We start from the raw sequence: 288,358 nt of genomic DNA on the forward strand, positions 1-288,358 counted from the left end.
CATGACACACATTATATGGATTAAAAGTTGGCTAACTGATAAATCTTAAAATGTAATTGCAAATGGGGAATCATCATTGAATGGTTGTTTCTAGTGGGATTCTGCAGAGATCATTTCTTGGCCCTGTGCTAGTTAACATTTTAACAATGATCTGGAAGAAAACATAAAATTATCAATGGTAAAGTTTGCAGATGACATAAAAATTGGGGAGTGGGTAAATAATGAGGAGGACAGGTCATTGATTCAGAGTGATCTGGATTGCTTGGTAAACTAGGTTCAAGTGAACAATATGCATTTTAATACAGTTAAATGTACCTATTTAGGAACAGAGAATGTAGGCAATACTTATAGAATGGGGGACTCTATCCTGGAAGGCAGTGACTCTGAAAAAGATTTGAGGGTCCTGGTGGATAATAAGATGAACATGAGCTCCTAGTTCAACATCATGGCCAAAAGGGTTGAATACATATGCAGGGGAATCTTGAGTAAGAGCAGAGAGGTTATTTTACCTATGTGTTGGCACTGGTGTGACCACTGCTGAAATGTTGTGTCGAATTTTGGTATCCACAATTCAAGATGGATGTTGATAAATTTGACAGGTTCAGAGAAGCACCAGGAGAATGATTAAAGGATTATAAAACATGCTTTGTAGTTATAGACCCAAGGAGCTCAATCTATTCAACTTAACAAAGAGAAGGTTATAGAGTGATTTGATCAGTCTACAAGTACCTACATGGGGAAAAAATGATTGATAATGGACTCTTCAATCTAACTGACAAAGATATATACGATCCAATGGCTAGAAGTTGAAGCAAAACAAATTCAGACTGGAAATGCGTACATTTTTGACAGTGAGGAATAATTTACCAAGGGTTATGGTCAATTCTCCATCGCTTTTATGATGTGGTCAATTCTCCAATTTTAAAACCAAGACTGGGTGGTTTTCTAGAAGCTATGCTCTTGGAATTGTTTTGGGGAAGTCCCATCGCCCGTGTTATCCAGGTCAGACTAGATGATCACAATGGTCCCTTCTGGCCTTGGAATCTATGACTAAACCTGAGGCACTGTTAAGTGCCTTGGCCAGACTCCATGAGCTGCTCTGTAAAGGAGCTTAGGCATACGTGGCATGACCTTCAAAAGGTATATATAAAGAGAACCCTTTCCTCCAGCAAAAGGTACCTCGATTGCAGAGCTGCAGGCCTACGCTCCTATGGAATGTGGCCTCTGATATCCCAGAGGTAATCATGACCTTTCTTAATACATCTGCTAGCCCTAAAGATGAGGAAGAAGACATTAAGGTAAACTCAAACCTTTGAGGTGAAGAGAATTGTGAGATAATTCATTAGGGAGGCCAGAATTTTAAGGTATTTAGACTACTAAACACCTCTTGGGATTTTCAAACGTGCTTACGTGCCTAATTCTCATTTGGGTCTGCATCTTTAAGTGCATAAATACCTTTTAAAATCTGACCCTAAGTCTTTAAATCCTTCTCAAGATACAACTTAGTTATAGGGTTAACTAACTTACACTCTGTCTTTCAGAGAACTGTCACTGCAGATCCTGACTCTAGGAGTCTATGCCTTTGCACCTCGAGTATCCGAGCCATCTTAAATGTCAGTACACCTGGGGTGAATGCACACTGACCCACAGATCCAAACCTCCCAGTGGTAGTTGTAAAAGGCCTTACCATTGATTCCCACTGTTCCCATTTTTTTGCCTGCACTGCAGGTCACAGAACAGTCATTACAATCCAACTCAGATGCCTTTTTAAGGTAATTTTTTTCATGTTTTCTTTCCAAAAAGACTTTTGCACAGGCTTGTGTGTACCATTGAGGATGATTCCTCATCATGGACTGACCAAGACTGATATGTGCAACAACTTTGCCATTAACACTCTTGGGGGCAGATTCTGAAACCCTTAATTCCAATGAAGAGCAATTTACACCATGAGTTGCTGCCACTGAAATGAGTCTGAGTAAGGATCTCTCAGTCTGGCCCTTGGTGATTACCTACCAAGCTATTCATGAAGAGGAAGTTTCATTAGACAATTAACTTATATATATTCACAACCAGGTTGGTTTTCTTGGAGAAGGAAATTATAGTTATGGATTTTTGTAGGAGAAATGAGTAGAAAAAGGATTCCAGGGACAGTTATGATTGGGGAGGAATCTTGGATGGATAATTTCATATTGAAAAGTGGGGAAGAGGAAGAAAGGAGGGCAGGTGGTTATTTTTAATTTTTTAAATAAGCTTTGGAATGATTTGAAAATAAAAGTTGGCAGGTTGGGTTTGAGATGTATTTTACCTGATTCAGTCAACTGTAGAAAATAATACCCTCCACTCGTCTTTCGCCTGGCAATTTATATCTCAAAGGTTATAACTGTATTAATTAAAATATGTTCTACCTGTTTTATTTTTTAGGTTAATGAGGGGTGGTAGTTATATAACCCAACATGGCGTTCCAGTCTCATGTCATGCATGTTTTTCTTAAATCAATATTAATGTCCACGTCTGTAGCATTCTATGGTTTCGGTTTCACAAAAAATATGAAACCCAACATTGGAAAAAGTCTTTCTTGAGCTACATTTCCCCTCCATCTGCTGGAGCTAGATCTGTCACAAGATGCTAACGCTTGTACACACAACACTCGCCCTTGTCTTTTCGTTCTGCTAATTTAGGTCTGTCACATGGCTGCATGAAATTCAGTAAACCAGAAGGCTAAAAAGCAGATCAGCTGAGGTGGGTATGAAGTGTAGACTTCTGAAAACATAACCACGTCACTTACCTATATGATCTAGAAGATGTATGAATTTTGCAAAGAGATTTAAGATTTTAATTTAGCTGTGCAACAGAAATAGAACAAGCCGATTCTTTGTGTCTGGCAACATTACACTTGTGATGCTCAGTAATGGAAAAAAGGATGGCAAACCCTGGATGGTGTTGCGTTAGAACATCTTGGAGCTTTTCAGACAAGGGTCTACAGCTTTCAAATTGGAAGAAGAAAAGAAAGAATAAGGAATTGTTTATTTTAACTTTCACTTTGGCTCCTGGCAGTGGAGCAGACACCTCAGAGGCCAGCATTGTCACATCTTGTCACCATTATCCCATGCCTACTCCTATATGTATGTACAAGGAAAATGTGTTTGATTCACCTCTGTCAGTTCCAGAATTATGAAGCATGAAGAGGGTCAAAATGCTGATATGTTAATGTAGGTTGTACAGTTAGGTACCTAAAATACCAAAGAGCAGCCTACAACTGCTGTAAGTCTGTCTGATAAGCGGTAAATGTCTAATATTTAGATACACCAGCTAACAATTGTGCTTAGCAGCAGCTTTGTATGAATTCTCTTGCCCGTTTGTTACATAGGTGTTATAAAGCTTGTATCTCCCAGGAAACACATTTCACCTCACAAATAGAGGAGATAATACCTATTAAGATGGATCCTGGCATAGGGGGCTTATGAGGCTGAGCGGAGGCTTTTGATGAGAAACTGCCTTAGACAAGGATTGTAGCCTCTTAAGTTTTAGTCACTAGGATATGTGTTGTACTTTTATTTTATTTCTGTTTCTATTATCCTTGCTTTGTATCACTTGAATCTCTGTTCTTTATTAATAAGCTCATTCTTGGGTTTACTATGAATTCCTCGCAGTGCAATATATTAAAGCATGCATCCTCAGCTGAGCTAACAGGCTGGCGTGAGCACTGTCTCTCTGACACATCGTTTAGCAGCAGCAAACCTCTCTCTCCCTGAGGCCAAGGGGTTAACAAGGTGACTTACAGTTCCCGATGCCCTGAGAAAGCACCACAAGGCGGATACATTTTCTTCCATTTCTCACCTGAAATGTGTCTTTATACTAGGGACATGTTCCGATACTAAGGGTTTTCTGAGCCCATTGTATTCATTCATTTATTTTTCAGGGCTTGATCTGGCTATATACAGAGGCCCAGATCCTCACAAATATTTAGGTATGTAACTCGCAGTAATGTCAACAGGAGTTAGGTTGCATAAACACTTATGAGCATCTGGGACTGGGTACCTCTGGGAGATGCTATGTGGGAGTTTAAGATTCCAAGTTACTCACCAAGTACCTTGCAGAACTGGGCCCAAAGTTACTTGGTTCACCTGCATATGATCCTCATGCACAGGCACCAAATTTTGCACTGCTCCATGTGTGACATGAGCGTAAATATCAGCTTATGGTCAATACAAGCAGTGGTAGACATAGGCATGAAACTGTATGAAACTTGGCAGCTATGGAGCCTGGATGCATGCTGGAGGGTGTCAGGGTAGATGAGTGAGTGCTTGGTAGTATGTCTGGGACCACAGGCACCAGCTTTCTGATTTCCCCGGGGGTGCTGGACCCCCGCTTCACCCCAGGCCCGGCCCCCACCCCACCCCTTCCCCCAAGACCCACTGCTGCCCCACCTCTACCCATCCCCGCTCTGCCCTCACCCTCCTCTTCCTGCTCCCACTCTGCCCCTGCCCCGCCTCTTCCCATCCCATTCTGCCCCCTCCCCCGAGTGCGCACCGCCCTCCTCTGCCTCTTCCTGCCCCCGCTCTTCCCCTCCCCCAGCGCTTCCTGCCTGCTGCTGAACAGTTGATCAGTGGCAGGCAGGAGGTGCTGGGGGGGAGGGTAGGAGCGGATTGGTGGGGCCCACTGGTGAGTGCTGAGCATCCACTATTCTTTTTCTGTGGGTGTTCCAGCCCCAGAGCACCCACGGAGTCAGTGCCTATGGCTGGGATCAAGAGGTGCTAGAGGGTGCGGGTACTGGGTGTCTGGAGGGAAGCAGGGTGGGGGACTTCTGGGGGAGACAAAAGCTAGTACTTGGCTCCTAACCGACTGTCACTATCACCACTGCTGCCTCCTCTTCTGCTTGCCTTTATGGCTGCTGTCTGATTGCTCCTTCCCTGTGCAGATCCAGCAGTCCCCAAAGTAGTTCCAGGTGGCCAGCAGTTTCAAGTCATTCCTGCAGCCCCACTGAATGCTTGACCTACCCCAGCTGGGCTACATGATGACATGACAGAGCTATTACATGCATGTGTGTCATATGAACTGTGTGATACTTGGCAACCCTTATATGCAGTGTAGTGGTCAAAAATAAAGAAACAAACAAACGTATTGCTGCAGGGTGGAATGACTGAAATATCAACCGCTGTTTGGGCAAATAACCTTAATCGGTGCTAATATCATGTTGGAAAAGTGCAGCTGCAACGCAGCAGCTGGAAACCCTCATGGCCTCAGTGGTAGGCTTCCAATACATTTATCAATCTACTGTATTATCCTCGGTTTCCTTCTGGTGCAAGGATGCTGATCCTGGAAGTGTGCCCATCCACTGGTACCCAAGGTCTCCAACATCACCCCCAGTTCTATTGAAAAGAAAAGGTTGGTTAGTGGGTCAGCCTTTCCCTCTGAGGTAACCTTCCACAAGGCAAAACTGGGACCTGTTACCGAATTTACATAGTGTCACATTCTCCCCTGTACAGAGGGGCAGCACAAAGTCTATGCACCTCTTAAGTCTGTGAGAATCGTAGCTCAGACCTATGTGCGCAGTGACACACTGGAACATGGTGTAACCGTTGTACCTGAAGAGAAGCTCAGTGAACACAGCATTGCTTAAAATCATCATGTACGTGACAAGCATGAGCCAGATGGATCATATGTGATCTGGTTGGTACAGTCACATAACTCTTAGTGGGAAGGGGAGTCAAACATATATATCGAGGGAAGGCAACACTCCATATATGAAAAGTGTGGTAAGGTTTATAAAAAAGAAAATAACTCCCGAGTGTCTGAGTTTTTGCATTAGTTATTGGGTTTCAGTCTGAACGTGAGATATACACCACTGAACAATATCAGGAAGGAGATTAGTTCATGATGTCAAGTGACAAGAATTATTTTTGGCAGGCTTTTATGCATCTGTTTATGTTATATGGAAGCATCTTTCAGTGAGCTGGGAATAAACTGCAACACTTAAATAATGTAAAGGATCTGGATTAGACAAAAACCAGAACATTAAGAATTTGGCTCAAAACTCTAACCATCTCCACATCCTATTATATTAAATTATTGCAGGGGACTTTCCATGGCATATTATTATTTATTTTAGTGGCATTGAAAAGTGTGCTTGGTGTCTCCTAGTACAGATGAAAGGTAAGATCTCTGCCTACAAGTAATGTTCCAGTCCAGCAAAGCACTTAAGTACATGCATAACTTTAAACACGAACAGGAGCAGTGCCATTGATTTCAAGGGCTTAAAGTCATACATACATGTAAGTGCTTTTCTGGACTATGGCCTAATATCAGACATGACACAATAAAGGTTGTAAAAGACAGTGGGTAGTGGAGAGGTAGGGAAGATGGGGCAACATGACTAAGAGGATATTGCTACTAAGCCACCATACAGCATGATGGAGCTAAAAAATTATATCAATAGATAGAATGGAGGAAGTGAGTCTCCAGGAGGGATTTAAGAGAGGGGAATATAGAAGCTTTGAAAATCAGCTCCTGAAGGGCGTTCCAGGGGAAAGGAACAGCATCACAGGCAGTTGTGGGAGAAACAGACAAACCAGGGTAGTGTCACTTTTGGAGCTGAGTGGGTGAGAAACAAAAGTAGTAAGAGAGAAAGCCAGCAGGATACACGATGATATTGGTATTATTCTAAAATATCTAGACATCATTCATGGATCAGCAGGTTTCTGAAAACAAAATCATTGTAGTCGTGTGTGTAGCACTGTGCACTGTCTTGATAGGAGTCACGTTAGCCCTTCCAGTAGCGTGCCATCTATGTAAGTAACACTGACTTCATTGGGAGGAGGCTGAGCCTCAATGTCTAATTGGATGTCTAATTGGATTTTAGTAGGAAACAGGAAAAAGTTAGAGATGAGCCAGATCTGAAGTCCTGATTACTAGTTTCAACTTTGGAGACTTGGATAAAATTGGATCCAGATCCAAATCAGAGCAAAATCAAAAACACCAGGCTTTTGCCAAGCTCTTAAGTAAATACATTCTCAGCTGGCGTAAGTCGGAGTAGCCTAAAAGATCTGGGTTGAAGTCTTTCGTATTTGTTTTTTGTAGAAAGGGGAGAATGGTACCACAGAAGTGGCTGTCCTCCCTACCAGCCTGGGAGTGGGTAGACCTAGGGACACCATCTGGCACAAATTTAAGACATTTCTCCAATGCTGTAGACACCCTGGGCTCGTAGACACCACCAATGCACCCAGAGGGTGTTTCCTCCTATTTTTATATAACATACAGGTCAGGATATGTTATATAAATGTTGACATTAAAATAAATGAAAAATGGAGGTGACTAAACAGGGGCATGTGGAGAATCTATTTTGCATTTTGGTTTCAGGAAGCCATTTTCTCTCCCCATTGATATATTCACAGAGGGCTAAATCCTGTATTTTGTCCACAAAATTATCTGTTGTGTCATGTAATCTCAAACATCATCTTTCATAGACTGCATCACCCACCTGTGCTAGAAGCTATGTAAATGTATTAGGCCCTTTGTTAATTCCCTCATCACCCCAACTTACCTTCTCTTTGACTAGGTCACTTTCAGATAAATGGAAGATCACTTACATGTCTTTCAGAAGAAGTTTTGCAAGTATTTGTGTACTGAATATCTAATCTAAAGTTTTAAGGGAAGTTCGCAGGACAGGTTGCCTGTATAAAATTTTATTTTTTACACTTCAGGGTAATATGGTTGGGGAAATTTGAGGATCCATAATAGTGTATTTGTATGAATACTGGAGGATCCTTACAGCTCCTCTAAGAGCAAATCTACACTACAAATTAAGTCAGCCTAAATTATGTCAACGTACAGTCACCACAGTAATGAAATCGCTTTTGCAAGTCCACGCTATGCTCCTTGTGTTGACGGTGTGCATCCCCACTAGGAGCACTGTCAGTGTGGGGCATTGTGGGACAGCTTCTGAAAGGTAGCAACACTCAACGTAAGGGTATGTCTACTCTACAAAATTAGGTCGAATTTATAGAAGTCGTTTTTTTAGAAATCATTTTTATATATTCGAGTGTGTGTGTCCCCACAGAAAATGCCCTAAGTGCATTAACTCGGCGGAGTGCTTCCACAGTTCCGAGGCAAGCGTCGACTTCCGGAGTGGTGCACTGTGGGTAGCTATCCCACAGTTCCCGCAGTCTCCGGAAATGAGATTCAAAAGTTCGCAGTTCTTTTCTTGTCTACCTGGCCAGTGCATCTGAGTTGAGAGTACTGTCCAGAGTGGTCACAATGGAGCACTCTGGGATAGCTCCTGGAGGCCAATACCATCGAATTGTGTCCACAGTACCCCAAATTCGACCCGGCAAGGCCGATTTAAGCGCTAATCCACTTGTCAGTGGTGGAGTAAGGAAATCGATTTTAAGAGCCCTTTAAGTCGAAAAAAAGGGCTTCATCGTGTGGACGGGTGCAGGTTTACATCGATTTAATGCTGCTAAATTCGACCTAAAGTCCTAGTGTAGACCAGGGCTTAGCAACACAATCTACCATCACACTGTGCTGAGCTAACTAACTACATCGACCTAAGCACTACTCCTCTCACAGAGGTGGAGTTAAGCCGGTGTAGTGGGCAAGTCACATCGGTGGGAGCTGCCTAGATGCTGCGTTAGTGTAGATGCTAACAGTTAGGTTGACTGAAGCTGTCTTTTGGATGAATGCAGCTGGAAGCACAACTTGGCCATGAAGGAAGGTCCCTCAACACTTCCAGGATCAGCATCCTGGCACCAGGAGGAAACTGAGGATAATACAGTCGTTTGATAAATGCATGGGAACCCTACCACTGGACCACGAGGGTGTCCAGCTGCTGCTGAGAAGCCACTGCATTGCAGCTGCACGTTGCCAGCCTGATCTTATGCTCAGCCCCCATTAAGGTTACATACCGAAAGAGCGGTTGACGCTTGAATCACTCCACTCTGCAGCAACAGGTTCCTTTGTTTTCTGACCACTAATGAGAACAAATAGGTGCAGGGCGGGGGTCACTTGTAACCATTAGATTTTAAGTGCAGATTAGCCACAATGCCGGGGTTATAGGCCACTGAAGATGAATGAGCCATGATTTAGCGGGAGGGGACACTGGAAATGTAAGCAAACGCCTAATCGCTCCCTAGGAAAGCAGACCTGTCCAGCCGGGCAGCCGAACAAAGGCGCATCAAGAAGATAAATAGGCCGAAGCAGAGGGCTGCAGCCGGGGCCCCGAGCGCCGCTCTTTGTGTGTGCACGGGGCGTGTAGGTGGGCTCACACAAAGGACTCCCCAGCCCCTTTTGAATCCAAACCTCTGACCCTCCCGCGAACGGGGCGATCATGCCGGCTGGTGGCCGTGCAGCCATTTGCACGGCGCGCCCCGCACCCCGGCGCTCCCGCCCCGCACACACACACACACACTCCCGCACTCGGGCAGAGCCGCGCGCGCAGGCAGCCCCAGCCGGGCGGAGACGTGCAGACCCGCGGTGTGTGCACACGGGGCCGGAGCGCCAGCGGCACCTCAGCCACCGATCCGCTCCCGGCCCTGCCGGCGGCTAGCTCCAGAGCGCGGGGAGCGCAGCGGAGAGCCGGCTGCCGTGTCTATTCCCCGGGCGCCCGCAAATTCGACCCCCGCCGCCGCCGCCCCCCAGCCGCGGCCGGAGCAGGACACCGCAGGGAGGGCGCAGCGATGCCTCCTGCCACGGCCTGGCACTCGGCCGGCCCGCGCCGTTGTCTGGCTCACTAGAAGCGAGGAGAGGTGGAGGTGCGGTTGGGACTGACTGGCGCAGGGCCTCAGGAAGCGCCTTGTCCCGCCGCTGAAACTGACCAGATCCGCTGCTGCAGCTGGGACCGGGTCGAGGCAGGCGCCCCTCGCCCGTTCCCCGCCCCAGCCAAGGCACTGGACACGCGGAACCAACCTTCCCGGAGAGCGGAGGCGCTAACGTGACACTCTCCCCGCTGCCCAGAGGTAAGCGCTTGGCTAGCCCTGTGTTGCACAGCCCCGCCACGCAAAGGCGTCCCATCCCCAGGCCATGGCAGCTGCCCCCTTCAGGTGTAGAGCCCAAGCGGCCCTTGCTGGCGAGGCAAACCTACTGGTTGTCCTAAGGAATGGAAATGCAGTCCCCTGGGGCTGGGTTTGGCAGCTTCTCGGCCCTGGTTCTCTGTCCCCCCCCGTCCAGCGGATTTCTTGAGGCTGGATGGAGAACTTAAGTCCCCGCGAAGTGTTAATGGTGCACTTGCTCTAAGGATCTCAGGTAGGAGCAAACTGTTCACGGAGTGTGAATTAAAGGCATGTCCTCTATGTCTGCTGTGCAGGATCCTCTGAGACTTTTTATTTAAAAAAAATCCATCACAACGCAACAGTTAATTGAGAGACAACCTTGTGACTTTGTTCCTAAATTTGTTTTTTTTTTTAAAAGCACCCGACAACAAGCTAAGCGTGTTTATTAATGGAGATTTGGAACTCTGTCCGTTTTAATCATGCTTTTCTCTTCTGTCAATCCTGATTAATCCAGTTCACTGCCTACCCTGTATAGCACGGCCGCAGCAGCACTGAGCATGCTCCCATATGGAGAGGCATATTTTCTTGTCTCTTCTCCGGCTCTCCCGTAGTAAGCCACATTAAGATCCGGCTCCCCCTCCCCCCCCCCCGCCCCCTTTTCCTTTTTGCCTTTACTCCTGCTGACCTATTAGAAATCTGAATGACTCAGCACCTTTACGGTCATGTTTAAGCCTGTTTAACAGCAGCATAATAGTAGATTCCCTCATTCATTTTTACTGAACACTTGCCCAACCTACTAAAAATCACATGAATGGTACAAGCCTTCGGTATGCGTACACACGTTACTTAACATCATGGCAGGTAACGCCTCAGGAAGAATTCTACAGAATTTAATAGAGTTGAAACCAATTGGGTTTTCTAATTTTTACTCTTAAAAACATATAGAACAGAACAAAAAGCAATACACTTTATTAAATTATAAATTAAACTAATATTAGGAGTCTTTAAAACTACAGAAAGGTTATGATTGTAACTTAATTCAGTAGGGCTTTTCCACAGTGGCATGCAAAGGCAGTAATATAGATCAATGTATATATTCTTTTCTCTGTCTCATTTGTCTACAAAGCTAAAGGACTCTTGCTATTTCACAAATTGATAATGTCCCAAAAGAAATAAATGAAATATTTACTGTAACAAAATCTTCATTGGCATTTATTAAGACATATTTATTCCATGGTTTAGGTGGCCAGTATATCCCTCTTCCTGCCAGTAAAATTCTTGCAATTCTTCCCTTGCCTTCTCAGATAGCATTTATTCACTCTTTAATGAGGAAATCCTAATGCATGTCAATGGGGCCCTCCAGCTGTCCAATACTAATGGTGTCCTATGATAGGAAGCCCTCATAAGACAAAAGGTATTGGAACCCCATCTTGCCAGCCCTCTCTGATGTAAATAAATGTTCCTACTGTGAATAGTGCTACTGAAGGCAATGGTTACACTCGTGAGTTAATGGGTACGGGTGGTGGAACTGGGTCTTGGCATTGTGAAAAGATGGGTTCCTTTAACAAACCCTTTTCTTCTGCAAGTTTATTATTCACATGACTTTCCCATATAAAAACAACAACAAAAACCAAATAAAAATAGGTTTCAGAGCAGCAGCCGTGTTAGTCTGTCTCAGCAAAAAGAACAGGAGTCCTTGTGGCACCTTAGAAACTAACGAAAGCTTATGCTCAAATAAATTTGTTAGTCTCTAAGATGCCACAAGGACTCCTGTTCTTCAAATAAAAATAGCCATTTTTTCTACAACCCAAAACCTTTTAAGCTTTTAATGTAGATAGATTTAAAACGTGCATAAACATTAGGTCCCAAGTATTTGGCAGGCGTATTTGATGAAAGCCTTTAACAATCCCTATAATAAGGTAAGATTATAGTGTTTAGAACTGTCCTCAGTTTACAGAGAGAGGGATCCAGTTAAAGTAGAGAGCCCAAATCCATGAAAGCTGCTGAGCATGCTCAGTAGAGTATCTAACATTCTAAATGGTCCTGTTGCATTCAGAAACAAGGTGGGTGAGGTAATCTTTTGTTGGGCCAACTTCTGTTGGTGAGAGAGACAAGATTTCGGACTTACACAGAGCTCTACTTCAGGTCTGGGAAAGGTACTGAGAGCATCACAGCTAAATCCAAGGGGGAACAGATTGTTTAGCATAAGGAGTTAACATGTAAGAGACCATTCAAGGTGAAGTGGGCAGATAACACCTCTGCAGTCAGAGGACAGAAGAGGGTTAGTGGGTTATAGATCATTGTAATGAGCCTTAAGTCCAGTGTCTTTATTGAGTCCATGATTTTTAGTGTCTAACAAAAGTTATGAATTTAAGCTCCCAGGCTTGTCTTTTGCAATAGGGCATTTCATTAGTGGTGGCTGGCTCCTAAGAATTGGGGTAAGAGGCCAAGACTGGGGCCAGTCCTACTCTCATAGAAGTCAGTAGCTTTTTTTTTTTTCATGTAGGGCACCATCAAGCAAATTTTTTTCTTATGATATTGAATCAGAAACTGATGCCATTTATGCCTATGGAGATTCTGCAGCAGTGCAGTCAAGGAAGCTATTTCTTTTCAATGAACAGAAATTTATATACCTAGATCCATGGGAATTTTCATTTAAAAATATCAGCTAATTTTTCATTTTATTTAGTCTGATTAGCCATATTGGAACATCACAGTTTCTATGTCTTTTTTTTTTAAATAATACCATCAACACCCATGTTTAGGGTTCGCTGCATCAATTTTTCTCACAATTTGTTCTTGTCAGAGAACAAACATCCCTAGTTCTCTTTTTTGAAAAATAATTATTTTCACAGTCCATGGTGCATTTTTTCCTGGGATCTGATAATTAGAAACAGAAAATCAAAATCCCAGTTCAAAAATGACTTACAAATGGTGTAATGACAAGACCAGCATTTAGCTTTGGCACAAGAGGCCAACATTAGAAATGTAAATCCTGCTTTCTGTCACTTTAAGGTGCATGAAAGAGATGTGAAAATGTTTTTAATAACTTAAATTGAAGAAAATCTGCTACATATAAGGCAACTTCTGCCCTTGCACAACTCCCATTGACAGATGCATATCTGAGAGCAGAATTTGGTTCTAGTGCTTAACTTAAAGAGACAATAGCAAGAGGCAAAGTTTCACCGTTGGCCTAATTGTGTCACATGTACATAAAGCTCTCTTTCCCATAAATGGGACTACAATTAAGCATTTTCGTATGTACCAGATGTCTCATTGTGAATGACCAATTCAAAATGGACTTTTTATGCCCCAATCCTGCAAAGGCATAAGCAAATGTGTAACTTTACATATGTGAGTAGTTCAGTTCTATTGAAATTAATAGGACTATGCATGTGTGCAAAGTTATACATGTGTTTATCTTTGCAGGATTGGATCCTTAGTAATTTTTTTGTAGACATAATGGATGATCCTGCAGTCCTTTCTCAGGAATGGTCCTTGGATATTATGGGTAATTTTGCCTTTGTAAGGACTACAGGATGGGGCCAGTATAATATGGTAATAACCAAACAATTATTGTCGAAAAGTGTTGTCCAAATATCTTATGCAACATACACATAATGTTATACATTATATATTCTAAATTATCAGACCCTAATGATCACAATTAAGTTTATAACATATATCTACTGTCCATCAGTACACAGCACATAATCAATACTGCACAAACAGCAAAAAACTGCTGTAGAGTTACAAATTTTGCCTCTGCGAGAAACAAAAGGACAGTCCTGTGTTAGTTTTTGCGGTGTGACATTCCACAAGCTAGTAGTTTTAGGCAAAGGGACAGCACCTGTCAAGCCTTTCACAAAGAAACATGCCACATACAGCAACTTCCCCTCATATATACACACATACTTTATACAAGCAATTTCTATTCTGTTATGTTGACTCACACGTGGTAATTAGCCACAAAGGACATGATCAATATTATTTTACAAATACAAAGCTACGTATTTTCAGATTAGTTTAATCTGTTTATTGGTTTCTGGTCACCAAATCCTCCAGGGAGTGTCTCAAATCCACATCATGTAGCTGACTGCTGGACTTTGCATTTGTATCCATGAAATAGGTAAAACTTCTGGAACGTGATGGGCTCTTGAACCATTCAGGATATCAGCCTCCTCAGACAAGCAATTCTAGCGAAGGTCTGAAATGAAGTTGCTCAATAAATTACCTTGAGAGTTGTCTTCCTCCCATTGTGCCCGCCCCCCCCCCTCCCCCCCCCCCCACACACAATGGAACAACAAGGATTAACCATTGGAGCTAAACTATTCCTCTTTTTGTGATCTGTATTATTAATATGGAGGATACTAAAAACTGAGGACCAACTCTTTGGCATTAAGAGAGCATGAAGCAGTATAACTATTTTCAACAATAGCTCTCAATCACTCAAAGTCACAATTTGTTTCAAACATACCAGAATGTTCACACTTTGATCTAGTGGCTCTCAACCTTTACAGACTACTGTACCCCTTTTAGGAGTCTGATGTGTCTTGCGTACCCCCAAGTTTCACCTCACTTAAAAACAACTTGCTTACAAAATCAGATACAAAAGTGTCCCAGCACAGTATTACTGAAAAATGGCTGACTTTCTCATTTTTACCATATAGTTGTAAAATAAATCAATTGGAATATAAATATTCTACTTAATTTCAGCATATAGTAAATAGAACAATATAAAACAAGTCATTGTCTGTATGAAATTTTAGTTTGTGCCAACTTCGCCAGTGCTTTTTATGTAGCCTGTTGTAAAACTAGGCAAATATCTAGATGAGTTGATGTGCCCCCTGGAAGACTTCTGTGTACCCCCAGGGGTATGTGTCTCCCTGGCTAAGAACCACTACTTTAATTCCACGGTGAATTCTCCACTAGGGTGTTATGGAAACTCACTAGATACACAAGTCATTTGGGATATTCTACCAAAGTCAGACTACCTCTCAGAGGGGACTGTCTGAAAGCCATAACTTCCACTGCTTTAAGGAAGTGATAGAGTGGGAAAGGGGAGTGACTGCTATGTACCCACAGTCTATGTATAAGTTTGATGTGTGTTTGGGTCCAAACCAGGGACAATTCCAGGGTAGCTCTGATTGACATTCGATCCCTTGAAAATATATTGAATACAAGATCGCCATAATGATGAATCTTAACAGCAGTTAGCTCTTACATGGCACTTCATCAGTAGATGTCAAAGTGCTTTACAATGGAGGTCAGTGTCATTATCTCCATTTTTACAGCTGGGGAAACTGAGGCAGAAAGAGGGGAAGCCCAAGGTCACCAGGCAAGCCAGAGCCAGGAATAGAACCCATGTTTCCTGAGTCACTGTCTAGTACTTTAGCCACTAGACAATGCTGCCTCTTGATAACCCCTGGACTAGACTTGACAGAAAGTTCATTAGTTCAGCTAGGAATCAAGAGAGATGGCCTGTACACCACTAGATAAAGAGAGAACTTTTTCGGTTAGTTCATCCAGGAGTGACTGGCTTGATATAGGAAGCACGGAGTGAAATTCTATGGCCTGTGTCATGCAGGGATCAGATTAGATGATCACAGTGGTCTCTTCTGACCTTTAAATCTATATATTCATGGGTCTTTGGTGCTGTCAATCTGGCCCCTTGCATGAAAATTGAGTGTATTTTTTTAATCAGGCCAGCAGTTAAATAAGTAGTAGTAAATCATAATCTAAACAGGGATTAAAATCATTTTTAAAGAAAAATAAAGGTAATATAGACAAAATACCCTTTTCTTGACCATTTATATCCAGCATATGGAATTCCCATTAAAGTCAGTGGGAATGATCCTCATCAAGGCCCAGCTCCTCAAAGGTGTTTTGTATCTGACTCTAGGTGCTTAAATACCTTTGAGGATCTGGGCCCAAGTACTCACAGGATCAGACCCTGTAAATATTAGCATTTTCATGGAAGACTCGATTTTCCACCTCAGCCCAGCCTACGACTGTCTTCTTAGTATGTGGTAAACTTTCACTGTAATGTAAACAACATCGATTTCAATACAAGGTTTATGATGTTTTTTCCTCACTTCTGCAGTTGTGTTGCCCAGATGGACTAGGCTCATATTTTGTTAAATCTCACTTATATAGTTGCTGTTGAATACAGTCCCATCTCCTGTTGAGAACAGAGCTGACAGCCTGCAGGTTTCTCAGACACCCTTGAATTTGGCCACCAGTCTGCCTCTGACTTCACCATGTGTTGCTGTTCTGAGGTCAACAAATGTGATTTTTTTTCCCATCCTTGCGCAAGATGTCATGGGCCAGACCCGTAGCTGGTGTAAATCAGCATAACTCCCCTGAAGTCAATGGAGTGATGCCAATTTACTGCAGCTTTGGATCTGGCCCAGTGTCTTCAGAAGACACTCCCAGCAGCTGGGGAGTGCAGTGGGCAAGAACAATAAACTGTTAAGCTGCTCTGGCACTAATTTTTCTTAAAAGTTGCATACACATTAGGCACGTTGTTGTTTTTACCACCTGTGGGTTCAGCCAAAGGAAAGTGAAGAGCATTTTGGAAAAGCGCAATGCTGCAAAGTCAGCAGAAAGAAAAATCCAAACAAAGCAAATGACCCAACAGAGTCTCGAACATTAAAGAATTACAAAAATAACAGACCTCCCCAATCCCTTGATCAGTAAGACACTTATGGCTGTTGGGAATGTAATTGAAGTGCTATGTCAGAAGCAAATTATTAGTTTAATTTAGGTTTGTACATTAAGGAATTATATATATAGTATTTCCCATTTATGTCTTTTTAAAAAAAGTTGACTTTTCCTGTATATTTTTTGTTTGTTTAATATAGTGTTACTCAGACCTCAGTGGTTCGAGAGCCAAATTAGTGATCAACATTACCCAAAAGAGTGACAGTAGTATGAATTCATATATTTATTATTTTATCAACTACAATTGGTTAATAACATAGTAAAAGCATCCTGAAGGGTTAATAACTTAGACTGATCAATAATTAAATCACACAGTGTTTTAATATCGTGTGCTGCAAAGAGCCACTGGCAGCTCGTGAGCCGCAGTCTGAGTATTACTGGTTTAGTACATTTATAACAAAATGACATGATGCCCTATGTTCATAAGGCAAGAAAAAATGGACACGCTGTAGCATTTCATACTGGTAAATTTCCTTATTTTTATTGTTCATTATGTATTGTTACTTATGGTTTGTATTGCAGTGGGACCTATAGGACCCAACTGGGATCAGAACACTATTGTACTAGACACTGAGCAAACACATAAGAAGTCATGATCCCTGGCCTAGATATGAGGCTTAGAGTGGTACAAAATGTACTACATGCTGGAAGACTATGCATATTCCCATGCGTAGAATACCTTCCGATAGTGAGATATTAAACACAGATCTAGAATTTCTAAAGCTCAGGATGACGAGTAAACTCTGGGGTTCTGTTAGTCATAAGATTTTTTAACACATGGTAAGAAGACCCTTTAATTTTCCAAGTGTGGGATTGGTCCCTTAGGACCAGATTCACCTCTGAACTAGAACTAAGGCTAACACAGGTATTGAGAGCAGTTGATTTGGGGGACTAGTTAGGCACTCAGTGCAATTAGGCCAGTTTAATTTGCACCCCTGTTGCAATAGCCCTTATAAATGCCCTAACCACTCCCCTGTTTACCTATGACCCACCTCAGAATTTGTCCTGTACTAATGCCTCCTGTGGAGGTGAGTTGAGGCCACACATTGAAACAATTGAAGACAGTTGGCAGTTTTTAAAGAGACCTTGTTAAGGGCACAAGACCAACCTATCCCACTGTGCAGGAAAGATAGAATCATAGAATATCAGGGTTGGAAGGGACCTCAGGAGGTCATCTAGTCCAACCCCCTGCTCAAAGCAGGACCAATCCCCAACTAAATCATCCCAGCCAGGGCTTTGTCAAGCCTGACCTTAAAAACTTCTAAGGAAGGAGATTCCACCACCTCCCTAGGTAACGCATTCCAGTGTTTCACCACCCTTGTAGTGAAAAAGTTTTTCCTAATATCCAACCTAAATCTCCCCCACTGCAACTTGAGACCATTACTCCTCGTTCTGTCATCTGCTACCATTGAGAACAGTCTAGAGCCATCCTCTTTGGAACCCCCTTTCAGGTAGTTGAAAGCAGCTATCAAATCCCCCCTCATTCTTCTCTTCCGCAGACTAAACATCCCTAGTTCCCTCAGCCTCTCCTCATAAGTCATGTGTTCCAGTCCCCTAATCATTTTTGTTGCCCTCCGCTGCACGTTTTCCAATTTTTCCACATTCTTCTTGTAGTGTGGGGCCCCAAACTGGACACAGTACTCCAGATGAGGCCTCACCAATGTCGAAATAGAGGGGAATGATCACGTCCCTCGATCTGCTGGCAGTGCCCCTACTTATACAGCCCAAAATGCCATTGGCCTTCTTGGCAACAAGGGCACACTGTTGACTCATATCCAGCTTCTCGTCCACTGTAACCCCTAGGTCCTTTTATGCAGAACTGCTGCCGAGCCATTCGGTCCCTAGTCTGTAGCGGTGCATGGGATTCTTCCGTCCTAAGTGCAGGACTCTGCACTTGTCCTTGTTGAATCTCATCAGATTTCTTTTGGCCCAATCCTCTAATTTGTCTAGGGCCCTCTGTATCCTATCCCTACCCTCCAGCGTATCTACCTCTCCTCCCAATTTAGTGTCATCTGCAAACTTGCTGAGGGTGCAGTTCATGCCATCCTCCAGATCATTAATGAAGATATTGAACAAAACCGGCCTGAGGACCGACCCTAGGGGCACTCCACTTGATACCGGCTGCCAACTAGACATGAAGCCATTGATCACTACCCGTTGATCCCGACAATCTAGCCAGCTTTCTATCCACCTTATAGGAAGTGTGGCAAGAGACCACCCTGGCTTAACCAGGAGATCTTCAATGATCTGAAATTCAAAAAAGAGTCCTACAAAAAGTGGAAACTAGGTCAAACTACAAAGAATGAATATAAACAAATGACACAAGTATGTAGGGACAAAATTAGAAAGGCCAAGGCACAAAACAAGATGAAACTAGCTAGATACATAAAGGGTAACAAGAAAACATTCTACAAATACATTAGAAGCAAGAGGAAGGCCAAGGATAGGGTAGGTCCGTTACTCAATAAGGGGAGAAAACAACAACAGAAAATGTGGAAATGGCAGAGGTGCTTAATGACTTCTTTGTTTCGGTTTTCACCAAGAATGTTGGTGGTGATTGGACGTCTAACATAGTGAATGCCAGTGAAAATGAGTTAGGATCAGCTGACTGAGGAGATTTCCGAGCTGTTAGTGATTATCTGTGAAAAGTCATGGAAGACAGGAGAGATTCCAGAAGATAGAAAAGGGCAAATATAGTGCCAATCTATAAAAAAGGAAATAAGGGCAATCCTGGAAATTACAGGCCAGTCAGCTTAACTTCTGTACCCGAAAAGATAATGGAGCAAGTAATAAAGCAATCAATTTGCAAACATCTAGAAGATAATAAGGTGATAAGTAACAGTCAGCATGGATTTGTCAAGAACAAATTGTGTCAAACCAACCTGATAGCTTTCTTTGACAGGGTAACAAGCCTTGTGGATGCGGGGGGCGGGAAGTGGTAGACGTGGTATATCTTGACTTTAATATAAAGCTTTTGATACTGTCTCGCATGACCTTCTCATAAACAAACTAGGGAAATGCAACCTAGATGGAGCTATTATAAGGTGGGGTGCAAAACTGGTTGGAAAATCGTTCCCCGAGAGTAGTTATCAGTGGTTCACAATCATGCTGGAAGGCTATAACGAGTGGGGTCCCACAGGGATCAGTTCTGGATCTGGTTCTGTTCAATATCTTCATAAATGATTTAGATAATGGCTTAGAGAGAACACTTATAAAGTTTACGAACGATAATAAACTGTGGGGGGTTACAAGTGCTTTTGAGGATAGGATTATAATTCAAAATGATCCGGAGAAATGGTCTGAAGTAAATAGGATGAAATTCATTAAGGACAAATGCAAAGTACTCCACTTCGCATTTGGAAGGAACAATCAGTTGCACCCGTACAAAATGGGAAATGACTGCCTAGAAAGGAGTACTGCGGAAAGGGATCTGAGGGTCATAGTGGACCACAAGCTAAGTATGAGTCAACAGTGTAACATTGTTGCAAAAACCCGAACATCATTCTGGGATGTGTTAGCAGGAGTGTTGTAAGCAAGACACAAGAAGTAATTCTTCTGCTCTACTCCGCCACGATTAGGCCTCAACTGGAGTATCCAGTTCTGGACGCCACATTTCAGGAAAAATGTGGACAAATTGGAGAAAGTCCAGAGAAGAGCAACAAAAATGATTAAAGGTCTAGAAAACATGACCTATGAGGGCAGATTGAAAAAATTGGGTTTGTTTAGACTGGAAATGAGAAGACTGAGAGGGGACGTGATAACGGTTTTCAAGTACATAAACGGTTGTTACAAGGAGGAGGGAGAAAAATTGTTCTTCTTAACTGCTGAGGATAGGACAAGAAGCAACGGGCTTAAATTGCAGCAAGGGAGGTTTAGATTGGACATTAGGAAAAACTTCCTAACTGTCAGTGCTGGAATAAATTACCTAGGGAGGTTGTGGAATCTCCATCATTGGTAATTTTTAAGAGAAGGTTAGATAAACACCTGTCAGGAATTGTCTAGATCAGTGCCACTGGGAACTGCGGGCGGCCATGCCTGCGGATGGTCAATGTAAACGAAGTATCTCGCGGCCCGCCAGCGGATTACCCTGATGGGCCGCAGGTTGCCTACCACTGGTCTAGATAATACTTAGTCCTGCCATGACTGCAGGGGACTGGACTAGATGACCTCTCGAGGTCCCTTCCAGTCCTATGAGTCTATGATTGGTGGTATAGCTGCTCTGGGATACCTGTAGTGAGCCCCCTCGAGAGGCTCATGTCCTCTTTGTGGCTCCCTTACCACCACAAAGGGGCCACAGCCCAACTAATTCTCCCCTCTCTGTGCAGCGTTAATGCTGAGCTCTTATTTATTTTTATTTATTCATTTATTTAAACAACAATACAAAAAACAAATGGAAGATCTAGGTACCCTAAGAGTTAGACTTATACCACTTAAAAAAAACCCCACCCATCAGGGGAAAAAAAATCTTATACAGGTAACAAGTTAGCTCAGCCATTAAATCAAAGAATAAAAAAACACTTTCACCCGCCACTCCCAAAGCCTACCGTTCAGCCTTCCCCAAAACTTTATTTACTGAATGCCTTTGTTTTTCCGTTTTCCATCTAAATCAGTACAGCTTTCTTCAGAGCTAAAATTCTTGGAGGGGAAAAATCTGGAATTATTATGTAAAGTTAATTAGAACCCACAGATTATTTTAACTGCAGCGAAAAAAGCTTGGAAACCTTGTGTTTGAAAAATATTTCTGTAAAAATAGCACAGAATGAACCCATGATCTCAGAGAAGGGGACAGAAGATACAAGACTATAGGTCTCTGTGATTTCTGTCCTGGTTTGGCATCCCTCATTTTGTTTTCACAGAAATCACTGAGCCAATCAGTATCTGATTAAAAAAACAAGTTCCTTTTCTGAGTCCCAGAGTTTGGCTGGGAAGATTATTGCTGCTTCACTGTCCCCTTCTTCAAAAGCTTTTGTATTAGGAACAACATCTTTCCTTTTAGCCTATGTTCCTGCTCTTAAGGCTGGGAAGCACCAAATTTTGTAGGTTTTCTTGAGGAATATCTTTCATTTTCTTAGCACCTGCCCAGATTGTCTTTTTGTTATGCATTTCTGTGACAGTAAATATCATAGTTCTTCCTGTGCTTTGTCAGAGTTCTCAGATTCTGCTCACCTTTTTAATCTGTACTCTTTCTATAGGTATGTCAAGGGGAAAATCTTGCCTTAACAGTAACTATGGAGCACAGTTCTCTAGATCACTGGCTTATCTGCTATATGAGGGCGTAGGGGTCTACTTTTTCAGAATGCAATAAGTTTGGTTGCTCCTTCAGTCCTAGGAAGCACAACCAATCGCCCGGTTCTTACTTGAGTTTCCAGAATCTCTATGAATTTTTTTTTTTTGAAGGCTGCAAGAAATCTGCTGATTTGCTGGATTTCTCTTTCACACATTTTAGTGAAAAATTCTGCTCCTGCTGTATTGTGGTCCTAACTTTATCAAAATGGCTCTCTTAGACCTTGTCTATACTGTGAAATTTTACCCTGTCTGAACTAGGATTACCATATGTCCAAATTTTCCCGGCTGTATCCGACTTTTTGGTTCTTAAATCGCTGTCCGAGAGGAATTTTTAAATATCTAAAAACGTCTAGGATTTTGCCATTATTATTTTTCCCCAAAGAAGAGTTGATCATTCAAGAAGGAAGGTGAATGTGGATCACTCGAGAGAGTGCCTGCTTTTTCCCCCTAGCTCCCAGCGCTTGTGCTGCGAAATAGCTGTTTCGCGTGGCTGGGAGGGAGGGGGAAGGAGGGGGAACGCGGCACGCTCAGGGGAGGAGGCGGGGCTGGGGGGGATTTGGGGAAGGGGTCCAATGGGGCAGGGAGGGGGCGGGGTTGGGGCAGGGACATTGGGGAAGGGGTGGTTGGAATGGGGGCGGGGAAGGGGTGGAGTTGGGGCGGGGGCGGCACGAGCAAATTCCCTCCCCCCATGGAGTGTCGTCTTTTTTGAATGTTCAAATATGGTAACCCTAGTTTGAATCCTAGTTCAAATATGGTAACACCTAGTTAGGTGTTAACACTGTTTAATGGACAGTGTTGACCAGAACTTTATGTACTCAGTTTCATGTCAGCTGTGATTTAAACTCCAAAGTTGAATGTTCCATCACAGTTAGCTGATACTTACACCAAACATAGACTATTCTGATCTACACAGATTTATAGAGTTTAAATCGCTAGCTCATCTAGTCTGATAGCACAGGCCATTAAATTTTACCTTTTCCCCTGGATTGAGCCTAATAGCTTGTGTCTGCCTAAATCATGCATTCCAAAAAAGGACCTGTTTTGATTTGAAGACATCAAGAGATGGAGAAGTCACCACTTCCTTGGTAATTTGTTCCCTCACTGTTAGAACGTTGTGCCTAGTTTCTCATTTGAATTTGTTTTGGCTTCAGCTTCCAGCTGAACAATGGGTTCTTGTTAGGCCCAGATTATAAAAAACCCCCTAATGCCCAATATTTTATACCCATTAAAGTAGTTGTACAAGGTAATCAAGTCACCTCTCAGTCTTCTTTCTGATAAACTAAACAGATGGATCACTAAGTCTATCACTGTAAAGCATTTTCTCCAGCACCTTGAATCATTTTTGTGGCTCTTTTCTGAACCCTCTTCAATTTTTCAACTCCTTTTTTTTTTTTAAATACAGGCACCAGAACTGGATGCAGTAGCCCATTATCAGTCTCACCAATGCTGGATTTTACCTCTGAACAGAGGTAAAATCACCTCCATACTCCTACTCATTATATCCTGTTTATACATCCATAGCTCACATTAGCCCTTTTTGCCACAGCATTGCACTGGGTGCTCATGTTGAGTTGCTTATCCACTATGGCCCTATAATGTCACTATAGTGCATCCAGCTTTGTGTCATCTAACATGATTTTTGGTAACCATGTGCGGACATGGTTAAAAAGTAATAATGACCAGACTTAAATTTATCTATGTGTAACCATATTGTACATGTAGAACTGCAAGGCAGTCACTCCTGGAGCCTGCAATGATTTCAGATAAGAGGCTCTTTAACAGATTCAGTGTCCTATTGTTCTGCCTTCGTATTCTGCTCTTTATTACTTTTGTGACACAAATGGCAGCTCTAGGGTTTTCCCATCACATGCTGTAGTCTTTTAAAAAAAATCTTGTTTCTGCATATGCTCTTTGTGTTAGACATTTTTTCTTTTAAATTATATTAAGACAGTATTTGCATTTAAAATTGTTAGCTTTTCAGTTCCGTAGGTGTATTATTTCCTGTATGGTGTGAGAGCTCTTAAGAGATGTTTTTCCTTCCTACGCACTTTTTGAAGAGTGTATATGAAAAGGAACTCAATAAAATATCTTCCTTGTAAGAATTTTTATCCCTATTAACATGGTATTTAGGAAAGCCTGTATTTTTTGTGGCCGCTATGAATGGTCAATATTTTTTTTCTTTCATAGTGCAGCCATATTAGTGATTCCATAGTTACATTTTTGACAATATTACTATTATAAGACCAGTTTTTGCCATAACCCCTACCCTTTCCTCTTGAATTTCTGAGGAAGCACTCCTAGCTATATGAAATTGATCATGTGTTGTCTTCTAGTCAGAGGAGAATTTTTTATGAAAGTTTATTTTCTTTATTAAGGTTGTATGGAAAAAATGAGTTGTTAGATGAAAGAATGCATTTCTATTAAGAGCTCTGAAAATATAAAACTGGGAGAGGTCATGAAGAAGCTTTATAAGCAACTTGAGAGAGGATACGATGCTGTGAACTCTATGAAACACATCCTGTAGTAAGGGCAAATTAGTAAATTTCCATTATAAGCCCAATTTTGAGCACCCCCAATTTTCAAAAAAAAAAAGCTCCTTTCGTCCTGAAATTTCTCATGGGTCTGTCACTAGAGGACAAATTGTTTTTTTTCCCCAAAAGTTTGAGGTTAATCAAATAAACAATTTTTTAGGATATAAACTTAAAAACAATAGTTGTTTTTCTTTTTCTGTTTGTTTCTTTGAAGTGGTTTGCGTGGACAACATCAAGTTTGTTTTATACAATAGCCCTCAATAAGCACTAATGCATAGGACTACTTTTAATAAGTCTGAATGGAAAATTCAGGAGTTATAAGTTAGAGGCTAGAGTTGAACTTCACACAGAGGTTTGCAAATATTATAATTTCTCTGAGAGGACTCATACAAGTTAGGAATAACATGGAGCATATCTGCAGAGCTTGTTGGTTCCATGAGAAGCAGATCATAGAACTTACAAGACCGACTACTGTAGTTAGCGTACAATGGCCTAGCACCCTTTAGCTCTCCCTGTGGCCACACTAGCTTTCATTAGCTTTCTTGCAAAACAGCTTGGGGAAGGAGATCTGTAAAGCTCTTTGCCCTACATCAGCCTTTCAAGCAGTCACTTTTCTCCTGACTCACCCTTCGCTTAGATTAGAGTCAGGTTCCTTCACTCCAAAGAGTCCATATACCGGCTATTCTCAATTTAATGGTCTCCTTAAGTCTAGTTTTTTTAAATAAATACGAGAGACAGATTCTCTCCTCTAGTTCAGGACACTTTGGGTTGTTTAGGTGGCCAGAATCTGGCCCAAACTATCTAACTGAGAATTCCCCCAGCCTAGAACAGCATTCAGCTGGTGTAAAGCTGGCATAGCAAGATGCTATGCCAATCACTCACTGTTCCCCATCCTGGCATTAAAGATATATTGGGGCGGGGTAGACAGCATGTACACTCTTCCAATTCTCTGTATGGTCCATTGTGGACCACAGCCAGCCAATGTAAAATAGAGCAGCTTAAGAAGCGCAAATGCTGCTCTAATTTATTCTGGGGATGGGCTGAAGCTGATTCGGGTTGTGAATCAGAAAACTGTAACCAGCTCCTTGGCATAGAGGGGATCTCGATGTAAGAGGTAATCTGAATCAAAGTTCATTGGCACAGCTCAAAAAGTAGAGAAAAGAAAAGGTAATTGGAAACATTCATCTAGTTGGATGTTATGAAAGAACAGCTATGTGGGTTCAGTATAAAGAAATATTACCCATAATATGTTCTTATAGCATCTCTCTCTTAGAACAAGGCCTCTCCCTCTGTCAAAAAACTGCCTCTTGCAGTCTAAGTGTCTTTAATCAAGCTATCTTATCTCTGTTTGCTAGACTGATGGGTACACATCCAGGAAGTCGCAAGTGTATCACTGCCAAGCATGTGGATTCAGTTCATGGTTGTTGGCAGTTCCAGTGTCCATTAACATGCTGTCATTACATCACCCTAGGCCAAACCCAACCTAATAAATACTGGTTTGAGTCCATTTAATATAATTCCTATATTAGAGGCCCCAGCCTACTACTGAGATAGGCCTACTACTCCTGTATCAGCCCATAGATACCAAAATACTTCTAAACAACTTTCTTTCTTTTCCAGCACCTATCCCATTTGAAAGCTTTGACCAAACTAATCCAAAAGTGCTAAAAACACATTTGATTGAAGCCAAGGTGATCTTTTAAAAGTTGACAAAATTATGAACTCAGCTATCTTCTATTATTTCCATAATTCTTGGTGATTTTGTTGAAATGAAAAACCCTCCTTCATCACTTATGATGTGACATAAAAAGTTGGATTTCAAAACTATATGCTGGAAGACAAGGATAGAATACAGTTTTACATTCCATCAGCTTTTCAGCTTCCTTTTGTTCTATGCTCGACCTATGATTTTGGGATCCCTCATGCTGGCTAAGGGAAAAGTTCTATAGCTTCTCTGAATTGTTTTCCAATTTTATCTTTGTGTGATTCCAAGTTTGTTTTTAATTAGACCAGATTTCCACTGCAACAGCTGTCATCAGCCTAATCTGTCAAGTCCATCCAAAATCTCTTACTTAAGTTTTTAGTTTAGTGTGTCCTTTGTTATGTAAAATGTATGCTATGATTGATTAAATCCTCCTCATGCTCAGTACAAATTTCAATATACTGATAGTCATTCAATTAAAATAAATCTAGAGACAATTTTTCTGAAAGTTTCACCGAGTGTCATTGGGAAGCTGGGGCATCAATCCTTTCAGTTTGGTGACTGAAGATTTTAGTTTTTTTAAACTCTCACAATGTTTGCTAGGACTGTGTTAGGTTCTACCTGTTGCTTAACAAGGTTTCAATGGTAAGCTGAACATCCCAGCTAAACGTGTGTGAATATGTGAAAGGTTTAGGGCTCAGCAAGCGACATTAGACTTCTGTCATAATTTTCTCTGAATGGCATCTTCTACAACTTGGACACAATATTTGGTTGTTTTCTTTTTGGATGTTGTATCAAGCAGGAACACATTTTTCCATATGTAGATGCTTGTAACCATTATCTAGTCACTTCTCAAACTCAACCCATAATCATGCATCAAAGTCAATATTAATTATTTTAGTTCTTCCTTTAACTTCCCCTCTCTTTATTTACTTGCAACTAGTAGTAGACTTGTGACTGTAAAGCTTTTTTGAAGGAGTCTGTTGTGATGAATCTACTAAGCAGTAATAGTGTGAGGAATCTGCTAAGGGTCAATCTTTGACTGCTTTTTCCATCCTGCTGAGGGCAGATGTAGGTCAAGAGGTGGGAAGTTAGGAGGAGTGGATCACAAAGGCAGGGAGCCTGATATCAGATTGTGATATTGAAGGCAATTAGTAGTGTGTGTACTGGGACCCAGCAAGGTGTTAAGGCCATTGCATCCTTAGCAACTCAGGAACCTACAATGCATGCCTAAGCCAAGGTGCCCAAGGGCTGATGTCCCAGAGGTCTGCAGGGACCTATAAAGGGGCAGTATTGACAATGCATATCCAAGGCAAAATGCTCCACTCATTTATTTAGATTGTTCATTGTACTCCATTGACAGTTACGTTGTTAGCTTAAAAAAATCTGAAAACCTTCTACATTCAAGACTATGCTTTTCAGAGTTTTTTAACAGCATAATTGCTGTATGATCTTTGCCATATTTAGGGTGTAACTTGATTTAGCATCATGGCTATGTTGGGATGGGTTAGAAAGCAAAACAACTACCTAGTGAATTTAATATTGTGAAGACTGAAGAGTATAGAGAAGCATGTTATCAAATGCCCTGTTCACAATGAATTACGAATGTGTCAACGTATCTTATATTTATTCACCAATGTCACTTCTCCAGTGTGGGGAAAACCTGAGGAGAAACAGCAGAAGCCCAGGTCCACTGGGGTCTGTTGCTGTTCCCCAGATTTCTCAATGGATGAAGAGGATCAGAGCAAATCTTCATTTGCACTCCAGGTTACAAAGATGTGTAATGGATCAGCTGCTGCTTAGGGTAGTGAAGGGGAGCATCTAGTGTGTTGTTGAGCAGAGAGGGAAGAAGAAAAAATCTGCTTCTCTCCAGTGCCCAGGGATTTGGGGATCAGCAGAAGCTCCTCTTCTTTAATTAAAACTACAGAGAAGATGAGTTGCTTAGCTAAACTTCAGAAGGCAATAAAGTCCAGTCTAACTGGTTCAACTCTGGATTTAAGGAATCTGCAAACTATGTTAATAAAGTCCATGAGCCTGGCCAATTCAGCTCTAGACTTCAAAATATCCATACTAGAAATGCAGAGATTCTGAAATCTGTAAATTCTATCAAAATGTACAAGTTACATTAAAACCTTGTGGAGTTCTCACAGGTTCAAATATTCATAGCAAATAATTCCAATATTAATCTCCCATCTTTCTAAGAAGCCTTCAAAGGCAACACAAATCCTTGGTGAGGACAGAATAAAATGAAAGCCCAGTCCTTCAAGCCCTTATAAACATGATAGTCTTTATTAACACACATCTTGTTAAAATAAATGAGGCTAGTCATGTAAACAAGGATTATCCATGCCAGCCTGTGTTTGCCAGCTGCAGCCTCACATTTGGAGTTTCCAGGCAAAGTGGTGTTTGAGTTATATTTTCAAGAAAGAAAGTCAAAGTAAGTTAGGCTTGTCTAACATTAAAATAGTTTTCAAACTCATGTTTCCAAAATGCCTTGTTTGAGTTACCTCAAATTTTACTAAATCCATAAATAAATAATCCCTACTGGCAAGAAACCATATGGAACATTTTGGGCAGAAATTAGTGTGTATGATTGAGGAAGTAGAAAGTGGTCAAGTTAAAATTATAATAAATAGTTAGTTACAAACTGTGGAGTCAGTACTGCAGCTCCATATAATATGAAATTAAATACAGACAATTTATTGACAATATGATCATTATCAGTGATTGGAACTTAAACAAAACCTAGGAAAATCCTTTTTTAAAAAAGTCTCGGTTAAGCTGTTACTAAAATTCTACATTTATGTAACAAAGATTTTAAAAAAACTCCTTGGTTGTGGTACTGTTGTTCGGAAATCTAATCTAACTTTCAACCATGGCCCACAGACCTCCAGTTTCCCAGTGAAAACTTCATGTACTGACCTATATACTGTGAATCTACCCACTTCTTATTCTTATGAGCAAGAGGCCTAAACCCTCCAAGAATGAGCTGGAGACTATAACACTTCATGTATCCATATATGGGACTACACAGCAACCCAGATCAGTCAGTGACACATTTGTCAGTTTACTTTTTTTTGTTTGTTTTCATAACTGTATCAAGCAATTCTCTAGTATGTATTTTGTAACAACTGTGGTTTGCATTAACCTCATTTTAGTCAATTTCATAATCAAATTTCAGGATGCAATATCCACCATTAAAAAACATTCAGTTATACTAGTACAAAACTCCTCTGGAATAAACTCTAATAACAACCACAAACTGAAGATTATTTTGTTTTAAACTGATCAACTTTTTTACATTTTCTTTTAAACAGGAACGAGAAATGCATAGAATCCTGTAAGAAACAGTGAACTGAAGAAACCACCTTGAATCTCAAGGAGCCTATAATTCCAAGGAAATCTTGACTGGTTTAAAAACTGTTCATAACTGCAGTTAGTTTCTCCTATTAAAATAGTTGCTTAAAGTAAATAAATTATGGACATAACTATATTTAAGACTCTAATCTTAAAGGATCAAATTTCCTCAGCACAGTCAATTGAAAAAACAACACAAAAGGATGCCATTGAGCACGACAGCTTCCGAGGGTGGGGCAATAATCGCAGAATACAATCACACATCCGTGTATTTAGTTGACTCTGTTGCTGCAAATATCAGAGCTGAAAGTCGGAGGAAAATCTTTAGCTCCTCTTTGAGCTGAAATAAAACAGTGCAATCAGTCAAACTGATCTTGGGAGATGCATGTAGGCTGAGATGAACATCTAGGTAAATCAAAACTGTTAAAACTGAATGATCTTTGACTTGTTAAAGAACATATACCCCTTACTCTGAAGAAGAAGAAAAAATAAGAAAAAAGCTCATAGAAAGCTAAATTGCGCGAGGAAAAAAAAATCAAAATCCTCCAAGGTACAGGCAGTGAGATACTTTATTACTTTTCATTGATCTGTCAATGCCACTCACGGAAAGTCTGAGCAATCAAGCTGTAGCAAACACATTATGGTTACAGATATCTATACAATGTTGAAATTAGTCAAGTTCAAAAGTTCAGCAGCGAGTGGCTGCAGGGACGGCTGCCGCCACACCCCTTTCTGCTGTCAGCATGTGAGAGGAGTCCAGGCTTGGAAACAAGGCTGAAATTGACCATGTGCCAAGAAGGAGAGTTGAGCAAGAAAAACCCACAGTAACATTCAACCTTAAACCACAAAGGGAAAAAAAGTAAAAAGGGAGAGGGGAGAAGCGGAAGGCGAAGGGGTGGCTGACTGTGCGGCTGGGAGTGTGTGTGGGGGGGGGGACATTAGCCGGGCCCAGCCTCTGCTAGAGCCATGGAGAGCCCAGTCCTATCCTGTGTCCTTTATCCAGGTGATGGGAATATCAGTGAGGCAAAGACCTGTCCAAAGAGGCTCTGCGGAGAAGCGGAGCAGCAGCTAGGGCCACCGGGAAAAGCGCTGGGGGAAGCGGAGAGCAGCAACGGCGGCCAGCCGCAGCCCGGCTCCATGGAAGGCAGCGCGGCAGCGGGGGAAGAGGAGCGCGGGGGTGGGGAAAGCGGCGCGCTCCCTTTGCAAGCCCCCTGCGGTTTCAGCTCCTCCTTGTGCTTCAGCTCGCCCGGGGCGGGGGACAAAGCCCCGCAGCAGGATCCCGGAGCAGCCGCCTCCTGCAGCCGGGTGGTGAAGAGCCAGTGGGAGATTAACAACGCGGCGTCCGAGTCCGAGGAGGAGGGGGAAGCGGGAGGAGGCGACATCGCCCGGCCGCCGCCTGGCACTTACTGTCCCCAGGCTGGAGCGCAGCCCAGGAGCCCGCAGCAGCCGGTCTCGGAGGAGCCGGACCTGGTGATCGAGGTGTCCGGCCGGCGGATCCGAGCCCACAAGTCGGTGCTGGCGGCCAAGAGCGACTATTTCCGCGCGCGCTCGTCCCGGGACATCCTGCGGGTGAAGGGGGTGAGCTACGGGGCGCTGCGCCTGCTCATCGACTACGTCTACACGGCCCGCATGGGCGAGGTGCGCCACGACAACCTGGCCGAGGTGGTGAGCGGCGCCCGCGTGCTGCAGATGCCCTGCGCCCTGCACTGCGCGGCCGAGGCCATGCGGGCCCAGCTGCGCCTCGACAACTGCTACCAGCTGCTGTGCCTGGCCAAGAAGCAGCGGCTGGCGGAGCTGCGGGAGGCCGCCTACCGCTTCATGAGCGACCACTACCTGCAGGTGCTGCGGGAGCCCGCCGTCTACGGGCGCCTGAGCGGCGCCGAGCGGGACCTCATCCTGCAGCGCCGCCTGGAGGCCGGCAAGCGGAGCCTGCTGGTGGCCGAGGTCAGCGACGCCTTCGAGAGGCTGAGCGCGGGCAGCAGGCCGCAGAGCCGGGAGAGCAGCCGGCCGCAGAGCCCCTCCTCCGTGGTTTCGCTGGAGGAGAGCAGCTACCTGATCTACTGCTACCAGGAGGCGGCCAAGGAGTGGAGGGTGCTGACCCGCCTGCCCGAGGAGGCCAACGCCAAGGGCTGCGCCATGTGCGTCCTCTACAACTACCTCTTCCTGGCTGGGGGCATCGCGACGGCCCCGGGCGAGCAGCGCGCCCGCCTCTCCGACAAGGTCTTCTGCTACAACCCGCTCACCGACACGTGGAGCCAGGTGCGGCCGCTGGGCCAGCCCCGCTCGCAGCTCAAGCTGCTGGCCTTGGACGGCTACCTCTACGCCGTGGGGGGCGAGTGCCTCTTCACGGTGGAAAGGTACGACCCGCGGGCCGACCGCTGGAGCCCGGTGGCCCCGCTGCCCAAGGGCGCCTTCGCCGTGGCGCACGAAGCCACCACCTGCAACGGGGAGATCTACGTGTCCGGCGGCTCCCTCTTCTACCGCCTGCTCAAGTACGACCCCCGGCGGGACGAGTGGCAGGAGTGCCCCTACAACAGCAGCCGCCGCCGCTCCGCCGACATGGTGGCCTTCAAGAGCTTCATCTACCGCTTTGACCTGAGCGGCAGCCGCGGCGAGCAGGGGCAGGCCGGCGGGGTCGAGGTCTTCCGCTACAACACCGTGGCCAAGCGCTGGAGCCAGTGCGCCTCCCTGAGGCCCAGCAGCGGCCCCCTGCAGCCCTTCCGCTGCGCCGCCCTGGGCAGCACCATCTACTGTGTCAACCGGGCCGGCACCCTACGTTTCAACCTGGCCCAGGACGGCGAGGTGGAGGCCGACGGGGGGCTGCCGGGCAGCTTCGACGCAGAGCTGCTGAAGGCCCCCTTCGAGGCCAAAGGTGTCCTCCTGCCCTTCGTGCTCACCCTGCCAGAGAAGCCAGACAAAGCTGGGGAGCCGGAGAGCCCCCTGGTGTTCTGAGTGGGCCTGGCGTGAGGGCAGCCAGATCAACTGCGGGAAGGGGCTGTGCTTGGTTTCCGTGTGGTGCCCTGATCAGCTGGTCTGGGGCCTCTCCACTACTGCACAGCAAACATCCAGCCAGGGGCCCGCACCAGCTGGCAGGATTAGAGGGAGCTGGGCTTGCCCCTAGCTCAGCAGCCTGCCCGACAGCCACAGCCCCTGACTTGGGGCACCTTCAGAAGGTATGCATGCATTAGAGGGCTGGGGTGCCCCTCTTGAAACGTTGATCTAGGGCCGGTGCTGGTTATAACCACTCTAATCTTTACTTTGCTTCATGCGGGAAGAATTCACTCCTTGGCGCTGGTGAGCAGCCAAGCAAATTAAAGAAAAGCTGCTAAAATAGGATAATCTTTGGGATAATGTGGGCCAGTTCCCAATCTGGAGAAGACCTTTCCTCCTGGAGTTATATAAATCCCTGAAAACAGAAGCTTATAATGGAATATTTAATAATAGTGTTGCTCTTGTATATATACACAAGAGGGGCTGCTTCTTCTGCCTTTCGTTTTCTTCTCTCCTTTGGATATCAGTTGTGAATACTGCTGGCTACATAAAGGAATCCAATTTACTCAACAGCTCATATGTTAGAAAAGTGTAAGGAGATCATCTGAATTGCATTCTTTCATTTTTGGTTTAATAGATTCTTTAAGGAAGACATGGCACTGTAGCCCCAAGAATCTGCAACCACAACGAATGATTTAACAGAGACCAGATTTAAAGTTTTTAAGCAACACAAATGCCTGCCACATGTTCAGATTTGGAATACAGAGGAAAAGTCAGTTTACCATAGCACAGCAGAATTGTGGCTGAAAGAAATGATAATTTCTGTAAAAGACAATGCTTTACTTTTTTATCAGAAGTGTTAAATCATAGTAAACAGGAAGCAAAGCTGTTCAGTTCATGGCAGATTGAAATGACTGTGGATGCCACTGAGTGTTGGGGGAAACATTTTGTATTTCACTGCTCTTTAATTACCTGCAAATCAATGAAAATGAACCTAAACCAAATGTGAATTCGTTGAAACTGATTGCATTCAGTTTACATATTACACTTTATGTCCAGTAGCCTGTGGTAAGAGACTATTCCAGCATAGAACAAGGCTATCATGGGAGAACAAGAAAAACAAGAGTTTGCTAGACAAGCTGATTATACTTACGTACTAGCATAATGTTAAGATTTCCCTATCTTTTAATTGAGAGGCTGATTTATTTATTTGAGGTAAATGAGTGTTGTAATTAATAATTCACTTGTCAATTATAGTTCTTACTGATGCCATATACTTTCATTTGGATTCTGAATCTTTTGAGAATAATTGTTTAGGAAGCAGCATATAGAGAGAAGAAAAATGATATAATGGGAAGTTGAAGCATACTTTTTATCATGTTATTCAGAAAAAAAGTGTAGACCTTCTGGACAGGCATGCTGTATTAAAAAGCGCACTTGCATTTATTTTATACATTTTATATGTAGACATCCAATAGAAGGATACAGCAAATCTGTTTAGCTTTACAGTAATTAATGAGAAACCATTTTCTTAAAATAGACCCAGTGTTTTTGCTGTGGTTAATTCAGCCTGGAATTGTCACTTGATAATGGAAAAAAATTGTTTATGAGTATTCATCATTCTAGAAAGACATAGCAACTTCACATCAAAGAACTGCAGTAGAAGAATCTTTGTTTTATTAAAATATCTTATTTTTAGCAGAGTGCTAACAGTAAAGTTCTTATATCTCATTGCTAGTTCTAAAGAAAGGCAGCAGATTCTACCATGAGACATCATTTTGACAGACAGAAGCCACAGAGTTTATCTTTATGATTTATTGATGTTTTATATAGTTGATCTGATTAGAATACTATTTAGAAACCAGTGGTGCAATCATGAAGCCTTTAGTCAAATAATCTCCCCCAATGAATTCACTATAAGTGTTGTCTGAACAAGGACTTTATGACTGGGCTATATACATTTTAGCCTAGTCAGCATGCTAGTTGGTTAAATAGGATTTAACACTGCAGTTAGAATTTATGTTGTGCATACATGCAAAAGTTAGATATTGATCTTTTACTTCCTGATACACGTAACAGATTAGTTAATTCCTCAGCTGGACAAATACAATTTTGCATTTTGCTCCTAATTATATTATTGCCTTCTAAGTATCAGAAGAGCTGTGAGGCTAACGAAAAAATGATTTGTGTGCATTAGAATTATTTTTCATATCATTGTAGCACAGGTAATGCTTACGGTTCTGTAAGTGCAAACCCTTAAAGCTAAGCAGCGTGCAAGTATTGCTGAAACAGAGCCTGAACCAGTATAAGGACCAAATGCACATATTGAAATGTCAGTTTTATCTCATAGTACAATTATACAATTGTTTATGTATTTGAATACCTTATCTAGTACAGTATTTATACTACATTTCTAGTGAGGAAGCTAATCAGGTTTGTAATTTTTTTCCCCTTTGCATTTTAATTTGGTGGTATTTCATGAAAATGCTGCTTGATTAGTTTTGGGAAACCACTGTGACCGTAAATGTATAAAGATATTCCACAAACATCCAGCAAAGGTTTGAAATTTACCTTTATCATAATTAAGATATTTGTTGCTGTCTATAACTAGAAAACATGTTTGCAAATACACTTTACAACAAAACCAACCAAAAATAAACAAACAAGATTAAATCAAAAGTGCTACAGACACCATGAAGACATTTTCGCTATTTCATTCAGATTAAGAATGATAGTATTGGGCCAAAATGTTCTCTCACTATTTACCCTGTGAAAGTGAGAGCACAATCTGGTTTTAATTAGTAGTAGTCAGTCAAATAGAATTTCCTTTATACCCTAGTTGCATAATCGCAGCCAGATGACTGATTTTTCTGGTAACATAAAGACATTTCTAGCTGGTTTCCTATTCTCTGCTCCATGTTTCCTAAGCAGATCTGTGATTTTTCCCCCCATTATATATTCAGTACTAAATTCAGTTATGAATGTACCAAGTGAAATGAAATGCGAGCCTTACTAGCAAAGTTAGCAACAGACGGAGAGCTACTAAGCAATGACATGAGAAAGAACCTTAATTCCTGCAACACAGTTTATAAAACTCCTGTTTATACCTTGAAACCAGTTAAAAGGAATAATTGTCAAAAGAATATGCCTATTTGCTCAACACAAGAATTGCTAAACCATATGGGAATGATGCTAATCATAGCTGTTTAATCAATAAATCTGTTGTGCAGTAGCTAATGTGAATTCCATGCACAATGAAATCCCTTGTAAATAAACAGCTGGTAGAATTTCAACTGCAAAAAGAATAAATTATTCACATGAAAGCTGTACTTCTCCTGTGCTGTTTGGTTAGGTATCAAAGTGGTTGCTCTCAGTACCTTTGGTTATTTATTGTTCATGAGTAGCTTATTGCTTTTCATGCTTTAACAGCATTGATTCCAGTGACTGCTCCACAGATTCTTTCCATTTTACAAGCACAGAGCTTAAACTGTGTTGATTTGCTTTGTGTCTCTGTAGTGACACCTAGCATTTGTTACTTGAACAAACACCAGAAGTTCTATAGTGAGTTCTTTCTTTCTAAGTTTCAGTTTTTCTCAATGACATTGATTTTGGTACAGTTATTAAAGCATAAGAAAAGAGGAGAAACTCTTACTTAATATCATATCCAAAAATATACCATTAAAGTAACTGTAGTGTGTCATTTAATGAATCTGTCTGTAAGGGATAATATCCTGCCTTTGTTCTGTGCACTGAACTCACAGTGGATTGAAAGGCCTTTTATGTGTGGTGTGATAGCAGAATGTAGATCTAAGTAATTTCTAAGAAAAGTACCTTTTAATCTAAGGCTGGGCAGATCCTGTTGCATAATACCCAAAGGTAGGAGGCTAGGGTCGTATGTACACTTAGAGGGCCAAATTCTGCTCTCAGTTAAATCAGTGTAAATATAGAATAATTCCACTAATTTACACCAGTACGACTGAGAACAGAATTTGGCCCACAAACTGTTTGAGTCACATTCTGCACTCAGAAATGTCCAATCCCACTGATGTCACACCATTCATTTTGGCCCAAGAAAAGTATTGTCGTAGGAGCCGCTACAGTAAATTTACCAGAATTAGGAATCAGTATTCTATTTTGTATTTTAGAGGCACTCCCAGTTTCACTAGTTACCAGCATTTATCCAGCGGATAGGAGAAAATGTGAATTTGTCTTCTGTTCTGTTTATTTATTTTGAATTACCATATATTTAGCCAAAGCAAACAAAATAATGGTTGGGGGAGAGCAATGGGGGAGCCAAAAGTAGTATTTTAGCCAGTGTAGAATACATGGCCAGTCGTCTTAAAATAGTTTAGTAAACACATTTTCCTATTTATATTTTTTCCATAACTGGAGCACATTTCAAACAAATACAGTATTTTTCAGTGAGCTAGTTTATTTGCTCATGCTTTGCTCTTAAGCATTAATGTTAGTAATGAATAAACCCTAGACAAATTTGTGAAACTATAAAATGACCACGTTGATACAGTCATTTATCACAGACTAACGAATGCAAATGCTTCAGACACTGTGTACAATTCAGGTGAATTATATTTGTAACTGATGTATTTATTAACCTTTCAGTTTTAAATATCTAGGCAAAAATCACTGTAAAGCTTTTTATGTAGTCTAATTTATGCTGTAATGGAATAAATACATGCAAACGCAAAAGCTCCCCTTAGGGCTTTGCAGGTAGTCAGTGTCCTTTCTTTATGAAATTTCTTTATTTTATATACAGTAATCTATATCGTTTACAATACGTAAACAGTGTTGTGTACATTCTTAACATACAGCAGGGGATTGAAGTTCTAAGTACAGTGTAATTGGCACATACATTTTAATGGTATTCATGATTATGCTACAAAAGTTTGAAAAAAATGCACCGTGCTTTGAAAACAGTTGCTACTCCAGCTGAAAGACCACATTTTCTTTTTGTAATTTGTTTGTACTACAAGGTTGAAATACACTTTGCTATTAAAAAGCCCAATTAATTGACTGCTATGTAAGTGCAATGGTGGTACTAGGTTGGGGAAGTGATATCACTCCCAAACCTGGAGACAAGTTTTGGGGGCTACAGCACAGTTAATTTCCACTTCCTGTTGCTTCCATAAAGAAGCTAAAATACATTAATTAACTGTATCTAAAGTTACAGTTAAGTTTGCCTGAGTGTATTCTGATATTTAATATGTCAGATTCCTGATAGTTGGCAAATCTAAGGGAGGCATAGGGCCTGATTCTCCACTTACACCAGTTTATTGCCACTCCTTTGACTTCTGTGGAGTTACTGCAGATTGGCACAAGTGTGAGCACAATCAAGCCCATAGTTCAAATTTACTACTTTGTCTCCAGCTGCTGTTTTTCTTGTGAATAAGTTGGAGTCCAGTTCTTTTGAAGTTAAAACACAGCCAGACTGAAAGAGATCTAGGGGGCCAAACTCATAGGCAAGATGTGATGGATTCAAAGATGGTGTAAATTAAACTCTTCCCAAGCTACCCTAATGGGCAGACTATACCAGTTTAGACTCCCTTATGTTTACCTAATTAGGGCCAAATTCTGCTGTCAGTTGCACCAGTGTAAATATGGAATAACTCAACTGTCCTCACACACACCTTGCCACTGTGCAGTTTGCCCTTTCCCTTACTCTTACACCTCATCACTGAATTTGGCCCACGGTTTGCAAGTGTGGTTCATCTGCTGTAACTTACTGAGAAGCCAGAAGAGAAGAATGCAGCAAGAAAAGCACTTAACTGAATAGGGTAAGAATATATAAGTTCAGTGGACACTTTCCCTTCCTCCCCCCAGTTTAAATGTACACACTTTCCAGTTTCCACTCTCACATCCGGTGTGGGTTTAAGTAAGTCTGTTGGAGCCTAATTAAGTATCAGGGAATATAGTGCTGACATCAAGCCTTATCCTAGGAGATGTATGCATGCAAATTACATTGAGTTTAGTGGAAATTGTGTTCACCCATCTCCCTGTATGATTAGGCCCATAGGGTCAAATTTCAGCTGTGTTTACAGTCAATTAATGATGACTGGCTCCAAACGTAGTTTGTATCCACAGACAATATGCTTAATTCTCATATGAGAAAAGTAAAAGCACTGACGCTACCCGTTATAGCACATAGGCCATATAGCTTAGGGTTTCAAAGTCATCCTGATTTGGGGGTATGTTCTCTGTGGTATCAAGCACAGTACACTTTTTCAGTCCCCCTCAAATGTTTGCTCTCTGTGCTTTCACAGCTTGATGTGACCTTGAGTATCTCAAAGGTTTCCTTGTAAACATATATAGGTGCCTATGTAATACCGACAGACCCCGGTCATTGATGAGCGGGATCAAACCTGGGACCTCTGAAGCTTAATACATGATCCTCTACTGGATGAGCTAAAAGCCATATGGCCCTTAGTGAAGACTGTAGAGCAGACTCATTAATCTCTAAAGTGGTCTCAGTGCCACTGATGGGACAGAACACCACACGCAGGAGGTGTGTGGGTTACACCTATAGTGTGTGCTTTGTAGTCACTTCAAGAGAGAGAAACTTTGCTGAGAACCCAAATAAGAGGAATGTCAATCAGTTTCTTGGCTACAAGTGAAGTAAATTATTACTTATTTCTGACAGCTCCAATGCTCCTCTGGGCACATAGCAAGCATATAAGAAGGCACAATCTTTTCCCCAAGGAGTTTATAATCTAAGGGTATGTCTATGCTGTGAAGTTGTCGACAAAACTTTTGTCTTTCACAGGTACTTTAAAAAGCCCCCCGTGGCAGTGTGAACGTGGCTTTGTCGGCAGGAGCGCTCTCCAGCCGACAAAGCTAATGCTACTCGTGGGGCTAGAAGTATTTTGTCAGCAAAAGTGACAACAAAGTACCGACAAAGAGTGTTTACACACGCTGACTTTTAGTGACAAGGCTGTGTTGACACAGCTTTGTCGCTAAAAGCTGCATAGTGTAGACAGGCCCTAAGGAGAGACAAACAAAAAGCCCAGTGGATGGGGAGAAAGGGAACAACACATTATTATTCTCGATTATTTATTTTGTAGTGTGGTAAGGTCTACAAGGATCCCATTGTGCTAGGTGCTCTATAAGCACAGAAGTAAAAGGTGGTCCCTACCCCCAACCAGTTTACAGCTGAGTTAAACTGTTGTGTTTACAAATGCATATTATAAATAGAACATGACAATTATATCCATATTAGTCAGTAAGCGTGACACTGTCAGTTTGCAGGTTTTTTTATTGGAATCATAGAACTGGAAGGGACCTCGAGAAGTCATTTAATCCAGTCCCCAGCGCCCGTGGCAGGACTAATTATCTAGACCATTCCTGACAGGTATTTGTCTAACCTGCTCTTAAAAGTCTCCAATAATGGAGATTCCACAACCTCTCTAGGCAATTTATTCCAGTGCTTAACCACCCTGACAGGAACTTTTTCTAATGTCTAATCATGATAGAATAAAAGGTTTGTACAGTCTAGCACATTGTGGATAGCCACCAGAAACAGTTATTAATATTCTTAGCTTTTCAGGGGAGGGTGAAGTAGGTGTGGCTCATCAGTGACACCTGCTTGTCAATTTGGAGTGGGATTACAATTTATGGAAGATGCTGAGTTTTAAATTCATCAAGGTGGTTGTGGTGACAAAAAGGCCATGGAAAGGAGGAGGAAAATATATACGTATACTGGTCTTACATCCACCTTCTCCCCACGCAAAACTTTGCCCTTTGAGTGTGCTAACAGTTTACAATTCTGAATGTAGTCCCCCAATCGTCTGGCATACCCAGAGGTATTTTTAAAATGATGTTTGTCTTTTCCTTTGCAGGTTAGATTGTATTTCTGTTTCTGCACAATTCTTCCAGTAGGTCACTAGGAAGGTGAAGGGACTCTGCTGACTCAGTAACATCCTTCAATTACCATGAGAATCCAGTAACTTTCCTTTTCTGCCAGGGACTTCTTCTTCCCCTCGCCTGTTTTTTTGTTCTACAGAAAAGAAAGAAAAGGAATACATGCTAACCTACAAACAACAACAACAAAACTTACTTTCTAGGTGAGATGAAGAAGAGTATTGGTTTATCTTTTCCTCCAGCATAAGGGTATGCTAAATAAAAATAGGGGCTGTTTAGTGTGCTTGCTTGAAAAAAGCATGAAAGGAAATCAAATTGATCGTAGTGCAGACTCAGGGTGGTATCAACTAATGTCTTTTTTGATGATGCCATTTAGTGAACCTATGCTTTTATTCATTAAAAAATGTGGTCACCGAGGGCTTTGCAGGGAGGGGCAAGATAACTACAGGATGCTGCAGAGATTATGCAGGAAGCTACTGAGCAGGGAAGGAAGGAAGAACACATGCTCTCATAGTGTTAGATTCTTTCCCACACACTTTAGAAAGCATTATCTCACTGTTCAAGCGCTTAGTCAGTAGCAGCAGATTATCTGTCTGCTCCGGATTTGATTCCCTTTAGCTTTGCAGCCATTTGCACATGTGAAAAGTAAGTGCAAAATGAGCAAGTGGAAAATTCTGTTCTGGTAGCGTTTTACACCCAGTCCGTACAGGTCACAGGTCAATGACTATTCCAGGTACAGAGGTGGATCAGATATCCCACCCAACCCTGATAGAGGAAGAAGGGGAAGTGTTTGCTTAGAATTAGAGACACCTCCTGAACTTCAGGAGGGTTGTCTCAGATATGACATTGAATTTCACAGCTGCCTCCTATCTTTGTCATGGACCACACCAAGACTCTAGGTCCAAACAAATCCAAACATTGTTTATGGGAGGTAGTGAAGGAATGGAGAAGGGTGACAGAGAGAGATCCACATTTTTCAGCTTGAGGACATCTACAATTACAATGCATGTTTTATCATACAGGTCCATTGAAGTCAGTGGAGCTATGCCAATTTATACCAGCTGAGGGTCAGGAGGTTTTGTTTTGTGTTTATTGTATAAATCATGGTGGCAATTATGCTAGGTCAATAGATAGTACATGAAATACACATTGTAGGTGAGACCCCTATAAAATATCATTTAAAATCCTAAAATTCTGAGAACCCTGCAGAGTCATTTCACCATGGAAGTGGAGTGGTGCTTTATACAAATCCAGACAATCTAATTCAAAACAAAAATTTCACATCTTCCTGTGAATTGGTCATGCAGTTCTCAGATGCTCTTGTCTATTTTTTAACTAAATGGTGAGGTCTGAGTCAGCATTTAACTTCAATATCTGTTGCTCAGCTTAATAATCCATTCCAGACGTGCTGTACTTGAATTCCTGCCTCACCTCCATGTCTCCTTCCAAAGCAGTTAAAGTTGTTAGGGTTGTCCTGACTCTCCATGCCAAGGTGCCACTGGGAAAAGACCTTCTCAATTTAAGTACCCCCTACCTGAGGAGATTTGCTTGAGTTCATCTGTTGCTGCCTTCACAGCTCTTTCTATACAGCTCAGTACATCTTTGACTAGTTATGCCCACTCTTTGTTGTTTTTCTTTGAAAACTTGCCCCAGCCTCTCAGGCCTTAGTGCTAGTTTACCTTGCATAGAGAGATATACAGAGATCCAGACACACACAGAGCACTTATTTCACACATCTTGGCTGACACCAATGGAGGAGAAAGAGTAATAGGGATAAAAAGGGGAAGGGAAGAATTGAGAAGAAGGAATATGGAAAGTGAGCATCACTGAAGGGAAATCTTTGCAAACTGTTTTCCTTGTATGCTGCAGCTATTTCAATTTTTGTTGCTCCCACACATACATATACAAGATCTAAAATCTGAAGGTAAATAATGGAAATTATTGAGCAAATGAAGCACAGATAGTTTTCAATATTTTCCTATATGAAATATTTTAAAAGGGAAAGGTTGGTCTTGTGGCTAAAGCAATGTGGGTTCTATTCCTGGTTCTACGACAGACTTCCTGTGTGATCAGGGACAGGTCATTTAACTTCTCTGCGCCTCAATTCCTCTGCAGAATTAGGATGATAATACTTCTCTGTTTCACAGAGGTGTTATTCATGAATTTGTCCTCTGATTGGTAAAATACTTTGGGCTCTTTGGATGGAAAATACCATATAAAAGTAATGTACTCAATATCTCACACAAAATGGTACTCAAATAGCAATTTACATTGGGATAGACAGTCATGAGCAATTTCAATTTGTAAAAAACAACTCTCCCGCCTCCCCAGAAAAAAAGCACTCCACTGTTACATTGGTAAGAATCTATACCATGTCAACAGCAGCTTTCCTTATCACAGATCTGAAAGAAGGCCATATTATTTGCTTTATTGGCATTACCCATGTTGGAGGCTGGCAAATCTGGGGGTTCTCCTGTCATCATTTGCCCCTCAGACCTGAGATCTGAAGAGGCAGAGGGTTCTCTGTGCCTCCATACTGACTCCCAGCTTCCACTAGTCCCCTCCAGCTTCTTGACAATGCAATTTCTGTGGAGAGGGAACCAGGTAATGCTAACACACACATAAAACCTGGAAATAACCCAGGGGTTTCTGGGTGCATAGTGCATGTCCATGGCTTTTGTCTCCTCTAGCCATTCAGCTTGTACTCACCGAGGGGCTTAGAAGGGTTTGGGGGAAAAGCCGAAGAATGAAGCTCAGTTGGTACTCTCTCTCTCTTTTTCCTTGGGCTGGGTTATACTGGATACTTTTGGAGAAGAAGAGATGGCATATAATTTTTAGTGTGAATCTTAATTTTCTGTTAAATACCTACCTTTAACAGTCCTTTTGCAACACCTAGTTTGCAACACAGCTGTAGAGGTACCTATACTTCCATACAACTCACACAGCCAAATGTATTAAACAAACTATATGCCTACGAAGGGTTCTTTAAAGACCACAAATAGTCAGGACCTCAGTTGTATCCCTTCTAAAAAATTCTGATAGCCTTATAACTTTGATATGTGTTATTTTACCATCCTATGGAATTTACTAGAGTTAAAAGCCTGATATATAACTCTACAGGATGGTTTAACAAACAAGCCAGCCAGCCAACCCTCTAGTCTTTCCTACGTTCTATGGGGCAGATTGTCAGCTGGTTAATCAGAGTAGCTCCACTGAAGTCAGTGGATTCAGCCCTCTAAATTGTTTAGCATGTTTCCCATACAAAGCTGTTGAAAAAGCACAGAACCATATTCTGTAGGACTTCTCATAAAGATAATCTGAACACTGTTGTCTCTAGCAGCCCCTCTCACCATGCTGAACCCAGAAGAAAGGCGGTCATCTCATGAATCCCCACCATTGCTGTCTCATTGAAAGACTGACCCAGCTAAGCTTTTGATACCTGATGCAATCTTAGCACAAAGTGGAGTGGGGGCTTGACTCAAAGTTGCTATAAATTCATGAGATTACAACTTTTAAAGGATGGGTTTCCTTCTCCTAAATTTAAATCTTATTTCTTAAGGTGTCACTAATATAATAATGTTACTTCTTGCAATTAGCTTTTATTTAAGTCCATTAAAGGCAGTTTTGATGCCAAGGTCCAGATTCTCAGCTGGCGTAAATTGAAAATTTATACCAGCTGAAGATCTGCCACCCTCCACCCCCCAAACTTTAAATGTTCACTATCAACAGTTGCTTCCATGTGGAACAGGAGTTGACATTGTAAAGAAAGCCAAAATTTACGACTTAATTTTCTACCAACCCTTCTTTCTGTGTAATTCACAACCACAAGTTGTCTGAAAAAAATATAGTATAAAGTGGGGGAGGAGGGCAGAAAAAAATCACATTGATTTCGTTTATTATGCCCCATTTTCCAGTTATTTCTCCTGAATCAGATGGATTATGCAAAAACTGGAGCAACACATATCCATGCTAAGGCATATTCTTTCAGAAGTTATGCAGCAAACAAGTGATTTTTCTGCTGGGATAGACTATAAGAGATACAGAAAAGAACTTATTGATCCAGGGATGTGATTGTAAACAGTATTTACCATAGACTCATTAAGCTTTCCACTGACCTAATTCTATTCTCATTTATACATATGTAACTATACAAAATCAGGTAACTGAGGACAGCACTTAATGCAGCATCTTCAGTTTTGCATCTGTAAATAGAAAAGTCTTCTGGTCCTGATTGTGGTTTTCCTAGTGTATTTTATTGAGGAAACAAAGACCATATTATTTCTCTCTCACACCCTGTCTGCTATGTATTTGTCTTCCTTGCTGGCTCCTTTTTGATCTAGGAAAATTGAAGGAGTTCTCCTTATCAGGTTCAAAGTACAAAGGTTGGTCTACAGAGCAGTGATTTATGTCGACATTGACACATATCAAACAGAAATAAGGGGTCCCTGCTCCTCTGGGTTTCTTTCTGCCATTTGAAAAGGACACTATGTAGTTTTAAATAAAATAATATATTCCCTGCTTTACATGGATGATAGTTGTGAGGCAAACCTGTAGCCAGACCAGGGCTGGTCAAACAGGTGCCATAACTCCCAACCTCCAACAGAGCCTGCAGTGACTCAGCCCTCAGGCATGCTGCGGCAGCCTATTCCTGAGCGGGGCCCCGGTCAGATGACCTCCAGATACAGGCAAGTTAGTCTGTGTAACAGCACTACCTGGCCAGGACCCTCCTGCTGCCTTTCAAGGTAACAGACTCCCTAGGCCAGTGGTTTTCAACCAGGGTCACATCAACTCATCTAGATATTTGTCTAGTTTTACAACAGGCTACATAAAAAGCACTAGCGAAGTCAATACAACCTAAAATGTCATACAGACAATGACTTGTTTATATTGCTCTATATACTACACACTGAAATGTAAGTACAATATTTATATCCCCATTGATTTATTTTATAATTATATGGGAAAAATGGGAAAGTAAGCAATTTTTCAGTAAGTGTGTGCTGTGACACTTTTGTATTTTTTTGTCTGTTTTGTAATCAAGTAGTTTTTAAGTGAGGTTTAACGTGGGGTACGCAAGACAAATCAGACTCCTGAAAGGGCTACAGTAGTCTGGAAAGGTTGAGAGCCACTGTCCTAGGCTTCCAACCTGCCTTTGATCTGGTTCCCATTCTTGCTCCAGCCTTGTTCCAGCCCACTTCAGCCTTGTCCATCCCCTACTCTGAGCTTGCTCCAACCCTACATCTGCTCCTACCCTCAGACTGACTTCAACCTGGCTTTGACCTATGACCTGCAGCTGGACTTTGACTATGATACTAATTTGACTTGCCTACAGACTCTGACCTCAGTTCTGACTCACAGCTGTCCCTGGACTCCGGTTTCAGCATTGCTGTTGGCCCGGTCCTGATTCTATGTCCAGCTTCGACCACTGCTTCAACCACCAGGCCTGACAGCCTGACCCAGAGCCTGACAATCGTACTCAATTATTCAAGAGCTATCTTCTCTATTGCCTATATAGATTTGGGATAACTAATCTTTCTCTTCCTTTATCCTATTCAGTATCATTTTCATGGGCGTAGCACCAGTGACTATGGTACTCATGAATGTTATGCTTCCAAAAGTCCTGAGATTTTTGGAGACATTCTCAAGATCTTGAGAAATCACACACAAGCTTGATTCTCCAGCCCCAAATCTGAGGTTAGGCAGGTGTGATACCCAGTCATTTTCTATAGACCCTTTGAATTTCCCCTCACTTTCAAATTGTTCACATCAACTCTTATTATTTATAAAGCACACGCTTAATAAAGATGAGTGTCACCTAAACCAGCATTTTTTCAAGAAGAAATCTATTACCAATGTTCAATATTGCAAAAAGCACACTAACAAGGAAGCTCCTCTCACTCTTCAGTGGATTCATGCTGCAAAATATGATGTGCCAAATTCTACTGGTCCACCCACATACACTCCCAATCTCCCAGGAAACAAAACCTGCATCTATGCTCGGATTTTTGTTGCTAAAATGTCTCTGTATTACTGCCAGTGGTTCACCGACACCAGTTGTGGCAACACTGGCTAGATAGGGCTGCAGACCACTGCTGGCATTTTAAGCAGTGTGTTCTCTAACAAGGCTCAGAAAAGGTCCACAAGGCAACTGCAAAATGTAGGTTGCTGCCGGTCCCTTCTCTACACTAGCCCTGATGGAGCAGGAGGGACAGTAGCAAAAATTTCCCGATACACAGAAACCCATCTGGGTCTGGGCAGATGGTCCCATCACTGCTAAGAGAACTAGAACTCCTGTCCTGTCTTTTTTTTTTTTCAAAATGCAAATGAATTATGAAAGCAAACAACATGGGTATTGCCATACTGATACCCTGTGGGCTGTAAAACTCAATCAACCAAGCAAGCAAGAACAAAGCATTTTTTATGAAAAGGCAGCAGAGATGTGCATAAACCTATCAGCCTATAAATGAGACAACCAAAAAAATTAAGTGATGCTGCCAGTGCAGAAGTGGATTTGAGCACTACGAGGGGATAACCAGATCTCCTGTTGCATTAATAGAACCTAACATCCAAGGGCCGGCAACTCTGTTTAGAGGGGACTGTTCCCATTCACAATGTTAAGTTTCCTTCTTCAGTACTGCTATCTGCTACATCGACGGGCTAATTCTTACAAAGTAAATAAAGCAGAGAAATGAAATGACTTGGCAGACTAGATAAACGCCTTAGGGTCATTGTGTGTTGTATTTCAAAGCTGCATTCAGAAGTCATGTCTGAAAACTGAAACAGCTTGGAGGTCATGTGTTGGTTAGCTATCCCTGGCACTGTTCCCTTAAAATGTTTTGTTACATCAAAACAAGGCAAAACATTTTTCTTCTGTGGTTTCAGATCCAGAAACAACAATAACTGAAATGCATTATGTACAAATCCTTCGGAAATGTTTTTTCTAAAGTTTTGGAGGATTTTTTTGTAACATTTTCTTTTATCATTGATGTTTGGCTGAAGCGGATTCAAATAGTTCTAGGCAGAGCTGGAAAGTCTTAGGCCCTATCTACATTTAACAAGTTCTGCCAGCATAGCTATGTCAGTTAGGAGTGTGAAAAGACTCACTCCCTTAACCAACAGAGCTATGCCCATGAAAGCCCTGGCGTGGATGCAATTATTCTGGCCAAAGAGTCCTTTTGCCAATAGAGCTTATTTTGTTCAGGGAACCCCATGGGATTCTGGTAAAAGAACTCGTTGGTGTAAGCTGAATCTCTACAAGAACGGTTTGCTGGTATAGTTATACCAGTATAGCTATGCTGGCAAACCATTTCCAACATAGACAAGGCCTTAGTCTCTTTTCCAAAGCCACTAAAGTCAACAGAAAGACTCCCACTAACTGCAACAGGCAGGCCTTGGATCAGGACCTTAGAGAGTCACTTGATGGGGAATCACAAAGGTCCTGATCCTGCATTCCTTATGTACCAAACATCCCTTGAAGAGAACAGGAGTTTGGAGTGTTTATGGATTGTAAGCTTGGCCCCAGGGTGTTGAGTTAAGATAAGCTCCTACAGGACCAGTTAAGATGGGCCATTGGAGCTAGCTCCCAGTCATACCTGCCCAGTACCTCAGTGTGAACAGCCCAACATTCAGACTAGGTGCTGAAGCTTAATTTAGTGCTAGCAAAAAGTATCTGAGTGACAGCCCTGAAGGGTGCTGTCTTTTAGTTGTCCCTAAAATAACACAAGCAGCACCAATATGGGCTGCACCTCACTATGCCACCAAGCTGCTTTATCCTTGATCTTCTAGATGGCCCTCCTCAAGGAGTGAGAGGGTAGTTCATTTGCCAGGTCCATTCAGCCCATGGCCACTCCAAGAATGGTGCTAACGGGTTGAGATTGTGGAGGTGGCTGGTTGTGTCCATCAAAACTTTTGAGCTACATTTGTTTGGCCTTTCTCTAACTGAATATGTAGAGCCTGAGTCTCTCTCTGGGTATGTCTTCACTGCACAGTTAACCCAGGCTCCTACCTAGGTTTTAGCCCAACCTCTCTCCCCCACCATCCACACAGAAAAAGCTCTGAGACAGGTTTGGAGTTACTTTAAGCCTAGGCTATCTTACCTGGCTGTGGATATAGATTCCAGTTTAACTCAGACTGGAACCTACCCACTTTGCACTGAGGATGCAGACAAAATCACTTGAGTGTTGACAGTCCGCCAGTGCCTTTCCCACAATCCCCGCAAAGGACAGCCACATTCTCCCACAACTGACGCAACTAACTGGGAAAGAAATCTAGAACAACTCAGCACAGACCACCATGGGCTATGCCCCCAGACACACACGGGCAAGTGCAGAAACAGTGAGGGCACAGTAACGGGTAGGGCTTTGCTGTGGGGATGCTCAGATCCAAGTGCCAATCATCTGGGTTAAATGTGTAGTGAAGACACACCCTCACTTAACAAGTGTAAACCCAGAGTAACTCCAGTGAAGTCTGGGGTCAAATTGGAGTAAAAGTAGAGGAAGTGAAAGAAGGCTCAGGCCCATACGTAACTTTGTTACACCAAATTAGTACTGTTGTTTCCCCATAGACTGCAGAGGAGTTACACAGGTTTTAGGCTGGATTAACAGGGTGGGGAATCAGGCCCCTAGGTGGTTACTTAATAAATACATAAATTCGCTCCCTTCGCTACTGTACTGTTTGCTTGTTTTATTCTCATGCCCCCTCTTCCACTGTGTCTTTCTCAGAGGCATTTCTCTTGCTATGGTAGTGTTGCGGTAAATGATAACACTAATCTCTCAGCAGAGATTCTGTACACCAAATGCTTTCTCCTGGCTGACAACTTGCTTGTGAGAGATTTTGCGCTGCAGACCTTGAAAAAAGAGGAAAACAGAAGCGATAAGTGCTCCTTTTCCTCCTTTGTGTGTGTGAAAATGTGTGTGGAATTCCATCTATTCAGCTTGACAAAAGGCTCTTTCTCTTTGGTAGTCCTTGAAGCTGAATTTCCTCACTGTGCCCAATGTTTTTCTCTCTGGATGCCATTCAAGGAACAAATTGGGATAACCAAGTGTCCTCTGCTGTGACCTCAAAGAAGTCATTGCAGCTTACATAAAGTACATTAACTCTTTAAACCCATGTTTGATTCATCAGGTGATAATGATTCCTTTTACCACATTTAGGCTCCCTCTGCCCAGGTCGAATAGATCTAACCATTGGGAACATCCTTACAGTTATTGTTTGTACAGCGCCATACATGTGCATTATCTTTTTTACAAATAGATAAAAATATCCTTTGACTGATATAGGCTCTGATCCTGTAAACACACCTGCTTAACTTTATGTGCATAAACAGTCCCATTGGGTGAAATCTTGGCCTAAGGGAAGTCAATAGCAAAACTCTCTGTACTCCAGTGGGGCCAGGATTTCACCAGATGAGTTCAGTGGGATTACTTTCATGTGTAAAGCTAAGTATGGTATAAGTATTTGCAGGCTTGGCACCATATTGGCTAACCGTTATTACCTTAGGCTCAGACAGAAAGAAATATCACAGGGAGACTAGCTAGTTCAAATGACTGGTAATATTTTAAAGACTCTTCTCTTCTGGAGTACTCATTTGGTTCATTAACAGATTAGGTGTGAGTGAATCAGTTTTGTGTCTTTTGCTTGTTTCCTTAGCCCACATCCAATCCCCTATTACCTGCACATACTAACAGACTGTGACTCTACAGAAACAAGGTGGAGATAATGTTTTGTAGGCTGGATGGAAAAAGTGGAAGAACTAGGGGATGCCCTGAATAAGTGAATATGACCAACCTTTGTGACACAGATTTCCAACATAGGGGTCTTGTTACATTCAAGCCTACTATTGGATTTGCAGGTAGTTGCAGCTGTAGCTCATTTTTACCATCTGTGCCTAATGAGACAGGTGTGACCATTTTTGTAGATACACAGATCATGCTTTTTCCACATCAAGATCAAACTACTGTATTCGTTTTTCACAAGGCTTCATCTTGAGACCACCTGGGAGCTGAAGCTGATGCAGAATGCAGCTGCCTGCTTGTTCAGTGGAGTTTCACCCTGAGAGCATGTAGCACTAGTGCTCTGTGATCTGCATGGGCTGCCTCTGGGCGTCCCAGTGGAGTTCCAGGTATCTGCTGTTGATGTTACAGCAATTGTGATCAGCAGTCACACTGAGGATGCCCCCTCCCCGGTTTAAATAGGAGGGAGCTGCCAGTAGAGCATTTCCATGAAGATTCCTCAGGTTTGGCGTTTTCTTTCCCTGCTGGAGAAGAAGGTGGTGGTGGTGGTGGTGCCTTCCTTCTTATACATTTGAGCTCAGTAACTAGGGCACTCAGCTGGGATGTAAGAGACCTGGGTGCATGTCCCTGCCCCAGTGACTAATTATTGATACACAGTGGAACAGCTTCAACAGGTGAGATTGAGAAAACATCACCTCAGAATATCCTGTTGCCTCTTGGCTAGGGCTGTCTCCAGCAATGAGGGAGGCCCAAATTCAAATCCTTTCTCCACATCAGGCGGAACTGAACCCAGACTCCCACATCCCAAGTGAGTGCCCTAATGACTAAGATAACCTTAAAAGTGATGTGGCAGCTCTTCCTTCTCTCTGAATGGTGCCTCAGTTGCCCCCCTCCCCTCCCAAATGGTTTTGGCTGAAACCATTCAGTGACTGTGTCAAATGAATAGTAAATTTGCTGAAAAAATTATTTTTTGGTGAAGTGAAACTATTAGCCAAAATATGTGCTCAGCTCTACTCCTGAGTGTTTGTGAGCGGGGGGAAAAGAACTGCCTGTAAAGAATCTTTATTTCCCAGAGCCACAAATAAGTGTATACCTCTGGGTGAGAGCTGAAGCCACTGTCTTTATTTTTAGAAAAGTAGCCTTTGACACATTGATCTCAGCCCTTGTTGTTACTATTGACACCTGGCAGAAGGGTTGCAGATTCACAGATCAACTTGTGCTCCCCCTTATGCAAAATTGTTCCTGGGTTGTTTCAGACAGGAATTCTGATCTTTCCAATACACTGGCGATAGGTAGAGGATGCACAGGAGTTAGTGTTCTGAACACCATTAAATACAGAACCACCTGAAAATAATTGTCCTTTCAGTCCCTGATGACCAAATACAAGTGCAGCTGTAATAATGCAAAAGGAGAAGCTGGCCATTGACCCTGACGTTTTCAGTTTTGCTGAGGTGGTCAGTAACAGGAGTTTAATTTTCAGCCATAGGCATAATGGCTAGCCTGTGATATATGCACATCTGTTGTCCTCTCCAAACTCTTACATTTCTGCATGCAAACAGGCACCTGTATTTTCAAACTCAGTAGCAGGATGCATGAATAAACAGTTAGCTGCTCAGTTCATTTATGGCTAGGGGTACCTAGAGGCTGCTTTGAGAGTGCCAGTGTGAGAGCTTGACATCACACTCATTCGGGCCTAGAAGCTATGCTGCTTTGGATTCTTAGAGGATTAAATTGGATTAAATTCCCACATACTGCTTTGGATGCTTAGGGGTACTGTCGATTAATCAACTAAAAATATCTTTCCTTGAAGAATCACAAGCCCTTAAAGAAAACAATAACCAAAAGGCCATTGTGTGGGGAAAATAATTGGTCAAGTCATTGAGGTAAGTTGTTGAGGAGGCCTGACAAGAGAAGTTATATGAAGTACGCTGTGGGCGGGGATAAAAAGGAACAGTTCTATGCCAGGTGTGAGAAAGTGATCTGAGGAAAGCCAAGCAGTCAGGTGACGACGGAAAAATCTGCTGGAAAGCCTTCCAGAGGTAAAGGAAATCAGCTGAAAAGGAACTGAATTGAAAATGGAAGAGTGGGTAGATGAAAACGCTGGCAGATGAAGTGTAGGAGGCAGTGAAGAAAAGCTACGCAAATACAGGAAGATGGTGTAATGGGTCTCTCTCTGCCCACAGTTGCTGGATTGCAGAGTGGATCTTGCTTGAAAGAACAGGATATAAAAAAGAACATATCTGAGGGGGCGGGGGAGGCTGCCTGGTGACAGCTCTGGAGAGACAAGTCTTGGCTATGTGAGGGCTCTGTCTGCAATAAAGAACTACTGGATTTTAAGCCAATGTAGTCTCTCCTCATTCATTCACATACACCAATAGCGAATCCCTAAGAAGCCAAATGAAGAAAAAAACAGTTTTCTGTGAAACATGCCATCTAAATAGTGGAAGAATAGAAAAGAAAAAGAGGTGATAACATAAAAATAATATTCAGCCCATTTATAGTGCTTTTCATCCATAGATCTCCAAGCACTTTGCAAAGGAGGGTTATCCCTGTTCTACATATAGGGAGATAAATGACTTAAATAAGATCACATAGCAAATGTGGCTGCAAGACAACCAAGGTTTCCTAACTCCCAGTTTGATGTCCTAGCCCTGAGTTCACGCTATGCTTCTGTGGTCAAACATACTCTGTCTATTGTGCAGAATAGATTATAAAATTAATTTAATTAATATAGGTAAAAAATATGAACCTGATCCTCTCATTTATGGCCCATTCCTGCTGCTATTGGAGTCAATAGAAAAATTCCCATTGACTTCGGTGGGGCAAGATCAGGTGCATACATTGATGTAAATCAGGAGTAATTCCACTCAAATAAATGTATTTATTTGTATTGTTAATTCCAAGTGTTCAAAATATATGTGTAAGGCCCTCAGAATCATGAGCCTTTAGTGTTCCCATTTTCAGGCTGCTCTTTGCAATGACCAGGTCTAGAAACTCTTTTTTTTTTAAATGAAAACTGAGATTTTCATATAATCCCATGACTCCAGCACCTGGGGTTTTCAGTAAAGCACCAAACTGTGAAAGACTTATGATAAAATCGTGAGATTGGCAACACTGATTTACACTGGGGTAAAACTGCTGTGAGAGGAGAATCAGGGCCATGTGAGTGCTGAAGAAAGTCTATTTCAATAACAGTTAAATGTGAGGCTGGCTATGCTTCTATTTTTAGCACACTAGTGCACTCAGAACTAGAGTGGATATGTCTACCTGATCTGGAAATTATACCTCCATCTCCAGAGTGGACATACCCTCAGAGAGAAGATGTCCAATCTAAGCTAGAAGGCAGGTATTTGTGTTTTCTCTTATCGTACCTTGACTAGGAGAAGGTTGAGGTTAGATCATGTGCTAGCTAAACCTGTCCTGAAGTGGGCTGCTTTGCTTAGTTAAGACAAGGCCCTAGACCTTAGGGAACGATTAACAAAGGAAAACAATGAAAGAGGCAATCAGGCAGAAAAAATCAAAAAGCTGACTAGATAACGAACATCTACACAATTAATAAGGAAAACCAGTAGATTAACTACTTCAGGCTGCCTTAATTGTCTTCCAAGCCTAGGTTTGGCTGGGGTTCCTCTTGCAGCAAGCTTCAGCCACAGGCTGTGAGGGGAAAGGAGATAGGCATGTATTGTAGAAGGCTTCTGGCCATTCTTCCTGACCTGCAATCTAGATTCCACGTAGACAAAACAAATAGAGGTACTTGTAGTGCCATGACCCACAGGCTTCAAACCCAGGTATATAGGAGCAGCCATGCTCCAACCCTCCACTTGGCAGCCTCCTGTTTACTGCTTACCTAGTACTGATGAAGTCCAGCATAGGTTGAGGATCCACCCCTAGGGTCCTATTGGCTGAGTTCCAGAGCAGCTGATTGGCCCACTCGCCCTGATGAAACAAGCAGCAAAATCAGGAAGCTGTGTGAACAACTGGGGTCCACCGTGCTTTGACTGGGTGCTTCCTGGTCCCCCTTGACTTCCTGGCATCCCAACCTGGCTTGGCTCCTGGTGTCTGACTTGTGGTTCTGATCTCCAGTTAGTCTCCTGCTTCTGACCCCCTGGTATCCTGACCCATCTGACTCTTGATTCCTGTCTCATGACTATGGACTCTGGCAGTGGCTCTGACCACTAGGTATTGCTGCCCATGACCTGGCCATGATATATAGTCTGCCTTAGCATACCAAGGTCCTGATGCCCTGGATGTAAAAACCAGGATGCAAATAATTCCCACTGACTTCCTTGGCAATTATTGTATCCTGTGGGGATAGACTAGGGCAGCAGATGCCTATGGGCAATACCTAGTGGGGAAGGAGTTTCCCAGTATCATTTCAATGGCAAGTAGATTCAGAGTGTTTAAGGCCTTAATCTTCTTTTTGATAAATTACACAGATTGTGCTCTTTATGTCTCTCACTGTAAGGCATTTTCTCCAGCTCTTGAATAATTTTTGTGACTCTTTTCTGTTCCCTCTCCAATTTTTCAACATCTTTTTGGAAGCGTGGACACCAGAATCGTGTGTGGTATTCCAGTATCAATCTCACCAATGCCACATTCATAAAAATCGTGTCCTTACTCCTACTCGCTATTCCCCTGATTATTCATCCAAGGATCACACTAGCCCTTTTTGCCATAGCATTGTGCTTGGAGCTCATGTTGAGCTGCTTGTCCACTATGTATGTGTAAATCTAGATGGCAGCTGGGAGTGTGCCTCCTAGCCCAGGTAGACAAACACATGCTAGCTCTGATAGGAGTGAGTACACTGCGGCATGAGTGGTGGCTCAGGCTAGCTTCCTGAGCTCAAACCCAGGTGGTTGGGTGGCTTGTACTTTGGCTGCTAGCCTGCGCTGGCACCTGTGCAGCAACATCTATATTGCTTTGTTTAGCTGGATCAGAGCTAGCACATATTGGTCTACCCAAGGCATGATCCCAGCTTCAGTGTAGACCTACTCTATAACTCCTAACTCCTTTCCAGAGCCGCTGCTTTCCAGGATACAGTCCCCCACTCTGGAGGGATGGCATGCGTTCCTTGTTTCTAGATGTATAACTCTGTGTTTGGCTGTATGAAAATGCATTTGGTTTGAATGGGCCCAGCTTACTAAGAGATCCAGGTCCAAATGCCCTGCCCTTATAGTTATTTACCATTCTGCCAATCTTTGTCATCTGCAAAATTTGATCAGCAGTGATTTTAAATTTATTTTGAGATCATTGATGAAAATATTGAGTTGCATCAGGCTTAGTATCAACCTTGTGGAATGCTTTGAGATCTGTCAGTTAGCCTGTTCTTAATCCATTTAATGTGTGCTTTGTTGATATTATATAGTGTGAATATTTTAATCAGAATGTTCCGTGGTACTAAGTCAAATGCCTTACAAAAGTCTATTACATCTACAGTTACTTTTATCAACCAAACTTGGAATCGCATCAAATTAATTCAATCCAATATTTGCTTTTTCTTGATTTTGCCCAGCACGGACAGCTAGCTAGTCTGTCTGTAGGTACCTGGGTCAGCCTGCTTGTCCTTTTTGAATATTGACACATGACACTTTCAATCTTCTGGAATTTCCCTGATATTCTAAGATTTATTAAAACTTATATCAGCGGGCCAGAGATGTCCTCTCCTAACTGTCAGGACTCATGAGTTCAAATGATCTAGGCCTGCTGATTCCTAGTAGATTAAATTTAAATTGTAAATTAAAAATCTGCCTCTCTGAATTGCAGGGTGTGTGTATGAAAAGCATTCAAGATGGAGGATCTTACAGAGTGAGGGGCATACTCATCATGGGGAATTGGCCTTTCTTTGTTTCTGCCCCCCAGTGAAATGTTTGCTCTTTGTGGGAAATCTAACAATTTCTACTCTCCTCTGCTCATTAGACAGCTAGTACGGAGAGAATTAAAACTTTTTTCACTGCATCAAGTATTAAGAAGGGACAGAATCGAACTCTCCAGCTACTCTCAGTTCCTCCCTTCCTCCAGCTCAAAGGAAATGTATTTTTTTTCTACCAAGTATATAAGGGAACAAAGCACCAGAGACGTTCTTACTTTTTGTTTTGTACTTTAAGTTTTTAAAACTCTACTTAGAACATCAGTTCTTATAGCTTTTTTCTTGTCCTGATACTTTGTTTCACTCCTAGAAATGCAATTTCTTCTTGTGGATCTGACACCAGCATCAAATTCTTGCTTTTCAGCACTCTCTGAAATTTTTGATGGTTTGTGGCTCCATCCAGTGGACATGGTGGTTTACTGAAAATAACAAAAATGAAAACCAAAGCATTATTTCATTTATATTTGCTGAGGACTGAGAAATAGAGGGGATGTGCAGGAGCTGAAATGACAACTTCTGCTTAGAATGGCTGACCTGATAACTGAAAATGGGACAGCAATTGCTTTATCCCAGCTATGCACAGGTGTATCTCCGTTGTTACTCCTGGTTCACATTGGTGAAATTGAAAGCAGGAGGAGGCCTGCAGCATTTTGGAAAAAAAAAAAACAAGTCTCCAAACATACCATAAGCCTGTGCATGTTACATTGTTCCTTGTGAATGGATGCATTATTTGGAAATCTGAAATCTACCCACAATGGTAGGTAAATGGTTAATAGATGTACCATCCATAGAAAAGGTACCTGCAAAACAGGAGACTCATGGGGAGACTTTGAATTTAGCCAGATTCCATTTATCAAACTTATTAATGCTGTACTTAGCACCTCCTGGGCCAGATTCAGACTTGGTATAAGCAGGTAGAACTTCAAGAGAACTGGTGGAATTGTAGCTCCTTCTGAACCAAATATTCACAGTCCTGACTTATATGTTGAACAGAATTAGTTATAACCTCTGAATTCTGTTTCCTGAGATTGTAACCATGTTCAGTAAAGGCTTATGGTCTGCTGTACTGCATTTTTTTTTAAATAGAAAAATAAACTTTGATTTAATTGCTAGACACATCACCTTTCAAGTCACATTTCCAGATCTTCTGTTTGACGACTGATCTCTCACACTGGAGCAATTTCAGAGTAACTCCAGGAGAGATGGTGTGGAGGAAGGAAAAGGACAATATGAGCCAATGCTCTAATGGTTCAAAACAGAAATCTTTGGACAGTATAGCTAAACATTTGTAAAAGTAAAGTTGCTCTCAGAAATGCCTTACTAAACTAGTATTTTTCAAGTCAGTACTTCTAATATTATACTAGAGAGATGTAAACTATATAAATATAAGCCATGTGTTAAGCATTTTCTGACATGTATTTATATCCCCATGGCCTAAGATAGAATCACAGAGGGGAAGTAGACTTGTATAAACTTAAAGTATATGTAAATATCTATACTCAACAGGACAAGAAGTTGTTTCACAGTGTGGGCTGTTTTCTTTTAACAGCATACAATATGTATCTAGCAAACGCTACATGAAATTCACAAAGGAAAAGATATTGGAAAACTTGAAGAAAAGGGGTAGAATTTTTTTTAACTTTTTGACTGTTGTGCCATGTCTAGGTGCGTGATCTCTCTTCACTCTCCCTTCCTCCTAGCTTCACTGTGTGTTTCCTTTTCTATTTATAATTTAATTTTGTGCCAAAAATTTGGTAAACTCTTTATAAACAGGTATCAGGAGAAGCTCCCCACCCTGAAGAGCTTACAATATAAACAGAAGGTTTATTGCCTGGATAGAGGGGGAAAGGGAGCAATCGAAAAGCAAGTGATTGTGCAGTGATGTGTATTCTGCCTCTTGTGAATTCTATATAACCACATTAGAGGGGGTGCTCCTCAAATATCACAGTGAGCCTCTAGGACAGGGGATTTACTCCTGGATTACACCAGCAATGGCTACAGAGGCTGAGGACTCTGCTTCCCAGATTGCCTAGGGTCCAGAATGGAGATAGAACCAGCTAGCAACACTCCCAGAACCAACCATAAGCCAGAACTCAGAGGCAAAGGGTTTGGTTTTACTCTTGGTTTTGGCTGTGTTTGGAGCAGAGCAGAGCAAGAAACATCACAACCAGGGAAGACCCTTCTACCCTCCACATTCTTACCCAAAGGAGACTGAGTCATTTTGACAGGTTTCAGAGTAGCAGCCGTGTTAGTCTGTATCCGCAAAAAAGAAAAGGAGTACTTGTGGCACCATAGAGACTAACAAATTTATCTGAGCATAAGCTTTCGTGAGTTACAGCTCACTTCATCAGATGCATGCCATGGAAAATCTCCCCACTGTATTTCCCACAAGTACTCCTTTTCTTTTTGAGTCATTTTGGGATTTCTGGGACATTGGACAGTGTCATCTCAGCAGAGACCAGAAACCCAGGAGGCTGAGGAGAGAGTCACAGTTAGGGTACCAAGAACCAGTCTAACTGCACATTTGAATCCAGACCAGAGGGCAAGAAGGACAATTTTACCATCCACCCATCTTTAGCACTGCACCACCTGTCAAAGACTGAGCCTAAATTTGTTAGTTGCCTTGAAGGTGCTGAGAGGGAGCACAGCATGGTTTGTATTGGCTGTAAATGTTGGCAAGACAGAGTTTATGTATTAGTGTTTTTTTTTTATTTTCCTGATCCCCTTTTCCACTGTTCGCTATCCTGAGTTTGCCATACCTATTAAAGGCCCAGGTACTGTTTTATTACTCTGGCAATTGTGGTAGCTATTTCGTTTTGGTGTGTTCTGACTGACACTCCTCTGTATAAGATTGGTGTTGAACATTTTCCCAAGGGGCAGGCCCTCTATGTTCTCTGCAATAGGAAGGGTTTCCTTGAGTGGAGGGACCAGGCACCTTTAGAGGTGAAGCCAGGACCCAAACCCCGAGGAGAAAAGGGAGAAGGCTGCAGCCATGCCTGAGGGCTGAGTTATACATTCATTTATATTTTTGTTTTCTATTTTAACATTTTCTAATTCCCGGGTTCTTTAGCGGCTACTGTTCTCACTTCTATATTGTGGTGTGTGGCATCTATAGTAGATGTCCCTGTCGATCTTATCAGCTGCAGCACGCTAACAACTCGATCTCCTGTTTTGGTTTTTTCTTGTGTGTCTTGAGAGGCATGGTGGTTGGAAATCCTGGGCCAGATCCTTAGCTGTGATGAGCTTATGCTCATCTGGGTGGATGGAGCTCTAAGCCACCTTTCTGTGCTCCACTGATCCTGGTGTCCAAAATTGCCTCCAGCATAATTTGTTGCAGTCGAGGGCTGCACTTACAGCAGCTGGAGTGGTTCCACAGGGCCTGCTTTGCTGGCCATGGACTGGTGAGCGCTCTGGTTCTGCTTTCCCCTCCCTCTGAAATACCCCCTATGCTAAGGAAGTGAGTGGGTGGAATAAAGCCAGGCCCTCTGTCTTCCAGCTTAGGTGTCTCCCTTCCTAGTGTACTGACTCATGCGAATTCCATTCCAAGGCACCCATCTCTCCCCGCTCATTGTATATGGAGCCAAGGCACCTAACTCAGGCTTTGTGAGTCACAGTGATTTTCTAGGTACCTAGCTGGATTTATGATGTAATTGTCATCCCCCATAAGTACTCAGACATCAAGAGGGCCTCTCTAGGCTCAACACTTTCCCTCTCTACTCCTAGAGTATTTGCATCACTTGGGGAACACTGCCAGTGCATAAGATCAGGTACAAGTGTAACCAGACAGGCCACTCGAAGGGGGTGAGGGGAGAGGAACAGCTGTTCTAAGCATTCAGAGTGTTACAGTCTACATAGCTGTGATGTGATCAAGGCCTCGAGACATTTATTATGTTGGAAGGAAGCCTTTTTTGGTTTTGAAGCTTGCTTACTCTGCCTGTCTTATTATTTAACAGGTACTCTGCTGTAATATCCTGAAGCGTGGTACCTAATTGATACTGCTGTGTTAAGACAATAGAAATACAACATATGAGAATCATACTACCCCTGTTTTTTGGCACAAAAGTACTTTTAATAGTTACACTCTAGTACAATAACATCAAGCTGTCTGTGTGCATTCTGCAGTTTAGAATTAAGATAGCTGAGGGGCATTGCTCAAGTCATGTTTGCCTGTAGATTGTCCTGTCATTGATAAAGTTTTGTTTAAAATGTTGCATTTTTAATTTGAGAAAGGATTTAAGTCAGCATCTAGAACACCACCTTCAATTCTGGTCGAAGTGTCAGGAAAATACAGACAGATTTGGATGAATATTCGAACGGGCACTACATAAATGATTAAGAAGCTGGAGAGGTGACTTATGAGGAAAGATTAAAACAATGAAATATGGATAACATGGCTAAGCCACAGATGGGGGGCAAAATTCTACAGTCCATATTTGGGTAAAACTCCCACTGAAATCATTGCTTCTTTTCTTGAAAGGAGACTAAAGACCACAGAGTGGTTGATGGTGGCTGAACATAACCATTTGGGATAGACCCAGAGAGGGAGAATAATTAACAGTTAAATAGCAAGGAAAGAAGAATTAGCAAAAGCTTTCTGACATGGACAGCTATAGTAGAACATTGTGGAATAATTGCAAAATGGTAGCTCATTACCTGGGAGCTAGAAAACTAGCCAATTTTTGCCCTGATTTACACCCCATGCCACTTCAAGGAGTTGATTGAGGTGTGAATTCATGGCAGAATTTGCCTCTATGATTCAAATTTATTTGTGGTAGTGTAACCGTGTTGGTCCCTCGATATTAGAGATGCTTTTGAATCATAGAGAGACAAGATAAGTAAGGTACATTAGAAACTCAATTACAAACACCAGAGTTACAATCTGACCGGTCAACCACGTACCGCATTTGGACCCAGAAGTATACATTGTGGCAGCAGAAACAAAAAGAGCAAATACTGTGCAGTGCAGAGTTGTGTTAAACATAACTACTTCTTTTTAAAAAAAGGAAAATTTTAAAAAAGATTTGACGAGGGAAGGAAACTGTTTCTGTGCTTGTTTCATTTAAATTAAGATGGTTAAAAGCAGCATTTTTCTTCTGCATAAAGTTTGAAAGCTGTATTAAGTCAACGTTCAATTGTGAACTTTTGAAAGATCGACCACAATGTTTTGTTCAGAGTTACAAATACTTAAGAGTTACAAACAACCTCCATTCCTGAGGTGTTTGTAACTCTGAGGTTCGACTGTAATATCTTTTACTGGAGACAAGCTGGTCCAATAAAATATATTATTTCATCCACCTTGTGTCTGTGACTGAAAAGCATTTTAACTAATGGCCTGAAACCAGTTGTATAGTTGTTACCTGTGAAGTCATGTGGGGATCCATGCAGATGGACATGCATGTGATGATATGGACAGAGATTTCAATTTCTGCATGAAGTGGCTGCATGTGAATTGGAAGAGGACCTGGCCTATGAAGGGAGGTCAGTGAAAAGAAGCTGCAGGATGGAAGAGAAGAATCAGAAGTTTGACTCAAAGCCAAAGGCACTGTGTGGGCCAGGTCAGTGTGAGACTACTCTACCTCCTTGATATGGTAGCATGGAAGTAGAAATGTTATCCAGTTAAAATGGAGTAGCTTGTGTGCCAGGGACCTGAGCCCACTTCCTGTCTCATTCTTGGTCTGAACTCAGCTGGCCAGTGGCAATAAGCTATTCTAAAGAATTGCAGCAGTAGCGAAGAGTAGGAATTAAGGGTTCCAGCTGTTGTGATTCCTAAACTGGTCTAAGGAGTCTGTTCTGGGCTGAAGATCTTGTCCAGATATTAAGAAATCCTGATGAGTTAAACTTTTGCTTCCACCTTATTCCTTCAGACATTTATGGATAGAAATCATTTAGTCCCTGAACCAAAGGTGACTCTGCAGAATTGCATCATACCCCATACTAACAGTTCATTATTCTAGAGCACATTTGTGTATGTCTGTAAGCTCATCCAGTGCTGAATCATAGACTTTAAAGTCAGAAGGGACCTTATGATCATCTAGTCTGACCTCCTGCACAACGCAGGCCCCAGAATCTCACCCACCCACTCCTGTAACAAACCCCTAACCTATGTCTGAGCTATTAAAATCCTCAAATCATGGTTTAAAGACTTCAAGGTGCAGAGAATCCTCCAGCAAGTGACCCGTGCCCCACGCTGCAGAGGAAGGGGAAAACCCCCCAGGGCCTCTGACAATCTGCCCTGGAAGAAAATTCCTTCCTGAGCCCAAATATGGCGAAAGTGTGTGAGGTAATTTATTGGACTATCCACATGCTGTAAATGACATGCACTGATGTACATGCTAAACGAAACCTGAATGTAGAGCCCTGCATGGAACTATTTTTTTAATTTTGCTCCCATCCTGCCCTGCAATACCTACTCTGACGCCCATCCACTCCTGCATTGTTTGTTGCATTTTTATTTTCCTCCCACCTGCAAAAACCTTAGATCTCGCAAATCCTATAAGAGAGAGAGATTCCCCCATTCTAATAAAAAAAAAAAACCCCAACCCAAAACAAAATCAAAAAACAAAAAAACCACAATTTTTTCAGACACAATTTTTACCACTAAAAGAATAAAACAAATCTTGCTTAAACCATGTAAAAATACTTTAACTCCTGTTATAATAGACATCAAATCTCTTTCTATCCCTCATTTAAATTTAAGATCTAAAACCTTTATTTAAAAAAAAAAAAGATTTAGTGTTTTTCCACAAATTACTGCGGTCTGTCTTTTTTGCCCACCCTGCCTAAAACAAAGTACATTTTACCCTCGCCTGCTATTATGGAAGTGTGTCTTGTGGGACCTGTGGGCTCCAACTCCCGCTGCAGGGCTCCACCTGAATGGACCTGAATAATGGGAATACGATTAAACCTGCATAATGTCCTACAGTATCTAGTCAAAATTCTGACCTTTTTTGTCAGACACTTCAGGTTGTGAAGTTTTTTGAGTCAAACTACATCTTATTTGAGTCCAGCTTTTCAACTTCCTCCTCACCCCTCTTCAAAACTTATGTCGCTCAGGGGTGTGAATATTTCATCCCCCGAGCGACCTAAATTACGCTGGCATAAGCGCTAGTGTGCACAGCTTCTCCTGCTGACATAGCTACAGCTGCTCATTTGGGGTGGATTAATTATGCTGACGGGAGAGCTCTCTCCTATTGGCATAGAGTGGCTACACAAGAGATCTTACAGCGGCGCAGCTGCATCAGTACAGCTGTGCCGCTGGAAGCTCCCTAGTGTAGACATAGCCTAATAAGTGGTCTGTGTAGAACCTGCTTGTGTGCACTAAAGGTTGCCTACTGTGCTTTAACATAGTGCTGTTTGAAACTGTACTATGTTGAAGTGCACTAGGAAACATTCCAAGCCGATCATGCATTACAGTGTATACTACCGTAATAAGTAAGGTATATACATTACTCATTATAATATATACAAAGAGAAAACACCAATCCCACTCTCTGCTTTCAATTTTTGGATATCTATCTAAAACTCAATTGATAAAAATATACCCAGACAAATGAAATTAATCAACCCCCGAAAACAGAAGCCCTAGGTATGTCAGTGGTAGTTTTCCCACTAATTTCAGTGGGTTTTGGATTGGGTCCTTAGATAGCAGAATGGTAATTGAGAGTTTAACATATATTTATCTAAAAATAATTGGCCTATGCTTGTGTAAACTGGTTAGTGAGTATTACAGGTTCTCCTCTGTGCCCAATCCACAGAGAATATGGGCATCGGACATAAGGGATACAGTAGTTATCATATTTTGCATTTAATTGGTGGTCTGGAGGCACTTTACGCACACATGAATGAGTTCGGTAAGTATCAGATCTGGGAAAACGTATTTGTGAACATTCACTGTGTTCTAAATTGAAATTGACCTTGATAAAATTCACTAGCCCCTTCATTCGTCATGAACATTTGTATGAGCGTGATCCAATTCACAGAAAGAAAAAGCGTTTTGTATATTCAGTACACTTTTGTATTTGCAGTGGTAGTGTCCGCGTCGCCATCCTGAAACCCTCTTGCAGAGTGAGGAGGTGAAGAGGAAAGAGGCTAGTTTTAGATGAGGAGGAGAATGGCTGTAAACAAAATACAAATGAGCAGCAGTGGCAGCAAGGAGGTGGTGGAGTGTGTGTGAGAACTTCCAAAGAGATGGGTGGCGTGAGTGAAAGGTCCACTCTCTAAACTCCCTGTTCATTTTTTCCTTTTTCCTTATGTGGTGATGAGGAGTGTTTCCCCACCAGGATTCCTACCCAGTGCTAATCTGCTAAGGTATTTGCTGTGCACTGCTGTCACCTAAGTCACATGGGGGTGGTTGCTGCTTGCTGCCTAGATAACCTTTATAAACAGGAACAGTGCCTAAGGAAACTGCAGGGAACTGAATGTCTCGTAGAGGGAGGGTGACAGACACAGCAGGAGGTAATCAGGCCTAGGAAACTTAACCTTTCCCTCTCCTCTTTCAAATAAGATAGAACATTCTCTCTGGCTCTCCACCTGGACCCCAGATTTAATAATAATACTGAGTTGCAGATTGAGGGAGAGGAGAAGAGAAGAGCCTGATTTATTGACTATGTAATGAACTTTGCAGTCACTTTTCCCTGTCACATTCACACCAAGGGAATTACTACAAGCTAAGCAGCTGTGAAGGAAATCCAAGTGGATTTTCCATGATTTTTCAGTGCACAACACCCACTATCATAAAATGGACCCCAAAAACCTTATCCAATGACCACATGAATAATTAGTATTACTGCACAGTTTGAAATGTATTTTCAAATACTTCATCCCCCAAATCATAGAAAACTGTCAATATGCTAGGAACATTTGAAGAAATCAAGAGTTAAAAGATAGAATTTTAAAATCCATTTATAATCTGGGAGGATGCGTCGCTTCCTTAGGAACAGGAGAGACGTAAACCAAGGGATATATATAAAGACCTGAAAAACCAGCTGAAGGTGCACCTAGCAGCATTCAGATGCCCAATGATCACCTTGGGATAATTGGTGCAAACACTGTGGGGTGACAGGGACACTTTCCCCTTTCTTGCCAAATTTTTATTATCCCGTTGATGTCCCCTACTAAGCCCCTGCAGGGCTAATATGTTCTCTCTCCTGGTTTCTTCCCTGTCCTCACCATCCAGATTTTCATGTGTGGTTTCACCATTGGTTAAGGTTACCACTGCTTAACCATCCCAGAACTAAAAATCTTTCTACCCGGTACAGCTTGGAAGGTCTTCATAGAGATCAGTGGTGCAAAGGTAATTACAAAGGCCCAGGTTTTGCAAGGTACTTAAGCACATGCTCAACTTCAAGCACCGGAATAATTCTATTGTTACCTTGTTGAATGCAGGCCAAAGAAAGTGCATCCTGGGGAAGAAGATGAATTTCTACATTTCTGAGGGCCAGGGATCTGGGCGGAAGAAACCTTGAGTTTTCAGAGGAAGCCTGGTATATTTGAGACAGTAATCTCCTTTTGGTATCACATTTGATGATACCAGTCTGGATTCTTTCTGGATAGCAGGCACTTCCCGTGCTTAAAGTTTATCACCACCTGTCATAAAAATAAAGGGAAGGGTAACCACTTTTCTGTATACAGTGCTATAAAATCCCTCTTGGCCAGAGGCAAAACCCTTTCACCTGTAAAGGGTTAAGAAGCTAAAATAAAAGCACTGGCACCTGACCCAAAATGACCAATGAGGGGACAAGATACTTTCAAGTCTGGAGGGCGGGGGAACAAAGGGTTTGTCTGTCTGTGTGATGCTTTTGCCGGGAACAGATCAGGAATGCAGCCTTACAACTCCTGTTAAATTAGTAAGTAATCTAGCTAGAAATGCGTTAGATTTCCTTTTGTTTAATGGCTGGTAAAATAAGCTGTGCTGGATGGAATGTATATTCCTGTTTTTGTGTCTTTTTGTGACTTAAGCTTTTGCCTAGAGGGATTCTCTATGTTTTGAATCTGATTACCATGTAAGGTATTTACCATCCTGATTTTACAGAGGTGATTCTTTTACCTTTTCTTTAATTAAAATTCTTCTTTTAATAACCTGATTGATTTTTCATTGTTCTTAAGATCCAAGGGTTTGGGTCTGTGTTCACCTGTACAAATCGGTGAGGATTCTTATCAAGCCTTCCCCAGGAAAGGGGGTGTAGGGCTTGGGGGGATATTTTGGGGGAAGATGTCTCCAAGTGGTCTCTTCCCCTGTTCTTTGATAAAAAGGCTTGGTGGTGGCAGCATAAGGTTCAAGGACAAGGCAAAGTTTGTACCTTTGGGAAGTTTTTAACCTAAGCTGGTAAGAATAAGCTTAGAGGGTCTTTCATGCAGGTCCCCACATCTGAATCATGAGTTCAGAGTGGGGAGGAACCTTGACACCACCATTATTACAAATGCTGTTTCCTTGCCATCCCCTTCTGTAGCTGCCAATATCCTTGTTATGCCACATGCCGCATCCCTCCCCATGAGCTTCCCATATTGTTTTTCTGCCCCACACCCTGTTCCTAGTGTCATGTTGATGTACAGCCAGGAACACAGAAAATAAGTGAGGTCACAACAGTGGATAGTACTTTTGTAGTGATAACCAGGAGGTGACAGCCAGCCATATTCTTAAGGCACCTAAGGCTAACATTTAGGCACCACTGATATTCATGAAACCACCATTCAGCTGCCACCTAACCCTGTAGGTGCAAAAGTTTCTGCCGGTAGGCATGTGCAAAACTGCTTGGTGCCTAAGCTCATGCCTAAACCCCAGTGGGATTCTCAAACCATGTGTTCCCCAGTTTATCTTGCCTGCAGGGCTCAATCTAGTAGGCATGCTCACAGCACACCTAATCTTCACAGAAGACAGCTGGGAACAAGCAGGTCAGGAATTTTCCCCAGGATACCCAAAAGCATGTTCCCCAGGATTCCCAAAAGCCTCACAGATAGGACACTCCCCTGAGATGTGGAAGATCCAGATTTGAATTATCTCCTTTGGAGCCGGGACTTGAAGTCATGGTTCCCACATTCCCAGTGAGCGCCCTAACCCCACCAAGCTAGTGGGTGTTATGGGGTAGAGCTCCCTCAATCTCTCCTGTTGAACCTGCTCCACTTTGTAAAATTAGCTATTCATTGGGGCAGGGACTTGTGCCATGTCCACTAGACTACAGAGTCTCTTTGCTTTTTCACTGGACAGGACAGGGCTGACATGACCTAGGTTCCTACTTCCAGGAGATGTTCTCAGCTAAGAATCCCCAGCAGAGAAGGTGCTTCCCTCCAGCCCATCAGTCAGGTGCCTCAAGCCCTTTGTGGATGTGGGCCTTAAGTCCCACCCCTTTCCTCTGCATTTTACCCCTGGCTACTTTAGGTGAGTTCCTTCTCAGCTCGCTGATTTTTGTGAATCCCTTTCTCAGATGCTTAACTCTACCCACACAAGACATGGGGAGCCTACGCACTGAACTTGGGACTGTGAATTCCACTGGGCAGCAGGGTGCCTCGCATTTAGGCATTGGACCTCTGGGCATTGGATGCCTGTGTCAGCTGTGTGAATCTAGCCCTCACTCTTTCAATGCCTTCTAGCTTATGTTCTTTGCTTGTCTGCCGCTTCACATTGGACCTGATTGAATACCCACTCAGGACAAGGGGACTCTTTCCTCTGCCTTCAACAGGAGTTGGATCAGGCCTGCCTACTGCATGTTGTGTCCTTTGGACTCTGGTCCTTTGTTGCAGCCCAGAAGCCACAGCTCTGTGGGCATGTTTCCACACAACTGACATCTCCTACTATACCCTGAATAAAGGGCCTGCAGTTGAAGAGATCCTGAGTGTAATCCAAGACAGGGCAGGCTGTACATTCCTATGGTCAGATTTTTAAAGACAGTAAATATACAACAAGGCACTAAAAGGCAGAGGGTGTAATCAGAACTTAACAGTACCCCTGAAAACCAACACCCCCACCCAAAAATACAACAGGAGACAAGAGGGAGCCACGAGTGAGCTCTTGCTCTTATATATTACATGTTAATTACTCTAACAGCTGTCTCTGTGGCAACAACCTACATTCATTGCATATGCACTCATACCACCTCATCTGCCTATAGAGATGTAACAGATTTCGTTGAGCTCCCTCTGCTGGACAGTTGCCAAACTGCTGAAAGAGTTTCCCAATGCTGAATCCCACATATCTGCTGGTGCTGGGCAGGGTATAGACACTGTCCCTGGCTTTGGGCCTCTAAGCATACACTCCAGGTCTGACACCCCTCTCGGCAGTGGGCACAATATAGTCCAATTGCCAAGGCCATGAAACTATTGCCATCTTCCCAACCCTCTCCAGCACCTCTTGCATGTTTCCCAGAATCCCAACAAAGGTGGGAGCGTTCTGGGTTACAGTTTGCCTCTTCAGGGGGACGCAGAAGTGAGAACAAACAGATAAACTTTGTAAAACATCATTACTGTTTACTTAGGTAGCACGAGAAATACACAGACCTACATAAAACAATAAACACACCTATAGGCATTTCCCTGCCTCAGGTTCCTCCCCACTCCAGACAGTTCTTGAGTTTAGGACAGGATCCTTTTCTTGAAGTTGGTGGTTTCTCTTCAGAATCACAGTACCTCTCTAGGTCAGCTACTTTCTCTGCCCTTGGTCAGTCCCACAGTCAAACCAAACCCTCCTGCTACAAAATTCCTCCCCAAAGCGTCCTGTCTCAGTGAATCTCTTGAGTTTATGTCTCACCAACAATACCTGGTTCCTTATTCTGCTGCTGGGAATTTTTCTCACTCTATTTCTCTAGTCCCCTGCAGAGAAACTTGGCTGAACTGGTTTCTCTAGCCTTCAAGGTTTCTCTAGCCTTTCCACCTAAAAAATGACCATTTAAAGGTCTAATGACCCACCACTGTATCTGGTCTGGGAGAAATAAGCTACAGCCCTGTCAGCAAATGGTGGATTCCACATCCACATCAAAGCATTCCATGATACAGCAATTTCATACTAACAACTTGATAATATCAAATAGAATTCATAAATTGTACATAGACAAATTCCCCAGATTGTCACAATTGCTCTAACTCTATCTAATTTACTTTGTAATTCATGGCCAGCTACTGTAAAATAATTCTAATCTATAGTTTACACCTGTCATTCATGGTTGTGATATCAGAGTAGGGAATTGTGATCTCATTATTTTTAAAATACCAAATAATACAAACTATCAACTTTAAAATTCAAGGTGCTGGTCAGCTATTAGTTTCTATAATGCTCTTTTATACCTATCCCAGCATTTCAGTTTTTATTTTTTGTTCTTTGGGCTGAATCATAGAAAGAAAGGGAAGAGGAAAATTGCTTCAAATTTAGCTTAAAAAAAGATGTAATTTTAACGGTGCTTTTGTTTGGGAGAGAAAACATGGAAACTAGTGGTGAAATTGCCTGCCATCCATTCTCATGCTGGAGAAGACTATCCCAGCAAAATGAAACTGCTGCCTTGTAAGGGTTTAATTAGCATTTATCCATAGCCATTATGGATGTCTGGAATCTTCTGACAAAATATTTTTCATTGGAAAGTGTCAATTAATTGAAAATGGAACTTCTTGTGGGAAAGAGTAGGTTTTGCCAAACTGCTTTTTTAAAAAAACTTTTGAAAAGCTTTGACATTTTCAAAACGAAAAAAAAATCAATTTTTCTGGTCAAAAAGATTTTGTTTTGAAGTATAAGCTAATTATAATTAAAAAAGGTCAAAACTGAAACCAAATGTTTCAAAATTATTGAAATAAAGCATTTAGATTGACCCAAACTACGGGTTTTTTTCTGGTTGTCGAGTCTTGAAAAGTTTCAAGATTTCTTCTTATCCCAATTTGGGATGGGAAATATTTCAAAATCTTGAAAATTTTCCAGGATTAGAAAACCATTTTCTGCCCATCCTTAATAGCCACACAAACACTGATTGCTAAGAAAGCTAAATTAGGAAGAACAAAAGCCCCTACAAGCCCTGCCCATCTAGTACTCCCATGCAAGTGCCAGGCAAACTAACAGTGCTTGCTATTGGTGGAGTACAGAGATTGCTCAGTCATAGTTAAGGTTAAGATTCTGTCAAGGATATTTTTAGTAAAAGTCAGGAATAAGTCGCAAGCAATGACAGGTCATGGGCAATAAACAAAAATTCACGGACGCCTACAACCTCTCTCTGACTTTTACTAAAAATACCCTGGGGATCGGGACTGATAGTCAGAGCACTGCTGGGGGCTGACCTCTGGCAGTTGTTCCAGTTCTGCTGCTGCTCCTGCAGTAGGGGCTAACCCAACCCTGGCTGCTGCTCCAGCCTTGGGGGTCGCTGCTCCGGCAGCCCAGGGCTGACAGTTGCTCCAGCTCTGCCCCAGAAGAAGTCCCGGAAAGTCCAAGAATCCGTGACCTCTGTGAAAGAATCCTACCCTTATTCATAGGCCCTGTGTGGATGCATATCACCATAAAGATGACAGGGAAATGCGGGGAGGTGGAGTTATAAACCAGCACCCCTACCATACTGACCCAGGGAGCTGGCTGGCAACACAGGGAAAAAGTTGCACCATCCTTGGGGAAGGATTAGGCTCATGATGTGCATTTAGTGTCAGGGCTTCCTTTGGGACAGCACATGTTTGGACCAACCCTACACAGGTAAGTACTTAAAGGTACAATCTAGCACATCCTTATTTCTCTGATCAGTAATTAAAAGATGAAATAGCTGCATATAGCCCTATCCATACTAAAAAAAAGGAACTTAGCATTAAAACAGTTGGAAAAGCAGGGTACCAAATTGTGCTTAAGCCTGGTGCACACGGCAAACATTATCTGGACTACCACAAGTCACTGCCCTTCCAGGCAATGGGTCAGAAGCTCTAATCCAAAGTGCAAGTATGGGTGTGCTCATCCAGTTTTGCCAACATGGCTCAGAACCAGTAAAGTGGTCCAGTGACATGGGCAGGGCTTTCAAGTGTTTATGAAACCTGTCATAACAGGAGAAGTAGTGGGCTGGCAAGATGCAGAGAAGAAGGGAGAATGCTATGAGGGAAGAGGCCTACAGCAAGAGGGTGGCAGCACTCAAAGTGGGGCAGAGTGGCTAGAAGCGTGGGATAGATCCTTTGCCAGAACTCTATAGGAAATTTCTGGGAGTATTGTGAACTTAAGGGAATGTTGTGCATTTAATTATATTCATTTAATAAAAGGACTTAATAGGCCTTTTACACACACACACACACACACACACACACACACACACACACACAATTTGATTTACAAGAAACATCATTCATGTAGTTTGTTATGCCAGGCACCAGAAACTCTTGATGCATTTATATTGTCATTCACCCAGTTGTGTCTTGAGTCCACTCCTTAACATGTGAATGGGGGTGCTATCTTGTTGTCTTCATATAAATCTGGTAACAATTAATCCTTCACTTAATAAATGTCTGGTCCCAATCCTGTGAGGTACAGAGGGCACCCAACTTCCATTGTAATCAGTAGGAAATAGGGGCACTCATGACCTCCCAAGATAATGCCCTTTGTGTGTGTATTTTTTCTGCCTCTATATACACCCACATATCATATACATGCACATTCCTTATAAGTTACATACTGTGCATACAGTAGGCAGAAACACCTCTCTTTTTAACCAGGAAGCTAACTGATTGATGATTAAGATTTTGGAGGTAAGTGAGTAGGAGCTGGGCTCTTTCTTTCTTCCCATGTTAACAAGGCTTTTTTAATATAGTTGACATGGCTTAACATATGGCGACAATGTTTTTTATAATCCAAGCAGCCCTTAAGGAGGCATTGGGGAGGCTCAATTTACAGCTCAAGGCACCAGGAGGATCTTATGTCTCCACTAATAAGACTTTAAAGTATATGGCTCCTCACTGGCCTTTGAAGTCATTCTTGTTCTTTAAGTTTCACCTACACACAAAAAATGAGATTTTTAAATTGTTTTCTTATCCTTGACTTGGATCACTTTCACACAGAACATGACTCTGTGGGGAAATCCTTATCTTTAGGTCAACATTTGCTCTTTTTAGGAGAGAGATCTGTTCCCAGCTCAAAAAATAATATTAAAAAAAAATAACACGGCAGATTTTTTCCGTTTAAATTACACTTTCACGCCTATTAGACTGACCTCACTCTTGGGAGAACCAATCAGTTGATTCTATATATAGCAACACATCTGCCCATAAATGGGCGGGAACGGGTAGTAGCCTCTCTTTAGAGAGAGAAATTATTTTTGTTTTCCTCAGCCAGAGCCTGCTAAGCTGAGTGAGGCTGTTCGTCCTCTCAGCTGTGCAATTTTTATTTCTCCCTAGGTAAGTATGTTTCCATTTTTTAAAAAAATTCAGAATCAACAGGAATGATGATAGAAAAATGTTATATACTTTTCTGTACAAAATATATGACCCGTATTGGGGAAAAAAATAAAAAGGCATAATATACATTTACAAATAAAAGAAAAATGACAAAAGGAGGGGAAAATATTGCATGGCGTTATTCTGTTCATTAATTTTACTTTAATGGATATTATTGTATTTTCATCATTATCTTTCTACATAAATACAAACTCAAGGCAGGTGGGTACATATGCTTTCCTTATTACAAATACAGAGTTCCTCTTTCTTCTGTATTTTCTTAAAAAAAGAAGAAAAAAATAATTTAATCTTGAATATAAACTTAATATATATATATATCTTCTTACTATATGTTCCATTCTATGCATCTGATAAAGTGGGTTGTAGCCCACAAAAGCTTATGCTCTAATAAATGTGTTAGTCTCTAAGGTGCCACAAGTACTCCTATTCTTTTTGCGGATACAGACTAACACGGCTGCTACTCTAAAACTAGTCTATTTTTGTCAGTTATATTTTCAAGTACCTTTCTTAAAAAAATAGATTTCTGATTGTTATTGCTTTGTGTTCCTTGACGTGTTTTGATCCTCCAGAAAATTCCAGCTAAATACCTCTGATAGAGCTTTTGGAATTGCACTCATGCTATTGAAATTATGCCTGCTAGAAAGAGATAGTGGAATTGGATGATTACACATAAGAGCCAATGAAAGTGTTGTAATGAAGGATAATGGATGTTGGAATGCTCGGCAGCGACTCACTTTCACTATCTCACTGTTTCACATTCTTTGTCCTCCAGTTAAAAGGACAGGGTGCATTTACAATGTGACTGGGAATCTCCATACTTTACAGAGAGTCTGTTACAAACTACTTTTGTATGTGGAAAGTTAGGATGATTACATTTCGTGCCATGTGGATTATATTTATTGGGCCAAATGCAGCTCTTGTGTAAGCAGTTTTAGTGACTTTGGACTCGTTCTAAAAGTCAGAACAAAATGTTTATAAAATCATTTGTTTTTGCTCTGAACATTTAAAATCTTCTGGAGAAAAGTTAATCAGTGTATGTACCCAGTCTGGGCCAGTTTCTGCCTGGACCTTACATATGGGCATTGTGGAAAGAGTTAAAAAAGGAGCCTTCACCCCTATATAGCCCACATAAGGACCAGGCAGAATTACAGTTCTTACAGTCATGGACATACAATAATGGTTCCCTCCCTACTCCCCTGAAGGTTCATGGTGCCCTTCAGGAGGGTGCCCTAAGAGGGTGAGGAGGGGTGTCCAGGAGGCAGGGCCATGGCTCCGCCTCCTACCTCTGTGCTGGCAAGCACAGCTGGATGGCTGCACAGGGGAGCATATGCACCAATGAAGGGGTGAAGCAGTGTGCAAAGCCTCCCTGGACACTAGGAAGGTCCAGGAGGATCTTGCCTGTTTGAGCCAAACTGCCTCCATATTTCTCCTTATTGGGGACTATGTGCAACTTGCATAATCTAGTCCTAAACATTTTTTTAGTTTGAGAACTCTAATTGTGTTTGGCTCTTGAATACACTAGTATTTACACAGAAACATCAGCATTTAAGTAGTTTCACAAATAAAAAAGGGAAAGTAACATCAGATCCCATAAATTCAATTCCATCCTGATTAATTATCTCCTGACTGATATCTGAGAGCAACAGATGACCCTTGATCTTTACACAAGACTTCCATAGGCATCCATGTGAGTCCTACATATTAAACTGTGAGAGAATGTGTCTTTGTATAGGAATTTCTAAGAGACCAATGTAGCCATCTGAAAATTACTTGATGTGTTCTGTCTGAGGTCTTAGGGTACTTCTGGAATATGGGCATTTGAATTAAGTGGCAGCTGGGAGTTTCTTTTCTTCCATCTTTTACAATATAGTACAGGCAACTGGGAATTAAAGATATTCTAGTGCTCTAACAGTTACACATAATGGGCTGTAAAGGGGAAAAATAGAGGACCCAAAACGGAGCATATTACTCTTCATTAAGTGATAAAATAAAATAGTGTAATCATTAGTGTAATCACAGCAGGCATTGGACAGCAGCTAGTGTATGGAAAAATATGAGTAGAGGCATATGCTGCAAAATATGTGGAAGCCATGAGATTCCTACAGAAAAGTAAGAATAAGGATATGTGCAGAAGCAAAGGAGCAGGCTATACTGATCTTTCAGCTAGCATACCCAGGTAGGGTTCAGTCAGAGCAGGCAAGAGCTTGTCAATCACTCTTTGCACTTTTGCAGCCAGACAAGGGCAGAGACGAGCAGAGAAAGTACATACTGTGTGGTGCAGACTTGGCAATGGGGAAAAGATGCAAATCTGCAAGCAGCAAGGCAGTTAAGATAGATGAAATGTACGGTAGAGATGGTGGAACGCAAGTTGTCATGGGAACACAAGTTGTCTATGGGGAGCACAATCATATTCTCCATCTCACAGCAGTCGATAATCCTGCTGACCAGTTTATTGCGGGAGGGCCAGTGCCCAGGGGCTGTGTTTATGAGCTTATTAGAGTTATTACTGGTACTTTAAATCTTAAATGAAATCATTCATCTGACTAGCTAGCTTTACATCTAACCCCACCTCCTTTGCCACAAATGCACCTACTTTTTGAAGGTACTGTCCCGCAGTTCTTGATAAGCTGCTTTTGTACTCCAAATGTTATTATTGTGTTATGAGTCTGTGCATAGCCTGACCCCTGAACTCTGCCTTCGCTCTACTTGTGACTGACTACCGTATATTGCATAGATAACACAAGTAAATATTCACATGTGACCCTCTCTAACTGACTTGAATAATCTAATTACTCTGCTAAATAGAAGTATGAATTAAACTGTTTTATATTTTATTTAGAGTCTCTAATCTTCTGGGCAGGGACCATGTCCTTGTGTTTGTACAGTGCCTAGTGCAATGGAGTCCTGATCTTGATTGGGGTCCATGGGAGCTGCAGTGACAGAAATATATATATAATATATATTTAAAATTAACAATAACCAATTGACCAGTTATACCAATGGGAGTTCCATATGAAGAAAGAGGGCAGAATGGGGCCCAGATACTACCCTAGAACGCTAGCTCTTCATGTAGAATTCTTTGTGAAGTTAATGGGAGCTGTGTAGCCGAGATTCAAGGGCAGTGTTTGACCATTAGGTCATATTGTATGTTGGCTCCATGGGAGGAACTCTTCTTAACATATGCGGGAGTCAAATATCACAAGTAGGATATGGCCTTGGATGCCAAATTCTGAAATTTTGACTCTTCAATACTCCCTGACTGCCATGACTTTAAGGGGAGTTTCTCCTGACTAGACCAAGGACTAAGCAAAGAAACTGTAGGTTTTGCTATCTGTAACTGTTTAATTGAATTGACAGTCTTTAATTTGATGATAACTTTTGGGGTGGCTACACTAGGGTTTTGTGTAAACAATTCCCTCTGCTACTCACACTGGTTCAGCTGCACGGATGGGAGAGCTAGTGGAGCCAGGTCTCCAGTCTGCGACTAGTATATTAAGCCCCATGGGTGACATCCTGGATTACTGAAATCAATGGCAATACTCCTATTGACTTCAGTGAGGCCAGATTCTTACCCACGTATCGTGTTATCTAGCTCTGTCCCAGGCAACCTGGCAAAATCCATCCATCTCAGAAAAATAAAATGTCATAAATACAATGTATCACAATAGATAAACAGGAGCAGACCCGACAAAAGACTTCTCACAGAGAACACAGCATCTCCCATCTCATATCCACCCCATAATACCTGGGGTTAATCCTAACCCTATTGAAGGCAATGGGAGTTTTGCTCTTGACTTTAATGGGGCTAGGATTTCACCCTCCCCCTACCCCAGATATCCATCTAAAAGGACTGACTTTGCAGCACTTCTGAGTATTAAGCATATACTTCACAAGCATTGTACCTAATGATATTACATTTTGAACTGGTGCCAGGCAACAGCTTCCCTCTCTGTTAACAGAAGGCTAAATAAATCTGGCTGCTCACATGTCCTCTTAATTACTTCTAGTGAGGATCTCCATTCGAGCTGGTTGGCCATTTGTGTTTATATTCTATATAAAGTTTGGACAAACACTTTAGAATGTCTGAACCCTAATTATGAGGAAGTCTAGGAATTGAGTCATTTGGAATAAAGGGAAAGAGACACACTTCTCTGAAAAGTTAATTTTATTTTTAGAAGAGAATTATGAACTTCAAAGTAGCAAAACCTGATCCACCAGCCACATGCATCTGATTCTGCTGACGTACATTTGGTCTCAGTAGGAGTTATATGCATAGAAAGTATAAGAACCTGGGACCATGTGGGTTCTGGGCCACCAATGCTTCTGCATCACCATTGGAAGCTTAGGCTACGTTCTGCTGGAGGATCCTGTGAAACTAGACCCTCCAGGAAGTACTGCCCAGCAGGGTGTAAGTGGCAGCCCTCTGCAGACCACTGGTTGGCTCATGTTGGTATATAAACCAGGAAGCCATCATGGGCAGCTGTCTGAGGAATGATACAGACTAGCTGCTTGCTTCTGCTCCAAACCTTGCCTTGCTGTGACTTAGACTGTGCTTAGACTGTGGCTTCTGACCCTGATTTGTCCCTGATTCTGCGACTTTTCTGCTGTCTGTAATCTTGTGCCTGGCCCTGACTCCCTGGTATCCTGACCTAGCTCAACCCCAACTCTGCCACTTGCCTCCCACCTGCAACTTGGTGCCTGGTATCCTGACCAGGTTTCACCCTGACCCTGCTACTTGTCTCCTGACCACATCTTGATAACTGACTGGTGCACACAGGCTGCCCACTGCCTGACCCTGACCGAAAGGATGCAGGATTGGGTGCATGACAAAGAGCATGTGGGGATATTCACAAAATAGCTTAATTGGACAAATCTAGCCTGAAAGCAAACACAGGTTGATCCTAACACAGCTGTGTCAATAGTGGAAGTGAGGGGATCCAGGAGCTTGTTTGTTTGCACCTACATGTCTCTGTAGAAACTAATTGTAAAAAGAGCTAGAGACATCAATCAGAGACTTACTAGAGTAAGAACTGCAGGACGGACTCCTTTTATCCTTTGCTTCCGGAAAAGCTCATATGCTACCTGAGAATTCTAATTCTATTTTTCCAAGACTTTGTTGCTGCAATTAAACAGTTATAATGCTTTCTTCAACAAATGAATGAATGAGTAAAATAAAAATAAAAATACTTAAACAAGGTATTATTAGGGCTGCTTGAAAATTTTCATGTGTCAATTTTTTATAAAAATGTTATCAAATTTTTGTTTACCATTTATTTTCCATTTTCAAACTAAGACATTTTTGCACATGAATTTTTACAAATTTGAAATAATTAAAAACAATCTTACCATGTATTTAAACTGGCAAAATCAAAATCATTTTGTTTAAAATGGAAAAAGAGAAACAAATGTTTTCAATAAACATTTATATTAATGCATTTTGTGTGAAAAAATAAAAAAAATGAAACTAACATTAGTTTTTGTTTTTAAGTGTGATTTTCATTTTATTTTTGGCTTGCTCTAAGTTACAAGACTCCTGTATTTTTCTTGAAATATAATATCCAGTTAAGTTGAATAGATGTATTATTCATGTCAGTTCTAAAATATAGCTTTGCTCGCTAGTTGATACATTTCCTGATCTACAATGTGAAACAGAACATGGATTAAAATATGTCCCTATCACTGCCTTTGATTTAAATAAGAAGTTATTTTGATGTGAGTATCTGAAGAAGTTTACAAGATGCATCTATTTCTATTTGACCTCCTTTGAGTTTTGTACTCTATATATGCAGTAATAATGGCTACTTGTTAGATCTTCTTGAAGTTGGGGAAAATAATTGATTATGATGGGTGGAAACCTGAGGACCATACCTGGGGACAGAATTTGCTGGTCCTGGTGTGGGCACAGTGAAGATGAGGAAGGTGCAAGGAGTCTTCTTCCCCACCTCATGTGGCCCACAAAAGACCCAGTCCCTCTGTACGCCTTCGGGGCAGGAAGGAGGTGGACCAGCATGCTGTGGAGGAGCAGGCTGGACCCCACAAAGGGATGTAATGGCTGGCACATTCCCCCTGTACTCCAGGGATCTAGTCCTCACTAAGGCAAATACTCACTGACCTCACTGGGAATTTGCCTGACTAAGGACCTCAGGATTTGGCCCAAAGTGCTTTGCAAACTTTATATATAGGAATTGCTCCACTCACCACTGAAATGCAACCACCTCTACTGTGGAATGTGGCAGCTGTTCAGCTGCTTGCAGCAATCCTGTATGACCATTTAGGGCAGAAGAACAGGAAGTGAAGAATCCCTGTCCAACTGAAACTGCAAGAGGAATTTAGGCAGGCAGATTATAATTATGCTATCTGTAATTTATCCAGGACACTGGTGGTAGCATCCCTACTTTTTCAAAAAGGTGTCATTGGATTTTTAGTGAACACAAATGGATAATACCTCTGGGAGCACAATAGCTTTTCCTGACTCCATGCATGGGAATTACTTTAGTTTTGAGTCAGTGGGAAGTATGTCATATGAGGTCTCCCATCCAAGTACTGATCATATCCAGCCAGATTTAGGTCTGGTCTACAGTACGGGGGGATTGATCTAAGTTATGCAACTTCAGCTATATGAATAACGTAGCTGAAGTCGACATATTTAAATCTACTTATTGCAGTGTCTTCACTGCGGTGTGTCGATGGGAGAGCGTGTCCCATCAGTTTCCCTTGGCTTCTCACTGAGATGGAGTACCAGAGTCGATGCTAGAGTGACCAGCGGTCAATTTATCGCATCTATACTAGACACTATAAATTGACCCCCGCTGGATGGATCGCTGCCCATAGATCTGGCTGGTAGCGTAGACATGCCTTTATTTAGTGAGCTCACAGCCTGAGGTGGCTATATTAATCAGATATGACTTTGTCATTCATAAAATGGAATTGCTCAGGCCATAGTAAAATCACAAATACTTCAGCAAATAACAGTATTGTAAGGTTCTCAGGAAAGCATCATAATGGGTTGAAAGCCTTGGCTAAATATGACTGCCACTACTTATTTTGTAGGAGTTGGGGCCTGGAGGAAATTGCAGCATGTCATCGAAGAGAGCTCCATTTTACCAGAGAAGGCATAAACACTTTGATCAGTCCTACCGCAACATTCAGACAAGATACTTGCTCCAAGAATATGCAGCAAGAAAGTAAGTATCACACATTTCCCATCAGTGTAGAGGAGCTTTTGGTGCAGAGGAATCCATTTCAAAATGTAGAATTTTGTAAAAGAAAAAAAAGTGACTTTGTTCTGAATTTCAGACATATGGAGAGCAATGGTTCTCAACCTTTTTCATACTGTGAATCCTCTGTCCCATGATCTCCCTGCTATCTAGCTGGGACCCCCTTTATTTAGCAATATGGAACGGTCATGGCTCCCTGATAGCTGTTCATTACTGCCAGGTTGGAAACTCCGTCCGGAAAGCAAAGCAATGACTCATAAAAACTCTCTTTGATTTTAGGGATGACCATTGCTATAGCATATATCTAAGCACGGGTGCCGTGTTTTTTTTTTTTTTTTTTTTAATTCTTCCTGCCAAATCTGTTCCTTGAAGATGTTCACTGCCTTGAAGGGGGCCTCATGCATTTTGGGCTATTCCAGGTTGTGGTCCTTGGGATTCTTATTTCCCCTTTTACACCAAGTTACAATTTCTCTCATGTTCAAAATGCCTTTTCTTACCCATGGGTTCAAGGAACCATATGTCTCAAGTTCTGTTGCTAGGGCTACCTGAGATCACCTTTCTCCCAGGGTGTTACTGCAGCACTTCAGATCATCTGAGATGCTTGAGTTGATTGGCCCCACCTGCTATAAATGGAAGGGGGGCTACTGGAAGAGTGTTCACTGTGAGGGGTACATGCTCCTGGAATACATTTCATTCCCTGGTTAATCAGGCCATTTGGTGGCCTTCAGAACATGCCACAAGACTAGCATGCAGGGTTAGAAAAGTGGGGTTGGGAGTTGTTGTTTAGAGGTGGGAAGATACTGTAGGAGGCCTGTGCTCTCTGTTGGATGTTTCATAGGAGGGCTTATTGGCCCTGATATTTTACTGAAATTGTTTTTATAAAATTGTGCAATATGGTCAGAGTTTGGGATGGGCACAGTGAATAAAGACACTGTATTAAATTACATAAAAGGGCTGACAGCCTCCACTGAGATGATAACACTACTGGGCATTAGATACTAAGGATGCATGGGAGTGAATGTAACCCAACTTCAGTGTGTGAGACCCCATGTGTAGCTTAAAGTGTAAGTTTCTCACACAACACGGCACAGTTCCATTCAGCTGCTTGAATATAATGTCTTTGAACTTTGTCATTCCATGCTTTATCCGTATAGCCATTTTACAGTAATTTCTTTTTGTTTGGAAGGGTCGCTTCTAGACAGGCAGCTTCTTTTAAGTCCTCTGCCAGTACAGAAAGAACTACATGTAGGCTCTGTGCCAGGAGGATGCACACTTCAGCCGAAGAAGAGTCACAAGAATACAGGAAAAGGTAAACTTGCATTGGCGCCTTTAAATCACTTTGTTGGGTCAAATGCCATGGAACAGACACTTTTTTTTGTCAGTAGACTCTAAGGGAAAATTCCTGGCATTGTTGAAGTCAAGGTCAAAATTTCCACTGTCCTCAGTGGAACCAGGAATTCACCGTGAAAGTTTATTGTAAGACACAGCACTAAATTTGCAGTTCAGTAACAAGGCAGTCACACGTTTTCATGGCTGTTGACAAAAAGCTACCCAGGAACCTCTAAAAGGTAGCAAGTTGGCAAAGTAGGTTCACTGACAGAGCTGTCAACAAGGTGGGAGCCTTCTATGACACTATGTTCTTCATTAATGTCTCATGGCTAGAATACCAAAGGGCTGTGTGTCTCTTTCATTTTATATTTCTTAGACCTTCAGTCCAGGGTTTTACTCCAAGTTGGCTGTGAAAACAGACTTAAAAAAAGAAGAAATTGAAATCTACACTGAATCTGGCACTTTAAAAATAAGAGAAAATATACTGTTCCCTTACTGAATACTAAGATTATGTGTTGAGGGCAGCTTAATTGTATTAGAGTCATCTCCCTAACATCCTATTTATCAAGAGGATAACTTGCCTCAGTTACAGCATTGATATAAAGTCCTATAATAAATGTGCTGACAACTATATTCCATTTCATCAATTTGAGTGGCTGTATATGCCCTGACGTACTCCACAGTAAATACACCAAAGACTCAGCCAATGTATGTTATGAAGGCTATAGATAGTGGAATGCATTCTTCTTTTTCCTTTGAAGATAATGTGAAGGATTACAAGCTATCCCTTTGATGCCAGTTTTGCCATCATCAAGAGAGATGTGCCCTGGAAGCAGGGTGCAGTTTAGAAAAAAATCTTAATCTGTTTTGAATTTTTAACCTATTTCATTATTTAAAGAGATACAGCATATGCTGAACAGTACAAGGCAGAATAATCCTGGAGCTCACATTATGAAGAAATTATACAAAGAAATAGCTTAAACAACCACACAAATAAGGGCTGGATTCAATATTCATTGAAGTAAATGGGAGTCATAGAGCTGAAGGTCAGAAGGGACCACTGGATCATCTCGTATGACCTTCTTTATATCACAGACCACAAACACCACCCAGCACCCACATGCTAAGAACAACTGAAATGAGACCAAAGTATTACAACCCACAGGAGATTAGACTTTTATGTGCCACAGGCAGAGAATAGGAGGGACAGAGGTACACCAGTGCTCAAGGTCCTTGCATTGGCAGGGAAATGACTAAGTGAGATATACTCAGATAATCCCAGGAAGTGACACACTCCCCAAACTACAGAGGAAGGTAAAAAACTTCCAAGTTCACTGCCAGTCTGACCTCACATACGGTGATGAGCATGTGAGCTAGAACCAGCCAGCCAAGCACCTGAGAGAGAGATTGCTTGAGGCTGCCTCAGATCTCTGGCTCTCCCCCAACAATGTTCCATCTCCTGCCATGGCCATTCCCGATGGTTCAAGGGAAGGAGATGTGTGTGTGTGTGTGTGTGTGTGTGTGTGTGTGTGTGTGTGTGTGTGTGAAACACTCCTAGAATACATTGGATCCCTGCTGGTGGCTGGCTGAAACCCTGAAGCATGAGCTTTAGGAACATAAGACATAAACCAGAAGTGAGCCCTAGGGCTGTTGAGGAGTTTTTTCATGGGTGGTGGATTGGATCCTAAGTTCTTATTTTCTGTCGTGAAAGTCATGGAAGGGGCACATTATGTCATACACTTTGTGAAGTTCACCTTGTTGGAATTTCCCTTGAATCAGCCCATTGGCAAGGCAAGCAGGTGTGGATTGCTTCCTGGACCATAACCATCAACAAAGAGGAAGGGGCTCCTCCTCCTAAACATGTTGATGATCTAAGATAATGAGGAGTCTTGGGAAACCTACTGAGAACCAGTGCCTCCACATTGCTCACCACCACTCCCCATTATTCTCCATGGAGGCCTGGCTGCTTCAGGAGCCTTACTCTCTACTGGTGGTTTCTCCCAACACCCTTTTCTGAGATCAGCATTATCAAGGGGGAGTGGGGGGGAAGGAGAAGAGAGGGGTGCAGAATGACAAGTCTTCTCCTGACCTGGGGTGCCAACACCCCGGTTCCACAGTAGGGACATTCTTACAGCTATTCCTGACAGGTTATGCTAGGTTTGCCCCTCCTGCTCACACTCCTTCAGAGGAGAATATGGTTCAGAACACTTATACCTTAGGCGTGAAGTGGGAGTGTGAACATGGCCCTCCTCCCTGTGTCTGAAGGACTGCCGGGCGGGGGGTAGTTCATGCTACACCTTTTTACAAAGGTGCATAAGGGCCACTGTTGAGCACATTACTCCTCATGACCTGGCGGCATTATGCTCACTCTTGGTTTATACGGGCAAAATGCCTCCAGCCACTGGTGTACCTCCCTAATTCACTAATCCAGCCTGAGCTATTATGGTTTTAAAGGGTCTCTTGGCCTAGATGCTGGTACACATTCCCTGCATGGTGTGTGGTCTCATTCTGCATGAGCTCCTTACACAGCAGCAGAGGATAGGCAGAGGATCTGTGCAGGGAGCCTGCAGAAACCGCTTCCGCCACGGGGGTGAGGCAGCCTCTACTGTGTGCTTCACTGCCTGAAGGGAGGATACTGCTGCTTTTTCCCCCCTTGGTATTTGAACAGGGTAGTGGCCCAGGATTTGATCTCCAGTTCTTAGAGTTACATGTTGGTGGTTTTTGTCTTCTACAAAATATGGGGTATAGATAATGATACAAATAAGAACAAACAGAAACTGAGAGAGGGGAAACCAATAATACACAAACCACAAAAGGGTAGAGAAAGGAAGGAAAGAGCCTGGATAGTCTTAGGAAATTTGGTATTTGATTTCTGTAGATTTTGTTCTTATAACTTAACTCTATTTGCAGAATCCCTGGGCCACCTCTTCAGCTCGGGTAAATCGGCAGAGTTCCCCTGACTTCAGTTAATTCCCACTGAAGATCTGGCCTCATATGCTCACAGGGAAGAGGAAGCAAACAGAAGGCTCATTCATTTGCAGTTTTTAAGATGTTTGTTTTGAGATCAGGAAATGGTTCACATGATCGAATCTGCATCTGTGTAATGCTGCTCATAGGACTTCCAAGCCCTCATCTGCCTGCTCTGTATCAGTGACAATAGTAAAGCCTTGATGCTGGGCTAATCCTAAATAGTTTTCTCTTACCATACAGGACTCATGAGCAAAAGTCTGATGTAAGTGAAGAGAAGAGGATCCGGTTTGCTGCCAATTTGGCTGATGTGGAAGAAGAGCTTCGTTCAGCCAGGCTCCTTGCAAGAGAACAGCTGGATAGAGTTACCATACAAAGGATGGTACTGTACCAGAACAATTTAATTTCCCTTCCAAGCAGAACTGTAAACTCAACTGCAGTTTAGAACTGTGCTTCACAGAGCCCAACAGCGGGTTGCATCTGCTAATATTTGAATATAGCTTTCAGACTAAATCTCTGACTCTTGGTGCTAGATGATGCCCCTTCTGTCTGCTTTTTATTTCTATCCTGTGTAATAGGTAGAAGAACAAATGGCCTTGGAAAGACACACCATTGAAGAAAGTATAAGTCGAGCTCCTGAAATTTTGGTACGACTGAGGTCTCATACTGTTTGGGAAAAAATGTCTGTGAGGCTTTACTTCACTGCACAAGGATTTCCTACCCCTGTTGTACAATGGTAAGAGTTTGGCCTTTCCAGTCCTCTAAACCTGGTGTTAAGCTTGTTTTCCGTTTGGTAGCTCTGACAGAACTATTCAGTGTCATGTACATAAGGGTCATATTAAAAACCCTTCATAATTCTCATAGATATGTGGATAGTAGTTGTGGATACTGCAGTTAAAGGACAAACTTTTTGTAGTGTATCAAGTAAATATATATTTCAGAATGCTAACTGCAAAAAATGGTCATTAATTTAATTGATAATAACCTAGCAAGTGGTAAAATACACTGAGTTTTGCTAAATGTTTTATAACAAGACAATAATATCTAGTATCAGGGAGTAGCTGTGTTAGTCTGTATCCACAAAAGCAACAAGGAGTCCGGTGCACCTTAAAGACTAACAGATTTATTTGAGCGTAAGCTTTCGTGGGTAAAAACCATACTTCTTCAGATGCATGGAGTGAAAATTACAGATGCAGACATAAATATACTGACACATGAAGAGAAGGGAGTTACCTCACAAGTGGAGAACCAGTGCTGACAGGGCCAATTCGATCAGAGTGGATGTAGTCCACTCCCAATAACAGATGAGGAGGTGTCAATTCCAGGAGAGGCAAAACTGCTTTTGTAATGAGCCAGCCACTTCCAGTCCCTATTCAAGCCCAAATTAATGGTGTTAAATTTGCAAATGAATATATGAAAATATCTAGTCGTTAAACATTGGACATTGAGAGAGAATGCCTATGCTTGATGAGATGGGAGTGCATTCTTCTGTCAGTTACATGGTGCAGCCTCACTAATGGGATTAAAATGATACAACTGGCAGGAGAATTTGGCCTTTGAAATTTATCATCAAAAGTGTTCTAGCTGGGGTAAGTTATCAGGGGTCTTGTCAAGAATCAGAAACCACAATAAGAGGCAAATTTCCACAAAAATCTGAGAATCGTGTTATTCTTAGGCTACAATTCAAAACAGATTTTTAGACCTTTTTGTCAAGAGAAGGAAGTTGGGATCTCTTTGTCTCTAGAAATCCTTATTGAAATGAAGAGTCAGGTTAACTGGTGGATTTAAAATGATAAAGACGATATCCTGGATGACATAGCCATTTTCAGCACTTGAAAGAAATTCAGGCACATATTTTAAAAATTGGAAATGTAGCTGATAAAATATTTATTCCCCTATGTCTAACATCCCCCACTACTGACTGAGCTAGAAATATGGAGTCTGCTTCTCAGCTCCCCTTAAGTTTCTTTTGCACCACTCCAACAGTGCAAAGGGTACTCAAAGTAATTTCAGTCAGCAGCTGAGGATTCCCCTAGAATAGATGAATCATGAGCAGGTCTAGGCTTGGAATAGCCAGACATATGTCAACCCCTCCTGGCACTCCTTCACCAGCATGGTGTGTGTGTGTGTGCCATGGTGGGCTGAAGGCATACCAGAGTGGGAAGGGCAAAATTAGAGCATCATGCTCTCAGGTGATCCTGGCCAGTACAGCAGCCCTTAGGGGACCATTATCTAGCAGTGCAAGTTGTTCTAACTCATGCAAGGGATCAGTTTGGCTGCGCGGACTGAGGAGGGGCACATAAGTGGCATGAAGCCACCTCTGTCCTCTTTGCTAGGTACCCAAAATTGCTACTCTGTGGATCTGAGAGCAGAGTGTACTAATTGGGCCCGATTCTGACCTCATTCACAGTAGTGTAAATCAGAAGTCACTCTGATGAAGATATCAGACTGTTGTGAGAACAAAATTAGGACCATAGTTTCTCTGCACTCAGCCCACCCTGTAACCCTCGCCCGCCCCATCACCTCCCTTCCATACTGTGCAAGGCATTTTTTTTTATTTGCATGTGGCAGTAATGACCACGCACACCCTGTCTAGGGCTTTCACTACTTCTGAGTTATGTGGCCAACCTTCGCTCACGTGAATAAAAAATAACATTATGGTACCTAACCTCATATATTATCTATGTGTACAACATACACAGAGAGATAGCTGTAAGATTTCTAGACTGGGCTAGACTGAACTGTAAGGTTCAGGCCTGAGAAAGGGGTGGCAAATTCTGTCCTAGGGGAAGCCCGGGGGAGAATTGTCTCAGTCACAATTCTGTCCCTGCTGCTCACCCTTTTTACGTGAAGTGACTTGTAGAGCTAATGAGGATGCAGCTTACTTCTGTTTATGCCAGTTAGCTCTGACGGCTAGTGGGCTGGGGAGTTCAACACACTCCCTCTCATCTCTATCCCCTCCCCACTCACCTGCTCAGTGTGGGTGTGTAGCTTCACATGCACACCCCTGCCCAAACGATAACTACTTCCTTTCATTCCATTGCATGACCATGTATGGGCAGGTCATGGTCAGGCTCTCTGTATCTGTTCATGTATACAGAGAGAGCTCAGTTATTAATACATGACATCCTGATGGAATAATCTCTAACTTTTACTGTGGTTTATTTATTTTTTTCTTGATTGTTAGGTATAAAAATGAGGAATTGATTTCGCCTGCAAGTGAACCGGGAAAGTACAGCATTGAAAGCAAATATGGAGTGCATATGCTGGAGATACACAGGTATATTATTCTGATGAATAACAGAATGTTATTTAGATTATGACTTTTAACTGAAATAATTTCCTGCAAATACATCTGAAAATTTCTATAATGTATTACAAAAGAGTCACAAAATACAGCACACTTAACTTCTGCTTAGCTGTTACTTTGGTTTAGGTGGCAAGATACTTCCGAAGTAGTCTGGATATGGGGTCAGTGTAATGAAAAGCTAGGGATTTCTATCATAGCACCCAAACTGTCAGCAAGAAAAAAACAAATCTAGAGGTAAGTGAACAGAAAAAAAAAGGATCAATTTAAAAAAACCCGTCATTATAATATTTTAATCTCATCATTCTGGCAGCTAGAGTGGCACAGTTTGTTCTTCTTTAATAGTCTATTCCATCATGGCAGCAACTCTTTGTTCAGAGCTTGAAGCTTAGAAAAGTTTAGCTAGTCGTGGCTAGAAAATTCAACGGATGGTATTTGGCTCTGTTAGCAGGTTGTCATGTTTTGCTTACCTTAGCTCTTCATTGTATTTGTTTTCCTGTGGTTGGGAATGGGAGAGTCCAATGGTTTCTTTAAAAGGTTTTAAGTTCTGAAAATCTATATTTATCTATTTTAAACCATTATGTCTTGAAGACAATTTAAAAGTCATGGCATGAAAGAAAAACAAATGTCGTAACAGGTGTCAGCACTCGCAACCAACCCTCACTAAACCTCAGCTAGGACACAGAGTTGCAATACTGTATTTCACATATAATATATGACTTGGTACAAGTTTAAAAAAAACCAAAAGCAACAACAGTGTGGATGGAACAATGGTGTCAAGACAGAAAAATAAGGGTCTAAATATTTTCATCTGTCCTTACTAATTTACCAGAAATCTGACCGCAGGCTACATTCAAACAGTTCAAATATTTGTGTGTGATATTTGGCTGGCCAAATATTCACTCACCCATCCTGTCTCCAGCTGTCAGCCATAGCCCTGAGCTAGGCCAGCCAGAAGTAGAGGAACAGTAGTGCACCATTCCTTCTGCTTGAAGCAGGAAGCCCTGTCCCCAAATCTTTGGCTTCTGTGGAAAGGGATAGCTAATCCCTAACCTCCCTCCTTTGGCTCCAGTGGATAGTGGAGAAATTTATTCCTGTCTAGGAGACTTCCACAATAGCCACTGGGCTCTGCCCCACTTATCTTTATTCTTTACTCCCCTTCCTGGATGAGGGAGGAAACTATTAGCCTCCTCCCACATCTTCAGAATTCAGTTTGCTGGCCACTTCCCGCACCCTTTAAGGGCTCAGATCATGGCTGACCCATACCATCTGTCCTGGCCCTTTGGGTGTCAGGAAAGGCTGGTGAGAGACACAGGCAGCCTGTCCAGAAGTGAGAATGGAAAAAACTCTTCCATTGCTATTTGGGAGAGTGAGAGTGGTTGCTAGTGGGTGATGTTTGGGTGACTGAGTCCCAGTGGGTGGCACTTCGGGTGAGTGTGATGGTACCTGGGTGCCTTTGTTGGTGCCAGCAGGTGGCTGTGTGCATGAATGTGGGTATGGTTGCCTGTGAGTAGCATGGGGGTGAGTGGAGTAGTTTTGTGAGTGTCTTTTATTGTGCCGGTGGATGGATGTCCAGGGGAATATGGGTGGATGTGTTGATGTCTGGCTGGGAGGGTGCTTGTTGCTGATCCCCTCCCCAAATATTTCCCCCCTTTCCTCCCTACCAGGCACCCACACTCGCCTAGAGAGCGACCCACTCCCCCATAGGCATCCATACCTACTCACACTCACCCAGACACACCAACAGAGTCATTGACTGGCACCCACAAAGGCTCCCACACCCTCTGGCATTCCCCCTTGCCTAGCCACCACCCACTGGAACCTATGCCCATCCATACTCACCCTGACACACCCACACTTATCCAAACAGCTAACCCCTGGCACCCATACACTCACTTCATCTTTCCTATTCTCTGCCAATACATTCTTTTCCAAGTGAAGCTTCCCAACTTCTCCCTGAATTATTCATCTTTTCCTTGTTTAACAGTTGTTTGCCAAAACGATCCTGTCTAATTGGGGCAGCTTCATGACTGATTCTAACTCCGAGGCATACATTGTCTTGAACTAATATTTCTAAACTCCACTAAGCCACTTTATTACCGCTTTCTTTCATGTGAAACTGGTTTGTGAACTGTATGAAAATGATAGAAATATGACATGCACAAGGCCCTTCTTGAATTGTGAGATGATTGTCATAAAATTGCGGCTGAGGTACGGACAAGCCATGGAAAATTGTGGAAAAGTAATAATGGACCTTGTTATATGTGGTAATAAAAGTCCATTATTACTTTTCTGCTATTTTCTGCTGTTGGCCACCCGAGGCTGAGAGTGGGGGCTCCCGCTGTGGGCTGCCCAGGGCTCCCGCTGTCAAAATTCAGTGGAAGTCTAATATTGCAGAATACGCAGTTTCTGCAATATCACAAGTTAAGTAGGGCCTTAGACATGCAAGAAATAAAAGCCCACTTTGATATTACTAGCTATACCTTTTTAATACAAAAAAAATCCTGCCTATTTCTTGTATTTGGAAGGAGAAAAAAAGATGTGGTGTAGTCCTTAAAATGGATGATCCAACTATCTGAAATGTGCATATATTTTTTTTTGGATATAGAACAGCTAAGATCATTTACCTAGCCACTTCTGTACTCTTCTCAGCTGTCCATACCAAAGTGCTGAGCTACATGTCATCTGAGCTGTGGTCACTTTTAAAATGGCTTTGGAATTTCTTGGCTGTCTTCTTAGCACTTCTCCGAGGCTTATGTAGTGAACTTTTACTTATGATGCAAGTGTGACATTTATTCCTATGAATATACTGGGTGTTTCTTGTCCCCAAATAGAAAAATTCTTGAGATGCCAAAAACAGAGCATCACCTCATTTTAAAATTGTAACTGGAAACTTTCATCTGCCCATTTATCTCAGAGGACTCACAACCTGTACAGTAACCCAGATCACCTTCATAGCTCCGTCTCAGATTTTTAAGACATCCTTTGGCCAATTTACCATATCTTCTGGATTCACATGACACAACCCTTTTCATATACTGTTGATTTCTGGCTGCTTGGAGGGGTCTTATGCTAGCCTTTCACCACTGGGGACCTGAGTTCAAGTTCTGTCTTGAGTAGTAAAGACAAATGGTGTTGATGGTTGCATTGTAATTCTGACTTGTGCACTTCCCCAAATCCCATTTCACAATTCTCAGAAACATAGGAATTGCCATACTGCATCAGGCCACTGGTCCCTCTAGTCCAGTATCCTGTCTCTGACAGCGGGCAATAGCAGATGTTTCAGAAGAAGGTGCAATAAACTGGGAGGAGAGGTAGATACGCTGGAGAGTAGGGATAGGATACAGAGGGACCTAGACAAATTAGAGGATTGGGCCAAAAGAAATCTGATGAGGTTCAACAAGGAAAAGTGCAGAGTCCTGCACTTAGGACGGAAGAACCCCACGCTACAGACTAGGGACCGAATGGTTCGGCAGCAGTTCTGCAGAAAAGGACCTAGGGGTTACAGTGGACGAGAAGCTGGATATGAGTCAACAGTGTGCCCTTGTTGCCAAGAAGGCCAATGGCATTCTGGGATGTATACGTAGGGGCATTGCTAGCAGATCGAGGGATGTGATTGTTCCCCTCTATTCGACATTGGTGAGGCCTCATCTGGAGTACTGTGTCCAGTTTTGGGCCTCACACTACAAGAAGGATGTGGAAAATTGGAAAACGTCCAGCGGAGAGCAACAAAACTGATTAGCGGACTGGAACACATGACTTATGAGGAAAGGCTGAGGGAACTGGGATTGTTTAGTCTGCGGAAGAGAAGAATGAGGGGGGATTTGATAGCTGCTTTCAATTACCTGAAGGGGGGTTCCAAAGAGGATGGATCTAGACTGTTCTCAGTGGGAGCTGATGACAGAACAAGGAGTAAAGGTCTCAAGTTGCAGTGGGAGAGGTTTAGGTTGGATATTAGGAAAAACTTTTTCACTACAAGGGTGGTGAAACACTGGAATGCGTTACCTAGGGAGGTGGTGGAATCTCCTTCCTTAGATATTTTTAAGGTCAGGCTTGACAAAGCCCTGGCTGGGATGATTTAGTTGGGGATTGGTCCTGCTTTGAGTAGGAGGTTGGACTAAATGACCTCCTGAGGTCCCTTCCAACCCTGATATTCTATGATTCTATGAAACGGTTTAGGGGACAGCTATGGAATAGCTTACCTATAGGGGAAATTTCTTCTTTACCCAAACCAATTAGCAACTGCAATATGCCTTGGAGCATACAGGTTTATATCCCTTCTATTTCTGTAACCTATCTAATGTAAGTGTGGATGTTCTCAATTATCAGTATAAATGTCCTATTCTTGTGTTCATCTGATTAAGCTTCAGTGATATCACATAGCAGTGTGTTCCCATGGTCATTATAAAGTATTTTCTTTTCACTCTTTAAAACTTCTGCTTTTTTCTTTCATTGAATGTCCCCTTGTTCTTGCAATAGGAGAAATAGGATCATTTCCCTATACTAGTCACTAATTTTATGTCTTTATTCCCCCCTAGATGGGCCTCCTTAGTTAAGACAGAAGGCCAATCTTTTCAATATTTCTTCATATGGAAGCCTTTCCTGGCCTCTGATGATTCTTTTCTCCTGGCTCTAAACAGGCTCTCTTTCTGTTCTATTCGTTTGAGCTAGGATGAACATAGTATTCCAGATGCAGGTGTACCACTGATTTATATAATGGCAGACTATATTTTCTGTATTATTTCTATCCCATTCCTTATACATTCTTTTTTACTGCTGTTGCACCTTTACTTCTACTGATCAGTGGTTTTTGTTATTGTCCACAGTGACATTTAGTCTCTCCTCTAACTGTTTACAGTTAATTTAGACACCGCAATGTTTGTGATTAGGTCAAAAGATTTCTTCCAGCATGGATGCTTTTGTCAAGGCTACAAAAAGAAAAGGAATACTAGTGGCACCTTAGAGACTAACCAATTTATTTGAGCATAAGCTTTCGTGAGGTACAGCTCACTTCATCGGATGCATTCAGTGGAAAATACAGTGAGGAGATTTATATACACACAGAACATGAAAAAATGGGTGTTATCATACACACTGTAAGGAGAGCGATCACTTAAGATGAGCTATTACCACCGGGGGGGGGGGGGGGAACCTTTGTAGTGATAATCAAGGTGGGCCATTTCCAGCAGTTAACAGGAACGTCCAAGGAGCAGTGGGGGGTGGGGGAAATAAACATGGGGAAATAGTTTTACTTTGTGTAATGACACATCCACTCCCAGGCTCTATTCAAGCCTAAGTTAATTGTATCCAGTTTGCAAATTAATTCCAATTCAGCAGTCTCTCGTTGGAGTCTGTTTTTGAAGTCTTTTTGTTCTAATATTGCAACCTGTAGGTCTGAAATCAAGTGACCAGAGAGATTGAAGTGTTCTCTGACTGGTTTATGAATGTTATAATTCTTGACATCTGATTGGTGTCCATTTATTTTTTTACGTAGAGACTGTCCAGTTTGACCAATGTACATGGCAGAGGGGCATTGCTTGCACATGATGGCATATATCACATTGGTAGATGTGCAGGTGAACAAGCCTCTGATAGTGTGGCTGATGTGATTAGGCCCTATGATGGTGTCCCCTGAATAGATATGTGGACACAGTTGGCAACGGGCTTTGTTGAAAGGATAGGTTCCTGGGTTAGTGGTTCTGTTGTGTGGTGTGTGGTTGCTGGTGAGTATTTGCTTCAGGTTGGGGGGCTGTCTGTAGGCAACGACTGGCCTGTCTCCCAAGATTTGTGAGAGTGATGGGTCGTCCTTCAGGATAGGCTGTAGATCCTTGATGATGCCTTGGAGAGGGTTTAGTTGGGGGCTGAAGGTGATGGCTAGTGGCGTTCTGTTATTATATTTGTTGGGCCTGTCCTGTAGTAGGTGACTTCTGGGTACTCTTCTGGCTCTGTCAATTTGTTTCTTCACTTCAGCAGGTGGGTATTGTAGTTGTAAGAATGCTTGATAGAGATCTTGTAGGTGTTTGTCTCTGTCTGAGGGGTTGGAGCAAATGCGGTTGTATTGTAGAGCTTGACTGTAGACGATGGATCATGTGGTGTGGTCTGGGTGAAAGCTGGAGGCATGTAGGTAGGAATAGCGGTCAGTAGGTTTCCGGTATAGGGTGATGTTTATGTGACCATCGCTTATTAGCACCATAGTGTCCAGGAAGTGGATCTCTTGTGTGGACTGGTCCAGGCTGAGGTTGATGTGGGGATGGAAATTGTTGAAATCATGGTGGAATTCCTCAAGGGCTTCTTTTCCATGGGTCCAGATGATGAAGATGTCATCAATGTAACGCAAGTAGAGTAGGGGCATTAGGGGACGAGAGCTGAGGAAGCGTTGTTCTAAGTCCGCCATAAAAATGTTGGCATACTGTGGGGCCATGTGGGTACCCATAGCAGTGCCGCTGATTTGAAGGTATACATTGTCCCCAAATGTGAAATAGTTATGGGTGAGGATAAAGTCACAAAGTTCAGCCACCAGGTTTGCCGTGACATTATCGGGGATACTGTTCCTGACGGCTTGTAGTCCATCTTTGTGTGGAATGTTGGTGTAGAGGGCTTCTACATCCATAGTGGCTTCCATTGGTCAAACTGGACAGTCTCTACGTAAAAGAATAAATGGACACAAATCAGATGTCAAGAATTATAACTTTCATAAACCAGTCGGAGAACACTTCAATCTCTCTGGTCACTTGATTTCAGACCTACAGGTCGCAATATTAGAACAAAAAGACTTCAAAAACAGACTCCAACGAGAGACTGCTGAATTGGAATGGAATTAATTTGCAAACTGGATACAATTAACTTAGGCTTGAATAGAGCCTGGGAGTGGATGTGTCATTACACAAAGTAAAACTATTTCCCCATGTTTATTTCCCCCACCCCTCACTGCTCCTCGGACGTTCCTGTTAACTGCTGGAAATGGCCCATTCTAGGAGTTCCCATCCTAGCACATACAAGCTTATTTTTTGTTTAATAAGCCCTGTTCAATTTTTCAGGCATAATGAAAAAGTTGAAAATTTTTGTTTTGGGGTCAAGCAAAACATTTTCTTTGACCCTAAATGTTTATTTCCCAAGGTTGTTTACCCTTATAAAGTGTATTTTAAAATAAAATGGAGTGAAATTCCAAAATAAATCATCTTTACAAACAAGAAGTTGAAATGACTTGTGTCAGAAATGCTAAATGAACCAGTTTGACATTTCTTAATTTTTTTGTGTTTGACTGACACAGTTTGCCAAAATTGACTTGAATTTGCGAGTTGTTTGGTGGAACCAATGGAAAAAATGATTTTTACAATTTTTTTTGCCCAGCTCTAATTATTAGTAGTAAAAATACTTCACCCACCCAAATTCCCTACCAATACTACTGATTTTAAATCACATTATGTTATTTTTATAAATGTTTTTTCTGTCCTTTTGTTGTGTGAAAGACTTTCACAAACAGGAGAAACTACTATGGGCCAAATTCTTATCACTTATAACAGAATAAGCCGATCAACTGGGGGTTGCACATGTGTAACTGAGAGCAGAATTTGAGACAGTACGTTTATATATTTGTTTGAAAAATTAATCAAACATCTCACTGTGCTATCTTATTTCATGGAAACAATCCTGCATTTCTTGCATTCTGATTTGAGTCAAACAAAGGTTTGAGTGGCAAAGGAAGACAGGATGGGGCCCTACATCACTTTAAAAAAGACATGTCTACAGTTTCCTGATTACTTGCATGCCATATGGTGGTAACTAAATAAATCATGGTTCTGAATACTGTGTAATTTTGATAACTAGCAAAGTTTATTAACTGGTTACCGATAATCAAATACATCCCACTAATACAGCAGTTCTCAAACTGTGGGTTGGGACCCCAAAGTGGGTTGGGACCCCATTTTCATGGCATTGCCAGGGCTGGTTTAGACTTGCTGGGACCCGGGGTCAAAGCCCAAGCCCCACTGCCTAGGGCCGAAGCTCGAGCCCGGGTGGTGGGGCTCAGGTTACAGGCTTCAGCTTTGCCCCCACGTCTGCTTGGTGCAGCAGGACTCGGGCTTTGTCCCCCCTCCCCCCGACCCAGTACAACGGGGCTCGGTGAGCTCAGGCTTCAGTCCCCCCTTCTGGGGTTGTGTAGTAATTTTTGTTGTCAGAAGGGGGTCTCCGTGCAGTGAAATTTGAGAACCTCTGCACTAATAGGTACGAAAGCAAATGCTGAGTAAAGATGACAAATCCACTATTTTTAAAGTGGTATTTGGTTAAAAGTTATCCTTTTGATATATTATCATTTGATCCTCCAGTTATCAGTACTAAGTCAAGTAAAAATGTTTAAATAATAATGAAAGCAAAGAAATCTAAGATTAAAGCTCTCAGTTCATTCTTTGCTTGTTTCATTATACCAAGGCATTGTGGCGGTGGGTTGTGAAAAGAGTGTGAATCCTATATCCCATGTATGTTTCAATGCTTAGGCATTATTGGGTGGGTTAAGAAGAGAGTGGAAAACTTACTGCAGATTTTCCTTGCTTTTGACATTTTGCATCACACTGTTAATGTTATTTTATACTGATAATTTTATATTATATTTTTTTCCTGTGTTTCTTATAAAGTCTAAGTACAGAAATATCATATTAACAAGCTAAGAATTAATGTCCAAAGTTTCGTGAGACCAGATACCATAGCAAAGGATCAGTTAAACTTTAGATATATTTGTGAACAATTATTGGTTTATATTTTGAGCGTGTATTAAAAAAGCATCTATTGTGAGTTAAAATTTGCTTAATTTGTTTTCCCAGCATACAATATTTCACCATAACCCTACAGCGCTGTCATGTTTTTAGGGCACTATCCTGGGCTTTTGTGGTAACACAAGCCAGTCTCGGGGTTGTTGTTGTGTCTTTGATAATTAATTGTAAAATATACTCTGTATTTTTCCACTTTGTTTTGTAAAATGCATGGCTGAAGATCTGCCTTTAGGGGGTGCTGTGAGCCCTGTACATTTATAGTGATGTAATTCCATTGCTCGACCCATCATCTGGTCATGTTTACTCTCACGAAAAGGCAAATTTTCTGAAAATAAGCGGGATGGGTTGTTCCACTTTGTGGCATGTCACAGTCCAGAGTATATGACAAGGCTCAAAAGCAAGCGTGTGACATGCCTGCTATGTGAGCAACACCCATGCTGTATGCCACAAAATCTGCAATCCTTCTGGGTACTTTGCATCAAACTTTTTTCAGTTTGTTCTGTTCTTTCACACTTGGTGTCCATCATCTTGTAGCCATATTTTTATCCATTTCATCTGAGAGTTTCCAGGATGATGCCAAATTATTCTTCTGAGACGACAGTGAATGCAGGCATGTGCAGTGTTGCTTCTTAAAAGTCACGGTCTCCAATAAATGGAGAGAGCTTCTCTTAAATTGCACAAAGTCCTCAGATCATGAACCTACTCACGTGTCATGTATATTTACATAAAATTTATTTGTACGCAACCAAAATACAAAGAGCTATTCTCTTTTCCCGTACCACAACTTTACATCAGTGTAACTCCAGGGGAGTTACTCCTGTTTGAACTCGGTGTAAAAAGAATCAGGCCCATTGTCCTTGGATGTGGAAGTTTGCACTGGAATCTTAACACGAACAGATATGCAAACATGTTGCCAGTTCCACATCAAAGAAGGCTCTGGAGAGTGAGTTATTCCACCATTGGACCCTCTGCTGCTGCACTAAGGATCCTTTAAAAAATAAAGTTGGTTGGTCCTTAATCAACTTCTTTTCTTAAATAAAAAAATATCAGGTCAAACCCATTTGTCTATAGCAATATTAGGCCAGATTCCCTGGACTGCTCTGTTACCTATGTGCTGCCTGAGTGGTACAAAGGGAAAAGAAACTGCTTGCAATTTCCTGCAATGTGATATATGCCATCATGTGCCAGAAATGCCCCTCTGCCATGTACATTGGTCAAACCGGACAGTCTCTATGCAAAAGAATAAATGGACACAAATCTGACATCAGGAATTATAACATTCAAAAACCAGTCGGACAACACTTCAGTCTCACTTGTCACTCAATAACAGACCTAAAAGTGGCAATTCTTCAACAGAGCTTGGAGTGGTGGTCATGGAACCCCTATCCCTAGGACAATGCATCTCATGCCTTCTGGTTGATGAGGTTTCTTTCTGATACCTTCCCTCAGCGGGCTCTTCCAAATCCTTCTCCACAGTAGTACCTGTGGAGAGAGCCTCAAAACAGTTTTGCCCCTCTATCTGCATTGGGGGTACATAGGTTCTCCTCTTTCTTCTGGAGGTTACCTGCTGCCAATACTCTTCCCCGTTCTGTACTGCACACTCTGATTCTTTGGCATGTTTTGCTTCCAGAACCAAACACTGACTTCTGTCCAGAAAATCTTCATTTTCTCTGATGTAACGCAGGGTTGATACCTGGTTCTCTAGTCCTCTAACCTTCTCTTCCAATATACAGACCAGCTTGCACTTTGTACATACGAAGTTGCTTCTGTCCTCTGGGAGAAAGACAAACATGGCACATTCTGTGCAGGTCACAACAGCTGATCGCTCACTATCCATGTCTTCCTTCTAAGAGGCTCCTCAGGTGTTGTATGTACTACTCACAGGAGCCTGAAAGGCAGAAACACTCTGCGAACTCCCCCCAGGCAAACTCCCTCTGTTTGCCTGACCTCGGTTTGCTGCTTATTCGTTCACAACTGACTGCCTTTTTGTAAGGCTGCTGGCTTGAAGCATGTGGTCTGGCTCAAAGCCTTTCCTCCAATCAAGCACGCAAGGCCCACCTGGAACAAAGCACTCCCAATTCACACTTTTCAATCAAACACCCACACGGTAAAACAGTCACACTATGAACAAACAAGCACATGATCAAACAGTCACACTATCTGAACAAACAAGCACAGGGTCAAACAAATGTTCTGCAGAAAAAAACAAGCACACAGTCAAACAGTCACACTGTTCAAACAAACAAGCACAAGGTCAAACAAATGCAGAAAAGGACCTGGGGATTACAGTGAACAAGAAGCTGGATATGAGTCACCAGTGTGCCCTTGTTGCCAAGAAGACCCATGGCATATTGGGCTGTATTAGTAGGAGCATTGCCAGCAGATCAAGGGAAGTGATTATTCCCCTCTATTCGGCACTGGTGAGGCCACACCTGGAGTATTGCGTCCAGTTTTGGTCCCTCCACTACAGAAGGGATGTGGACAAATTGGAGAGAGTCCAGCAGAGGGCAACAAAAATGATTAGGGGACTGGAACACATGACTTACGAGGAGAGGCTGAGGGAACTGGGGTTATTTAGTCTGCAGAAGAGAAGCGTGAGGGGGGATTTGATAGCAGCCTTCAATTACCTGAAGGGGGGTTCAAAAGAGGATGGAGCTCGGCCGTTCTCAGTGGTGGCAGATGACAGAACAAGAAGCAGTGGTCTCAAGTTGCAGTAGGGGAGGTGTAGGTTGGATATTAGGAAACACTATTTCACTAGGAAGGTGGTGAAGCACTGGAATGGGTTACCTAGGGAGGTGGTGGAATCTCCATCCTTAGAGGTTTTTAAGGCCCAGCTTGACAAATCCCCAGCTGAGATGATTTAGTTGGTGTTGGTCCTGCTTTGAGCAGGGGGTTGGACTAGATGATCTCCTGAGGTCTCTTCCAACCCTAGTCTTCTATGATTCTATGATCTTTACTTATGAATTTGTTTATATTAACAGTACTTTATTTTCCTCTTTTCCCCACAGAGCTAATTTTGATGATACTGCTACCTATACAGCAGTTGCAACAAATGTCCATGGGCAGGTGTCAACCAATGCTGCTGTGGTTGTGAGGAGTAAGTCCTATATAGCAATTAAACCTGGAATAAATATAATAAAAAAATCAGTCCTCATCCTCAAAGGAAACCTGCATAGCACCCTCAAAAGATAAGCCTGGGGACAAACATTCTTAACTCTGCTAGACACTAAAAACCACGGACTTAATAGAGACACTGTTTTTATGGCTTGCTACAACATTTTGTAGCACACATTACTGCCTGCCAACCCTTGATTGTCCACGTTATGCGTGAAACCCTTATGCTCATGTAAGTGGGGGAATAGTCCCGCTATTGTGGGGAACTTTCCTGGCTTCTGCACTACCCCGGTGAAGTGGGCTAGTGAAAGGATCTGAGTCCTCACTCCCACTTCCTTTACCCAGTGGCTTCCCTGCCCTTGAGGACTCCCCTTCCACTCTCCTGTCTGGCAGAGGCCTCGTAACCCCAACAAGGCTGGGCCCAGGATTCCTGGGGGGCTCAACCCCCAACCCTGCTGTGGTCACCTAGGACAGGAGCTAGGGTATCCCCACTCCGGGGTATTCTCTCTGCACTTGGCACTTCTCTGACCCACTGACCATTATATACAAGTTAAAGCAAATGCAAGTTATTTAATCAAGAATTAATTTTAAAAAGAATAAGGAAAAATGCGAAAGGTTAAAGGAAACACATCAACCCACTCTGTGGCAGGGAACATCACAAACAGTGTCTCTGGAATGTCAGGGCAGTTCACAGTCTGTTCCTTGTAAGTCCCAGGCCTTCTTCTCAGGCCCTGGCTGTGCTGCAGGGATGCTGTGGGTTGGACGCGTGCTCTGGTGGTGGCCACACGCTCTCAGGCTCTAAGTGGTAGGACCCTTCTTCCCAGTGTCGCCCCCCACCCTGTTGGGGTTACGTTACGAGCCTCTTGGCTGAGGCGTCTCCCTGTGCTGGGCCCGCTGCCCAGGGTCCCCCTCGCTCTCTCTAGCTGCTCACCACACCCAGCTCCGGACTGCTCCAGCCCCAACTGCACCACTCTGTCTCAGCACTGCTGCTGCTCTGCCTCCAGCTCCCTAGGCTGCTTCTCTGGCCCCTCTGCCTCTGGTTGCTGCAGCACTGCTCCCAGGACAGGTCTGCTCTGCAGGCTGCTTCTGTGACTCTGCTCCCAGCACTGACCTGCTTCATGGGCTGCTTTTCAGGTCCCTCTGGATCTGGCACAGCGCTGCTCCCCAGCTTAGCTTGGGCCCCTACTTTCTCCTTAGCTTGGCCCCACTCCGTCTGACCCAGGCAAATCCAGCTCACACGGAGGACGGGACCTCCCTGACCTCCTGACTCTCTGATTAGCCTGCCCACCCTGTCATTCACGCTGACCTGGAGCATTGGCCTCTCCCCATTGTTCCTGGGGACCATCCGTCTCAGGGTCCTGGTTTCCCACAGACCCTTCCCCTTTTAGTACTGGGAGCTAGCCAACCAAAACACCCCCACTGAATGTTAGTAAGGGGTCAACAGTCCCCTTACACTCAGTAATCTGTTCTACCTTGTATTGAGTTCAGACACTCTGGTTATTCTCTCCAGAACTGAAGAAAAGTGCTGTCTGAATCTCGAAAGCTTGTGCCTTCCACCAACAGAAGTTGGTCTAATAAAAGATATTACCTAACCTACCTTGTCTCTTTCATATCCTGGTACCAGCATGGCTACAATACTGCTACAAATAAGAAATTAATATCACACTCGTTTGGGTTGGATCTTAACTGTCCTTGTTTTACAGGGTTCAGAGGGGATGAAGAGCCATACCCTGCTGGGATATTACCCATCAATTGTAAGTATGTTTTCCTGTTTGTGAGAAAATGTAGGCACGTTATGCAATCTTATCATTGTCAGGAGCCCGAGGAATATTTTTTCAGCTTAAAATAATAAATATTGCCTCTGGCTTTGCTTAAGATGTCACAATGTAAGATGTCCATATGCTTTTAACTTCCCAGCTACAAGTATTGACCAGCAGTATGTATCAGCTTTGGATTCAATCTACTGCTTTTATCTGGACAATAATCCTTTAGTGCCAAGTATCATGTACTAGTGCTCAATAGTCTCCTGATTTCTCTGTGTGCAGTGCCTCTGCCATCAGAAGTTTGCTTCACCCATATTGATGTTCAGTTTTTGGAGAAGTTTGGTGTCACGTTTGGGATGGAAGGTGAAACAGTTACCCTCAAATGTGCTCTGCTGATCACTCCAGATCTGACAAGGCTTCGACCTCGCGCTGAATGGTACAGAGATGGTAAGTGGATTTGCACTGAGATAATGTACATGCCTCTATGTAACTGAGTTTTAATTGTTCAGGTGTGGATTCTCTCCCTCAAGTCTGTATGTAGGCTTAGAATTCACCTTCCTAAGAGAAAAAAGATTGATTGTAACACAGTTCCCAATATATCTCCTTTTACCTCCTGTCATTATCTCAGATGAGAGATATTTTCCTTCATAGTCCAACTCTTCTGGAGTGAGTGTTGTCCAAAATGACCATGTTTGAAGAGTAAGAAGAAGTAGGTGCCAAAATAACTAGGTAAGGGACACAGAGTGTTATGGAGAAGCTAACCGGGCAGTTTGAAGGAATCTGAACTTAGTGTCAACTGTCGAGACACAGATTCATCTCCTGAGGATTTGCATAGGTACAGTAGAACCTCAGAGTCACGAACACCTCGGGAATGGAGGTTGTTCATAACTCTGAAGAAAACATTATGGTTGTTCTTTCAAAGTTTACCACTGAACATTGACTTAATATAGCTCTCAAACTTTACTATGCAGAAGAAAAATGCTGCTTTTAACCGTCTTAATTTAAATGAAACAAGCACAGAACCAGTTTCCTTACCTTGTCAAATCTTTATTTAAACTTTCCCTTTATTTTTTTAATAGTTTACATTTAGTTCAGTAGTGTACTATACAGCGTTTGCTTTTTTCTTTTTGTCTCTGCTGCCTGATTGCGTACTTCTCGTTCCAAATGAGGTGTGTGGTTGACCAGTCAGTTCGTAACTCTGGTGTTCGTAACTCTGAGGTTCTACTGTGCCTGTAGATAGTGCCAACCACACATCATTTGACAGAGGCATCTATCATGTTAATTGTTTCAGAAGTCTGGAGATTTACAACGGCCCTAATAAGCCCTCCCTCACCCAGAATATCATTGGTCTCTTGATGGCCCCCTCCTCCTAACTCCATTCTGTTGCTTTCATCTGCATTAAAATGTGGGGATGTTGGGTGGAGGATTTATCTGCTGTCATAGTTAGTTGGACTTCTTCCTGCTAAACTCTTGACATACATGTGGACACAGAAAACAGCCTCTCATCTACCCAAACAAACGTTATAAGCAAACAAATATACCTGTAAAATAATAATTCCATTTCTCCTACAAGCTAGGAAGGAAGAGACACAGAATGATTTTATTGTTATTTCTATTTTTAAATACTTGGGAGGTGATCACATACTATAGTGATGGAGTCATGTAAGTACATAGAAGAAACCTGGTTATTGGAGAAGGACATTTGTGGAACAACAGCCCCATGTGCTCAGAGAAACATAACCACAAAGGCATTCAAATGTTTTGTATTACTGTACTGTCACTTCAGTAGCCAAGAATTCCCATTGGGCACTTCAGGCTGAAATTCTTTGGGTGGCTATGTGTTAGAAACCTACAGGAACACTCTTTAATTTATACCTATTAGTGTAATTTTAGGTATTTTTTGGGAGGGAGGAGGAAGGGGAGAATATTTATTTGTAAGTAAATCATTCATAAAACATAAAAGTAACTAATACAAATATGTTCATTGGCTGTTAGGAGGGATCACTAGAGATTTCTCTTGCCAACGTACCTAGATACCCTCAAGCAGGACTCTGAAGAGGACATCCCGGATGTAGTGAGATGTAGTGAGAATATGGATCATTTGTCACGATCACTTGGGGCAGCCTCTCTCTGAAGTGCCCACATTTTGGAGGGAGGATTCCCACACAACTGTTGCTGGAATTGTGCCCCTGCCAGTCTGATGGAAATACTCACCATCACCAAGGTGTATGTGTGAAAGTGACAAACAACAATGGGGCAAACAAGATAGATAGGAAAAATACAAGATTATTTGTTTACATAAAGCAGGAATGGATTTTGGCTGGAAATGCCACTTTTTAATTTCAGATCTATGCTACGTATATATCTATTCTTGTCTGATCCTTTGGGGCAGGGACTGCTTTTTTGTTCTGGGTTTGTCAATGCTTAGCACAAGGGGTCCTGGTCCAAGACTGGAGCTCCTAGGTGCTACCACAATACAAATAATAAACAATAACTACAGTTTTATTCACTGTGAGCCAAACCCTGAAGCCTGTATTCTGGGTGCTGAACCTGCTCCCACTGCTCGTTTCAGCCATCAGTTTTCACATTGTTGTTAGTCAGGCAAAACTCTGACTGGGCCCAATCCAGAAAGGTGCTGAAATATATAGCAGTTGCCACTGAAGCTAAACGGAATTGCAGGTATCCAACAGATGTCCAATTGTATTCAATTTTTAGTGCAATGGGAATTTTCCTTGGATTATGAAAAGTGGAAAAGGACTTCAAGATTTGGGCCTGTAGGTTTAGTCCCTAAGGACACCAACATATTCTCATTAAGATACGTGAAGATTTGTACGGTTGGTGTAACTTCCTCAAGCACTGGGATGAGAATATCCTCACTGAGGTGAAGACTGGCGGTGAAATCCTGGCCTCACTGAAGTCAATAGGTGTCTTGCCATTGACTTGAATGAGGCTAGGATTTCAGTCCAATATCCAAATGATTTAATGAAAAATAAAACAGTATTGTTCTCTTGAACACTAGCGGTAAAAACTGACCTGCGCACATGCGTATCACACTGACATCATGGGGAAGCTTATGTGGCAGAGATTTCCCCCAAGAATAGCAGGGATTAATGTGATTATTATATTATTGCAGTGAACACCTGCTATATGCTTCAAATTGTGGCAGTGACACTTTTAAGCCAGGAGACCCACTGCATAAATTTTTGGGGGCAAGAAGGTTAATAATGGAACTAACATGATGACTGTCTTTTAAAGTGCTCTAGTTTTAGAGGGACTCTGGCCTTGAACTCAAATCTTGGACTAACATTTATTATTTCAGACAATTTATATTTAATTCTGGTTTGGTACTAAAATAATTTCTATTTTTCTTAAACATTTACTGATTTTATTATGCAAATGATATACAACTAAAGACACGAGATGGCTCTCTGTGGTTTACTTATATTAATTATACGCAAGAGAATGTTGTGTTTATTCAAAATTAATAAACTTCAGAGTAGTTGTTGGTCACTAAACTCTAGGAGATATGTAAATCTATTGAATCAAATCCTCTGAAATGGTTTCAAGGTTCTGACACTATAAGCAGTACATATAAAATTCCTACCTTAATTTAAACCAGTTTAAGATGCTAAAAAAACTGAAATGAAATTATTATTGAAGATTGTACATCTAAGTCCAGTTTGGATATGATTTTGGCTGGTTGCAGATTTAAAAAAAAAAAATTCTAAAGTAATAAATGCATTATAAAGATGTAGGGTCAGATTCTTCACTCATTTGTACGGGTATCTGAAGAACTCCATGGAGGTCCAAGGAGTTACATCAGATTTATGCAAAAGTGAGTGAGTGCAGAATTTGGCTGATGTTTTAACATAACATAATATGTAATATGGGAAATTAATGTGAGGGGAAAAACCCCAAACACAGTAATTTCTATCAGTGCATATATGATTTAAACAGAAACAAGCTGCAACTTTTAGGGAACGTTTGGCCTAACTAACACATGGCAGAGCTCTGAGTTTTCAGGGTACCTTGAGTGAGTCAAGATCCCTGGCACTTCCAGACTCATTCTCTAGCAGATTCTCGAGGAATTGATAGCATGTAGTACATGGAGAAAGAGGCACATTCTAGTAGTTTGAGAACAGAACGGAGAGCCTGGAACTCAGATATTATGGTCATAGCAGACCACATAACTGCCTAGACAGACAGAACTCCTGAGTCCTATTCTAGGCTCCAAAGCTGACTCCCTTTCTGGCCTTGCTTGGGAAGTCACTGAAGCCCCTATATTTTCAAACTTGAGTGCCTAAAGAAAGGAACCCATATCCACATTCAGGCACCTAAGTAAGTGGCCTGATTTTCAGAGGAGCTGAGCACTCAGCCTTGAACTTCATTGTGATCACTTTGCTCCAAGTTTTTCATAAACTGGAAATAAATTAAAAAGAAAATGCAAAAGTTCTAGCTGCAGGGGGTTTTCAGCTTTCACCTCAGACTGTTCACAAAGCTCTGTACAATGCAGTGAGCACAAACTGTGCAAGATGCAACAGAAAGGGGAATTGTAGGTATGTCGTATAAGGAGCCCATGATTAAGAGCTGGAAAGAGGTCTCACTGCAATTACCTTGTACAAATCCTGAAAAATTCCCTTAAGAATCAGGCTTGCAGGAAATACCTGGGTAATGGTATAACTTATTGCTTCAATTTATGTAGTCAGATGGCCAGATATTCATTACCTGGTCCTTTACTGTCAGCTTTATCATTTGAAGATTTGTCACATTTTTTTCCACCCCCTGTGCTTCACCACTGTGGAGCTCTGTGTTCAATATATTTATTCATTGGCTAAAATAATTTGTCTGCAACCTTTTGAACATCTACTCCAAGTGTATTTGAGCAACAGGGCAATAATCAAGCATAGCGCTGTGGCTGAACTTTGAATGTAGTGCTGCTGCATTGATTTTAATAGCACTCAGTGGGTTAAAAATCAAAAGTTCTCCAATCAATGATTAAAAGAAACGAAGACAGAGGGACTTTCTTGGCCATCATAAAATATTCTGCTCATTCCATTGCTCCCATCTCACTAGTCAATCAGACTAATTTACATTAATCGTGGGGCGCCACCTCTGACCTGTGAGAAATTCAGATTTAATTGGATTCGCTGCTCAGCAGGCATGTCTGGCGGGTTTAAGAGTCAGTGTATCTTTACAGCAAGGCTTCAGATTAAGCCTTTAAAGTTAAAGAAAGAAATTTGACTAATCTGACATTTGACCTGAATAGGTAGAAAAGTGTATTTAAAAGCATAAACATTACACATTGCTGTCGTTACTGTGTACTTTAGATTTTCAGCATTGTTTCAAAACGGGGCTTAAAATATTTTCTTTTCAGTCTATTAAAAATGATGGTGAAGGGAAATCATTCCCTTTGCTGTAGCAGGTACAGCACAGAATAGCTAAATTGTACACTCCTCTACCCATACTCATTGGTCAAATGAGTTTTCATGGGCACAGCTTAGTTCTTGTAGATAAATATTTTCATAGCATATTAATACTACCATGTTGAGTAAAGCTGGCATAAACGGCAGTCCATGCCACTGATTAACACAGAAGTGAGCTTGGATGAAGATTGCTATTGCTAATTCAGTGACACATGCTTGATCACAATTCTCTTCCAGGTGTGCTAATAAAAGACTCCAAGTGGACGAAAATGTACTTTGGAGAAGGCCAGGCAGCACTGTCTTTCACGCACCTGAACAAGGATGATGAAGGCTTATACACCCTGCGCATAATCACAAAAGGCGGGGTGACCGAGTACAGTGCATTTATGTTTGTCAGAGGTATGCTTTTCATTCTTCGTTGGGAGAAGACTTAGCAAATGCAATTAGGAAAAGTCACTTAATTTAGCACCATAGTATAATAAAGGAAGCCTAAAAGAAGTCCAAAGCATGGCATTATATAGATGTGAAATTTATCCACTGGTCTCTGTCAGGGACAATATAGTCACACTGCACCAGGAGAAGCTCAAGGTGTGATTGTGCTCCTGAAAATATGATCCTTTCTAGAGACCCAAGGAGGCCATCCTTCATGATGGTGCAGCCTACTCCTTTCTTCACAGAGGGCCATCTTTTCTGACTGGCACTCTAGAGTGTAACAGGGTGCTGTCTGCTCCTGCCTCCTCGCACCACAGAAACTTGCTCAGACTCCATGGTTGTGTACCCACACCATGCCATTTGTTTACATTCCTTCCCCATGCTTATGGGACTTTCAGGACTCGAGAGGAGCACAGGTCTCCCTTTTATGAGATCTCTGAGACTGGCCTCAGTTAGGTCTGTTCCTCTCTCCCCCTCACTTCCTTCCTGTGCCTTTCTTATCAGTCTCCAGCTGATGGGCTAATTGGCTTTTTAGCTCATCCACCCCTCACACCTGATTAGATAATTAACTTAAATTGCACCAGTCTGCCTTCTCTGGGGGAACTAATTGGTGTAGAATGATCAGCATGTAGGCTCACTGGTTAATTCCCTACACTCTGTCACATAGAGCCTTGAACGAGCCTGCACCAAACCCCTCCTCTTTGTGCTGGCTTTTGCTACTGGGCTCACTCGGCTGGGTCAGGCCATTTACATTCTCAAGTTCAGGGACTGTTATGCCTGACCCTTGCACAGAGGGTGGTGGTGGGGGAGAAGAAAGATTCCAGTACCCTCCCTTCAGTGTATCAGAGCCAGTCACAGCCTAGCACTTTGTTTAACACTTGGGGAAGAGACGGAAAAAGTTGGCTTGCCAAAGGACTGTGTTTTTCACAAGAGACATAGATGAAAAGCAGAGGAACATATTAAAATAGAATACAGGTCAGAGTTTGCCCTCATATTTGCATTCACAACTCCCACTGAATCAGCCTGAGCTCCCACATGCATCTGTGGGCAGAGCATGGCTCTACATTTCTTTTGTTTTTAAAAATGAGTATGTTTCTGTCTGTGCGGTTCTTTAATTCTGATCCTCAGCACTTGTAAATTGGTGCAGCTCCACTGAAGTCAAGGAAGCTATGTTGATATACTCCCACTGAGGATCTGGCTTGTTCTGTTTATAAGTGTACCAGCGTGTGCATATGGTCTTCCTCACAAAGATTTCATCCAGACAGTTCCATTTGTTTGGTTGGGTAGATATGGGTGGTGGCTGGGTGTCCATCATTTCCTTTGGGGCTAGCGCACAAACTGCATTGGCTCTATGGCTACACTGCATTTAAACCCCCACACAGTGTGAGTCTCAGAGCCTGATTCTACTGACTTGGGGTCTCATTATAGCACTAAAAACTGTGTAGACATTCAGGCTCAGACTCTGAGGCCAGGGAGTAGGTGTGTTCTAGAGCCCAAGCTCCAGTCTGTGCCTGAATATTCACACAGCTATTTTTAGTGTCATAGCATGACCTACGTGAGCCTGAGTCTGTAAACCCAGTCTCTGAGACTCAGCCCCATGGGTTTTAAAATGTAGTATAGACGTACCATCTGTCCCTGGCAGCCACACTCCCTGCCCTCACGAGAGCCAGGCTACTAGGCCTTCCTTGTTCCTAGTCCACTCCCTTGGAGGGAGAATCCCACTTGAAAAGGTCATGGAAAGCATATTAGCTTTCTTGGGGAATCTCCGCTGTGCAGGTAGGTGAATAATGAGCATATCCTTTCCCCACCTACACTTTGACCCCTTCTCACTCACAGGTCCCTGGATTTGTGGAGAGCCCTCCATGAGATCCATACCAAGGGGAGACAAAGTGCTAAGGTGGTACCTGACCCCTGTTTTCATGTGGGCCGTGATCTGAAGGTAGAGGGTAACCTCTGTGTATATAATATAAGAGTTCAATCAGGCCCATAGTTCTGAAATTTCAAAGGGTGGGATCATATAGGGGCCTGGCCCTGAGCATCTACCTCTCAACACCATTGTCATTGCAATAGGATGGCAAGTTGTGGACAGAGATACAGGACTTCTCTGACTCACCCTAAACTCAGGTGCTAGAATCCTGCATAAAGATACAGCATAAAAACTTCAGCAGGTGGATGTTTCTTGAGGTGCAGTATGTCTCTGAGAATATGCAGAGTAAGCCTTAGGAACAGTCAAGACTTGGGAAGAAGCTTTGTCATAAATAGAAAGGGTAACCACCTTTCTGTATACAGTGCTATACAATCCCTCCTGGCCAGAGACAAAGTCCTTTTACCTGTTATGGGTTAAGAAGCTAAGGTAACCTCGCTGGCACCCGATCCAAAATGACCAATGGGGACAAGATACTTTCAAATCTGGAGGTGGGGGGCGGGGGGAAGGCTTTTGTCTGTCTGTGTGATACCTTTGCCAGGAACAGATCAAGGATGCAAGCCCTCCAACTCCTGTAAAGTTAGTAAGTAATCTAGCTAGAAAATGCATTAGGTTTTCTTTGTTTTGGCTTGTGAAATTCACAGTGCTGGAGGAAATGTGTATTCCTGTTTTTGTGTCTTTTTGTAACTTAAGGTTTTGCCTTGAGGGATTCTCTATGTTTTGAATCTGACTGCCTGTAAGATTATCTTCCATTCTGATGTTACAGATTTGTTCTCTTATCTTTTTTTGCTCTTCTAATAAAGTTCTGTTTTTTAAGAATCTGATTGGGTTTTTTGGGTCTTAAAAATCCAAGGCTGGTTTGTGCTCATCTTATTTATTCTCAAGCCTCCCCTGGAAAGGGGGTGTATGGGCTTGGGGGGATATTTTGGGGAAATAGGAACTCCAAGTGGTCCTTTCCTTGTTCTTTGTCTAAATCACTTGGTGGTGGCAGCATACTGTTCAAAGACAAGGCGAAATTTGTGCCTTGGGAAAGTTTTTAACCTAAGGTGGTAAAAATAAGCATTGGTGTTTTTTCATGCGGGTCCCCAAATCAGTACCCTAGAGTTCAGAGTGGGGAGGGAACCTTGACAAGTTTAGATTGAGGTTTCTGTTGGGTGGTGGTTGTTTCTGTCAACAATAGAGACAAAACCAGGAAAGAGGAAGTTTGGAATTTATCCAATAGCTGTATATGCCTTTCCTAGCAGAATGAAAACTCCACCTGTTAATAGTCTTCATTAGGAGTTGTGGGCACTCAACACTTCTTAGGATCAGGCCACATATAGGTGTCTCATCTAAGAAACATTAATTACTTATCGGTGTCTGTATCTCAAGGTTTGAATTAGGAGGTACCCTTAGAAATATAGCAAATGTTCCCACGCCAAGTAGCCTTAGGAAATGTCTTTTTCCTGACCACATGATCTTCAGTGAGTGCCTCTCTCTGACCAAGGAATGAATGAAATCCATCTTTCTGAGGGGTGAGATTTTCAGAAGCACAAAGGGAAGTTAATTGTTCAACTCCTATTGAAAGTCAGTGAGAATTTGGTGCCTATTATCCATTTCAACCCTCCAAAATTTTCAGCCAGGTTTCTAAACCTATAGATAGACCTCACTAGGCTTGCTTCACCACTGTGTTATTCCAGTGTAACCTCACGGAAATCACTGGAGTCTCACTGGGATAAAACAGGAGTAGTAGATGGATTGGGCAATCTGTGTAATTCATCTTTGTTGTGCTATACAACGGAGTCTCTCTCCAAACCTGAGAAGTATTGTAGTCAAATCTGATTTGATTTTTTTTCTGATCTAGATGCTGATGCATTAATTGCTGGGGCACCTGGGGCACCAATGGATATTAAATGCTATGATGCTAACAGAGATTATGTCATTGTAACCTGGAAACCACCAAATACAGCCAGTGAGAGTCCAGTCATAGGATATTTTGTTGACAGGTATGTGTGAATTTGTTTTTTGTGTATCAACCTGTATGTACTGAAAAAAGTCACTATTTTTATGCCCTGCACCCCAATACTGAGTCTATTTGGGGCCACTGTAGTTCCTGGAACAAGTTAGAGCAGCCTTAGGGCTGTTCTGATTTGCACCCTGTGGGAGCAGCCCTCAAGGGGTTGTTCCAGTTGCTGGGGAGCATTACGTGAAGCAGTGCTCTAACCATGCCCTCTTCTCCTTCACGTTATCTTAAACTGGTGTTTGTGTACTCCAGACAGTGATTCATCCAAACCAGGGGACTACTCAGCTGGCAGTTTAAGACAAATTATAGCCCTTTTGCTCCTGAAATCTGCTCTAAATTATGTTGGAGGTCCTGCCCAGGACAGGAAGGTCAGGATTAGGGGAATCCAGGACCACCTTTGCACTCCTCCTGACCTGCAAGGAGTGCTCCTCAGCTGTAGTCAAAGCCCAGTATCTCATCCTTAATATTTAAAATGAGCAATGTACTATACACACAAATATTACTGATATAATTTCAGTATATATAGTATTCTATATTAAAAATAACAATGTACCCACTGTTGCTACATTGTTGTATCTGATACACTGTAGTTATGTCCTATCTCCCAGACTTCTGGGAACTGTAGGTAAATGTTGATTTTAAAATGGCATTCACTAGGGTGAAATTCACCACTCTGTTGAGGGCTTTACTATGTCTATGGACTATTTAAGTTCCATTTAAACAATCAAAATAAGGCTTTACATGGTGCGTAGACCATGGGTGAATTTCACCCATTAAGTGTATAATCTAGTGTATTGTTCCTTTTGATATAACACAACAAATTTTCTCTCAGTAATAAAGTATTATGGGCCATATACCCAGCTGACATCAATCGGGGTTGCTCCATGAAAGTCAATGAAGCTACACCGATTTACATCAGCTGTGGATCTGGCTCTCTGTTAGTAGGCACGATACTAATTGCACGTGCTCATTTTGGCACCCTGATAAATGATCTCCTTTTCTTACTCCTAGATGTGAAGTGGGTACTGAAAACTGGGTCCAGTGCAATGATGCTCCGGTAAAAATCTGCAAATACCCTGTAACTGGACTGTTTGAGGGACGGTCTTACACATTCCGTGTGAGAGCAGTAAACAAGTCAGGTATTAGCAGGCCATCTAGAGTCTCTGAAGCAGTTGCAGCTCTTGATCCTGTTGACCTGGACAGATTACAAAGTACGTAATGCAACCACTAAGAAGCTGTTCCACATTTACACTGTAATTTTTGAAAGAAAGGTTTTATTTTCTGGTTCTGTTTGGTGGGTAACCAAATGGGCAGTGCCAACCTCTTCATTTTGGATCTGCTTTTCAGCTTCCATTCTTTCCCAGAGCTCATCCACTTGCTAATTATAACAAGGACACTCCCATTGTGACAGCAAGGTCCACACTAGCAACTTGCCAAGAGCCCAAGGGTGCCAATTCATTTACATATATTTGCACAATTTTTAAATGTAAAAGAAATGCTTAAAGTCATAATGGATAACATTTTCAAAGGCACATAAAGGCCAGATTTTGAAAGGTATTTAGATATTGTTCTGCTCTGTGTTGCAACACATAAGGGCCAGGCTTTGGAAGGTATTTAGGTGCCTATTCAAAATCTGGCCCTATGTCTCATTTTCAAAGGTGCTGTGATGCTGAGTGGAACAGTGCCTAAATGCCTTTAAAAATCAGGACCAAAGTCACTTTTGAAAATATTACTCTATGTCTGTGTTAGCTGAATGGAATTTGCTTGTTGTTTGTATTCACTAGCAGTAAAAACCTACAGTCTATCATCTGTTTTTTCACATGCAGTTGTTACAGGAAGAGGCCAGCCATTGGCTGCATATTGCTCATCTATCACACGCTGGGCACCCTTGATATTCTGGTCTGTAAGGAACACTGTCAGTGCTGCTCAAGGTCTAGGCCATGGTACCTGCTGGAGAGCAGTTAGATGGACATTCACTTTGACTGAAATTTAACACTATGACTATGGATTTGTGACACCCTACTTTAGCTCTGTTTTGTGCTGGCCTTCTGTCCAGGGCTGAATTTCACCCATTATGAAGACCAAAAATTCACTTGTTCCTTGTAATATGTTGTGCCTCAGTTAGCTCACTCACATACATTCATGTCCAGTCCTCAAAAGTCCAGTTGATAACACACATTGCCACTGTGCCACGGCACTGATTCCATCAATTAACAATAGGATTCTTTTTTTCAGTTAATCTTTAAATGGTCCCTTACTGTTTGTGAGTGAGTACTAGTCAGTGGGAATAAAGGTGGAAGAATCAGTGTGTAACAGTGAATGAGAATCCATATGTATAAAGCTGCAATACCGGTGTTGAGATAGCAGACACTACACAAAAGTGTTTGTCAGCACTGATAAAAGAGAGTCTTCAAAATCTGTAAATACTCTTTATTGCACAGAGAACTAACTGTAAATGAATGTTTTGGTCTACAGCTGTTCATCTGGATGGAGGCAGAGAAATTGTAATATATCAGGATGACCTTGAAGGTATGTAGCGCTACCATGATTTCATTTCATCTTTTTATATCCAAGGAATTTAAGATTATAATTAGAAACATGAGATCTTGAAAAAAAAAATCCGAGTGAGCCAACTCTTAATAAAATTAAATAAACGCAAAAGTCTGAGGGGTGGGATAGATTCATAATTTTGATTGTGCCGTTTTCATTATGCATTTCTCCTTCTTTCTTTCAATAGTCATGATCTGAGATTAAACAGATGAAACTCGTGTTTGATTATTGCTAATGTATTTCTTATCCCTGTCCTATGAGCCTAGTGTGGCTTTTTGGTCAAAGTTTTAAGCTTTGGTAAACATTGTGTTTGCCATTTTTAATAGAAGTACATTAAATCCATCTTTATTCAAAGATATACTTTTCCTGAGAAGTGCTAAGTGTTTGCCACAGCCAGTGATGCCTGGAAGAGTTAGAGATTCTAAAAGTAATTCTCAGGATGAGATCCTAGATGCCTTCTACCTTTAATTTTGTTCTGGTAGAGTATTTGTGCTGCTTACTTTGCCTAGCAAGATACAAATGTTAACTAGGATAGCTGAGTACTGTTGAAGATAAAAGGGTCTGATTAACCACTCTCACATCAGTTTTAAAGTGGTGCAACTGCACTAATAGTGTGACATAGTGGAGTTTATACCTGTAATGGAATGCAGAGGCTGGCTAAGAGATTTGCGATGCCTTTGTCTGTAGGCATTCTGAACTGCAGCATGGAAAACTTTAAGGTTCTTGATCTTGACAATGTTTTTTACTAATGAAATGACAGTGTTACTAGACCGTCAAATGGTTAAAAATAATCACAGTTAATAGCGATTTTAATTGCACTGTTAATAATAGAATAATAATTTAAATGTATTATAAATATTTTTGGATGTTTTTCTACATTTTCAAATATATTGACTTCAATTACAACACAGAATACAAAGTGTACAGTGCTCACTTTATATTATTTTTGATTGCACTGTAAAAATTATAAACAAAAGAAATAGTATTTTTCAATTCACCTCATACAAGTACGGTAGTGCAATCTCTTTATCGTGAAAGTGCAATTTACAAATGTAGAATTTTTTTGTTACAGAACTGCACTAAAAAACAAAACAATGTAAAAGTTTAGAGACTACAGTTCCACTCAGTCCTACTTCTTGTTCAGCCAACTGCTAAGGCAAACAAATTTCTTTACATTTACAGGAGATAATGCGCGCTTCTTATTGACAATGTCATCTGAAAGTGAGAACAGGTGTTCCCATGGCACTTTTGTAGCCAGCATTGCAAGGTACTTATGTGCCAGATATGCTAAACATTCGTATGCCCCTTCATGCTTCAGCCACCATTCCAGAGGACATGCTTCCATGCTGATGACGCTCATTAAAAAAATAATGACAGGTTTCAGAGTAACAGCCGTGTTAGTCTGTATTCGCAAAAAGAAAAGGAGTACTTGTGGCACCTTAGAGACTAACCAATTTATTTGAGCATGAGCTTTCGTGAGCTACAGCTCACTTCATCGGATGCATACTGTGGAAACTGCAGAAGACATTATATACACAGAGACCATGAAACAATACCTCCTCCCACCCCACTCTCCTGCTGGTAATAGCTTATTGTTTCATGGTCTCTGTGTATATAATGTCTTCTGCAGTTTCCACAGTATGCATCCGATGAAGTGAGCTGTAGCTCACGAAAGCTCATGCTCAAATAAATTGGTTAGTCTCTAAGGTGCCACAAGTACTCCTTTTCTTTTTAAAAAAATAATGTGTTAATTAAATTTGTGACTGAAATCCTTGGGGAGATTTGTATGCCTCCTGCTCTGTTTTACCTGCATTCTGCCATATATTTCATGTTGTAGCAGTCTCGGATGGTGACCCAGTGCATGTTGTTCATTTTAAGAACACTTTCACTGCAGATTTGACAAAACCAATCTGAGATTTCTAAGGATAGATACAGCACTCTACCCAAGGTTTAAGAATCTGAAGTGCCTTCCAAAATCTGAGAGGGACGAGGTGTGGAGCATGCTTTCAGATGTCTTAAAAGAGAAACATGCTGATGCAGAAACTACAGAACCTGAACCACCAAAAAAGAAAATCAACCTTCTGCTGGTGGCATCTGACTCAGATGATGAAAATGAACATGCATTGGTCCACACTGTTTTGAATCATTGGTTGAAGTATGAAGGGACTTATGAATCTTTAGCTCATGTAGCACATAAATATCTTGCAATGCCAGCTATGACAGTGCCATGCGAATGCCTGTTCTAACTTTCAGGTGGCATTGTAAACAAGAAGTGGGCAGCATTATTGCCTGCAAATGTAAACAAACTTGTTTGTCTGAGCGATTAGCTGAACAAGAAGTAGGACTGATTGGACTTGTAGGTTCTAAAGTTTTACATTTTTTAATACAGTTTTTTTTTGGTACATAATTTTACATTTGTAAGTTCAACTTTCATGATAAAGAGATTGCACTACAGTACTTGTAATGGGGGAACTGAAAAATACAATTTCTTTTGTTTTTTACAGTGCAAATATTTGTCATAAAAATAAAGGGAGCACTGTACATTTTGTATTCTGTGTTGTAATTGAAATCAGTATATTTGAAAATGTAGAAAAATCCAAATATATTTATAATAAATTTAAATTGGTATTCTATTATTGTTTAACAGTATGATTAAACTGTGATTAATTATGACTTTTTTTTAAACTAGTTAATTTGTTTTATGTTAATTGCTTGAGTTAACAGTGATTAATTTACAGCCCTAACTATTACACAAGATCACATAATCAGAGGGTTCTCCTCACTTATACTGGTTTTACATGGGTGCAATTCCAGTTACTTCAGTTTACATCCATGTGAGAAGTGAATCAGGCCCAGGGCTTTGTATTTTGAATTTTTCAGGCACCAGCAAAGGTATTTAGATTTCTAAATACCCGACTTGTGGGTACTAGCCAGGAATATATATATCTAAATGCTATTAATTAGAAACCTATTTACTTAAATTGGCAAAATTGGAGGCTAGCTTTAAAAATGTTGGCTCCTTAGATCACATAATTTATCTCCCTACCAGTGTCAGATGACCTTGCAATCTGTAAGGAGAGGTAGTTAATTGTACCAGTACAATATTACATTATATATGATGTCATCTTTGGAATTCTAAGGGGTGAATATTTACCACACGCTGTGGGGATTTAGCTATGTGAATTCTACTGATGTTCATGGGAGCCTCTTGGCTCAATCCTGATTCATTCTGCTGAAAAATAGATCTTTTAGAGCTTAAAATAATTTTATTTATGATACTTCAGCAAGTGTCTTAAACTCAACAGATCAATGTGTTTATCCAAAGAACGCACGTCCCATTTGCAGAGAATCAGACAAATAAAAATACATTATGAACGACAATAAATGATGTCAATTGTTAGATGCAAACTTCAAAGCTTCTGATTTTGATTGGGGAAAAAAGTGTCAAAAAAGATAAAATAACTTCAACTACATAGCAGGCTGGCTCACGGATCTATTGACATTGCTTAGAATCATCTAAAGATTCATTTTCATGATTAATATTGTCATCTGGAAGAGACATTTTCTCTTTCTTTTTTTAATTTCAAATTCTAAGCATTTATCTATGCACTGTGCTTGCACTTAGAAAAAGAAAATGACAAAATTACGTTAAAAACCACAAACAAAAGCCACATCACACTGTATGTTTTAAGCCAGGAGAACAGGATGTGCACAGACCTATGTTGAATTACCATTTCTGAACTTTTTGCCTGTTGACATCTTATTCAGAGCCAGACAAATATGATTGAAGGTGACGTTGCTAGGCCCTAATCCTGCTCCTCATTACACCAGCGTGTAACTCCATTGAGACAGATCCTAGCCCGTTTGTATCCCTACAGTGACAGAGTGGCCCTAAAGCTGCCCTAACTGGGCAATTTAGGATTCTCTCAGGTTGGCACACAGCTATACTGGCTCTATGCCACCATCCTTGCAGCCCTTGGTGTGGCAATGGAAAGGGGTGAGGCCAGACCACTGCTACACTCCAGTTGATCCCCAGGAGGCATAATGGCCTGTGAAAGTAGGAACAAGGTGGCTGTGCAATGCATTTGCACTCCTCTGATCCTGAGCCTGTATGGCTGCTCTAAATTATATTGGCTGGTCATGTCACCCATATTGTAGGAGATATCATGAATACTTTTTTCCTGCCCACTTTACATTCAGCTCCTTTTGTGTTTAAATGCTCCAGTCTTTTGAGTGAATCCTCCTTCTAGTTCAGTTTTCTATAGTAACTCTTGGACTCTTCAGTTTTGATCAAACATGCAGGGCCCGCTCCAGGCACCGGCAGCAAGTCGGCGGTGAGCCCTGCAGTCCCTCTCTCTTCGGCGGCAGCTCAACCAGGCTTGTTTATTTTTTTTTTCCCTTCGCTGCTTGGGGCGGCAAAAAAGCTGGAGCCGGCCCTGCAAACATGTCTTTTATATGCATATAGTGAGTAGGTTTTGCCAAGGCATTTGGCACATCAGATTAAAGTAATTCAAATGTGATCAAGGAAAAATCACGTGAGACAAATGAAAAGCTTCTATCTATGTGCTATTGAATATGTTACTTTGGTTGTGAAAATAAATACCCCGCTTGTAATTTGCATGCTTAGTGCTTCAAAATAGAAATGACGCAAACCATTAAACTGTAAAGCGGATACTTTAGCCCTTAATAGACTCGAGTTTGGAAAGATGAGCTGTAGCATAAATGCTGACCTGGGGTTAATCTCTGGTTTAACACTGACTAAGTTTATTACTCCTCCAGGCGATGTTCAGATTCCAGGACCTCCCACCAATGTACATGCTTCAGAAACCAGCAAAACATATGTTGTACTCAGCTGGGAGCCACCTGTTCCCCGTGGCAAAGAGCCATTAATGTATTTCATTGAGAAGGTACTGTACTGTATAGTTGCATTGAGCTGTAAGCCACATACAATTTAATTCAAATAATTTTTGGAGCTGCAAAATGAACAATAAGACTAGCACTCACTGAGGTCTCGCAGGACTTGACCGTGGGACTTTAGAGAAGGCATTGACAATCGAATATGTTGTTATGTGATCTAATGGGTATTTAAGTTCAAGAGCCATAAAAAATTGCCTCTGTGCTATTTTGTTACTGCTATCAAAAATGAGAACAAAACTACAATGTATTGTAACAATTTAATAGAGAGCAGCACCTTAACCTTCTCCTCCCTCAAGGCTGGATTGGTACTTTGCAATCTGCCCTTATTAAGGGGCAGCACACAGTTTCCCTTCCCCAGCAACACAGCAGAGATTGAATTGTGGCTCACAGTTTGGTCCCTGGTTCCCCTTTTCTCCATGGAGGAAATAAGCTGTGCCAGCCCCTTTCCTGGTGCAACTTACTTCCCCCTCTGCAGGGGCTGAACTATGCTAGCCTGTACATTGAAGTGGGAGAGGAGCCAAAGCTCCACCCACTCCCCATTCCTGCATGTTCACTCCCTGTCCACCAGAGCAGGAGGAGATTTTGCTACCTGGTGGTGGTTGCTCTCCTTCCTGCTCTGTTACTCAGGATACAGATACCCTGTGCTGGTAAGCAAAGGATGATCACCCCCAACATCTGCTTCTTTTGCTCCTGTTGTCTAACTGTGAAACATCTCTGGTGGAATTCCCATGACCAGGTTGTCTTCCTCCACTACAAATTCAGTCTCTCCTCCTTCAGTTCTGCCATCCTCCTAACAAAACAGCTCTCCTTCTCCAACTTTAACTGAATTTAATGTCAAAAATCCTAGCCATATTTCACCACCTTTGCCTCACGCCACACACCCTGCCCTCCTCCTGACTCCATTTCTGTCTCCACACAGGATCTCATTGGTGAAAACTGAGAAAATAATATGTGACCTGCCTTCCCTTCTCCTCCAACTCTCGCCCCCCTCTTCCCTGTCATTGGCACAAACATTTCTCATATGCTGTCCTCCCCTAACTCCTCCACTTGCTCCAGTGACCCCATCCCAACCCATTTCCTGATATCCCTTGTGCCCAATCTCATCCCCATCTTACTCATCCCATTAACTTTTCACTCTGCTCTGGCTTTTTCTCTTCATGATACATGCATGCTTTGGTCCCTCACATTTAAAAAAAAATGCCCACACTCTTGACCCCACTTGCCTCTCCAACTAGCATTCCAGCTCTCTTCTCCCTTTCATCTGTAAGCTCAGTGAACATGCTGTCTACAATCACTGTCTGGAGTGTCTCTTCTCCAATTACATGCTAGGCCCTGTCCAATCTGGATTTTGCCCCTTGGACTCCATTGAAACTATTCTCCCCAAAGTCTCTATTGAGCTCTTCCTAAGTAAAGCTCAGAACCAGGACCCCAGCCTCATCCTTCTTGACCTGCTGGCTGGTTCAACATCATCAGCCATGCTCCTTTTCTTGAAATCTTCTCTTCCTTTGGCTTCTGTGACGCTATCCTTTCCTGATTCTCTTCCTACCTCTCTAATCGTTCCTTTAACATCTCTTTTGGAAGATCCTTCTCATTTCCCCTCCAACTTTCTGTGGAGTTCTACAGGAATCTGTCCTTGGTCCCCTTCTCTTCTTCCTCTACACCTTATCTCTGGGTAATCCCATCAACAAACACAATTTCAGCTATCATCTCTGTGCTTTCAACTCTCAGATTTACCTCTCTACTCCAGACCTGTCTCCTTTTGTCCAAATTAAAATCTCAGCCTGTCTTTGACATCTCCTTGTGGATGTCTAGCCACAAGCTCAGACTCAACATGGCTACAGCAGAACTCTTAATCTTCTGTCCCTGCTTCTGTTCCAAACTGTCCCTGCTACCTCCTTTCTCAATCACTGTGGACCATACCACCATTCGGCCTATCACCGAAGCCTGTAACCAAAGCATCATTTTCAACTTCGATCTCTTTAGGTCAGTGGTTCTCAACGTGTGGTCTGCAGACCCTTAGGGATACGCCACTATAATCAAGGGGAGGGTCTGGAAACTGATTGGTCCTTCCCTGAGGTGATGCGTGGTGGTGGGGGGAAGCATGCAGAGTCATGACCCCCCAGATTTCTGCCTTCTGAGGGGACCCATCCAGAGGGGCTGCCACAGACTCTGCCTCACAGGGCATTGGGGGTGGGCAAGGCCTTGGGCCACCTCTCGCCAGACTGCCCAGCAGTGAATAGGCGGCGGCTCTCCCAGTGGCCACAGTCACTGCGTGTCCATGCAGTGCAGGAAGAGGGGAAGCAACAGGACGGCTGTCTGGGGGCTGAGGACCCCTTTCCTTGCTACACGGGGCTGCTTCTCCTTCCCTGCTACTGGAGCCCACTGAGATGAGTCGGGGTGGAAGCGGTGCTCTCTCCCTGAGCCCCACCATGCGGGGCTGGCCCAGCCCTGCCCCAGAACATTTCTCTGCAGTTGCCTCTGGTCCCTCTGCTGCAGCTGCAGCTACCAGATCCTGCCCACCCTAGCCCACTAGGTAAGCGGAGCTGGCAAACACCTCTTGCAGGGCATCAGAGCCCGGCTGGGAGGGGTGACAGGGCCAGGGGAGGGGGAGAGGCCCACAGGGAGGTGCTGACTGATGGACTGACACTGAATTCTGGGCTTGTGTCAGCTGCCCTGCCCCCGTGACAGGGAGTGCGACATAGTTCCTCACCCCCTCCAACACTCCCCAGGTACCTCCTCCCTGTATACAAACACTCCTCCAGCATCCTCCCAGTACACAGACACCCCTCCAACATCTCCAAGATATCCACATATATCACCTAGCAATGCTGTAATTTATCATTAGTATCTGGTAAGCTGTTAATATTTTAATTTGCAATGTTTTTGGTTGATCTGTTCAAATAATAATTTCTCTACAGAAGTATTTGAGATAACTATTAAAGTAACATAAAGAAACAAATTGTGAACAACAAAATAATGAGAGGAGAGTGGGGTGCGGCGTGTCCACAGGTTTGTCTATTTAAGTTTAGGTGTCCCTGCGTAAAAAATGGTTGAGAACCACTGCTCTAGGTCATCACAACCAGACTGTCTAAATCTTGCAGATTTTTCTGCAAAACAGCTCTAAGATATGGCCTTTGCTGTCCATCCACACTGCTAAAACTCTCATTCAAGGTCAAGGTCTCATCTTGTATCTCAATTACTGAAACATCTTTTCCCTCTGTCCTTGAAAAATGCCATCTTGCCCTGCTTGTAGCCCATTCAGAATACTGATGCAAAGATCATTTTTTGAGCCCATTGCTTTGACCATGTTATGCCTCTGTATGCATCTCTCCACTGGCTCCTCCTTCGCTATTGCATCAAACATAAGCTGCTTGTCTTCATTTGCAACACCCTTTACACCCTGTTTCCATCCTATCTATCGTCTCTCATTTACTATTGAGATGTCGACTCTCACCTTGGATTGACCCGTCATGTCAGCTTTCATCACCCACTTGTTAAATATTCAAACAAGCATCTTTATGCTTTCTTTCATGCTGTCCCTTGTGCTTGGGAAAAGATCCCCATAAACAGAGCCCTGCAAATCTGCAGACCATTTTGGGGGATTTGATGTGGATACAAATTTTATATCCGCACAGGGCTCTACTGATAAATAGCTGCAAATCTAACTCATTATCCTCTTTCAAAACCCTCTTTAAAACTCTCCTTTGCTGTGATGCCTACAAAAAACTTGACAACTTTTAGGCCGCTGGTACTCTTATACCAATATTGTCACTTTCTGTTTCAGTGTAATCTCCCATTGGTCTGTCCGTACACATCTGTTGTCTCTTGCCTTATACTTAGATTGTAAGCTAGGCAAATTCAAATAATATGAAGAGTCATAACCCCTCTATGCTAGAGTGTACCCACAATCTTGCCCTAAATGTCGACGTGGTCATATTCATATGCACAAGATTTACTGAAGATGTTTTACAAGTACAGAAACAACATACATGAACAGATACCAGGCAATAGGACAAATGAACAATTCATTAAATACAAAACTTACTAAAGAAAAGCAAGACTGAGAACTAAAAAGTTAATAGAACAAGGTTTCTTTATGCAAATGAATGCCCAACCCTGCAAGTCCTTACTCTTGTGAGTAGTTCTTACTTATGTGAGTAATCCACTCATTGCAAACAGGAATCTTTATCCTTGATATAGCATAGACTTCTATTAAATTAATTTTAAAGTTCATATATCTAGCCTACCTTTAAAATTTAGAACAATCATAATAATCAACAGTGAAAAAGAATGTTTAAAGGTCTAACGAAACACAAAACCCAGGTGGGGTTCTCCCAGCTGTATAACTATAAGGAAAACTGCCAAGTACACAAGAAATGCTGAGACAGATTAAATCCAGTGCAGAGTAAAATTTAAAAAATTCAATAAAATATATCTGGATTTTAAATTTTAACTAAATATAAAACAGTACATTGATTTTTGTCTTGTCAGTCACACTGAAGCATGCGCAATTAAATTCTTTCAAGTCCTGGCTCAATACTAACATATCAAATACAGAGCATAATAACATTCTTTCCATATTTTTCACCTTTTTATTAAAGAAAAAAGTTATTTTTTTTCTATAGAGAACAATGTGCAAGTGCGGTATCCACTAAAAAAGATTTACAAATATGGATTTGGGGTATTTTACCTTTTTTTATTATTTATTTGTGGTAGTGCCCATTTTATATAAGGTGCTTTCCAAACGGTCACAAAAGACTATCTAGGCTTCAAGGAGTTTACAGTCTAAGTGGTTTTTCTTTTTAAATCTTCTGTTCATATAATCCCATGAAAAAAATCACATTTATGCACCCGTCTTTGTGTGTCCTAAGGCGGTTTTACTCAAACTGTCTACTGGACAATTCAGTTTTCCTAAAGCCACTGAAATAATCTATGACTCAGTTTATTCTGGGTCAACAGTTTATTTTAAGAAATTAATGGAGAGAAGAGTTCTCAGAGTGCTTGCTTCCTGGAGCTTTGTCTGGGCTCTCTTCCATATGCAATAAAGACAGTAGTTGAGCTTGTCACAGTTCAGGGCAACTGTACCTGTATTTCCCCCGGCGATGGTGCACCAAGGGAACCTACACTCAGGTTTCTGTCTCCCCAGCCATCCACCCCTCTGTTCAAAGACATGAATTTTTCTCTCTCCTAACCAGGGTATTTCCAGGCTGCACAGGTCTCTGCGGACACTGTGAATTCTCCAGCCAAGTCAGACTGCCGAATCAGTCCTGCTCTGCTTTTCTCCTCAGAGGCTATAAAAAGTGTAATCACCCACAGTTAAGTTACCACACAGCTCTTTCTAAGCAGGCCCATTTATTCTTGAGGTAAAAGCATTACAGAGAAAACATTAAAAACTATAAAAAAACCCTACAGGCATGCTAATAAGCTTACCAAAGATCACCCCAACTCCAGGACTCTGGTCAGTGTCAGACATTACAACTCTTTCCTGTTGGTCCTGTTGAAGGTCCTGTCCATTTACTAGATCAGAAAGAAGACCTCGAGTCAGTTTAAATTCCAGTTAACTGATCCAAAGTGTCCTTTCTTTGTTTGCCGGGCTCTAGAGAATCCAGTCTGAATCAGTGTGTGTAAATCTTTCCAAGTTGTGGTGCCCTTTGGGAGGTGTTACAACCTGAGTGAATTTGCCACTGTTCTTAGTTCCCGGAGGACTGTGCTCTCTCTCCCCACACAATCCTGGGCCACAGTAATACATAAACTTAATATAGTGAGATCTAACTCAACTCAGTAAGAGCTGTCCAGGGTATTGCAGGAAATTGCCACCTGTCACAGAGCTCAGCTAATATTCTATTGAATTATTCAAAACTAGTTTGGTCATTTTGTGAAAGTCTAGAAGAACGCAGGGTGTGGTTGTGATCTGATTCTATAGAATGTGCAAAGGTGTGGTAGGGAGTAATAAATCCCACAGCCCTTTTGCAGGTTCTGTATTGGGGCTACTTGCATTGCAGCTGAGCTCTGTGTGCTCAAAGGATTGTAGGGGCTGCACCTGAGATGCGATGGACTTGCCCTTGTGGCCCCCTCTCCCCCAACCAACTGAGCTGCATGGCAATGCAGGGTTTATGTTGCATTCCATAAAATATATCACTATTCCCCCAGTGCAACAAGGGCCCTAAGAGAAATTAAGTTTCTCTTTTAGGCACAGTGCCACCCAATGCTCCCCCTGGGACTATGCACTCATGTTCTATCGCCTACTCTGGACATGCAAATAGCACAATCTAGTCCTTAACTAAAAAACTCAGATACCATAGTATTCTGCATACTATAAATGCCTAGCTAGATCAGCAGACACAGACAGGCTGTCAGTCAGAACTCAAGAAAGCATGAGCCGTTCCAAAACTATTCTCTGGTTTAATTTCTTACATCAGATTCATGAATGCATCCAATATGCCCACTTTTTTAACAATTCTGAAGTAATCATCATCTTTATTTTTTGGTAGTCTGCGGTTGGCAGTGGAAGCTGGCAAAGGGTCAATGCCCAGGTTGCAGTGAGATCTCCTCGCTATGCAGTGTTTGATCTTTCAGAAGGAAAATCATATGTTTTCCGAGTCTTGTCAGCAAACAAGCATGGCATTAGCGAGCCTTCTGAAATAACACCACCAATTCAAGCACAAGAGACCATTGGTAAGACAGCATAGTAAATGCCACTGATACTTAAAAAAATGCAAATAAAGTATGCTTTTAAAAATTAAAGTGTGCATTATAATCAAATTGAATTGTATAAACAGGTGTATTTTTCAAGGGCAACCAACTTGCCACATTTTTGTTGCATTTGGGATTCTGCATAGCTATTGCATCTCCTTTTGCTGTGTAATGGAAGTGTTAAAATGTTAAATTAATTTCAGTTGGTCGTTCTTCAACAGTGCTTATTAATGTGAATTTTTACAAAAGTAGGACTAGATATCCTGGCCAGACTCCAGTTTAGGTAATTATAGGCTACCTTAATTTCCCTGTAGCTTCAGTTAGATAAAATAGCCTTTCCTTCCCTTCCTAATAACCCTGTTGAGGATTGTTGCTGGTGCAGAATTCCAGTTTTTCACAGGTGGCTGCATTTCAGTGATAGTTGAAGATATGTCTGCACACACAGTGGCTACTTTTCAAAATTCACCTAAATTGTATACTTGGATCCCACATGTACACATGCAAATGGGAATTTAGGGGAGCAGTTACCTACTTTGTGTTCAAAAGTGTGGTTGTGTACTCAGTTTAACAGCGGTCACAAACAGAAAGCACCAGTTGCCACATTATGGAACTCAGATATCACAGTATTTCAATATACTTACTAAAGAATAAGAAACAACTATATTATTTAATATGGCACAATATATAAAATGCTAATGGATACTGACTTATATCAACCAGGGTTTTAAAAATTCAACTCACCACCTATAAGGTAATTTGAGATCATTTGGGATGAAATAAAAATATTTTGTGTTTGTACTTCTATAGTAGCTTTGATTTATACCTACTTAATAAACATAAAATACTTAAATTGTTTCCCTGACATTACGGGGGCCTCGGGCCCTGGTGCATCTCGGGTCCTTTCTATCTTCTGCCTGTGGCACAAAATAGTCTAGTGTTCTGTGAGCTGTAATACCATGGTCTAATTTTGATTATTGGGTCTATTGTGTGGGTGCTGGGTGGTGTTGGTGGCCTGTGATGTACAGGAGGTCAGTCTTGGTCCCTTCTGGCCTTAAACTCTGACTCTAAATCGCAGAACACTCCACTGAGGTAGGCAATAAAAATACTGGATTTATTTTACCCAGCTCTAAAAATCAGCCACACCTAGGAACTGCTGAACATGGCACAGTGACAGCTTGGGACAGGAAGTGAAAGATACCATTTCAATTGAAACCGCAAGAACATTTTAGGTAGGGAGAATTTAATTACCTGAGCTGGAATTTATGGTTAACCTTCCTACCATTCAAGCTGCAGGACCAGGTAAATGTGCAGTACCGTGTAAGGTATTATTATTATATTTAAATAGTAACAGACCACAAATTGTGTCCATCTTCTTTCTTTAGTTTTGTGCTGCTTGCTACAGTTCCGGCTACAGTCACTTGATCCTTTTACTGATATAGCTTTGTGAGCTATTATTCACTGCTGGGTGAAATTTACTCCTGTGCACAAGCTCCATGCACCACTTATGTCCCATATTTTGAGGCCATAAGTGGAAGTTACTTGGTGCATAGACCTTGTACAGACCTTCAGCACAGAGGTGAATTTCACCTCACTATAAAGATATTCAGGCCCCCATTCAGGATTTAAGTCTATCTATATTCAGGGAATCCATCCCCGTTTAACTAAGTTCAGTTAAGCACTTGCTTAACTTCACGCATGTGCTTAACTGCTGTAATGAATAGCAATGCTTTCCTAAATCAGGGCCTTATCAGTTGTTTTGAAAGTAGTTTTTCCTACTGTTTTTTACTTTTGTAGTTTTTGTACTTTTGTAAGTTTCATTTGCTTCTGATAGGTTCAATAATACTATAATGGGTGCATTTAAAACATTTCTTCTGCTAGTATTCATTGTAAGGGCAAGCGTTTGTTCTCAAACTGAGATACTCCTTCAAAGAGAAGAAACTTTAAGTGAGTCTACTTTATATAATGTAAGTAAAATCAATAAAGCACTGCAGTATGTAATAGGAATAGCCAGACATATGAATCACTTACAGTACAGCAACTATGCCAATGTATCACATAACAAAATGAATAGAAAAAGTCACAGCTAGTCAGATTTAAATCCTGGAATGTATACAATGCAACTACTTGTTTATATATCCATTACTATAAACCTAGTGAACATTTCTGATATCTCTTTTGCATAGGTGTCCCATCTGCTCCTGGTCGCATACTGGCAACAAGAAATACAAAAACATCAGTTATAGTACAGTGGGACAAGCCAAAACATGAAGAAGATCTGTTTGGCTATTATATTGATTCTTCTGTGGTTGGAACAAACCACTGGGAACCTTGCAATCATAAACCTATTAAATATAATAGGTACTGCTAATACCTCTGTGTATCCAGATAGTTTGAAATCTATTGCATATTAATATGCTGTACAGCTGGTTGGAAACTTTCTAACAAAACATTTCCTATGAAAATGTCTATTTTCAGGAAATTGAAGTTTTTATGGGAAATGTCCATCTTTGATGATAGGGGGTGAGGGGAGGGATTTTCACCAAGCAACCAAAACCTTGAAAGCTGAAAAAGAATTCAGATGGTGTAGCAAAAATTCTCCGTTTTCATTGACATGTTCCTGTGGAGGAAAAAGGCATTTTCTGACCATATCTAATAATATACCCCACCCTTTCATCAGAAATCTATGTCTATCCCACCCGTAGTAAGTGGCTCAGAACATTAAAGAATCTGTTAAGGATACATGATTTAAAATGAACAACAAATATTTGATGCTTTTTTTTTTTAAAATCAGGTTTGTGGTTCATGGTCTGACAACTGGAGAGAATTACATCTTCCGTGTGAAAGCTGCGAATGCTGTGGGGGTCAGTGAAAATTCTCAAGAATCTGAACCTATAACAGTACAGGCAGCCCTCAGTAAGTGTGGTTCTGGACAGCTCTGCTTTGCATTTATTTTGTGGGTTAAAATTTTGGTACCAACTAACTCCTATGGTCTCATTTAGAATAATAGTACCCTTTTCAGCCATGGAACATCTGTCAGCGTGTTAAAGTTTACTATCATGCATTTGGCTACTGTGCAGGGAAAAGACAGTGTAAAGGAAGAAAGTTTTTTTTATGAAAGACATTTTAGAAATACAGGGCCAGATTCACCCCTATTCCCGGGCTGCTTTGTGTTGTTAAACTAGCCTGTGACAGATTTCTAATGCTCATTTTAGGGCAAATCAGTTTACTAGTCAATCTGGTCCACCAAGAAGACTTTCAGGTACTACAAGGCTACACCCAACAGAAAATTGTTTGATTGCTGTAACAGGAAAGGCAAACGCCTCTCCTGTCTCTCACAAACAGCCTTGGATGCCTTCTAGTTGGTTATTATTTATTTATTACCCTTACCTAACCACCATCACAGTCATATGCAGCAAGTCTATTTACAGCTTTTCCTAATCCTCAGCCTTTTCTCCCGAAAGAGAAAGAACTCTTACCATTCTGAGATCCTTCTTCTGAGCTTTGCTATCCTTTTTCTTTGGACTTCCTTTTGGTGCTTTTAACTAGCCTCTCCACCAGGTGGGATAATTTAGCTCTTTAGCTAATAAACCCCCAGTCTGCTTAGGCAATTAAGTTCTCTCCTCTTCCATCAGGCCTTTCCTAGTAAAGCTAATGAATGCTTAAGTGATCAGAGTGCTGGATCAGCTACTGGCTGTCACAATTAGATCAGTAGGTTTGATGGAAACCCAGATTTCCTTTTAATACAAAATATAGTTGGGAAGATCCGCATCTTCCAGCATTCTGCAAGCAAAGCCTCAATCTAAGCAATCCATTTCTGCCCTTCGTTGCATGCTCCATTGGCTTGAATAGGCATCAAACAGGCTTATTGGAGGGCACAATGGCTCCTAGGGCCACAATGCACACACACAGGTAAAGTGTAATCTCTGTTTCTATTCTGCCTTTGATTCCCCAATTGCATTCACAGCCTTGAGACTTGAATGAAAAGTAACAAAAATGTCCTGCACTTGGAAGATCAGTTTGATTTAATAGTGTATTCTTTCAGTAAGAAAAATTTTCAATTAAATATTTGAATGTGTTCTCTTTCAAAGTTGCAGAGGAAGGACAATCGACATTGCTTTCAGAAATATTTTTTAAAAGATTTGCATATTAGAAGACTTTTCCTTAACCTTTGATATTTTATTATTGAAAAAAATCTATTCTATTTGATTGTTTTAGGAGGGAGTGTACCTCATATCGGTAGGTAGTAGGAAAGTATGCTTACATTTGTTTACCTTTAGATTCTAATACACCTGCACTTTTTAACGTTGCAGCATCTCTTCTCAGACACCATGGCAGTCACTTAGTCAGTTGGAAGGCATAAAAATAAAAGAAAAATAACAGATTTTTTGGAATTTGTCTTCACATTTTATTTGAAGTTGTTGGTTGCATGGGGCTGCATCATTTAACACTGCACAGTCTTATGGCCCAATCTTGCAAACCCATACACCTGTGAGTAGTGCTTATCCACATCAGCAGTCATAACTGGGAACTTAAAGGGAGCATTCACATAGCTGAAGTGACTGACATGTGTGGGTTTGCAGGATCGAGGCTTTCCATTGGTAAGAATTCACTGGTGCTCACTACTATTTAACTTGAAGTGGTAATAGCAGAAAAGCCGAGGTTGTTTAACAAAAGCCAGACCCACTCTGAGGTGCTGAGATACGTTTCACATGCTTTATTACAACTGGCTGTGAATGGTGCTCTGGAGTTTCATCCGTATTTGGAAAAGAACAATGCCTGTCTTTGCTGATTGCTGTCAGTACTTCATGCTGATCATAAATACAGCTCTAAAAGCAGAGACTATATTGGGCCTCGGATAGATTTTTTTCTAGTCTTTAAATGTGATGGGCCAAATTCTATGCAGGAAGACCCAGTAACTCAGCTGAAATGCTCTGGGGAGCTCCATGGGAGGGAACCTAGCTAGCACTGCTTATTGAACTACAGATCCAGGAAGGGGTACCTTTAGCGAAGGTTATGATCATAGATGGCAAATGCAAGATAGTGCTGGGGGAAGTGCATGTTAGGCCTGTTGAATAGGTGTAACAAGCAGCACAGGAAAACAATCTTACAAACCCTCTTCCAAGCTCTGGAGATATGCCTGCTCCTGGCTTTAGCAGGTATAGTGTCTTTGGGGAAAACTCACAAAGAACATTATTCTTCCTGGTTCAATGTAGCTTAGGCTTGTGGCATCTTAACAAAGCTCACAGCAGCGAACATAGCAACCTCAGTTTGAAGTACATGCTAGAAGATTTCAGAAGCCTGGGTCAGGAGGTATTTTCATTAACATCAACACTGCTGAAGACCCTTTAGTGTTGAGCGAGACATCCTTGCACCTATTTGAACATTTCAGCGTATTAGGAATGTGTTGATCCAGACAGCCTTCTGTTCCATTCCATTCCAGCCATTTTATAACTTGCATTGTCAGCATTATTGCCAAAGAATGCAAAATCTGATAATATTGGGCAGACATAGCAGCAAAAACTCTTTTGGCAAAGGGGCTCTCACTTGCTTGCTGTTGTTCACCAAGGTATTAGTCATCTCAAAGTGAATTTTTATTACTATTCTTACAGACCATTGCGTAGATGCAGTAACCTGTAGCCATATGTTATAGAAGAGAAGAGGGGGAAAATGACTGTATTTCTTCTAGCTGTTGTGTTTTGAACACTGTACTAATACTCAGTATGCTTATTTTCTTGTAGCCTGTCCATCACATCCTTATGGCATCACACTCCTTAACTGTGATGGTCACTCAATGACTCTCGGGTGGAAACTGCCAAAGTTCAGCGGAGGATCACCAGTCCTTGGATATTATATAGATAAGAGGGAAGCTCATCACCATAACTGGCATGAAGTCAATTCTTCCCCTTTTAAGGAGAGAATTTATACGGTTGGTATTATTTTACTCTTGGACAATTGGCAAAGTTTTACTTGTTTGAAGGGACACTACTAAAAATGGCTCAGTCCCCTCAACTGTGTGTTGTGGAGAGCTACAAAGTGTGACAAACTTGAGAATTGGGGTGGAGAGGCATGCAGAGGGGAAGATAGCAATGCAGTACAATCCACTGCCCCCCTAGACCTAGAGAAGTATGGCTGGTTGATGAGGGAGATTTGAGGAATAGATTGGAAGTATGTTTCCTATTCAGGGCAGAGTAACTTGTGATCTAAAAAGGTGTCATACACCAGGTCTTTAACATATGGTGGGAGGGCAGACGAATATGGCTGAGCAGGCTACTATGCTGCCTGTAGTGTGGGAGGTCTGGAGAGAGAACAGAGATGGGCCAGGATCAAAGGAAGCAGGCCTGCCCTTTCTGTGGATCTCTCCCCTCAGCTAAAAAGAAAATCATGCTCCAGCCCTACCACTTTGCCTCTGGTCCAGCTTCCAGTGGAGAGCAAACTCTGCTCTAGAGCACAGAGGGTCATTATGGATTGATTGATGGTACTTCCCATAATTTATGAGGTGCTTTCCAAACAGAGAATAGGGCATTGCTCTTGCCCCAAGGAATTTACAATCTGAAGACACAGAGAGAGATTGGGTGGAAGGGATACAACCATTTAGTAGTGAAGGTGGTGCTTCACCACGTTTGGGTAATATTAGGTTAAATTATTACATTTTTATTTATTTTTCAAATTTTCTTTCATTTGAAGCATCAAGGATTGGCTACAACTAGAGATAAGACACCTGGTGTCTTGGTCACGTGCTTAGGGGGTTAACCTGCTTGGCATATTTCAGGATGGTAGGGACCTTTCCTCAGGGTCAGATTGGCAGGGACCAGGGGATGGGAGGTTGCCTTCTTCCATCATGGGGCATAGATCACCTGCTAGGATTGTCTGGGCATGCCTCATCTAATCAATTCTCTGCCATGGCAGGGGAGTCAAGCATTGGTGGCAGCTCAGTCTCTCCTGTTCTCTGCTCGTGGCACACAACGGTGGAGGACTGAACTGCTTTAGTCTAACCCAAGATACTGGACTCCATATAAGGGTAACTGGATGGAATGTAATAGGGGAAGTCAGATTAGATGATTTAATGGTCCCTTCTGGCCTTGAACTCTATGAAACTATAAATTAGAAATTATTCGCAAATACTCCTCAGAATTATCAGTGTGAGTCACCTAATTTCCCCATAAGCCTCGCAGCAGGAGTGAGTCTTTAGGAGAGATTTTAATGCAAAGGAGGCAATATCCTTGCTGATGAGCTCATGCACAGGAGCCAGCATGAAAGACACCGAGATGTATGTGTGAGAGCTGACAACTGAAAGGAAAGGCGGGCATTACTGGCTGAGCGGCTGGAGCAGGGGGCATTGGGAAATGAAAGAAGGGCGGATAAGTATGAAAGGGCAGAGTTAGTCAGGGTGTTAAGTTTTTTCTTCTATTCCTTTGTAAACAAATAATGCAAATTAAGAAAAACAAATTAGTCTTTAATTCATTTGGTATCTAAGGTCACAGTCCTCCAAGTGGCTGTGCTTGGATGCAGGAGTGTATCTGCTTGCAGCCATTTGAAGGATCGAAGCCTGAAATACTGATTGAAATAAAGAAAACAAAGCTTTTAGGCACATAACATATTTTATGATGTCTGGTAAGCATACTAGGCCCTCTGATACACAGTATTAGAACATAAATAGATAGAGAGAAACCAGGAAATCTATGGAGATTCATCCTTTTCCTAGATTAAATAATTGTACCTTACTCCATAAATATGTTTTCCCCTTAACTGGTGGAGGGTTAAACCATTTTTACTGGCTGCACTAAGTTCTTATGTTGTTAGTTAGTTTATATTTTAAGAAATTCTGGCTAAATTCTTTTAGTGCTTGGCATTCTCCTAGCTCAGTTTGGTTTTGCTTTGATCTTGTATTTGACGCTAGTTCAGAAAAACTTTCAAGCATAAATCTCTCTATTCCCATCAAAAATTAAATACTACATTAAGATCCTTCTATTATCTCCTTTTTCTCAAAGACTACTGACCTAGTTTCTCTAACATTTGTGAACATCTAAGATCCTCCAGGCCCTCCACAGTGGTGCCTGTGATTAGCTGAGCCTTCCCTTTCACAATTTTAACAGAAAATAAAACGGGAAGGAAATCTGCAGGGTCTGTGGAGGGTCCAAATGCAGAACCACCACAGTGATTGTGCTGCTCAGGGGGCCAGGCCATAGGTAGGCCCTGGGACTTATGGTCTCCATAAGCTGCAAAGCTGAGCTCAGATAGTGACGTGCTCACCATAAAAAGCCAGGAGAGTGACAGAGATGTGACTAGTGGCTCTGGCTTGGATCTACTGGCCACCAGCTGTGCCCTGCTGATCCCATCCCCAGTGCTATCACCTCCCTTTCTAGTGTCTATAATATTTAAAGAAAAGAAATAAAAGCCCTACGCAACTAATACAACAACTGAGGAAAAGCACCCAAACAAGACAAATGCAGGATCTGAGTTATTTAAATATACTCCTCTCCCAAGGGGTTTATTTCCTTTCCCCTTAGATTTCTGTTATCCACCCTTTTTCCCCTTCCACCCCTCAGGGTGCGTCATTATTTCCTGTTATAAGCTAGGTTGTGCCCTTGTCTTATTCAGCCGAGAAGTACGGCCTCTCTAACACCCCCGGCTCAGTCAATAAGGCCTACCTGTATCTGGGCTCTGATTGAACACAGCTCCTGCTCTTCAGATATACCCCCTTGTGAGCAACTGGTTGGGGAGGGGATAGAAGGGTAGAGAGTGGGCATAGGTGATGGAGATGATCCTCTTTCTTGCATAGGTGATGGAGGTGATCCTCTAAGTAGCTGGTCACTCATGAGGTCAAAGTAAGCTCCACCTTTTCCAGAGCTGCAAAAATGTATTTCCCACTGCAGCAAGAGGAGGGAAGAGGAGGAACTGTGATTTGAAGGGGTGTGTGTGAGGGACATTACTAAGGCTGATTGTGTGATGGCGAAAGCTGTGCCTATATGAGCTCTCTTGTTTAGACTGTAAGATCCTTGGAGCAGGATCTTGTTTTACTTCCTTGTACAATCTATGGTGCTTAATAATGATTACATCAATCAGTGAATAAATGAAGGTTTTTATTATTAAATTTCCAAGGCCTTGAATAAAAAGTAATACATTTTCATGTATATTAATTTGTCCTTGGCTGTTTTGAAAAGGTAGAGGATTTGACAGAAAACTCCTTCTATGAATTCAAAGTCGCTGCTACAAACCTGGCTGGTATAGGACTTCCCTCAGATCCCAGCGAGCACTTTATGTGTAAAGCCTGGACCATGCCAGAACCTGGTAAGTCTATTAGTTCCTCATAATACTCAATTTAATGCAAATTCCTTGCAACACAGTCAGTTTGAAATCCCAGTGCGAATATAGAAGGAAGCTGTAATTTTCTTACAAGAGTTCCTGTCAAATTGCTTCAGTAGGATGTGTCTGATTTTCAAAAAGCTAAACTAGAAGTGTACTAAATTTGCTGTTACACTGTGAGTGGATGAGATGGCCCAGGTGATATGAAGTGTGTTGGGGGGAGGGGTAGCTCAGTGGTTTGAGCATTGACTTACTAAACCCAGGGTTGTGAGTTCAATCCTTGAGGGGGCCAGTTAGGGATCTGGGCCAAAAATTGGGGGATTGGTCCCGCTTTGAGCAGCGGGTTGGATAGATGACCTCTTGAGGTCCTGTCCAACCCAGATATTCTATGTTAAGGTTTGAATCAGACACTTATTAGTGGTGAACAAAAGTCATTGTCGCTGGATGGCTCTGTGTCCTGTGTGAAATGAATTGATGCCTTCAGTCAATTGCAAGTGAACTGATATATCCATATCACAATATACACCCTTACAGTTGCACCCAATACTGGCAGTCCCAACAATGTAAGTGATCTCTAATAAGGCAGTTTATAAATAGGCTGACACAGGAAACAAGCCACTCCTAGGAAGGCTATTGGCAGTGTCTAGCAAAGACTAAGGGAATGATCTAGATCCCACTGAAGTCAGTCAGGGTATGTCTATGCTACAAAGAAACCGCAGCACCAAGTCTTGAGCCCTAGTCAACTGACTCAGGCTCACAGGGCTCAGGCTGTGGGGCTGAAAATAGCAGTTTAGATGTTCCTATTTGGGCTACAGCCCAGGCTCTGAAACCCTGTGTGTGTGTGTCTCAGAGCTCAGGCTCCAGCCTGTGCCTGAACATCAACCAAGCAATTTTAGCCAAGCAGCCGGAGTCAATTAGCCTGGACTCTGAAAATCGGTGCTGTGGATTTTTTTTATTGTAGTGTAGATGTACCCCTAGACTCTTCCCATTGACTTCAGTGGGAGTTGTGTTGGGCCCTAAACAAACAGAGAGGTAAAAGCCCTATTTGTAGTCCCAACAGGACAGCGTTATGGCCCATTAGCATATTGCGAGGAAAACTGCAGTTCTGCTCTCCATCCTCCTCAAGCTTCAGGCTTCAGGACTGTTAATCACAAGCACTAAATTCACTTTTAAAAAATGTTAAATGAGAAAATGTTACTGGCCCAAGATTCGCAGATCACAAATGCTTAACCCGTGTAGGATTGTAAAAAGTAACTCTTCTTTGGTTATTATTGGGGAGCATTCACAGCGATAATTTTGACTCCAATTTTATTTAATTTTAGGTTCTTTAGTAAAGGGCACATTTTGATGCCCTCATTCACATTAAGTAGCACCTTTCTTCATGAATGGTCCCATTGACTTCAGTGGATCTAATCATGTCTGCTTCCTGAACTAAATGCCTTATTGCATTAATTTTCTCTGGGGAAATTTAAACTGCTTTTCTTACAACTAGATAAAAGTTCTCACTGACTCCAGTGTGGCTTGATGGGGTTTTAAGTCAGAGGATAATTTTATGATTCTTTTTATTTTATATATGGAAAATAACTTTGGACTGAAATGAGAAACATTTAGCGAAATTCTCCATTGAGTTATACAAGTCCTATCTGTTGGCTTCTATGATATTACAATGGTGTAAGTAAGAGCAATTGACCTGCTGTCCATTATCACATGTGAGATTTTCACATTCTTTTGTAAGTACTGAGGATCAAAATGACATCAAGGGGTAGTTACTCTTCTGAATGGGCCAAGTACTGCACTGATTTACTCCCTCTGAAATCTTCCGCAAAGTCAGTGGAATTACCCAGTGTGTGAACAAGCAAGGATTTTGCCCTTTGAGTTTATGTCTAAAAATAAAATAAAAGGTGTCTTCAGGAGACAAAGAGGAAATAGCTTTCATTTCCATGATGAACTGCTTGATCTTTTGCGCTCCGCAGTCTGATCGCATTGTTCTCATTATGCAGTTAACTGAACAGGTGGTATTAAATTTCTTCCTGCTAGAAAAAAAGCTGTTAAAATGTTCTCCAAACCTCTTTGAAAGTAGTGTTAGAAAATGGCTTAGCAACAACCAAAAGGAGGAAGTGTGATTTGAATTAGGATGGAGTGAAAGTCTGAGCCTTTTACGCTTATTACATAAAGAAATTCCATAAAAACATACATGTCTACCACACACCTGTAATTGCTGTGGACATTGGAAGAGCTCTTACACATTTTGGTACAGAACTGAGGTTCTTCTACAGGTAGGCCAAAACCCAATGCAAGGTTTCCAATTTCTAATCCAGTGTGTAGGGGAATAGCTGGTGTCCATTTTTTTTCCTGCAAAGCCCCAATCTTAGGTGTATCTGTGAGCCTCTATGAGTTTACAATGTCAGCTAATGAATTATTATTCTACATGAATTAGAACAATGAAAGATTGCACTGTTTACTAGTAGTATAGAGTCCTCTTCATCAAGTCTTGCACTACATTTTTCTTCCACCTTCTAGGACTTTAACAAATACATCTGCCTATAGGAAATTTAACTATTAGTGGCCATAAAGACATTTAGCTTGGGATTTTCAAAGGACCCTAAGACAGTTAGGAGTCGAACTTCAGCTCCTTTAGGCTCCTTTGACAATCTCAGCCTTACATTTACATGAGAAATCTCTTACCTGTACTCATTGGTCTGAAAGAGTGCATAGGTTTATAAAGAAAACACACTGGTAAATTTACAAATGGAATTGTATGACAAGGTTGCCTGAGACAGCAGGGGACTAGACTTGATGAACAAAGAGGTCCCTTCCAATCCTATGTTCCGTATTTTATATCCAATGGAGAATCACCCCTTTATTGCTCACTAATGATATCCTTATGCATGTCTGCAGAATTATATCCATTATAGCATTTCATGTTGGTTATTTATCATTACTGAAAGTCAGATGGAATGGAGGGAAACACTAATTTATTCAAAAGAACCTGTCTTTGTTCTGTGTTTTTGAATGATAATTGTATACTATTGTAGCTTTGTTCTGTGTGATAGAAAGAAATCTGATGTGATTACTGTTTTTACTCTGTTAATAAAACTGTTTGAACATTTTCATATATAAAGAAATATTGTAAATTGTGTGGTACCAGAACAATTTCAGTGAAAGAAAAAGAAGATGTGGTGGTGAGAATATAAGCCTTCAAGATACAAAGACACAAGAACACACATATACTACTTACAGTGTCAGGGGAATTTGAGTGACTATTGTTTTAATAGTTCTTTGTCTAAATGTCCTCTTGAATTCCCTTCCTCTAGGGTGATCTACACCCGTCCTCAGACTGAAAAGTGATCTTCTGTCAATGCATATAGAGCCTGATCCAAATCCGATCAAATACATGCAAAATCTCCCACTGACTTCAGTGGGCTTTGGATCAGGCCAGTGGCTCCTGTTTCATACTCACCAATAAAATAGAAACAATAAAACTGAAAATGGAAGTATTGATGCTTAGTCACCGATTTGATTCCAAACTCAGTGGAGCAGCCTTGAATTTGAAATAGTGAATTAAAATAACAATAAAAAGAAGCACCTATCCCTCCTCAGAATATTTTAGAGTGCCTGGATTTTCCAGATGAATAATTTAACCTCAAAATTAAACAACTGGGATCCAGCTAACAATGTACGCTTTGGAATACTAATGTTATTCTTGCATAAGGGAGGTGGTGCAGTAAACAGTTTTTGTGAGTTGACATAGACATAGGCATTTTAACCTGAGAAAGTATAGCAATATATACAACTTCTTTTTCTAAAGAGGGGGAATTGAAACCAAACAAAAAAAATAAATTGTACATTCCTCCCCCATCCAAAAGGGCCAGGTTATAAAACGTTATTAAGTTTGACTAATTTTTCAATATTCAAAATATTTTAGGGCCTGCCTATGATCTGACATTCTGTGAAGTTAGGAATACATCACTGGTACTTCTATGGAAAGCACCTGTGTACATTGGTGACAGTCCTCTTACTGGGTATTTTGTGGACTATAAGGAAGTAGATTCAGAAGAGTGGACCACTGCTAATGAAAAACAAATATCACACTGTTACTTAGAGGTAACACTTCATTTACTACAAGGTTGTTGTAGTTATTGTTGTTTCAATGAAAAAGTGACCAAGCAAGAAAACCTGGAGGTGAAAACCTGGCCCCACTGAAATGAATAGAAGTTTTACCATTGATTTCAATGGGGCCAGGATATCACCCTTGGACTTCTGCTAACAAATTCTTATTACTCAGTTATACAAATTTATGTAATTAACACAAACTTCACTCTGTCCTTTTCAAGGTCAATGATTTACATGAGGGCAAAACCTATGTTTTCAAAGTCCGTGCAGTGAATAAAGCCGGTATAGGCAAATCATCTGATATTTCTGAGCCAGTGCTTGTCGAGGCAAAACCAGGTATGAACTAAATTATGTTATCTCCCAAACATAAAATGTAGATATAATTTAGACAATGGTATAAACACTACTGTAGCAGAAATAAGCATTCCAGGAACTCAGGATAGTTTAATGTTGGTACTGAAAAACTTGTCAGTTTTAACTGAGATAACCATATCAGCAGATATGGTTATCAAAGTATTGGCAGTGTGTCCTTGTAATTTCTTTTACTTACTGAGGGAAAATACCTGGATTAATACAAATGCTGAGATTAGCTAACTGTAAATCTTATTTAGTTATTTAAAGCAACTGGAAAGTTTTTAAGCATTGCCTTATCCGTAAAATCTAATTAGGAACAAGACATTTACAACAACCACTGTTAGTGCTAACTACTGTGGTAGGTGTTGAAAGGACATGTATTATACACAAGGGTATTAAAAAAAAATTTTGTTACCATGTTGCTAAATAATTAATAAGGCCTCATTTTGCCACCCTTATTCACACTGAGTAGTACTCCACAACCAGTCTCGCTGATTTCAGTGAGTCTGCTGATAAGTAAAGTATTGCCTAATTTGAGTGTGAGAGGCATAACCTGGCACGCTGATTGTTAACACTGCAAGAATTTTTAAATCATTTAGTTTGTGTTATAATTTATGTTACTAGTTTACTTTCCAAGTTTACAGTTAGTTTTTTTTTCACAGCTTAGTATCACTAAGCATTTTTTAGACTTCTGTTTCGTTGTACATTATAAGAAACCCCATTCTAGGATGTTAAGCAAATCACTTCAACACATGCTTAAAGTTAGGAATGTGCTGAAGCCTGTTTTAATGTGCTTAAGACACATTGCTGAAGAAGAATGGATTTAAGTACCTGCTTAAGTGCTTTGCTGAACTGGGGCCTTGAAGAATAAATGCTGTTTATTGACTGCTGTGTTTATGAACTGATTCTTAATTTTCAGGAACTAAGGAAATTACTGCAGATGTGGATGAAGAAGGTAACATTTACCTAGCTTTTGATTGCCCAGAAATTACAGAGGCATCAGATTTTACTTGGTCTAAATCCTATGAAGAGATTACTGATCTTGACAAATTTAATGTTGAAACAACTGGAGAGCAGTAAGTTCTGCAACTCTGTATAAAGGCACTAGAAGTTTGTTCTTGTAAAACTTTGCCCACTTGTGACAAAGCCACTAACTGTGTATATATATATATTTTTAATGATTTCTTTAGTTCTAAGTTGTACTTCAAAAATCCTGATAAAATGGACTTGGGAACCTATTCTGTAGCTGTTAGTGACACAGATGGCATCTCATCCAGCTTTAAAATGGATGAGAAAGGTAAGAGCACTATTATTTAAGCACTGCCTCTCTTTATTTGTGGGGCTATATTAAGAAAACAAGATGTACAAGCAAACTAGGTAATTTCATAAGAAGTTACTTACTGTTCCTGACACTAAAGCACCCATTCTATTTTGTGCGGAAGAACAAAATAAATATGAATGAACAGGCATTCTGGGAGTGGCTGTCTATTTTCCTGGTTAGCATACAAGTGAAATTTCAGCATTGTGTACTTAAGGAAATAGTTAATTAAAAAAAAAGATAAAGGATGTACACAATTAGTATTAATTTTCAAATTTACTGTAATGCTAGGATGCAATAAAATCTGCAAGAAAACAAAACAAAAAAACACTACCAACAAAAAATCTGGTAGTTTCAATTGCACGAGCAATTCAGTTAAGCTTCTGAAAACCACTTAGCTGTGTGCACTATTTTGTGAACTTATGTCCCTAATTCTACAGTTAACATGCTCTGAAAAGCTGGCCCATAGTATGTTTCTTTAATAATCAACCATGTAACAGCTAATTAACCTAAATTCAAAATCCTATACACTATCCAAAGTGACTTAAATAGTTTGAAAAATACAGATACAACCTCTGGAGTTAAATGTATAGAACTAGGTTATAAGTCTAAGATGCAGAGCTGTAATGGGAAGGAAGGAGGAAGTTGAATAGCAGTGTCTTGAGATATTGGGCCAAATTCTTCTCTCAGTTACCTTGACGTAAATCTGGAGTAGCTATGCTCTACTTCACTGGGGTTGCCATTATTTAGTGTGCCCATCACCATCCAAGGGAAGCTGGGAGGGTGAGGGTATTGGAGAGGTTCACTTGCTACATTTTAGCAAGGATCACACCCATGCTCCCTCCAGTGATCTCCTGGCAGTTGTTGCGGTATTTAGAGGGTGGTGATCTGGTCACACCCTTCCCAGTCACCCTTTTATGCCATCAGCAGCTACAGACAGCTCTGGTTGTTGTCCTCCCAAATAGACGTTGTATTTTATGGCTGCCTCTTGTGTGGGTGCATATATATACGACCCAGCATAATTTGGCCCATTAATTTTGGATTAGATCTAGACTTCTTCCTACTTTAAAGCAGGCTTTACTATTCAGGGAACCTTCCTATCTTCCTCCCAATTATATTTTTTTATTCATCTACATTCATCTTTTCCTTCAAATATTATCTGCCTACTTTCTAACATTTTTTTATTCATCTACATCTACTTTCTAACATTTTACATCTACATCTACTTTCTAACATTTTTTTATTCATCTACATTCATCTTTTCCTTCAAATATTATCTGCCTACTTTCTAATAACTGATTCGTAATGCATCTTGAGATCTAACCCAAACCTCACATTTTACAGCTTTCAATTATTGGCACATAATGTATATGCTTTCTTTTAAGCATCTAAAGCTGACCCAAAGCCCATAGAATTCAACTGGAAACTTGATTTACACTAAAAATAAATTAAAAGTGGGTGGAATCAAGTATTAGAGGTGGGACATTCAACGGGACTTGTGCTCCAAGGACTTGAGCTAAGTGACTTAGGGTATGTGTACACTGCAATCAGAGGTGCAATTGCAGCTCAGGTAGATGTACTCACACCTGCATTAATCTAGCTAGCATTGAAGCCAGGATGGCACAAGCTAGGAACACAAGTACGTGCCTAGGTGGATGGAGCGTGCTTGCGCTGCATTTTGTGAAATAGACTGAAAGATGATCTCATTACAATTTCAGAAGATATGAAAAAATCTAGGGATGGGATTTTCAAAAGTGCCTAAATGACTTAGGCCCATTGAATATAACTGAATATCAGCAGGACTTGTGCTCCTAAGTCAGTTAGACACTGAAAATCCCACTCCTGGATTTTTTTTTCTTTTCCTATGAAACTGTAATGAGATCACCTTGTAGACTTATTTATTCCATGAGAAACACACTTGAACCCTTTCAAGAGATCTTTCATACCATACATTAACTTTCCCTTCTCTGTTCTCCCAATCCTTGATTACTGCGGGACAGTAGCATCACTGTAGTGAGGCTGAGACCAATTTACTCTAAGAGCTGATTTTTCTAAGTATTCTGCAATCCACATCCTTATTCAGATGTTTCAAAAATTGTTGTGCCTGTATTCGCAAACTTCATGTACTTTGCACAAACTACCCCAGAGATGCCAGATTCTACTGTCCCTTGATCCTTGTCCTAACTATTCACTCTGGAATGTCACTTGCACTTACTTCTGTCCTGTAGTACACTGTAATGTATGCCAGTGGACTGCTACAGATTGCCGTGCAAGAATGGACTCTTGTGCCCCTGTACTTGTATTACCAATCTAACTCAGCACAGAAACGAGGGGTCCATGATCCCTTTGCGTGTAGATGCACCTCTTCTCCTATCATAGTGTGAACTGTGGCAACCTGCTGTAAGTAAGCTTAGATCAATCAATATAGCTGTCCCTAAAACTGTGAAGGGCAGCTGGAATCCACACAGATGAGTGAGAGAGCACAATTCTGTAGATCACAGCCCACTGCGTAATAAGACACGTTTACTGTGTCTTACTCATTATAGGGCAGTTTTTCTTACACCTACTCATTATAGGACAGTTTTTCTGAAACGTAGTTATAGTGTATCCCTAGTAGTGCTTGGCAGGATTAAGGTTTAGGGGCAGGACTGGTGTGTACCTTAACTCTGTATTTCCTGGTATTCACAGGCTTAGATTTAGGTGCACTCGATGCTCTAAAGGCTTAGATTTAGGTGCACTCGATGCTCTAAAGGCATTGATGGTCAACCTTCACTCTGAGTTAATGAAGTTTTGGGGCACTGAATAGCCATTATTAATCTGTCTAGTCTTAGACAACCCCATCTATACATACTAAAGATGTGGCCTTTAAAGGCCTTTAAAGCCTTTAAAGGCTTTGTCTAGAATATTTAATTTATCATTGTTATTATTAGTTTTAAGTTAACACATATCACTTATCCATCTGTGCATCCAATTGTATTTTTAGCGGGCCCATCACCATAGCATCTGTGTGCCACCCTAACACATTCCTAGTTTTTTTTGCTGAAAGCCATGCACTGTGACCCAACCCTGGTAGTATTTCTCCCACTAAACTTAAATCCTTTCTTCCTCTGCCATGACTAACACATGGAATGATCATTTTACTTTTTCTCTGCTCTTCCCATATGTATCACCTTACTTATTCCACCATTGAAAAGAATCTCTTAGCATCCAGACATTTCCCAAAACTAGATCAAATCCTCTGCAACTTTGTTAAATCCTCCACTGTGTCCTAAAATCCTTGATCATTTCCTCTTGTCTTTGTATTATCTGTAAATTTTGAAACGATGCACTTAGTTTCTTCCTCCAAGTCCCTACCAGGAATAAATATGTTAAGTAGGATTAGTCCTATTTCCCAGCTATGTGGAACCTAGCCTGGTACACAATCTTCATAAGGATTTACTGCTATTTGAACCTTTCCTACCAACCAGCTCTCAATCTAGCTGTTTTAGCAAAGAAACCTTTTGGAAATGATACGTCAGTGAGCCAGGTCAGCAGATAAAGAGGGTGTTAGATGCCTATATATCTTTAGTGTAAATCCCATAGAATGAGTTTTAGCTCCATGCTTACATTCTCATACATTTTAAATATAAAAACTTACTAAATCCACGGGCCAGAATTTTAAGTTTTTCCTGTCTTCTGAAATTTAGCTTTCGAGACCTGGATTTTCAGAGGCTTTTGGAGTATTTTTCCCACAAGCCATAAGCAGATTATTTATGCATTGATGCTGATTTGTACACTGTTTTAACAGTTGCATTTTGACTCTGTCAGAATAAATTAATACCTGAAACTTTTTAATAATTTCAGAGCTTGAACGTCTGATGACACTAAGCCATGATATAAAGAACCCAAGTAAGTAGAACTTCTGAATTTAATAGACAGTTCATGAAATAATTACACATTGATGGCTGTGCTTCCCAAGGACAATGACAGTCTCATTTTTCACAGCAAAATTTGCTTGCTTATCTTTTGATTAATTTAAAACAAATTTTAGCTCTTATCTGATAGCAATCTTCATCACTCAAGAGTCCTTCGATGTTTGTCCATACTGGCAGCGTGTCTATTATGCAAAATCCTCAAACACTGCATTAAGGATGTAGTGGAGATCGTGCTCTGACTCCTAGAAAGAAGCTTTAAAATGCATAACAAGGGTACAGGAGAGTTTTGCTTTTTATTCCTCTCTTCTTGCTCACAAGGGTTCATGCATTATTGACTTTTGCTTGCTTTTATTCTTGTAGCAATTCCTCTGAAATCAGAATTAGCTTATGAGATGTTTGATAAAGGAGAGGTTCGTTTCTGGGTTCAAGCTGAGAGCTTGTCACCGAATGCCAGCTTCAGATTTGTTATTAATGATAAAGAAGTTGTAAACAGCGATGTAAGTACATGTGGAAGGCTATAGTTGCCTTTACGTCACTTTTGCATGTGAATTACTTAAATCTGCATGGTCTACCCTATTATTAATGTTGATGTATTGGTAGTGCCTGGAAGGAATGCCACTGTGCTAAGTACTATATACACAGCTCATATAGTGACAGGCCCTGCCCCCAAAGATCTTATAATTTAAGCATATTCTGAGATATGGAAGCTAGGGATAATTGGACAAACAAGTGATGCGGAGAACAAAGTAACACTGAGATAACCATACTTGGTGTAATAAGCATCAGTCATGGTATGCCTACTGCTCAGCCATTGCCAAATATTTTGTAGGCATCACAGTACAAGTATGATTTAAGAAGGGATTTGAAGAAGGATAATGTGGTGGCTATGCAGGTTTTTATGGGGAGCTCTTCCCATGTGTTGGAATTTTTATTATTTATGCAGAGTATTATCAGAATAATAATCTGCATGGCTGCCTTGCCACTAGAAGGGTAAGGCAGGAGCTTCCCCTACCTTTGCACTGCTGCACTAAGACCATTCACTGCAATGGACCCTGTAAAGGGATCAGGGAAGGATAAGGATAAGGATAAGCGCCATGCTCTTTCCCCTGCCCACCCCCCCAACCATCAGGTCACAGTGCAGGGCCAGCACACCGGGGGGAGCACATTGCTCACCCTCTGTACATAAAGAGCAGCATTCAGAGAGTCTGTGCCTGTCTGCCACACAATCCCCCCAGTAATCTTTCTGAGATGGGGTGGTTTCACACTGCTCCCTCAGCATGGCTATGGCTTCAAAGTGATTAATCTGTCCCTTAGGTTGCAGAAAACATTTTTGATAAGAGAAGTTTGTCTGGATTTTTTGCAAACCCTAGAGAGCAAAGAGCATTCCCCTAGATTACATATTGACAGGATTAAGAGAGAATATTTCTCTGTTAGAATAATAAATTTCTTTCCCCCTTATAGCTTTTCTTGAGAAGTAATAAACTGTAACATTGAAAACATGAATAAAAGATGACTAGCATCTATTGAAGTTTCAATATTCTGGATTTGGAACTGTTTACAGAACTGATTCATCTATTTTTAGTGTGCATCTGTTTTGAAAGAGTTGACATCATAGATAGCCTCTTGCAGTCGAGCTGTATTATTTCACCATTTTAATTAGTAATCCACAGGTGACATTTACTTGTGGAGATTGATGATATTTTTGTGGAAAGTCACATAAAAGCCTTGTATTTATGGTACCCATAAAATCATTGAACTTCATCTTGCTGCATAATGGCAACAGCTCGAAGCCTAATTATTTTCCAAAACCTGCCTAGAGACTGGACTGCAGTCACTGAACATGTTCAATAGACCATTGTGCTGGTGAGAATGTAGTTTGATTCTGGTCATTGATGAGGATGAAATAACTTTCTTCTGGGCCCTAATTGGGAAAACTTCCTTTGGTCCCACTTCTGAAAGATGTTTGAAATATAGTAATGTGAAAATGGAATTAACTGGCACTGTTCAGCCTGTTTAGTCATTTTAATCTTGCTCCCTGTGCCCCAAAGTAAGAAATATAACAAATTCAAGAAGCAAGAAAAAGGACAAGATTGAGCCTTTGTATTTTCCCCCTTCTAATTTCCTTTCTACTGCTGGAAACACCAATTTTCTCTCTTGGGTCTGTTTCTGTACCATTGAAGTCAATGGGCATTTTGCCATTGACTTCAATGAGTACAGGGTCTGGAATCAGAGACCAAGAGAAATGTTTTCTTCATTTAGTTGTACTGCTTGATACTTAATTTAATGCATAACATGTAGCTTCTTTTCATTTCACACACAAACCCCTCTTTTTAATCATCATGACCACCAACTCTTTTGTACATTCTTTTCCTACAAACTTTGATTATATATGCCAATGTCCTGTTTAATGTGGTGATTGAACCAATTCTCCTTTATCCTGTGATATTACTTTACTATGTGTGTTCAAAGAAAGAAGTCAACATCCAGATTTTATGACCACATCTCCATTGTAATTATGTGCAAATAATGTACATATTCTCCTCTCTGTATTTCATTCCATTAATAAATACTCTAGTTATCATACTGGTTCTTTCCTTACTTTTCCCTTCATTATTTTTTTCCCATGACATTCATTTGATAGTTGCTTCCTGGATATTTTAAATTAAACCTTTAGATTTCAGTACCAGTAATCTATTTTTCAAAATGGCCTCTTGTCCTTAACAAGTAAAGGCCTGATCCTGCTAACTCTTCTTGACACAAGTTGTTATTGATACTAGTAGGCACATTGATTTTAGTGGAACTCTTCACATAAGTAAGGACCTTATATGGGAAACTAAATCTGAACCTATCTTTCTTTTCTATTTCTGTTAGCAGCTCTTCCATCCTTTCTGTTCCTCAGAATTCTGTAATTTGTAGACCCATGCTCTCTTTCTCACTCCACATCAAACCCATCAGTTTTTTCTCAGCGGTACCTCCAAGATCGTCACCTTGACTACTGTAACCTCTTCCCATCGTGCCCGTGATCCTTGCACCTTACCTCTCTTCAATCCATCCAAAACGCTGACACAAAATCATCTCCCTCACTTGTTGCTCCAAACTTGTCCAGCTCTCTTTTGATTCCTTCATATTGTTTGGCACTAGTTGACTCCCCTTTTGTTAATGTGCTTTCCATGCCTGTTTGTTTATTTTTTTTTGCATTTCATTTATTCTGCTATAACTTTTTTATGTTTCATATCAAATAATGTAGCTTCTTATTTTGCTTTATTTATTGCATTTATAATTTTGTTCATATTTTCAGTTTCCCTCTATTTATTTTTAGATCTTTATTTTCTTTATTGAATGGCATATGTTCTCACTATTGTTTATGTGTTTAAGACCTGTTTCTGTGAGCCACTTCATTCCACTGGAAGTTGAGAGAGCTCAGCTCTTTACCACAACATGCCATAAGTATTTCCCTTGTATAATTTGTACTTTTGAAAATGTCAGTAATGATTATTAAAAATACAGGGTCTAATACTGCTCCCATTCAGTATTAAAAGGCCACTCCATTTAACTGGACCAGGATCCGTCCCATAATGAGTGTATAATCTAATCTGTAGTAGGGTACATCTGTACTGCAATCTTGGGGTATAATAGTATCTTGAGTAGACATGTCTGAGCTTGCTTTAATCTAGCGAGCTCGGGTACTGGAACAGTGAAGCCATGGCCACATGACTGCAGTATAGACATACCCTTAATCTCATGTGCACAGTTTTCTTTCCAAAATGATGCCATCTTGTTTCCTTTCCCACATCTTCTTTGCAGCCTATGGAGGAATTCACTCACTGCCTCCTCGTGGCCAGTCATAACAGAGCAGCTCTCTCCCCATCTGGTAGCCCCCTGCAGACCATTGCTTCTTCACTGCAGTGGTGTCTTTTCCTGTAACTCAACCCTCTGGCCAGGTCATGACTTAGTCCATCCCTTCTGGGGTATTAGAAAAATCCTACAAAAAAAGTCCAACACTTTGTATCAGACCTTTGGCTCTGACTCTGGGCCTTGTGGTCCTCAGTGTCTTTTCTCAGGGCTCTCTGTTATCCTTGCCCCCTTCTTCATGCTAGCTTCCCTGGTGGCTGGTAGGGGAACCCAGGGCTTCTCACTGCATGGGGTTCCAGCCCAGGGACCCTACAACCAACTGCCAAGTTCTGCTCTTTGGATTGGTTATAGTAGTCCTGTCTACAGAGTGAAGATATTTCTCTTAACCTCGACCTTCCAGCTGGCCTCAGTGGAACTCTATTCAGGAATCAAGCTCCATGCTGGATGATATCTTTGCAGTATTGAAGCCAGTAGTAGACTTAATAGTATCCACTCTGTGGGCCAACTACTCATTCACACGAAGCCAGCATGGTCCATTACATTTAGATTTATAAGTGGTGAAAAAAGAATTGTTGTTATGGTTATTGAACATTCATATCATAGTAGCAGAGAGGCCCCATTGTACTGGGTACTGTACAAAAACAAATAAAGAGACAGGGCCTTCCCCAGAAAGCTTCATAGTAAGAGGTGAAGGATAGGCAACTGGGACATAAAATCAGCAAATGAATATGGTGATGACTGGTATGTTAGGGAATTATAAATAAATTGCACTATACATTGCATTGTGTAGCTATACTTACCTACTGTAATGCTATGTAATTCCAGCACCATAGAATTAAGTGTGACTATTCAAATGGCATTATTGAGATGCTGATGGACCAATTTACAATTGAAAATGAAGGAACTTACACTGTACAAATTGAAGATGGAAATGCCAAGAACCAGTCTTCATTAGTTCTCATTGGAGATGGTAAGTTCCCTGAAACATTTGGCTCAGCCTATGAAGAATAAAGCACTTCAATTATTCTTTTGAGTTCTTCGGCAACTAACATTTTTTAATACTTTTCTACCATTAATTTAGCATTCAAGGCTGTATTGGCTGAGGCTGAGCTCCAGAGAAAGGAGTATCTCCGGAAACAAGGTAAGAGAGGAAGGGCTGGTGACTTAGGGCTGAATTTTTGCAGCTAACGGAGCACCTCTTGTGAATTATTTGAGTGTCCTCAACTTCCCTTGACATCAATAGGAGTTGAGAACACCACGCAGGATATACTGAACACTTTGCATGATGGGGAATCTTATTTCCCAAGAAGTCTATATTACACACACTATTTCCCAAGAAGTCTGCTTTAAACACAGTTGCACACACTATCAGAAACCATAATTATGCTTTCTTAGGGTCATTTACTGCTCTCAGTTTGTGGTAGAGCTTCCACTATGTGATGTTCACACAAGTGCAGGGCAAGTAAAGTTGGGGACCTTACAAGAAGTTCTCTTCTGATTTAACGGGTGTGGGATCCTACTGTAGGCTCTGTCTGATCCAGCAAAGCATTTCAGTATGTGCTTAATTTTAAGCATGCAAGTAGTTCCATTGATATCATTGATCTGTATGAGTGTGTGGGGTGGGGGGGGAGAGAGGGGTGTATTCATATGTGCAAAGTGTAGTGTCAAATTCATCCTGTAGTCCTTGTATAGGCAAAACTCCAACAAAGAATAGAGGACTGGGCCCCAAATGTGCACCTATTATTCTCTTTGTATAAAGTTCAGTCTACATTTTATTACAATTCAAATCAAGAATAATTTTTGCAGTTCAAGGAAATTAGCATACTAGTTAGATGTCTAATTCAGAATACATAGCTGTTAAATCCTTCTTTTAAAATATTTTCATTCTAGTTGTAATTTATAATTATAATTTATTAAGTGTATGTTATTTAGAATGTTTGAAAAAATATTGCTTATTTTATTTGCTCCAAAGTTTGCATAAGTACCTTTGCATAAGTACTAATCTCAGGACACCAGCTAGCAGAATCACAAAAATTAGAGATGGCAAAAACCTATTAGTTCATCCTGTCATCTCCCTACTAATCCACCTATTTTTATTGATATCCCTAATATATCTGCATAAATAATGTAATTTTGTATTTTCTGTGTTGGTTTATTTACAGTCTTATGAACGAAGATACAAAATATTCCCTTCAAAGCACAAGCTCCGAGGATTTTTTCCTGTGAGGAGCTGAGCACTGCCAACCCTCATTGATTTCAGTGGGAGTTGTAGGGACTCAACACCTCATAGGATCAGACATTAAATTTATGTTGTTAGGTTCTGATCTTGCAAACACTTAAACATATGCATAACTTTACTCACATGAGTCATCCCACTGACTTCAAAGGGACTGTGCCTGTCAGGAAAGCTACTCATGGGCATGCCTATTTGCAGGATTGGAGTAGATTATGGGGGAACACAAGTAGTTCAGATTTCTCTTTAGCAATATTAGAACATTATTTAAATATGTTTCATTTAATGTAATTTGGAAAAATAATGTTTGGTCAAGGATTTTTGCTTTGAACATATAATTGGGTGAGCATTTTGAGACACTTGTTTATTCTCCAATTCCCTCTCCAGTAAATATTTCATTTGGACATTTATTGGTAACCCTATTCTATCTCTTTCGTATGCTTAGTTGGCAACTGGGTAATATCAAATTTAAGGACTTTATTTGTCTCACTCAGTAAGCTGTAGTGCATTTGGCAATGGTACATCTCCACAGCTGCAAACTAAGATGGGTCCCACTTTTTTTTTCCCTTCTGTATCCCACATCAATAAGACAAACACCCATTGAAAGGTTTCTCCTTTAGGAAATACGTAGTTCATGAACGACTGGGACCAAGGCTCCTGGATCTACTTTCTATTGGATCAACATCTACTTTCCCCTGCTCACACTAAAGTGAGAAGTGTTCCCTTGTAGGTTCCATAGCATATGTTTTAAATTCATTTTGTTTCCCAGGTCCTCATTTTCTGGAGTATTTATACTGGGAAGTTACAGAAGATTGTGAGGTTTTACTTGTCTGTAAGGTGAGAAAACATATTTGGAAACATTTTCCAGGCAGTTTTATAAATCTCACAATAATATGTGAGTTCACAATAACTTGCTGGAGGATTCTCTGCTCCTTGAAGTCTTTAAACCATGCTTTGAGGACTTCTGTAGCTCAGATATAGGTTAGAGGTTTGTTACAGGAGTCGGTGGGTGAGATTCTGTGGCCTGCGTTGTGCAGGAGGTCGGACTAGATGATCATAATGATCCCTTCTGACCGTAATATCTATGAATCTATCTATGAATCTATGTAGATGATGCATTTTTAAATATTATTTGTTTTTGATAGTGAGCTAAGCAAACAAATATTTCTTGTATGAATTTAGATGACAAAACAGGACTTCTCATATTTTTAGTCAATGGTTTTGAAAAAGTAACATCTTAATTTCAAAGTAATGTATACGGAGTTCTGAGAAAGCTCTTACTGTCATTAATTGTCCTTACATGCTGTTCTAGGAGGCTTGACTATTCTAGTTGCTTTACTTTTTATAAGAACTCATAATGAGAGTAATGAATAATTAAAAGGATTTAATTTGGGAAGCATCAAACTCAGGATGTTCACTGCTTTTTGAGCAGTGCAGACACTTTTGTATTAGTTTTAACTACTCATTTTTAATAGGTTTTGGGTTTCTAATTAGAGTTGATTGAATAATTCATTATGAGTAATTTATCTTACACATTTAGTAGCTTTTTTTTCTGTTCACAAATTATCTGTGAACACACATAGGACTTTAGCTTCAGCTTCTGCCCAGCATAACTGTGTGGGGAGGCAAAAGTGGCTCTAAACCGCCATTCTGCTTCTCCCAATCCTGGAGCTGAACTGCCCTCTGGTACAAATTAGAGCAGCCACATGCCTGTCTCTAACATATATTGGCTAGCACAGCACCCTAAGGACCATTCCTCTAGCCAGAGATAGCTGAAGTGTGCCATGATCCAGTCACACCTTCTCCCACCCAAGTCACGCTCTGAGCTATGTCCTTTATATATACTGGGCGAAGCAGGTGCTATCGAGTACACTACACTCACTTTAAACCCTTACAATAGGGTAATACCAGAAGGACGGAGTTAATTTCTAGGCTCTCATAGAAGAAGGCAAGATGGTTGCCAGGGCTACTTTTCCATCAGTGGTAGATAGAGCTGATACATCTCCAAGGGTGATGGCTTCTGCCTTTATAATGTAGTGCAGGGAATCAAGGTTTCATGCTTCAGTGTTTCCAGAGAGGTTCAGAACACCAACTGAAGACCTGCCCCTTGATGAGACTCATCTGTTTAGCCAGAAGAGAGATGTTTCTTTGCACACCCTGAAGAATTCCAGAGACACCTTTCACTACCTGGATATATATACTCCTGCCCCCAACAGAAAAATTCATAGGCAATCATACAAACCTAGACCAATGACTCAATTCTACCACCAGAGACCTTATGAGTCACCCCAAAAGAGACACAGGGTTCAAAAGCCCCACATCTTCCACAGCAGATTCTTCATCCCAATCCCAACCCTCAGCTAAGTGTTATTTTTTGATGGGAGATCAAGAGCTGCAAACCACTAAGTTCAACACCTGCTGATCCCCATGCACTTGTTTGGGTTTGTCTAGCACTATTTTTCAACACCTGGCGTGAAATAACAATGGATAAATAGGTTCTGAATGTCATGCATTCTGGCTATACAATAGAGTTTACATCTGTACCACCTCCAATATCTCCTTTCCCACCCCCTTTTGGGGGCTACTCTCATGAGAAGATTCTTAAACAAGAAGTAGAATCCCTCTTGCAGCAAGGAGCAATAGAGTGGGTTCCTTTCGAGTACCAAATGTGGGGTTTTCACTCAATGTACTTTCTAGTATCCAAAAAAAAGAGCAGTTGGAGACCCGTTCTTGATCCTTGCCATCTCAACAGTTGTATTCTCAGACTAAAGTTTCAGATGGTCATATTGGCATCTATAATTCCATCCCTGGAGAAAGACATGGTTTTCAGCTCTTGATATGAACGGCGCCTACATTCACATGGACATCCACCCCGCTCTTGGGCGGTTTCTCAGATTCATGCACCAACCACTTTCGTTACAGAGTACTCCCTTTTACTTCCCCCAGGGTCTTTACCAAGGTGTTCTCTGTAGTAGCAGTATATATCAGATGCCATGGTTTCACGTTTTTCTCCTGTCTCAACGTCTGGCTTCTTGTTGCCAGGACATGCAAAGAGCCTGTGAGTTGACGTTGCCAATGCTGCAACTTCTCTTCTCTTTAGGGGTCAATGCAAACCCCCAAAATTCCATCCTCACCCTCACACAGACTTTAGACTTTATTGGGATGTCCTTAAATACAATCACAGCAAGGGCTTACCTGCCTATGGACAGGTTTCAGGCAATGAACAGTCTCATAGACCAGGTCATAAGAAACTCTTTAGTACTTGTCAAGATTTGTCTCTCTTTCTCTCCTGGATCATATGGCTTCATGCACTTAGGTCATGCTTTTTGCCAAGTTCCACCTTGGTTGCCTGCAAGCCTGGCCTCAAACAGTGTACTTACCAAATCTGGAGTCCAGGAGCACCATAGTTACTGTTCCCACCAAACTAATATCCCAGCTATGGTGGAAAAATCCCCACTGGGTATGTGGGGGCGTTTCCTTCCTTGCCTCCTCACCACATAGGATGATCATTACAGATGCCTCCCTGTTGGGTTGGGGAGCCCACATGAACAATGTACAGCACAGAGCACCTGGACATCTCAAAAGTCCAAGATGTACATCAATATTCTGGAATTGCAAGCAGTTCAAAGGGCTTGAGAAGTCTTTCACCCATTCATTTAAGGTCACCAGGCCCTCATAATGTCAGACATCACACAATCGGATCACACTATTGGCAGTCTGCCTCTCAGGGAACCTAGTGTACTCTCTCAGCAAACATTTTGCTGTTGACCACAAGTTGGAGCTACACGACTCTGTGATGAATAATATTTTTACTTAGTGGGGGACCCCCACCAGAGACCTGTTTGCCTCCCAAAATGAACAGGAAGTGTGGCATATACTGCTCCAGAGGTGATGCTCTACTTCTTTCATGGTCAGATCACTTGAACGATACCTTCCTTCCACTACCACTCCTATGTTGGGTCTTACAAATAATTCAGCAGGACAGAACATGAGTCATTCTCCTTGCCCCCAACTGGCCCAGACAATTTTGGTTTCTGAGCCTCCCATGCATGTTATCTTGGGCACCGATCATATTTCTGATATTTTCCTGTCTCCTGATGCAGTGAAACAGCAAATTCAAGCATCCCAACCACCGTCTGCTTCATTTCAGGGCTTGGTTTTTGGATGGGCATTATCCTCAGAATGATCATGCTGTGAAACTGTACTGAACATCTTTTCTAATAGTAGAAAGGATTCCACTAGAAAATGTTACCTAGCCAACTGGAGACATTTTTCTATCTGGGTGCATCAAATATACACCCAGAAGCTGCCTATATGCCTCTTATTTTTGTCTATATACTTTCCTTAAGGTTTGTCTATCAACTCCTTATGAGTCCACTTGGCAGCAATCAATGCATACCATCCACCTTCACAGGGTATCTTGATCTTTGCACAGCCCCTGAATTGCAGATTCCGGAAAGGCCTAATCAAAACCTTCTGCCAATAAAAAAAGCCAGGTCCTTGCTAAGCCTCCCTTTGAACCATTAGGTTCTGGCTCCATGTCTCTCCTTTCCATTCAAGTTGCATTCCTGATAGCGATCACCTCAGCCAGGAGGATTGGTGAGCTTGGAGTCCTGATGGCAGATTTACTATATTCCATAGGGACAAAGTTTCATTAAATTCACCCCCAAAGTAGTTTGCATTTCACCTGCACCAGTAAATTCCAGAACGTCATGCATATTCAGAAGAAAGGAGGCTCCGTTCCCTTGATGTTCAGTCAGCCGTGGCCTTTTACCTGCAGAGAACAAAAACAATCAGAAAGTCTCCTAGACTATCTGTCACCACAGCAGAAAGAGTTTGGGGTTAGATTATATTCTCTCAAACTGGATCTTGGGCTGTATTTTGCTCTGCTGTCAGCTGACTGATTTCCCCCCTTCTCTTGGGATAAGGGCTCATTCCACAAGAGTGCACATCAATGGCATCAATTCAAAAAGTGCCTCTACTGGATAACTGCAAAGCAGTTACACGGAGTTTTATCCACACGTTTGTGAGACATTGTGCCAGGGTACAGGACTCTGCTGATGCATCTTTTGGAATGGTGGTCCTTCATTCGGCTGTGCCACCTTCATCCTCACACCCTCCTCCTACTTGAGTGCTGCTTGTCATTCACCCACAGTGGAATACACATTGGGACCAGCACTCAAAGAAGAAGAGAAAGTACTTACTTTATAGCAATTAAAAGTTCTTCGAGATGTGTGGTTCCCATATATATTTCACTCCTGCCCTCCTTCCCTTCTGCTTCGGGTTGTATTTTGGTTCCTGTAGAGAAGGAACTGAAGAGGTAGTCAGTCTGCCCTATCCTTTATCTCCTTGATCAGAGGCACAAGGTGTGCAAGAGTGCATATTCAGACCAATGATTCTCTGGCTCTGGGTGTATGGAGCGCATGCATACCCACAGTGGAATACAGATAGGGACCACATATCTCAAAGAACCTCCAGTTACTATAAGGTAAATAACTTTCTCTCATTAGTAGCTCAGCAACAACCAACACTCACATCTTCCAGTGATTAACAAAAGAATAAAGAAAATGCAAGAAAAATTTACTACATTTCACACATCGTTTGTACCCCATTCACTCACTGAGCTCATGAATTAGACACTATGTAGCGAATAAACCACTCTTGCAGGCCGCCAAGAAGACTTCCAAACAGTGGGCCAAATGCTCAGCTGGGGTAAGCTGGCATTGCCCCATTGACTTTGCAAGAAATTCATTGCAGTAATCATTGCCCACAACTTGTGCAATTAGTACAAAAAATCAAAACCAACTTTAAGAACTAGGCTTGCAATTGTAGGTCCTGTTTGTTCAGGGGCACAGGAAAGAGATGTACAAATACACAATAAAGAGAAGTCACAAGCTTGCTTTTATAACCACAGATTTTTTATTACCATATTATTACCAGATTATTTTATAACCATAGATTTGAAAAATCAGTTTCTCTTTCATTTTATCTTCTAAGCTCTGAACTCAGGGTTCCTTGCTGTCTTAGTGTAGCTCTCCAAAATGTGCCCAGGTTGAATGCTTAATCGTGTTAGGTAAGAGTGCATCTGCTGAAACCCAGCATCCTTTTATTAGACCTACCTTTAATTTTATGACACTGGTGTGTCTTTATTTAGTATGTGAATGCAACCAACATGAAACAGTGCAGCTTGCAAAACTCTGAGTGACAAATCTTTTATTGAGAGACCTGCTAAATGACATAAAACAACATCAAAATTACATTGGCAGCACCTCTAAAGAGTGCTGAACTTCTGCTTCTAGTCACTCTCCTTTTAACTGCTTCTTTGAAATCACACTTTAAACTCGCCCATCCAGCAGTATTCTAAGTGTCACCTGATACACAGCTATATTTCAAATATAAAGCAACGCTGAAACCGCAGCTGTAATCTCTTTCTCCGTTGTTACTGCTGAAAGGCCACTGCTGCTTCAAGGTCACTCTAACCTCCTGAGCCTTCCTCCCAGCTGCCAATGGATAATTTTGTAGCCAGAACAACCAGAGCACAAAATGATCCAGCCACTTCCCCTTCCACCCATAACTGCCCCTTCTCATCCCTGGCTACTCCCCCAGTATGACCCTAGCAGGCTGATGTATGGCTGCACATGTTGCCCCTGTGTCAACCCAGCCTGGGGGAATTATTTTGGCACTGCCCCTGCTGCCTTTAAGACCCCTGCCAAAGCAATGTAAGTGGGCCTTGGTGAGGACTGGACTCTGCCACATAATGTACATAGGCCCGAAAGAATTGTACCAGACTCTGCCCCCTAGGCAGAGAGTAGAAGTTAGTGCTGATGTGGAATGGGTGCAGCTCTGGAGTGCCCATTGGGATTCTGTAGTGCTCTGTAACCAGAATCAGGACAGGCCGTGGAACTCAGGCCATAGAATCTGTATGCTACAGATGTGTTAGGACAAAGATTTGGCCCAATGCAATTTGATTGTAATGGTTCCATACTCTGCTTATCTGATCTACACAATAGATAATAGAAAAATGTATCCTCTTGTATTGCAAATACAGTTAAATGGAGATGTCTTCTGTCAACATATAATAATATATGCTTTTTCTGTTGTGCAGGTGGCAAACACTAAGAAGGAGACATTTTTCAAATGGTACAAGGATGGTTCTGGGCTTGAGGTTAAAGAGTTGCCTGATTTACAGAAAGGAGTGTGCCAGCTAGCTATTCCAAGGGTATGATATAATCTACCAGTTAGCAGTGACAATTTCTGCATAGCATTTTACCAGGTTGAGTCCTAAGACAAGTGTCACTATAGTATTTCTATGGACCATTTTGAATAAAGGTACATTTGCTACTCTCTGGTTCGCTGGCATAAGAGCTAGCGCTAATAAGAGATTGCCCATTTTTATTATCTGCTCAACCAGTTCCTTCAGGACTCGTGTATGAATATGATGTGGTCCTGATGACTTGTTGCTCCTTAATTTATCAATTTGGTCAAATCTCTCATCTCTGACAGTGTCTCATTTTTACTGCCTGAAATGAATAGGTCTGAGGTAGGAATCTCCCCAGCATCCATTACAGTGAAGACTCATGTAAAAAGATTATGTTCGCTTCTCTGTAATGGCCTCATCCTCCTTAATTGCCCCCACTGCTCCCTAGTAGTCCAGAAGACCCAGTGATCCCTTGCACGTTTCCTGCTTTGACTGTAAAGCGTTCCCTGTCACTTTATTTTATCTTTGGTTATTTGCCCTTCAAAGTCCCCATTAGCTTTTCTAATTTCCAACTTACAATTTATCTGCAATAGTTTATGTGCTTTCTCTTGGCTTCAATTGTGCTGGGTTAATACTTCCTGAAGGATATCTGTTTGGCTTGAATAACTTCTTGTGCCTTGACATTTAGATACACTTTGATTTTCCTCCTGTTTTCCTGCTTCTGTTTTTGTTTAGGACTTATGATTCTATTATGTAACCTCCATGCTAAGTCCAAATATTTAGATTTCCCCACTTTTGACTTTGACCAACTTCCTCATTTAAAAAAAAAAACAACCCTTTCTAAATCATAGTGTCACTATACTAGATTTTAATATGTAACTTCTCTGGGGATATTGAATTTATTTATACTGTGGTCACTATTGCTTAGCTATTATTCAACTACAGTTTAACAGTTATTCAACAACAGTTACTTCTTGAACCAAATGTGGGATGCTAATGGGACTAAATCAGGAATATTGAGGCCTCTTACGTGCTCTAGAACGAAATGTTCCTAAAAGCAATAATTTTGTCTGAAGAGAAGTTGTCTCTAAACTTCGTCCCAATGATGTGTCCCATTTGACTAGTTTATACATCAAAAATTGAAGTTACCCATTATTAGTATCTTTTTTAGACTTAATTGACTTTTGGATTTCACTAAACTACTCTTGGTTTACACTGATCAGAATCAGGCCATATGTATTTGTTTATATGGAACATCAGAGAGAAGCAACCTTTTGATAGATAATTGAGCTAACTTTGTGTTATAGTATAGGATTAGTGATTTAGCACATGTGAATACAATAAAAAGAGCTTAATTACAAGGCCTAATCTAGAGTTTCTTCTCATTGGTAGTCATTGTTGAAACAATTCAAAATAAGATCCTTGATATAGAAAATGGTCTAGTACTTGCTTATATCTCCAGCTCTAATTTCAGTTATACAGTAAATGTGCCATGTTTTATTTCTAGTTGTCTAAAAAGAATCAAGGTGAATATAAGGCAACAGTGTCAGATGACAGAGGTCAGGATGTGACTACTCTTGATATATCAGGAAAAGGTAAAGCTCAATTTTTTATAGTGAAGTAATGCATGACTAATAATTCTTCAAAAGATGGCAAAGCATCTTCCCTTGCAAATGGATAACACAGGAAACTCTTGTGCTCTGTCTAATTTCAAAGCTTTTGCTGTTTTTTAGAGGACTCAGAAACCATATAGGCTCTGGACCAAATTCCTTCAATCTTGGACTGAGCCAAGCATTCTTCCTCAAGTAGATTTCCTCAACTATTCTTGGAGGGAAATATGCATTAATAAGGGAGGCAGAATCATAGACTATCAGGGTTGGAAGGGACCTCAGGAGGTCATCTAGTCCAACCCCCTGCTCAAAGCAGGACCAATCCCCAACTAAATCATCCCAGCCAGGGCTTTGTCAAGCCTGACCTTAAAAACTTCTAAAGAAGGAGATTCCACCACCTCCCTAGGTAACGCATTCCAGTGTTTCACCACCCTCCTAGTGAAAAAGTTTTGGTCCAAAAATCTGGTCCAAAATACCAGCTTAGATCACAGGCAGCAAAAGAGGGGTTTATATGTCATGAAAAATGATTGAGATAGTGGTGGACTGTTCCAGTTTAATGTGTATTCCCACACATTGCTCAGTAAAATGGTGTCAGAGTTAGTTAAAATATGTGAGTAATATAGAATGATTTATTGCCAATATAAATGTTTCTACATAACTACCACAATTTCTTTTTTTCCCCTAATATGGTGATTTTCCATATCACTTTAAACATAGCAAGGCTATATTCTGAAAAAAATTTACAGTTTGTTGGTATGTTTCCTTTTTTCTTCTCCTCAGTGTTTGATGATATAATCCTGGCAATGAGCAGAGTCATTGGTAAGTAAATGCTGTCTCTGACTTTCATGTAATATTTTGATATTAAAATTATGAGAGCCTGGGGCAAGCGGGAAATCTCTGGGAGTCACAATGCATATCCTATTATGGGCACATTAAGTTTCTAAATAGGGATATGATTTTGCTAATTGACATTATTAAAGGGGAACAAAGTATTATTCCACCTAGTTTGTATTGTTTAATTACTATAAATGTCTTAGGACTATAATTTATAGTTTTCTTCACATTAGCTTCAGGTAAACAAATGACCATTTATGCAATATAGAGAGGGTCTGATTCTGATCCTACTAACACTGATGCAACTCTGGAGTTACTCCAAGGTTCCAACAGAGCTGCATCTGTGTAAAATAGGTGTGAAATCAGTATCAGATCAATATTATTTAATGATCTTTATACAAATAGTTTATTACTTTTAAAATAATCATATTGGTAATAAACTTAATAAACAGCAACAGAAGAATAATACTGGACCAGACCTGAGCAGGTGTAAATTAGCATAGCTCCATTGAAATCAACAAACTATGCCAGTCTACATCAGTTGAGGACCTTGACCCCAAGATAATAACTATTTCCTAATTATAATTGTAGTTTTTGTAGGTGAACCCATGTGTCGAGAGGGCAAGTATTATGAAAGCCTGATTTGTCTTTTTGCACTACAATACACTGTGTTCTTTAATCCGAATATGTTTTATTTTATGCAGGTAAATCTGCTTCTCCACTGAAGGTCCACTGCACTCCAGAAGGAATAAGACTTCAGTGTTTCCTGAAGTACTATGCAGATGAAATGAAAGCTAATTGGTATCAGAAGTAAGTGAAAGTGGCTGGCCAGACCCTGAATTCAGTGGGAGATTTAAATAGATGCTAAGTCTGCAGGGTTTATTTTTATTTATTATCCTTTTTATGACATTCAGATAGCACCTCCCATACCATTGATCATCCCAATGCTCCTGTAAGAGAAGGAAGTGTTATCATTCCCATTTTACAGAGGGGGAACGAAGGTACAGAGATATCAAGTGGCTTGCCCAAGGTCACAAAGGATGTCTGTTGCAGAGCCAGGAACAGAAGGTCTCCGAAGTTCCGGTCAATTGTTCCATCCACAGAAAAGGAGGGTTTGCAGGACAGCGTTTTTCAATGCAGTAATTCCTTGATATTCACCAAAGAGAGTATAGGAAATTAAGTAGTTTGAATTGGACAGAAGGGGCCTTAGTCAGCAACACATTATCCCAGTTTTATGGTCATGTAAAGCCATTGATTTCCATTAAGAAACACAGCCACACAATGGGAGTAACAGTACTGAATCGGGTTCAAGGAGCACAAGGAGAGCATCTATGAAGACTGTTCATAAGGTGAGCTTAGTAACAAATAAGTTTCACCCTTTGAACAAATGTGTTGTTCATATGACTTAAAAAGCAGAAAAACTATTTGCCTATTCACCTTGGCTCATGCTACAGGTACTTAAGATTTAAGGCAGTTTACGCCAAACCCTTATCCAGTGCATATGGGTAGAAGTCCAGAAAACAGAACACTAGCAAATTGGAGGCATCAACAGACTTATATATATATCTACACATATTAGAAATGTGCCCAATTGCATAGTATGCTTTGCGCACAATTTTGTCTTTTAAAATAAAAAAGTAGCTATAGCTAAGCCAGAAAGGAAATTGCAATCCTGCTCTGAACAGAATTATTATAAACCCGAATTATTTAGAGTTAAATCAAAGACTGAAAAAATACTGACTTTCTATTTTAAATTAAATTCCAGCTACCCATTCTTAGAAGGAGGGTAAACAATCTTTGTTTTTCATCAGCCCAGCACATAGCATAGCATGCAAATTCCCAGTCAGCACTGAATCATCCACCACACTGCATACAAATCCTAAAGCCAGCATGCAATCATCCGCTCATTGCTCAGTGGGGAGCATAACATAGTTTCTTGGCAGATATCTATCTGGTCTAGTGAGCTAAAGCTAGTTCTCTTCCGAAAAGGTAAGAGTGCTGAAAAAATTCCTTTTCTCATCAAGGTAGCTCTTTGTAGGTATGAGGCGAAATCAATCCTGTTTGGACAAATTATTTATTCAGTCAAAGAGAGGATAATCCTGACTTTATCAATTTAAAAATTAATCCAGGGCAAATATGATTGAGGAGAAGGAAGGAAGGATAGACTATGTTAAATTAAGTTTGGCTAATGGGAGACAAGAGAAAGTTTAGGAAACAGTCTGGAGCAATATAATTACATCAATATTTTTTAAGAACTCCTTATTGATTTATTGTAATTGGGAAGTTTTCTTAAAAGGAATGGCACAACATGGCCTCTGATATGTAGTGTAGTTTCCTAGTGTATATTTCTCTGCCTTTCTCTGTTCATTGGCAGTATAACTATCTGGTTGCAATAGGAGAGTATAACTGAATGTTTTTGCAAGCCATATATGAAGTTCAGCTCTTTTTGAAATACTTTGTTTGCACAAAATTTTTGTACTTTTCTTTGTTATTTTTGAGTGGAAAATATCTACTTTTAAAAAAATGCACTGACAACTAACAGCTGAAAAAAAAGTCTTTGTACTTTCCCCCAAGCCCTTCAGCTTTGGGATGATAGCATGGAGAGATTCAGCCCCCCAAAAGAGGATTTTTTCTGAGGAGGTTAAGATGAAAGTCATATTGCAACCTTAACTATAGCAAAGAAAAAATAGACTCGCATAGGCACAAGGCCACCAGTGATTGCTCTTGATGATACACAAGACTCTGCACATCCAAAAACCTCTCTGAACATACACTCATCTGAGCTCCAGGCACCTCTAGAAACAAATAAATAGAAATAAATAGAAATCTGATTCAATGACAGAGTATTATCTTTGATCCCCCAGAGTCCCATCCCATCTCTGATAGTCGTGTACCAAAGCATAGGCTGGATTCCCTAAGCACCCTATCCAGACTTTACTTTATAAATTTGCACTTCACCTTTGCTTCTTGATCCACAAACAGGGATCACCAAAAGCCATGGAACTTTACAAATAAGTGAGGAAAAAAGATGTCTCAACCTGAGGGGCCAAAGGCACAAAGACACCACAGGATGTATGAGTTATGGATACCTGTAGGTGGGAGCCATCTGGTCATAAAAGGAGAAGAAAATAGATGGAACCCAACAGATATTTCTTCTCATAGATCCATGGGAAAATCAAAATGGCCTGGATTAGGATTGTCAACCCTCCCAGTTTCACCAGGAGTTTCCCAGAGTCGGGCTCTATCTCCTGGAGGCTACTGAAGCCAGAGATTTTAGGCCATTAAATGTCCAGCAGCGCAGAGGGGCTAAGGCAGGATTGTGGGGGTGGAGGATGTAGGGGCTCTGCGAGCTGCCCCTACCCCGAGTGCCGACTCCGCAGCTCCCATTGCTCCCCAGAATTGATATTTTAACTTTAATGGTTCAGAAATGTTTCATATCCATATTGGGAAGAAAAAAAGAATCCACTGTGCAATTGTTCTCAGTAGTTGTAGTTTATTTGTAATTTTAAGTGCATTATGTTATCCTTTATAAATTTAATAGCCAAATATTTTATGCAGAATGTACATCAAAGGATTTTCAAACCTATTTTTGTTCATTTTTCAAGGGAGTCTAAGGTTTCTTCTAGTGAAAAGATGAGGATTGGAGGTAGTGAAGAGGTTGCCTGGCTGCAGATATCTGAGCCCACTGAAAAGGACAAAGGGAAATACACCTTTGAAATTTTTGATGGCAAAGAATCCCATAAGCGCATGCTTGATCTATCTGGACAAGGTAGAATACTGAATATATTGTAGTTATAAGACATGATGCATTTTCATAAACTGGATTAAGTGGAAGAATCACAATAAAAATGGAAAGCTATCAGCCAAATTCAGCTATGCAGTAAGTGGACCCAACTTTTCTGGATACCTTAGAGTTGAGACCATTTCCACCGGGGCTGATTTTGACCCCATATGTTCAGTTTTCATTTGATATGTCGTAATTTTATGAGAGGTTTTAAAAGAACATTAACATAGGAATGAGTGACAACATTTATGTTTACTTGTAGATAAGAACTACATTACATTTTATATAATGCACTGAAATATTTCATTACAGCTTTTGATGATGCATATGCAGAATTCCAGCGACTCAAGTAAGCCATACATTTTTTATTTAGATCCTGTAGTTAGTGCCTTAATTATACAGTAAAATATTAATTTATTTCTGTTCTTTCCCACCATTTCCAACTATAGGGCAGTGGCTTTTGCTGAGAAGAGTAAGTATATTTTACATATTTTAAGAGACAATCTACTTCTAATCTTGTGATTTTTTTTTTATTTAAAGGCAAACCTAATTCCAAGTTCCCATGTTTTCCATAGTTCCATGACAGCAGAATCAGCACATTGCTGCAGAATTCAGCCACAGAATTTGCTGTCATTTTTCAAAAGTTGTGCATCTAATTTTCTTTAGTTGCAAAGAAAACCTGCCAAATGAGAACTGGGTGGGTGAATCACTGCTACGCTGTCTTAGAGAGCCTGAAACAATAAATTTAAGAGTTGTGAACTTTCTTCATCACACTGCGATGTTGACTCTGAAACATAATGATAGCTACCACCTGGATGCTAAAAGCCTAAATCGCTCTTGCTTTGTTGTGTTCCAAAAGCTTATATTGTTCCATACCCTCTCTAACAACTTCTTCAAGGCAATTGTATGTTTGGTACAAAAATCTGTGGCACATTGTACATTAAAAATTTGAGGGAAGCATAAAATATTTAATATCAAAATAGATAATATCAGGAATACTGTAGGGATTGTATTATTTTCATATTTCATTTAATAAAAATCCCTATTTTTAAGATACTGCTTCTAAATGCTTGAAACTGCCCAAGAATTTCCTTTTGTTCTGAAGTCACCAACTTATTGCTAATACTACATCAGGATTTATAAAGATGAACATATTTAGTGAGTAATAAATTCTTTCAGACTTTGTGATGATTTGTTGTAGTATGATTATTATTTTTTAATTCCTAGATCGTGGTAAAGTGATAGGTGGTTTGCCCGATGTGGTGACTATAATGGAAGGCAAGGTAAGGATGACTTTTGTCATTGAGTCATGTTCGTATGTTAGGATTTCTGTGTTAGTGGGGAGGAGGCAGCGGTTCAGAGAAGTAGAGAACCATGCAGTGTAGCCTTTTGGATGGAGAATGTATTAATTATTATGATTAAGATTTTCAAAGCTGACCGGGGATTTAATGACAAAGTTCCCACTAATTTCAGTGGGAGTTTTGTGGTAAATGCCCCTGTCAGCTTTTATTAATCTCCACCCATTATTTAATTTCAATTATTTATTTTATTATTTACTTGGATGTTTACTGTTCTATGTGTAGCACCCCCTGCAGCACACCAGATCTGCAAGGGTGGCAAAGTCCCTTATTCCTCCATTTCAGGGGCTTGGTGACCCCTACTTATGGTCAAGTGGGCCCAGGGTCCTGTGCGCTTGTGGCTGGGTTCATAAAATAGCAGACAACTGATAACCCTTACAACCACTAGGACATTACAATTTATTATTGCAGTGGATGACACTTATTAATAACCTCTCAGTTCCCCACAAGAAGTTGCTATTAACTGAAGGTTGCCAATCAGTGACAGGCAGTTTTGCGGGACTGCAGCCAGGAAAGGAAGCACTGGAATGTGTATAGCCTGGGCCCTTGAGGCCAGGGCAGGGTATAGCTTTGAGAGCACAGGGAGAGGTACAATGAAGCCACATGAGCCCGCAGCTCTCTGTGCTGCAGCCCCCTTGTCTTCTGGAGTCCTGGTGCTGTGGGCTGGGAGGGGCAGCAGCAGGCCAGCCAGTAGTAAAGAGAGGGGCTGCTAAGGCTTTCCACAGGGACTGAAGGCACTGGTGCTGCACGGAACCTCTCCTTGCACTCTCTGGGCTGCGCCCTGCCCTGGCATAGTTGTTAATAAGCAGCACGCCTGTTGCCAACATCTCTATCCCATTAACATTAAAGTCAATGGGATGGGATCAGTTCCTGGCAAAATGTTGCTATTAACTGAATGTTGTTAATATTGGGGTTACTATTAATTGGCATCCACTGTAGAGGAAATCAGTGACCAACAGATATTTTTCTTCTTCTTCTTTGAGTAGTGTCCCTGTGGGAGCTCCACTTCTGGTGCGCATGTGCCTCTCAAGCCCTGGATCAGAGATTTTTCTGCTAGCAGTGCCCATTTGGACCAGGCACGTGCCCTGTGCCTCCTTGTGGCAGACAAAGGCTGTATAGGGATGCGTGGACAAACCACCCTTAGTTCCTTCTCTATTGCTCGGCCTGAGCTCTAATGTGCCCACCTTGAGCATGTCTCAGCTATTTCATATTCTTCTTATGGTAATATTAATTAGTGTAGTTAGTTGTTAACCTTACTAACTACAACTATTTGTATGTCTACACTAGAGAACTTACAGCGGCACAGCTGTACCGATGCAGCTGCGTTGCTGTAAGATCTGTTGTGTAGTCATTCTATGACGATGGGAGAACTCTCCTGTTGACGTAATTAAACTACGCTCAAAGAGCTACGTCAGCAGGAGAAGTTCTGCCGCCAACATTGTGCTGTGCACATCACCACTTATGCCGACGCTGCTGCATCAATGGCAGTGGCGCTGACTTAGTGTGGTAGTGAAGACAAGCTCTCAGTGTGGTGAACAAAATTAGATGGGACAAGACCAGGGTAATCCTTATAGTACCAACCCAGCCGAGACAAGCTTGGAACCCTTACCTATCTCATCTATGCATCCATCCACAGCTCAAGATACCGATCACTCCTTGTCTCCTCTCACAGGATGTGGGACTCATGTTTCACCCTTAATAATTCAAGGGGCTAGAATCCTCCTGCTCTGACGAAGTGCAACAGGTGTTACTGAATGGTAGGAAGAAGTCAACCCGTACTGCTTATCTGCAGAAATGAAAGAGAATCTCCCATTGGTGCTGTCATTGTTACTTCCCACCTGGATCTGTGCCTCTTTCAGTCATCCTGGATTATCTCCTGGATCTGACGATATCAGGGTTATCAATTAGCTCAGTTAAGGTTCATTTGGCTGCAATATCAGCCTTTCATCTGACTATAGAGGAGTTTTCCATATTTGCTCATCCTGTATTATCTAGATTTATTAAGGGTTTAGGAAATCTCTACCTCCAGCCTAGAGACCCCACTCTGACTTGGGACCTCAACCAAGTACTCAATTACCCTTATTAACATCTATTTGGACCTATGGCAACCTGTTCTTTACTCCCTTTATCTATGAAGACGACCTTTCTAGTAGCCATCATGTCATTGCGTAAAGTTGGGAAGATTGGTGCCTTGATGGCAGATTCCCCCCTTTAAGGTAGTCTTTAAGGATAAGTAAAAGCGGCAAAGAGTCCTGTTGCACCTTATAAACTAACAGACATATTGGAGCATAAGTTTTTGTGGGTGAATGCCCACTTCGTTGGATGGTTTCTTTACACCCACATCCTAAATTCTTACCTAAGTTTCTCTTGGAGTTCCACCTTAACCCATCTATTCATATACCAGTGTTTCTCCTGAAGCTCTCTCTTCAGGAGTCTTGTTTTCGTTCCCTGGATATTAGAAGGGCACTGGCCGCCTTCTTGGATAGGACCAAGCAATTTTGAGGGTCATCCAGGCTGTTCATCTCCTTCATAGATAGATCCAAAGGATCCATGATTTCTGCTCAGAGACTATTGAGATGGATATCTGGATGTATTGTCACTTGTTATAAGACCGCAGGGGTTCATCCTCCTGAAAAGGTGATAGCACATTCTATCAAGTCACATGCAACATCCACAGCATTGCTTAAGAATGTACCTGTGTCTGAGATATGTAGGCCGCTGTGTGGGCATCAGTACATACATTTGCAAAGCACTATGATTTTATCCATGCCATCAAATCCTATTCAGCACTAGGTACTGCAGTTCTGTCCTCAGTTCTGGACTCAGTTCCGAAGATCCCTTCTCCATCTGGGGAAACTGCTTAGAAGTCGCTTAAAGTGGAGCACCCACAAGGACACGACTCAAAGAAGAAGAGGTTACTTACCTCATTCAGTAACTGCATTTCATCGAGATGTGTTCCCCTAAGGATGCTCCACCACTCACCCTTCCTTCCCCTCTGTTTTGGACAGTTCTCTGTGGAGATGTTCAAGTGGAGAAGGAACTGAGGGTGGTTCACCTGTGCATTCCTATATAGCCTCAGTGTCAGGCATGAGGAGGCACAAGCTGCATGCATGGGCCAAATGGGTGCTGCTAGCAGAAAAATCTCCCATCAAGGGCTTGAGAGGCACATGTGCACCTGAAATGGAGCATCCAGAAGGACACACATCTCGAACTGTAGTTACTATACAGGGTGAGTAACCTCTTATATGATTTTGTGTGTGTGTGTATGAAAAACAGAACTGACCCCAAGTTTTCCATCAGGCCTTACCTACTTAGTGCTATAGAAACTTGACGAGAAGGGCTGTTGTCCACGGTGGGAAGTCAATAGTTCTCTCCTTTGAATGGAGTGGATCTCATGGTCTCCAGCCTTGTCCATCCTCCAGCTCTGGATGCCGGAGAGGCCTGCCAAGCTCATCTGGCAGCCAGTCCTCACAGAAGCAGGGGAGTGTGGGGGTTCAGACTCTCCATCATGAAACTGGTGGCTCTAGATCAGTCTCAAGCGCCAGTGCATAATTTGTAAAGAAAGAGGTGGCAGGGCTCAAAATAGCATCCTCCACACAGCGTGACCTTGCATGCACCGTACGTGCAAGGTCACACCTTCCGCCACTGAGGGAAGAGGGGCCAGAGCTGAAAGTGCAATCAAGTTATAAAAAGCAGTTACAACAAAAGGATGGAACATGATCCTAGTATGAGGATATATACACATACATATGTGCGTATAGGATAACTGACACTTCTAAAGGGACAGTAGAGAATCATAGAAATGTAGGGCTGGAAGGGGCCTTGAGAGGTCATTTAGTATAACCCTCTGTGCTGAGGCAGGACCAAGTAAACTTAGCCCATCCCTGACAGGTGTTTGTACAGCCTGTTTTTAAAAACCTCCAACGACAGGTGTCAGGTTAGTCACACGGAAACAGAGGCATGATGGATGCTAGCAACAACAGCTTTATTGTAAAAAGAATGTGTACTGTCTCTAGCTCTCGATAAAGATGTGCTGCACTATTCTTCACATACCACCACCTAGTGACTAAACGTAATGCAATTGAAACTTTCCATCACCTCTTTTCTTTTCTGCATTTTAACAATTTTTAAAACTATACAATTGTTTTTTTTTCAAACTAACTTTACATCTCAACACACGTCCATCTGTTAATTATCCCTAAATCATGCTGTTTTTTCAACTCTGTGGACAGAACAGATAACTTAGTGAATAGGCTGTCTTTTTATTTGCAAGTTTCAGAGTAGCAGCCGTGTTAGTCTGTATCTGCAAAAATAAAAGGAGTACTTGTGGCACCTTAGGACGAACAAATGTATTTGAGCATAAACTTTCGTGAGCTACAGCAAGGGCTCTCTCAGGCAGGTTTGGAGTAGGTGAATCTTCTCTTGGTTCTTCACCTGCAGTTTGTAGAGTTTGTTCAGTTGATTGTTCATTCTCTGGAAAAAACTGAAGATGTTGATGGTTCCTGTTGAACTCTCCACCATCTGTCTCAATAGCAGTCTGTTTTCTTTACTACAGCAGGAGTTGTCCATCCTTTACCTCCATCCAGTTTTGACACAAACATTATTACCAGGTTCCAGATCAGGCAATTATCTGAGTGATATAGGCTATAGAAGTGTTCATAAGATCTTTTTGCCTTTTGATCCAATTTGGCTACTCTTCTTAGGTCTGGCCACTTTGGGGCTGGATTCTTTTCCAGGGTTGGAACAGTAATCCTGACTTGCCTTCCCATTAGTAATGATTAACAGTGTTGATCAGAAGAGCAAGGAATGGATCTTCCTGGTTTAATATTTTCTTGGCTGTCTGAACAGCCCTCTCAGCCTCTCCATTTGCTTTTGGGTAATGTGAGCTGCTAGTGATGTGTTCAAAATCATATTTTGTGTGGAATGACTTAAATTTTAGCTGTGGTGAATTGTGGTCCCCATTGCCCATCAGTAGTTGTTCTGGAATAGCACAATGGATGAATGTGCTCTTTAATTTCTTGGTAACATTGTTACATGTTGCATCTTTCAGATATATTGTTTCAATATATCTAAAAAAGTAATCCACTACAATTTGGTAATGGTGTCCTCTGAATTCGTATAAATCTTCTGCTAGCCTCTCCCGGTGTCTGTCTGGTAGAGGTATTATTAGAGGTGCTTTGCGTTGTGTTGGTCTGTTAGTACTGCAATGTTTGCATGAAAATACTTCATTCTTCATATCCTTGCTGATTTCAGGCCACTACACTGACTGATTGGCTCATTCACAGCATTTACTTAGTCTTTGATGTCCTTCATGGAAGTGATTTAGAATTTCTCCTCTCAAAGATGGCAATGTGATCACCTTCAATCATTAGTCCATTGGACTCACTTAATTGTCCTCATACAACAAAATAGTCTTGTGCCATGGCTATGGTGTTCTTGAGATACTTGAGCCATCCGGTCTGAATATAACTAAAAACTTATTTGAATTTGCTTATAAGCCCAGGTAGCTTTTTGTAGCAGGTATGGTCACGCACCTCACACTGGGCTGGAAGCTTCCTATTAACAGTCTTTCCACAAATATCCAGTTTCACCCTCCACGCTGGCTATGTGTCATTACACGTGCTTAAACCCAGAAAAAATGGCTCTTGATTCTCGATGGTCACTTCCCATACTGCCTTTGTGAGGCAGAGAGCTGCAAAATGTCCAATTTTTGTGCATTTATGGCATTTAGCTCCCTTATCTGAGCAATCTTGGACTGTGATCTTTCCCACATCTTGTGCATTTAATCTGAAAAGTGTTATGTTTTACTTGGGGCTTACCCCACATTGCCTTTGAGGATTACTGCAGTTGCTTTTTGCAGCTGTGCTATATGTCCTGTTGTGACCCTGTTTGTAAGTCACTTCTAGGTTTCTTTCTGGCAGTCACTCGTCTCTGTTTTGATTTTTAATGATCTCTGATTGTCTTGCCATTTCTATTTCTGTGTGAAGGGTTAAATCTCTCTTCATTTGCAGTTTATCTGCAGTCCCTGTCGAAAATGCCAATCAGTATTCTGTCTCTAATATGCTCTTTCTTTTTGTCTTCAAAATCACAGTTTTCTGCCCTGTCAGGCAAGTCTCTTATAAAAGGTTCCACAGATTCCCCAGGATTTTGGACCTGCTGGTAGAAAAATGCTTAGTTATAAACCACATTATGCTGAGGTATAAATTGCTCATCAAACATAGCCAGGACCACAGCGTAACTGTTCTTGTGGCTTTCCTCTCCAAAGGCAAAGGACTTAAAGATATAATCAGCTTCCCTGTCCATGGCATAGACTAAGTAATGTGCACCTCCCTGAGATTACTTGTGATGCAAAAACATGGAAACTACTCTTTCCAAACAGGCCACTCTGATGGCCCGTCGAAGTGAAGCTCTCTGGGGCGTGAAACTTTGGCATTTTGATGAAATTCTGCAGTTTCTTTTGTTTTTCTTCTGACACCATGTCAGGTTAATGACACAGAGACAAAGGCAAAATGGATGCTAGCAACCACAACAACTTTATTGTAAAAAGAATGTAGACTGTCTCCAGCACTCGGTAAAGGTGTGCTGCAGTATTCTTCATGAAGTTAGTGACAAAATATTATACTGCAACCTCCCTTAGTAACCTATTCCAGTACTTAACTATTCTTACAGTTGGAAAATTTATTCTAATATCTAACCTTAATCTCCCTTGCTGCAGATTAAGATGATTACTTCTTGTCCTGCCTTCAATGGACATGGATCATCATCCTCTTTTTAACAGCCCTTAGTGTATTTGAACACTGTTATCATATGCATGGTTTTTAAGGTGACCACTGTAGTTCAGTAAAGCAGAAGAGCCCCAAATACACAAGAGTGACAATTTGGGATATATACATGCACCCTAGGTATCAGCACTCTGACTCATTCTCAATATTGACATATTAAAAAAATCTTCAATATTGATGGGTGTTGAGGGCAAAGTGGTGACATTTAGACATTATGTTCTCTCTCAAATGTTGCAGTTTACTTAATTATTGCTTAAGCAAATAGTCACTTTTAAAAACTGCTTTTTTATTTTAATAAAGTATAAGGCCTGATCTTGCAAACGTATAAGGCCTGATCTTACTCATATGGGTAACTTTATCCATAAGAATAGTTCCATCGATATTGAAGTTACTCACAAGTATTAATGTTTACAGGATTGGGCCCACAGTTGGGGAGTCCTCTGACATGGGAAGCATGTGGTACCCATAACTGCTTGTTTTTTAAATGTGCAGCAGTTCTGAGCACATTTAATAAGCCACTCCCTACATTCTGAATTGTTTTAATAAATCCTATGGTCTTGAATAATTTAAATGGAGTTCAAGAAAACAATTAATTGTGTACATGCACACACACACACACACACACACACACACAGACAATACTTTTCTGGGTCCTGAGTGTTTGTAATTGGGAATCTGAAGTCAGGGTGGAGGAGCAGGGAGTATATCTGTGGGAGAGGCTGGGGTTTTTTAGTCAAATGGTAGATGTCTGAAGCAGTTCAGTGGCCTGAAATGTTAGAAATAACTCCATTAGAGTGCGATTTGTGGGCAGAATGAAAGGGAGGCAGTCAAAGGTGCATTATATTTGAAATGAACCACATGACTATACACTGTCTCATCTAGGTCTTCCATTTATTGTACTGATATCATCACCACATATATAGTGCATAGACAGATATATATTATATAAATATATCTGACATAAATTTCTCTGTCTTATACTTGTAAACTATACTGTGTATAAAGACATATTCTCCTTAAAGTTTTATTATTTAACCATTAGACAGAGCCTAGATGACTGGAGAGTCTATAATATTAATTGCTTTCACTGTGAATTTAAACATCTTCAGTAATATTCTTGGGAGGCTTGCAGCTGAAGTAGTTTGCTCAGCTCTTCCAATGGTGCGTATGTAGAAACTTCAAGGATGTTTTTAAATGTATCATTGTCTGAACATCATGTTAGACTAATGGCTTGCCAGGAGTCTGCTGCAGGCAAGACTGCAGTGACAGTCCAACTTACCATCTTCAGACAATGTTACCCTGGGGCTATTATTGAATCACAGTCACTAGTAAGATGGTGGAAAGGTTGTGTTAAAAACAAGGAAAGTTAGAAATATACTTTATGTATCTGTATTTTCAGTCTTCACAAGTCTAAATATATGTATATTAGCCACAGCTTGATGAGAGAAGCTAAAGTTACATCTCAAAAGGAACCCTTAAACAAGTGTGATCCTTATATATATTGTGGATTCCTTCTCTCCCTCTTCCCAGAAGACCATAGGATCATAGAAATGTGGGGCTGTAAGGTACTTTGAAAAGACAACTAGCCCAGTCCCCTGCACTGAGGTAGGACCAAGGATACCTAGGCCATCCCTGACGGGTGTTTGTGTAACCTGCTCTTAAAAACTTTCAGTGAATGGGATTCCACAACCTCCCCTGGAAGCCTATTCCAGCACTTAACACTGTACTTATATTTAGAAAGCTTTTCCTAATATCTAACCTAAATGTCCCTTGCTGCAGATTAAGCTGATTACTTTTTATCCTACTTTCAGTGGACATGGAGAATAATTGATTACCATCCTCTTGATAACAACCCTTAATATATTTGAAAACTGTTATCCAATCTCTGCCCTCAATCTTCTTTTCTCAAGACTAAATGTGCCCAGTTTTTTTAACCTTTCCTGAGAAGTCAGGTTTTCTAAACCTTCTATTATTTTTGTTGCTCTCCTCCATACTCTCTCCAGATTGTCCATATCTTTCTTAAAGTGTGGTGCCCAGAACTGGACATAGTACTGCAAGTGAGGCCTCACCAGTGATGAGTAGTGGGACAATCACTTCCCTCGTCTCATGTACAACACTCCAGTTAATACAATCCAGAATTACTTTAGCCTTTTTAGCAACTTCGTCACCTTGTTGAACCAATGGAACAGATTGCCTAGGGAGGGTGTGGAAGCTCCTTCACTGGAGGTTTTCAAAAGGAGGCCAAAGAGCCATCTGTCTCGAGTAGTTTAGAGACAACAAATCCTGCACCTTGGCAGGCGGTTAGACTAGATGATCCTTGCTGTCCCTCCCAACCCATGATTCTATGATTCTATATTCCATTTCTGATCCACTATAAACCACAAATCCTTTTCTGCAGTATTACTGCCTAGCTAGATATTTGCCATATTGTAGTTAGGCACTTGATTTTTCCTTCCTAAGTGTGTAGTACTGTGTTCTTGTTGAATTCAGACTAATTCTCTAATTTGTCAAGGTCATTCTGAATTCTAATTTTATCCTTCCAAGTGCTTTAAACCTCTCCCAGCTTGGTGTTATCTGCAAATTGTATACTCTCCTCTCCATTACTGGAGTCACTAATGAAAATATTGAACCAGACCTAGGACAGACCCCTATAGGACCCTACTAGATATGTCCTCCCAGTCTGACAGTGAATCACTGATAACTACTCTCTGAGTACAATCTTTCAACCAGTTATGCACCCACCTTACAGTGATTTCATTTAGACCACCTTTTCCCAGTTTGCTTATGAGAATGTCATGTGGGACTGTGTGAAAAGCCTTACTAAAATCAAGATATATCACATTTACAGCTTCTCCCCATCCAGTTGGCCAATATTCTGTCAAATAAGGAAATTAGGTTGGTTTGGTATGATTTGTTCATGACAAATCTACTCTGGTTATTCATTATGTAGCCCTATTATCCTTTAGGTGCTTACAAATTGATTGCTTAATAATTTGTTCCAGTATCTTTCCAGATATTGAAGTTAGGCTGTCTGGTCTATAATTCCCCAGATCATCTTTCCCCTGATCCCCTTTTAAAGATAGGTACTATACTTGTCCTTCTCTAGTGCTCTGGGACCTCAGCCATCCTCTGAGTTCTCAAAGATAATCACTAAAGGTTCTAAGACTGCTTCAGCTAGTTCCTTAAGCACAGTAGGGTGGATTTCATCCGGCTCTGCTGACTTGAATATGTCTAATGCAGGGGTTGGCAACCTTTCGCACGCGGCCCATCAGGGTAATCTGCTGGCGGGCCATGAGACATTTTGTTTACGTTGATCGTCTGCAGGCATGGCCCCCCGCAGCTCCCAGTGGCCATGGTTCACCATTCCCAGCCAGTGGGAGCTGCGGGAAGCAGCATGGGCCGCAGTGACGGGCTGGCTGTTGCTTCCCGCAGCTGCAATTGGCTGGGAACAGCGAACCATGGTCACTGGGAGCTGCGGGGGGCCAGGCCTGCAGATAATCAATGTAAACAAAATGTCTTACGACCTGCCAGTGGATTACCATGATGGGCTGTGTGCCGAAGGTTGCTGACCACTGGTCTAATGTACTTAAATATTTTGGCTTGCAGTCCTTCCCCTTTGTTGCTAACATTAATTGTGTTAAATATCTGGTCACAATTTACCTTTTTACTGAAGACTGAGGCAAAATAGGCATTAAACTCCTCACCCTTCTTGACGTTGTCCAATGTTGGCTCTGCTGAGTAGAAGATCTACACTTTCCTTTGTCTTTTTCTCTTGCTCCTAATGTATAATAAGTGTGGTGACAACCAGCATGCTCAAATAAACCTTCTGTTTCACTGATGCCTAAAATGACTTTTCTTTTCCTTAGACTTTGAATCTGACCTGTTCTGTATTTGGAAATCCTGATCCTGAAGTGGTGTGGCTTTGGAATGACAAGAAATTTGAACTTAATGAACATTATTTAGTTGCACTGGAGCATGGAAATGTTGCCAGCTTTACAATCAAGGGAGTGTCCTCAGAGGACTCAGGCAAATATAGCATCAATGTCAAGAACAAGTATGGTGGGGAAACAGTGGATGTCACTGTAAGTGTGTACAAACATGGTGAAGAGATGCCTGACATTAAACTTTCCCAGTTTGCTAAACCACGGATAATACCACCACCAGCACAAGCCACAGAACCTCCAGAAAAAGCAAAATCAACCTCCACAGCTGAGAAATCCAGTAGGAAATAAAGTTTGAAAGCCGTGTTTGACATACAAAACCATATAGATGAGCTGTAGTTGAAGTGTTGCTGCAAATAGGTAACTGCCAGTGTCCAAGGAGATGAGCTTTTAAAGCAGAGTTGGGCAGACTACAACCCAGGGGCCACATCCTCCAGCCTGTTTAATCTGAGCGTTGAGCTCCCACTGCGGAGCGGGATTTGGGGCTTGCTCTGCTCCCATGCTCCAGCTGGGAAGCAGGGTTGGAGACTGCTCCGCATGTGTGTGCCGAGGCTCCTGGAAGCAGCAGCATGTCCACCCTCCGGCTTCTGCGTTTAGAGGTAGCCGGGGGCTCTGCGCACTGCCCCGACCCCAAGAGCCACCCCTGAAGCTCCCATTGGCTGGGAACTGCGGCAAATGGGAATTACAGGGGCGGTGCCTGCAGAAGGGGCAGCATGCGGAGCTGCCTGGCCACACCTCCACATAGGAGCTGGAGGGGGGACATGCCGCTGCTTCCAAGAGCTGCTTGAGGTAAGCGCTGCCCGGAGGTTGCACCCTTGACTTCCTCCCATGCCCCAACCTCCTGCCCCAGCCCTGATCCCTCTCCTGCACCCCAACCCCCCCTGCCCCAGCCTGGAGTCCCCTCCTGCACCCTGAACTCCTCATTCATGGCCCAACCTCAGAGACCGCATCCCAGACAGAGCCCTCACCCCCTCCTGCACCCCAATCTCAATTTCATGAGCCACCATACAATTTCCATACCCAGATGTGGCCCTTGGGCCAAAAAGTTTCCTCACACCTGTTTTAAAGGCATGCAGTTGTGCAACAGTATTGTACATTTGTGCAATTATATCTTTATGAAAAAATACAATATGGCACGACTTACAAATAGCAACAGGCCCAATATGTGCCATTGGTTTAATTATCAATTGCAGTTTCTGTAAAGTTACAGTGATATAAATTTTCTTCGCTGAGAATCAGTTCCCCAGCAACAAAAGTAGCATGCTGTAGTTAAATATGCATTCAGAGCTGCACTTACTCATTACTCACTTGTGGAGTCTCTTTGACTTTGAAGGTGCTCCTCATATGAGTAAGGGAAACTGAGATGGCCACTGTAGTCTGTATTTAGTAGCATTGTTATTCTGTACTGCAAGCTGATCTTTGGTAGTGTTCTACAGATGATCACAGTGGACTTGTTAAAGCATAAGTTACATGGTTGTATTTTGTTTTTCTTGCTTTGTGCTGATAAAACTGAAAAAGTCACCTTGTGCTTCTCACTGCACCAAATCACACCTAACTAATTTGGTTTACTCTCTTTCATTGTTTAATTATGGCTTATTGCATAATTTCACAGCTGGTAGCATGCAGACAATTGATTTTCAATAAAGAAAACAAACTATGGTTAATCACAGTCACTGTGTGGCACTTACAACATTACATTTGCTCTTTATGGTATGGGTCAAGATGCAAATTTAAATTGGAAAAACAAGACATGTATACAATCGTGCAGCTTTCTAGGGTCCGATCCTGCTTTTGCTAAAACCAATGGCAAGACTCTGATGTCTGTGGAGCAGGAGCTTAATATTAGACCCTGATTCTGCAGATACTTAAGCATGTGCTTACCTTGAAGCATGTGAGTAGTCCCATTGCATCAATTTTAGTGGGACTACTCAAGTGCTTAAAATTAAGTATGCACTTGAATGTTGGCAGGACTGTAGGGCCAGATTATCTATACAATTACAGCCCCATTGTCCATGCAGGCTCTAATCTGTTCATAAATGCCCAGCAGAGAATTCCCCTCTTGGAGGGTAACTTCCTGCTTATACAAGTACGCTGGATCCAGGCCCTGCACCTGTGGCCTCCCCTCCCCGGAGTAGGGTAAGTATCGGGGAGAAAGGAGAGGAGAGGGCATGGTGCAATGGAACTATGCTATTCAAAAACTTCATTGGGTAGGCTCCTATGGCAGTGGTGCAACTCAGCGAAGCCAGCTGCAGCCGTAAGTCATGTTGGGGTCACAGCTGGCCCCTGAGAATCAGGGAGCCATAACCAGCTGCCTGATGGACACCTCCTACATCAAGTAGTGCTCAGGTGCAGGAGAGAATTGACCTTTTCGTGTGTTCCACACAACTGGAAATCCAAGGGTGGACATAGAAATCATGGCCCAAGTCCACAAAGGTATTTAGCCTCCTAGCTCCTATTGAAATCAACAGGAGTTAGGTGCCTAAATACCTTTGAGGATCTGGGCTTAAATACCTAATCCTGCTTCCCTTCCTCATATAAGTATTACACCTCTACAGCAGTGGGACTACTAGTGTGACCAAGGTAAGCAGGATTTGGTTCGATTTTACAGTACCATCTGAACAGCTTTGTGATTAAAAGGAAAACTGACTGACAACTAAATTCTCTCTTAAACGGGGCTACTTTTCCACAGTACCAAATAATGAAGTATGGCGTTATTGAAGAAAAAATCTGCTCTTGAAACCATTATCAACTGTGAGTAGCCAGTGTAAAAATAAGCATAGAAGCTCTGGGAATTAAATATTTTTATAGTATATGTATTAAAATGTATGTAATTCTTTTTGAACCATTTCATTTAACAAACTGCTCTCTTAGGAGCTGTGTATCCTTACAGTTATGAAATGGAGAGGTGAAACGTATGGATGATACAAACAATGTAGAAAAATGTTAGGCAATGGTCAGAAATGGCTATTCCTGTGTGAATCAGACCTGTATTTATGGACTCAGCATATATAGTCATTAACTGGGATGACCTAAGAGGAAACACCTGCATTTAACATGAGATCATTTGATCTGGGGGGTTTTATAGAAGACAAAAGCAAAGCAAAGATTTATCACTAGAATACCTGACACAGTAAGAAAATGAAATGTTTTATTTGAATTTGACATCACAAGGACGAGACTGACCCTCTTAGTGAAATAAAATAACCCAGTTTTTCAATTATTATTCCAATTTAGTATTTAAGACCTTTTCACTAAACATCAGAGCCAGACTCCACAGCATACAAAGTGAGCATCAGCAAGAATTTAATATTATTCTTATCTCCTTCTACCGTACACAGGTTAAATGTAGTTGAGACTATCAAATTATTGCATGTTATGGCAGCTTTTCAGAGGTATCCTTGGGCACAGCAAACAAGGTTAGACTCATCTCAGTTGTACCTTTTAGCGGCTCTTTTAGTTAAGCAAGCTTCAGTTATTTCCTTTCAGGCAGAGGGAAATAATTTATTATGACAGTTAATCTTCTGCTGAAGTACAGAAATTATCATTCACTGAAATATTATATTCAAAAGACCTAGGATTTCTTATAAGATGTTTCATCTTTTTCAATGTGGCTACACCTGTTTTCTTTGTACACAGTGATCTCATTTTAAAACCAGTAGTACGAAAATCAGGTGAGCACTCCGTTAAAAGAGATTTTTCGAAGCAGACTTGCATTGAATTGTCCACAGGGATTTTAAGGTCTAATGGGTATTAGAGAGGCAGATAGGGTAGCTTAGTAATCAAGTCAAATTGAATTCATGATTAGGTATGTTAGCATTTGCATGTACCCTTTATAAGCTTAATTTCCCTTTTAGTTTAATTGAATTACATTTTAGGACGGGGTGAGACAAAACTGTATGTTTACTGAGCCAGATCCTTAGCTGGTACAAGTCAGTTGAAGTCAATGAAGTGATACCAGTTTACACAGTTGAGAATCTGGCTTGTAATTTTTACAAAGCCAGGGTCCCATTAAAGTTAGCCATACCTCCTAGAAATACTTTTATTACAGTGAGGGCTTGTCTACACTACAAAATTAAGTTGACTTTATCTAATGCGACCTCGAGCCCCCGAATTAATGAAGTCGATTGTGCATGGCCACACCATGGCCATTGTCTCGATGGAGTGCGTCCTCATTCTCAGCTCCTGCATCAATGCACAAAGCACTGCATCATGGGTAGCTATCCCAAAGTGCAACTTGCCACAGTGTGCTTTGGGAAGTTTGTGCAATGCCACATGGGACCAAAACATTGTCGCAGGGGAGAATGGGAACATTGCATTGGCATCCCATGATGCACTGTGCTCCCTCCCTCACATCAATGGCAAACAACCCAGTGGTTTTCGTGCCTTTAAACCACTGTGCATATGCCATACCCCAGAAGCCTGGAGCCTGCTCAGCTGTGCACTCTTGCTGTGAGCATCTCAACCACCTCGCGTCTTCACCTGCAATATTTCCAGAGCCAAAGTAGGGTCTGCCACGCGGAACATAGCGATGTCCTGCAAGCAGCCCTGCTGCAAGCCATTTAAAAAAGCAATTCACAATTACTGATGGCAGTCACAGAGCAGCTGCACTCTGTTGAGTGCTGTTTCTGGTCCCATGAAACAAGCACTGACTGGTGGGACTGCATCACTTTGCAGGTATGGGACGATGAGCAGTGGCTGCAGAACTTTCAAATGTGGAAGGCCACCTTCCAGGGACTTTGTGCAGACTTTCTCCTGACATGCAGTTCAGCAACACAAAAATGAGAGCTGCTCTGACAGTGGAGAAGCGAGTGGTGATCGCTATTTGGAAGCTTGCAACACCAGACAGTTCCGGTCAGTGAGAAATCAAACCATGGGAGCTGCTGTACTCCAAGTGTGCAGGGCCATTAATTGACTTCTACTATGAAGAGTAGTGAGTCTGGGAAATGTGCAGGACATAGTGGATGAAAGGGATAATGGACTTTTCGCCCACCCCTGATGGAACACTTTGGGGAGGGTGATTCCGCACCCAGCGATGCTGGCTGGCTGTCCACCAGGGTCTGCAGAGGGACTCTACGCTCCTGCTTCTGTTCCTGCAGTTCAATCAGACGCCTCAACATGTCTGCTTGGTCCCTCATAAACCGAAGCATATCATCCTGCACTGCATGCTCTTGCTCATTGGAAGCTTTCCTGCTCTCCATGTCCCTGTCTAACTTCTCGGACAGTGAAATCCTCCATGCTCTCAGCTCTGTGTCAGCTGTCCTGGAAGCGTTCATTATTTCGGTGAACATGTCCTCCTGCGTTCTTTCTCTCCTCCTTCTAATCAGCAAAAGTCTGCTTTCAGGTGTTGATGACACGCAGAAGGACGCATTTCCAGCTGTCAGTCAGGGGAAAAAATAAAGGAGCCATTATACATGAATAAAATGTTTCCATAGTAAGGCTGTTTTCATAAAAAACCAACAACCCCTTATTATACTATGTACATATATACAAGCCATAACATAATCAGAATCCGTAACCGTTCACTGTGCTGCTTTGTTGCTCCAGCCATGGTGAGTAGGTCTTCCTCTGGGTCACAGGTGACCTACATGCCCTTTTTTCCCATGTAAGAGCACTTTTAATGAGAACCTCCCACACTTCCCCTAGGCGACCCTATGTGATATCAGTTTCCTGAGGGTAACAGAGGCGGAAAGGAAGGAGATGCTGCAAGCGTCTGGGAATAGACCCGGTCCTTATGCTGCTATGCTGTGTACCACAATGACGCCAGCAGAATTAATTCAGGAGTTGCATGGGAAAGTGTCCTACCATGGTGGAAGAAATAAGACTGCCCTGCCCAGAAACTTTCTGCAAAGATTGCAGAGTACCTCCATGAAAGTTTCCTAAACATGCAGTACCACATGTGTGCCCACTAAAGTTTAACTGGACTTTCATTTTAAATGTTTACGCACGAGAGGTGCCTTCCCCGGCATCATGGTCGGCCACCATGCTGTCCTATGACCCACTGGGTTCCAGGGTTCAAAATATTTCCTGGCTCTCGGGGAGAATGGATCCACCGCTTACCTGTCTCCCGTTATCCTCCTCTTCCTCATCCACCATATCATCCTCCTTGTTGTCCCTAGACTCACACACCTGTGAGGTGTCCACGTTGCTTGGGGGGGTGCTGGTAGGGTCCCCCCCACCGAGAATCGCATGCAGTTCATTGTAGAATCGGCATGTGTGGGGTTTAGCACCAGAACAACTGTTCGCCTTCCTTGCCTTCTGATACGGTTGGCGAAGTTCTTTTATTTTCACGCAGCACTGCTGTGTGTCCCTCGTGTGCCCTTCTCCCCCATTCCATGAGCGATCTTTGCATAGATGTCAGCATTTCTTCTGCTGGATCAGCACCCTGCCTGCACAGACTCTTCTCCACACAGTGATGAGATCCACCACCTCCTGTGCAGACCAGGCTGGAGCGCCTTTGGTGTGTCATCTCCATGATCAGCTGTGCTCAAGCTGGCACGCTCCCAGTGCTGATCAAACAGGAAATAGGTATTCAAAAGTTCCCAGGGCTTTAGCAGGGGAGGGGCTGTTTCCTGTGTACCTGGCTGCAGTGCAGCAGAGTTGAGAATGATCTCCAGAGCGGCCATAGATGAGCATTGTGGGACACCACCTGGAGGTCAAGTAAGTCAAATTACACAACGCTGCATCTGCACTACCTTGCAGTTGGCCCATGAAAATTGAACTAAGCGCTACGCCTCTCGCAGAGGTGGATTACAGAAGTCGACATCGGAGGTGACTTAGGTCGATGTAAAGGACCAGGTAGTGTAGACACATATATTAACAGGTCGATTTAAGGCGGCCTCCTTCGACCTAACTTTGTAGTGTAGACCAGGCCTGATTTTCTCTCATTTTATGTTTTGAGAGTTTCATGTTGTGCTTTTCTAGGCAATCCTAGCATAATGCAGCATAGCTGGCTTTTCACGAATTTGCATGTCATCCTTGTGCAGGGGCCATGCTAATCTTCTCTGTATCATTCCAAATTTAGTATATGTGCTGCTAAGATGTCAGCCAGTTGTGCTGATAAGCCTGAAGTTGCTGCTGGATCTCTCATGTTGGCAGACTGTTGCAAGGCTGGCTGGGCTGCCTTTCCTCTGTGCACCTGCTTCCTTGGAATCGTCTTTGATTTGTACACTGTTTACTTCCTTGAATACAAGACCTATGAAAATTCCTTTCAAGATCAATTTACAGGTATTTTTTATGGGGAAAAGATTTTTTTTGTCATGGCTGTATTTGCCTTTAGTGTAACACTTTCTCCAGCCCATAGGGTTCTCTCATATCCCACAGCCCAAACATACACACACACTACATTCATCTGCTCACATATGGAGAAAGAGTTTCTGAGATAATAGCACCCTAAGTGCTGTTAACCCACAGATTGTTTTTAAAGGAAACTTTTGAAAAATAACAAAAACCCTTCTTTCCCACTTTGCAGGAGAAGAATTAATCCTCTAGGTGGCACCAAAAGAACAAAATAAAAATGAACAGGTCTTAAAAAAATTCCGCCAACTCTAGCATATCCATCTTTTTGATGCAAACACATCACTTATGGAATGGGAGATTATTAAAAGCATTATGCTTATGCCTGTGACAAGGACAGGTCCAGCAAATTCTATTTCCAGGAAATAGCAGATGATTTTGCAGGCAATAATGCTGCCTTTTAATCTTTTCATGATACACTTTAGGAGGAATAAAACATTCCTTGCAAGGTATTACAAGACTCTTCTGACATTAAGTGTTCCTTATGATGTGAAACATACAGAACATGCGCGCTACCTGAGCAGTGTAATTTGAAGATGAAGTTTAAATGAATACTTATCAAACCTAGCTGTCTCAGCAGGTTTTCAAAGCACTGTCTCAAAGCTCTGAACGTTTTGCACAGAGGACCCAAGTCCTGCTGTTCTTATTCCGTCCTTATCCAGACAAGACTCCTTTTGAAATTAATGGTTTCAGAGTAGCCGCCGTGTTAGTCTGTATTCGCAAAAAGAAAAGGAGTACTTGTGGCACCTTAGAGACTAACCAATTTATTTGAGCATAAGCATAATGCATCCGATGAAGTGAGCTGTAGCTCACGAAAGCTTATGCTCAAATAAATTGGTTAGTCTCTAAGGTGCCACAAGTACTCCTTTTCTTTTTGAAATTAATGTGAGCTTTGCAGGAGTGAAGACTGCAGGATCTGGCTCTAAGCACTGACATTGCAAGATTCAGTGATGTCAAGATCTGTAACAAACTACTAGGAGTATATATTAATATTTCACTCCTCCTTGGAATGTGCAGTGGCTCAGTGCCTGCGCTGTCCTTGGATATTAGCTCAGGGTTTATCAACCTGCTACATTTTAAAAATAGCATACTTGACCTCCGAATGCCTTGTTTATGAACATTTGAACTGTGTGGCTGAGCGTTAGAGCATTGTTACCCAGGAATACACTTCTCATTGTTTAAATTAACATCGCCTGATTTCCTGTTGTTGCTGCTACTTTGTTTTATGGTAATTTGCTAAGTCTTATACTCTGCCATTGGTGTGGGTGGAAGAAACAGGACACAGACACTCTAATCTGGTTAATGTGGAGCCTGCAACTTTATTTAAAACTATTACCTAGCTGAGCTGGAGAAGCTAACCAGCAGGGTTTTTTCTTCTCAACTGGCACCAGGAAGGTGATTGTAAAGGCCATGCCCTCTCTGTACCCTCAGGCCTGCCATAAGTCCCTGACTAGAAGCTTGAATCCCAGACTGCTCCCTTCCTCCATGCTGGAGGTGGGAGACATGAGATGAGGAAGCCACAAGCTGTCTACAAGCTGCACGCTTTTTTTGGTGGCATGTACGTAGTGTACAAAGTCATGTAGCCCTAGCGTGGGTATTAATAGCATTGTAGATGGTGAGGCATGGCTTAGTTGAGTAGCATAAAGGCATGCCTGAAAGGGGTGGGTATGTATGCAAATACACGCTCAACAACTCTCTACTTTCCCAAGCAGTGCCTCCCAGTCTACACTGATATTTTTAGCAAAGGAGTGTCTCGCTGCCAGAGCCTTTCCTTGCTGCTGTGAAAGACTCTGGCAGCAGGGTGCTGCTGAAGGCTTTCCCCACTAACTCCCCTTTGCCAGAGCCTTTCACTGACAATGTAGCTACACACCACATTGTGGAAGCTGCCTGCTTTTCACTTTGGTGTGTAGCTATGCATACCATACTCGCTACCACCAAGGCAACCCCTTTATAAGCAATGCTGTGCTCAGAACCAATAACCAAAAGCCCAGTGGGTTACGAGAACCACATGTGGGGCCAGATTTTCCAAGGATCTCAGCTCCCATTTAGGCATCTAAATAAGGATCGGATATTTAAAGGCACACAACACTTACCTACCACCTGGCAGAACTCCAGCACCTCAGCTTTCACCCGATGTGCTGGGCACTTCTGAAAATCTGGCCACTTATTTAGGTGCCTAAATGCACCTGAGCAATCTTGAAAATCCAGCCCCAAGCAATGGGCTGAGTCCTTCTGAAAATTGTGGCCAGAAACACCTACATGACATCCCCCACCCAGTGTAGGATTGATCTGAGCTCATCACAAACAGCCTCACAGTGCCCATGTGAGCTAGGCAAGAAGGGTTATCCCCATTTCACAGAGAGGGAAATGAGGCACACAGAGATTAAGGGAGAGATTTTAAAGGCACAAATGGAAGTTAGACATCCAACTCACATTGATTTCCAGTGGTGCCTATCTCCCATTTGTACCTCTGGAAATCTCCAAGTGACTTGCCCAAGGTCAAGCAGGAAGTCAGTAGTAAAGCTAACAATAGCACAGAGATCACTAGAAACCCAGCTCTGTGCCTTAGTCACAGACCATCCTTCCTCCCTACTCAAAACATTTCATAATTCAAAACAAAACAAAATTAGATTTAAAAAAAACAAGGTGTTTTTGTTTTTTTACAAAAGATAATTGGGAAGTACTATATCAGAATTGCTAATGGAATACTAGTTGAAACTTAAAGTTAACAAATATAGAACTCAGAGGACTCAATTGCCATGGAGTGTAGAAGGTACTGTGTATAATCACGTTATTATTCTAAAGGGACAGACAGTGTTCCCATGACCTCTGATCCATCAGATTTGTGATACAATTTATGTATTGACAGACAAACTTGGAAATAATTCTGTCTAGCAAGCAGGATCCTCTTCTCTTTAAAAGCTGTCCAAGCTCACAAGCCTGAAGAGAGATTAACTTGCTACTATGCTACCACTTGTGCTGCTGGACTGCTGCATGCTCTGTTTTATAATGAGCTTCGCTCCTCTCCCTCTCCCTCATCTTACATGGTATTGAAATAGAACAGGGGAAACGGAGAGGGGACGCAGTGGCTCTTCCCAGTTGCTGATATCAGCCTCTCTACTTGAACTCCATGTGGCTGGGTCTTTGCAATCGTGGAGGGGATACATAGTGAAGGGTAGAGCAAGGAAGCAGGCTCTCTGACTGCCATGTTCAGCATATTTCTATGGTAGTTAATGCTGCTCAAACCAACCCAGCGCTGTTTCTCCAACTACAGCTTCTACTTCCATCAGAAAGGCAGACTGACTAGTTCTGGGGAAAGGACATTATAGAATCGCCATTCCTGGTGGCAGGCTCTAAGCACAAGCAAAAGCATGGAGAAAAGCTGTAGCCGTTGCTAGATAACACATATTTTTGCTGGATATTATTGTTTTCAACTTGCCACAAAAAGTTCTGCAGAGGTGTAGAAACTCCACTTTGACTGCACTGTGGGTTAGAAGCACCCTGGAATACTGCCCAAGTAAACAAGGCTTGGAAAAGCTTTTGCACCATTCCAAAGTTTCCAGCTGCCTTCTTGATCTCTCAGAATACCTTTTTACGCACGCTCAGTCCTCCCTTGACCTTTTCCTTCTCAGCTATCTCTTGCACTGTAGCTGTTTGTTGCCACAACTATGCGTAAGTACTTTACATATCTTCCTTTCCCAGTGTCAAACGACTTAAAAATAAATTGGCCAGATTCTGTTCTTGGCTAGATCAATAAAAAATCAGGGTAAGTGCACTTAAGCCAACAGAGTCCCTCTGGATTGCCACTGGTGTAAATGAGAGCAGAATCTGGTGCAACTTCTTTACAGGGGTATGCTACCATAGGGGCTGATCCAAAATCTACTGAGGTCAATGGAAAGACACCCATTGACTTCAGTGGGCTTTGGATCACGTCCTTAGTACTAGAATGAGCTTTCAGACTTAGCTCTGAATGTGGCTGGCATGTAGCTGCACTGCCCCAAGAGGAATACCAGGAATGAATTCCAACCCAGAGAGAAAGAGAATTCCTCTCCAGGCTCCCCTTTTGCATCAAGATGGGGTAAGGGGAGAGGAGTAGTTTATTTCAGACTTTATGGGATAGCATACTCCTCCCTGCACATCTGGTCAGCTAGTTTATTCAGTGCACACTCTCTGCCCATCTCCACCCACTCACAACCCATTTGCTCCTGGTGCAGGGAGGAATATTGGGTATGCAGACCTTGCTTTCCCTGATGACTAGAGCAGGAGTGGCCAATCTGCGGCTCTTCAGAACTTAATATGCGGCTCCTTGTATAGGCACCGTCTCTGGGGCTGGAGGTACAGGCGCCAACTTTCCAATGTGCCGGCGGATGCTCTCTGCTCAACCCCTGGCTCTGCCACAGGCCCTGCCCCTACTCCACCCCTTCCTGCCCCCTTCCCTCAGCCTGCTTGCTCCTCCCCTCCCACCCAAAGCCTCCTGCACACCACAAAACAGCTGATTAGGAGGGATGGGGAGGAGCTGATTGGCGGGCCTGCTGGTGGGTGGGAGGCGCTGGGAGCGGGGCGGGGGAGCTGATGGGGGGCTGCTGACGTATTACTGTGGCTCCTTGGCAATGTACATTGGTAAATTCTGGCTCCTTCTCAGGCGCAGGTTGGCCACTCCTGGACGAGAGCCTTCTTCTCCCACGTAATTCTGCATTGCACCAAGACACAATCTCAGTGTTATTTTCTATAAACAACAATTGTCAAATAGCAAATTCATAGGGAGAGGCATTTAATTTTCAAATTTCTAATTGCAGAAGTATGGGAAATAAAAATTACATCTTGAAAAAAAAGTCTAGGTTGTTTGGCTCAAATTTTGGTTTTGTAATAACACACTTAATCTACAAAACCTACTAGAAATGTTTCCATTTTTAAAAAATTCCAATGTACAGAGAGATATTAGAAAAGCAAATATACATCGTCTGCAGGGTTTGCAATCCAAATATTGTAGAATTGGGCTAGGGCCTGAGAAACTGAAATGGACTCCAAACAGACCACAAAAAGAATTGAAATTGACTAGTCTATATTCATTGTGCAAACTGAAAGGCAAAAAAAGTAAAAGTAATAAAAGAGCATAAACAATGAAAAGTACATTTGATTGCTAAATTCTTCTGTGTGGAATAGTCTGTGGCATTATTTGTTATACACATAAGGAAGTTCTATTTTCTAAACAAACAAAAACCCTGTTATTCTCAATATGTCCTACACTTATTGTCATTTAAATTGTGTTTGTGTTTGGAAAGTATTTTAACTGAATTGTTTGTTTTTCTCCAATGAGTCAGCTAGATTAATTGTCTAGCAAGCGGACTAAGACAGGGACTGCAGACTGATGCAGCAAAGAAAAAAGCATCAGCATGCAATAAATACCATGAAATATATATCTGCAAGTGTACATTATTGATATTATTATCACAGGCATTATTTGAACCCCAGTCACTGTGTACAGAGAGAAATGGGTAACAGGGGAAAGTAGTTTTAACTCCTGAACAAGATGTCAATCTAAGACTTTTTTCCTTGAAAATACTTAAAATTGGCTTACAAGCGACTATTCCCATTTCAGTGGCACTACTCAGATGAGTAAAGTTACAGGTACATATGCACACATATTTGAAGATGGGTACTAAGGCCCAGATCCTCAAAAGTATTTATATATCTTACTCCCATTGATTTAAATAGGAGTTATATCGGTCTAAGGTCCATTCTTGTTCCCATTGAAGTCAGTGCTAACATTTCCGCTGGCTAATTGTTATAAGTGGGGCTGGTAGTACTGCCTATTATTAAGATTTCCTGACATTGCTCATTATAAGACCCTGTTTTCAGTTGCTTATAACTTTGCCAACCTTTGCCATTTGGTCTGAAATGATCCAGGCCAGCTGTCTGCCTCAGAAGGCTATTTTGTTTGTTTGTAGTTCAGTTAAAACGGTGCATCCATTTCCATGAAAGAGGCTTAGGAAAATACATTGTTTTGAAAAGGTTAAATAATTCTGGTGACCTTTTCTAGAGAATGCCTGACTTGAAATTTGGAAGGGGAGTTGCATTTGTGTCAGGGACATGCCTTGTGCCAGCCCTGTTAAAATCCATCCAAATTTGGCCAAGTGAAAAATCACAGGTCACACACAGGTCACAAGCTCTAGATTTGCTAGAGTTTAACAGCTAAAATCTGTGATAAGTCTATATGCACTGGGCATACTCCAGATCAGGGCTGAGAAGGGTGTTCCATGCAATTGCAGTTTCAGGCTGCTGGGTGCCATGCAAAGTCCAGGTCCAGGCCCAGGCTCCAGAATTGAGAGCAGGAAGCCTGTCTCTCCTATGTTTCATGATTAAGGCAGCTGAGTTCTGCCCCGGAGAACTGGATTATATCCCTGCTTTGACACACAGTTCCTAAGAGATGACTGTCAAGTCACTTAAACCAAAATTTTTCACAGCTAGTCACTAACTCATTTTCTGGGTGCCTGACTTGAGACCATGGGGGTCTGATTTGTGGAAGCGTTGAGCACTCACAACTGCAGCTGAAGTCAAAGGCAGTTGCATTTTGAGCATTTAAAGCGCTACATAAAGCCAAGTATCCTGAAAAATCAGATGCTCACCTCTCACGTTAGGCACCCAAATTTAGTGGACACTTTTGATATTAATCTCTCTGTATCTAAGTTCCCTCTATGTAAAATGGAGATAATACTATCTCCTAACCTCGCAGGGTGTTGTGAAAATAAAGTAATTAGTCTTTCTTATATTAGATAGCACAATTCAGGCAAAATACGTTATAGGACACTAGATGAAAGTGCAGTAGCAAACTAATACAGTCAGGTCTTAGTTTTTTAATGGCAAATAAGCTAGTTCCTTAGTAGTAGGTTCAGATCATACTTTTGAGGCTGCCTTTGAGGAGTTAAGCCTTATTATTTAAAATGGTCACCGAGAAAGTGGGAATGAAAGGGGTGAATAGTGCACAAGAAGCAGTAGACTGTTCCCTTCAGAATGAACAGCCCGGAGGAAGGATACAAATGGAGTTATTAAGAAGCTTGGAGCGACCTACGGGAGGGAGTGGGGAGATGGGAAGAGAGGAGAGCAGAGCTGTGAGTAGGAACAGCTTTGTGTAAAGACTTGAAGATTAAGACAAGAACATTCAGAAAGTGCTGGGAAGCTGGTGAAGGGGAATGACAGGGCTAGAATGGCAGGAGACAAAGGTTATCTCAAGTGCTTATATACAAATGCACAAAGCCTTGGAAACAAGCAGGGAGAACTGGAGGTCCTGGTGATGTCAAGGAACTATGACGTGATCGGAATAACAGAGACTTGGTGGGATAACTCACATGACTGGAGTACAGTCATGGATGGTTATAAACTGTTCAGGAAGGACAGGCAGGGCAGAAAAGGTGGGGGAGTGGCACTGTATGTAAGGGAGCAGTATGGCTGCTCAGAGCTCCAGTACGAAACTGTGGAAAAACCTGAGTGTCTCTGGATTAAGTTTAGAAGTGTGTGCAACAAGAGTGATGTAGTGGTGGGAGTCTGCTATAGACCACCGGACCAGGGGGATGAGGTGGATGAGGCTTTCTTCCGGCAACTCACGGAAGCTACTAGATCGCATGCCCTGATTCTCATGGGTGACTTTAATTTTCCTGATATCTGCTGGGAGAGCAATAGAGCGGTGCATAGACAATCCAGGAAGTTTTTGGAAAGCGTAGGGGACAATTTCCTGGCGCAAGTGCTAGGGGAGCCAACTAGGGGGGGCGCTTTTCTTGACCTGCTGCTCACAAACCGGGTAGAATTAGTGGGGGAAGCAAAAGTGGATGGGAATCTGGGAGGCAGTGACCATGAGTTGGTTGAGTTCAGGATCCTGACACAGGGAGGAAAGCTAAGCAGCAGGATACGGACCCTGGACTTCAGGAAAGCAGACTTCGACTCCCTCAGGGAACAGATGGCCAGGATCCCCTGGGGGACTAACATGAAGGGGAAGGGAGTCCAGGAGAGCTGGCTGTATTTCAAGGAATCCCTGTTGAGGTTACAGGGACAAACCATCCCGATGAGTCGAAAGAATAGTAAATATGGCAGGCGACCAGCTTGGCTTAATGGTGAAATCCTAGCGGATCTTAAACGTAAAAAAGAAGCTTACAAGAAGTGGAAGTTGGACATATGACCAGGGAAGAGTATAAAAATATTGCTCGGGCATGTAGGAAAGATATCAGGAGGGCCAAATCGCACCTGGAGCTGCAGCTAGCAAGAGATGTCAAGAGTAACAAGAAGGGTTTCTTCAGGTATGTTGGCAACAAGAAGAAAGCCAAGGAAAGTGTGGGCCCCTTACTGAATGAGGGAGGCAACCTAGTGACAGAGGATGTGGAAAAAGCTAATGTACTCAATGCTTTTTTTGCCTCTGTTTTCACTAACAAGGTCAGCTCCCAGACTGCTGCGCTGGGCATCACAAAATGGGGAAGAGATGGCCAGCCCTCTGTGGAGATAGAGGTGGTTAGGGACTATTTAGAAAAGCTGGACGTGCACAAGTCCATGGGGCCGGACGAGTTGCATCCGAGAGTGCTGAAGGAATTGGCGGCTGTGATTGCAGAGCCCTTGGCCATTATCTTTGAAAACTCGTGGCGAACGGGGGAAGTCCCGGATGACTGGAAAAAGGCTAATGTAGTGCCAATCTTTAAAAAAGGGAAGAAGGAGGATCCTGGGAACTACAGGCCAGTCAGCCTCACCTCAGTCCCTGGAAAAATCATGGAGCAGGTCCTCAAAGAATCAATCCTGAAGCACTTACATGAGAGGAAAGTGATCAGGAACAGTCAGCATGGATTCACCAAGGGAAGGTCATGCCTGACTAATCTAATCGCCTTTTATGATGAGATTACTGGTTCTGTGGATGAAGGGAAAGCAGTGGATGTATTGTTTCTTGACTTTAGCAAAGCTTTTGACACGGTCTCCCACAGTATTCTTGTCAGCAAGTTAAGGAAGTATGGGCTGGATGAATGCACTATAAGGTGGGTAGAAAGCTGGCTAGATTGTCGGGCTCAACGGGTAGTGATCAATGGCTCCATGTCTAGTTGGCAGCCGGTGTCAAGTGGAGTGCCCCAGGGGTTGGTCCTGGGGCCGGTTTTGTTCAATATCTTCATAAATGATCTGGAGGATGGTGTGGATTGCACTCTCAGCAAATTTGCGGATGATACTAAACTGGGAGCAGTGGTAGATACGCTGGAGGGGAGGGATAGGATACAGAAGGACCTAGACAAATTGGAGGATTGGGCCAAAAGAAATCTGATGAGGTTCAATAAGGATAAGTGCAGGCTCCTGCACTTAGGATGGAAGAATCCAATGCACCGCTACAGACTAGGGACCGAATGGCTAGGCAGCAGTTCTGCGGAAAAGGACCTAGGGGTGATAGTGGACGAGAAGCTGGATATGAGTCAGCAGTGTGCCCTTGTTGCCAAGAAGGCCAATGGCATTTTGGGATGTATAAGTAGGGGCATAGCGAGCAGATCGAGGGACGTGATCGTTCCCCTCTATTCGACACTGGTGAGGCCTCATCTGGAGTACTGTGTCCAGTTTTGGGCCCCACACTACAAGAAGGATGTGGATAAATTGGAGAGAGTCCAGCGAAGGGCAACAAAAATGATTAGGGGTCTAGAGCACATGACTTATGAGGAGAGGCTGAGGGAGCTGGGATTGTTTAGTCTGCAGAAGAGAAGAATGAGGGAGGATTTGATAGCTGCTTTCAACTACCTGAAAGGGGGTTCCAAAGAAGATGGCTCTAGACTGTTCTCAATGGTAGCAGATGACAGAACGAGGAGTAATGGTCTCAAGTTGCAATGGGGGAGGTTTAGATTGGATATTAGGAAAAACTTTTTCACTAAGAGGGTGGTGAAACACTGGAATGCGTTACCTAGGGAGGTGGTAGAATCTCCTTCCTTAGAGGTTTTTAAGGTCAGGCTTGACAAAGCCCTGGCTGGGATGATTTAACTGGGAATTGGTCCTGCTTCGAGCAGGGGGTTGGACTAGATGACCTTCTGGGGTCCCTTCCAACCCTGATATTCTATGATTCTATGATTCTATGAAAGCTATTCTAAGCAGTAGCATTTTGGATAGACTGGGGGGCAGAAACAGAGGGGAAGATGTGGCAGTAACCAAGGTAGACAAAGACCAAGGTATGGACAAACATTGGAGTGATACAGAGGGGGAGGAACTGAAAGTGAATTGAGTTCTGAGATGTTGTAAAGAAAGAACCAGCAGGATATGGCATGGACAATAGCCAGAGTTAGTAGGGAGAAGAGAGGAGAATCAAATATGGCACCAACCATGTAAGCCTCACAATGGGAACAATAGTGGAGATTTTGATAGTGATAGAAAGGGGAGTTTTCAGGGGAAAGATCAGGACTTCTGTGTTCAGCACTTGGAGATTTAGTTGGTAGCAGATGGGGGAGATACAGTCATAGATACGAGACTGGGCAGAGGAAGAAGGGTCAGGGTAGATAGCTAGATCTCAGAGCTGTTGGCTTATAGGTGGTAGCTAAGTCCATGAGGGAGGGTGAAGTCACCCAGGGACGACCTGTAAAGGAAAAGGGGGAAGGGTGGAAAGTTTCTGGATAAACTGCTAACTAACTTGCATCCAGGCGGCCCAGGGATATATCCACTGTGCAAGTATGTGTGCGTGTGTTGATGTACTATATAGCACAGCACATAACATAAAGCTCTGTACAGATGAAAATATCCCCAAGAGCAGGAAAGCCTTATTTAAACATCATAATGCTGATTTAGCATCTCACTAAATTAATGGGAGCTGTGAGGCTAAATCCTCGAGTCAGCTTTGAAAATCTTAGCCCAGGGGTTCTCAAACTTTTACATTGGTGACCCCTTTTACACAGCAAACCTCTAAATGCCACCCCCCTTATAAATTAAAAACCTCTTTTTTATATTTAGTACTATTATAAATGCTGGAGGAAAAATGGGGTTTGGGGTTGAAGGCTGATAGCTTGCAACCCCCACGTAATAGTCTCAGGCCCCCCTGAGGAATCACAATCCCAAGTTTGAGAACCCCTGTCTTAGCCTGAAACTCCCTCTGTTCGGTCCACCTGTTCCCCTTCTCTGGAGCTGTATAGGGCATGGGAGCTGATACAATCTTAGGGGTGGACTAATTTCAGCATAATCTTTATCACAAGTCGTGGAATGTTCCTACACACCCCACTGCTGTGTGGAACTAGCTTTCCCAAGTGTAGTAGGGCTCATTTTCTTCCATCTTATGGGCCACTGCAAGGAAGCAGACTTCATCCCTGTGGGCTCCATTGCCTTTCCCCATCGAAGTGCCACATCAGCGCTGTGGGCAAGGGAGTGTTCACCTTCAGGCTGCGCAGCCCCTTTAAATTTCCTTCCCTGGTTGGCTGATAGCAGGATAGATCTCAACTAGAGCACAGCAGGAATTGCACAGCTATCAGAATTCTCTGTGCAGTGATTTCATACATCAGAGCGTATACAGCTCGCTGCTTTGGTTCTGCAAACCCAATAATACCTTTAATAGAAAGAAAAGAAGAACTACTGTGCAGCGTCAGATTTACTGATGTGCTGAGGTGCTCTGCACCACTCGAGTGATGCAACACAGCCATAAACCTGGTTTAAGCCAGCTTTATGGCTGCTCTGCATTGCTAGAGTGGTACAAAGCAGCCAGAGCAAACCGGTGAATGTGGCCCTATATTTTTGTGGAAGTTCTTTCTGTAGACACCCTGAGCAAGAATTTCTGATGATTTCATTTCATTGCCCTGGTATAAGATATTGACTGAGCAGTTGCTACATTGCAGTACTTGGCAAAAAAGAAAGCAAAGTCATATATTTTATCTGCTATTTCCTAGTTTTAAAAAAAATCCTGCCCTGTTAGGCACCTTTTATTTTGCTTCATTGTAACAAACTGCTTCCATGCAAAAACTGCCTTGCATGAGTCATGGGAAGCTACTTCATTAGCTCTCACTTTAATTTTTGCCCTGTTTTATTTTTGGTGAGTACTGCTAGCTCAGTGAAGCCTCATGGCTTTTCAGCATGGGTTATGAATATATCACAAAGCATAAAACATAAAATGAAACAAGGAAAATTACAATAAAGTCGCTTGTCCTGGGGCACAGGATCAACAAAAGGCTTGTGCACCACTTAAGTCTTGCTCTGAAGGTTTAACTGGGGCTGGTGCTCTGACCAGGGGTGAACTGCAACCATGCTATGCAGATACTTCTAGGATGTTAACCAAGCTGCTTGCACCTCTTCGCCCCCTTCCCCCTGACCCCCACCCGCTGCTCACACCCCTTCACCCCCTCCCCGAGCCGTTCACTGCTTGCATGCGTCTCCTTGCCCCTTCCCCAAGGCCCATCTGCCTGCCCATCACGAGCGCCTCTTTGCCCCCTTCCCCAAGGTCCCCATGCAGAAGGAAGAGGCAGAGCGAGGGCGGGACCTGGGAGGGGGGAAGAGAATGAGTGGGAGCAGGGCCTCGGAGTGCACTCCAAAGGCGATTGGCTGGCTGTTTGGGGAGGCTTTGCCTCCCCCGGCCTCTCATGCCCGCCACCCATGAAAGTGTCCTCACTCATGTTAAGCCTCTTCCTGTTTTGAAGGTCACGAATCCAATCAGGCAAGATTTCACGTCTTTCATTTCTTCTGTGGCAGTATCTGCTGCCAGTAAATGATAATCAGATGAGCAGGACAGGAAATATGCAGCAGTTCTGGTTTCTGATTGAGTTTAATCTCCTGTGTAAATTTAGCCATGTAGGAAGCAGAATGTGTGTTAGTTGTGGCTACATTTTCCCAAGTTAGCTGGTACATCTCAAACATGTCATTTATTGCTGTGGCTGTAAACAGAGGGGATGAATGTCACGTCAGTGCAAAAAAATGTGGATCTGTTTGCTTTAAAATAAAAAAACCCCCTGCAAACAGAAAACCAAGAATTGGACAGTCCAAAGCATCTAGTCAAAAAACAGACTAGACACCACATTTCTATCTATTCCTTCAATCAGTTTAGATCTGAAAGCATCATCATTCTCTTGCAGATACTTACGACAGGGATGCCAGAACGGGGGAGCCAGAGGGACATGGCCTCATCACTTTTTACTGGCCATAAGGGTGAGCGATGAGGGGAGGGGCAGAGAGGAGCAAGCAGGGGACAGGGTTTTGGGGGGAAGAGCTGGCACGAGGGTGGGGCTATGGGAGAAGGGGTGGTGTGAGGGCGGGGGAAGTGGCGCTAGGGGAGTGGGGCATCGGGGGAATGGGCAGCACGGGGTGGAATGTAGGGGGAAGGGGCTCTACAAGGGCAGGGACATGGGGGAAAGGGGCAGCGTGAGGGGGTGGGGCACAGTTCCCAGATTTAGGGAGCTTCCATTGCTCCTGACTTACGAGTGAGGTTGTCTGCATTAGGAAGGGTTTTTGCTGCTGGACAGTATTGTCACACAAAGTCACCAATAGGCCCTTCTGCTATAAACAAGCGGTTGTCCAGCAAAACAAAGAGCACGCACAGATTCATTGACACAATCACGCTGTGCCCTCTCTTTCATCAAAACCCTGGTGAAAGCTCCTGATATTGACTGTTTGTCCCGAAGCTCACTTTCTTCTTTAAGCTTCGTGTGTTGCTTGCTTTCAACATGCTCCTTTATTCTGTCAGCGTGAGCACTGACCTTAATGCTGCAGTACTTCCAGCGCAATGCATCCTCTTCACTCCCGTCTTTACTTCTCCTGAAAATTTCTAAGCACTGATTTTCTTGTTGGTATTCAGGCATAGCTTTGCATCTTTGCTACATGTTTACCGTTTTAGCTTATCTATCTGTAACCCCCAAGGAGTTTACCTAGATTCCTGGGGCTCTGTGTGCTGGTAGCTCAAGAAGAGGCACACTCCTTCCTGGTGGGGAGTGTGGGGGACGAGGGGAAGGGCAAGGGCAGACTGAATCTGCTTGGCAACCGAGAGAGAGAGAGGAGAGGCACTATCTGGAAAACAAGGGCCTCTGTTGATTTGGGGAAGGATAGCAGGCATACCTGCTCAGAGGAAGGGGTAGAGTCAAAGGATTGACAAGAGAAACCCTGGGAAGAAGAGCTAACCTGACCAATAGGAAGTGGATGCCCTCCCCTAGTGTCCCTGGAGGAGGGAGAAGCCATTTTTTGGGTGTCTGGAGCCAGCCACAGAAAGAGCAGGACTGGCTGCGTGGGATCCAGAGGAATCCAGGCCTGTACATCCAAATCCAGAAGGAGACTGGCACTAAAGGAGGTATCCGGGTGGATAGGGAGCATTGCGCATCTTTATCTGGGGAGGATTGATTGTTTAAATTCAGCACCACAGTAAATGGACAAAAAGAAATAGGTGGGCCCTGTATCCTTGTGAGCCAATCATAGCACAATATTAACATTTGATTTTCCAACCTCCCATGCATGTGTGTTCTGTGTTTTATACTGTGGAACTGCTTCAGTCTCAGAGCTGTAGGACACAACAATTGTGTAAAACTTTAGTGTTTAACAAAAATAAGTACCTAGAAAAATACTCAGTCAATTGATAAATGGGTGTAAAAACTGAACTCCTTTAATAAAAAAAACCTGTTAATTTATCAGTGATAATCAGTAAAAATTGAAATGCGTAACTCTAAGAATTCACCAACCCTTGGATCAGCAAATGACGATTGGGCGTCTTCCTAAAAGAGATGCCCTAGATCAACCATAAATTATGAATCTTGATGCAAGAATTACTGGGTACATTTTATAGCCTGTGTTACACAGGATGTCAAGATTGGAGATAATTCACTTCTAGCCTTAAAATCTACGAATCAGTAACAACGGCCCTGTGACAGGTTTCAGTCGGTCCTCCGAGCCCCTAGGGGGCGATGGAGAGCGATGGTCCCATGGGCAGGCCTTAGTCACACCTTTCGGGCGCTGGGGAATTAGCAGAAAAGGTGTGCCAGCCGGAGTCGGCAGCGCGCCCCTCAAGCACTGGGGAGCGCCGGCACGAGTCGGCAGCGCGCGATTCTGCTACCCGAGGCGGGTTGGCCGGGGTAGGGGAACGCAGGCCCACCCGACTCCACTGTGTTCCAGCCCAGGGCCCTGACCGTGGCGGGAGAAGGTCCCACCACTGGGTCAGCAGGGGACTATCCGCGCCCTGCTGACCAAATACACCCACCACATGGTGCAGTTCTGCCCCTGGGCTACTTCCTACCCAGTCTCTCCAGCGGGCCTCTCCGGTCCCTCCAGCTCGTCCGGGTATTCAGCTGCTGGCAGCTCCAGCTCCCCCTCTGTGTCGGGCTCACGCTGGCCCGGGCTACAGCCGGGCCCCTCCAGGTCCTCCGGGTACTCAGCGGCTGGCAGTCCTGGTCGCCACAGGCCTTCCTCCCGGTCAGGTTCCTCCTGGCCCCGGGCCTCTCCTGGCTCAGCAGCAGGGTCTGGAGGGAGCAGCCTGTGTCTGTCTCCCTCCCTGGTGCTGCTCTCACTGGGCAAAGGGCCCCGGCCTTTGTACTTCCTGTCCCACCCCTCCCCTTCCGGGGGTTGGCGTAAACTTGGTCTGGCCCTGCCCACTCAGGCTGAGCGGGTGGCTCTTTACCCTCTGGTTCAGAGGGAAACTACCCTGGCTCCCTACAGGCCCCATAACAATCCAGCGTCATTAACCGAAACCTTTGAGTATGCCCTAGACCAGTGGTTCTCAAACTTTTCTACTGGTGACCCCTTTCATATAGCAAGCCTCTGAGTGCAACCTCCCCTTGTAAAGTAAAAACACTTTTAAATATATTTAACAGAATTATAAATGCTGGAGACAAAACGGGGTTTGGGGTGGAGTCCAACAGCTCGTGATCCCTCCCCTCCATGTAATAACCCCGTGGCTCCCTGCGGGGTCCCAATCTCCCATTTGAGAACCCCTGCCCTAGACCATGCATTTGCAGGTACAATACAGAAAAAAAAGGATAAGAAACTGTGTCCGTTAAAGGAAATATTAATGACAATTTAATAACAATTAAAAGTAGAAGACAGGGGATGTGTTTCCTGATCTCGCTGCAAGATAACTTATATCTAGTGAGGATGTGTGAAACTTTTCCCAGAGTCACAGATATGTGTCATGCTATTCGCAATCTTTGCAGCAAAAGTGAGACAATTAACAGTAATGAGTTATGTGCAACCTCTCACGTATCAGGTTGAAATTTTGATTCACACTGACTTGCCAAGTCATTGAAAATAATGGGTTCATGTTAAATGACAGTTCCTTGGGCATTCTGTGAGTTGTGGCTCCCAAGGGATTAATTATCTCTTATGCTACTTTGAGCACTATTACTTCATTTCTATGGTGATTCTGCTGATACTCAACATGTAGTTCACATTTAATCCTGAGACTAAAATATTCTTGCAGGGGAATCTTAATTTGTGAGCCCATTGTATGCTCTGCAGGCTAAGGAAGCAAAACAGCGTTGATATTGCCCTTTTAGTATTGCTCCTACAAGGAAAAGTCTCATAAAAAAGAGTTCACAGCAATGTACCTCACTTGATTGTTTTTCATTTCAGCCATAAAAAAACTTACTTCCATGAGCTTTGTATTTGTGGTACAGGAAGAATTATATAGAAATAATAAATACATTATTATTATTAGGGCTGTCAAGTGATTAAAAAAATTATTTGTGATTAGTCACATGATTACTTGTGCTGTTAAACAATAATATAATATCATTTATTTAAATATTTTTGGATGTTTTCTACATTTTCAAATATATTGATATCAATTACAACACAGAATACATAGTGTACAGTGCTCACTTTATATTTATTTTTTATTACAAATATTTGCACTGTAAAAAAGAAAGAAAAGAAACAGTATTTTTCAATTCACCTAATACAAGTAGTGTAGTGCAATCTCTTTATCATTAAAATTGAACTTAGAAATGTAGAATTATGTGCAAAAAATTGCACTCAAAATAAAACAGTGTAAAACTTTAGAGCCTACAAGTCCACTCAGTCCTACTTCTTGTTCAGCCAATCGCTCAGACCAATGGGAAGGTAGAACTTTTTCAAATTGGGAAAGAAACTTTCCCTTTGTCTGTTCTCGCTGGGCTGCAAGGACATAGAGAAGCAATGCTTTAAGCATATTTAAGCCTGGTATGATTACAGATTATCAGTTCATACCTTGAACCTACTTATCCGAAGCCTCAGATATGTAAGTAAATTAGGGAATGTGTAGAAAGACATGATTAGGGTTATTTCTTTTATTTCTCATTGGCTTGTGGACTCCTCTGTCCTAACACCAGATGCTTTTGTTTGCTCGTAACCTTTAAGCTGAACCCCCAAGAAAGCTATTTTGGGTGCTTGATTTTTGGAATTGTTCTTTTAAAATCTAGCAAAAGCCTAAGTTCCAGATGTATTTTCTTTCTTTTTGGTTTTAATAAAATTCACCTTTTTTAAGAACAGGATTGAATTTTGGTGTCCTAAGAAGTTTGTGCATAAGTTGTCTAATTAGCTGGTGGCAACAGCTAATTTCCTTTGTTTTCTTTCTCAGCTCTTCCCTGGAGGGGTGGTGGTGGTGGAAGGGCTTGAGGGTACCCCACAGGAAGGAATTCCCAAGTGCGTCTTCCTGGGATCTAAAAGGAGTTTTGCATTTGGGTGGTGGCAGCGTTTACCAAGCCAAGGTCAGAGAGAAACTGTAACCTTGGGAGGTTAATACAGGCCTGGAGTGGCAAGTATTAATTTTTAAAATCCTTGCGGGCTCCCACCTTCTGCACTCGAAGTGCCAGAGTGGGGTATCAGCCTTGACACTGTCTTTAGAAATTTCACATTGGTACCTTCTTTGCGTTTTCTGAAGTGAAAGTGTTCTTAAATGGAACAACATATGCTGGGGTAGTCATCCGAGACTGCCATAACATGAAATATATGACAGAATGTGGGTAAAACATAGAGTAGGAGACATACAATTCTCCCCCAAGAAGTTCAGTCTCAAATTTAATTAACTCATTATTTTTTTAACGAGCGTCATCAGCATGGAAGCATGTCCTCTGGAATGGTGGCCAAAGCATGAAGGGGCATAGGAATATTTAGCATACCTAGCACATAAATACCTTGCAATGCCGGCTACAATACCTTGCCATGCGAACACCTGTTTTCACTTTCAGGTGACATTGTAAATAAGAAGTGGGCAGCATTATCTCCTGTAAATGTGAACAAACTTGTTTGTCTTAGTGATTGGCTGAACAAGAAGTAGGACTAAGTAGACTAGTTGGCTCTAAAGTTTTACATTGTTTTGTTTCTGAGTGCAGTTATATAACAAAAAAATCTACATTTGTAAGTTGTACTTTCATGATAAAGAGATTGCACTACAGTACTTGTATGAGGTGAATTGAAAAATACTATTTCTTTTATCATTTTTACAATGCAAATATTTGTAATAAAAATAATAATATAAAGTGATCACTATACACTGTTCTCTGTGTTGTAATTGAAATCAATATATTTGAAAATGTATAAAAACATTCAAAATAGTTAATAAATTTCATTTGGTATTCTGTTGTTCAACAATGTGATTAAAACTGTGATTAATTGCGATTACTTTTTTTGAGTTATTTGCATGAGTTAACTGTGATTAACTGACAGCCCTAATTATTATTACTACTTAAGGCTTATTATTACTAATGAAAAGTTTATGAATGAAGATAATCGAAGAGAACAATGGTGTATGATAAAACCAAAGCTGGGTCTAGGGCAGTGGTGAGCTGGAGCCGGTTCACATCCGTTCGCTAGAACCGGTTGTTAAATTTAGAAGCCTTTTTAGAACTGGTTGTTCTGCGAGGGAGAACCGGTTCTAAAAGGGCTTCTAAATTTAAACACCAGCCAAAAGTGGCGCCTTAGGTGCCGACTCCGTGGGTGCTCCAGCCTTGGAGCACCCACGGGGAAAATTTGATGGGTGCAGAGCCCGCACCAGCAGCTCCCCGCCCCGCGCCCGGCCCCAGCTCACCTCCGCTCCGCCTCCTCTCCTGAATGTGCCGCCCCACTCTGCTTCTCCACACTGCCCCCCCGGCTTCCCGCGAATCAGCTGTTCGCGCAGGAAGCCAGGGCGGGCTGAGAAGCAGGCGGCGGCTTCGCGCTTAGGCCCAGGGAGGTGGAGCGGAGGTGAGCTGGGGCGGGGCGCGAGGAGGGTCACACGCGCCGGAGCAGGTAACCCGGGGGGAGGGAGGCAGCGTGCAGGGGAACCGCTCCCCGCCCCAGCTCACCTCCGTCACCCTGGGCCTGAGAGTGAAGCCACCGCCTGCGTCTCAGCCCTCCCTGGCTTCCCGCATGAACAGCTGATTTGCGGGAAGCTGGTGGGGGGAGAGAGAAGCAGAGCAGGGCGGCGCATTCAGGGGAGGAGGCGGAGCAGACGTGAGATGAGCTGGGGTGGGGGCGGGGCAGGGAGCTGCTGGTGGGTGCTCTGCACCCACCAAATTTTCCCCGTGGGGGCTCCAGCCCCAGAGCACCCAGGGAGTCGGCACCTAAGGTGCCACTTTTGATGTGATCAGTGGGGGGAGCGGCTGCTCCCCCTGTTCCCCCCTAGCTATGCTTCCCTGCCCCTAGAGCCAGAGGGACCTGCCGGATGCTTCCCGGGAGCTGCCCCAGGTAAGCACCGCCGGGATTCCCCATCTCGCCCCGGCAGGTCCCTCTGGCTCTTAGGGGCGGGGCGGGCACCCACTACAGGGGCCCACGAGACCCTCCTGCCCGGTTCTGGGGGCAGTCAGGGGACGGGGAGGGGGGTAGATGGGGCAGGGGTGCTGAGTGGGGCATCAAGGAATGCGGGGGGTTGGATGGGGCAGGAGTCCCAGGGGGCGGGGGTGGGCCACAACCCCCTCGTGGGGTGAGGAGGGAACTGGTTGTTAAGATTTTGGCAGCTTATCACTGGTCTAGGGGTCCTACCAGTCCTAGAAGAAGACACTGAAGAAGGATTGAGCAACATGAAAAGTAAGAAAGCTCTTGGCCTCTATTGCCTACCAGCAGAAGTACAGAAAGGAGAGATCACAAAGAAAGTTTTCCAGACTCTTTGAAAAGTTAGGTTATTTATCCGCTGTGTCACTAAATGCTAGTATCACGAGACAGTGATTACAGTGTCTAGTAAATACTAAAAAAAATCCAAGATTCTTCCCTCTTTTACAACAGTGTAAATCAAGTGTAGAATCTAGTAAAGTAAATGCAGTTACACTTGTATAAAACTGGTGTATGTCAGAAGATCATCTGGACCTCTCCCTCCTATCTTCCAAGCCCTGAAAAGTCATGAGTCATGGATGCTGGCTCAGCTACAGGCCAGTTTATTCTGGTGAAAGTTTGGTTAAGTCTCAGAAGCTAAAACACCACACCAACCTACCCCTCAGGAACAGCCAAAAGGGAGTGGAGTGCGCTATACAAACTCTGTGCTTTTCACACTGCTTGTGAAGCCCATGCACTGCTTAGGAGCCCATGGGAGTTATTCCAGCCCTAGAACTCATGTCCTTTACTGTCAGCAGCCAAGGGAAGCTCAGTGAATCCAGGCCATGAGCTCTTTTGAATTCTTTTCTATCTCACTGCTATTCTATTCAGTGGGGAAGAACCTTCCCCTCACACTGCAAGCTCCACAAATAGGAAGAGAGCTGCTATGAGGTACTCTGTGTCTACTGAACAATCTTCCCGCAGGAACGTGGAAACATCCTCCTCAAGAGAAGACCTTCCATTGGGCAGATACACTGGTGCTTCCATTTCTGTTGATCTGGAGCTCAGGCTGGTTTGGACCCCAAGGGGTTTCAGTTTGACCACAGAGTCAATGATAGATTAGAGAAGCCTAATAAATCTGAAGTCATTTTGCTGACAGTTAATGATGCAGAAAGAAATTGAGCTGAATTTTTGCCCAGCCTGTAATTAAACTTGTGTCAGGACTGAGGTTTATCAGGAAAAATACAACAATGCCATTACTCATACAAGGATCTGCTTTTTGGGCACAACAAGGTGCTTATCTGTGCATGAAGCCTACTTGATCATATTCTCATAATAGTTTACTTACTAGAACATAGAGACAAAACAATGATATGATGTACAGCTTTAATGACACACTTTTATCTTTAGGATGTAAACTCATAAATAAGCCTTGTTATCTAGCCAAATGGCTGCCCTTTTTAATCTTTCATCATTTATTGCTGCTACTCTAAAGCAAATTACTTTGTACTAATTAGCATAATTATCAAGTTTCTATGGCAAAAATCTTGACTTGAGAAATGTGTAATAGTAGCCTTCTCTTTTCATTCTGTGGAAATGAATACACTTCCACCACGGCTTTGTAGATATGAAGATCACTGTGAGCAAAATTCACCCCTTCTCTACCTTTTAAATGTATTGTTTAGCGGATTTATGTAGAACTCAGGTGATGTCTAGACCTTATGTTGGCCTTCGCAGTGGAGAGTAAAGCCTCTTGTGCCATTTTTGTTGATAAATAAAAATCTACCAGCATCTAAACTGGTCCACAACAGTTTCATAAAAATGGATGTCCTTTTAGACGAAGGGCCAAAGCAAAACAAGAAGGAACGTAAGTAAAGTCTCTCTGAGAACATGATAAGGCCCATTCCCTTGTTGTGTTCTAGCAAACTGCAGGCACTCAACAACTCAGAAAATCAGGCCACTTATATAGGTGCCTAAAGTGTGAATATTCACCTAAGTCTGAGTATTTTGGCCTGAGTCTGCTCTGTAACATGCTGTATCCTCTCTGCCTCAGAAAATGGCAGCACCCTCTGCAAAGTGCCAAGTGATAGAAGTTGAAACGATGCAGCACACAGAAATCGTAACTTTTACTAGCTATCTACACCCCCATCCCCCATCAAAATGACTAGCTGGTAAGACATCATAGGCAGAGCTGCTGCTACCTGATTTCTTGTGGCATTCATCTCATTTATCAGTAGTTTATTTCATCACAGTTTTTTATTTCCTTTTGGTAACTTGAGAGCAAAGGCATGTCACCAGCAAGCATTCATACTATAAACATAAGTTAAATGATTTCAATATTAATGGCCCAGATTCTCAGCTGCAGCCAAGGAGCACGCACTACACAGATACTTTAAAATACTTGTGCAACCTCCATCCCGACCTGGGCCAGCTGTGTACCAGGTCAGCCCCCTGGCATAAATTACAGCATCCTAAGCACTGCTCCAAGGACTATCAAGGGGGCTATGGCAGCGATGTGATACCAAGGCTAAGTGAAGTCCCTGCCAGGTCTCTTCTCCCCGGACCATGCCCTTTACAGTGGCCAGAGGGATGGGGCAGCATAGTAGCTATTATGACCTCTTTACACCACTAGAAGATTTCCCCACACTGGGGTGATTTTTGTTTTACTCTGCATGGATGACAGGCTGCAAATCATCTGGAACGCAAGGTGCATCTGAGCCAATACAGCCTTCCTTGATTTGCATTTGTTTCTATTTTGCTTTCTATTTTATCCGAAAAGCATGGCTACCAATTTTGTTTTAATTGTAAAGCCCAGATCCAAGAACACCCTTTTAAGAGAATCAAAGAAGTATTCATGTGGGAAAATATGGTAACTGAAAAGAAATGTAATTGGCGAAATTATCCATCAGTGCAACAGTATCCTCTTTTCAGTTTTTACGGTGTGATCATATTAGTGCACGCGAAAGCTGACTGGCTGCTCTGCTGCCTGTTTTTTGGCGATAAGTATTATCTATTATATTGCAGAGCCTGTGGTCAGAGCTTTGTATATTTTGCAGCTTTCTGAATATACTTCAAGATCTTAACTTTGGCTTTTATCATCTGCAGATAATTGTCACAGACAAACTAGCAGAAATGAAAGAACTGGAAACAACATCTGCAGCCAGGAGCACCAACAAACGAAAGCTCTGAGGTAACAATTGAATCATGTGAAAGTAGGACAGTCCTAGCAGGGAACAGCTACTGTTCATCTGTGCAATAAAACCCATGCAGTGTAAGTCACAATTGTAAAGTTAATGGAGTTTTGGTGAACTGCAGCTCCCCAGGGAGAATATCCAGCATATAAGAAGCCATGCCTGGCTTTCTTATTCTATTCCTTCCTTATCCATGTAGGCTAGACTGTGACAGTCCTTCACATAGGCCTCCCCACCCCTCCTCTGTGGCCTATGCAAGGGGCTATCACAATGCAGTCACTGAGGTTAGGGGAAGTGTAGAGACTACTCTCTCAGTGTGACCCAGAAAGGGGGTAGGAAGACATAAAGACCCCAGAGGGCTGGGGAAGGGCAGGGAGGAGTCAAGGCCGTGGTTTGTCACCCTCTTCAAATAGCCGTCAATGAATGATGCGCACAGTGCAGTTCTAAGGTATTCTGAGCCACTCACTGAGCTGCCAACAGTGGGTATGAAATTCAAAAATAACAATATTACCTTTCCCTGGCTGCAAGGCCTTTGTGTTCCCTACCTGTGAATGAATGCAAAGGCTCTGGTGGGAGATCTTAAAGCTATTCACTGTGACTTTGCTGCTGGATTATTGCTGATTGCTGTGGATATGATTATTAACTGTTGAAAGTGGGGATGACAGAAGGGGGTCTATTTTATGACTGTACTGTATGTATTGGGCTTACTCTGTACCCCAACTCCCTAGTATACCAGTAGCGTGCTTGGGGTACTGCGTCTTGGAGACACCCTCTGTAGGTGCTTCAGCACCAAGTCTTGTTGGCTCGGGGTCCCAATAACCACTCGGACACATGGCTGAGGGAAAGGTTTTTATGAGGGCTGGCAGGAATGGAGAAAGGTTGCAAATACCCTAGGTATAGAGGTTTGAACAGTTACAGTTCAAAGTGAGCAATAGTGGATCCAATTTGGGGCAGTCCAATAGAAAGTCTGGGCTCTTCAGGCCTGGTGCATGGATGGCCCTCTCCAGTCCAGTCTCTATTCAGGCAAATAAGTATGTGCGGGTTTCCAAGCAGGCTCACTTAAGGTCTCTCTCTGGGGCCCCTCTCTAGGGTTGCCACCTTTGTAATGGCACAGCACCCCCTGAGACCACACCCCTGCCCCAAGACCCTGCCCCTGCTCCGCCTCCTCCCTCGAGGCCTCAATCCTGTTCCAACTCTTCTCCACCCCCTTCTCCCCCTCTTCCCCCCCAGACTCCCCCCTGCATGCCACATGCCATTGCAAGCCACATGAACAGCTTGGCATTTGAGGCAGCAGTGGCTGCTGCACTACTTCCTTCCTTTCGCTTAGGGTTGCCACAGATCAAAAAAACAGGACATCAGGGCTTGTCAAATGGCAACCGGACATACAAGTTGAAACCTGGACTGTCTGGATGAAAACTGGACAGATGGCAACCCCTCTCTGCACTGGTTTCTTCCCCAGTCACTGCTGCTCCCCCATAAGTCCTGCACAGATCTGTACTCAGATGTGATGAGAAGCAGTTATAAGCCTGTTCCACATGCAGCTCTGCCCATCATTCTCCCCAGCTCCCTGCTGCCATCATACCCTTCCCACTCCCAGGCAGAGCATACTTCTGCTTATCTGGTCCGAGGAAGTGCACTGGGGAGGGGACTGATGGGAGTTGTAGTCCCCTCCATAGCAGATCCACCTCAATATTTAAAATTGCCAAAGGGCGTCTAGAGAAAGGGATAGATGCTGCTTTAGATATATACTATATATTTAAATAAAATACTTTCCCCCCCCAGATGATAGCACTGAGAAGATCACACAGGTGGCTCTCAAAACCTTCCTTTGATGAAAACAAAATTTGATCAGCGATTATATATCAGTTCCACTATGTCTTTCAAGATACTGGGAAAAGATTTCACCATCAACAAACGTGTATTACTTAGAAATTACACAAGAGCAGTAATTAGCTAGTAACTGTGCAATGATGTTTTTCTTTTCTTGGGTGATGCTAGCACGGGAGTTTAGCTATATTTCTGAGAAGGCCTCTCTAGAAGGCCTCTTCATTCTATAGTTTATGCTGTTTGCCAAGCCAGACTGCTGATCACTTTAACTTTTCTAAATGTTATCAGAACATCTAATTTCTCTTCTGCTGTAGGGTCATGCTAAATATCCAAGTTAGTACAGCTGCTATGATGTTGACAGTTGTAATTTGTTCCACTTGATTGGTTAGTAGGCCTATTGTTTGTTCAAAGTAGATTTTCAGGTTGTGAAATAGATTCTGTATTTGCTGAACACAATGTACTTTGTACTCCTGTTGCAGCTTCAGACACTTCCTTGGGGACAAGACCAATGGAAGTTGCTTGATTTTTGTTACCATTTCACAGTCTTTTCAAATTCTATTTCTCTTCATCTCAAAACGCTTAAGCTCCTGCAGTATTAACAGACCTACTCAGGTCTCACATTTTCGCCTAGTCTGGTGACCTAACCTCATCTCTTCTCTTCTGCCAGCTAACATCTGAATACCACCTCATCAGCTCTGATAACTGTGTGAGAATTTGTTTTTTCCTTCTAAAAATTATTACAACTAATTCACAAATTTAAAGTCGGATTATCATGCTCTAACAAATTGAGTAGCATCTTACACCCTTGGCTTCAGTTAGACTTCTTGTAAAGCAAGGTATTAATCATTGTAAGAAAATGAACCACAATCTGTCTCTTGATCATATAATATTCATTTCAAGGGCTAAAATTTCAGAAATGCTTGGGCAAGTCACTTTGCTTGAGCATTGTGTAGAAACTGCAAATGCAATTCTCCCTAGGAAAAAAATGGTTATATTGTCTGTTGTAATAATCATGGAGTAGGTTATGAATAGAATAATATATGTTCATATGCATTTTGCATAATCTTTAATGACACTTTTTAAAAGGAGGTAAAGGGTACAGTTGGAAATTTCCACAGAAGCATATTCTGCATAGTATAAAAGGCCCAGATATAATAAGAGTGCTGAGTCTAATTCTAGGAAAACAAAAACAAACAAAAATGCATCCGATGGATTACTGTGGGGGTTTACTAACTTGTTTGGTTTCAGCAAGTACTTTACATTCACGTCTTAGATACCCCAAAAAACAAACAAAAATCCTGATACACTCACTCTCCTATAGAGCTGGTGTTTTTTGTTTTAACAATGTTTTTTGTTTTATTGAAAAATGCCAATACATCAAAACCCAAACAGGTTCAGGTTCACCAGAGTTCCCGACTCAACAATATGTTTAGAACAAAAGTTTTCCATTGTCCAAAGACTTCATTTGAATATTTTCTGTTGAAAAAGTTTTTTTTTTCCTGGTTTGAAGTGACTTTTCAGTTAGAAATTTAAGTTAAGTAGATCGAAAAAATTAAAAAGGTCAAAATTGAAATAAAATGATTCAAAATCATCAAATGAAATGTTTCCATTGACTCAAAATGAAAAAAAAAAGTTACATTTTTTGGTTCACAAATATTTTCACAATTTCTATTCTTCATCCTGATTCAACATGGGGAAAAATTTTGAACTCTCAAGATAGTCACAGGATGGGAAAATTGTTTCCTGTTCACCTCTCATCCCCCGCACTACTAGGTCTTTTTCTGTGTCCTTCTGGACATGACGACAGCTTGAACTGCAGTTCAGGGGAAGTATTACTCATTATGTTAGACTTCACTTTGCATTCATAGCAGAATGAAATTCCTCCTTATTTCAGACCAACTGGCTAGTCATACAAAACACTCTTCCTAGCTAATATCTCTATTCCAGTTCTTGTGTTGGCTTCCTCCTATGGCTTTTCCACCAACACACAGCGATGATTGGACACTTCACTTATCACCACTGGACCTCTTCTGTCTGGCATTTAAATGCTTTGTTTTCAAAAATGAATGTATGGGGATTCATATTTCATTACTTATTCGGTGGGAAAAAAGGAGACCACATAGATTGATATAAGTGCAGGATCCTCTGGTTCACCAAGTTCACTTAAAACACTTGGGGATGACCAGTGGAGAATTTCCCCCATGTAGGGGCAGTTTATGATGCAGTAAAGCCAGCTGCCACTCATTCCAGGCATAAAGGGGAGGAGAGGACGTATTGGGAGTCGGAGAAGGAGGGGTCATAGCGGAGTCAGACTTCACTGGGCCTAATCCTCCACTAGTGCAGTTTCCTCTACTGGCAGAAATTGGCATAGCCCCTACTTATGCTCTAAATTCTGTTAGAGGATCAGGGGACTGCAACTGAGCCTGTGGCTTCCTCATCTCCATTACATTCAAGAAATAGCAAATTTGGAAGCAACAGAGATTTGGGCTCAAAGAAGTATAAAGGAAGTGGAAGTCTGGAGAGAAAATTCACCTGACATACCGCAGGTGCATAAACTGGACATTTTTTTTAATTTTTAAAAGAGATTTCTTTTGGACACAGCTAATGAAATTACCTATTGTATGTTTTTATTTTAAAAATTAAGCTCAGAAGACAATGGATAGTTTTTCTAATGCTTCACATACTGAAATATTTAGAGCAATGGTGGGCAACCTGCGGACCGCCGGCTGCACATGGCCCATCAGGGTAATTCACTGGTGGGCCGCAAGACAGTGTTTACATTGACCATCCGCAGGCATGGCCGCCCACAGCTCCCAGTGGCTGCGGTTTGCCGTTCCCAGCCAATGGGAGTTGCGGGCGGCCATGCCAGCGGATGGTCAATGTAAATACTGTCTCGCGGCCCGCCAGTGGATTACCCTGACGGGCCGCGTGCAGCCAGCAGGCTGCAGGTTGCCCACCACTGATTTAGAGCATCAGTTTATGTCCCACATAAGAACCTAGTCATCTGTATAAAACCATATTTCATTGACTACCATACGTGAAGGACTAACATATTACAAAACCACATTCAGCAGAGATCCACATCAAGTTGTATATTGTTTTGTAAATCTGGGGTTTGTGAAAGTAAAAGACACAGAGCACTTTCTAGAGTCAGGTATAGCAAAAGCAGGCACTAAGCAAATTTATCCACACATTGCTGTCAGTTTACCTCAATTCTGAGCTGCAGGAACCAAGCAAATACATCTGAATCCTGATTTTTCTCTAAGCAGAAACAGACATTTGTGCTGAATCAGGAAATAGTTTTTGATGAAGAAAAACATGAATATTTGGGAGTTAATGTTTCCAAAGCGCTATATGGAAAACAGTTAATTCTCATTAACCCCCTGCAGAGGCAGGCCAGTATGTCTTATTGTCCTTATAGATGGTAAGGCCTGGGCCATGGGTGGCCATGTCTAATGGTCAGGGTGTGAAGGTGGCCTAATGGTTGGAACAGGAGGCACTAAGCGCAGTGGCCAGAACCCAAATCAGGAGCAGAGTTACTAAGCCCAGGGAGTAACCAGGCGTTGGGAGCCAGGAACTAGGGCCCAATGCCGGGGTTAGAAGCCGGATACCAAGTTTGACATTGTGGGGATCACTCAGACCAGTAAGGGGTTCTGTTACCACCTGCCTTGTAACTTTGGGAGCCTTAATCCTGTGCTGCTATGGCCCAGAGCTCTGACACCAGTAGCCAGTCTGCAAGCGTAAACATCTCACCCTCACTTTCACCCTCAGTACTCTTTGCAGGGTGACCAACAGCCCTTCTAATTCCAAGTCTCCCCAAATCCATCCCCTGAGTTCTTAAACTACCAGACACTCAGATTTTTCCTTTCTTGTTCCTCAACCTCAAAGGAGTGAAACCTGCCCTCAGTTACCAATCCACTTGGGCCGTGCACTCCACCCAGTTTGCACAACAGAGACCTGCTCAGGGCGAAAATAAAAAAAGTTTATTTAATAGAAAAATCATAGATTCAAAGAAGAAATAGTAAGGAAAAGCAAACACACAAAAGTTACACAGAAACTAAACATAAAGTTTCAACCTCAGGCTTTACACTACTATATTATCTAGATTCTCTTTTCTAATACAAGCTAGCTATTGCGTCTGGGCACTTTCTCAGCTTGCCCTCTGTCCTAGAAGGGATCCAGTGTTTCATAGACAGCACCCAGTTTGCATGCTGGCCCTCGATTTCTGGATAGCCTTCGCTTCGAAGGTCTTCCCTTTTAACAGGGTTTGCCCTATTGTTTTTCCTTTCTCTCAGACTATGATAATTCATGGTTACACAGAGCAGAGGAAGCTCCCTCCTTCCTTGGTTTTCCAAGGCAAGGGTTTTCTTTTCAGTGTCAATGTCTTTCCATTAACTTTAAGGGTGCACAATCATCTTTTCCTGGGTTGTACAATGTTAAGGTTTGGGGTTAGTTTTGTGTAATTAACTTTGCGAGGTGCTCCTGGCTATCTGATTCCTTCCTCGCACTGCTGTGAGGTGATGTTCTACACATAGGGCATGTCTACACTACAGACTTAAGTCAACCTATGTCACCAGGTACGGTTCCACCGACTTAAGAGCCACAGTGTGGGGGGCTGAGAGCCAGGGCTCTCAGCTCCATGCAGCTCCCCACTGGGAGCCCCAGCTGCCCCCGGAATCTCAGCTCCCCGCTCCCAGCCAGGAGTGGGGGGCAGCTGGATGGCTTCTTGCCTCCTCACCGGGAGTGTGGGGCAGCCGCTCAGGCTTCTCACCTTCCTTCTGGGAGTGTGGGGCAGCCGGCCAGGCTTCTTGCATCCCTGAGCAGGGAGTGGGGAGCCAGGCGGGCACAGGCCAGTTGGGAGTGGGGAGCTGGAGGCAGCCCGGCTCCAGCTGCTTGGCTTTCTTGTCAATTTCACGGCTCCAGAGTGGAGCCCTAAAAGGAGCTGTGAAATTGACAAGACAGCCAAAAGCCATGTAAGTAAGGCAGTGTCTACACAGACACTGTGTCGCCCTAACTACACCTCCATGAGAGGAGTAGGGTTTATTATGTCGGTATAATAGGGCACTTACATCAGCCTCTGTTTGAATCACCGGTGGAAAAATACGTCATTGCAATATATATATATATATATGCAAGCTAAGGTCCTGATTCTGTAATTGAATCCGTCTTAGTGTCCACCTAAATGGCTGCTACATAGGGCTCCTGAAAACTGATGCTATATTATATCAATTTTGATATTTAAACAAATCAAGACTCATTGGGAATGGATGGCATTACTGAAATTAAATCATGCTGTGAAAAATTATCCTGGTTCTGCGCAAGTCTTAACAGATTTTTGCTGGTTGGTGATATTTTTATTAACCTTTTTCTACTGAACTGATCATTCTGCTAATGTGTAAAACAGCCAGACAGAGGTCTAGTTACTGTGAAGTTGAAAAAGATTAAACACAGCAAAGTCTGAGGGAGAATTGTACACTTATTTCCTTGATAGCAAAAGTTTTCAGCAGGGTTTGGGTCGCTCATTTTCCTCTTCAATTCAAACAATTTCCCTCAAGCAAAAAATAATATTTCCATAAAGAATATTTTATATTTATAGCACATGGTGACTATAGTAAGCCTGTCAAGACCATGAGTAGTGTGTTCTATTCACCAAATCCTAGCCACAAGGAAAGAGTAGATTATTTTTTACATCTACTTGCATGAATCAGCAGAATTTAAGAGACTGTTTCTAGCACATAATATAGCCACTGAAACTAGTTAGTATATGCAGCTTATTGCTGCATGGTAATCAGAAGTAGCTTCCTTGGTTCATCACCCCAGTTGTGAGGTGTATTACTGTTTTTTTTTACAGCAGAATGACAATGGAGAGTTTATGGTTATAGGTTTTAGATATCACTGAATTTGTAAAAAGCTATTTCCATTTTAGATACTTTAAAACTGTAACCCCGATTTTTTAATTGAGCAAAACCCCAGAACATCATATTCAAGTTACTAACTTGCGATTTATTGAAAAGTAGTACTGCTTGGCTTTCAGCATCAGCATCAGCTTTCAGAGAGCTCTGGTGCTGCAGAGGCATCTACATGAATTTAACACTGTTGATTAAAAGAGAAGGAAATGTTAAAACGCCATTAAAATGGAGCAATAAATCTTTTGCTTAAAAAAAGAGAGAGGGAGGATTTCTCATTGCTCATTAAAGGTAGGGGAGTAATTAGTCTCACTCCAGTTAATAGTTGAGTTACACAGAAGATGGTTGATGCTGTCTGGAATTTTATCCTTTGAACATATGGCAACAAGAAACACTGAAAGAGTTTTCATCTTTCATGTTTGCACTAGTATCTTCAAATGTGGGGGCTGTCTGGTTGTTGCCCCTTTGGCTGTAAAAAAAGCTATGATTCTACTATTTACAGCAGATAAAGAACTGACGCTGCGCCGTCAAAGATAGTGATGTTAACCACCCACATATATTGTTAATTTGAGTTCAGATATGGCTCTTAAAATCCACAGTGGGAAGTCTGGGTTGTGGGGAGGGCAATGCATGACAGGAGATGCACAAACCAAGCAATCGTGGCTGGTAGCATTAAGCCAGCATGAGGGATCATGTACACTCATAGCCCTTGTTGTGCTTGAAGCAGGCATGTACCTTGGTCTGTGCCCCAACATAAGGCACTAACTAGCCTCTTTGTATCATGTGAAGAAGGCAGGGCAATGGTTGCATCCTGACCAGCCCTTTCCCTTTTGGAGGAATGTAGGCCCCACTCCGCTCCCTTGAGAGCAGATTTCCTGTGCCATATGCTAATTTGGCTCATGAGATTTTAAACACTATTAGTAGCATAAAGATGTGTGGACTGGGTGCACTATCAGTCATTTGCTGGTATATTTTTCTTCCCCGGGCACAGGGATAGAGTAAGAGCAGACTCTCAAACAGTGAGGCTGCCAGGGGCAGGTGTCATATATATATGTCATATATATTTCTCTCTTGCACTTCAGCTTCCTTTCCCGCAAGTCTCTCTTTGTCTCTGCTTGCCCACCACTTCACTTCCCTTCTCTTTTTTTGTTAATTTTTATTCCCTCTGCTCCCAGTAAAAATTCCAGTCCAAATCTGGGCCCTGATTCTCATACACTAATGCCCTTTACACTGCATTTTTAATGCTCCTTTTTACCGCCATAGTGCCTTGTGTGCTTGTGTTTCTGTTTCCACCTGGGAAAAGTATTTTTACACCCACCTCATGTAAAGTACGTAGCTGTGGCACACGAGGCTTGTGGAGTCCAATTCATCCCAGCTAGTACAGGCACTGGGCCAGCAACTGCTGGGAGGCCATTTGCATCTTCCCAATTCAAGGATGCAGGGGCTGGTGTGGGCCCTTGCATAGGTTAAAGCAGCCCGGAAGGCTGTCCACTGTGGGCCACTGTAGGAGTGCAGAATTGGGCACAGAGCTGCCTTGGCCATACCTCCTCCTATCCCATATGTGTTTCCCCTCACCCTGGAACATCTTGTGAAGAGGTGCCTCAGAGTTGCCAGAATTGGCACTACACCAAACATAGGCACTCCCTGGGCCCGAGATACTTCTCTTGGATTGGGAAGGATGAGTCCTCTAGCCCCTTTGTGCCAGTCTGTGGTTTAAGAATTGCTTTCAGCCTAGAAAACAGACAACTAAGGAGGATATGATAGAGGTCTATAAAGTCATAGTGGGGAGAAAATAAATAGGGAAGTGTTGATTATCCTTTCCCACAATACAAAAAACAAGGGGTCACCTGATGAAATTAATAGGCAGCAGGCTTAATACAAATAAGGAGAAGTACTTTTTCACACAACACACAATCAACCTGTGAAACTCATTGCCATGGGATGTTGAGAAATGTACCACTGGGTTAAAAAACCAAAAACTAGATAAGTTCACGAACGATAGGTCCATCAATGGCTATTAGTCAAGATGGTCAGGGATGCAGCCACATGCTTGGGTGATCTTAAACCTCTAACAGCCAGAAGTCAAGAGTGAAAGACAGGAGTGGATCACTCCAACCACCCTGTTCCATACATTCCTCCGAAGCTCTGGTACTGGCCACTGTCAGACACATGATGCCGGACAAGAAGAACCATTGATCTGATGCAGTATGGCATCTCTTATGTCCTTATGTGGGGTCAAAAGATGAGGTCAATTAAGGTCACCCATTCTTAATAATAATAAACAAAATAATTTGAGCAGAATGTTATTAAATGTTAGTTTCATATGTGTTTTCATGCTTTTAACACTATGTAAATTAATCCAATTCCCAATAAAGAAATTAATGTAAATTCAGTATCACAAATGTACTTGTTTATATACCTTGCTCTATGAATATTTTCTATAATAAAGCATATTTTCTGCACTGTTGCACTCAGCTTATCTATGTGTCTCTGCCCCTTTTGGATTTATGCATTTACTTGAGAATGAAACAAGAGAAGGACTTGTCTGCTAGAAGAAGTGAGTTTCATGAATCATGGAAACAGCAAATTACATGTACCCAAAGCACACTATGATTTTTATGGCATAATTTGCATGTTAACAGAACAATTATTAAATTTGCAGATGTAACCTTGAATAACTACTTGGGTTTTTTGCTTCCTCAATAGTTTTTGGTTTTGCAGTTTTGATACACTTGAACCAGTAGTCTGTGAACTTTGATTTAATGGTGTAGAGAATGAGTTTGATAAAGAACCATGGTCATTTTCACTTTTTACCATGTGCAAAATACTCTTGCCTTGTAAATTACACCTTAAATGGAGTCAGCCTTGCTAGATTTATTTTTTTGTCATGATCTAGTTTTCTTTTGTGGAATGAAATGGGACATTAGGGGGAAGATCTTCAGCTGGTATAAAAGACAATATATTGAGTTTTACACTGTTAAAACTATGTTTCCAGGCTACTAATTCAGGTGAATCAACACAACTATAGATTTGCTGTAAAAGCATATTTATATAGTGGCATTATGAAAATATTTAGAAAATATCATAATGCCATGCTATAAATTCACCCACACCTTGACTGCTGCAAGCAGTCCTTGTCAGCCCATCTTAAAAATGATATATTAACCTTGGAAAAAAGTAAAGAGAAGGGCAACAAAAATGACTGGGGTATGGAGCAGCTTTCATATGAGGAGAGATTTAAAAGACTGCCATGCCCCTCATTTTGTACCTATTGGTTTCCACTTTACATAACTTGTTTCCCCTGGCCCCTCCACAGAAAGACGGTCATTGCATGTCTCACTACATTGTAAAATTGAGCAATAATTCTCTTATGCTAAATCCAGACTGCGAAGAAAAGAGACAAAGTTGGTCAGAGGATGGAAGTGAGGAAAAGAAAGGGAAAAAGAGTTGTTATGTAATACATAGCTAAAAGACACAGAAAAAGACCCAAATAGAAGATTTCAAGAAAGATGAAACAGTATAACAGAATCAGAAAAATGAAAATGAAATGGCAAATGGTAAGGAGACAGAGTAGAATGCAATCAGAAATGTAATAAAAATACGTTTTATTTGTGAGTAACAACAGGAAGAATATTGTATTTTTATATTTTCCTTGTATATTGTCAAATGTTCCTCTATCCAGAGTGGGAAATATCAACAACAGGTATTGTGTTGATTCAGAAAATAAGGGCTAGGCCATTTTAAATTTCTTCTAGCACTAGATCCATGTAGCCACCAATGGTACTTAAACAACTGATTTAATAACTAATGAGTATTAAAAGTATTATTTTATGACACTATGCTATCTACAATAATGAACACTATACTATTAAAATCTTTAAATGCTGTTTTAAACTTCAGTTGTATTTCATATATATCAAACTGGTAACTAACAAATCACTAAATGTGATAACCTCTGAAATCAGGAGACAAAGTGACAATATAATTTCTATGCAGCCATATCATCACAGGCTATGATCTTGTTGCACCTCACTAGCTAGGTAAGGTCAGGCTGGATCAATACTTGAAAGGAAAATCCCAAAGGAAAATTTCCTGTTGGAGGAAATTCCTATTTGGGATTCAGTACAGTAGGTACCACTCTACTTTCGGAGTCAGTACTGAATCAGTACACTTTTGTGGCACTGGGGTCACTCTGCTGTTGGAGATCACTCATAAAAGAGAGGTCCTGACCACTTGAAGACATGAAAGATCCCATGCTACCTTTGCAAGTTTTAGCTCCAGTGTTTGATACATAGAGAAATGATCCTTATAAATGTTATCACGTGGAGAGGGGAAAGATGATGTTGCAGCTAAGTCACTGGCCTGGGGCTGAGCAGATGTGGGCTTTGTTCATGACTCTGCTACAGACTCTGGGGGAGAGTTAGGCATCCAGCTCCTATTGATTTTCAATGGGAGATAGATGCCTAACTTTGTGTGAGGTCTCAGACAAGTAACATGATAATCTCTCCATGCTTCAGTTTCCCATTTGTTAAATTTTACTGCTCTCTCTCTCTCTGTCTGTCTCACTCAGTGGTCCTGTATGTCAGACACTGAAACACTACGGTGATAAGCACCACCAAAGAAGCCTGTAAATGAATCTGACAATCACAAATTCTCATAAGCAATTTTTACTGCATAAACATTTCATTGAACAAAACATAATCTCGGTATACAGTAACTGCTCGGAATTAAAAAGATTTCAAATTGTTAAAGGGATAGCAGTCATGTCATATACTCCCACCACAGCCATAAATCATGTCATAATACCAGAGAATCTATACTTCACTGCATCTTCATGACTGTAGGATAAATGAAGAGACTTTCCTGGATTGTGAAAAAGCCCTGGGATATAACTGATAATCTTCCATGAATGCTGTAAAATATAACAGTGGGTTTTACATTGTTTTGCTTTTCAATCTTTGAATTATGTATCTAATCACACATTTAAAAGTCATTAAAAGTTTAAGAAAATTTTCTATAGTTGCTTGCAGACTTTATTATTAATTATTATTATTTATTCCAAAAGGGTGTTTATAATTATTTGAATTTTTCAGTTCATAAAGATGCTGAAAAGGAAAACACAGCAATAACATAAAAATTCTTCCAATGATATGAATGTGAATATCGCATTTTGCTGCTTTGAAAAAATTGGTATAGTGAAACAGAACAGCTGTTTTTAAATAGAAAGCTTTTCCCTTTACTGGATTATGGATTTTAGTTGGCTGTATACCTTGATAGGGTTTGGGGAATTCATTACCAGAGTTTACCTCTTCAGACCGATTTGGTAGACTTTCTGCATCTCTATAAACTGCACAATGGAGACATTATCCCCTGAAACTAATTGGAAGAAGTAAAATAAACCTAGAATCATTCTGGTTCTCTCTCAGTTGCTAATCAGAAGGGACTTTTTTTTACAAAACTTGATGAAACTGGTTCCACAGCTAAACTTGATGACTCTAAACCCAATATTAATTATAACATCAAATATACATTTGTATTTCCAAATATATCTGGGACCATTGTGCAAATACTGCATATCTTATATCTTAGTGAGTCGCTCTGTGGGGGAAAATATCCGCAACATACCAAATGTATAGATCAAAAATGTTTTTGTTTTCTTCCCATGGAAGGACTAACCAGGCATGATGAGCTAATCCCTGGTGCTCTGGTGCTCTGGTGCCTAAGGCTGGGTTCTCTGGCTAGGACCAGATTCCCTCAGTCCTTTTGTATTTCCCTTCAGATCTCCTAGACATACTTGTGTGGTTGCCTGGCATGCTCATTTTGGAAACATTTTAAATGTGGAATTAAAGACTCAATTTATGCTTGAGTGGTTTTATATGCAAGTGTATACAATATGGTCCTAGTATATTTTTTAGTGTTTTGTCCAGTTTAGTTTAAATGCCTCAAGCACAAGATGTGGCATTTCTTCCTTTGGGAGATTATTCTACAGATATAATCTAGCCCTCACTGTTTCATCTATAATTATCTTTCCTTAATTTAATCTAGCTACTACTAGCTCTAACCCTCATATACCACCCTAAATACTATAAGCCTACAGTAAATATTTTCTTTACATCACTGGTGTTTATAGTCTTCAAATATTTATAGGTATCTTGTGTTCCCCCTTCTTGTTTTCTTAGCCAGACTATAGATCACTAGTAATTTATCACACAGATGTCACCTCCACATATATGGTATATGCAAGTTGGTGTGTTGTTTTATGAAACTTGTAAAATATTTAAAAAGGTTGAAAAAAACCCAGGTAAAACATAATAAAGCTGAGCTCTTCTCACTATTTGTAATCCCTATTTATATGAGATTTAGTATGAAAATTCTGGCATTTCTCCTTCCATACTCTAGGACAGAGCAGTTTCTTCACCAACATAATCATATTGCAGTGACTTTGAAGTATTCTGAAATTTGGTCTGCTTTACAGTGAACCATTTCATATGGACTTCTCTATGGGGAACAAAGTGTTACATAATTTTTTTTTCAAGAGTCTATTCTTTCAGGAAAGGAACATACCTCTGATTAGAAAGATAAGTTGCTTTACCTAAGGATCATGGAGATGTCTGAGTACCAGATACTTGTTCTCAGCTAAGTTCAGCACATCTCTAATTTAAAATTAGTATTTAATTTACACTTTGCTCTCCTACAGTACTTTCCCCTTTTTTTGTGGTTTTGCCCTTGTGATAAAGTTCTGGGAAATTAAATTCTTGCTATTAATTACAGAAAGAGCTAGATGAGTTTGGATGTTTATTATAAAATATTCAGAAGACAATGGGGACTTGGCCTTAAGCACTGCAGTTTTTACACCACATCCTAAGATGACCAGATGTTCTCACTCTTAATGGAATATTTATTATTTCTTATTGCCACATTCTTGAGTCGTCTAGCTGTTTTACTGGAAGTATTTCCTCATCAGCAGCTGTCAATCAGTTTTTAAGGGACCTTTCTGTGTAAAGAATCTTAAGATTTCTGAGCACACCCAGTCTTGGAAACTGAGACCGTTTCAGTCTTGCAGTAGAATTCTTTCTTCTTTTGGAACCCCATGTAAAATTAAGGGATTGAAATATCTTATATCCTACTTCTTCTGGCGACGAAATAAACTCAATCAGGGAACAACAATTATACTTACATATAAGTATAACATAAAATACAATGGGCCAATTTCACCCTTCATTTTGACTTTATTTTAGGAAAGCACTTAAGAGTCCTTAAATCCCATTGAAGTTATTGGGACTTAAACTTATGTTTAAGTGCTCTGCTGAATTTGGGCCTTATAGCCATTATGTCCAAGGGTCACAAATGAGGACAGAACTTGGCCGGATGGTTTAGCCCGTCTACTCATTTCTGACCAGTGGTTCTTAAGAGGCCATAGAAATTTGAGGGTTTTCACTGGACACAATAATCAGTGTTTTTAGTAGCAACCAGTACCATCAGAGCAAACGGTGTACAAACATTTAAAAAGTTCTCCTGTTTAATCTATTTGGGTATTTGTCACTGAGTAGGAAGATCACTTTAAGGCAATAACCTCAATAGGTTTAGAAACTGAGATTTCTAATTGAATGTTAACTCTGCCTTGGGCTACGAAGGAAGATAAGAAGCTGCTTCGTGCTGATAAACACATATGCATTCAACACAACAGTGAAAATGAAATCACTAACTTTGCTTCTGCAACATGTAGAATTATTAGTTTTGTACTTCTTTTAAATAAAAGTTACAATGATACAAAACTGCTGGGAAGTTTAGAGCCAGGAAAACAAACAAAAGGATGAAATGAGATAAAATGCCTTTTTCTTCATTCTGCAAAATGGTGGTAAAAACTAACTATTCCCTTTTCAGCTTGGTTCAAATCTGCAAAGTTTGTAAGAATTAAACAGTGATTTTTTTGCCCAATTTGTATAACAAAAATTACAGTGATGTCAGAATACAGTTTGGAAAACTAAAATTCCCATTCCCTAGGCAATGCTTACACAGGTAACCTGCAACATTTGCTGTCTCTTTTGTTGAAGAAGCTTAGAACATAAGAATGGCCATACTGGGTCAGACCAAAGGTCGATCCAGACCAGTATCCTGTCTACTGACAGTAGCTTGTGCAACAGTGGAAAAGAAAACAAATAATAATCAAACACTGAGTAATAAGCATTACTTTGTTCTCTTATTTATGTATTATGCTTTTGGCAGTAACTAATGTTTTTCAGCTCAATTTGAACCAAGAAACTATTTCACTTTTTGTGTTTTACACACTATATAAACTACTCTGAAAAAATATTTAAATGGGGAAAAGCTGTTTAGTATTGTATCATTCTATAGCCTCATAGCTGACTTGTTTTAATTTTTAGGAATAAATCTTCAAGCATGGGTCCAAAAATGAACCTAAAATATGTGAGTGTATAGGTAAAAATGGTTAATTTGCATGAAAATGAATATCCCCATCTCTCCCACTTTTCTCTGCACCCAAGGCAAGATTAAAAGCATTCTGTGTTGGCATTGTTCGGAGGAAAGGAGGGATGGACTTGTGGTTATGACGCTGGACTAGAGTTCTGTTTCTGGCTCGGCCCCAGAGACATCTTGTATTACCTAGTTAAATCATTTAATCTTTCAGGGTGAAATTCACCCCAAGCAAAACTCCAGCATAAGGCCCATTCATCCTATTTTGAGGGCACAAGTGGGAACTAAATTGTAGATAGGACAGGTTTGCACCTTTGGTAAATAGGTGAATTTTACCTTCTGTGTCTCAGTACTCCATCAATAAGATGATTATACTTCCCTACTTCACGGCTATGCCACATTAGCATTTGTGAGGAACTGTGACAGGTGAACTCACCCCACATTGGATGGGGAAGGGTTAACTCCTCACTCTGGGTGGAGAAAGCCAGGGCCTCATTTTCCTACTGGGCACCAGGTGTAGCACTAGTATAAGAGGGAGTGGCCCAGTGCAGTCTGCACTGACTGCCGGAGAGGAAGGATGCTCCTTGCTGGCTTCAGCTGGGGAGCAGCTGGAACCCCTGACCATGGAAGCTGGAACCGCGGAGACCCAGCTGGATGCCCAAGTGCCTGTGGACGTCCGACAGGGAACCAGAGTCACTGGGGACTGTGCATGCTGAAAATCCTGGAGACCCCTGAAGATGCTTCAACTATAGCTCCAAGAGACATGGTAGGAAGTGACCCGGGGGGAGGACTACCTCTAATCCAGTGGGAAGTCGGTGTCTTTCGGTTGGAGCCCTGCTGAGTCAGCAGCAGAATACCTCCACTGTTAGGGCCCAGACCCAGTGGAATAGGGTGGGCCTGGGGCCCCCTGTCCCGGATGCCACCCCGACCCTAGATGGCAGGCCATTGACTCTCACCAGTTGGCCTTAGCGCCCTGCGGCTCAGGGAAGCTCTATTGACTCCAGCCATTAGGCAATCCTGCCCTGTGGCTCAGGGCAACTCTATTAACTCTGGCCACTAGGCCTCACTGCCCGGTGAATCAGGGTAAACCCCACAGACTCTGGCCGCTAGGCATTGCTGCCCTGTGGCTCAGGGTAAGCTCCATTGACTCCTGCTGCTAAGCCTTGCTGCCCTGCTTATCAGGGTAACTATATTGACTTTGGACACTAGTCCTTATGGCCTTGTGAATCAATGTAATTATATTGACTTTAACCCTTAGGTTTTGCCACTGTAAGGTAGAGGACAGCTTGAGGGATGGAGTGAACTCACTCCACACTGGACGGGGACTGCTGCTTGGTCAGAGGGACTCAGATACTATGGTAATGGCGGCCATATAAGAATCCAGATGGATAGACTTCAGTAAAAAAGCCTTCCCCTTTCCTCAGTAAGGTAAATTTGTCAAAGTCTTGGTGTAAATTAAAGATGTCAGAGTAAATCATGTAACTATATACTCTGTGTAAATATTAAATAAGGTAAATGCTGTGTACTGCTGAAACTGTCAAGATCTACACCTGTGGGAAGTTTGACGTGTCTATAGGGTAACAATATTAAGCTAGAGGGATCCAAAGATTATGAAACTAGTGAAACATTTCAAAATGGTTCATCCATAAATACTTCTAATTGCTCACCTATTGACAGAATCATTCAAGGCAACATCATTCCAAACTCTCTATGTAAGTGGTGAGAGTTTGAGAAGGTCATCTCTTTTCTAAAAAAAAATCTATAAAATAATCCCCACTTTAGTTGTGTATTTCAACACAACACCATTATATAATTGCAACCACAGCCTCTATAATGTGTAGGCGATGAGGGTAAATTCTATTATATTCCAGTCACAGCCACTGCAGTCTGGCTCCCAAATAACCCTTTCCTACGAACACAAATTGCCTTGGTTGTCTAAACCCTCTGCACAAGATGTACAGGTCAGAAACTTGAGCATTAGTAGTAAAACGGAAAGGATGAAATAAATAGGCGAAACAAAATATTTCTCCAAGGCTATGCTGAGGCAGTATCTCAGGCCAAGAGAAGGTCCATTGGCCTCCAGAGTAGCCACCAAATCTCACCCTAAGAAAACATTCAGGGTAGCAGACCATCTCATCAATCCAGACTGCTTCTGGGCAACTGCAGAACCCAGAAACAACGATTGTGAAGATCTATTCTTTCACTTTGCTGAAACGATCACTCACATTCAGGAAGGTTTCTCATACTACATGGATCCAATCCCCGTCTACTGTCCAACAACAAACCCACCTTCTTTCTATTAATTTAGTGAATTTACACCACTAGAGGTGCTGAAGGAGACTCTGTCCAAGACCTGTGAATCTGACTCCTGCCCTTCATGGTTAGTAAAGGAGAATCATGAGCAATCAGTGCCACTCTTAACTGAAATAGCCAATGCCTCATTTAGTGGAAGAATCTTCCCTTCCCCATTCAAACATGCAGTAGTCCAACCAAAACCCATGATGCTTCAGATCTAGTTGGTTACCACTCTCAAATGTTCTGTTCCTGAGCAAGCTCACAGAGGATTTAGCTAAAGGCTGGCACAATCTGGATTCAGGTCAGGGTATGGGAAGGAAACAGCATTAATAGCTTTATTGGATGATCTTCTGCTGTTGAAGGATGGAGGGTAGATATCCATTCTAATTCTTCTGGATCTTTCTGCAGCATTTGTCACAGTTGATCATGAGATACTACCGAGCTGCCTGAAGTTAGTGCTTAATTTGTAATGAAAGAGGTGCTGGGGCTCAAGCAATTAGGTTTCAGGGCTCAAGGAATTTTTTTACATTCATAACTGATGTAGCAAGCCCAGAGGTGCCGGGGCTATGAACTGCCAAGCCTAGAGGTGCCAGTGTTCCGCCCTGGCAAGCCCTGGCAGAAATTAAGCACTGCTTGAATTAGGTTGCATGGGGCCATGGGAATGCATTGAAATGGTATGACTCTTTCATGGAGGGACATAGCCAAAAAGTACTAATGTAAAACTGCACCTCCACCTGGTTGCATAAAGATCTATCCTCTCTAATACTCTACATCAACATGTAGTTACAAGGTGAACTAGTAAGACATGGACTAAAGTGGATTGGACCCACTTTAATAACAGTGTGCCTTTGATAATTAACATAGCAAATCAGACAAAGTAAACTTTAAAAACTAATAATTAAAATAAACTCACACTTCCCCCACAGAGGAAAAAAGGAGAAAAAGAGAATCATGCCTAACAAATGGTATTGCACATGGCATAATGCAGTTCTGGAGAGCGCACAGACACTACAGTGATGAGAGCACTGAAAGACTTAGAATAGAATCTCAGCCCTAGAACTCAAGTGGCATCCTCTTCATCCTACTCCGTTTCAGACATAAAAGTTGTGTATCATTCGATGCAGCATCACACCAAACACAGTATGTTAGCGTTGCAGGGAAAGAGCATATCAGTTACAGACACAATCTGACAGAAGCAGTACTGTCCTCTTCATCCTCATCATATGTACAGCTCACTGGTTCTGTAGAACTGATTCCCCTTTAGTTGCAGTGGTCTGACCTATTGAGTACTTGTGCGTACTGAATGAGTCAGGCCTTCTGCAGATTTACTGCACACTCTGCTAGATCATATGGAATGAGTCTGTACACACTTTCAGATGTTCTGCTGAATGAATCAGGACTCCTACTTTATTATATGTGCATATTCACAGAATATTTTTCTCATGGACTCCTATACTTGTAAAAGGAAATTCCACTCTCTTACATACAGCCAGGCAGAGTTAATAGAACAGAGGGAGATCACAGCCTGAAGAGAATTCCACTTGGCTTACTCATGGATGTGTGTTTCCAGAAGAATGTTATTGATCCCTTATAGTCTTCCAACTAGCTGTTAAATGTCAAGATTGTATCACAAACCACTGAGGCACAAGAGGATTCCTAAATTGTTAAAATAATGGCAATAATGTTCTCCTTTAACTCTCTGTACCGCCTACCCCCAAAAATGGCTAAACTGTTTTTGGCCAAACTTAAAAAAAATCACCTTCAGGTAGCCTGAAGTGGAAAAGCTAAAGGAAAGGCGAAAGTTTGGTAAATTTTGTATGCTCTGTGACAGACCCAGACCAGTGGGGTACAGGAGTCTGATAGAAGGCCAAATATACTGGCCACTGGATGAACAGTTTTCTGTTCCCTGAGTGACCAGAGCAGGGGCTGCACTAGAGCAATCAAGAACCTGCCAGAACCAATTAAGACAGGCAGGCTAATGAAGACACCTAGAGCCAATTTAAGAACATACTAAAATCAATTATGGCAGGCAGACTAATCAGGACACCTGGTTTAAAAAGGATCTCCCATCAGTTCAGGGAAGGTGTGCTGCTGGAGGATTGAGAAGTACAAGCGTGATCAGGCTTCAGGAGGAAGATCCTGTGGTGAGGATAAAGAAGGTGTTGGGAGGAGGCCGTGGGGAAGTAGCCCAGGGGGTTGTAGCTGTCACGCAGCTGCTACAAGAGATACTGTAGACAGTTGCAATCCACAGGGCCCTGGGCTAGAACCCGGAGTAGAGGGTGGGCCTGGATTCCCCGCATCCCCCTCAACTCCCTATTTGAGACAAGAGGATGAGACCTGGACTGTGGGTCCCACCAGAGGGGAAGGTCCCTGGCCTATCCCCTGACCCACTGGGTGGGTCAGCAGAGACTGCAGGGATTGTTCTCCTCCCTTTCCCCATGCTGGCCAGTGATGAGGTTAGCTGAGTGAACGGCAGGTTTGAGCCACTAGCAAAAGTGGCCAAACTGAGGGCTGCCGTGAATCTCTGAGGCAAGCAAAATCCGTCAATAAGTGCAGGACCCACCAAGGCAGAGGAGGAACTTTGTCACAGCTCCTATAACAGGTCATTTTAGAATAGACACATTTCTGCAACTTTAACTGTGCCTGTAGCTGCACGTTCCCACTTCAACAAGTGGCAATTGATAAGGCTATCAATAAGAAGCCTTTTTTTCTACTATGTTCTAGGTTCACCTTACCCTATAGAAGTCAAACACAATAGTAGGTCTGGTTTTAGTTTCATATCTGTTTTACATTGATGAAACATCACAGGGTTCAGTGGAATTACTCCTGATCGAAACTGGTGTGAATGAGGGCAAAACCAGGCCCATAGCATCTATAAACAATTATTCTAAAACAGTAGCAAGAATGTTCTCTCAATTTCTTAATGTACTTTCTACAAAAGAGCCTTTTTTTCATGGCTGACGTATTGTCTCCCAAATGCAATACAACAGGAATATCAATTACTTCAAAGTGTTCTTATACGCACTGGATTTTTTCCCTCCAGGCCAAAAATGACTGCAATGATCTAGTTTGACCAGTCTCATCATGGTTCACCACTTGTGCAGAATACTGAAAGGGCACATAGGTGCACAAGCCTTCTAAACTCTTCTCAGCATGCGTCAGTTACAAAGTCCAAGTTTCACACAGTGCAGAAGACTATGGGGAGGTTGCATCGAATGTTGAAACACAAATCAAATTCCATAATCCCAAATAGAATATTATAGAGACAAAGAGGTGAGGGAAATATTCTCAGTGAAATTCAAAATAGGCATATATCCTCATTTCATTGCCCCCCCCAATAGATATAGTCAGGAATGTGTATAATGTGTACAAGAAGTTAAAATATTCCTTCCAATACATGTTACATTAATGATGGAACATTGAATTTCATGTGCCATCATCTTTGTCTATTCATCTAGATGTCTGAACCATCTCCCAATTGTTAGCCTGGACCAACCTAAAAAGCACAACTTTCTCTTGAGTAACCTAATCATCTTGTGTCATAAGCAAATTTTGCCATCTCCACTTTCCCAGGTCATCAATAGACATATATTTTCTTCAAATTAAGAAATATCCACCCTAGTATAGAACCATGGGTTCCTCCATTGCTAACCATTTGCCATGCTGAAAAAAAGGATCAATTGACTATGTGATATCTGACATCATAATTCCACATATACTTAGAATCAGGAATAGTGGTAAAACACAAGATAACTGTAGGTAAAGGTTGACTTTAATGGTGAATACTGCAACTACAATAAATTACCATTTTCACTCACATTTTCTTGCCAGCAAGTTAAAGAAGTATAGGCTGGATGAATGGACTATAAGGTGGAGAGAAAGCTGGCTAGATTGTCGGGCTCAGCAAGGTAGTGATCAATGGCTCCATGTCTAGTTGGCAGCCAGTATCAAGCGGAGTGCCCCAAGGGTTGATCCTGGGGCCGGTTTTGTTCAATATCTTCATTAATGATCTGGAGGATGGCGTGGATTGCACCCTCAGCAAGTTTGCAGATGACACTAAACTGGGGGGAGAGGTAGATACGCTGGAGGGAAGGGATAGGGTCCAGAGTGACCTCGACAAATTGGAGGATAGAGCCAAAAGAAATCTGATGAGGTTCAACAAGGACGAGTGCAAAGTCCTGCACTTAGGATGGAACAATCCCATGCACTGCTACAGGTTGGGAACTGACTGGCTAAGCGGCAGTTCTGCAGAAAAGGACCTGGGGATTACAGTGGACGAGAAGCCAGATATGAGTCAACAGTGTGCCCTTGTTGCCAAGAAGGCCAAGGGCATTTTGGGATGTATAAGTAGGGCCATTGCCAGCAGATCGAGGGACGTGATCATTCCCCTCTATTCGACACTGGTGAGGTCTCATCAGGGACTACTGTGTTCAGTTTTGGGCCCCATACTACAAGAAGGATGTGGAAAAATTTGAAAGAGTCCAGCGGAGGGCAACAAAAATGATTATGGGGCTGGAGCACATGACTTATGAGGAGAGGCTGAGGGAACTGGGATTGTTTAGTCTGCAGAAGTGAAGACTAAGGGGGGATTTGATAGCTGCTTTCAGCTACCTGAAAGGGGGTTCCAAAGAAGATGGATCTAGACTGTTCTCAGTGGTAGCAGATGACAGAACAAGGAGTAATGGTCTCAAGTTGCAGTGGGGGAGGTTTAGGTTGGATATCAGGAAACACTATTTCACTAGGAGGGTGGTGAAGCACTGGGATGGGTTACCTAGGGAGGTGGTGGACTCTCCTTCCTTAGAGGTTTTTAAGGTCAGGCTTGACAAAGCCCTGGCTGGGATGATTTAGTTGGGGATTGATCCTGCTTTGAGCAGGGGGTTGGACTAGATGACCTCCTGAGGTCCCTTCCAACCCTGATATTCTACGATTCTACAAATACAGAAATTAAAATTCTACAAGATGCTGAGGGTTTGAAGTTTGTCATTTTGAAAACTTCTTAATTTTTCTCTTCTGGACAAAAATATGAATTATTGACTGAGCTGGCATGTTCAGGATGATACACAGTGTGCACATTTCATCAAGAATTTCGATAGCACTTGTCCAGTAAGTAAGCACTCTGTTCAGTGGGGAGAAAAAAACACAGATCATTTTCACCAAGTATCTACAAGCTGGATAGATTGGGAGTTTACTAATCCAGCAACAGTTCAGCTCAAAGCATATAAGGGAAGCCACCTGACTAAAAGGAATGAAAACTTCCTAGCTTTGTGCCTATAATCCTGCTGTAGCTGTCTGTTGAATGTGACTCTAAATAAAATGCATATAGTGGAAGAACAGCCAACTATAGCTCAGAACTCATTGCTATAGTTAATTTCAATTTGCAGTCTTAAAAGGAATTCTTAACTAGCCTCATTTCATTTAAAACAATTAAAACAAAACTCCACAAAAAAACACCCCAAAAGGAAGGGACAAAAACAAATCTCTTGCTGCATTATTCAATTAATGTTGTGGCACTTTATTTTGTACATGGGTCTGATTTTTATTGCCTCATATATTCTGAGACAATGGTGATTACTGATTATCACTTAATTAGAACACAGGGAAGTTAAATGTTGATTAGCTAACACTTCATTTAAAACCCTTAATGAACTGTATTCAGACCTTTTTTTAGATTCTAATATGAATTTGTAATTAGATGAGTCACACAGATTTCTGCATTCCAAAATTTGTGTAAAGAAAAAATATGATATATATTAAAATTGATGGGGGGAGAAACTCAAATTACTGTAATAAATGTGCCTGAGTTTCCTTTGAAAACCTATCGGCAGATGCTAACAATATCTGATTTCAAGTACTAGATAGTAGCAGAAGTTAAAAAAATCAAAGGTTGTTTTAACAGTCTATTGTATAATATACAAATTAGGTATTTGTTTCAGCGCTCAGGAAGCTTTGAGTGACACATGCAGAATTCTTATATCCTACATAAGAATTGTTTGATCTATTAATATATCTTCAAATATTGTTTTCCTCTCCCTTGTTTGTTTGTTTAGTTTGGAATAGTGGAATTTTAACTTCTCCAGTGAAAAATGAATATGTTTGACTGAAATTGTAATATTTAAAACATAAATAACTACTAATAAAAAAGTTTGCCATGGGTCTGAATCTGCAACCCTTATCTCTAGAAGTGATCTGTGAACAAATCAGGATGGATAATTGTGAACAGTTTAATGAATAAAACTTGTGTGTCTGGTTCACTGATATCTATGGGGTCCCATTATTCATTTTATGAGTATTCAGATGAAGACTGGTTAATGCTACAAATGTCTACAAAACTTCCAGTGTTCAAACTCTAGTGTGTGCAATCATTTTCTTGTAAAATCAGTATAGGAAGTACTTCCATATCCATTTCTAAACATCTTTTTCAGTTAGAAGATGAAATGGGGAGAAGGGACATTTTGGCCGCATATATCTGTAAAACAAAGAACAACGGCTGAGCAGCAGCAGGAGGAAGAGACAATTGAGGGTTATGTTCAGCCACAATTACCACAAGTGATAGCAGTGAGGCCTGGTAGGATTTTAGGCCCTGGGATGTCCTTAATAATTTAAATCCATGCTGGCATGGCTACTATTCAGACCAATTCTGAAAGCACTGGAGAATATATTCTTTTTTTATTTTTAATTGTTTCTTCATTCTGTAGTTTCTGTATCTTCCAATTATATAACAATCATTGCATTTTCTTTCAGTTCCAGGAACTTGACCAAAGGTATATGTTCCTAACAACTTCTGAATTCAAACACCAGTTTCCAGGTGAACTTTTCTTTCTAGATCAGGTACTACTTTTTCATCCCAGCCACTTTTTGATCAAAATTGATTCTCATAAACTTAAATTAGGCTCTCATCTGTATTGGAGCAATTTTTCATTGTGCAATTTTAACATCTTTGCTTATTTTGTAGTATCAAAATTTTTGACACTGCCATAAACCCCCAGTTTCTTTCGACATGATACTTTTATTACATCTCATTTATGTCTGAATACTCCTTTATTCAACATGAGATTGTAGTTAGGTAACTTTTTAAAGGATATTGATTTTTATCTTTCTCTCCTTCTCAGTCCCACAGCGTGATACTAAGGAAGTTTCTGGTTCTACAGGTGGAGGGATAAAATGATTGCCAAAAAAGGGGTAGAAATATTTCTAAAACATTTTTGACATAATTAACTCAAAAAGTATTCTCTAGATGCCAAATATGGCAGTGCTGTGTGGTATAAATAGTTATTTAGTTGATTATTAGGATCATTGCACAGCTTACTTGGTCTTTTTTTTTTTTTGCCTTAGAGGCAGAGACAGACTCTCGGCCACGTAAGCTTCAAGGACAATTGACCAAAACATCACAGGTGGTGACTTCACTAGAAAGACCCCATGATGTGAAAGTTATTGATTTCTCCTCCTACAATGATTGGCAGTCAATGATTGATGTGTGAGTTTGCAGAGGTGCTGAACTTGACACTGACCATCAGCTTCTGTTGACAAATGTGTGCCTCTGATTTACAGAACAGCCAGTTAGTGGATTGAAATTAGTTTGTTAAACCAAAAGCTTTTATTAGAACCAAGCAGTCAGGTTTCCATTTGTTAGGGTGATCAGATGTCCCGATTTTATACGGACAGTCCCGATGTTTGGGTCTTTTTCTTAGATAGGCTCCTATTACCCTCCACCCCTTGTCCCGATTTTTCACACTTGCTGTCTGGTTACCCTACCATTTGTAATAATGTTGGGGTTCATTAAATAACAAACCAGTGAATGAAAAAGAAATAAAACAAACTGGAGAGCATCTCTGGTGAATTGGTGCACATAGCCATTCCATGTTCCCAATCTCCGCCTCCAGGGCACATCTCCAAACTCCAATATTCACAACACGGTCCATGATGTGGGAGCATCTCCAAATCACAATCTTTCTTAAACATATCTCTACACCATTCTGAACAGCTTAAGACCATCAAAGAATCAGAGGCTGAAGTTTCACTTTCTTTGTCATCTGTTGAGGAATGACATTGTTTCAAGTCATTGGTGCTCTCTGCTGCCAACTTGGTGCTGGTGCCTCAGCCCTTCAAATGCCAACCGTGGATCTGTCAGGAGATGTTCATTGCAGTTGGAGTTAAGAAAAAAAGCAAGACTAGAATTTGAGTCAAAGACATATTTTAGAGGAATCCTTTGAGGATGAGGACGGAGAGGTCAGATATAGAGTGATCCTTATTAGTTCACATCCTCACAGGAAACCTGCACAACACGTTCATTAGACGAGCCTGGGATCTTAAATTCAAAAATTTGCTTGACACTAAAAATCATGGTCTTAATAAGACACCAGATTTATGGCTTATCACAACTATCTGTAACTCACTAACCGTTTGTCCTATCACTAAACGGGTGTTAAAGGGCCACTTTACCTTGAATGGTCCCTTAGAATATGTGCTCATTCCTTATATACATTCTAAACTATCTGTTCAATCTTGTATTTATCTGAAACTCTCAGTACCTTTCCCAGAACTGAAGAAGAGGTCTGTGTAACTTGAAAGCTTGTCTCTCTCACCAATAGAGGATGGTCCAATATAAGATATTACCTCACCCACCTTGTCTTTTGAATATTCTTGGAGTGACATAGCTACAACAACACTGCATAGAGACACGAGAAGTAATTCTTCCACTCTACTCTGTGCTGATAAAACCACAACTAGAGTACTGTGTCCAGTTCTGGGTGCCACACGTCAGGCATGATGTGGACAAACTGAAGAAAGTCCAGATGAGAGCAAAAAAAAAATGATTAAAGGTCTCGAAAACATGACTTATGAGGGAAGATTGAAAAAATTGGGCTTGTTTAGTCTGGAGAAGAGAAGACTGAGTGGGGACATGATAACAGTTTTCAAGGACATAAGGTTGTTACAAGGAGGAGGATGAAAAATTGTTCTCGTTAACAAGAAGCAATGGGCTTAAATTGTAGCACAAGAAGTTTAGGCTGGACATTAGGAAAAACTTCCTAACTGTCAGGTTGGTTAAGCATGGGAACAAATTGCCTAGGGGAGGTTGTGGAGGCTTTTAAGAACAGGTTAGACAAACACCTGTTAGAAAGGTTCTAGTTATTATTTAGTCCTGCCTTGAGTACTGGACTAGACGACCTTCTGAGCTCACTTCCAGTCCTGCACTTCTATGATTTGAGAGCAAATGCCCAATGGCTTCAGCTTTGGAACATTGTCAAGTAATTGTTTAAGAATGATACAAAACTCTGGTGATTGACTCAGGCAGCCAGTTTAGAACAGGCTGTCAGTAGGCACAATCTTTGCAGATTATTCAACTTTGCAGTGTCTGCAGCAGAAGGTGACACTAGTTTCTCCAGTAAAGAATCAGGATGGCAGTATTTGCCAGGGTCTGCAAAATCAGTTGCATTGATGGAAAGATTATTTAAAGTTGCTCTTCAATTGTCCCCTGTAGAAATAGGAAACCATGCTGGATACCTACCATTAACTCTAACCTAGCTTTTCATTCCATTACAGAGTTGTAACAGTAACACTGTCTTCCTAGGGGTGCCAAATCTCCTCAGCAAATGCCACAAGCTTGCTCAATGCATTGAATCAAAGGCCTGACAGAAGTCTATAAAAGGACTGTGCATGGCTTATTAAATTTAGCTACGTTCTTAAAAAGCTGTCTCAAGTTAAAGAGCTGGTTGATAGTTGCAGGGATGTGGCGGTCATCCCTTCCCTTCTGTGTTGGAGGCAGGCCACGCTGCCTCACTATGCCGTTGGGATTGCCAGCTACTATTTGGGGGAACTAGCAAATAGGCGTTAGAGTCCTGGCCGGTCCAATCGGGCTAAACCCCTGATAATCAACAGGCTCCGGCCCTTAGGCAGGAATAAGGCCTCCCAGGAGTCTGTCGGCTCTGGCCCTTAGCCTGAGGCAGAGCAGCCAACAGTCTATAGTACCTGGGCCCTTTAAAAAGGGGCCGAGCAAACCCAGTAGTCTATGGGTTCTGGGCCCTTTAAGCAGGGGCCCAGAAAACTCTGGAGCCAATCAGCTCTGTGCTCTGGATGCAGAGGCAGGGCAAACACCCAGGAGTCAATTAGCTCTGAGCTCTGGATGCAGAGGCAGAGCAAACTCAGCAGTCAATTCGCCCTTGGTGCACTACACAGTGTGACAACCAGGTCTAAAGTTGCACTGAGTATCCTGACACTAGCCATGAAGGTCATTGTTGATTCAAGATATTAAGATGGAAGCAAGGATGTTTCCTGGGCCTGACAACAGTGTAATATCTCTGTAGTTGATACATTCATCCTTATGCATTTTGAACAGGGGCAGAATAACATCCTTCTTCCTTGGATGATATCCAGTCATTTGGGATTATATTTGTGCACCAGACGGTCAAAAGAGCCTGTGCAGCTGTGGTACACAAATACTCTCAGCTGTCTTCCAATCAGGGGTGATGTTATAAACTCCTCATGCCTTTCCAAACTTTGGCTTATGGACTGTGATTCAGATGTCTTCTTGGTTGAAAGAAGGTGGGTCTACCGCAACTTCCCACCCCACTTCAAGACTGGGTCCTGTCACCATTGTTGCTGATTTGCTGATGGGTAAGTTGTAAAAGACTGCTGTCAAGGTTCCTTCCCCACTCTGAACTCTAAGGTACAGATGTGGGGACCTGCATGAAAACCTCCTAAGCTTACTTTTACCAGCTTAGGTTAAAACTTCCTCAAGGTACAAACTATTTTACCTTTTGCCCTTGAACTTTCGCTGCCACCACCAAACGTCTAACCAGTATATTACTAGGAAAGAGTCCATCTGGAAACGTCTTTCCCCCCAAAATCCTCCCAAACATTACACCCCCTTTCCTGTAGAAGGTTTGATAAAAATCCTCACCAATTTGCATAGGTGACCACAGACCCAAACCCTTGGATCTTAAGAACAATGAAAAAGCATTCAGTTTCTTAAAAGAAGAATTTTAATAGAAGAAAAAGTAAAAAGAATCACCTCTGTAAAAGCAGGATGGTAAATACCTTACAGGGTAATTAGATTCAAAACATAGAGAATCCCTCTAGGCAAAACCTTAAGTTACAAAAAGACACAAAAATAGGAATATCCATTCCATTCAGCACAGCTTATTTTCTCAGCCATTTAAAGAAATCAGAATCTAACGCATATCTAGCTAAATTACTTACTAAATTCTAAGACTCCATTCCTGTTCTGTCAAAAGCATCACACAGACAGAGAGAAAGGCTTTGTTTCTCCCTCCCCCCCAGCTTTTGAAAGTATCTTGTCTCCTCATTGGTCATTTTGGTCAGGTGCCAGCGAGGTCATCCTAGCTTCTTAACCCTTTACAGGTGAAAGGGTTTTTCCTCTGGCCAGGAGGGATTTTAAAGGTGTTTACCCTTCCCTTTATATTTATGACAACAGCTATGGGTAGCACTGAGAACACCATTTTGCTTTGAGATCACAAATATATGCCTTGTTTGTTCAGTTGGGTGAATTTCTGCAGCAGATAGTTAGTCTGGTTGGACGAGAAGCAGTGCCCACTGCTTTGGTTATCAATCCGGACAAAATGAAGTCCCTGGCCATTACCATCAAGCAGCCTCCAACTCTAGATTACAACCAGTTCAATAATAATCTGTTTGAAAAGGATATGGTGCAGGTGGCAACTGTTAAATATTTGTGTCATAGATGGTGCTTTAGGATGTTCAAAAGATGTGGATGCTTGTGTAGCATCAGCTGCTGCCGTGTTCCAGGCCCTTCAGTGGCCTCTGTGGAGATGTTGGGACATCATGCTGTCTATGAAGCTGCAGATCTGCAGATCGTGGTTATGCTAACTTGACTGTATCGCTGTGAAATGTGGGTGCTGAGGAAGGCTGATGAGCAGCAGACTGACATTCTGGATTCTCATCGTCTTCATCAGCTGCTCCATAGTAAGTGACAGGACAAGATCAGAAATAAGGATATTCATAGCCAAACCCAGCAACTGCCTCCATCAGAACTGGTCTGGTTTGGGTGACTTTCATAGAATGAATGTATTATAGGATGGAAGACCAACAAATTACAAAGTGTTTATCAAGGGATGCTACTAAATGGATGGAGATCATGTGGCCACAAAAAGGTTTAGTGGCATGATCAGATCATCAATGACAGACAGAGATTGAACATCCAGCCAGATTATTTTAAGGATATAGGTAGAAATCAATCCAGATAGCACTTGATCTGCAAGAAGGCTACATCCCTTTGCAATTTGCCTTGATGATAAAGATTTAGGATCATGTGTATAATTTGCTTGTTGCTTTATCATTCATGGCAATTGTGGCCATGCAAAACAAATGCAGATAACATTTTTTCCACAGTATGCATCCGATGAAGTGAGCTGTAGCTCATGAAAGCTTATGCTCAAATAAACCGGTTAGTCTCTAAGGTGCCACAAGTACTCCTTTTCTTTTTGCGAATACAGACTAACATGGTTGTTACTCTGAAACCTATTTTTATTATCACAACCCTGTCTCTTCATGCATTCTAAAAGTTTTAGGCCAGATCCTCAGCTGGTATAAATCAGTATAAATCCATCGACTTCAGCAAAGTTATACTGATTTAGGCTAGCTTAAGATCTGGCACTGTTGGCACAAAACACAGAAAGGTAAATAGCACTAAGAGGTAGTCCCCATAGGCATTAATTGCACTAATACTTCACTTCAACTGATTTTGCAATTGAGATACAAAGTAGGTTATTAAATTAACATACCATTCTTTGCTTGCTCTTTTAAAAAAAGACAACATCTGTCTTATAACTTGCTGGTATAGATCCTCAAGACTAAATTCAAACCCTTCACAGGGCTCTGTGGTGGAGATATATTTAATCAAACTGAGGTTGGGTAGGTAAACTGATCAATAATGACCTGGTTTAAATTTAGTCCAACAGCTCGTAAAAGTAAATGATGCAAATAGAACATCCAAGTTTTGAGGTAATAGTATAGACCGATTAAGGTGAGAGGAATAGACATGTGCGCCATAGGTTGCCTACCCCTGCTTTATCTCTTAAACATTAGTCCAGCTGCTTGCGTGCACAGTTTTAGTAGTTATTTTGTAAACAAGTTTTCTAGAGTTTCGAACTCTAAACATCTATTTCCCTTCTTAGCCATTTGATTTCAAGAATACCTTAGCCCTTTTTCTGTATGTGCAAAAAGTTTACCTTTGTGTGCTTATTATATCTCTTTATGTGCAGTAGAACTGGTTGGGAATTTTTTGACAAACCTTTTTTGTGTGTGTCAGAAAATGCCGATTTGTCAAAACCGAAACTTTTTGCAGGAATGAATCAGTTCTGATGAAGCTTGCATCAGGAAATATTTTGTAGGAGCAAGATAGAATTTCTCGTCAAAATGAGGGAGCGAGAGAGAAACCTCACCATGATTGCCAATTTTTTTCTTGCTATAGCCCTTTTCACATTAATTTGTGCTGATAAATGCAATTACCAATTTCTCCCTTGGAAAAATGTATTCTCAAGTGCCTTAGGAATTAGATCTGAATGGTAGTGTATCACCTATACCTGCCATGTGAGGGAACATATTGACAATAAAATCAAATGATGCCTTTGCTAGTATTTGAAAACCTGCATTAAAGGCTTGCTAGTAAATAACTTATCATTCAAGATGCAGGTATCTGGAATTTTTAAAAGTCTCTTTTCTGTTACTTTCTGTTGCTTTGATTGAATCTGAGACTTAGATTTATGATCTATCTAATCTATCTATATATATATATTAAAATAAGCAATGGATCAGCTGAGCTCCCACTGCAAGGTACAAACTGACAATATAATCTAGCTGAAGGATACAAATCTGTAGAATCAGATAAATGTGCTGAAAGTATTTTATCAACTCTGTGTCAACCATTTTGTAACTTTCTGTCAATGAAGTTTCCATAAGAAATATATTGAAATTACTTACCTTTGTTTCGCAAAACAAATCAAGTCCCTACAGGCATTTTTCTATCAGAGATATATCTAGAAATGACAGTGGGGACAGAGGATAATTTTGTATCATATCTTGCCTTCCATATTCATGTGTACCTGTGGAGAATGTTAGGGCATGTATTGCATTTATATTATTGTAGGTATTAGGGAGGTGAAATGTGGGTGGAAGAGAGAGAGTGATTCGAAACATATGGAGTCTGTGAGGGCCCATTGGGTTGCTAGGAGCCACTCTGGAATGTTTGTTTCAAAGTCAGCAGGTGGGGAGGTATGTGTGTGTGGAGACTTGGCAGCCAGAGATGTTTTGCTTCAGGCTGGCTGAAGTTGCCAAGAGAGCTCTCTCCAGACTCCAGAGGCTGGGAAACAGGGAAAACAGAGGCACAGGCTTCCAAGATGGTAGTGGAGAGACCAGACTGGGAGAACATTGAACCCCATGGTTTATTAAAAGGAAGCCTGAATTGGAGTCTGAAATAAGTCTGTCACCCAAAAAGGACAGTGGGCACTTCCAGATGATAATAGTGAAGTTCAATCCTAGGCTTTAATTGTAAATAGTAAATTAAAAGTTTGTTAATTCAGTTTGGAGGGGAATTCTGATGAATGAAGATTTCTTTAGCTTCCTTTGAAGAGCGCCTACCATATGATATGGATAATTGTGAAAAGGTCCAGGCACAAACAGGGCCGGTTCTAGGTTTTTTGCTGCCCCAAGCAAAAAATTTGCCACTCCAAGCTCAGGTGGGGCAGGGGCTCGCAGGCGGCGCTGGAAGCGGAGGGAGTGATGTCACCGTCTCCCAGCTCCCAGCTTTACCCCCTCCCCCACCCGGCCGCGCAGAGAAGACCCGATATAAGGGGTGGCACAAGGCAGTGCAGCCCCGGCTCCCCGGCAGGACTCGCCCTCTCCTCCCCAGGTAGTGGCTGGGCCCTGGCAGCTCAGCATCCTGGGGCTGGGGCTTCCTCTTCCCCTTCCCGCTGCGGCCGGGGGCGTGGCGCTCTTGCCCCATCTAAGTGGAGCAGCTCCAAGAGCGCAAGAGCCCCCCCAAAAAAGGGTGGCCGGAACGCCACCCCTGGAAATGTGCCGCCCCAAGCATGTGCTTGCTTTGCTGGTGCCTAGAGCCAGTACTGTGCACAAAAGGATAGTTTGCCACCTTCTCACTACTAAGGCGCCCGCAGATATCTCAGTTGTGAGCCTGATTAACAAAGGGGAGTACACTTCCTCATCTGATGGATCAAATATAATCTGCCTACCCTCCAGTTATTTCCCCTCCAGTTATTTTCCCATAGTCCATCGATTATTTTTCTCCTATACTGTATGACTTTCAGCTAGCTAAGTCTCAACTAAGCCATAATGTTCTTAGCTAGATACCTTACAAAGATCATCGATCACACTACACTGAAAAAAACTCGAGAGATATAGAATGGAGTGCCATGGCATTGCAAATCATGTCAGTATCCCCCCTTAACAGCTAATTGAAAAGGCATCAGAACAGAAGACCATCTTAAAATGCCCCACAACAGGGACACACTGAGTTTGACTAGCACTAGCTCAGTATTACCCCATGAGAAATAATGGAGCCAACACTAGTACAATTCCATCTATCCCCGCCAATGTTCATAGATATATCAACAATACCTTATGTTCTGGTGTCACCCAGTTAAATTATGTGCACCATAGCATCCTCATATTCCATTTCAATACTGCACACAAAGAACTGAAGCATATCCGACAGGCATGATTTCCCTTTATTAATCTCTTCTGATGGCATCTCATTAAATTAGATATGAAACATAAGTTTCAAATTAATTCTGCCCTGTATTAATATTTCTAGTATCTTCCCCAGAGCTACAGTGATCAGAAATTCCATCCTGGACCTGAGAAAATTTTCACTGAACCCAACGTATTTCCACACAACATTTCAGTTTCAACTCACTAGTATTTTCTGAGAGAAAAATATTTCATCCAATTTTTTTTATCAGCTCTACTTCCAATCCATTTATTCTGTTCTCTCACCTTTATGCTTTTGCATCAGTCTCTGTAACATAGGGACATATTGGTAAAAAAAAAGTTACCCACTGTACATCGAAACATCTCTAAATCTTTAATTTCTGACTGCACAATTCATTTGTTCATTATCTTGCGTCACAATATTAAAAAATCTAAGCTAACTTGTTCCCTTTCTTAATCATCCTGTGAATTTTCTTTCTCATGCACCTATTTAATTCATGCTGTATTTATTACTAATATACGTGGTCTCAGTCAAATCCACCCCTTGTGTAAACAAATGCAACTCAACTGACTTCAGTGACATTGTACTTGCTTATCCATGTAGTGGATTTGCACTGTACATTCATGTCCTTCCCCATTTCCCTAATGTATCATTTTCTTTAAGTGATTCATCTGATTTGATTTTGTTTAGAATATTGATGTTTTCCAATGTTTAAAGTTTATTTTCCCCTTTCTCCTTTTAATTAGAATCCTAAATCTATCATTGAGTATTGTTTCTGGCTCCTTTATGTTCAGTCATCACCTTTATTAGAGATTGAAAAATTCATAGATATTAAGGTTAGAAGGGGGGACCATTAGATCGTCTTGTCTGAGGTTTGTATACAGGCAATAGCATTTCACCCCAACTTATGTCTGACTATAGCATATCTTCTGGAAAGACACCCAGTCTTGGTTTGAAGACATCAAGAGATGAAGAATCCATCACTTCCATTTGTAGTTTGTTTGTTGTTTATCACCCTCCCTATTAAAAATGGTTCCTTATTTCTAATTTGAATATGTCTGTCTTTATATTCCAGCCATTGGTTCTCCTTATGCCTTTCTCTGCCAGGTTAAAGAGCCCTATAATATTTGAAATTTTCTCCCTGTACAGGTACTTATAGATTGTAATCAACTCACCTTTTGATCCTCTTGATGATAAGCTAAACAGATTTCTTTGTAGTGAGAGACTTAAGGAGCTTATTTTCTCCAGCCCTCAGATCAAGACATTCTGCTACACCCTGTGGGCAGAAGAACTGGGCAATGTTCTGGATGCAATATTCCATTATCAGTCTCAGCAATGCCAGATACGGAGGTAAAAATCACCTTCTACTCCTATTCACCACTCTTCTGTTTATTCATCCAAGGTTGGTATTAGCCCTTTTTGCCACTAGATGGGACAGAACACCACACCCAGAAGGTGTGGGGGTTACAAAAGTATCACACTGGAAGCTCATGTTCAGTTGCTTGGCAAGTCTAGTACTTTTCCCTTTGTTACTTGCTAATTCAGAGATCAAATTAAAGAGCAATCCTATATTGTATGGAGAAGTATGTCACATCTGGCTTATGGCCTGATCCTACAGACTTTAATACATGCAAAACTTTCATTGACTTCAGTGGGAGTTACATATACATATGTGTCATAAATGTAAAGGGAAGGGTAACCACCTTTCTGTATACAGAACTATAAAATCCCTCCTGGCCAGAGGCAAAACCCTTTCACCTGTAAAGGGTTAAGAAACTAAGACAACCTTGCTGGCACCTGACCAAAATGACCAATGAGGAGACGAGATACTTTCAAAGCTGGAGCGGCCGGGGGCGGGGGGGAGGGGCGCAAAGGGTCTTTCTGTCTGTGTGATGCTTTTGCCGGGAACAGAACAGGAATGGAGTATTAGAACTTGTCAGTAAGTAATCTAGCTAGAAATGCGTTAGATTTCCTTTTGTTTAAATGGCTGGTAAATAAGCTGTGCTGAATGGAATGTATATTCCTGTTTTTGTGTCTTTTTGTAACTTAAAGTGTTGCTGAGAGTTTTGAATCTGATTACCCTGTAAGGTATTTACCATCCTGATTTTACAGAGGAGATTCTTTTACTTTTTCTTTAATTAAAATTCTTCTTTTAAGAAGCTGATTGCTTTTTCACTGTTCTTAAGATCCAAGAGTTTGGGTCTGTGTTCACCTATGCAAATTGGTGAGGATTTTTATCAAGCCTTCCCAGGAAAGGGGGTATAGTGCTTGGGGGGAAGACTCTCCAAGTGGGCTCTTTCCTTGTTCTTTGTTTAACACGCTCGGTGGTGGCAGCATAGAGTCCAAGGACAAGGCAAAGTTTGTACTTTGGGGAAGTTTTTAACCTAAGCTGGTAAGAAAAAGCCTAGGGGGTCTTTCATGCAGGTCCCCACATCTATACCTTAGAGTTCAGAGTGGGGAAGGAACCTTGACAATATGTAATGCAGGACCAGAAGCACAATAGTGTATAGGCACACAGTCTACACACAGTATATACACTGTAAATTTACAATTATTTCCCTTCATAAAAGACAACAAAACTAGCTGCAAATCTGAACAGAGATGTTTCCACTTTAAAAATTCAGCTAAGACACATGGCTCTCAGAATATTTAGCCAGCTGTTTGCTCCCATGTCCTGCTTTCAGCATTTTGGCCACTATGTCCTGTTGGCTCTTCATGTCTAAACCTCCACGTTAGACATGCACACCAAGAAAAATCTTGTGTTTGGCCTGTCACCCAGAAATCACTATTTTTCCTAGACCATATTGAGTTAGATTGATTTCTCCATACTCTAATACCAGCTTCCCAGGGTTGTCTGCCAATGAGGGACACTTTTCAGATGTGATGGGCACTCCTTTTGCTCTTTGATTTCCTTTTGTTTTTGATCTGGCCCTTTACCCATCTATTACCTTCGCATTGACCAAACCCACTTGAATCCGTATCAGATGTTGTCATTTTCCTCTCAATAATATCTCATTGATTGCTTGTGCTGGACATCTGTATCTATCTATGTATCTATCTCTTGTCTTATAAATAGATTGTAAGCAATTTGGGGCCAGGATCATCTTTTTCTTATGTTTTTACAGCACCTACCATCTTGGAATGCTGGTTCATGATTGGGGTTCCTTGGTGCTGCAGTAATACAAATAATAACTGTGAAGTTCTTAGATTTAAACCCAGAGGTGTCTGTATTCATAGCTCAATAATTCAGTGACATGTTGTTCATTACTACCTTTGCCATAATAGTTTGTTTGATTTGCTTAATCACTGAACAAGTGGTGGGCTAAGCTACATGGTGCCAGATTTTCATGGCATGGTGTGTGGGAGTATACAGATCCTGTGTGGATTGTAAGCAGGACCTGCGGTGGAGTGTTCAGTGTGACTTAATGCCATGTGAGTCAATTCAACTGCATTATGTTCTTGGATAAACGTTTAAAAAATCCCTTTGAACTAAATGGAAAGCCACGTGTTCAAAAGGGCCTGAGCCAAAGCCCAGTGAAGTCATCCTGACTCTTTTAATTGGCATCTATGGTGGGTCAGACCCAAACAGAGGGAGAAGGGCGTGGTGTAACGAATAGGGAAGTGGGACCTGGAGCTAGGATGAGTATGGTAATCAATACTGAGATGGAGGAAAGAGGGAAATGTGTCCTGGAACCAAAACAAGGAGGTAAATAGGGAGAGGTAACACCACAAAGAGCGAGAGAGGAACAGCATGCTCTCTCTTGCAGCCAGGACATTGCAAAGCATTTGGTGAAGGTTTGGGCTTGAGTGGGAAGATGGGTAGCAGGGCTTTCCTTGCTTCAGTGAGAACAGGCATTGGGGAATGAGGAAGTTGATTGGGTCTAAGTGGCAGAGAAGGAAATGATCCCTGCAGCCAGAATTAGCATGTGTTAGGGCCAGAGGGGCCATCTCTGCCTGGGGGTGGTTTTAGAAGTGATTTTCTGCGAACAACCCCAGTTCAGCAGTCATATCTAGCTTCAGTGCTCCTTGTGGCTGGGTTCCTCTTAGAGTCCGAACTGAGAAACACGAGGCCTAACCTCTGACTACTGCTGTATGGTGGCACAACTTGCCTTGTGACGGATGCTTTCTAAGTTCTGCTCTGCAAAACAGCACTTCCACCTTCGCTGAGATGAGAAACATATTGACAGACTTAATAGATGGGCCAACATTTTCCTGTTTTCCTTTGGATTCTTCATAAATGGACCTAGCCTCAGCTTCTGGCCTTTCAGAAAGTGACCTGTGTATATTGGAGAGATCCTAGCTGACTTCTTTTGGAACATTTATAGTCATGGAGCAGAAGGTGAAGCTGACAGACTGCTGCTGGGAATGGCAACCAGAAAAGCTAAGACCATAGAACATGAGTCTGAATGAATCCTGCAATGGAAAAACCAATGGGAGCGGGGAAGAGGAGAACTCCAGGAGGTACGTTACATAGTGCATATTTAGTAAGGCATTTAGGCACCTAAAGATGCAGAGAAGCTCCTATGTCCAGGTCCTCAAATGTATTTAGGCACCTAACTCGGATTGAAATCAAGTTTGGTATGTAAAATATCTTTGAAAATCTGGACCCTGGGGGGGTTTGAAAAGCACCTACGGAGGTTAGGAAATGCAAATGACATCACTGGGAATTAGGCACCTAACCTGCTTTGAAACATTTGTAAATTCCACGAGGTGCCTAAATACCTTTGTAAATCTGGCCCATAGGCCTAAAAGCCATCACTGCCTACAGAGCACAGATTTCTGTTCTCTGACTGTATCCTGAATGACGCTTCGCAGGGATTCTTCCCAAATCTTTGCTACTCATGGGGCCACAAAGGAAGAATTAGCAAGATCAGCCTCCTATCCATCTCTCTTTCTCAAAGTGCCCCCCCGCCCAATTGCCTGAGGATCATTACACTGACTGTCCTTTCTAAAAACAATTGATATCCCTGGATATTAATATATTTTTATTGTTATCTTCTAGCAAAGTTCTAGTTAGGCTCATAATATCACTCATTTATCAGTATGCAGATACTTCCAGATCTCATTTCTTTGCTAAGCTTGTTGCATTTGGATGTAGGCACTTTAATAACTCTCTATTAATGTGGTTACTTCCTCCTTTATTAGTCTCCATAAATCCACCATTTAACCTGAAGTGCACATTTTAGTTTTATCTTATCAACCTGTCTTTACACCTTCCTTCCTCTGCTTTATTCCCTCTGTGTATTTGCCATTTCTCCTCCTGTCCTACTATAAACTCTCTCTGACAAATCTGCCCTTTTTTTTTAAAGCAAGCAAGCAGCCCTCCAATTCTAGTGTCATTGTTTGTTCAGACATGGTATATTCCTTCAGTATATAGTCCCTCTAATTCAAAATCACTGCCCAGGACTAGATAACAGTAGCCTTCTCTTGGTCCTTGTAACACAGCATATGGGCCAAATTTATCCCCAATTTGTACTCTTCTCCCTGCTCTACTCACCTGGCAGTGGCCTTTTCTCTGTCCCTTCTTTCTTTTTGGTGCAAGAGCCTTCTTCCCTGCAGCTTCGGTCCCCTGGAACAGCCTTTTTTATTTCTCAACCTCATCAGTTCTCCAGCTGATTTCAGATAACAACTGAAAGCATCTTTTTTCCCCTTGCCTTTGCCTCAGTTTGTCTCTTCTGCTCTCCTTTATTAGTTTGCTCTGTTGTAACATTCTTTAACTCCATAAAGGATTGAGTTTGTACGAAATAAAGTGGTATTGTTCTTTGCATATTTTTAAAATTTGAATTGTATTTCGTATTTCTACCCAACTGCTTTATAAATTCTGGTTTGTTGTTTTGGACTATCCTTCATGGGTTCTGATAGCTTGTGAGTATACATTTCTCTAACTCCTGATTTAACTCTCCTGATTTAAAATTTAATTTCAGATAGTCATTACATTACAATTCATGAAGATATGTTCCTCCGCAAACTGTTGCCGTCTACCAAATTCCATATATTAGAACAAGAGTTGGCTCCTTTCTTGATTAGCCCTTTTTAGCTAATTGATCTGTAAAAATTAACTTTATTAAATAATTCAGTAACAAACACAGCTAAACCTTATTCATATAAACAGCATATGGTGCCAGATACTCGAGAGATAAGGATCTCAAAACTCAATTTTACTTGCCCAATAATCAGGAAGGCCTGAGAATGATAGTTTTTAAATCAGAACTTACAGAATTAAGCATAACTTTAATGTATACCAAGTGCAAGAGACATTATTATAGCAAAGAGACACATATTAAGGGCACAAGAGCAAACTATCCCACTGCGTAGGAAAGATAGGAAGTATGGCAAGAGACCACCCTGGTTTAACCAGGAAATCTTCAATGATCTAAAACTAAAAAAAAGTCTTACAAAAAGTGGAAACTTGGTCAAATTACAAAGGATGAATATAAACAAATAGTACAATTATGTAGGGACAAAATTAGAAAAGCCAAGGCACACAACAAGCTCAAACTAGCTAGGGACATAAAAGGAAACAAGAAAATATTCCACAAATACATTAGAACCAAGCGGAAGACCAAGGACAGAGTAGGCCCGTTACTCAATAAGGGGGGAAAGACAATAACAGAAAATGTGGAAAAGGCAGAGGTGCTTAATGACTTATTTCGGTTTTCACCAAGAAGGTTGGTGGCAATTGGATGTCTAAAATAGTGAATGCCAATGCAAATGAGGTAGAATCAGAGTCTAAAATAGGGAAAGAACAAGTCAAAATTACTTAGACAAGTTAGATGTCTTCAAATCACCAGGGCCTGATGAAATGCATCCTAGAATACTCAAGGAGCTAACTGAGGAGATATCTGAGCCATTAGCAATTATCTTTGAAAAGTCATGGAAGACGGGAGACATTCCAAAAGACTGGAAAAGGGCAAATATAGTGCCCATCTATAAAAAGGGAAATAAGGACAACCTGGTGAATTACAGACCAGTCAGCTTAATTTCTGTACCCAGAAAGATAATGGAGCAAATAATTAAGCAATCAATTTGCAAACACCTAGAAGATAATAAGGTGATAAATAATAGTCAGTATGGATTTCTCAAGAACAAATCATGTCAAACCAACCTGATAGCTTTCTTTGACAGGGTAACAAGCCTTGTGGATAGAGGGGAAGCGGTAGATGTGGTATATCTTGACTTTAATAAGGCTTTTGATACTGTCTCACACAACCTCATAAACAAACGAGGGAAATACAATCCAGATGGAGCTACTATAAGGTGAGTGCATAACTGGTTGGAAAATCATTCCCAGAGAGTAGTTATCAGTGGTTCACAGTCATTCTGGAAGGGCAGAATGAGTGGTGTCCTGCAGGGATCAATTCTGGGTCCGGTTTTGTTCAATATCTTCATCGATGGTTTAGATAATGGCATAGAGAGTACACTTATAAAGTCTGCATAAACACCACCCTATACCGGAAACCTACTGACCGCTATACTTACCTACATGCCTCCAGCTTTCACGCAGACCACACCACACGATCCATTGTCTATAGCCAAGCTCTAAGATACAACTGCATTTGCTCCAATCCCTCAGCCAGAGACTAACACCTACAAGATCTCTATCAAGCATTCTTACAACTACAATACCCACCTGCTGAAGTGAAGAAACAGATTGACAGAGCCAGAAGAGTACCCAGAAGTCACTACTACAGGACAGGCCCAACAAAGAAAATAACAAAATGCCACTAGCTGTCACCTTCAGCCCCCAACTAAAACCTCTCCAGCGCATCATCAAAGATTTACAACCTATCCTGAAAAATGATCCCTCACTCTCACAGATCTTGGGAGACAGACCAGTCCTCACTTACAGACAGCCCCCCAACCTGAAGCAAATACTCTCCAGCAACCACACACCACACAACAAAAACACTAACCCAGGAACCTACCCTTGCAACAAAGCCTGATGCCAACTCTGTCCACATATTTATTCCAGTGACACCCATCATAGGACCTAATCACATTAGCCACACCATCAGGGGCTCGTTCACCTGCACATCTGCCAATGTGATATATATGCCATCATGTGCCAGCAATGCCCCTCTGCCATGTACATTGGCCAAACCGGACAGTCTCTATGCAAAAGCATAAATGGACACAAATCTGACATCAGGAATCATAACATTCAAAAACCGGTAGGAGAACACTTCAACCTCTCTGGCCACTCAGTAAAAGATTTAAGGGTGGCAATTTTGCAACAGAAAAGCTTCAAAAACAGTCTCCAATGAGAAACTGCTGAGCTTGAATTAATATGCAAACTAGATACCATTAACTTGGGTTTGAATAGAGACTGGGAGTGGCTGGGTCATTATACATATTGAATCTATTTCCCTAAGTTAAGCATCCTCACACCTTCTTGTCAACTGTCTAAATGGGCCATCTTGATTATCACTACAAAAGTTATTTTTTCCGGCTGATAATAGCTCATCTTAACTAATTAGCCTCTCGCAGTTTGTATGGTAACTTCCAATTTATCTGTGTGTATATATACTTACTATATACTTACATATATCTTACTATATGTTCCATTCTATGCATCCGATGAAGTGGGCTGTAGCCCATGAAGCTTATGCTCTAATAAATTTGTTAGTCTCTAAGGTGCCACAAGTACTCCTGTTCTTTTTGCGGATACAGACTAACACAGCTGCTACTCTGAAAAATGGGAAATGACTGCATAGGAAGGAGTACTGTGGAGAGGGATCTGGGGATCATAGTGGATCACAAGCTAAATATGAGTCAACAGTGTAACGCTGTTGCAAAAAAAGCAAACATCATTCTGGGATGTATTAGCAGGAGTATTGTAAGCAAGACACGAGAAGTAATTCTTCCGTTCTACTCTGCGCTGATTAAGTCTCAACTGGAATTTGTCCAGGTCTGAGTGCCACCTTTCAGGAAAGATGTGGACAAATTGGAGAAAGTCCAGAGAAGAGCAACAAAAATGATTAAAGGTCTAGAAAACATGACCTGTGAGGGAGGATTGAAAAAATTGGGCTTCTTTAGTCTGGAGAGGAGAAGACTGAGAAGGGACATGATAACAGTTTTCAAGTGTATAAAAGGTTGTTACAAGGAGGAGGGAGAAAAATTTCTCCTTAAGCTCTGAGGATAGGTCAAGAAGCAATGGGCTTAAATTGCAGCAAGGGCAGTTTAGGTTGGACATTAGGAAAAACTTCCTAACTGTCAGAGTGGGTAAGCACTGGAATAAATTGCTTAGGGAGAGTGTGGAATTTCCATCATTGGGGATTTTTAAGAGCAGGTTGGACAAACACCTGTTGGGGATGGTTTAGATAATACTTACTCCTGCCTTGAGTGCAGGGGACTGGACTAGATGACCTCTCGAGGTCCCTTTCAGTTCTATGATTCTGTGATAAACAATAGAAATTCTTCTTCGTTCTCAAACATCATGTATTGGTCACATGGGTAGCAGTGTTTATTTAAGAGTAAAAGGAAACTTGGTTCTCTTTAAAGTTAACTAGTTTAGTTCTGAATGGACTCATCCTTAGCTCCACTCTGTAATAAATCTTTTCTTATGTAAACTAATTTACACATTACCACAACAATCAATGAAATTAACTGAGCCAGTTTCTGCCAATGATACAGAGGGCCTGATTCTCTAATTCACCAAGGCCCCTTTACAGTGCTCTAGCAATTAGCCTTAGAGGATACATAACTATCAGGCTACTCCATGAGTAGCCCTATCAGGCTCAATTCTCAGTCCTGGCTCCAGCAAGACATAGCATCTGGAGGACTGCCCTAAAGGGGCAGTTGGGGCTTCCTCTATTGTAGGGGAATCCTTGAGTGGTGCAGTCAGATCTACATCATCTCTCCCCTTGCTATTTCCGTGGTGGGATAGAGCACATGGCACTTCACCAGATCCAGACTGGCACAATGGCTGACTTTTTCAGGGGTGACTTAGAGCAGCCCTTAGGCACCTAGCCCACCCAGGATCAGGGAAGTAGGAAGATAGCTTAGAGCCAACTTCTCCCACCCCCTCCTCTCAGCTGCACGCAGTATAATCTCAGAGCACTTGAGGACTGAGCCCATGAATTTGAACACAAGTTACAGTGGCAGAATCTGGTCTTATTGAGAGAACACTTCAATACCCTATCCTCAAGCCAAGTGAGACAAGGCAAGTGCTGCTGAAAAGGCTAAAACACTGCTAACCACACTTTGCTATAAACACAAAAGCCCAGTGCACTATGGGGAGTGGCAGGAGGAAGACTCCCCACTTTCTTGCATAGCCCAGACTAGGGCCAGGCAGAACTGCAGTCTTTGTGCTCAGAAGAGTGCAAAAGGCACTCGCTAGTTACTTTCTTCAGGGCATTCAGCATCCCAAAGTGGAGGGGTGGGGAAGGAAGGGTGGAGAGTAGGCAGACCCATGGTTCCATCCTTTCCATGTGCATGCCTCTATTTGCCAACTGGAGAGCTCCAGCAGACATATCTCTGGTGCTCCCTCTGCAGAGGGGTGAGGCTCCACACTGCTCCCTAAATGGCACAGTCTACTCAAGGATAAAGGGTTGCTCTCATTTAAACCAGTTTTACAGCATCGGCGTTAGTTCTGATTTACGCAGTAAGGACCGGGTTGTCTTACTTGGCTGAGCAGACAGTTAAGGAGGAGCAAGGGCCTGTGACGCTTTCTTGGGATGCCCAGACCTATGGGTGACCTTGTTACTTCTCTATATAAGCAAGATAGATATTTGATGGTGCTAAATTGAGTGGCAGCTCCCTCTCACCCCATCTGTTAGCCACCCAGACAAATTTCTCCGGACTCTGCCGGCCTTACTTTGCTTGGCAGATATACCTTGGTGGACCGCTGTTCCCGAACCCCCTTACAGAGCATTTCCCTTCAGTACCCAGCCCCTGTCATGGGATACTTACAGAAATTACCAAGTCCACTATCTCCAAGGAGACAGTGTACACACCAGCCAGCTAGCTCAGCTGATGATACACACTTTAATATTACAGCACTGGGATGAATTTACAGTAAAACCAGGAATAAGTTTATGAATAAAGAACAGAGATTTAAGTGATACCAAGCAAAGATGATAGAAACAGAAATGGCTACAAATAAAACAAAAAGTATAGCACACTTCTAAGAGACTAAACATGACTGAAGCTTGCTAAAGTTCTTTGGCCAAAACAGTTTCTCACTTCACTGTCCTTTTGCAGAGTTTGCTGATTTCCAGTCAGCGCAGAATCCAGATTTTTCATGAATCATTCCCCTCTGCTCGAAGTGTTCCTCAGTGACATGGACCCCAAAGGGTTCCTTCTCCTTCTTCTTATACCTTTGAAATGTATTCTTCTGCAGCGTACCCCCAAACAAGGTTCTTCTCCCTCGCTCGTGAGCAGACACCATGCTGGCCATGCTTTTTTTCTCATCCTTCTGTTCATTTGCTTTTCCTGCTGTCTTAATATGCAAACATATCTTGCTTTGTGTTGGCTTTTACCATGCTCAATTTACATCAAAGACCTAGGTAGACAGGTACATCAACATTCCTGTCTAGAAACTCCTTGGTTATCAACCCTGACTGTCTTGATGGGTTTAAATATATTTTCAGCATACATGTATAACTTCTTAATAGTTACCCATACATACACCACACAATGATTAGGGTGACCAGTATGATATAAGTTTTCCTTTGGTACCTTACACAACATTCTTGATAGCTAAATACCATGTGCTAGGTGTAGTGAGTTTGCCAGGCCTGATAGGAGTTGCTGTTACAAAACGGCGAACAATTGGCACTAGAATTTGAGGGGCTGTTAGGGCTACAAGCCCCCAACCCCAGTGCTCAGACTACCTGAATATTGGTCTGACGTAGAGGGCAGCTCCAGTTCTCTGTGTACACCCCACTGTGATCCAGTGGGTAAGGAGGGAGTGGGGAAGGAAAGGAAAAGGAAAGAAATGGGCAGAACTTTGGCTTTTGCCCCCCATTTACTGACCAGATTAGCTCTACCAACAGAGGCCAGCAGAAGGATTCTAAGATAGCAGTTTGGTAATTAAAATTCAAATTATTCTCCACCTGCCCCCACCCCAGCATGAATGGGTGAGTTGGACATTTCATTGCCATCTCTCAGCATGGTGGATTTAGCTGTGGAATGTTTAGATGTTGGAATTAACTAAAGTATGGTATAAAAGAAGAAGTTGCCAGCAGTTGCTATAACCGGGGCTTCATCAAGATGGATCTTGCTACTACGAAGCTTGCAAAGTTTTCACCGGCTTGAGCTTTCCTGAAGATCTCATGGGGTGCATGCTCAGAAGAGGATCACAAGATTATAGTGATGAAGACGAACCATAAAAAAGTTGATCGGTTTGTTATTTTTTTATTGGTCAAAATATTTTTTTTGCAAAAGATTATTAGAATTTTAATCATACTGTGCCTTTGTTACAATGTAGCCAAGTTCTAATGCCTTTTCAGTTATCTACATCATATCGCAAAATGTTCTACTATTGTGGGTGTAGGGGAAGAGCAGAGCTATGCCAGTTAAACTGAATGACTTCAGATAGGATCTATTAGGCATAATATGAATTGAGCATCTTTAAGGAAGGTGTCTAAGTATATGAGATGACCCATTGACTTCAATGGGTCTACTCATGTGCTTAAAGTTACTCACATACTTAAGCATCCAATCCTTCAAATTCTTACTGAAATCAATGGGAGTATACACATAAATAATCATTTGCAGGATTTAGGCCCTAATATTTTAATAGTAATCTTGCTACAATAATCCGTAGGTCCTCCTTGAATGGCATAACATTAATGCAATTTTACTCCTGTGATTATCTCAAGAAGATTTTTATAAATGCATCCTAAACTGTTTGCAATTGAAATGTATCTGTGGTGTGATTAATAGTTTTGCATGGTAATTTGGTCACATTTTGATGCTTGATGAAAATGATGATTTAATTATGATAACTTGATGAGGCAGGCACTTTAAAACACTTCCATTTTTTAAAAACTCTTGATTAAGGACCAAGGTCATATTTAACATACAAGGTTACAACACTAGTAAAAGTATAATCTAGCTACTTGGTTGGAAAATTTAAATCTTTCCAAATTCTGACCGGTTACAAAAATCATTAAACCTTCATATTTTTTTCCAGAGTGATTTTTCTGAGCTGGCTTTTAAATCATGGAGTATTTCAATCCCCTCCTCAGTATCCTCCAAGCTCATTGAAAATGGTCCACTTTTGAGCAAACAGAATCACTTTTGTTTCCCCTACCATTTTCTGAACACATACTGTCTCTGTGCCTCCAACCAATAACCTGAGGACTCAATTCTGCTCTCTTACTCAGGAAAACTCCTATTAAAGTCAAGGTTCAAGATAAGGTCCTATGGGCATTTATCTCCCTTGCAGCTTTTTGCTTCACCATGGAAAAGTGTGCATTGTGGGTGTGAGGTGGTGATAATTTTTCCCAGCAGACATTCTGAAGATCTGGGTTGAACTGAAAGAATAAACACTTATCATTGTCTATGCAGAAAGTGAGAACACAGCTACTATTGTTGCATTTTCGAGATGACATAGAGTAAAATAAAGACCAGTGACATGCCCTTCTGGTGAGTGTTTCACAAATTTACAAAGGGAGTTGACTGGCTGAGAGGGAACCTGAACATTGAAAGACAACTAGGTGGTGTTCAGGCTCGATGTGTCCGCATAGGGTGCAGAAGTGAGAAGCTGGGAGCCAGCATGTAGGTAATCATCTTTCTTGCAGGTTTGAACTACAGTTCATGTATACTCAATACCATATTCAGGATTCTTCACCAAGCATTGTTGTCTCACTAATCTCCCTTCTGCTGAGTTCCTCCTCTCCAATCATAACCTGATCTTTTTCAGCATTACCCGTCAGCCATCACCCTCTTGCCCTCTTCTTTGGCCTTTTGCTGACTTCCAGCTTACCAGCACTGATGTCATCTCATCTGCTCTCAGCTCTCTCCTCAGCGCCCTCCCTTCCCTTTCTCCCATTGATATAATTGCTGATTCTCCCCATGCTTTGCTCTCCTCCATCCTTGACCCTTCTGTCCCTATCCCTCATTGCAGTCTTCATCCTACCAGTCCCCAGCCCTGGCTCATCCCCAATACGCATTTCCTCTGGTCATGCTTTCTCGTGCTGTGGAACATCTCTGGCAGAAATCCCATGAACAAGCTGACTTCCTCCCCTACATTTTTTTCTTTCCTCCAGTTACATCTTCCTGGCCAAAGAACTCTTGGAGGGCGGTGAAGCACTGGACTGGGTTACCTAGGGAAGTGGTGGAATCTCCTTCCTCAGAGGTTTTTAAGGTCAGGCTTGACAAAGCCCTGGCTGGGATGATTTAGTTGGTGTTGGTCCTGCTTTGGACTAGATGACCTCCTGAGGTCCCTTCCAACCCTGATATTCTTTGATTCTATATTCTATGATTCTACTTCTCCAACTTAACTGAATAACACACTGGAAATGCCAGCAACTTTTTCACCACCATTGACACACATCTCAAACTCTTCCCTCCTGCCTCCATTTCTCTCTCCAGACCAGTTGTTTGTTGCCAGTTTCTTCCAAGAGAAAATTTACCAGTTATGACATGACTTTCCTCCTTCCCTGGGCTCACCTTCCTTTACACTGTTACAACTCTTTCTTCCTTCTCTCTTGCCACAGACATAGAAGGTTCTCATTTGTTCTCCTTGTCTAACTCCTGGTTCACAACTGGGGCTCCTAGATACTATGGTAATACACATAATACAGACAGATATAACAGTGCAGAAACAGGTTTGTAGGAATATAGTATGTGTAACTGATGAATAGAAACTGGGTTCTGATTCAGCAAAATATTTACACATATACTTAAATTTAAGCAAGTGCTAAACAGGAATTGATAACATTTGTTTAAGTGATTTGCTGAATCTGGGTCTTAAAGAAGAGGCAGAGTACCTGGGAGGTTTATCCCAGGCATGAGAAAGAGGGATCGGTTTTGAGGACAAGGGATGAGATTTGGATAGGGAAGGAAACATTCAAAGATCATCCCAGAAATACTTTGAGAGGGACTGCGAGAAGTCAGTGCAGCTGGAAATAGATGAGAGTTAGAGGTTTGGGTTGAGAGGTCAGGAGAGTCAACCGTCAGCGTAGTAATGATATTTCATTCTGTGCACTAGGGACCTGACCATATGTCCACTGAACTCAGTGGAAAGCTTTTCACTGACTTTAGTGAGCATTGGCTTAGGTCTCCAATACACACAAACTTGCCAGCAGAGCTTTAATTACAATCTGATCAAGTCCATCAGAGGACTCTGTAGACTTTAGTAAATCAGTGTGCCTACAATGTTTGGAAGATAACTTTAAACCACAGTTTTTGGAATAGAGCGTACAAAGCAAAGCAAGGGGAAGTAAAAGAACTAAGGCCCAGATCCTTAAAGGTATTTAGGTGCCTAATTCCCACTGATTTAAAGGTATTTAGGAGACTAATACCTTAAAATTCTGGGCCTAAAAGTCCATATTGTGGCTACTTTTGGAAAAGAACAGCAATCAGTTAAACATCAGTGCAGATGATAGCAATTAGGAATTACACTGACTGAGGGTTTATTTGGGGATAACAAGGAAGTTTTCATGCTAACCAACTGGAAAGATTTATAATGTTTATTTAAGACTTCCTATCAGCTTTTCTGAAATAATCTCAGTTGATTAAATAAAGTTGAGTGACAGACAATTCACTAATTGTGCAACAAATATATCAATTCTGTACAAAAACCTAAAGAGTAAATGAAGTACTTTGCATATGTGTATTGCAACAAGGACACAAGTAAATAGAGGTTTTAATTGCTTGTTTTATGTAGAGCATTCAGTACTGAGATACTGTTAAGAAATAAGAACAATCCAAAGTAATATATTGTAAACTGTTGACGGAATTAAAAAAAAGGAGGGGGGAAGCTTATTGCTTGCTAGATGGTTATTCAGAACTGTTAACATTTTGTGTTATTTGATCCTTCTGAAGAATTATTTATAAAAATAATCTTCATCTTGGAATAAACATCTGAGGAAGGCTAGCTCTCTCGGCTCCAGTACAGAAAAGAATCCGTATTCAACACACGCTTAAACTTTAACTAAACAGGGATAGAGTTAAGCACATGCTTAAGTACTTTCCTGAATTGGGGGCCTCGAGTCAGGATGTTAATGATAAATCTAACTTCACAAATCTGCAGACTTGCCTCTAAATACCTCATGAGGTTGGTAGTTGTCCCACAAAATTAGAAGAATACAACCAATTTATCACCTCTAGGTAATTCTTAATATGTGGCATTGTTAGAACAGCTGTTCTGATAGGATTTTCAATGAAAACTATTTTGAATGATGGTCAACAGCACATAAGATCAATAAGAAATGTACAAACATAGAGAAAATGAGGGAGACATAAACAAGAAAGAAAGTGAGACTTAGGAGAAATGAAGACAAAAATGAATCCAGGAAAGGCATAGAGAGAGAGAAATCCATTGTAGTCACAGGAAACAGGACACCAAAATAGAAACCAAGAAAATTTAAGTGGCAAGAGGAAAGAATGAATTTTCAAAGTGAACAAAATGCACAGCTAAAAATAGAAAGCAGACTGGAACAAAATGAATAAAAAAATAGAAAAGGATAAGGAAAGTGATGGAGAGAGACTTGGAGAAAGTCTGGAGAAAGGAAGTCATGCAGAAGAAGAAGGAAGGAAGGGGAAAGAAGAAAAACCTCTGAACAGAAAGAACAGTGGAAAGACAATGAAACAGTGAAATTTTGCTCCCAGATCAGCAGTAGATCTGTACTCGGGTATTCTTTTCTCCCAATATTACCACTGATGTAATATTAGCAGCACAAATTCAGCTGCACTCACCACTTCTTAGGCAGTAAGTAGCTTAATTTAGTCAATAAAAGAGGCTAAAGTTTAGCCGCTTGTAGTTGGTCAGAATTAAAAGATGTCAGTGAAAACAAACAAACCAAAACTAAAGAACTACAACACGTGACCTTAACTTCACCATTCAGTCTCATTGTTTTTCCATCATCAACCCCTCTTCCACCAACTTCTGTCTGTATCTTTTCTATTGAGGATAGGATTTTCATATGCATTCAGCATTGCCTTAATACTGCTCCCACTGAAGATGGATGATTTCAACAGGAACAGAATTAAACCAATTCTGAATGCTTTTGAACATCCCACCCTTTGATTATGAAGTTTCCAGGGCAGGAACCTCATCTTCTTACCTGTAAAGTTCCTTACACACTATGGGCGATTTAGAAGTCAATAAGTAATATTTTTACTACTGTTACTACTAATAATAACAACATTGAGAAACATGATTTGGATCTATTTTTACTACTACTACTAACAATGTTAATGATAATATCATTTGGATCTGACAGGGGAATTAAAAACAATATAAGAATAAAAAAACACAACCTGCTTTGGAGATGGGATAAATATTGTAACATTTAGGGAAGAGAGCACCTTCACCAGTCGATGGTACATATCTTATTTTAGTGTTAAATTGTTGTCTTGTATATTATTCCGTTATAATATGTATATATAATCTGACCTGCGGGATTAGCAGGAAATTCAATCCTACCTGTGTGTGCTGGAGTTGGTACTTGCAGTGTCCCAGTAAATTTCTCTGACTCTACAAATGAGTATTACAACTGGTGGCAGTGGTTTCCAGATGGCAAAAACACTTTTTCCTGAGAAGAAATTTACTGGGCACACACATGATACTGGAATCTGTGAGCACTTGACAGACTTTAAGCTGTTGCTCTCTGAATGAGTGGACTAATGAAAAAGAAGCATAGTACCTAACAGTGCTTTTGGATGGTGATGCCAGAACATTTTACCAGCAGCTTCCCAGTGAGCCTTGTGGGTCTTATAGCCAGTTGCACAAACACTTATCTGACTGCTATGAGTGGAGATTGGCCCTTTTCAAATACCGAAGGAACTGCAAACCAGGAAGTGGCAGGTAAGGGAATGCCTGTACAGCAGGCCATTCACCTGGTTTTAACCCAGACTGTCAGTCCTATTTTTCTAATGTTTGTCCCCTGTCCAGTACTGAAACAAAACCAGATATAGTTCTGTCTGGTATCAGATGGGGATGACATTTTGAAGAGCTGCCTGCCCCTGCCACCGTGACTTTTCAGGCATGGTGTGTGCAAAGTCACGCCAGTGCGGGTAGGGCAGCATGTTCTTCTAAATGATGACCACCATGTGGTGTGACATGCTGGTCATGTCAGCAAAGGTGGGTCACTCAGGTTGAGGCTGGCCCATGCCAGTCCTAGAAGTACCAGAATGTCCAGTATTCTGAGGATGCATGTTTGGCCACTCTACCACTACATAGTTAGTTGTGTACATCATGGACCCTGTTTGATAGCGCTTTCCAGGTACCACCAAGTTGGGGAAGTGAGTCAAGTGAAGCAGAATCTGCTGTGCCAGATATGAGACTGGCAATACCAAGAGGTAATATCTTTTATTGGGCCAACTTCTGTTGGTGACAGAGACAAGCTTTTGAGCTTACACAGAGCTCTTCTTCAGGTGTTACAGCTAACTAGAAGATGGAACAGACTATTTAACTAAGTAGTTAACACATATTTCAAGGGACCATTCAAGGTGAAGTGGCCTGTTAACACCCCTCCCATCGTAGGGAGTAAAGGATGGGAGAGGGTGAGGAAAGCAGTTGTGGGAGGGTTGTTAGTGGGTTACAGATTGTTGTAATAAGCCATAAATCTAGTGTCTCTATTCAATCTATGATTTTTAATGCCTAGCAAAGTTATGAATTTAAGCTCCTAGGCTTGTCTTTTGAAGTATTGTGCAGGTTTCCTTTGAGGTGAGGACAGAGTTCAGATATAGAGTGGAAAGTGTTCATCCCCTGGTGATGTGGTGTTTTTATCTTTTATCATTTTCCTGTGTGAGTTCATTCGAGAGCTTAGTGATTGCCTGATTTCACCCACATAGTTGCTATTGGGGCATTTAGTGCATTGGATGAGGTACACCACTTGTGGTAATAGGCATGTGTAGGATCTATGGATCTTGAAGGTGTGTTGCGGGCGGGGTGTTGATCATTGTAGCAGTGGGGATATGTCTGCAGGTTTTGCATCTATTGTTCTCGCAGGGTCTGGTGCTGCTTTTAGTTCATGTGTCCTGGTCTGTGGGAGCTTGCTTTTGATGATGAAGAGCTTGGAGGGTTGTTTGAAGTCCAGAAGAGGGGGTTTAGGAAAGATTTTTTTCAGGATGAGGTCCCATTTGATTATGGGTTATTTGATGTTACCCCATATGGTTTATAGGTGACAACTAGGGGTGTGCAGTGAGAGGGGGTTTTTATTTCTGTATTGAAGCAAGTTCTCTCAGGGTATTTAGGTGTCTCATTCCATGATGTGATCTACTTCTCTGATGGAGTGTCCTTGTTTGTAAAAAGAAAAGGAGTACTTGTTGCCACAAGTACTCTTTTTTTTTTTACGGATACAGACTAACATGGCTGCTACTCTGAAATCTGTCCTTGTTTGGTGAAGGTGGTTTTGAGTGTGTTAAGGTGTATATTCCCGATTTCCTCCTTGGAGCATATTCTGTGGTTTCAGAGTACCTAGCTGTAGATAACTGATTTCTTTGTGTGTTTGGGGTGGTTACTAGACCTATTAAGATAGGTGTGATGATCTCTGGGTTTCTTGTACATAGTTGTCTGCAGGGTTCCACTGTTGAAGCTGATCATGGTGTCCAGAAAATTGATGCTAGTATGGGAGTGTTCCAGAGAGGGTTTAATGGACAGGTGGTGGTGGTTGAAGTTTTGGTGAAAATCTATGTGGGAGTTTGTCATCTACCCAGGGGATGAAAATATCATGGATGTGTATCAATGGTTTTGGGGTGCATTTGTCCAGAAATTCTTCTTCAAGGTGGCCCATGACTGAGGGTCATCTAGGAAGGTGATACAGTTCCTCAACAGCTAACATTTGTTTCCTGCAAGTTTAAACCCTGACTCCTTCAAAAGCTTTAGCATCCTTTCCACTCCTACCAGATGTTCCTCCCATGTTTTATGGAAACAAGTGAAGTAGGCTGTCAGGTCATCCTCCAGCATGCAATTTAGCTTCTTTGTCACCAGCATCTGTGACCTGATACAACCACAACCCAGAAACTGAATGTTACAGAGGACTGGAAGGTTACTGAAAACCTGCAGAAGGTACAGTGGTTTGAAGGCCTCTGTACATTTTACAGAAGATTTGTAAAAAATTTCACAGTTTGGGCAGTACCATTATACTAGGTAATGAAGAGCAACTTTGTCTGGACAGAGGAACACCAAAAAGCACCTGAGTCACTGAAGGAAGGACTTGTACATGTGCTGTGCTTAAATTCCAAGACCCATCCCATCCATTCATGGTAACCTCTGATGCCTAAAAGGTTGCTACAGGATTTGCAGTTGAAGAAACTGATGAACGCAGATACAGGCACAGACTGGTGGCTACTGGAGATTGAAAGTGAAATGAAAGGGAAACTAGGTATTCAGGTACAGAATTGGAGTATCTGGTTATTGTGAAGTCCCTCAAGGCTTGTTGTTCCTATTTACTAAGCAAGAAATCATTGTCTATATAGAGCACGTACCCTGAAGTGGCTCTTTATGAAGCACAACCCAAAAGCATGCCTGTGGAGATGAATTCAAAAGCTTTCTGACTATAAATTCACAGTTCATCATAAATCTGGAAAGGAAAGTTTGGTTGTCGATGCTCTCAGCTGGGTGAGGGCAGTGAGAATAGACTCACCCTGGTATCGTGGGGACATCTGGCAAGAACAGTCTAAGGACCCTGAGTTATGTTCAGTGCGCCAACTGATCTACTGAAGGAGATCCAGACTGGGGAGGTTCAATGCACTCAGGAACAATTCTGCATTGATCCGGCGATCAATCTGCTGGTGTAGGAAGGTAACAGGATTGTATTGCTAGCAAGCATACAGAGAACAGTACTGGAGTGTCTTCATGAAAACAAAGTGGCCGGACACGTGTGATATGAAATGACACTGAGCTGAGTATCCTACAGAGCTTTTTGACTGGGCATGACTGCAGATGCTGAGGAATTGGTTTTTCCTTGTCAAGAAAGGAAAGTGCTAGCAAGAAAAGGCAGAACTGCTTTAGGGGAAATGCCCCAACCTAGTAAGCCCTGGCAGTTCAGAAACAACAGTTGGAAATTTGCATTTGCTGGTAGTGTGGGCGAGGTGTTGCATTACTGCGCTCTGATTAACCTCCGGAAACATCCCATAATCCCCTTAAATCAAGTGGCCACTCTTGTCATTGTTGTGAAATTGGCTGAAGGAATGCGGAAATGCCCTTTCAAAGCTCCCTTTCGGAGAAGCCGGCTGCTTATCAGCTCAGAGAAAAAGCAAACATTTACTGTTTGCTTTGAGTGAGTGAGAGAGAGGTGGGGGGTGGGGGAGGAGGGTCTGAACTTACAAGACAGCATGCTGACACACTCTCAGCACCCCAAAAACCCACTCTCTCTCCCCTCACATACACACAACACACTCCCTGTCACACTCCACTCCACCCCACCCCCCATTTGAAAAGCACATTTCAGTCACTTGCATGCTGGGATAGCTGCCCATAATGCACCGCTCCCAATGCTGCTGCAAGTGCCGCAAATGTGGCCACACCAGTGCACTGTCAGTGTGGACAGACTGCAGCACTTTCCCTACTGTGCTCTACAAAGGCGGGTTTAACTCACAGCGCTCTACATCTGCAAGTGTAGCGATGCCCTTAGTGAAGACCAGCAAGACTGAGACACAGTCACCTTTTGTCATCTTTGCATATAAAAGCAGCCAGTGCTCAACTATCCATTACTCTTCTTGTGAGATTTACTTTGGACTCTACGCAGGGGTGAAAGTAAGTCTAGTGACTTACCGGTACGGGGCTGGGCTGGGGCTGGCTCTGGCCCCCGGAAGGGGCGGGGCCTCGGGGGGAAGGGGCGGGGCTGGGGGAGGTCAGAGCCAGCCCCAGCCCAGCCTGTACCGGCAAGTGCTTCCTTCCCCCTCCCCGGGGTAACAGCGGCAGCTGGGGGCTCTGGCAGTGGTTTAAAGGGCCTGGGGTGGTAGCGGCAGCCAGAGCCTTGGGCCCTTTAAATAGTCTCCAGTGCCCCACCGCCGCTTCCCCAGGGCTCCGGCAGCAGGTCTCCGGGAACGGGACTCCGGCTGCCTCTACCGCCCTGGGCCCTTTAAATCGTCCCCAGAGCCTGTCGGAGCCCTGGGGAAGCAGCGGCGGGGCTCCGGGGACAATTTAAAGGGCCCAGGGCTCGGCCGCTGCTACCGCCCCGGCTCTTTAAATCGCCACCCCAGCCCCGCCACCACTACCCCAGGGCTCCAGCAGCGGGGCTCTGGCAGCAATTTAAAGGGCTGGGGGCTCCAGCCGCTGCTGGGAGCTGCAGGACCTTTAAATTGCACCTGGGGAAACCGATCCACCCCAGTACGGCGCACCGGCTCTTGCCGGTACGCCATACCAGGGAGTACCGGCTTACTTTCACCTCTGACTCTACATACTCATGAGTTCCTGTGACTTCATATTCAGGCAGCAATAACTGGCCAGGCCCCCTACACCTACACAGGTGGGTGAAGTGGCAAAGTCTTATATCAGTGACCTGAGCCGGAACGGATGCGCTGGAAGAAAGGTGCCAGGCACAAGGTGACAGGGAAAAGGAAAATTATGTGTCCATTCAGGAAGGAAAGAAGGTGTGGCTATGCAACTGGAAAAAGCAGCCTGGAAAAAAATCCGAAATGTACTTCCTTTTGGAGGGGACCTTAAATAGTGATTACAAAACTAAACAATGTATCCTTGCTGATAGAAAAAGCAAGAACTCTTTTCTTTGTAGTGAATTGATATCTGGTGCACAGATCACTGAAAGAAAGGGGAAGGCAAACACTGATGATGCTCAACAACTATCTCAGAGGAATGCAGAAGAGGAATTACAAATACCCCAGCAGGTTCCTGTGGCTCATAATGGGAGACTGGTTGTGAAGAAGGAATTCCTGGGATGTTCTTAGAACCTCAACACAACACTATCTTCAACAGACAATCTGTTCACAAGAGATAGGCCTGACCTAGAGGACATGAACCCTGCACTCACTGATAATCTAGATCCAGCTACGAGTGATGTGTCTATGACTGACTGTTGGACTCAAGTGGGTGGACCAACACAAAAACCTGCATGGATGGCAGACTGCCTGGATTCCTAGAAGTTACTGTGTATTTAACTAGTAGGGAAAGTTGGAATGTTCAGTGTAGATGGTGTGATGCACTCTATATGATTTTATAAAAATATGCTAATGAGTGTGAATATAATGTAACTGGAATATGCTTCATGCAAAAGGTCTCTTGTAAGGTATCATTACAAAGCTTATGATCTACTGAGTGTGGTCATCCTATTTGTATAAATGTATCACTCTAGAAATATAAAATATAACTCTGAGGGTCTATTGTAATTATGCAAAGTGTGGGCCATTAATGGTGGTTTGGAATCTTGATGGCTCCCATTAACCAGGACAATTGTCTGTAGATGGCTCTGTTTCACTTGTAAGTCCTCCTGCATACGTGTGTGCTGGCAAGTGGGTAATGAAGTCTTACAGTAACATGTGATCATGTCACCTGAACTGGAATCCATCTTTGACCTGGTGCTTTCCATTGAGAAGAGGGGTGGGAACCCAGAGAGGGACAAAGGATTCCCGCCTTATGCAGAAGATATATAAGTGGGTGGAACAGAACAAAGTGAGGCAGCCATCATGAGAAATCCCCTAGCTATTACCTGAGTTGGAACAAGGGCTGTACGAGGGGAAAGGATTGTGCCCAGACTAGGAAAGCATCCAGTCTGTGAAAGAAACTTATTGAACCATCTCTAAGACTGAGATTTTATCTCTATTCAGTTTTATTACTGTACTAGACTTAGACTTGCGTGTTTTATTTTAGTTTGCTTGGTAATTCACTTTGTTCTGTCTGTCACTACTTGGAACCACTTAAATCCTACTTTCTGTATTTAATAAAATCACTTTTTACTTATTAATTAACCCAGAGTATGTATTAATACTTGTGTGTGTGTGTGTGTGTGTGTGTGGTGGGCAAACAGCTGTGCATATCTCTCTATCAGTGTTATAGAGGGCGAACAATTTATTTAGGGTTTGGACGCCATTGGGAGTTGGGCATCTGTGCGTTAAAGACAGGAATACTTCTTAAATTGCTTTCAATTAAGCCTACAGCTGTTAGGGTACATGATTCAGACCTGGGTCTGGGTTTGCAGCAGGCTAACAGGTCTGGCTCAAACCAGGCAGGGCACTGAAGTCCTAAGCTGACAGGGCAGGAAAGCAGGAGCAGAAGTAGGCTTGGCACATCAGGTGGCAACCTCCAGGGGGTTTCTGTGATCCAACCCATCACAGATGGCACTTGCAGCAGTAGATGGTGTTATATCTTTATTTTAGTATTAAATTATTATTGTTTTGACCTGGGGGTGGGGTGTAGCAGAAGTTCATTCCTGCCTGTGAGGACTGGAGTTGGTACTTGCAGTGTCCCAATAAATCTTTGTGATTCTAGAAGTTAATATTACAATATTTTACTTCAAGAGAGTGGATAGTATTATATATTCTACATTTTGTTAGTGATCATTGTTGTGGGTTAGAAAGTTTTGCTTTCTTTTTGAAGAGAATTAACTATTAATTTCCTAGCACATGCAAGTATGCTGGGCACTTCAGAGTAGGCAATGGAAGACATGGTTCCCGTCCAAAACAGCTTACTGCATACATACTAGATGTGTCACAATTAGCAAGGCTGACAAACAATAGAGGGGAAACAGGATGTGGAAATGTGAGTTACAGCAACGCAATGAAATGGATGGTCAGCTTACGCAGGTGCATATCTTGGGCTACATCTGCACTATGAGCTGGGATGTGATTCCCCTACTTGTGTAGACATACTCAGGCTAGCTCTCTTAGAGCTAGTGCAAGTATAAATGGCAGTATAGCTGGGGTAGCATGGTTAGAAGAGGAATTGCTGAGCTGCACTGAGTATATACCCATTGGTTTCAGGCAGGTTTGTACTCAGTACAGTTCATCTGGGCCTCCACTGCTATTACTAGTGATACCATGGCTACACTGCTATTTACACTCATGCCAGTTCGATGAGAGCTTGCACGAATGTGTGTACATAAGAAGGGGAAATCATACCCCTAGCTTGTAGTGTAGACATAGCCTTAGTGGTTCATCAAGATTTTTCCTCTCTTCCTTCTTCTAGTGTTAAAAATAAAGATGATAAAGATAAGATATTAACAGAAAAACACAATTTTCTTCATAGCAAGCCTTTGCCATTCAGAGTTTAGAGTTGTACTAAATTTGCATTTGAGATCTGGAAACAAGATTTAATTTCAAAAGTTGGTACACTAAATGAATCTTTTATTGTGCAGTCTCTTTCCCCTTAAATCACAATATTCACTAATGGCATTTTCAGTCAGATAATGCCAGGAAAAGAAAAACTGAGAGATTAGCAAGTATTTCATATGTAATGCTGTGCATATTCAGTTAAATGCAACTTGCTAAGAGAGGCTGTGACTAAATGCATAAGTCATGCCTTATAAAGTTTTATCACACTTTCCCTTTTTTTCCTCTTTTTAAAACAGCTATTGTTTAGAGAGTAGAGCTGTCTGAGTCACTTGTGGTGAGTAATATTAAATGGAGCACCTTTTTTGGGTTCATGAACTGTTCCTGGTTTCTGAAAAATGTATTAATTATTAATAGCTCTTCAGAGCATGAATTGCTTAAGCAATTTTGACGTATATATTGCTTGCCAACCATGCAATGTAGAATCATAGAATATCAGGGTTGGAAGGGACCTCAGAAGGTCATCTAGTCCAACCCCCTGCTCAAAGCAGGACCAATCCCCAATTTTTGCCCCAGATGCCAAATGGCCCCCCCAAGGATTGAACTCACAACCCTAGGTTTAGCAGGCCAATACTCAAACCACTGAGCTATCCCTCCCCCCAATGTATTCATGTTATTAGTTATTTATGGCATGGAACTGGTTACGTAAGCCTGGCACAGTTCTGTTTTCCTGATTGGATAACTGAGATTTCTAAAAGAATGCTGAACAACGAATAGTCTTGTTCATGCACAAATAAAAGCACAAACAGAACAACCAATAGGTGACATTATTTGTCTTTAAAGTTTCAGTGGAAAACTTTAGGAAACCAGAAAAGGCTGAAAAAATATTTTCACCAAAAATTCCCATGTTTTAAACAAGGTTATTTATGGATGAACAGATTGTTTTGTTCCAAATGACTGTGATTAGCTTCCGTTGGCAACTCTCTGATCCTGTGAGGCACTGAGCATATTGCGATCCCCCGGTAGTCAGTGCAGGAGAAGGTACTCAACAACTCCAGGATCAGGCATTAAAACAATTATGCCTAGTCTGCAACACATTTATAAACAATCTGAACATGAACTGTGCTTAAACCTAATGTCTGCTAACTCATTGCCAATGCAGATATGGTCAGAAGAAGTAAGGGTCAAATCTAGTCTAGAACATCATCTAACCCGTGAAAAGTTTCAGAAGGGGGAATTACAATACCCCATAACGTGTTCTTTACAATGGTTATGCTCAGTCAACACTGTAGGGGACTTTGCTAGCCAGTGCCCTCTTGTGGCTATACACAGTGTCACAGCAATTCTGCTTTACTTTCCTCCACAATACTAACAGTTGTTGGGTCCTGTGCCAGACAGCTTCCCCTTATTATTCCAGTCAGGTAATTTATAGTATTTCCCCAGAAGGTGAGAGGAGTCTGGTAGACCCTGAGTCCAATGATCTCAGCAAAAGATCAATAATCTCAAACCCTGCAGATTCCTGGTTCCTCTTGTTTTAAGGGGTTTGACCATCCCCTTTGCTGGGAATGATGGGGGAACCCAGGCCCTCATACTCTCTCTGGGTTCCAGCCAAGGGACCCTGCATTAAGCAGCTGGGACTAGTTCCTCACAATTCTTTCTGCTTCCATGGGCAGCTTCCCATCTCACCTCCCTTGTAGGCCTTTCCCATACTCACATTCTCTGATTCTTCCTCTATGGAAATCCAACTTCCTGGATAGTTTCCTGCCAGTTGGCTGCTGAAGGAGTTCTCTCTCTGTAGTGTCTCTGACAGCCATCCTCTCCTCTGTTCTGCAGTCTTCTTATCCCCCAGCTATTAGTTGCAGCTGAGGAGATAGTGAGTCTACTCTTTAACCCTTTCGTGGCCGTGGTATGATGGGTGCTATATACCCCATAACGACAAGTACACTGTGTTAACAGCAGTTCAGCTAACATGGTTTTCTTGCTAATGTAGACTATTGCCCTCTCCATTCCTCTCCTTTGCACTCTTCCCTTCTTCCTCTTCCCTTGTTCATTAGGAAGCTGATTGTACAAGGTGCTGAGTGTCCTCAGGTCTTACTTAAGCCATTGGGACTTAAGGACCATATTTAATTAAGCCTTAACAAACTGACAAGCATTTCCTAATGGTGGGAGTTCATAAGTCAGGGAGAGAAAGGGAAAGAAAAATCTCAGAAATTGCTGTCACGCTATTACTAAATGCATTCATCCGTTCACCCATGCATCTGTAGGTTCTTTTTCTACTGCACTATTATCATGCAGTCTGAGAGCAGTGTTTGTTGTAGTCCCATAACTGTACTAAACTACAGGATCAGGCACTTCCTTTGGAAGTATGAATTCAAAATTAGAGAGGCATCTTATCTACTATCAGCTTTACCTGTAAGTATGAAATAATTATTCATTTTCAAGGATAATGTAAGGCCCAGTCTGAAGTCTGGAAATGCCTTAAAATCCAATATATATTTTCTGTGACCCTCCGTTTTCTGTTTGGCAGAGTTAAAAACATTTTAGGAGTCAAATTCTACTCTTAGCCATATTGGTATAAATTCTGAGTAACTCCACTGAAGTCACTGACCTAAGTGTCCTACTGTTGTAACGCTAGTATGTACACAGCTCACCATTCGTCCATGCAAATGAATTATTTGTCTGTGCTTGCACACATTTTGTATGTACAAAAACCCACTGAAAACAGAGGCCAGATTGCGTATTGCTCTCATGAATTAGGATTAGTGTCACACAAAGGATGAAAGTAGGTTCTGTAATAAAATTTCCCTTTTTCCTTTATGAAGGCCACCTGGGGAAGCTGGCTGAAAAATTGTTCAACTGCATGATCACATTTCTGCTGAGGAAGACAAAAGAGTGGGAGGTTGTTTGTCAGCTTTCTATGGGCAGAACTGTAGCATTCGGGAATATTTCCGCTGATCACAGCACTTTAACAACAACAAACACAGGTGCATCTGGTTTTTAGCTTTATCTTCTTGTTTTGCCTCAACTAATGCTCAAATTTCAATACAGTTAATGAAATAAGTAGCTCCCCTTATTTTAAGAAATCTTATGAAAGTAGTTATCTTACCAATTGTCCTAGAATTTTTTGATTATGAAAATGGCATTTTTATTTCCCTTTTATCCCCACTCACTTTATGACGCAGTGCTCCTTTTTATGTACTTTACCATCTAATAATCCCAAAGACTGTGAAAATTATTGCTATTACTATTATTTATATTACACCAGCTGAGATTGGGGCCCCATTGTGCTAGGGACATTGTAAGAGACAGTCTCTGTTCTAAAGTTCTTACAATCTAAACAGACAAGACAAACAAAGGACAGCAGGGGAAATACAGCCACAGAGAGGTGACATGACATGTTCATGGACAATGCAGTTTAGTGGAGCCAAGAATAGAATGCAGCTCTGCTGAGTCCCAGCCGAGTGTCTTGGCCACAGATCAAGTTGCTTCTGAAATTTCATTTGTTATCAGGAAGCAACTGATAAGTAGATTCATAGATTCATAGATATTTAGGTCAGAAGGGACCATTATGATCATCTAGTCTGACCTCCTGCACAACGCAGGCCACAGAATTTCACCCACCACTCCCACAAAAAAACCTCACACCTATATCTGTGCTATTGAAGTCCTCAAATTGTAGTTTAAAGACCTCAAGGAGCAGAGAATCCTCCAGCAAGTGATCCGTGCCCCATGCTACAGAGGAAGGCGAAAAACCTCCAGGGCCTTCCAATCTGCCCAGGAGGAAAATTCCTTCCCGACCCCAAATATGGCGATCAGCTAAACCCTGAGCATATGGGCAAGATTCATCAGCCAGATACTACAGAAAATTCTTTCCCGGGTAACTTGGATCTTACCCCATCTAAAACCCATCACAGGCCATTGGGCCTATTTACCATGAATATTTAATTACCAAAGCCATGTTATCCCATCATACCATCTCCTCCATAAACTTATCGAGTTTAATCTTAAAGCAAGATAGATCTTTTGCCCCCACTACTTCCCTCGGAAGGCTATTCCAAAACTTCACTCCTCTGATGGTTAGAAACCTTCGTCTAATTTCTAATCTAAATTTCCTAGTGGCCAGTTTATATCCATTTGTTCTTGTGTCCACATTGGTACTGAGTTTAAATAATTCCTCTCCCTCTCTGGTATTTATCCCTCTGATATATTTATAGAGAGCAATCATATCTCCCCTCAACCTTCTTTTAGTTAGGCTAAACAAGCCAAGCTCCCTGAGTCTCCTTTCATAAGACAAGTTTTCCATTCCTCGGATCATCCTAGTAGCCCTTCTCTGTACCTGTTCCAGTTTGAATTCATCCTTCTTAAACATGGGAGACCAGAACTGCACACAGTACTCCAGGTGAGGTCTCACCAGTGCCTTATATAACGGTACTAAGACCTCCTTATCCCTACTGGAAATACCTCTCCTGATGCATCCCAAGACGACATTAGCTTTTTTCACAGCCATATCACATTGGCAGCTCATAGTCATCCTATGATCAACCAATACTCCAAGGTCCTTTTCCTCCTCCGTTACTTCTAGTTGATGCGTCCCTAGCTTATAACTAAAATTCTTGTTATTAATCCCTAAATGCATGACCTTACACTTCTCACTATTAAATTTCATCCTATTCCTATTACTCCAGTTTACAAGGTCATCCAGATCCTCCTGTATGGTATCCCTATCCTTCTCTAAATTAGCAATACCTCCCAGCTTTGTATCATCTGCAAACTTTATTAGCACACTCCCACTTTTTGTGCCCAGGTCAGTAATAAAAAGATTAAATAAGATTGGTCCCAAAACCGATCCCTGAGGAACTCCACTGGTAACCTCCCTCCAACTTGACAGTTCACCTTTCAGTAGGACCCGTTGTAGTCTCCCCTTTAACCAATTCCCTATCCACCTTTCAATTTTCCTATTGATGCCCATCTTATCCAATTTAACTAATAATTCCCCATGTGGCACCGTATCAAACGCCTTACTAAAATCTAAGTAAATTAGATCCACTGCGTTTCCTTTATCTAAAAAATCTGTTACTTTCTCAAAGAAGGAGATCAGGTTGGTTTGGCACGATCTACCTTTTGTAAAACCATGTTGTATTTTGTCCCATTTACCATTGACTTCAATGTCCTTAACTACCTTCTCCTTCAAAATTTTTTCCAAGACCTTGCATACTACAGATGTCAAACTAACAGGCCTATAATTACTTGGATCACTTTTTTCCCCTTTCTTAAAAATAGGAACTATGTTAGCAATTCTCCAATCATACGGTACAACCCCTGAGTTTACAGATTCATTAAAAATTCTTGCTAATGGGCTTGCAATTTCTTGTGCCAATTCCTTTAATATTCTTGGATGAAGATTATCTGGGCCCCCCGATTTAGTCCCATTAAGCTGTTTGAGTTTCGCTTCTACCTCAGATATGGTGATGTCTACCTCCATATCCTCATTCCCATTTATCATGCTACCATTATCCCTAAGATCCTCTTTAGTCTTATTAAAGACTGAGGCAAAGTATTTGTTTAGATATTGGGCCATGCCTAGATTATCCTTGACCTCCACTCCATCCTCAGTTTTTAGCGGTCCCACTTCCTCTTTCTTTGTTTTCTTCCTATTTATATGACTATAGAACCTTTTACTATTGGTTTTAATTCCCATTGCAAGGTCCAACTCTACTTGACTTTTAGCCTGTCTCACTTTATCCCTACATATTCTGACCTCAATAAGGTAGCTTGCCTTACTGATCCCTCCCTTCTTCCACTCCCTATATGCTTTCTGCTTTTTCTTAATTACCTCTCTAAGATGCTTGCTCATCCAGCTTGGTCTACAACTCCTGCCTATGAATTTTTTCCCCTTTCTTGGGATGCAGGCTTCCGATAGCTTCTGCAGCTTTAATTTAAAATAATCCCAGGCCTGCTCTACCTTTAAACCCATAAATTCTTCAGTCCAATCCACTTCCCTAACTAATTTCCTTAATTTTTGAAAGTCAGCCCTTTTGAAATCAAAAACCCTAGTCGCAGATTTATTTTTGTTAATCCTTCCATTCAGTTTGAACTGAATTAGCTCATGATCACTTGAGCCAAGATTATCCCCTACAACCATTTCCTCTATGAGGTCCTCATTACTCACCAAGACCAAATCTAAAATGGCATCCCCTCTAGTCGGTTCAGCAACTACTTGCTGAAGGAATCCATCAGCTATCGCATCTAGGAAAATCTGAGCCCTATTATTATTACTAGCACTCGTCCTCCAGTCTATATCTGGGAAGTTAAAGTCTCCCATGATCACACAGTTTCCATTAGTATTTACTTTATTAAAAACATTAAAAAGGGCTCTATCCATATCCAAATTAGATCCCGGCGGTCTATAGCACACCCCAAGCACTATCCCAGGGGAGGCTCTAATAGTTTTCTTCCCCAATTTAATTTTTGCCCAGACAGACTCAGTCATACCCATTTCATCGCTTCTTATTTCTTTACATTCTATCTTATCATTGATATACAGTGCTACTCCACCACCTTTACCTTTATTTCGGTCTTTCCTAAACAGCACATACCCTTCAATACCTGTAGCCCAGTCATGACTACTATTCCACCAGGTCTCTGTTATACCTATGATATCTGGTTTCACTTCCTGCACCAGTAACTCTAGTTCCTCCATTTTGTTACCTAGGCTCCTTGCATTAGTGTACAAACATCTTAATTTTTGCTGTTTAGCCTCACTCACATTCTGTACCCTATTAGGCACGGTTATTTTACTACCAGTATAACCTATTAGACTTGTATCTGCACTGCCCTTCCTCCTACCTACAGCTGTATCCACTCTTACTTCATTTTCTTTCCACTCTATGCTGAATTCTGGCGTGGAGATTACCTGGACATCTCCCGACCATCTCCCCCAAATTCCTAGTTTAAAGCTCTCTTAATCAGTTGTGCCAGCCTCCATCCTAGAAGTCTATTTCCTTCCCTACTCAGATGAAGTCCATCCCGAGAGAACTGTCCTCTATCCATGAATGCCTCCCAATGGCCATACATCCCAAAGCCCTCCTTATAGCACCACTGCCTAAGCCATCTATTGATAGTCATAATCTTGTCACACCTTTGTTGCCCTTCTCTAGGAACAGGCAGAATCCCACTAAAGATCACCTGAGCCTCAATTTCCTTAAGCGTCCTCCCCAGCCTAGCATAGTCTCCCTTAATACTTTCCAGCGAGAATCTAGCCGTATCATTTGTTCCCACATGAAGGATAATTAGGGGATTCTTTCCCGCTCCCTTTAGAATCCTTTTCAACCTCAGGTCTACATCCCGTATCTTAGCACCCGGAAGACAGCACACCCTCCTATTTTCTGGATCAGCTCTGGTTACAGGCCTATCTATTCTTCTCAGTAAAGAGTCCCCAATCACATAGACCTGCCTTTTCCTAGTGACGGTGCTATTCTCCAGTCTATCCCCTGTTCCCTCTGGCTGCAAGTTCTTTCCATTCCCATTCTCCCTTGTAATCCTTTTTAACCCATCCTGTATCCTATTGGGGCTCATATTTGGTGTAATCTCCATTAACTCTTCCCCTTTTCCTATAGGACTAACCTCTCTTCTCTTCTTCCTTGCCCTGTCACCCTCAGTGACTACCTGCTGAGCCCCTTCTTCATTTTCCAACTCTGCAAACCTATTCTTAAGCTCTATTTCTCCTTCACTAGCCCGCCTTTTCCTCTGCCTAGTTCTTTTAGTCACATGCTTCCACTGACCACTTTCCTCACCCAGTCTCCCCTCAGAATTCCCTAGTCCTGCTTCCATCTGCAAGTCTGAGCTTTTCCCTTCAGATACCTCATGTCTTTGCTCCATAATCTGCTCAAACCCCTTCCTAAACTCTACCAGACTTTCCACCTGCATCTCCAAACCTCGGATCTTTTCCTCCATCAGCTCTATCAGACGGCACTTCATGCAGACAAAACTCTTACCAGGTGCCCCCTCCAGGATCATGTACATACCACAGCTTCCACATCCAGTCATCTTCATTGTGTCATCTGCTACATGGGTCACTCCCACTGCCACCTCTGTATCTGTCATATCCTTTCCACCTAAATCCTGTTAATCTGGGAAACACAAACCACACCAAAACACCACCACCCACAGCAAAACCAAACCCCACACGAGCACCACAAGACAAACTCCCCTTTCAAACTCCCACTCAAACTCCCCTGTTTACAGCTCTGTTTGCTAGCTCCTGTGCCGCTGCAGCTGTCTGTGCCGCTGCCTGACTGGCTGCTACCTTAACTAGGACCCCTAGTCAATGAAGCCCCGCCCCCTAATCAGGGCTCAGCTTCTCTCCCAGCACAAAGCCCCTACAAGCCTCTACACATACAAATACTACCAATACAAAACCAAGCACACACAAATACCTTCTCCTCCAACAGAACTCCCACTCAAACTCCCCTGTTTACAGCTCTGTTTGCTAGCTCCTGTGCCGCTGCAGCTGTCTGTGCCGCTGCCTGACTGGCTGCTACCTTAACTAGGACCCCTAGTCATGTGAAGCCCCGCCCCCTAATCAGGGCTCAGCTTCTCTCCCAGCACAAAGCCCCTACAAGCCTCTACACATACAAATACTACCAATACAAAACCAAGCACACACAAATACCTTCTCCTCCAACAGAACTCCCACTCAAACTCCCCTGTTTACAGCTCTGTTTGCTAGCTCCTGTGCCGCTGCAGCTGTCTGTGCCGCTGCCTGACTGGCTGCTACCTTAACTAGGACCCCTAGTCAAGTGAAGCCCCGCCCCCTAATCAGGGCTCAGCTTCTCTCCCAGCACAAAGCCCCTACAAGCCTCTACACATACAAATACTACCAATACAAAACCAAGCACACACAAATACCTTCTCCTCCAACAGAACTCCCACTCAAACTCCCCTGTTTACAGCTCTGTTTGCTAGCTCCTGTGCCGCTGCAGCTGTCTGTGCCGCTGCCTGACTGGCTTCTACCTTTACTTGGACCCCTAGTCAATGAAGCCCCGCCCCCTAATCAGGGCTCAGCTTCTCTCCCAGCACAAAGCCCCTACAAGCCTCTACACATACAAATACTACCAATACAAAACCAAGCACACACAAATACCTTCTCCTCCAACAGAACTCCCACTCAAACTCCCCTGTTTACAGCTCTGTTTGCTAGCTCCTGTGCCGCTGCAGCTGTCTGTGCCGCTGCCTGACTGGCTGCTACCTTAACTAGGACCCCTAGTCATTGAAGCCCCGCCCCCTAATCAGGGCTCAGCTTCTCTCCCAGCACAAAGCCCCTACAAGCCTCTACACATACAAATACTACCAATACAAAACCAAGCACACACAAATACCTTCTCCTCCAACAGAACTCCCACTCAAACTCCCCTGTTTACAGCTCTGTTTGCTAGCTCCTGTGCCGCTGCAGCTGTCTGTGCCGCTGCCTGACTGGCTGCTACCTTAACTAGGACCCCTAGTCAAGTGAAGCCCCGCCCCCTAATCAGGGCTCAGCTTCTCTCCCAGCACAAAGCCCCTACAAGCCTCTACACATACAAATACTACCAATACAAAACCAAGCACACACAAATACCTTCTCCTCCAACAGAACTCCCACTCAAACTCCCCTGTTTACAGCTCTGTTTGCTAGCTCCTGTGCCGCTGCAGCTGTCTGTGCCGCTGCCTGACTGGCTGCTACCTTAACTAGGACCCCTAGTCAAGTGAAGCCCCGCCCCCTAATCAGGGCTCAGCTTCTCTCCCAGCACAAAGCCCCTACAAGCCTCTACACATACAAATACTACCAATACAAAACCAAGCACACACAAATACCTTCTCCTCCAACAGAACTCCCACTCAAACTCCCCTGTTTACAGCTCTGTTTGCTAGCTCCTGTGCCGCTGCAGCTGTCTGTGCCGCTGCCTGACTGGCTGCTACCTTAACTAGGACCCCTAGTCAGTGAAGCCCCGCCCCCTAATCAGGGCTCAGCTTCTCTCCCAGCACAAAGCCCCTACAAGCCTCTACACATACAAATACTACCAATACAAAACCAAGCACACACAAATACCTTCTCCTCCAACAGAACTCCCACTCAAACTCCCCTGTTTACAGCTCTGTTTGCTAGCTCCTGTGCCGCTGCAGCTGTCTGTGCCGCTGCCTGACTGGCTGCTACCTTAACTAGGACCCCTAGTCAGGTGAAGCCCCGCCCCCTAATCAGGGCTCAGCTTCTCTCCCAGCACAAAGCCCCTACAAGCCTCTACACATACAAATACTACCAATACAAAACCAAGCACACACAAATACCTTCTCCTCCAACAGAACTCCCACTCAAACTCCCCTGTTTACAGCTCTGTTTGCTAGCTCCTGTGCCGCTGCAGCTGTCTGTGCCGCTGCCTGACTGGCTGCTACCTTAACTAGGACCCCTAGTCAATGAAGCCCCGCCCCCTAATCAGGGCTCAGCTTCTCTCCCAGCACAAAGCCCCTACAAGCCTCTACACATACAAATACTACCAATACAAAACCAAGCACACACAAATACCTTCTCCTCCAACAGAACTCCCACTCAAACTCCCCTGTTTACAGCTCTGTTTGCTAGCTCCTGTGCCGCTGCAGCTGTCTGTGCCGCTGCCTGACTGGCTGCTACCTTAACTAGGACCCCTAGTCAATGAAGCCCCGCCCCCTAATCAGGGCTCAGCTTCTCTCCCAGCACAAAGCCCCTACAAGCCTCTACACATACAAATACTACCAATACAAAACCAAGCACACACAAATACCTTCTCCTCCAACAGAACTCCCACTCAAACTCCCCTGTTTACAGCTCTGTTTGCTAGCTCCTGTGCCGCTGCAGCTGTCTGTGCCGCTGCCTGACTGGCTGCTACCTTAACTAGGACCCCTAGTCAGTGAAGCCCCGCCCCCTAATCAGGGCTCAGCTTCTCTCCCAGCACAAAGCCCCTACAAGCCTCTACACATACAAATACTACCAATACAAAACCAAGCACACACAAATACCTTCTCCTCCAACAGAACTCCCACTCAAACTCCCCTGTTTACAGCTCTGTTTGCTAGCTCCTGTGCCGCTGCAGCTGTCTGTGCCGCTGCCTGACTGGCTGCTACCTTAACTAGGACCCCTAGTCAATGAAGCCCCGCCCCCTAATCAGGGCTCAGCTTCTCTCCCAGCACAAAGCCCCTACAAGCCTCTACACATACAAATACTACCAATACAAAACCAAGCACACACAAATACCTTCTCCTCCAACAGAACTCCCACTCAAACTCCCCTGTTTACAGCTCTGTTTGCTAGCTCCTGTGCCGCTGCAGCTGTCTGTGCCGCTGCCTGACTGGCTGCTACCTTAACTAGGACCCCTAGTCAAGTGAAGCCCCGCCCCCTAATCAGGGCTCAGCTTCTCTCCCAGCACAAAGCCCCTACAAGCCTCTACACATACAAATACTACCAATACAAAACCAAGCACACACAAATACCTTCTCCTCCAACAGAACTCCCACTCAAACTCCCCTGTTTACAGCTCTGTTTGCTAGCTCCTGTGCCGCTGCAGCTGTCTGTGCCGCTGCCTGACTGGCTGCTACCTTAACTAGGACCCCTAGTCAAGTGAAGCCCCGCCCCCTAATCAGGGCTCAGCTTCTCTCCCAGCACAAAGCCCCTACAAGCCTCTACACATACAAATACTACCAATACAAAACCAAGCACACACAAATACCTTCTCCTCCAACAGAACTCCCACTCAAACTCCCCTGTTTACAGCTCTGTTTGCTAGCTCCTGTGCCGCTGCAGCTGTCTGTGCCGCTGCCTGACTGGCTGCTACCTTAACTAGGACCCCTAGTCAATGAAGCCCCGCCCCCTAATCAGGGCTCAGCTTCTCTCCCAGCACAAAGCCCCTACAAGCCTCTACACATACAAATACTACCAATACAAAACCAAGCACACACAAATACCTTCTCCTCCAACAGAACTCCCACTCAAACTCCCCTGTTTACAGCTCTGTTTGCTAGCTCCTGTGCCGCTGCAGCTGTCTGTGCCGCTGCCTGACTGGCTGCTACCTTAACTAGGACCCCTAGTCAATGAAGCCCCGCCCCCTAATCAGGGCTCAGCTTCTCTCCCAGCACAAAGCCCCTACAAGCCTCTACACATACAAATACTACCAATACAAAACCAAGCACACACAAATACCTTCTCCTCCAACAGAACTCCCACTCAAACTCCCCTGTTTACAGCTCTGTTTGCTAGCTCCTGTGCCGCTGCAGCTGTCTGTGCCGCTGCCTGACTGGCTGCTACCTTAACTAGGACCCCTAGTCAATGAAGCCCCGCCCCCTAATCAGGGCTCAGCTTCTCTCCCAGCACAAAGCCCCTACAAGCCTCTACACATACAAATACTACCAATACAAAACCAAGCACACACAAATACCTTCTCCTCCAACAGAACTCCCACTCAAACTCCCCTGTTTACAGCTCTGTTTGCTAGCTCCTGTGCCGCTGCAGCTGTCTGTGCCGCTGCCTGACTGGCTGCTACCTTAACTAGGACCCCTAGTCAATGAAGCCCCGCCCCCTAATCAGGGCTCAGCTTCTCTCCCAGCACAAAGCCCCTACAAGCCTCTACACATACAAATACTACCAATACAAAACCAAGCACACACAAATACCTTCTCCTCCAACAGAACTCCCACTCAAACTCCCCTGTTTACAGCTCTGTTTGCTAGCTCCTGTGCCGCTGCAGCTGTCTGTGCCGCTGCCTGACTGGCTGCTACCTTAACTAGGACCCCTAGTCAATGAAGCCCCGCCCCCTAATCAGGGCTCAGCTTCTCTCCCAGCACAAAGCCCCTACAAGCCTCTACACATACAAATACTACCAATACAAAACCAAGCACACACAAATACCTTCTCCTCCAACAGAACTCCCACTCAAACTCCCCTGTTTACAGCTCTGTTTGCTAGCTCCTGTGCCGCTGCAGCTGTCTGTGCCGCTGCCTGACTGGCTGCTACCTTAACTAGGACCCCTAGTCAATGAAGCCCCGCCCCCTAATCAGGGCTCAGCTTCTCTCCCAGCACAAAGCCCCTACAAGCCTCTACACATACAAATACTACCAATACAAAACCAAGCACACACAAATACCTTCTCCTCCAACAGAACTCCCACTCAAACTCCCCTGTTTACAGCTCTGTTTGCTAGCTCCTGTGCCGCTGCAGCTGTCTGTGCCGCTGCCTGACTGGCTGCTACCTTAACTAGGACCCCTAGTCAATGAAGCCCCGCCCCCTAATCAGGGCTCAGCTTCTCTCCCAGCACAAAGCCCCTACAAGCCTCTACACATACAAATACTACCAATACAAAACCAAGCACACACAAATACCTTCTCCTCCAACAGAACTCCCACTCAAACTCCCCTGTTTACAGCTCTGTTTGCTAGCTCCTGTGCCGCTGCAGCTGTCTGTGCCGCTGCCTGACTGGCTGCTACCTTAACTAGGACCCCTAGTCAATGAAGCCCCGCCCCCTAATCAGGGCTCAGCTTCTCTCCCAGCACAAAGCCCCTACAAGCCTCTACACATACAAATACTACCAATACAAAACCAAGCACACACAAATACCTTCTCCTCCAACAGAACTCCCACTCAAACTCCCCTGTTTACAGCTCTGTTTGCTAGCTCCTGTGCCGCTGCAGCTGTCTGTGCCGCTGCCTGACTGGCTGCTACCTTAACTAGGACCCCTAGTCAATGAAGCCCCGCCCCCTAATCAGGGCTCAGCTTCTCTCCCAGCACAAAGCCCCTACAAGCCTCTACACATACAAATACTACCAATACAAAACCAAGCACACACAAATACCTTCTCCTCCAACAGAACTCCCACTCAAACTCCCCTGTTTACAGCTCTGTTTGCTAGCTCCTGTGCCGCTGCAGCTGTCTGTGCCGCTGCCTGACTGGCTGCTACCTTAACTAGGACCCCTAGTCAATGAAGCCCCGCCCCCTAATCAGGGCTCAGCTTCTCTCCCAGCACAAAGCCCCTACAAGCCTCTACACATACAAATACTACCAATACAAAACCAAGCACACACAAATACCTTCTCCTCCAACAGAACTCCCACTCAAACTCCCCTGTTTACAGCTCTGTTTGCTAGCTCCTGTGCCGCTGCAGCTGTCTGTGCCGCTGCCTGACTGGCTGCTACCTTAACTAGGACCCCTAGTCAATGAAGCCCCGCCCCCTAATCAGGGCTCAGCTTCTCTCCCAGCACAAAGCCCCTACAAGCCTCTACACATACAAATACTACCAATACAAAACCAAGCACACACAAATACCTTCTCCTCCAACAGAACTCCCACTCAAACTCCCCTGTTTACAGCTCTGTTTGCTAGCTCCTGTGCCGCTGCAGCTGTCTGTGCCGCTGCCTGACTGGCTGCTACCTTAACTAGGACCCCTAGTCAATGAAGCCCCGCCCCCTAATCAGGGCTCAGCTTCTCTCCTATAGATCTGTATAACTAGAATGAAAAGTTATCCATGAGCACTCAGTGAGGTTCAGGGTAAGCATGTCTTGGAGTGAGAACATGGGTATTCACCTTGAAAATGCTCACATGGCCAAATTAGTTTATTCTTTGTAGGTCTGGGAGTGAAGGTAGTAGAGATTTACAAGAGGAGGGGGATAGTCTGGGGAAGTGACATTTTTGTTCACCTTGAAGCAAAAGAGTATTGTGTAAGGTGTCTGGATGTAGCCACTGTGATCAATGGCTCCATGTCTAGTTGGCAGCTGGTATCAAGAGGAGTGTCCCAAAGGTTGGTCCTGGGGCCAGTTTTGTTCAATATCTTCATAAATGATCCGGAGGATAGTATGAACTGCACCCTCAGCAAGTTTGCAGATGACACTAAACTGGGAGGAGTGGTAGATATGCTGGAGGGTAGGGACAGGATACAGAGGAACCTAGACAAATTAGAGGATTGGGCCAAAAGAAATCTGATGAGGTTCAACAAAGACAAGTGACGAGTCCTGCACTTAGGACAGAAGAATCCCATGCATTGCTACAGACTAGGTGCCGAATGGCTAGGCAGCAGTTCTGCAGAAAAGGACCTAAGGGTTACAGTGGACGAGAAGCTGGATATGAGTCAACAGTGTGCCCTTGTTGCCAAGAAGGCTAATGGCATTTTGGGATGTATATGTAGGGGCATTGCCAGCAGATCGAGGGACGTGATCGTTCCCCTCTATTCGACATTGGTGAGGCCTCATCTGGAGTACTGTGTCCAGTTTTGGGCCCCACACTACAAGAAGGATGTGGAAAAATTGGAAAGTGTCCAGTGGTGGGCAACGAAAATGATTAGGGGACTGGAACACATGACTTATGAGGAGAGGCTGAGGGAACTGGGATTGTTTAGTCTGCAGAAGAGGAGAATGAGGAGGGATTTGATAGCTACTTTCAACTACCTAAAAGGGGGTTCCAAAGAAGATGGATCTAGACTGTTCTCAGTGGTAGCAGATGACAGAACAAGGAGTAATGGTCTCAAGTTGCAGTGGGGGAGGTTTAGGTTGGATATTAGGAAAAACTTTTTCACTAGTTTCACTAGTGAAGCACTGGAATGTGTTACCTAGGGAGGAGGTTGAATCTCCATCCTTTGAGGTTTTTAAGGTCAGGCTTGACAAAGCCCTGGCTGGGATGATTTAGTTGGGGATTGGTCCTGCTTTGAGCAGGGGGTTGGACTAGATGACCTCCTGAGGTTCCTTCCAATCCTGATATTCTATGATTCTATGAACTGATAGAGGAGAAGGAATCAACAGCTGTTGAGCATGACGGTTTCCTATATACCTATGGGCTTTATACTCTCTGCCATCAATGTAGTATCTGAGGTTCTTCCACAAAAAAGTCAACACCAACCGCAAAGTCCCTAGTGTATTTCATGGAGTCTCTGGCATGTCTCCCTTTTCAGGGTAAAACCTCTCCTTGGGTTAGGGTTTTGGGGATTTTAAATTTATCAACTTATTTTTTGCTAAGGTTGACTTGTTTCAGGGTCATTCTGTTGTTGGTTTTAGTTAAGGATTTGGGATAGAAGAGGAGATCATTCTTGTGGTGGAATCTTATGGCTACCTTACTGCTGTGGCAGATCCTGTTCCTGCTGTTGAGTAGGATGGGATGGCACACAGACTAAATATGAACCCAGCAGCAAAGCACTGGATACCTACAGTTTAGTTTTCAGAGTAGCAGCCGTGTTAGTCTGTATTCGCAAAAAGAAAAGGAGTACTTCTGGCACCTTAGAGACTAACCAATTTATTTGAGCATAAGCATTTGTGAGCTACAGCTCACTTCATCGCATGCATTCAGTGGAAAATACAGTGAGGAGATTTATATACACACAGAACATGAAAAAATGGGTGCAGTCTCTACGTAAAAGAATAAATGGACACAAATCAGATGTCAAGAATTATAACATTCAAAAACCAGTCGGAGAACACTTCAATCTCTCTGGTCATTCGATTACAGACCTAAAAGTCGCAATATTACAACAAAAAGACTTCAAAAACAGACTCCAACGAGAGACTGCTGAATTGGAATTAATTTGCAAACTGGATACAATTAACTTAGGCTTGAATAGATACTGGGAGTGGATGGGTCATTACACAAAGTAAAACTACTTCCCCATGTTTATTCCCCCCCCACCCCCCACTGTTCCTCAGATGTTCTTGTTAACTGCTGGAAATGGCCCACCTTGATTATCACTACAAAAGGTTTTGTCCCCCCCACCCCCTCGCTCTCCTGCTGGTATTAGCTCATCTTAAGTGATCACTCTCCTTACAGTGTGTACGATAACACCCATTTTTTCATGTTTTGTGGGTATATAAATCTCCTCACTGTATTTTCCACTGAATGCATCCGATGAAGTGAGCTGTAGCTCACAAAAGCGTATGCTCAAATAAATTGGTTAGTCTCTAAGGTGCCACAAGTACTCCTTTTCTTTCTACAGTTTAGTGTGTGTGAAATCTGGATCTAGAGTAGAGCTTGTTGGAACATTTTCACTGATTTAACTTTAGTGAAATATGCTGTTTCATACAAGACAAAATGTTTCACAGAGGGTTTTTTGCATCACTGGAGACAGAGATTGAGGCTCTAACTCTATATCCTGGTGGTTAGGGGGCTGGGCAGGGGGTGACCCGGGGCAGGTCCTTGCTCTGCCTCATTTGAAGTGATGCTGGATGCAAATCTCTGCTCTAAATGAGACAGAAGAGGGGCATGACCTTGACCCTGGGTCTCCCAGGCCAGTGCCGTAACCCCACTCTTCTCTTGACATAATTATGTTCCTACAAAACCATTAGAAAGAATTTGGTTTTGTTCCAGTGTGGAATGAGAACAAATTTTGAAACCTCAGAAGTTGCTGCAAAATGGAATTGTCATCCTCTGGTCAACTCTAATCAAGACTCCAATTTTTGTAGCTGATGAGAGAGAGAGAGCTCTGATTTGAAACCAGTTATGTATCCTAACCTGTGTTTTGTATTAGATACCATGACAATCACTGATTTTTATCAGGTTATATCGGTAATTTACTTTTTATAAAAACTATCACCATAAACACATCCTTAGTTCTTCTAACTAATGGATTTTGCAGCTTAAAAATCTGACATGGCATATTTAGTTTTCTTGTAACATTTATTTTATACATCATGATCCAAATTCAGTGCTGGCTTTCCCATCTAAATGGGACTGAACAGTGAAATGACAGAATTTGTCCCATAATTTAGTATTTATCCTACTTAGCTGATTGAAATTTCATATTGGAAAATAGACAGGAACTCTAGAATGAAATGTTTAGGGAACAACTCAGAGTCAACTGAACATGGAAAGACTGAGTGAGGTGATTTTTTTTTAGTGTTAAAGGAATGGATAAAAACTGGAAATATAAAATCATGTTACATTCATCTGAACTTAAAAGACAAAACTGAAATAAGATTCACTAAAATTTATAGTTCCTAGGCTCTCAAAACCATTGCAATTATTGCAGGCTTACAACCTGACTCCAGCTTTAAGTAAATCTTCTTTTAGCACTAAAATCATGCAATATTCACATCTTTGCATGGTCCACATGTTACTAGGTGAAACTGAATAATCATGAATGAGGGGCAGATGTTGGAGACAACAGGAGTTGAGTGGATTAAGCATAGGAATGGGAGGCAGAGGACTGTTTTCTAACTCCAACTTTGTCAATGACCTTGCAGTGTGATTTCAGAAAAGTCACTTACTCAATAGCCCCATCTGTAAAATAGAAATAATAATACCTTAGAGAGGCATGTTAGGGCTATGGAAGCAAGTGCTAAATATTATAATGAACCGAGTTCACTAGAACCTTAAAATCAAAGCTCAAGAGATGTGAACCCGCAGAGAAGGAATAATAATAATAAAAAAAACAACCCAAACATTTTTGCATCTACTTCAAAACCAACAAGTCTTACAGAACTTTGCTCCCAAATCATTATCCAGTCTAGCTTGTATATCACACTAGGCTGGCTCAGAATGAGTTGCACATTATTTTCCTCTTTTCTCCAGTTTTTATTCCACTGCAGTGTTTAATGCTTTGATTTAAATTTGCTAGTACATAGTAACTCACTTCAAAAGTCATTTAAGTTGAAAAATAAATGATTGCAAACCATTCAATAGCCTAATGATTAGAGAAAGAGATTATGTAAATACATAACACCGCTAGCCAGAAAAGGCACTTGTAGATGCTTGATTGCCATTCACTATCCTGGCCGGCTTTCTCTCTCTCTCTTTTTTTTTTTAATATTCACTCAAAGCTAGGTTGAGCCGTTAAAGCACAGCCCTGAGTAAGAGATGCCGTGGAGCTGCACCATACCAGAAGGAGTACTGGGAGGTATTTTGCCTCAAGTTTGTCCTGGAGCTTCCCAGTGTGTAGAGGGAGTAAACACACTATTATACCCCTTTAGGGGGCACAGGTTTCTTCCTGGTGTTGCGTCAAGTTCCACTCTGCAGGCTGGTGTTCCCCTACCTTGTCATCCCCATCTCCTTTCCTTGTACAGCCTGTGCCCCTAACGTAGCAGTGAAAGATCAGTCCATTCTGACTGTATCTTGAGTGTGCCAGGAAAGGGTTGGAGTGTGAAGGCTTCACCTGACCTCCCCACCCACTATGCCTCTGGACAAAGGCTTCTTAGAATCTAGCCCTTTGTTTTGTTGTTTCAAATACTAAAACAGTTATTTATAACATTTAAAGAAAAGCTCTCTTGTCTATTTTCTATACATGAGCAATCACGCTCAATCAAGTCCTGAAAGTCTTACATGTTTTAATTAGAGAAATGGGTAGAACTGGTTTGGCAAATGTAAGGCAGCTACAGACTTGGGAAGTTTGGGATGCTTTCTTATCTGGCCTTCAAATTCGTGTCCAAAGCACAGATCCTGAATGGTATAATTGCCCACACTAGAACCATGTATCTATCTACCTACTGATCAATATGGTTCCTGACAATGTAGCATATGCTTTAGTCAGATATGTACAATCACGATTCAGTCTAGTGTTGACTATTTGAAGAAAATCTGTATTACAGTTCAGATCACTACTAAATTCATTTTTAAATTAAACAGATTATTAAGTTAATGTATTAGTCATCAGATCAGATCTAAATGCCCATCTTAATACCCTGATGGATAAATTGAACATATAGAGTTTCATATATAAAACATTATTTTACAATGTTCCAGGAAAACTATATGAACTGTATTTTCATGCAGAGTCGGTCCCTATTTTTTTCTCTTACCTTAACTTACCTACTTTTTAGGGGTGTTGTAAGGTTTCATTAATTAATGTTTCTAAAGAGTTTTGAAATTCTCTGATGAAAGGTTGTATAGAAAGCCAACATTATTATAATATAATTTCATTGTTCTCATTAGGGAACACAAGATTAGAATGGAAAATATGGCAGTCTCTCTGGTCTTTAATGTAGTGAATATGCCAATAATGCATTTTTATTCATGTTGCACAGTGCTACCCATTTATTAGCCTATTAGCAACAACCATCTTGGATATATGAATATACTCACTCTACTACTTTCTATTTTTTCACAAGCATGCAAAACAAGGAATATATCATATGGAAACAAAGGGAAGGTCCAATATCTTGGAACAAAGAATGCAGGCCGCACCTACAGAATGGGGGACAGCAGCCTATAAAGCAGTGACTCTGAAAAAGATTTAAGAATCATAAGGGAGAGACAACTCAACATGAGTTCCATATGTGGTGCTGTGGCAAAAAGGATTAATGTGATCCTTGGCTGTATGAACAGGGGACTTGTAGATAAGAGTAGGGAGGCAATTTTACCTCTCTTGGTGAGACTTAAACTGGAATATTGCATCTTGTCCCAGTGTCCACATTTTAAAAAGGTTGAAATATTTTGCTTTGATTTCAATCTTTATTTTTTACACTTTTGTACTATAAATTAACTTAAATTTCAAAAAGAAAAACCTTTTTGAACAAAAAATGTAACTTTTCATTTAAAAAATTGGACATTTTGACAATTTCTAAAGTTTTGGCCAAAATTTTTGAAATAAGAAATGTATTGAAATGGAATCTTTCCCAAGAAAAGTTGGGATTTTGATTAATTGAAAAAAATCCTGACCCACTGTAATATACAGGTACTAGTACAATGGAGGTTTCAAGGAAGAAATGTCCAGTGGTTAAGATGCTAGCCTAGGATACAGTACATCCAGGTTCAACACTCTTCTTGGACAAGCCACTTAGTTGCTGAAATACTTTTAAAATCTGGTCCTAAAGATGCAAATAGATACCTAATAGGATTTACAAAACTGTTCAGGTTCCTAATTCCCATTGATTTCAACTCTGAAAATCCCACTAGGTGCTTCTCTGCATCTTTAGGTGCCTAAATACTTTTGAAAATCCTCTGTTCCCCAACTGTAGAATAACACTACTACTTCTCTACCTCACAGAAGCATTGTGAGGATAAATACATTAAAGGTTGTGACAGTCTCAGATTCTACAATAATGGAGGCCATACAATTAGCTACACCAGGTACTACGTAAATACAAATAACAACAACAACTTTGTGTTTTAAAGAATTCCTGATATAGAGATATTAGAAGATTTACAGATTAAAAAATAATCTCAATTTTTTGCCTCAACAGTTCTTCCTTCAATATACGTTAGGCGATAAAGAAACTGGTAAAAGAGAAGATAAGGATAGTTGGAGAGGTTAAAAAAGGCAGCTCAAAAGAACTGTATTCAGTCTCAGGCTTAATGGCTTTTCACTTTTGCCGGGCATAGCCAGAGCTATGAAGATGATATGACTTTCACTGCAAGGCAATTGATAGCAGAGTCTGTTTTATGAACACACAGTATGAAAACTGCATGTGATGCTGCAAGAAAAGAAGGTAACATAGCAGAAGAGATGGGCTGACATTGCTTTTTTTTGCAAAGACACTTGTTTTTACATCTGCAGTAGGTTGATTTGTGGTGGTGAAGAACTAACATTCTGCCACATGTTGTCTTTGATGTGGACATAGAAAGAAAGAGATAGAGACACTGTAATATACTTAAGTGAGGAGTATGCTGTGATAAATGAAGTGGGTGGGGGGGGGGGGTAGCTCCCTTTTATGGACACTGAGCCAGCCAGTTAGCTATAAAGTCCCTCTTGGTGGCTGCTTGCTTTACCTCTAAAGGGTTAAAAAGTCCCCCAGTTAAAGAAAAGGGAGTGGGCACCTGACCAAAAGAGCCAATGGGAAGGCTAGAACTTTTTAAAATTAGGAAAAAAGCTTTCCCTTTGTGTTCTGTCTTGTTCTCCAGAGAGAGGGGAACAGACCAAAATCAGGGCTATGACTATGCTGTAAAAAGCTTTTTGCCAGGTATGGAAATCATCAGATTATACCTAGAACTACCCAAATATGTCAATAGGTTAGGAAATGTCTAGAAAGACACAATTAGGTTTATTTCTTTTATTTTCTGTCAGGCTTGCTAAACCCAGATGCTTTTGTTTGCTTGTAACCTTTAAGCTGAACCCCCAAGAAAGCTATTTTGGGTGCTTAGTTTTTGGAATTGCTCATTTAAAATCTACCAGAAGCCTAAGTTCTAGATGTATTTTCTTTCTTTTTGGTTTTAATAAAATTTACATTTTTTAAGAACAGGATTGGATTTTTGGTGTCCTAAGAGGTTTGTGCATATGCTGTTTGTGCATATGCTGTGGCAACAGCTAATTTCCTTGGTTTTCTTTCTCGGCTTCCCCGAGGGAGGGGAGAAAAAGCCAAGGGGCCTCAGGGAAAACTTCCCAAATGAGTTTTTCTAGGATTTGCAAGAGGCAGTTTTTGTCTTGGGTGGTGGCAGCGTTTACCAAGCCAAGGTCAGAGAAAAGCTGTAACCTGCAGAGTTTAATACAAGCCTGGAGTGGCAAGTATTAATTTTTAGAATCCTTGCGGGCCTCCACCTTCTGCACTTGAAGTACCAGAGTGGGGAATCAGCTTTGACGTATGCATGCCGAAATGCCCAGCAGGGTTGTTCCAGTGCAGAACTCAATAAGCACCGGTGGCACCTCAAGATGAGTATGTAGGCCATGCCCCCTCTACACCCTCAGGCCTGCCAAAGGACCCTGCCTGGAAGTCAGAGTATTGAACTGCTCCCCTCCTCCACACTGGAGATAGGAGAGAAAGGATGAGAAGAACCACAAGCTACATGAGATACAGAGGCAAATGCACTCACATGGCATGTGAGTGCCCAAAACTGATGCCCAAGCAGCTCACTGCATTACTGAGATCTCAGTTGCACTCTTTCTAATGAATCCACCAACTACACTGGAACTCACCAAAGTTGTGACAATTGTAATTTAAACCATTAGACCAGACCTCCTGTGTTCTGGGTGGAAGCTGAAAAAACCCACAAAGCAGTGTGCAAATTTTGCCTTACAGAAAAAATCCCTTTCAGATACCAAAACTAGTCATCGGGCAAGTCCCTGGTATTACCAGAGATCCAGCAACTCAAATAATAGTGTGGAGGGTGGGACTGAAATAGGGAACCCCACTGGCTACCCTATCTAGCCAACAAACTGCATCAACCTTCCTCATGCTCCACTACCAACAAATGGGAGCCAATCATCCAGCCTCATCACCACCCCCAGCACCCAAAGGCAGCAATGTCGGGTGACATAGGCCCCAGAGTCCAGGACCCAATGCAGCACTGAACCCGACCTTCCACTTGTTAAAGGCAAAGGAGGGAGGAAAGGAAAGGAGAGAAGTCACTTAAAACACAGTATCACCTGCTCCCAATGGAGCGCTCTCCCCTCCCTCCGTTGCCCCAGGAG

At 42.0% G+C, this 288,358-nt stretch overlaps 2 protein-coding genes and 1 non-coding gene across 5 annotated transcripts; 2 read left to right on the forward strand and 1 right to left on the reverse strand.

The window, feature by feature from the left end:
- The first annotated feature begins 9,804 nt into the window (after nucleotides 1-9,804).
- Nucleotides 9,805-37,297, forward strand: KBTBD11 (kelch repeat and BTB domain containing 11). Of its 3 annotated transcripts, none has more exons than XM_037894191.2 (2): nucleotides 9,805-9,950; nucleotides 29,543-37,297. In XM_037894191.2, the coding sequence occupies exon 2, from the start codon at nucleotides 30,549-30,551 to the stop codon at nucleotides 32,532-32,534; it is 1,986 nt and encodes a 661-aa protein (XP_037750119.1). In that variant the 5' UTR covers nucleotides 9,805-9,950; nucleotides 29,543-30,548; the 3' UTR covers nucleotides 32,535-37,297. The 3 variants fall into 3 exon arrangements, with proteins under 3 accessions (XP_037750119.1, XP_043398278.1, XP_043398277.1); XM_043542343.1 differs by lacking the exon at nucleotides 9,805-9,950 and adding an exon at nucleotides 28,138-29,286; XM_043542342.1 differs by lacking the exon at nucleotides 9,805-9,950 and adding an exon at nucleotides 28,138-29,271.
- Nucleotides 9,829-177,524, forward strand: MYOM2 (myomesin 2). Its single transcript, XM_043542341.1, has 38 exons — nucleotides 9,829-9,950; nucleotides 79,479-79,612; nucleotides 80,832-80,954; nucleotides 84,185-84,323; nucleotides 84,520-84,677; nucleotides 87,129-87,221; nucleotides 99,022-99,110; nucleotides 100,831-100,881; nucleotides 101,173-101,337; nucleotides 106,551-106,712; nucleotides 110,513-110,654; nucleotides 111,683-111,882; nucleotides 113,147-113,200; nucleotides 118,001-118,128; nucleotides 124,630-124,813; nucleotides 127,015-127,189; nucleotides 127,623-127,744; nucleotides 129,047-129,067; nucleotides 130,570-130,757; nucleotides 133,993-134,119; nucleotides 138,060-138,238; nucleotides 138,469-138,583; nucleotides 139,521-139,677; nucleotides 139,792-139,898; nucleotides 143,763-143,807; nucleotides 144,194-144,330; nucleotides 148,511-148,655; nucleotides 148,767-148,826; nucleotides 150,688-150,755; nucleotides 157,024-157,137; nucleotides 158,624-158,711; nucleotides 159,507-159,545; nucleotides 160,265-160,370; nucleotides 163,166-163,329; nucleotides 163,657-163,693; nucleotides 163,794-163,816; nucleotides 164,572-164,627; nucleotides 175,351-177,524. The coding sequence occupies exons 2-38, from the start codon at nucleotides 79,506-79,508 to the stop codon at nucleotides 175,714-175,716; spliced, it is 4,434 nt and encodes a 1,477-aa protein (XP_043398276.1). The 5' UTR covers nucleotides 9,829-9,950; nucleotides 79,479-79,505; the 3' UTR covers nucleotides 175,717-177,524.
- Nucleotides 177,525-182,363: 4,839 nt separating this feature from the next.
- LOC114019257 lies at nucleotides 182,364-182,467 on the reverse strand. The gene has a single exon (XR_003564364.1). It is a non-coding gene; the product is annotated as a U6 spliceosomal RNA (small nuclear RNA).
- Between the last annotated feature and the right edge of the window lie 105,891 nt (nucleotides 182,468-288,358).

This window comes from Chelonia mydas, chromosome 3, assembly GCF_015237465.2.
Source record: "Chelonia mydas isolate rCheMyd1 chromosome 3, rCheMyd1.pri.v2, whole genome shotgun sequence".
In the NCBI taxonomy this organism is placed as follows: domain Eukaryota; kingdom Metazoa; phylum Chordata; order Testudines; family Cheloniidae; genus Chelonia; species Chelonia mydas.

Excerpts from the sequence above, each read along its gene's own strand:
- MYOM2 (XM_043542341.1), top strand. The coding sequence starts at position 79,506 with ATGTCATCGAAGAGAGCTCCATTTTACCAGAGAAGGCATAAACACTTT. Across the intron at positions 84,678-87,128 it reads CCTACCCCTGTTGTACAATG|GTATAAAAATGAGGAATTGA; the intron begins GTAAGAGTTTGG and ends CTTGATTGTTAG. Across the intron at positions 157,138-158,623 it reads GCCAGCTAGCTATTCCAAGG|TTGTCTAAAAAGAATCAAGG; the intron begins GTATGATATAAT and ends TTTTATTTCTAG.
- KBTBD11 (XM_037894191.2), top strand. The coding sequence starts at position 30,549 with ATGGAGAGCCCAGTCCTATCCTGTGTCCTTTATCCAGGTGATGGGAAT.